Below are 217944 nucleotides of genomic sequence, written 5' to 3'. Positions count from 1 at the left end.
AAAGGACTGAACCGGTTGTTCGCGACATGTTTGGGCGTTACGCTGGGATTTGGGATACACTATTCGGCCGCTTTGACGGAGAAATACGCGATCGTGATCGGTCCCTCTGTCACCTTCATAGGTACATACATTTATTGATATACAATGGCTCTTAAATTTCTATGGCAAATGGGCGCCAAATTTAGCAACTGAGCCACGTCACCAATTTTTATTATTCCTTTTTGTCTTTTCTTATGTTTTTTCTCACTATTAACAAAAATAAAAGTTAGAAATAGATATATACAATATAGTGGGCCCACAAGTTAATAACAGGTTTCCACTAATGCTAGCTTAAATAGATTCACTAGGCAATTAGTGGTAGTTCAAATAGATTCACTAGGCACTAATAGAAAACTCTAATTAATTTGCAGTTACAATCGCTACATTTTGCCAGTTCTTTCCAAAAGTGAAGGATATGTTCGATGAGTGCTTTTCAACATTCATGGCGAGTTTCACTGTGATAGTGGTGTCATGGTATCCAGATAACATCACACTAAAAGTGGAGTGCTTGTGCCTCATCGCTATCTGGGTCGCCGGCATCGTGGCCATTTTGATCCGCATCTTCGTCTTCCCCGCTTGGGCAGGCGAAGATCTCCATGTAGCCGACAACATTGACCGACTTGCCCGTTATCTAGAAGGTAATAGATTTTTTTAAATTAGGGCTCCCGATTTTGTGTTTGTCCTTTTACCTCAATGGCATAGCTCTGCTTCTCCATTCTCTCTCCCTCTTCACTTTCCTCTTCCGTCACAACTCGGTGATCTGTTGCGATCTGCTTTTTGCGGCGAAACGAGACGAAACCATTTTCAATTCTTCACTTCATCTCTCTCTAAAACCGACGAGACGAGACAAAACCATTTGCATCGACATTGTCAATTGCAATTAGAGAACAATGGTGTTCCAATATAGCAGACAAAGGATATGCATTAAGGTCCTTACACCCCCTTAGTCTTAAACTTAACACTAATAACAACCCTTGGATTAATGATTTTGATAGTTGTGATTTAAAACATCCGTCCTACATCAATACATTTTTTTGCTACATTACATGGGTAAAAGGGGAAATTCACAAACTCAAGCATCGGTTTTAAACTACATGTCCGTGATTTCCGCCATTTAATTAAAACTGCTGATTTGTATCCCTCTCCCTTCCCATTCTCCCAAAACGCAAACCCTACCTGCCGCAGTTGGATGACGCCGCGGAGACGAAGAGAGGGACGAATTTCAGATTGTGGGCTTCCAGACTGTCTGATCGCGGGTTCAATTGAAGCGTCGAAAACGAAAACCGGATTTCAAGGACTGATTTTCGGCGCAACGGTGTAGATTTTTGAAGACGATTTCAGGTAAAATTGAGTCGGTCATGTACATTAATCAAGTGCTTTTGTTCATTTTTTGGTGTAGAAACGGTGCTATATTTCCAGGACTGATTTTTGTACACAAAAGGCAATATTGTTAATGAGTTATTGTTGTTGTTGTTGGGTATGAATTGGTTGTGATGATAGTTTTTATTTGCAGTTTTTTCACCAATTTGTCTAGATTTCTATGGTTTTTATACAAATGGGTATGAGATTCTTCTATTTGGTGCTCAAGGTTACTGAGTTCATTTTTTTACTATTGATAATAAAAAATTTATATTGGTTTCTGATTCTTTCCTGGTTTGGGTCGATTTGATGCCCCTGATTTGGTATTATGCGTACATTATTTACTACATGCTTGATGTAGATAATGTACAAATAGTGTTTAATAATGAACATTCATAAAAGTGAATAATGTACTAATTGAGGGGTATATTGTTAAAGGGAAGTTGAATCCATAGTCTGTACACTGGTTAAACAAGCATTGATACATTATTTGGTATTATGGATACATTAATTGTTTAGTTAAACAAGCCATGCAACATTATTTGGCTATTTGGTTACATTATTTGACAATATGTGAACATTAAGTGTTCTATTTTTAAGTTTCTTGTTATGTTACATTTTTTAATTTGTTGTATTGATTTTTTGGGTACTGAGCTAGTTTACATTGTTTAGTCATATTAGTACATCATTTAGTAAAATGAATACATCATTCAGTACCCGTATGATACATTGTTATGGTTTGCTTTTACATTATTTGCATCATTGTTCAGTGGTAAGCGTCTGTAGGTCATTAGTACATCATTTAGTACGATTATGCTACATTATTTGGGCATATGTTTTGTTTTTCCGTATCTTTTGTTGGTGAGTGGTTGAACATCATTTAGTCACATTGGTACATCATTTAGTACACGATTGCTACATTATTTTTAATTATTCACATATCGTTTGGTACATCATTTACTAGCGACTGGCTATATTGTTTATCCTGTCGTGGTACATTAGTTGCACATCTTCCATACATCATATGATGTTACAATCTTCTCAAGACTGTACATTAATTATTTTTGCTTTGATACATTTTCTTTTATGCAATTGTTGTTGCATAAATACTAATAATTTTACACGACTACAATTAGTTTCAAAGAGGGCAAGAAGGGCCTTTTACGAAGACGATTTTGATGATGGCATTCCAATAGGCCCTACGACCCATTATAGGCAGGAATACGAAGCTTAAATGGATGCTGGAATGGCGGCTAAGTTTGAGGCCCTTGGCGATGGTTTCGTTTGGATGTGTATACTACAACCTAGCCACATAGGTTTTTAAACCCAAAGGCTATGGATTCAGTTTCCCTTAAACAGTATACCCCTCAATTAGTACCTATTATGAATGTACATTAGAAAACACTATTCGTACATTATCTACATCAAGCATGTACATTATTTATTGAAAACACATGTTTCGTACATCATTTAGTACATGTGTGCTACATTATTTTGAATTATGTAAAAAATGTTCCGTACATTATTTACTTCGACTGTTTATATTATTTATGTAAAAATGTAAAAATTCAAAAACGCACATAAACAACAAAATTTACTACCCGTCGTAGTACTATAACCTAGTCCTATGGATTGCTAAATCCTAGGGAAATGATTCAAACTTAAGGCCGTTGGCGATGGTTTCATTTGGATGTATATACTATAACCTATCCCCATGGGTTTTTTTAAATCCAAAGGCTATGGATTCAACTTCCCTTAAACATTATGCCCCTCAATTGGTACATTATTCACGGCTATGAATGTTTATTACTAAGCACTATTCATACATTATCTACATCAAGCAAGTACATTAATTACTGCAAAACACATGTTTCGTACATTATTTAGTACATGCGTGCTACATTTTTTAGATGTAAAAAATGTTGCGTACATCATTTACTATTGGTTGTTTATATTATTTATGTATAAAATCAAAAACACACATAAACAACGAAATTTACTGCATGTGGTGGCACTATAACCTAGACTCATAGATTGTTAAACCCTAAGGAAATGATTCAAACTCAAGGCCTTTGGCGATGGTTTCGTTTAGATGTGTATACTACAACCTAGCCCCATAGATTTTTAAACCCAAATGCTATAGATTCAACTTCCCTTAAACATTACACTCCGCAATTAGTACATTATCCAGTATTATGAATATTCATTATTAAACATTATTCGTACATTATTTACCATCAAGCATGTACATTATAACATTATATTCATTATATTCGTACATTAACAATGCTACATCAATTGGTGAACACATTTTTACCTTTCGAAAACCATACACATACATTCACATGCTATTTCAATACACTATACACTCAACCTGAACATAACTTCTACAGTGAATGAAACGGAAGAGTTGAATAAATCTTGACTAATAGATCATACAAAAAGCACTAATAAATCATACAAAAACGACGAATTACCTTCTTCCATATAATTCACGATTCGGACGAATTACAAAAACAAAATATCGCAGATTTGCAAAACTCAAGCAACGCAAAAAAAAAAAACATCGCCGATGGAGAGAGATGAGAGAGACGCCGATGGAGAGAGTCTTCCATATAATTCACGATTCAGACGAATTACTAAAACTAAATATCGCCGATTTGCAGAACTCAAGTAACGCAAAAAAAAATAAGCATCGCCGATGGAGAGAGATAAGAGAGACGCCGATGGAGGGAGTTTTCCATATAATTCACGATTCGGACGAATTACAAAAAACAAAATATCACCGATTTGCAGAACTCAAGTAACGCAAAAAAAAATAAACGTCGCCGATGGAGAGAGGTAAGAGAGACGCCGATGGAGGGAGTTAAGAGAGAGAAAATGGTTTATAATTTAGGAAAATATGGGTAGATCAGATATGTGATTGAGATAATTATGGGAATGTGTATAACTAATGGTCAATAATTAACCAAAAATACGGAAGGTCATAATTAAGTAGTTTTAGGTCATATTATAAGATTTGGTTTTATGTCATGTTAAGATCATTTTAAGTCATGCTTTGTTAGCATGACCTTGAAATAAACTAACTATGACCTAAAAATGTCTTACGTATGACTCTGTTCTGCGTTTCTGTATTTAAATCCGGTCTTCATAGATCAAAACCCTATATATATATATATATATATAGATTTTGAGATATTTGCTATTTACGTCATTTTTGTCCTTAGAATGGTTAACAATATAAGGAAGATGACCGAAAACGGACTGAAAATGTCATGTGTCAGAATGACTTGAAATTCGCACGGTGCTTGAAATTTGCCATTGATTTTGAGATCTTTGCTACTTACTATTTCGTCCTTAGAATGGTTAACAGTGCATAGACGTTGACCGAAAACAGACTGAAAATGTCATGTATTTTATCGATGAAATTTAGTGTAATAGACTTTTTGATAAAATTTAATGTTTTATTGATATAATACTAGTACTAATTATTTGTTTCTCTTTGTATTAGCTTTCGGCGGTGTGTATTTCCGAGAATCACACGACGATGATATAGAGGCACTCAAAGATTACAAGAGTGCACTCAAAGATCACTCCCCTACGGTTGTATTATAGACAAATTGTGTCGTCCGTGGACGTCCTATTTGAAATAGGGATGGATTGATACGAATCGGTTCTGCACGAAACTCTGGAATAGCATAAGTGAGAGTTAACCCTTTACCTTGACTATGGTTTGGGGTTATGCTAGGACTCCATAACTTATATGCTTATCAGTAGATTTGTCTAACACTAAAAAAGCAATTTATAACAATAGTGGACCAATTAAAATCCCAAGTGAAATAGCAAACATTTCCTTAAGTCTGACTCCAACTAAGTTACCAAAATATGAGATTTTAAATAACCTCATCATACCAAACTCTTCCCAACGATTTCATTCAATTGTTAACTGGTGATATGATTAATTGTGAATTTTGCAATTCAAGCACTTAACCAATGCCTATTATGATAGCCTTAACTAATGATAAGTTGGTCATAACTCAGTAATCACTCATAGTGTTTGGTTATTCTTAGCATCACCTGAGTAGGTATAATATTGTTCCATATTCAGTCAGTAACAGAAGACATTTTACTTAGCTAATAAAGTGTATTTACTTAAACTTTGGTAACTTAATTGGGATTGATTATGATTGCGTATTTTAATTGAAAATATAGCCCAATTACTACTTGTGCCACTTATATAAGAAAATCAGATCACAACTTCATGGATGAGTGTAGGAAAATATATGTTAAATCGATTTATCAGGTTAATCAGATATGACTTCCCCCATGTAATTCAATAATATATGCATACTTGAACCAAAGCAAGAAAAAATTTAAGCTTGTAACTCAAGAGTGAGAAGAGATCCTTTAGTTAGAAAATAGATTTTGTTATGGTGGTGTTCATGAAAACTAAAGCAAAATAAAACCTACTAATTAACTTGAAAAGAACAGGTTCGGAAGTCAATATAGAGGATTTTAAATTACAAAAAGTATGAAATGCTAAAGAAGGCAATGGAAGCCTTTGGTGATCTTAGGGATGATGAAGAACTAGGACCAGCTGACTGGACTATGTTAGAAGATAGTACATAAAAAGCCTAAATGATGCGGATGGTGAACAAATACACCCTCATTCTCTATCTGAAAATAATAATATTCTACACGGTATGAATTTGAAAGATACCCGAGTCCACTTTTTAAATGGTAAGTAATTTGTGTCTTGATTTCCTTAAATCTTAAGTCTACCATGGTTTTGCTTTAATTTATTTTTCTAATAATCTAATTAAGGCTCACATGTGTTATTTTCAACTCTTGTAGCCGTGGTCAGCACATCATTTGATTCCTATAAGCTCGTTCTGATCTTTTTCTTTTGCTAAAATCTAATAGCATTTTTAAATTCTTAAACAGATTATAGTAGTTGTTTTAGACTTAAAGGTGTTGCTTTAGATTATGCCAAAGGTCTGTTCTATGCACAGAATTTATCATTGTAATTTTATGCATAAATCTATAAGATATTGTTTAATTTAGTCTTATCTTTATTATTTATGTTTAATAGAAATTAATGTGATTCAGTTTAATTTATTTATTTAGTATAAAATATTCCGTGTATTCCTATTACATAAACATATACTCCCTCCGTCCAACAATAGGAGTCCCATTTCTTATCAGTGCGGGTTTTAAGAAATGTTAAAAAAAGTGAATGGAAGAAAGTTAGTGGAATAGGGGTCCCACTTGTATATATTAGTTTTAAATGATATGTGAGTGGAATGAGTTGGTGGAATGTGGGGCCTCTTTACCATTTATGGTAATTATGAACCAGGACTCCTATTCGTGGACGGACCAAAATGGAAAAACGGAACTCCTATTCGCGGACGGAGGGAGTATTACTCATATGCAAAAAAAACTTAAAAACAAAATTTCCCTTAAAGCACTATATTTAGTATGGTACATGAATTAATTTGATTACATCAGCTAAACACAACTTCGTAGAATAAGCAAGTGTATGCACTGACTCATGTTGAATTTCATTTATCCTCTCTAAAATTGATTTTTTAAACTAAAATGTCAACTACATTGCATTACATTTTTTATTATGACAATCTTAAAAGTAGAATAATCTTGGTCCTTTGCTTAATTCCACTTATTTAACAATCCGATTTTTCATATAATTTTTTTACTTATTCTCGAAAATGTAGGATGGTAGCTGGAATTTTTTTTAAAGCCCGGATTCTTTTTACGTTTGAAGGACTCAACTTCACGACCAATGTGAAAGATGCAAATGGAATAAAAAAATGAGACCTGTAATATCGATGACGGAGAAGGAGTTTGCATATGGGCAGGAGAAATAATTCATTTTACTAGCCCAATTCTTTAACTTTATAGCCACTTTTGAGAAGGCCCAAATATCAATTCCTCATTCCAATTATGAAAAATGACAATATTGTAAGTAGGAGTAGCAGGTTATTTGATGATTCTCTTAAAGTTTTAACAGTACTTCTCACTTTTCTCATTGTTCTTCTTTCTTCGGCTTTTACATTTTTGCAAAAAGATAAAGTTCATCTTCAATTCAAAAAGGGTATTTCAAGGAGAACTCGAGGAGGGATCGGGCATTCAGGGAAAATCAAGGCAATCCTTCACACTGTATGTTTTTTTCTAAACATGAATTGCGATAAAATATTGAGGAAGAACATAAAATTTAAAAGTCTAAGTTGGGAATTAAATGATGATATTTGGAAGTATATCAATAAGTAATACTCCTAAGAGATTCAAAACTAAAATGGAAATCAGATTCATGAGATTGATAAATTTATCTTGGATGTTTTGATTTTGAATTCATGACCTAGAATAAGTATAAGTGCTATGTTATTTGTGGGAAAATTTTATATGAGAGGTTATTACTCCATCCGTCCCTGAAAATTTTGTCACGTATTTCCTTTTTCGTCCGTCCCTAAAAATTTGTCACCTTTCACTTTTACCATTTTTGATAGTGGACCTCATCTTCCACTAACTCATTCTCACTCACATTTTATTATAAAACTAATATAAAAAAATAGGACCCACATACCACTACCTTTTTCAACCCACTTTCTATTATATTTCTTAAAACCCGTGTCAGATCAAATAGTGACAAATTATGGGGGACGGATGGAGTATTTACTAAACTAACTATATAAATAATTTCTTTTATAATAGTAAGAGAATGTTTAATGATTCTTTTTGGGTGGCTTTAAATTGAAATTAAAGACTAAGGTTTGAAACACGGTAATTTCATATGAATAGTATTAACACTCATGCTACGCACGGGCATAGAAGTTTCAAAAAATAAATACAATTTTTAACGAATTTATAGAAAATAAGAACTTGAAGCAATGTGAAGATTTACAAAACAAAAAGTACTTATATTGTTCCATTCTAAATGTACTCCCTCCATCCCATAAAAGTTGAGACAAAACTTTTGAGTACGGAGATTAAGAATTTATATTAAATAAATAGGAGAGATGAAAAAAGTAAGAAAGATAAAAGAGAGTAAAGTAAATGATGAAATAAAGTAAGAGTGATTAGATGTTTTGTCTTTCGTTAAAAAAGGAAATGACTCAACTTTGTTGGGACGGACTAAAAAGGAATACGACTCAACTTTTATGGGACGAAGGGAGTATAATTTACTACTGCCTAATGAATGAAACATTTTAAACTATGCTGATAATTTATACAATTTTAATCTATGATCTAAGTGGAGTAAAAAAATGACAAAGGGAAGATGTGTGACTAATTTTTACTCTTTAATCTTTTCTCATACATATTTTCTTTATTTGTATATCTTAAAAATACATACCTCCATTTTAATTTACAACAGACAAACAAATGATACTATCATTCACAATACATGAATTAGGTTGATGAAGAACAACATCACTCGTAGATATTGAACTTTGAACGGATACATTAGCTACACAAAAAATATTTTTAGGAAGATCAAACACAACGAAATATGATTCAAGATATAATTAAATTTTACCATACAACAATTTCATTAAAATGAACATAACAATAAAATTTTTATTCTGAAGTTATTATTATCTAATATAAATACATTAAATAAAAACATGCCCAAAAAATGGTTCCATGCATCCACAAGATATTAAACTGCAGCCCAAATACAAATAAAAACAAAAGCCCAAGTATTCATTAAGTTACAAAACTTTGTCCAAATAGTTTAAAAGAATGGCCCATCTATAAATTTAAAAACAGCCCAACTAAGGAATTGCAGGCCCAAACGTTTCCCTATATTTAATCCAACATCATTAAGCTAAAAGATTATGTGAAATTAAATTAACTAATCTTAACTTAGCTTTTTAAATAATACTCATATAATTTAGGTTTGAAAAGGGGATTCCGGCGGTCGACTTTAAGCTCATAACAAAAAATGACAACAAAGGTAACACCATCATTTTTTTAAAAATTCGATTCATCATGCTTATGTCCTAGTGGTTTAGATGCTTTACAGTTATAAATTTAACTCAATTTTTTTTCAGAGTATTATCACCTTGAGAATTTGACTGTGAGTACAGATGTAGATATTATTGTTGAGTGTTGACACTTTCTCTAGGGTAAATATTATTGTTGAGTGTTGACACTTTCTCTAGGGTAAGAATTGCTACTTACTCTATAGTTGTGTACTTCTAGATATACATAGATCTTACTATGTGTGTAATATCTGCAGACTTCTAATCAAACCTATAAATATTGATCTTACAAATTTGCTTATATCTGCAGGCTTCTACCAACATCTAAAAGTAGAAGTATTGGTTATAATTGAAAACATCTAAATAAATGGAATCAAAGTCAAAAGCCAATAAGATAAGTAAACACCTTTTCAAGCGTAATCCGTAAATCACATTTGCTATCAAAATATAGCTGAACCAAGACCTTGACTGAGATAATACAAGTTGGAAGAATAAATCTTGACAACATATAGATAGGTCTGAAGCTGCTTCAGTTTCGAAAACTACACTTTTAACATCGGGAAAACACATAAACCAAGAAGACCTTGCAGGGGTCAAAATGCTATTCATACTACATGGAATTCCAAATGAGAATGTAACAATGATAAATTACTTAGTAATAATTAATGTATTATCAAGTAATTGTCACCTAAGTCTCCGTGATGATAAATGCCTTTATGATCGTTAAAATTATCTGAAAAATGCTAATAGTACTTAGTATAGCACGTGAGGAATGGCAAAATGTTACTATTTAATTGTGAAATTAATGAATTCTAATATGCATTGATAATATGATATGCAATTACACCAAACGATAAGCCAACGCCAACAATCTATAAAATTTACTTCATGCCTAATATTTGGCAGATTGTCAAACATGCAAGTGTATATAGAATATTGTTAACGGTGACAATTTAAATGTTCAATCATAAATGCCACTTAATCAAATTAATTATATTATTGGAATGCAAGAATAAGTGACGGTTACGTGATCATGAGGACGTGGGTGATAGTTACTTGCTAATACAATAATTATTACTCTTAATTTATCATCGTTATATTCTTGGAATTCCATGTATGAAAAATAGTCCATGAATGTCATTTTGACCCTGAAGCAATTTCTATGGTTAATGTTAACATTTGAATCAAATATAGAATATATAGAAATATAATACTGTAGTAATCTAACAAACTTAACATGTGGTAATAAATTATACTGAGTACGAAAATACATGAACTATTACAAAATTACTATGCTAACAATTACTAAAATACATAAATTATACGAAATACCAATTACAACAAAATATTTCAAAAATACAGAAAATTTGATGACTAAATATTTAATATTTTTTCATTTGTCTTATAAAAATTATTTAGTTCAATTCACATAATAGCTAAAGATAATGTAAACAGTGATTGAATTAAATTCAAAACAACAAACGGCCCGACATATATTCTATCTTTTAAAAAAATGCAGTTCTAAGAGTGGGTTTTGTATATTTGAAGTTTTGAACACTAAAATGACATATGTATAGAGAGAGAGGGTTCTCTCTTTATCCAACATCAAAGTACCGTTAGAGATAGGCTCCTCCATCTTCATCCTTCAGGCATCACCCGGAAGTGTCATTGATACGCTCGGATTTTGCACTATTTTAATGTAATTATTTGATCGTTTTTTATGTCAAAGTCACGTTACATGTCCGTTATTTGCATATTTTTATCTATTTTGGTATTTTAACGTGTTTTGTGAGAAATTTGCATATTTGAACCGAAAAAGGGAGTCAAAACGCGAAATCTGAAAATCTGGAGTTTCAGGCAGGTGGGGACCTGCGACCGTCGGCGCTCAGCGACCATCATTCTGCAGCGGTCCGCCTCGAAAATTCTATGCATGGAACGAAGTCACGTTCGGCGACCATCGGAGAAAGTGTGGCGACAGCCACAGACAAAGTCAGAAAGTTGGACCAACGTCTGGCGACCGCCAGCCGAAGTGCGGCAGCCCGCCACAAAAAGCGGCAAAGCAGATTTGACCTAGATTTCTCTTCAAGATTTACCATATTTTGCAGATCTTTTTCCTTCTATGATGAGGGGCAACTGCAACTGCCCTCCTCTGCAACTACCCCAACCACGGTTTCACCGTGGTAGGAATCTTGTATAATGGATTTAATGAAAACATTTGTGTTATGTTGAATTCATGGGCGAATGAAGGCTTTTTGAGGAAGACAGGACGGATGACATGGCGGTGATTGAGGAGTTCGCCACCAACAATAGGGGATGGTAGAAAGAAAGACACAACTCTATAGAAGTGGCCGAAGAGATCTCCTTAGCAAAGGAGTTGGCCGAACTCAAGGTGAGGGTGAATTAAATGGACACGTAGAGGAAAGAGGATCCGGTTCCACCAACCTCCATCATTGCAGTTGCCAAGCCCGATATTCCAACCCCCACAATGGAAGATGTCAACTACATGCAAATAGGCGGTCCCACAAATCTTATAACAATTATCGCCCTAACCAGGAGGCAGTAATTTCAATAATTATAATGGGAACCGTCTTCATCCTAACCTTTCGTATTCTAATAATAATTTCTTGCAACCCCTGCAGAATTTAATGTTAGCAAAGGAGGAGTAGTTGAGCCCCCCAGATAGGAGGAGAAGTATGACCAAGTTATTATGAAAGTATTGGAGATGATCGCACAAGATAGGAAGATCAATGACACCAAGATTGGAGTTGTTAAGGCGAGATTAAACAATCTCGAGCAAGGGATAAGTACAATTTCAACTGCCATCACAAATATCAATACTCAAATGGAGCAGGTCCAAAACAAATTTGACGAGGACAAGGCAAAGGCAGCAGCACGAGTAGATGATATCAAAAAGAAGTGGGGGGAAAAACAAAAATTTGGAGTCTGCCCAACACCTAGCGGACCGCCGTACACTCCATTTCGGAACTGCCAGTTCCGGTTTTAGGAAATGTGGAACCGGAATCGAACCTTGAGCCTTATTCACTGTTTTGGTTTCGATTTCGGATCGAAAACCGGCGGTTCCGATTCCGGTTCCGAACTGCCGATTTTCAAATGGTGTTTCACGGTTTTGAATCGCCGGTTTCCGGTGGTTTTCCGGCAGTTTTTCATCCTGTGGAACCGCCCGCCCAGAACAGACGGTTTAACATCCTTCTTGTTGAATCGTTGCAAGAAATACCTAAATATGCGAAGTTACTTAGGGAGGCAGTGATGAATAAGAAGAAACCAACATAGGCCGACCTTAAGTTACCACTTCATTGCAGCGAGATCATCCAAAGAGAGAGTGCAGTGAAGCAAAGAGACCTGGGCCAGTTCATCATTAGGTGTAGGATTGGAGAATGGGAGGTTGACAAAACCCTTTGTGATCTAGGGGATAGCATTAATCTCATGCCGCTGAAATACTACAAGAAACTCAACATTGGGCCTCTCAAAACACTGATGTAAGTTTAAGGTTGGCCGATAACTCGACCATCAAAACAGTGGGCATGATTGAGGATTTCTTGGTGAAGGTAGATGATTTCCGTTTTCACTGCCGACTTTATTGTTCTTGATATAAAGGTATATAATAATGTCCCTCTAATCTCAGGCAGTTCTAGCCACTTCCAAAACTTTGATTGACATAGGTCGGGGCGAGATCACCATCAATGACAGTGACAACTACAGTTGTTCAACCTACAACTATAAACAAAGGCGCTTGTTAGGAGGCAACCCAATTGTGTACTTTTCTTTAATTTCCTTCGGTTTCATTTTTCAGTTCTTTAAAAAAAATTAACGAGTGGCAATCGCCACAAAACAGGGCCAAGGGCGGGCCTGAGGAACCACTGCGCGGGCCGCAGCGGACCGCCAGAAGGCGTCGTTTTTTGCTTAGCGTGTGGCGGCCCACCACACGTCTCACGGCGGTCGCCACGAAGAGGGCACACACGAATACACACATATCAAAACAAACGGGCTAAATACACTATACACAAAATACACACATGGCACACCGTATAAAAATAATGCACACATACAAAAAATACACACATAGGCCACACCATAAACACATTATGCACAAAATACAAGCATTGCATCCGCATATACACACCCTACAAATACCACTCTACACACACTATACACAAAATACGCACACTATACACACATTGTAAATCAAAATACACAAAACTTAAAATACATTCACTACACACAGTACAACCCAAAATACACACTTTATACAGAACATAACCTAAATATAGATAGTACTTCAAACACATTATACCCAAAATACACACAAAATACACAATATGAGCACTACATGCACGCATATACACACAACACAAAACATACACACTTCAAATATTGTACATAATACAAAATATAAACACACACTTTACACATAGTATACACACAATACGAGACAATACTGCACATAATATACAACACATACATTACGGACTATATATACAAAATATGCACACTTTACACAAAATACGCACACTATGCCCAAAGATACCCACTATACTCACTGAATACGTACACATTGCACATACTACTATAAACAAAATATACACGTACAGAAAATACACATATAGCACACACTATGAACACAGTATGCACATAGTACAACAATTATGCATAAAATACTAACACTACACACACACTCACATCACATAACAATACACATACATTACGCACTATATATACAAAATACCGACACTATGCCCAAAATATGCAAATCATAGAAAAAATACCCAATATACTAACACAATCACACAATGCACATACTACCCTACAATCACTATAAAAAAAATATGCACGTTATACAAAGCATAACATATGAAAATGTACATAGTACTTTAAAATACACACATAGTACACATTATAAACACTTTATGCACAAAATACTCGTTGTACACAAATACAAGCATTTCACCCACATATACATACAACACAAAACAAACACACTTCAAATGGTACATAGTACAGAATATAAACACACACTTTACACATAGTATACACACGATACACCCACAATATTGCACATCATATACAACAGATACATTACGAAATATATACACTACGCACACTTTACACAAAATACCGACACTAAGCCCAAAATACAAAAAGTATACAAAATTTACCCACTATACTCACGGAATATACACATTTCACATACTACTCTACACTCACTATAAGCAAAATATACACGTACGGAAAATACATATAGCACACATTATGCACAAAATACAAGCAGTGCACATACACTCACATCACATAATACATACACAAAATATAAACACACACTGCACATACTAATCACAAAACAAACGAACTATATACATTATCCACGAAACAAACAAACAAAACACATTCACTATACAAAAAGTATACACGCAATATACACAATATGCACAAATACGCATTACACACACTATGCACAAAACACACATTGCAAATACTACTATACACCCCACTATACACAAAATATACAAGTACAAAAAATACACACAACTCACACAATAAACACATTATACGCAACACAAAATACACACTGTGCACATACTACTCTACACACACTATACAAAAAATACAAGCATTACACACACATATACAAACAACACAAAATACACACATATCAAAACAAAAGAGCTAAATACACTACACATAAAATACACACATGGCACACCGTATAAACACAATGTACACATACAAAAAATACACACATAAGCCACACCAAAAACACATTATGCACAAAATACAAGCATTGAATCCGCACATCCTAGAAAACGCACACTACACATACTACTCTACACACTATCCACGAAATTCGCACACTAAACGCAAAATATGCACACTACACACACATTGTAAATCAAAATAAACTAAACTTAAAATACATCACTACACACGTACAACCCAAAATACACACTTTATACAAAGCATAACCAAAATATACATAGTACTTTAAAATACACACATAGCATACACAATATACACAAACAATACACAAAATACGAGCACTTCATGCACACATATACACACAACTCAAAACATACACACTTCAAATATTGTACATAATACACAATATAAACACACACTTTACACATAGTATACGCACAATACACACACAATATTGCACATCATATACAACACATACATTACGAACTATATACATAAAATACGCACACTTTACACAAAATACCGACACTAGGCCCAAAATACAAAAAATATACAAAATTTACCCACTATACTCACGGAATACACACATTTCACATACTACCCTACAATCATTATAAACAAAATATACACGTACGGAAAATACGCAAATAGCACACACTATAAACACATTATGCACAAAACACAAACACTGCACATACACTCACATTACATAATACATACACAAAATATAAACACACATTGCACATACTTATCACAAAACAAACGCACTATATACACTATACACAAAAGAAACAAACTAAACACATTCACTATAAAAAATATATATACGAAATATACACAATATGCCCAACTTACGCATTACACACACTATGAAGAAAACACACATTGCACATACTACTTTACACCCCACTATACACAAAAAATACACAAGTAAAAAAAATACACACAACTCACACCATAAACACATTATACACAACACCTACTCTACACCCTCTAAACAAAAAATACAAGCATTACACCCATACATACAAACAACACAAAATACATATATCAAAACAAATGGGCTAAATACACTATACCCAAAATACACACATGGCACAGCGTATAAACACAATGTACACATACAAAAAATACACACATAGGCCACACCATAAACACATTTATGCGAAAAATACAATCATTGAATCCGCACATCTTAGAATACACACACTACATATACTAGTCTACACACTATCCACAAAATTCGCACACTAAACGCAAAATATGCACACTACACACACATTGTAAATCAAAATACACTAAACTTAAAATACATTCACTACGCAGAGTACAACCCAAAATACACACTTTATACAAAGCATAACCTAAATATACATAGTACTTTAAAATACACACATAGGTATAAACACATTATACACAAAATACGAACACTTCATGCACACATACACACACGACATAAAACATGCACACTTCAAATATTGTACATAATACACAATATAAACACAATACACCACAATATTGCACATCATATACAACACATACATTACGAACTATATACACAAAACACACACACTTTACACAAAATACCGACACTAGGCCTAAAATACAAAAAATATACAAAATTTACCCACTATACTTACGTAATACACACATTTCACAAAGCAAATGTAGGGCCATACCTTGTCAAATAGGACAGTCCTTTGAATTTGCTTATTTGCAATACTCTGAACCGTGCAAACTTCACTTCTGCTGTCATTGCAAGAAATCACCAAGGGTGTATGGAATCTAGCCTCATCATCCTCACTCAAAGACCTATCAATAAAACACAAATTACAAAAGAAACAACATTACAACTGAACTATTAATGAACTAAATTAATTTCTAACCTGCACCGCACAATGACCCGTACATTGACGCCTCTATCTTTATCGTGCTTTCCGCTGCAATTCCCTTCCCCCAATCGCGGATTTCTCACCGCCCGAGTTGTTTGTAACGGTGATATACACACCATTCCGCCGCCGCCTCTTCTCCGTGAAGCTTCGTAGTCACTGAAAATCTCTAACTCAAGTAACCTACTCTTTCTCGGCCTCTCGCTTCGTAGTCACTGAAAATCAGGGTTTTCATACAACGGAATAAGGGTTTTCATATATTTTGAATTTTGAATTTTGGTCATAGTGAAAACCCTTTAAACGGTTAATAATATACGGCCCACCTTTCATTTCTCACCGCCCGATTGAATTTTTTTTTTATTTTTCGATTATATGTTCTATAATTCTTCATATTGGAAAAAGTTTTTCATTTTGTGCAACTATTGAGTCTAAATTTGGCATAATGTAATAATGTAATACTATGATTCATTAATTATTGTTTTTTTTTCTTCTCTGGATATAGTTGTTAGACTTAGACATATTATACTCCCTTCGTCGCTTAAAATTTGGCACTGTTTGATCCAGCACGGGTTTTAAGAAATGTAATAGAAAGTCGGTTGAAAAAAGTTAGTGACATGTGGTTCCTACTTTTATATATTAGTTTTAAAATAAAATGTGAGTATGAATGAGTTAGTGGAATGTAGGGTCCACTACCAAAAATAGTAAATGTGAAAGGTGACAAATTTTCAGGGACGGAGGGAGTAATAATTTGTTCATAACAGAAATCAATCTCCCTATATGTAACAGCCCGCTCTCCTAGGGTACAATAAATGCGGCAACTGCTACCAAACGGACTCGAAGAAATGAACAAGGCTAGGGTTTCATTTAAAGAATTTTGACCAAGAGATTTAAAAGAACTATCAGAGTATTTAAAGCGACAACTTAGCCTAAAAGCTCGAATGAGAAAGAGAAAAGGGGTATCATGAATAACGATCAAATTCTCAAGAGTACGACATAATATTTAAGATAAAATCACAAGAAAAAGTCTAAGGCCTCAAATCGAAGGAAAGATGTAAATATCCAAAAACGACGAACTCTAAGGTGCATCAAAACTCAGCGGAAAACGACCAAGAGAAAGAATAGTCATGTATGAAGACACAACTATGCTTGAAGTTCATAACATCCATCTTAATTAATTATCATGCTCAACACCCGCCACCGCTCGTCGTCATTCAACCTACACATAAGGAAAACACATGCAGGGCTGAGTATTTTGAAATACTCAGTGAGCTCGTTGCCAAAACATTTTATAAGTTATGCCACCCTTACCAAGTGAACTCGAGTTTTACAATTTATCAAATAAAATATCATCGAGTATCACAAAATATTTTCATAGATTGGCCAATCAAACAACTCCCCATTTTCTCATCAAAATAACAATCATATCCATGGTGCGACGAAAGTGTGGCCACACTTTTCGCCCACGAGACCGGCCGACTAGCAAGGACGGCTCACGATCCCCTCGTGTACACAGCCTGGTAGGGTTTGCGGCCCGTACTCAGACTCGAATTCGTATAACATATCCAAAACCATGGCCCAATGGAGCGAACTCACAAACTAGGCTTCAGGCACAATATCACAATAAAACAAATATAGGCATGGCATAACAGTTAAACCACCCTTATAACACCAATCAATATTTTGCAAGAAGTAAAAGAGTTTAAGAATAAAGCCCACCTCTGACTTTGCAACCGGGGTTTCACCTTTTAAATCACATAGGTACATACAAATCAAATTCACAATTCAAAACCTAATCCATGCATGTCTCGACGTTTTTTTCCCTTTTCCCAACGACTTAACTTAATATGACCAAACATAAACATGTTCACTATATATTATTTACTCGCATATCAACTCTAGATCTAACATCAACATATATCGCACATGAGTATTTTGCCAACACACAACACACACACACACTCGACACACACGACACACACGCACATCACACACACATCATGCATACATATTTTCTATATCCCTTTTATCCCACTTTCTCTCAATTAACATGCATGAAGGTTCAAGAATACCGATTAATCGGTTAGAAAGAAAAGGATTCGAGTAGAAGAAGAAGATAATTATAAGAATACCTTTTTGTGAAAAACGATCGGTAGAAAGTAAGTAAAGACTTGGTTCTTCGAAAATTCTTGGATCAAACTTCAATTTCTTCTCAAAGGATGAAGGATTAATGGAGTAAAGTAGGAGAACATTGAGAGAGTGTGAAAGAGGGGGAGGGGCGAAAAATACATGGGGCTAGGGTTAGGTTTTGGCTCCTTATTTATAGAGTCCAATAAGATCTTTAGGTAAATAAATAGAATATTTGGTAAGATCTTATTCTTCACAATTAAATAAATAAATATTGTGAAGTAGAGAGGAAGAATTAACAAAAATAGAATAGGGTATCAAGACATGAAATTTTCGAAATATATGGCTCCCATTTAGCCAGGATTTCGTTTTGGTATATTTTACGGAGTAGAATAAAATATCACGGAGCAAAATAAATAAATATAAAAAGGAATCCTCCCACTTGGAGAATGAAACTAGGCGTGTACTATGCTTTAATTAAGGCATGTGATTTTTTTATATTAACTAGAATAGGGTAAGGCAAGATCTCTTGAGGTATGGAAAGATTTGGTAGAATATTTAAATTCTAGGTATGGAAAGAAATCAAATAAGAGGTCAAATAAAATAAAACAATTCCTTTCCTTCTACATGTGATTTTCGAAAATCACAAAGAAATAGTGCCTAGTATTTATGGAAATTTTCTCTAATATTCTCACTCACCCTTAATCAAATAATTCATCTCATAAATTAATTAATCACATATGCCCCATCATAATAGTCAACAAATTTGACTTTTTAAACTTCTCAATCAAATAAACTCATGTAAAAATTCACTTATCAAATAATTCACATCTTCCACGACATCGATAATAAATTTTAGGGCTCTAAAATTAAGGTTCTAAATTCCAGGATGTTACACTATAAGATGCTATACTACTCCTTCCGTGTCAATTAAGATGACATGTTTTTCTTTTTAATTTGTCTCAAATACAAATAAAATGTCATATTTATATTTTTAGAATCGTTCTCTCTTCAATTAATACATTTAACCATTTTTTCCTTCTCTATTAAATACTGAACTCACTGTCTCTCTTCATTTAATACTTATACCCACCATTTATCTCTCCAATTAAATATATACTCCTTCCGTCCACATAAAATAGGGTAATTGGTGTATGACACGTGTTTTAATGTAGAATTGGTAAAGTAAGAGAGATGTGAAAAAAGTAAGAGAAAAGGAGAAAAACTAAGTGAGAAGTAGTGTCAGTAGAATGATGCGTATGGTTATTATTTGTTGAAATTTTTCCATAAATAAATATGCTTTTTTTTTATGGACGGTCAAAAATGGTAAATGTGCCCTATTTTTTGTGGACCGATGGAGTAGTCCTTTTTATTATTATATTTCTCTTGAAAATAATGCTACAAACTTTTTTTCTCTTTTCTTTTGTTTCGCTTTTAAGTGCAATTAGGTGATTTCGTTCCATTTTCATTTAGTTGGTTTACGTGGCAGTCGTATATACCACTATTCCCACCGACCGTTGATTACGTGGCATTTAAATTTCTCACGACTTCCGCCAAAGCCTCATCCTCAATGCATGAGTTTTGTACGGACATATCACGTGACATTGATTTTTCTAATGAGTTATACTACATGCATAAATCACAATTAAATACACACACAAGGACAAATTTTTGGCACGTTATTTCCTATGTCGATCTATACTAAAATGAAGAAGTCGGACGCAGTAGATTTTTTTTACTACACGTGCACCAACCCTGCTGCTTTTTTAGGGTTTATTCTACTGGTCCTGCTTTATGAATTAAAATAAAAAAATATCTCAACGATCGGTGGGATTTGAATTCGTGCCACAACTCTGCGCTGTCAACTATATTGCAACATGTTGGTCATAGATTTGTAATTAACTTTGAAATGAAAGAGTAAAAGAATGGATAAAAAATTAATAATGTGAATAATAGTAATTACTCCATCCGTTCCTGAAATAATATCCCATTTAGCCATTTAAGGATGTGATTCAAAGTCTCATTTATCTTTTTCCATTCTAAGTATATGAATCCCACCATTCATCTAACTCATTACACTCATATTCCTTGCATCCCACAAGAACACGCACTATTTTTTTTTAGTCCGTCCCACAAGAAATATGCAATTTTTAAATTTGGAAACTCTTTTCTCTCTAATGAGAGGTGACTCATTTTCCACTAACAATACTTTAATTATTTTTTCTTCTACTTCTATCATACTTTACCAATTGTGTATTAAAATCTGTACCCAATCAAAATTGTATATTCTTGTGGGACGAAGGGAATATTTAAAACATCAATGTATAAAAGTGCGGTCTACATTCCACTAACTCATTTCTCCTTTCACAAAGTCAAAAAATTTGTTAAAATTCGTACCGAGATAAAATAAGACCGTTAATAACGGATGAAATGAGTATTAAAGAATAGTAAATATATAAATATAATTGAGGTGGCTTATGATTTATCAAACATTATTAAGGAATCTCAAACTCCTAGTAAAATACACCCGCATATTATTTATTACTCGTACTGCTATTTGTGAATCAATTTAATCCCCACAGTAATCAAATTTTCAAAATTGTGAGCCAAACTTTTACCTCCTAGATTATATGGATACATTTATTGAAGAGTGATGCTAAATGGTCATGGCCAGTCATACGAGGATAGTTTAGTAAATTTCGGTCTAATTTAAAAAATAAAATACTTATAGTTAGTAGTTAGTGGATGACTTGATATTACTTATATATCCTTTGCCTTATCTTTGCTTATTAATTCTCACCTCAAGTTTTCAGACGAGAGGGAATTTGCATATTTCAAAATTTGAAATAAAGTTACATTAATAACTGCTCGTATTTAATAGCCTCTAATTGGAATTTGAATCAAAGCAGACAATGATCAATTGAGTTTTTTTTGAAAGCCCAATCGAATAATGTCATTTTATTATATACTCGAAAGTGTATTATAATATTTTTAGTGAAATTTATTCCATGAAAGTAAGTTCTCGTGTACAATGATGACTAATTATAATATCATTTTAATTTTGACCGTATTTTCTCCTCTTAATAAATTTTTGTGATACTATTAATAAATAATAATGAAATTAAATTATAAAATTACAGAAATTTTTATTAATTCAAAATATATATAATTATGAAACTTAACAAATAACAATAGAAAGTAAAATTAACAATGAAAATGATAAACTAAAACAATAGAAAATAAAAATAATATTCTAAGTTTTGGATTCCTAATTGTAATTAGGAGTATTTTTTTTATAACTATAATTCACAATTTTAAATACTTAATGATTTATTACTATAAATCCACACCTACCAAAAGAAGGAACTAGTCGTAAATTCACGGGGACTAAAATCGGACGTGTAACCAACCTCATAAGATTGAATTGATGAACTTTGTCTTGAACTAAAAGTTTGATATTATAATTGATATTTGATTCAATTGAGATATTATGAATTAATTTAGAACTTTGATTGTTATGAAATAAAACTAGATATTTGGGGAATTTAAATAATTAAAATTGAACAATTTAACTGATTTTAGACTTAAATTTTGGATTTTAATCGAATGACTAACTCTAATCTTTAATTGAACAATTGAGGATAATTTGATATTTAATTCAATTTATTTATGTTATGTACTACAACTGATGCAATTAGATACCTAGTTTGATCTATGATTCAATTAAACCAAGTCAATGATTATTGAGACTAATGCAACAAAGTTTTAGACTTTAGATTATTGTGATACAATTAATGAGTTTAATTGATCTTTGATCCTAGTTTAAAAGTCAGATTTAAAATTACTCCTTCTACACAATGGCATTTTTGTAAATAATTATAAAAGTCAATGCAATAAATTAATAACAATAGTTAGTGCTAAGATAATTTTACTTAACTACCCTTTTCTCAATTTTTTACTTCAAATTTAAATTTACAATATTCTCTCTCCATAATAATTTATGCACAATTTACGTTAAATTATATATATGTTGTATTGGAAATAATTATATGTATGTTGTATTGGAAATAATCATATCATACCTATGTTGTATGTTGTATTGGAAATAATTATATGTATGTTGTATGGGAAAAAATCATATCATACCTATTAAATAATAGACATCAAAATATATCATAAATAAATTGTGGTAATAAGTAGTATGTATACTTGCATATAGTTAATATATTTTATGATCAAGTTTAATAAGATCAACTAATCTTAAACATAATGTTACTCCTAGCTATTCTAATTTGGTAACCAATTTTCATGAATTGTGCAAAGTTATATAATTGTATTGCAGAGTTTTGTTGTTCCTAGCTATTCTAATTTGGTAACCAATTTTCATGAATTGTGCAAAGTTATATAATTGTATTGCAGAGTTTTGTTGTGCTGGGCGCCCTATTTAAGCGCCTCCGTGAGCGACAATGACATGGAGCCCATGTCAGCAATTTTCTTATTGTTTCAATGTATTTGTATTTTATAATTCTAAATAACTTTGCGCTCTCTCCCAAACGAGAACATATTAATTTTACGGCCCTGAGACTCTCAAAAAGTAAAACAATAAAATTAGAATGATTATGTTGAAATTTCAAATAAATTCAGATCTGAATTTCAAGAATAAGTGAGTACTCCATTGTCGGTCTGAGAGCTCTCATTTCTTAAACCCAAAAATGAATATTTAATCATGTCATAACAAAAAGTAGAAGGGATAGTATTGATTTTAGTTGTTCTTTCAAACAATTAAGGTAGACTGATGTCAATATTTCAAAGTGATTCAGATCTGAATTTGAGGAACGACGATTAATGATAAATTACAAAAAATCCTAGCTATTCTAATTTGGTAACCAATTTTCATGAATTGTGCAAAGTTATATAATTGTATTGCAGAGTTTTGTTGTGCTGGGCGCCCTATTTAAGCGCCTCCGTGAGCGACAATGACATGGAGCCCATGTCAGCAATTTTCTTATTGTTTCAATGTATTTGTATTTTATAATTCTAAATAACTTTGCGCTCTCTCCCAAACGAGAACATATTAATTTTACGGCCCTGAGACTCTCAAAAAGTAAAACAATAAAATTAGAATGATTATGTTGAAATTTCAAATAAATTCAGATCTGAATTTCAAGAATAAGTGAGTACTCCATTGTCGGTCTGAGAGCTCTCATTTCTTAAACCCAAAAATGAATATTTAATCATGTCATAACAAAAAGTAGAAGGGATAGTATTGATTTTAGTTGTTCTTTCAAACAATTAAGGTAGACTGATGTCAATATTTCAAAGTGATTCAGATCTGAATTTGAGGAACGACGATTAATGATAAATTACAAAAAAATTTAGAAAAATAGATTTGACTCCTCTCTTCTCTGTCATCGTTACAGGCGGAGAACTGTGCGAAACAAACAGCTTATTAGAAACTGGGAAGGGATAAATAAGGAGAATCTAAAAATACTCCATAAAAAATAGGATGAGTTGCTGATTAATTATAGTCTTTAATGGGTTGAGAGAAAATGGCGTTTCCAGCTTTTCTATTCTTGCGAGAATTGAGAGAGTTTTAGTTGAGGAAGGTAGATGAGAGAAAAATAAATGGAAAGAAAATTTATAAATAAATGGGTAGAGAGAAAATAGTGACGTGGCTCAGTCGCTTAAATTAGACGCCCATATAGGATACGCAGCAGATCAGTGCCCTTAAAGTGTACTTATGTAGTGTATTAGAATTGTATCATGTCTTCTAAACTGTAAATATAAGTTACATATTAATATTATACTTATTGCGTATTTTAGATACTACTGTATTATGTAAAAATAATTCAATTAGTTACATTGCAAAAATAACTATATTATATAATTATCATATTATTGCAAAAATAACTATTATATGACATAATGCAACTTACACACCAATAACTAAACTTGCTAATAATACTAATAATAATATATAATAGTAATAATATTGACTTATATAGATAACATGGATAAATTTTTAATGCAAAATACATTTAAAGATCATTGTACTAAACTACTTATAGTAATTTGGCCGTAATGGTATATTAGTAGCTTTATATCATTATTATATAGATTATGATACCATTTAAAATTTAGTTACAAGAATATACTATAGGTTATATTGACAATACTAATAATAATATCAAATATTAAAAATTATAAATACAACTTCATATTTATATATCGTTGCTAATATATTATTACAACATGGAGCCATGTAATATTGTGAGTTATTATTGTTATTGTCGCAATTATCCGATAATTATAGGTTTTAGCTAAACTATAGTACTAGTTATGTTATGTGGTGTAGCAATTTATTATTATTATTAAATAACTAATAACTGTCTAACGTCGAAAATTCCCAATTGATTTTAAATTCAATAGATATTTGATTCACTTGAATAATTTAAAAATTTATAAAATCCAATTGGAATTCACTTCATCTTCTATCATTCTATACAATTAATAAACTGAACAAGTAAATGTTCAATCAAACTTAAATTTTATTGAAGATTTAATTGATGTTCCTTTGAAGTATACTTTTGTGACACCGGAAATTTGTGGAATCTGTCTATAACTAAAATGCAATTTGTGAAAATCCATCTACAACTTCTTCAAATGTATATTGCATGTTTTTAATTACAATATTATATATTACGTGTCACATGTCAGCACAAAGTTGAAAGTATATTGTAATTTTAAAATTAATGGTTTACATCCACGATGGAATATATACAGAGGATAGCAATTACTGCACTTTAACATATTAATAATGTTAAACAAAACATCAAATACATACATAAAATATAAATAATAATAATAAAATAATGGAGTAGATCATAAGTTTTGGAAAATCAATTAACCATCCTATTTTTCATCTTTTACGTGTACTTTTTTTTACTTTTTAGTGTCATTTATTTTTATTTTTATTTTTTTCTTTGATTTTACATTGTGGTGTTATTTAATACTTGAAAATATTTGATCCCCAATTATTAAATAAATCTAAGACCAATAAAAATTCTTCGTTAAACTGAAGATCAATTCAAATCTCCAATCTAATCTAATACTAGATGACACACAATTAAATCGAAAATCTACTCAGGATCTAAATTACTTAAATGAATGAAAATTAATTTGAATATCAAATTATACGATCCAAATAATTAATCTTTAGTTCCATTAAAGATCAATTAGAAATAAATAATTAAAGTTTATTTATAAGTAGATTAAGCATATTATTAAATTATAAAATATCATACTATAGTTATATAATATAACAAACTGTTTAACAGAATTATAATTATTGATAATACAATTATCACTGATAAGTAATCTATAGTAGTATCACAAATGTAGGATCATACTATAAATGTAAAAATTCACACTGCATATTGTGTATACATAAAAAATCTAAATGTTCAATTATAATGTTGTAATAATATATTAACTTATACACTTATCAAATTTTATATTATCATGTGATATAGTAACATGTTAAGATTAATAATGTTTTATTTTCGACCCTTGATATTATTAATTTATACACTATAAATCGTTATTAGAATTTTTAATATTAGGGATTATTATGTTTAACATATTATAATATTATTATGAGTTGTTATAAATTAATAGTCTCAATGAAATACAAATGACTGCATGTTATCACAATATTATTAATTAATGCAGTACTATTTAGTCATTTACTACTATGATATAAATTTTAAGATTATAATAGGTGCTACAACTATATGGTGTAATATATTTTTAATAAATGAACAATCTAAAAAGATAGAAAATAAAGGATAATATTAATAAGTAATGAAAAAAGAGGGAGCCGATGAGTGGGGGTGTACGATTGGTCTTAATTGTGGATTAGATAGATACTATATGTATTTTAACATAATCCGTGGTGTATATACTAATAATGGTCTTATTTAAATGTTAATGTTAAAGAATAGTATACTTTAAATATTTATAGAATTTTAATATCAAGAAGATATTTATATTCTGATTTCAAAAAGTAAATTAATATATTTAACAATTAAATAATAATATATACTAGAAAACAAATAACTGTAAAAAAAGAAAAATCGAAAAGAAAGCAAACATAAAAGAAACGTATTTATATACTGATTTGAACCGTAACTATACACACTAAGCAATTAAAATAATAAACAAAAGTATAAAAAAAATAGAAAAAGAAAGCAAACATAAAAGAAACGAAAAGGAATTACATGGAGCATTCAAGTTCAATTTATCCAAGATATTTAATGACTTAGTTTGTTATGTGTGCACAAGGGTATATTAGGCTCAGAAAAATTGATACTTTTAAGATGAACTAATTTCAAATAAATTAGCATTTAATGTACTATATTTATTACTCCCTCCGTTCCATTGAAGATGATCCACTTTCTTTTTTTGTTTGTCCCAATCAAGATGACTCATTACTTAAAATGGAAATTCATTTATCTCTATTTTATTCTCTCTCTTACTTTACTCTCTCCACTTAGCACACATAAAATCTCGTGCCGTCCAAAAAGGAGTCATCTTCCTTGAAATGAAAGGAGTAATATTTTAAATTTTATGACCAGCCACATTATGGTCATTTAGTATCGCTATGCTATCATAATCTATCAGTAGGCCTAGATTACTAGCCTATCACCAAAACTCAACATTAAGAAGGCCCAGTCTATATTTAAGCCCAAAACAATCAATGCGGCCGGTTAATTTACGGTTGCTATCTTGCAGGCTAATAATGACCATCTTTGCCTCTTAATCTCTAAAATTGGATACCATAACTTGTTAGAGAAACGAGGCTGCAAATTAAAATTTTCTGGGTTCTCAGTTTTGGAGGTTTTGGGACATAAATTCAGCTTCAGGAGAGGTAAATCTCGCCAAGACTGGATTTTTAGAGTTGGATCATATAATTTGATTCTTTCATTTCTCGACTGTATTCTGCTCAGCTAATGCTCTCTTTAGCTTATCAACTGTATAAAGTTAGTCGATATTCGAAATGGAAAGATTACATGTGTTTCTGTTAACTGCGAAGCTATCAGTTTTCTTCTTGTTTTTGTATTTTCTGTGAATTTATCTTTGATTGGAGTATGGGGTTTCAGTTTGAACTTAGATATAGCGGTTGTATTTCTATCTTACTCCTTATTGTTTATTCCTTTTCTTGTAAATCCTAGTGCAGCAATTCCGATCTAGAAAGACTCTAGTCTGTAGCTTTAGAAAAAAGTGTAGTTTTTTTAATCGGTTTTTTGAAGGATACCTGTTTATCTATACCTGTTAATTAAATTGTAACGTGTTGGATCACCATAAGATCTTAGTCAGCTATGTAATGTGCTAATCCAAGTATGATTTCCCAGTAAAAATAAGTTGTGGCGTCTTTTATTTGTTTTGAAACAGGAGAGAAAATGCCTAAACCAACAAGAATTGGCCTTGCTGGTCTGGCTGTGATGGGTCAAAATCTGGCCCTCAACATTGCAGATAAAGGATTCCCCATCTCTGTTTATAACCGCACTACTTCAAAAGTTGACGAGACCGTTGAAAGAGCTAAACAGGAAGGAAACCTCCCTGTTTATGGTTTTCATGATCCTGCCTCCTTCGTGCAGTCAATCCAAAAACCCCGTGTGATCATCATGCTTGTCAAGGCTGGTGCACCGGTTGATCAAACTATAAAAGCCCTTTCTGTCTACATGGAAAAAGGCGACTGCATCGTAGATGGTGGCAACGAGTGGTATGAGAACACTGAAAGGAGAGAGAAGCAGGTGGCTTCGATGGGTCTGTTGTATCTTGGGATGGGAGTCTCCGGTGGAGAAGAGGGTGCTCGTCGTGGACCCTCGCTCATGCCTGGTGGTTCTTTTGAAGCATACAGGTATATCGAAGATATTCTTCTCAAAGTGGCTGCTCAAGTCCCTGATAGTGGCCCGTGTGTCACATACATAGGAAAAGGAGGCTCAGGAAACTTCGTCAAGATGGTTCATAATGGGATTGAATACGGTGATATGCAGCTGATTGCAGAGGCCTACGACGTCCTGAAATCTGTTGGGAAGCTCTCGAACGATGAGCTGCACCAAGTGTTTTCAGAGTGGAATAAGGGTGAGCTTCTTAGCTTCTTGATTGAGATCACAGCTGATATCTTTGGCATAAAGGATGATAAGGGGAATGGGTATCTAGTAGACAAAGTCCTCGACAAAACAGGAATGAAGGGTACCGGAAAATGGACAGTTCAGCAAGCTGCTGAGCTCTCCATTGCAGCTCCAACCATAGCTTCATCTTTAGATTCAAGATTTCTCAGTGGACTAAAGGAAGAAAGGGTTCAAGCTGCCATTGCTTTCAAATCTATCGGGGTCAGCGACATCCTCTCTGACCAAGCAGTAGATAAGCAAAAGCTGATTGATGACGTGAGGCAAGCACTATACGCCTCAAAAATCTGCAGTTACGCCCAAGGAATGAATCTGATCCGTGCTAAGAGCATTGAAAAGGGATGGGGTTTGAAACTTGGCGAACTTGCTAGGATCTGGAAGGGCGGCTGCATCATACGCGCTGTGTTTTTAGACCGTATCAAGAAGGCTTATGCTAGAAACCCGGATCTTGCTAACCTGCTTGTGGACCCAGAGTTTGCAAAGGAGATAACTGATAGGCAATCCGCTTGGAGGAGAGTCGTCACCCTTGCTATCAACTCTGGTGTCAGCACTCCTGGTATGTCTTCGAGTCTTGCCTACTTCGACACGTATAGGAGGGAAAGGCTGCCGGCTAACTTGGTGCAAGCTCAAAGGGACTACTTTGGTGCTCACACATATGAGAGGACTGATATGCCAGGTTCTTTCCATACTGAATGGTTCAAAATTGCAAGACAGTCCAAATTGTGATTTTCTTACATTAATATATCAAATTACACTCTGCTATTATAGCTCACCCTTAATAATGTTTGCCCATGTCTGGCACTGATACAATTGTCAATTATCAAAAGAGTATAATTATCAACTCTTAGCACTGCATACCTTTCCATTCTAGTTATTTGAATTTGATGAGCTGAATCTTCGTTTTTATTGTTTTTGTTTTGTATAATTATCTAGATGTTGATTGATTATTGCTGCAAGTTGAAAAAATTTGTGTTTCACTTAACAATTGCAAGTTTGTTCACTTTGTCTTTGTTTACTTAAAATAGAAAAGTCCAGGTTTTGTTGATGTGATTAATGTTGATTGACAACTAAATAGTTGTCCTTACTACTCTATTTACGGAGTATTACTAGTTTATACCAACAAGAATGTGGATAATATGAGCTTTAATAAGATACGTAGAAAGATTTTTGGTTAATAAAAAATGTGTCCAATATTGGGTTAAGATGGTGGACTCGTGAGTCATTTTTTTTTTAAATAAAAAATATTGTAAAAAATTATAAGAGGAGATGTTCAAAGCGAGAAAATTGAACATTCTTTGTAGGCGCCTCAGACCGTTTTCAATCGTTTACATCAAATTCAAATCCATTTATGAGTATATGTCACACTAAAAAGTAATACTCCTTCCATCCTAACTGAGTTAAGTCATAATTTTTTTGCACATAGATTGAGATATTGTGTTGAAAAGAAAGAGAGAGGAATAAAGTATAAAAGATAAAGAGAGAGTAAAATAGGTAATTGAATAAAGTAAGAGTAATAGGATATTTTGTTTTTTTTAAAAAGAAAACGACTCAACTTACTTGTGACATCCCAAATAGGAATACGATTCAACTTAATTGGGACGGATAGAGTAATTTTATTCCAGTCATTTATGCTAAACTCAAATTTTACACCATTTTTTAAGTATGTCTCACAAAATTTTTGCATTAGAGCCATGAGTTGTTCCGTAGAAAAAAGCAAAACTGCAATACACTTTGATAAGTTTTCTACACCAAAAATGAAATTCAGTGTATGGTTGAAGGCAATTGCTGCATCATTGTGAGGTAAACTTTAACTTTGAAAAATAAATTAACTATTATCTAAACTTTAACTTGGAAAAATAAATTAACTATTGCCTCGACATGGATTTGTTTCGTTAATTTGTTGATTTGCTTTCATCTTTAGGTGGAAACTAGAACAAATATAAAAGAAATGTTTTAAATGAAAAGTTTCACCAACAAATATGTTCCATCAACAACAAAATGATACCCCCAACTTTAAAAGATTCCCATTGTTCTTGATCCACATCACAGAATTTATAGCCAAATGCGATTGCAGGATACACAAACTTTTTTAAAAAATGCGAATTCATTTTTTCACAGAAAGTAACTTTATAGTGATTTTTACGATAGAGTTCACTCCCTTTTTTTTAAGATTGTGATCCAACTCCTCCCACTTAAGGTAAAGTTTATCATGAAATATTGCAATGTGTCGTTTGTACGGCAAAGTACACAAACTAGATGACATGGATGTAGCCACTAGTAGCTTATAACAAAAGAATTATACCCCATTGCTCATTTTCAATTTTTTCTCAAATGGGCAAAATTATGGATGTTATCCAATTTGAAATCTAGTGCGGTTTATCATGCTGCAACGCAGCCGCTGGCAGGGGCGGACGCAGAAATAAATAATGATAATGGCTGAAATTTCTAAATTTTGTTTTAAAGTATATTTTTAGATATTTTTTTAGAATATATATCGGGGCTTTTACATAATAATTTGTGTTAAACTTAGATAAATTTAAAAAATTATAAAAGTAAAAAGGTTAGAAAATAAATTTATTAAGGGCTTTAGCCCCACCCTTATTATACATGTGTCTGCCCTTGACCGTTGGCCACACTAGACTGCCCACGCCTCTAGCACGTCAGGACCGGATGGCACTGCAAATTCTCATGGTCCGGCCCATTTTGTGATGTTGTTATAAGTATTTATTGAAAAATATTTTGTTTATCGTGTATAGTGAGAGTGGCTCCTTAACCTCGACCAATCTTAGCAAAAGAAGTTAAAATGAATTATGAAATGTCCACACTCTAGATTATATTGTGCTCCTCTATGTCGATTGACAAAGAGTTATCAATGCTACTATAATTTTTCAAATTAATGTGGCACCGCACTCCCACCTCTAGTTTGTGTGTCTCATATGTATGTATGTATATGTGATGAGTGAGTAAGAGCATTCTCAAAATGTGTAAAAAGGAATGTGCAAATATCAATCAAGATAGATTTATTGGGATATGGGACCCTTATTTTGCTTTTGATCACGATGTTAAATTCATGAATTTGAGTCTAATCAAACATATATAATGCTCATGTTTATGGGATGAGATTATTTATTATATACTTTTGCATGTTATTTCTATCAATGAGTCTAATCGAAATCATTTGGTTTGCAATTTGCATGTTTTTGAGTAATAATATAAGTTTAAATATTTTAATAGTACTATTTATGTAATATAAATAATTATGTGCTGGTGATAATATAAAATTAAATAAAGCATCCACTTACACACAGCTGATCACATGCTATAGGCGACTGCTGCTTTAGTTAAAGATCCTCTCCTGATTCTTGATAGTGCAACAATATAAATGGAGCACTCAAACAGATGTTGATTGCATTTGTGTGTGTTGTGCTAAAGTTTATATATATATATATATATACATGTACTTTTTTCATATATATTGATATGGATCAGTATTGAACAGCAGAAATAAAATGTGCAACATATTTTTTAAAAAATGTACTACTATAGTAGCCTTAAACACTAGTTTATAAATTATAAGCCAAATTGTTTCTCAAATTTAGTGTATATAGTACTACTGATTTTGGCCAATAAGTTATTAGAAGCAAGTGGGTCAGGAGATCTAAGTTACTTGGACACTAATATTTTCACCTCATGCATAAAACAGTTTTAAATTGCGAAGAACACGTGAGTCTATATCTTATTAATCGTCAACGCCGAAACACTAAGATTAGTTAATTACTTATATTGTCTGAGGAGATCGTTAAGTCGGTAATCCCTTTAGAATTAATAGTATTATTTTTTCTGTAGTTAGTGTAGTCCAGCCCAGAAAAGGATAGGATCTCATATATTACCCATGTTAATTTGTATACTACAAGATTGCTCGATTTGCAAGATCATATCTCAGGATTAAATGTGTGTTATGTTTGATTAATAAGATTGAATCCCACAACTCAATCTTAGATGGATAATTAATCATAACCAACTCCCTTTAACTAAATAATTTCACAACTTAATCCTGATTATATATTGGTGCTATTTTATCCATGAAACCGAACACCACATAGGCACATATATAATATAATTACATGCAGTGATAACAACAAATCAAGTCTTAATCTTGTCGCCTAATTAAGATATTAATCGCATATGACGTTAATATTGATGATATATATTCAACTTTCACACAGGATCGACCCATTACTTTATTTAATATTTTGCATCTATTTTATTTTCTAATACTATTCATCCACTGTGCATGGACGAATCAAGGAAGGGCATCAAGACTTTGATTATTAATACTAGTAATATTTTAGTTTTCAAGAAATTGAGTATAATTTCTCTGATTACTTATTTACATTTTGCATTAAAGCTTATTATTGTTCAGCCATTGCAATTGATTTGAGATTTAGCGTTATATTTTAAAAGTATATATTGATGAGGATGAGATGATAGAAATTAATATTTTCATTTTTTTCATTTAACTTATAAGGCGGCTGATGCAGGGAATTAAAGATAGACAGGTGAGAATCTAAGAGGATCTAAAGATTATTAGTCGACGTTTCTTTAATTACACACCACAACAATTAACAATTGTAAGCTCAACAGGGATTAATTAGGATATTGATTCGATATACTATGATTTGGGGACCATTTTTACACTTGCAAGTCTGATAAATTAATGTATAGTTGTAAAAGGGCCAATAACAGAAAGGAACTATCTGTAAACATAAAAAGCGTGATAGCAGTCATATGAATATCTACGTGGATTTGAGATTGCAAGTTGTTTCGAATTTAGTAGTATGTGATGTTTAGAGAGAGCCAACATGTACTTTAAAGTTTAGATTAGCATAATTGATAGACATCAACAATAATATAACATCTAAGTTAGTATCACAAAAGGAAATATCGCATGCCGGCTGCCGTTATTTGAGCATGTACTCTGACATCTGAATAAATAACATGTGTAAGATCAAATACTATAATGTACTTACGTAAGGGTGGGAATACGGATATCGGGTATTGGATTTACCCGTATCCGACCCGATATCCGCAGGATTTTGGATACCCAATATCTAATTTTATGGGATTGGGTATGTGATTGGGTATTGAAATTTGAGATAAATCAGGTATTGGATAACCCGAATGGGTAACGGGTATTACCCGAATATCCAATTTATATTATTTAAAAGCATTTTTTAAATTAGTTTAGTCGTTTAGCAATGTTTGCTTCTATATTTTGCTTATTTGTTTAATGACTTTTACGTATTGCACAACCAACTCATGTGGTTTTTATATTTTATTTAATTATTTTGACTTTTGAATTATATTATTGGTTGCTTCTACAGTTATATTAAATGTGTACGTCCTATTATTTTACTTACATATTGCATAACCAATCCCCAAAAATATAATCATATACTTTTAAATAAATGAAACATTAAAGATATTAGTCAATTTAAATATTTCTATATTTATATTAATATATAAAAATTTGAATTTTTAATTAGTTATTAACACATGTAAAGAGTCGGGTATTTGGGTACCCGATACGTCCGGGATAAATATCCGGGGCGGATATTGGAGTACCCGAAAATATATCGGAGCGGGTTTTGGATAGACATTTCAATGATTTTTGAGTTTGGGTACCTGATTTTTTCGGGTCGGATATCCACATATACTCGTATTCCCACCTCTATACTTACGTATAAATGTCAGTATCGTTCTATTGCCTTGACACATTATCATATGATTTATTATAGTCGGAAATAGGTGACTTACTATTTCACTTTTGGGGTTGGAAAGTAGACAATATACATTGATTCCTAAATCTCTTTTTACCTTTGGCCACTTTCGGATATTTTAATTTCAATACCTAACTACGTCCTTTTTCATTTCTTTAATTACACTTTTACTATGTAACATAGTCGTGCTTTGGTGAATGGAAACAGAGTCGATAATGTTTGTGAGATTTCCCAAATTTAAGGGGATGTTTGGTTTTAGCACTTTCCATTTAATGTACGAACTAAACACATAGGTCTTGAAGAAAGGTGATGATTCTGATATAGTGAATCATTTCAAATTCTAGAGTTATTGGTGAGGAAATTAAATTATAGTAGTATTATATTTATCTGATTAATTTTATTTCATTTCATTTATTTAGATTAATATTTGAATTTATGAAAAAGAGGCTTGTTTTCTTGAAACAAACATATCTATAGTATTTGCGATAATGGGATTGCTTTGATTATTGTTGCACTGAAGAATGAAGGCATTAATTTTGCAGCTCTACTTCATAGTGGAATCTCCAAGAGATAAGGTCGAGTTTTGTATATTAAGTTTAATATTAGGTTGACCTATGGTAAGTAATTAAAGCGGTACGAGGGAAACTTTTTTTTAAACCAAGAAAATACACTTTTTTAATACCACTTTCTATATCATAATTGATATTGTGGCCATTTTTATCAATAAACTAACACTAAATTTTGGATGTATGCGTCGGCAAATTCTAATTAATACTATTTGATTATTAAATAGTTAGAGTTTAGAATTTAATGTTTTAGCAAATTTAATTAACTCCAATTTTGATTAATTAAGCAGAAGTACCCCAGAGACGTCTGGTGCCAACATATGTGGACCCCCACCAAGAAAAATTTGCTAAGGAATGATTAGAGGGATCGAATTTAACGAGGTTAAGAGGTGACTACATTAATTAAGCCGAAGGGCATTTTCAGTGGGACGTCAGTCCCATTGGACTTCCCAAAAACACTTTCTGTCATATCATAAGGACATCCTACTGCATTGCCACGTCATAAGTACATTCCACTATACAATGGCGGACATCCTCAAGGACATACCGGCGGACATCTCCAAGGACATACCGGCGGACATCCACAATAATAAAAATTCACAAATTCACAAATATACAATTTATTACAGAATTCAAATTTTGACACGAGCCGTATATATAGAGTTTTTTTTTAAAATAAAAATAAAAATTCGAAACGTCCGTCGTGGCACCGCAATGGCGGACGTCGCCGGAAAGCCGCGGATGAGAAGTGTCTGCAGCCGACGTCCGCATCCGCCCCTCCCACGCCTAATGGTGGATGTCCCACGCAGACTTCTTACACTACGGTCCGACGTCCGCCGGATCATCCGCAATAGCGGATGCTCCAAGCCATGATCAAAGATTCAAATCCATATGTGAAAATTCGGAAGTAGTAACATTAATTGTAAGGTTAAAGATATTATTAAGCCCAAAATGCAAATTCAAAATTAAAATTTGGAGAGAGAGGCTAATCTCCACTCTGGCATTTTAAATTATAAAACTAAACTTTTTCGAAGAAAAATTAAATCTTTTCACTTTCATAAAAAATTAAATCTTTTCACTTTCATAAAAAAAAATTAAAAGCATTTCTTAGACCTTTCTTGATATACATGGACCCCACCTGATATGGTTCTTATCAAGATAATGTTTATTCCATGTGGCGACCAAAGAGTGGATCGGACCAGACTTGATTGTACAGCCCATTATAAAATATGGGTTTTTTCTTTATTTTTGCAAATAGCCCATTACAGTAATCAGTGGTCTAATTATGTTCAATAATTAGAAGAAAATTTTCGTAATTGATGGTATTTAAAGTTTCTATCAAATGATTAAAATTTAAGCATATAGATCATGAGTAATCATATTTCTATGAAAATCGTTGTATACTTTGAATTGAATTATATATTAGTATTGTATTGGGCTTACAATGGAGGAGTACAACTTAATTGGGAAATCTATCTGATATAGTATTAATGTACAGTACAAATTCAATGATCTTGGGCACATTCAATAAAAATAGGGAATAGACCATTAGCAGAAGCATTCCCTACTAATAGAAATTCTAGCACTTGTTTTGTAGTCTTGATTAGAATACATCAGTATATTAGTATTTTATACACAAAACACTTAGTTTGCGTTGGAATATAATGGAGAAAACCATGAGAAGGACAGTTGATGCAAATTATTAAATTAGAAACATTATCAAAATCCAGAAAAGTTGCATCCCACCAAGGTGAACTTTTTCCCCAGTATAAAAACATGCATCCACCTCCAAACCAAAAAAAAATCTTAAATCAAACCAAACCAAACCACACCAAAGCAAAAAATGGCTGCTGCATCAACTTCTCTCATCACACATTCAAGAAGGCTTCTCCTCAACCCTCTCTTCCTCAGTCCCCCCTCAGCCCCCCCACCCTCAACACCGACGCATCCTCTCAGAGACACCAGCAACTTCGATGCAAACGTGGTGATGGTGCTCTCCGTCCTCCTCTGCGCCTTGATCTGCTCCCTCGGCCTCAACTCCATCATCCGCTGCGCTCTAAGGTGCTCCACCCTCGTCTCAGCCGACGCAGAGGGGGCTCCAGCCCCCGCTGCCCGGCTTGCCAATACCGGGATTAAAAAGAAGGCCCTCAAGACATTTCCCATCATTAGCTATGCAGCTGAGCTGAAGCTACCTGGCTTGGACACCGAGTGCGCCATCTGCCTCTCCGAGTTTGCACCCGGGGAGCGGGTGAGGGTGCTGCCTAAGTGCAACCATGGCTTCCACGTCCGCTGCATTGACAGATGGCTTGGCTCGCACTCCTCCTGCCCCACCTGCAGGCACTGCCTCATTCAAACCTGCCAGAAGATTGTAGGCTGCAGCCAGTCTGCTTCCACACCTGTTGTGAATCAAGAAGTTGCTGTCAGGATTGAGCCTCTGAATCCAGAAGGTTTGATTAGGAATCATGGGACTTAGATAGGAATGCAATCAGTTAGTGATATGTAATTAACCTTCTATATTTTGGGGGAAATGGTGGTGGCTAGTGGTATTAGGTGGAAAGTAGCAGCATTGTGCACTAGGTTTTTGATGGGGACAAAAATCAGTGTAGTCCAAAGTGTATATATATGGTCCTTTCAACTTTGGTGCATAGTTACTGTTTTTTCTAAATTATTGCTAGTGATTGTCTTTTCTTGCTATTGGTGGCTGAATTCAAGTTGCAATGACTAGGATTTGGAATGTGTGAGATGAACAAGGCTTATTCTGTTTAGGTTCCCTTCAACAGGCCTTGACTGCCATTTGAGCTTCCCTTGAATGTGTGCATCTTAACAATAGATATTGTAAATAAGGAGAGATTCATTTGTTTATATGAGTATATATTTGAAGTGCACCCACTACCATTTCAGACCATGTAAGGACAAAAACACCCTGTCATGCATATCTGTCTTGGATTCATTAACTAAGTCAACATTCCATGAGAAGGAAAATCTCTATTTTATTTCATTTTGACACCATTTTTAATCTGGAAATGGCATGATTGACAAAACACACCAAAACACAACAACACAACATATTCTTATCGGTTATCCCTGACAGGAAAAATAAGGTTTCTGTAATGAAGGATGAAATAGGTTCAACAGAAAAGCCTCAAAATCATGACAAAGTCTTTGCATTCTCAGTAACTTTACAAGAGAGACCATATCATAAACCAAAAAAATAAATAAAAAAAAGAAAAGCTAAGTGGAAAGCTCTTCAACTTACCCATTTTTTATACATGATATTGTATCAAACATGGAATCAAGAACTACAAAACTGTATCAGTATGCATACCTTCACTTAACACAAGTGGGGCTGTTGAAAAAGCATATGGTTAAAATTTCTTCAACCTTCCTGCACTGTTACCAGATTTGTCCTTTTCTCCCTTTATCTGTTTCTTCTTCTCTTCCTGTTTCTTTGCAGCCGCCTTTCTTTGATTGTTGCTCCCTGCATGGCTCAAACCCCCATGGCTTCTGCCGAGATATCCATATTGATCACTAGGACCAGAGGAAGCATCAGAGGCCATCGAGTCATCGCTATCTGCTGCTGCTTCTTCTTGCTCCACTTTCTTGAACCCTTTTCGGGCTATTTTGACATCGCCGTCATCGTCATCGTCATCTTCATTGTTCTGGTCAGCGTACTCGTGCTCGAGAAGGTCCGGGGAGGCTATGTACGTCGTCCACCCGGACTCGCTGCTGCTGCATTCCTCGCTGCCTATTTTAGAAGGATCCATTTCAGCAGGTCCAAGAACAACAAGGCAAATATATCTATGGAGGGGATTCAGAAACTGAAGAAAACAGGCAGCAAAATCTCGAATTAGAGTGGTGAGTGATGCTATTGGGCAAACCAGAATCTTGTTGATTGGGAGGTAAATGACTATGGCCCCCTTTATCTATTGACCCTTTCATGCAACAAAACCACCTTCATCATTGGAGAGGGGAGAGGTACTGCTTAGCTGTCTCTGCACAATAAATTCTCTGGCCTTTATTACCAGGAGCAACTTTACAGGTGAACTAACCTCACTTATAAAAACATAGGTCTCCTCTCTCTCCTCTCTCCCAAAGCACACAAACAAAGACAGGGACAGAGGTTTAGACCTCTTTTAAATTGGAAGATACTTTGTTTGCACACTCATAACACCTCATGCCCGGGAAACTCCCTATTCTTTACTTACTCCCCTGTCTGCTTCATAAATATAAAGCTGCTTTTGAAATGAGGATACAGATAAGGCCCACTTGCACATATGGCAAAGAATGTATAAACCCAATGATATCATATAGCTCAATGAGCCCCTTTTTTAGTTTAGAACCATTTTTATTTATCAACAGACCTTTAATTTCTGTCTTGCCATCAAGCAAGAGCAGCCTTTCATGTGAATTACACAGTCAATCCAACTGTGTTTTTGGCTTGTTCTACGGGGTTAAATTGGATATGTGAACCGTGTACAGTATACACGGTCATTTTCTCAACACAAACTGAAACAACCCTTTTATTTTGCTGCTGTCGCTGTCCTCCAAAAACACCCAAGATTCAATTTTTATTTTGTTTTTGTTATAAAATATGCTTTCCAATATCACAATTTTATAGTAGTAGGTATAATTGGGGACACAAATATTGATCAATATTACAAGAAAAAATAGTAAAATATAGTAATAGGCATAATGTTACCTCAATTGGGCATATTGCATCCTCGCTATTCTGCCATGATTCCCTCTCCTACCAAATTGATTCTTCCCTTGGCTTATTCTCTGTTTGGATTTCAGACAAGTGAGGCCCCTTTGAATTCCTCTTGCCTGTTGAATAGGTCTGCCTCGTTTCGGCATTCTTCAACTTGGGTCTTCTGGGCTCCATGTCGCGAAACACAATATCCCCCAAAATTATGATAAAGCACAGTGCTGTCTTCACTCGAAAATTTGATCCGAGATCACACCCAATTGAGTGAGGACTTGTGTCGAACACCTCATTGGCATGCATCTGTGTATAGCTGTCGCGTAATTAGGCCGACTAGGGCTTATTTGGGGATGGTGATGTTTTGCTGCGGTATCCATCTGCGTGTTATTTCATCAACATCATCACGTGGAAACGCCATAAATCTCTGCCTTCCGCAGTCCTCAATCGATGCTTACAACAGTTTCCACACACACGTCAAACGACTCGAAATTTTTTTATTTTTTTTTTTCAATTTAAAAAAAAGTACTCTCTATCTCATTAAATATGCAACATTTCCTTTTCGGCACAGGATTTTATGTATGGTTATTTTGTAAATCAATGAAGAAAAAATAAAATAAAAGAGAACAAAAAATAAAGATAGTATTATTTTTATTTTTTAAAACGTTTCATTTTTAATGGGACATACAAAAGAAAACGTTTCATTTCTAATATGACCAATAATTATTGGCTGATTTTGTTTTCACTTAACAGTATCCAAACACACGTCAAATGAAATATCTTTATTGCATGTGTTGGTGTATTGGTCCATACGGACAATTTCGCATGTCTAATTAATGATATCTGAAATAAGTACAGTAGTTATTATAAATAAAGTGTATTTTTCTAATTTATTTTATTAATTTTTTGCTTCACTTTATGTACTATTTTAGTAAAGTATTCTTATTAAAACACATAGTAATTTAGTTAAAATCTACAATTTGGTGTGCAAAAACTGGATGAAAGATGCTAATGATTCTCCATCGATTGTGAATTTTCGACTTCAAAATTTCTCCTAAAGCTCATAGCAACTCGTTTGTTTCCATGGAATATTTTTGCTAGTCTTAATAGTAAGATTAAATATAATGTAACTCTTTAATACTCTCTTCGTTCCATAGTAGTGGAGGCATTTCTTTTCGGTACGGAGATTAAGAAAAAGTTGTCTTAGGTGAGTTAAGTAAATGAAGAATAAAGTAGGAAATGAAAAAGATAGAGAGATGTAGAGAGAATAAAGTAAGAGAGAGTAAAGTAGGTGGGAAGAAATGCGTCTGACTTTTACCAAAAAAAAAGAAATGACTCTACTACTATGTAACGTATAAAAATGGCAAAATGATTCCACTACTATGGAACGGTGGGAGTAATTTATATTTGAATCTTAATATGACATGTATCTTATACTCCAGTATCTAGAAAGTTAAATAGATTAAATATGATGTAACTTAATTGATAAAAATTTAACTCAACAAACCTCAGTTGAATTCAAACCACAAGTATTTGATTCCTGAATTATTGTCAGCTGCAAAATTAGTTATAATGGGGAAATTGTAAGAGAACATCAATTTTCCAAAATCAGCATCAAAGTTTATCTCTCAACTTAATAAAAAAAAAATTCAATAATTGCTCCCCATGTGATCCCCATGTACATTCAATGTCTCATCGGATTATTCGAATCTCCATATATACTAATAGTGTAATGATTACTGTTTATCATTGTTAATTTTCCATGGGGGTACAATTCGGCGGCCCATAAATTAGTAGGACATTAATATTGTGGGTACGATTCAGCGGCCCATAAATTACTAAGCACATTAATTTTCCTAAAATCAAATCACTCTACATAATATTTTAGTCTTATATGGATATGAAAGCCCACGATATTAATGAGTGATGTACTCAGTTGGTTGATTAATTTAGCTACTCCAAGAATAATTTGAAAGCCACTATAATTATTTTGGCGGCGTAGTCAAGTCACGGCGTTTCAGTTTTACTTTGCAAGATATTTTGGTAATTTTATACTATTATTAGTATAATTTTAAAGAGTAAGTTGTATGTAAATATTCAAATTTTTAATATTTTTTTATTTTTTAAAATTCAAACACATAATCTTTGAGTTTTTTGAATTTTTCTTCAAAAATTACTATTCAATGTTAAAATTGATGTGTTCGTCAGAAATGTCACCGTGTTAAAATGCAAAAAGTATCAAAAGATGTTGTTTGAGCAATGCATGTAATTTGTTTATTAATACACGAACTTTTAAGGTTTTCTAAAATTTCTCTGAAATTTGAGATTTTCTGGAATTTCTCCAAATTTTGAGTATTTCTTATTTTTCTCTAGCTATAGATTTTTTAAAAATCATTTAATGACAAACATCTTGTTTTTTAAAATTTGACACATCTATTAATTTATACTCCTTTCGTCCCAATTAAGTTGAATCAAAACTTTTGGACATGGAGATTAAGAAATTGTGTTAAAAGTATAAAATATAATAAAGTAGGAGAGATAAAGGGAGTAAAGTAAATAATGATAAAGTATGAATGATTGGATGCTTGTTTTTTTATCAAAAAAAGGAAATGACTCCAACTTAGTTGGGACAATACAAAAATGAATACATTCACGGTCCTTGAAAAGTTGTCCACTTTTGCCAATTTAATCTGTCCGCGAAATATTGTTCACTTTACTTTTTTTTTCATTTATGGTAAATGGAGCTCATTTTCCACTAACTTATTCCACTCACTGTCTATTAGATATATAAATGTGGAATCTGTATTCCAATAACTTTTTCCACTCAATTTTCTTCACATTTCTTAAAATTCATATCGAATCAAATGTGGATAATATTTCGCGGACGGAGGGAGTACAACTCCACTTAATGGGACGGGTGGAATAGTAAATTTATAGAGGGTGAATTTTAAAAATAATAATTTATCAAAAAAGTTAAGGTACACAATGTAACATCTTTGATCAAAATATGCATCATTTTATATTGATGTATTATATTGTTATTTGCATTATAAATATATTAATTAGATATTATAGAGATTAATAAACTGAAATTCATCCATAATTAATTATTTATGATTTATAATGTTGAATATTTTTAATAAATAGATAATTAAGGGTACATGTGAACGTGTGAGTGTGTGCATGAATTAAAGTAATTGTATGCATGTAATATTTATTTATATATATGCACGTAATTATGTACCATATAATATTTATATATATGCATGAATGAATAAGAATATTAGGATAAGGACTCACTATGAGTCACACGTGTAAATTTATAATTATAAATGGAATAGAGTTATGAGGTGGAAAGAAGATAGGAAGTACACTTCTTTATTTAATATAAATGGGAGTCGGTTTATGGAGGATAGGAAATAATAAAAATAATAATCATAGGGAGGGGTGAGTTTAGCGAGGGGGTGAGTAAAAACGAGAGGGTTGGAATTGAGAAAAATTCACATATATTTTCGGTTTTGGGATTGATGGCTATGGAAAAGGAGATGGAATCAAAACTCGGTTAGATTATATGTTTAATCAGGCGTGTATAAATCACATTTTTAATTTTACATATTTTATGTGATTGATTGCTACATGGAGTATTAAATTGGAGTGAATATTTGAATTATATGATGTGAGCCTGAAATAGTTATGTGTTATGTGTTACTTGATATTGATGGGGTAATATGATGCGGATATGTGATTAGTGCAATGTACTCTCTCCGTCCCAGATTAAGAGTCACTTTTTGCTATAAAAGTCCGTCCCAGTTTAAGAGTCACTTTTAGAATTTTCCATATTTGATCATACAATTTTACCTCATGCTTCATCAAAATTACATCAAAATGCCATTATCTACATTAAAATAAACCAAAACAAAAATCAAAAGTCAAAAGGGACTCACCTTCAACCAACTCTACCATCTCATTTCATTTATTACACATTCCACCATCTCACTTTATTACACACTTCAACTCTTTCTTAAAATCCGAGCCATAACAATAAGTGACTCCAAATATGGGACGGAGGGAGTATATGCTTATCTATAGTATTGGAGTTAATTGATGAAATATATGGATATGAAATTAGTGCAATGGATATGTTTGATGTATGGTACTGGAATCATTCGAATCATAGGATTAAAGAGGATATGTGACTGCCTTGCTCTTGATCTGATATACAATGGCAATGGACCTACGGGTCATATACAATGGCAATAGACCTACGGGTCATATACAATAATAATAGACCTACGGGTCAATACAAAGAGCAAAGAGGGACCTTCGTGGAAAGGTCAAATCAAAGAGGGGTCTTCGTGGAAATGTTAAAATGCAAAGAGGGGCCTTCGTGGAAAGGTCAAATAATTAAAAGGGACCTGCAGGTCGTATACAATGGAAATCCCGGGCAGATACCAGGCTTGATTAGTCATATAATATTAAAAAGAATCATAAAGGCATATGCATATGGATGCGAAATTGTTTATGATATTTATTGTTTCTAGTTATATGTAGTATATTATAATTAAAGAATATGCTTGATATTTCTGTGACGTGATATTAAAGGTGAAATTTATACACGTTGAGTTGTGGCTCATATAAACCACTAATATTTTTCAGGCAAAGATATTGCTGATATTTGGTTGATATGAGTTTTAGAAACTCCACGTGTTATTAGGGTTGGTGGCTGACGCGTTATAGCAACCTTCTCTTCCTCGTCATTTTGCATGTAGATCAATGTATAACATATAGAATGGTGAGAGAGTATATGTAACAGATAAATGTTGATTTCTGAGTTTATCTTATATGGGTGTTTTACGAATTTTACATGTAGGTTATTTGCAAAAATAATAATAATAAAAAAATCATATTTTACATAATTAGACTAAGGGACTAGTTGGGATATGACACACAATTTAAATAAGTGTATTGTATAATAAAAAAAAGTATGTGTAAATTCTTATTCATGTTAAATCACACAAATTTTGAGATTAGTAATTAACATATAAAAATAAAACAGTCATCCTTCTACAATTTAAAAGACAAAAATTGCAAATATGTCAATTCACAATTATCTCAAAAAAAAAATGTTATATCTTTAAGAGATTAGACATAGCCTGTTATAATTTAAGAAGATTTACCGTCTAAAAAACTAAACACAATAATTTAAAAAGGGCAAAACTATAGCAATTCAAGAATTAATTTTTATTTTGATTGAAATTGTTTACTGGAGGAAAAAATTAAATAATATCTTAGTTCATGTATTTAAATTAGATAAAAATAATTAGAGGGAACATCTTTTTTTTTCCATGAACTTTGCCAAAGTATCATTTTAGGTCCGTGAACTTTGAAAATATCATTTCAGGTCCATCAACTATAGGTTAATATCATTTCAAGTACTTTTTTACTATTTCCAAGTTTTTTTGGACAAAAATACCCTTGATACCTTAAAGGGTATATATTTTTAATAAATTTATCCTATACTCATATTTTTTATAAAAATCTTTACTATATATTTTTGATGAATTTTCTAAATATAATTTGACCTTCAATATTATCACTTAATTTTGTGACATGCAAGAATAGATCCTTATTTAATACTCCATTTTATTATTAAAGAAAAGTTCTTTATTCAATTTTAAAATTCTTTAATATAAAAAATTGAAGAAAAACAATTTTACTTGCATGTCACATAATTAAGTGATAATATTGAAGGTCAAATTATATTTAGAAAATTTGTCAAAAATATATTGTAAAGATATTTATAAAAAATATGAGTATATGATAAGTTTATTAAAAATATATACCCTTTAAGTTATCGAGGGTATTTTCGTCCTATAAAATTTGGAAGTAGTAAAAAAGTACTTCAAATGATATTAACCCATAGTTGATAGACCTGAAATGATATTTTCAAAGTTTACAGACTTAAAATGATACTTTGGCAAAGTTCGTAGACTAAAAATGATGTTCCCTCAAATAATTAAAAGGTTAGGGGGGCAATCATAAAATGTCGAAAGTTCGTATATGTAGACTAATAACATATCATATTATTTTATCACCTTCGTCACTTAGATGGTAATATATCAAGTGTACTTCACCTCAGCTTTGATTTGACAGTATTTGTTTATTGGGAGAAAATTCAAAAAAACTCAAAATTCATGCAGTTAGATTCAGAATTTAGAGTTTGGCAAAAAAAAATCAGAAAATGTTGAAAGTTCATGTATTTATAAGCAAATAGTCGTAAACTAAAATAGATTCAGAATTTAAAGTTTGGCCAGAAAAAAAAATAGAAAATGTTGAAAGTTCATGTATTTATAAGCAAATAGTCGTAAACTAAAATATATTGATAATTTTCATATTCATTTTGACGCAATTTGGGGTGTAGCTTATGTGTTAGTTACCCCGTTCCATAGTAATGAAGTCATTTACTCCCTCTGTCCCACTAGAAATGAAACGTTTTCCTTTTTGGTCTGCCCATTAAAAATGAAACGTTTCTAAAAAATGAAAACAATACCCTCTCTACTTTTTCTTCTCTCTTACTTCACTCTCTCTTCATTAACTCACAAAACAACACTACATAAAATCCCGTGCCGAAAAGCAAATGTTGCATATTTAATGGGACGGAGGGAGTACTTTTTAGTAAAAATCAACATATTTATTTTCACTTAACTTACTACTCTTATCTTTTAGTTTATTTTTTTTTCTCTCTCTACTTTTTCATTTTCTACTTTTTTTTTTATCAAATACCTTCATGTTATGTAGGACCCTCATCTCATATATATTACTCCTATTAAATGAAGATTTTACATGGAAGAAAACTCATAGAATGAAGGTCTAAACAAAAGCGCAAAAAACAACAAGGAGCTTATCTAACAGCAGATCAAATCCAAAGGCCTTAAATCTCCAGCAATCAAAACCTAAAGTTAGGGAGGCCCAACTGATCCATTCTGCATAGCGCTTTCACAAAGGGTGGCGCCGAAGTCCTCGAGAAAATCAATGTTGTCGCAGACTTGCTGCCGATATTTTCCAGATGATCCGCAACCTCGTTACCATCTCTGAAAATATGAGATATTCGCCAAGAAATGCCTTTCAGTTCACCCCTGATCCTTGCCAAACTTTGACAGATAGCCGCTGCTCCCATTTGCCCCGAGGCAATCCACCTAACCACCGTTTTCAGAATCTGATTCAACTCAGATATTATCACCAAATTGTTTGGCCAAGAGCAGACCATTAAAGCAGCCAAAATCTCACCATTATGATCCCTTATAACTCCCCCACCCCCTGGACTTCGTAAGTCTGGAAAAAAAGCTCCATCAGTGTTAACTTTGATCCAAGGAGCATCCGGTGGTTTCCAAAGGACTCTCTCTACTTTCCTTGGCCTAGCCGCAGCCGAAGGGCCTGCCATGAAGTCCACACTTGACTACTATTCCTACATTGTCCTGGCCCCAACAGCCTAGCCAGTTTCATTTTCTACTTTGTTCTCCTTTATTTAACTTACTTAACACATTTTTCTTAAATCGCGTGCAAAAAAGAAACGTCTTCACTACCACGGAATGGAGGGAATAGTAGATAAATTGTTTTGCATGAGATACATTCGATCAATTTCTCTTGTTCTTATTATGGTGTTTGGGTGAAGTCTAAATGGTAGATAGTTGCCTTGCATAACGAGAGACACTCGATCATATTAGAAAAAGATGTGACACGTATAATACAAATCCTAATAAATAATGTTGTAAGATTTACTGTCCTATTAAATTTCTCATATTTTCTTATTTGAAAGGTACTCAATATATGTCTTTCACTTTTAGCATTTTTAATAAATTAATTCTAAATTCCAGTAACTCATTCTACTCAATATAAAAAGTAAGGTCACATTCCACTAACCTTTTATATCTACCTTCATTTAAAAAGTTAAATAATTTCTTAAAACACGCCCTGGTCAAATTTCTACTTGAGACCTTTAAGAAACTAGAAGTGTTTTTGAAATTTCTCCAGTTTATTTTAGACATGTCTTTGTTGTAAGACTTTATAATGCAATTTTCGCAATGATGACTCATCTGTATGTCAAGTTTTGTATGAACTAGTGTTCACACCCATGCTATGCATGGGACAAAAGAATTTTAAAAAATAAATACATAATAAAATGAAAAAATAAAATAATATGTTTAAATAAAGACCAAAAAGTAAAATCAGATAATTTGAAAATCCTACATACAATATCTGAACGATCATCTGATTTTAGTCCCTTAAACCCAAGAAATCTACTCTCCGTATTCAAAAAATATAAACATTTAAAACGACACGGGTTTTAATGCATAATTGGTAAAGTAATTGAGAAAAATTAGTAAAGTAAGAGATAAGAAAAGAAAAATGAGAAAAGTAAGAAAGAGAAAGAGAAAAGTAATGAAAGTAGAGTTAGTAGATAGTGGGGCCCATGTCCTAAAATAGAAAGATTCTAAAGTTTCTATTTTTAAGGAACGACCCAAAATGAAAATAGTTGCTATTTTTAAAAAACGGAGGGAGTAACAATCTCTGGCCACTTCGGATTACACGTAAATGTAATAAACAAATTTGGATAACCAATCGATCTATAAATAGTCATCGCATCTTGGTAATTCTGGATCATATATCTTGCACCACCAACAGAACTGGAATACAGAATGATTTGTTTGCTATGCATCGAACCATCTGTCTCACCTCGCAATACAACCTCCGTCAAACCACTATACATTTTAGCACGTAATTTTTTCTGCTGGGTTCTAACAAACAGTAGACGACCAGTCTCATCAAAGTATAAGCATCAACAACAAATTATTAGAATAAATCAATATTTAATTTGAAAAAATAGATTAAAGTACTTTAAATCAAATAGAAAAATTCAAATATACTTTAATTATAGAAAAAGTTTTAGTAAACAACATAATAATAGAATCAAATGTAACATCAACATCATCACTATAGAATATATTCCCTCCGTTCCATAGTAAATATTATACTTTTCATTTTAGTTTGTTCCACAAAAGATGTCACATCTCCTCTTCCAGAAAAAGTTCCGTCTCACATTAATTATAAAATTATATTCTCTTTCACCACTTAACACACAAAATAACATCTTCTAAAATCTCACATCTCCCAAATGTGACATCTACTATGGGACAGATGGAGTATAATTTTGTCTCTTGAAATACAACATACATTTGCCCATGACTAAAAACATGCGTTTTAGAAATAGACCAAGAATACTAAATAACCTAAAATTTTCACAATTAATATACTTACTTTAGTATAATTTAAGGTAAATAGATAATAAATAGTACCTATGGGTATATATCTTGAATAAAATATAATAAATAATTTAATTATTATATTAATTATATCTACAAATATTCATTATAATAATTTAGTTATACCACAATAAATTTAATTTACCAATCAATAAAATACAAACTCTTAAAATTAAATTTGTTGTAAGTATTTATTATAATGACTCAACAACTTTGGCATAACCCGAAAGGAAAAAAAAAATTGTTGATTAGTTTGGTTTGGTTGGTTTATTATAATTAAAATGAAAAAGTAATAATAATAATAATATTTTATAAATTAATAAATTATATAAGTATATTAGAAAGATTGATGAAAGCATAATCAAAGATACCTTTAAAAATGTAAATCATAAGCATTTATTATAATAATTTTTTAACAAACTAATTTTTTTCAGTTAAGATTAACAGGAGTACTATAATTATTTTATAATTGGAAATTAACTACATATATGCATTGAAATAAATATTCAAAATTTACAATTTACAATAATTCAAAACATATTACTTTTAAAATTTTAGGTTTGGTATTTGTACATATTTAGAGTTGTAACTTCTCTTACAGAATATAATTAGTAATATAAAACTTACTATAATTAACTTCTAAAATTAAATGGGAACTAACTCCATGTATCACTATCACTATAATTATAAAACGATCACTTTTTAAATTTTAGGTTTGGTATTTTATTTTTGTCAATATTAATATATTATTCTTTATTTACTTATAATCGGTTAAGTTTTTTTTATACTTACAGTTTTACAAAAGCGTAGTAGTAATAAATTAGAATAAATTCTTAAATATCAACAACCTTTAAATCTTATTCTAAAAAGTTATTATTTTATAGTTATATTTAATTTTTGTTACGATTCAAAACTTTTCATAATTAATTTATGTACTTTAGTTTAATATTACATTTTATATCACAAAAATAATATTAATGTGTGATATTAATTGAGAAATTGACTAAGTTTATTACTCCCTCCGTCTCCGAATAAGAGTTACTAATTTCCATTTTGGTCCGTCCCCAATTAAGAGTAGCATTTCATTTTTACCATAAATGGTAAATAGGTCCTATATTCCATTAACTCATTTCACACACATTTTATCATAAAACCAATATAAAAAAATAGATCTCACATTCCACTAACTTTTTCAACCAACTTTTCTTTATATTTCTTAAAACCCGTACTCGGTCAAAGTGTTACTTCTAATAGAGGACGAAGGGAGTATTATTCAATACAAAACAAATTATAGTATTTTATTAACAATTATTTTTGGCCATGGAACTTGACAGATATACAATAAATTAATAGTCCCAAGTCCCAACATCCAAATTAAATCCCCTATAAGAAACTAGAAGTGTTTTTGAAATTTCTCCGGTTTATTTTAGACATGTCTTTGTTGTAAGACTTTATAATGCAATTTTCGCAACGATGACTCATTTGTATGTCAAGTTTTGTATGAATACCTTTGAGATTGTCTGACATCACACTGTTGGTAGACATCGTCTAGCACTAGCTGTCTATTGTCCAATCAAACAACTCATGCTCGCAATCATTGGAGGATTGGTGATCATAGTTGTGCTTCCTCGCTTTGGTCCAGATGATTGTCTATCGCACGTCTAGTTTCATAGTGACAAACTTTTTCCCAAGATTTTACATAGTATTTGAAATGCTTCATGTTTTTCTCGTGATAAATGGACATAACCTCTTTTAGAATATACGTTAGAGTTGCGATGCTTCTCTATTATGACTCCCAACTTGTTATAGATGCCATACAATTTTTGGATTTTTCTACATTATTAAAACAGGCTCGATTTCAAAGCATACGAGATGTTGTGGGATGACTTTAGGATATACCTCGTTGTACCCCTCAACAGCTTGTAATACCAAAAGCCTTTTGTTTTTGTTAGTTGACGACGATTGAATCTTTCATTGATATTCACGTAGACGTTAAAGATCCGCATAGTTTCCTATGCAGTGTACGAAGCTCGTACATCACATATGGGAATCAATTCATCGAAAAGTTGAATGTTTTCGAGACGACGAGCTTACAAACGAAGATGATGAGTGTGCCGGTTGAGAATGCATTATAACGAAGATTAGATTATATCGATTGAATTTTATAAAACTTTGAGTAGAGAAATTTGATTAAAATAAAAGAGATGAGATAAAAATTCGATTTTCAATTTTATGTAAAAATAAGTGACCAACCAATGTGGGACACCATATACAAGTTGGTAGTCAAAGTATCCGAAACCTAAATTATTTTTGGTTTACTCTTTGCCCTTGGATTTTTCCAAGTCAATGAAATTTGTAAATCCCTAAATCACAGAAACAGATGGCACAGCTGTAATTAAATACAAAACCGATGGTTATCTAATCTTTTCGCAACCCATTAAAAAACTACAGATCCAATCCTTTTCCAGCCTTAAAAAGAATAAAAAGGTGGAAAAGAAAAAACTTAAACAAAAAGACTGCAGGCTAATCCAATCAACAAATAAAACGAAGAAATCGGTTTTACCGATTCTCTATGATTCGAAACACGTAAATTTGATTACATTTCGTTTGAAAACCAAAATAATTTAAATTCATTCTCAAAATATCTGAGTATGTCTTTAATTCAATCGTTGAGATCCATTGATTTGGAGCAGGAATCCTACCCGCAGTATGAAGATTTCCTTGTTCTTCCATTTTTCGCTCTGCTTTTCCCTACTATCCGGTTTTTGCTTGACAGATTGGTTTTTCAGGTAAGCTTATTAGCTTGTTTCCTGTATGTTTCAAATTCGTTCGGCTCAGAAAGTGCGCGATGTGTTTTCTGGTATTTTTTAAGTGACCTGATTGGTGCTTGTGCGATGGATTTTGCTAGTTTGACCGTTTTTATCTGTTGAAGCTGGTGTGAGTTTTCAACTTTTGTAGAATGTTGGCTAGCGGCTTATGGCTTATGCTAATCGATATCTGACTGTATTTGTGCTCGAGCCGTAGGTTCGGTTACTGATTATTGAGTGCGCATCGATGTAGAGATTTTGTGATTTGTGGAGTTTCTATGAATTAAGACTGTTTTTTATTAGCGCAAAATGTTAAAACGGAATATTGGGGGAGCAAAAATGTGGTGCATTGAGATACATCAGTTTGAAGTCTTTTATTTGCTGAAATTGTTGATCGGAAGTGAAGTCTTATTTGCTACATTAGCTATTGGTGTTGGATTAGATATGCTGTTATCAAAATTTCCATGAGTAAATAAGAGTCTCCACTCTGCAGCCACCGATCTGTTTATCCAATTTGGAGCTCTTTTGGTTAGCAAGCATCCGGGATCAGCATATCCCACAATTTAGTAAAATCTGCTTTACTTTAAGTTAAATTGGTATACATGTCCGATGCTATTTGCTTTTTGATCCTTAACATTACAGATTTCTTCTGAAACACTTTTTACTATCCTGGACTGAATTTGCCTAAGTATTGAATCACTATACCATTTGAGTTTCAAAAAGACAAACATGGCATACTACCAGATGGCCAATATTTAGATGTTTGTGCACAAGGAAAACTCTGGAGTTTTGCAAACACAGTTCTATTGAGTTGTTTGGGTTGGTGTCCTCCGATTTTTTTTTTATTATTATTTTGAATATATTCCATGGATAGAGTATTCTTTGTGGCAGAATATTTTCATGTAAGTGGAAAAGGCTAAAGTTTCTTTATCTCAGTATGCACTTTCTTGTTGCCTCAAATCTTGAAATTAAGTCGTGCATGTGTCTCATTGATCTTTCACTGTTTCTCATCGAAAATAACAACATAAAAAAATTACCTAATATACATAATCCCCTTATTTGATTTACATATAATTAATTATGGCTGTGATTTCTTAGTCATTCACTGTTGAGAAAGAGGCTACCTCTCTTTTCATGAATACTGCCCATTACATTGCTTTTTCTGATCATATGATTTGAATAATTTGATCCCTGTGCACTGTATGAGTTCAGCATTGGAAGTCAATCTCAATTTTTATAGTATGTTTACTCAATTTTAGGCTGGATTTCTATCTTGCAGAAACTTGGAATGCGATTAATATATGGAAAGGGAAAGGAAATAGTGGAAAATGAGTCGAATGAGCAGAAAAAAAAGATAGCAAAGTTCAAGGAGTCAGCATGGAAATGTATTTATTATCTTTCTGCTGAGGTTTTGGCACTTGCTGTTACATACAATGAGCCTTGGTTTAAAGAGACAAGATATTTTTGGGTGGGACCTGGAGAACAAGTATGGCCTGACCAAACATATAAGTAAGGTTCCTTTCTCTTTCTCTTCTTCTTTTCTGTTCTTCGATTTTTTACTTTGCCAATTACCATGAAGTCATGACCTATAGGAGGCTGCTTTACCTGTTCAGATCTGTATTTTCTGCATAGTATCTATTAGGTGTCATGATAGTGGCTTCTTAAGTTCTGAATATATGTTTGTAAGTACCTTTGATAAAGCTGCTTGATTTTCAACTGAAAGTATTTGTGGTCATGTATGAGATCATGTGGTTGATGGAATGGTCTTCCTATCCAGGCTGAAACTGAAGGGCCTGTATATGTATGTTGGTGGATTCTATACATACTCCATATTCGCTCTGATATTTTGGGAAACGAGGCGCTCTGACTTTGGGGTCTCTATGAGCCATCATGTTGCAACTTTTATTCTGATCGTGCTGTCTTACGTATTCAGGTATGCTTCTAGAGTGTTCAGATGTTGCTATTATTTTAAATGGATAATCTAGTTTCTTCTTCTTTCGATGTGTGTGCACGTAGTTCAATGTAAAGGAAATCAGCTTTATCGGGATTTTTCCTTGTTTTAGTTCAACATGGACATGTTTAGGCAACAAATTCGACTGTCATTCTAGTTCTATACAAACTTCATTTATTCTATGGATAAATAAACAGAATTTTTTGAAGGCTGCGTCAAGGTGGACTTGAACCTGTGACCTTTGGCCTTGGGAATTAACCACTTTACCACTAGGCCAACACACACACACCACTCGCTAGTCGCTACGGACTTCATTGTTCTTATTTCTGGTTGTTGCAGATTTGCACGAGCAGGTTCAGTTATTTTAGCTCTTCATGATGCCAGTGATGTATTTCTTGAAGTAGGGAAGATGTCCAAGTATAGTGGTGCAGAAGCACTGGCTAGCTTCTCGTTTGTTCTTTTTGTGATATCCTGGGTGATACTTCGTTTGATATACTATCCATTCTGGATACTCTGGAGCACAAGGTTAGTTTTGGTGCTCTTTGTTATTCTCTCTTATTTCTAAGATTAGTTTTGGTTATTGAGCTTTCCTTGACAAATGCTGTTGCTATTTAAGTATATAAGTTTCTTCTCAGCTTAAGTGTGCCCATTCTCTTCTCATTAAGTGTGAAAAAGGGAACTTATCAATTAGCAGAGTTCTTTTAGCAATACCAAGGAATACATTGGTGATATGCCTTTCTGCAAAATGCATGTGACCACACTGTTCCTGCTACTAGACTTTTGGTGTAGAATAGCAAATTGGCAGTTTTCTTGCCTTTTCACCTTTTGTTCATCAACATCTACTGATAAGGTTTTGTTGTCACTGGCTGAGAAAAGTTTAAGAATGTGATACGCAATTTGTTACCTTTACACCTTTTTAAATTTTTATGCTTAATCTTACCGTGCAGCTATGAAGTTGTCCAGACGCTGGACAAGAATAAACACAAATTCGAGGGACCAATCTATTACTACCTTTTCAATTCCCTTCTTTTTTCTTTGCTTGTTCTTCATATCTACTGGTGGGTGTTGATGTACCGGATGCTTGTCAAGCAAATCCAAGAAAGGGGCCGTGTCAGTGAAGATGTTAGGTCTGGTGAGTGAAAATTCAAAACTGAAAAGCAACACTCAGTTTCATGCATAGAGCCTGAAAGTTGCTGCTGATAACATATTCAAGTGCCAGCATCCATGGTGGTGAAATATTTAAGAACCTAGATTGCATATTTTTTTCCTGAGATGATAACCCACATTGCATGCTGATACAACCTGTAACTTCAATTTTGCATCCTCTTTGTGCTGGGAATAAGGGCCACAAAATATGATATTATGAAAATCAATCCTAATCTGAATCTGCTATGCATATATACTAATTCAACTGCTGATTGCTCAAGTATAACTATATGTTTTGGATTTTCATCAGAATGGTTCAATGGTCCTACTGTAAATTAATCAGAAAGTCATCAATCAATCTGGGAGAAGCCCATCAGGCTCTTTGCATTCCCCCTCTGTTTTTTTTCTGGAAATGAAGCTTATGCTGTTTACCTGAGTCTGTTTCCACTCCCTTCTAAGTAACGAGACCTGTAATGATTGCAGTAGTAAGAGAGAGTGAAGAAAGTTGTAGTTTTGTCATAACCATATCTGCTGTTTCCTGTGCAGATTCTGAAGATGAAGATTCTCATGAAGATTGACGAAGTAAAATATAGTCAGTGCACATGATTGTACATGGTAAGCTGCAAGACTATTAGTGTGGCTAGAGAGCAAGATACATCTATTTCTATCCATATGATAGCATACGTATATCTATTCCCATTACGTTTTCTTGAAAATCATATGGTTGTCCTAATTCCCTAATTTGAAATTTTCATTTCTTGCAGATCCAAGAGCAGCCTACGTTCATCGAAACATTCCTTGACTTTGTAATGATCAGAAGATTTACTCTCAATAAAAAAAAAACAAAAAAAAAAAAAAAAAAAAAACTTGCATCAACTGAAGATTACTTGAAAAACAGCCCTTGTCGAAGTGGTAAGCCCGATTCTTCATTTTAAATCTAAGCGATCTGCGATATATTAGAACAGTGCCATTGCCTCTGGAAAAAAGAGGGAAAAAACGTTCTCCTATTAAATATGTGCAATGATGGATTGAATCAGGAATTGGACATTTTAGTCGGTAAATCTTGAAACTAGCACTGCAAATTTTGCAGCACACAACACTTTGTACAATCTTTTTTACCTCAGTTTTTATTGAAATTAAGTTCGGTTACATGAGTTTGCTTGATGATATTCTGATGAAGTTTGTGTGTGTGTGTGTGTTATTTTATTTCCCCATTTTCTTTTGAGATGATATTCTGACTTAAATTGAAATTTTAAAAAATGTCCTCTAATTATCTTTTATTAGTAGTGCTATTTATTTTCCCAGACTTAACTACTTAAATTGTTCACGAGATCACAAATTATTGACAAACTTCCAATCATATTACCGTTTCTGTTATTTCATCATTATAAGGTGGAAAATGATATCTTATGTATTTGTCATTCGCCACCTATATCTGACTCGTTGTTGATGAAATATTGAAATATGCACATTCAGTGTCGCAATTATGCACTAACGACTCGATCATAATTACTTTATGCAATAATCTTGAGCTTATTCATACTGAAACAAACCATAAAGATTTTTGCAATAATCTTGAGCTTATTCATACTGAAACAAACCATAAAGATTTTTTAACAATATCTACCTACCCATTAAATGCGATAAATAAAACAAGACTTCGATAGTGATGACTGATTTGTTAATAACCGATGCTGCAAGACTTATGGTAGAAGTCTTCCTCTAATAAAAATGGCAAATATCAATTTGCATCTCAACATTTGAGATTCTTATAAAAAATATCTCAACATTTAATAATTGACAAGCAACAATATAACGTTTTCACAGTTATGTTAAGAGATGCTATGGATAACAGAAATCTCATGTAGCACACAAGAGCCTAATGTGGAAATACATGCCCTCTTTTTTTGAGACAGGTGGTGATATGGTGTTTGGCACATTTAAAAATACTTTTTGGCAACCTTCGTTTCTAGAAAAACACACCGAAAACCTTTTTGTAAACAAAAGGATAATTAATACCACAATTTGTATACACATACTACTTGATTTCAAATGCATGGAACACCAAAGAGTAAGTTCATGAATCTTGTATATATCAAGCATAAACTGATAGAGGCCATATGCATGCCACACACGCAATTTCCAAAACTTAACCCAACATACTTCTATTTTTCCAATTCAAAGTTCAATTTATTCAAATATCATCACCAATTCGAATATATTCCAATGGAACATTTATTTCTTGTGTGAAAGAAACAACGTTGTCATCTAATACGTACACTTATCCTGTTACAGCCTTTTCACATTATTTGACGTGAGTTTGACCAATAATTTGTATGATATTCCACCCCTTAACGTAAGTTAGAAATGTAATAGCAATAATGACTCAATATAATGATGCAAAGAGCAAACCGAAAAAAAAACTTCCCTTAAAAATTTAACATAAGGGGAATCTTAGACGATAAAGACAGCTCCATCCTTTTTCTTTTTAAAAAGAAATTTATAAGAAATTTCTTACTAGTACTAATTAAGTTGTGTTTCATCATCGAAAATAGTGCAATTTTGATGGAGTGATAGTAACTTTTACTACTCCTATATCAAGCACATTTAAAGAGATAAAGCATATACTCCATTCATCCCAATGTAGTAACACAATTTTGTCCGGATACAAGATTTTATGGAATTGATGTTTAAAGGTTAGAGTAAAGAAAAAATAAAGTTTGGTTTGACATAATATTTTTTGAACATGTAAATTTACATACTACGATTATCACATTTTATTTTGAAAATGTCAAGGCCTTACCTACGACCCGGTTGTCATCAACTTACAACTAGTTCCCACTCTATTAAACTTTCACATTTTTCTTAGATTTTATTATGTCCCTCTCAATCATAATGATTATTAGTTGAATATGCTTTCTCATTCAAATAAATGACTAAATCACGAAAATAATTTCGCATGATTTTATTGCGTATGATTAATTCAGATGGTCCAATTCAAGTTGTAATGACATTGATTAGTTAGGATGTATCGAGCTGGGATTCGTCTCATTCTTATCTGGTAATCTACTATCGTTTTCCCAAATGATTAAGTTTTTGAGTTGCTAAATTTTGTACATTGAATTTGCAGTAGTACATGAGCTGCATCATTGTCACAGAATCAAATACTTACCATTTATATCAATAGGACAATGCCACGGTTTTGCTTTGTCATCGAATTTTACAAAATTTCCTAAACCCTGTGATTGGGCAAAATCAGAAAAGTCCACATTGAATTTTCAATTTTAATTTGGTTTGGATCGAATTTTCGGATTTCGGATATTTTACTTACTCCTAATCGTGGAAGGTTTCCACTATTTTTTAGAAATATATTTTTTATACAAACTGTTATACTCTTTTAATGCCTAAAGAGGCATTGACCTTGTGATGAAAGAAGCCCATTCCATTTTTGTCACCAATTTTCAATGATAGTAAATATAAGAGAAAGATAGATGTGGAGCCATACATAATAATGTAAGGAAAAGAGAGAGATTCTGCAATTTGTGATGCTTTTATTCGCCAATTATTCATTTGCAAGTACAAGATTTAGCTAATTATCAATTGTAGAATTTAAGACTGCAAATTGCAGAATGAGTTAAAGCCCGTAATAAATTCTTTCAACATTAATTGCTTGAGTTAACGAAGTAATTCATTTGAATTTCATAACTCATTATAAACATTTTTAATGGGGAACTCTCGTGTGATCGCCGCCTACAGGAGTTATTAAAATTTAACACCCAATGAATTAAATTAAAATGTGCTTATTAAATTAACGTATTAATATGTGCAAACGTATTAAGATTAATGTAGTCTATTTGTATGTGCGAACGCCTATTCAAGTTTTTCTCATTTTTAATCACAAGTCACGTGACACACCACGATTTATTAGCTTGAACGAAAATTTGTTATCAATTTATGATGCGTTTTATCGTCAACAATCCACGTGAAGCTCCATATAAATATATCATTATAGGTTTGTGTTAAAATGACAACACATCTTAAAGTGACACCGTGACAACACATATACAACAATATTATAAATGCTATACAGCAATTTATAAATTTTTGTATGACGTGTTGGATATTGTTGGCTAAGAAAAATTGTTGTATAGTGTACAAAATATTGCTGACCGTCTTTTCCAGAATTTTTTTGTCACGTGGCGGCTTATTATTCGTCCATGTGCACAAATGATTGGCTAGAAATGGTGGTATGGTGTTATTTTATGATGTGATGGCACTCTAACACTCCCCTATGATTGTAATTTTATTTCTATAAAATTAAATTATATTTGCATAAATATTTTATCCAATTTCCCACCCCTCAATTAAAAAAGTAAAACTGAGATCAATTTTTTAAAAAAAACAATATTTTATTAGGGATGTAAAAGATATAAATGTCGATAAGTACAGGATATGATTAATATCAATCTCAAATCTTCAATTCGAAAAAGAATCAATAACAAATCTGACTATTTTAAAGGACTAATAAGGCAATAAATATATTTGGAAATAAACGTAAAATTGAAAAGCTAAAAAGAGAAAGCACCAATTATTCAAGTATAAATATCAATCAAATTGATGCCTTGAAAGTCCATCGAGTTGTGCCCTCGATTCAATTCAGTCGTGGCGTTTTCTCAAGAATTCTCAATTCCCAAAAAAATAAGAAATCTCACCGAATTGGAGAAAGAACACACATAACAAAGTAGCAGAGATTTATTAAAATGCACACGTACTCAAAATTGCACCTTTCGATTTGAGTGGATGCCCAAAAAACCTTCTACGCTTTTCCATTCCTTTTTAATTTTGGGCCAACCCCACTTGTAACTGGAAACACAGAATCAGAACAGGAGGTCAGTCTTGTTTGAATGTTCTATATTTTCTTGATTCATGTACTCTTAATATATTCATATCTCCTCATATCTATTCCTTTTATTTTTTCTGTGTTTAAGGAAACTGGGATTTTTTTGGTGTGTGTTTTTGTTGCAGGGAGTAGGTTTGTTGGGGCACTTATATTTTGCAGATCCAAGCTGATATCAAGAGTTGGTTTATTTGGTAAGTCACCCGATTATGTGCAATCTTGTAATGCTGATCATATTTTGATGTTGTTTGATTGAATATTGGTCTAGTTAAACAGCGAGGGATTTGTAAAGATGTGATTTTTATGCTGCTCTGGTTTAGTTGGTCATGTGAACTACGCAGATTGCAACCACTTTGTTGTTTATTGGATTTGCCAGTGCATTGTTTGCCATTTGGGTTGATCTGAAATGTTTAGGGTTGCTAAGTAGTTGATTAGTTCAGTCGAATCGACACTCCCGCCATGATTATAAGTAGCATGGCATTGAGCTTGTTAGGATTCTATAGAGTTTGGTCCTGTTGTTTTGCGTATTTTGTAATGTTTCTGCTTTTTGTTACTTGTTTATAAGCTATTGATTGACTATGAAGTATAAGTCAAAGTCATGTGAAGCTTGTTGCGAGTGGCTATTGTGGTTGTTTTCGAGGTTGTAACTATCTCCAGTCCAAGTCAGAATACTCATGAAAATTTATTCATTACATATTGTGATACAAATTGTACTATCAACAGATGTAAATGGTATTTTTGCTATTGATTTCGCAGAGCTGCTGCAATGAGTTAATATTGACATAAATTGCTTGCATTTGAACTAACTTTTGATATTCTTTCCTGTATTTGATTATGCACTTTCATGCTGTAATTCCTGATCATTTCACCAATATAATAGTTTTCCTTTTGCCTTCAGAAGAAAGTACAGTATCAATGGGTAAAGATGAATTTGCTCATCGGAAACATGGGCTCTTGAAAAATCAAGTTCGGATAGTTAAGAGGAATGACTCAGACCGCTATGAGGTTGCTCCAATTCCTGATAATTTGTCTTTTGAGAAAGGGTTCTTCGCCGTAGTTCGTGCTTGCCAGTTATTGGCACAAAAAAATGAAGGACTCATATTAATAGGAGTAGCTGGTCCCTCTGGAGCTGGGAAGACTGTGTTCACAGAGAAGATACTTAACTTTATGCCAAGCATTGCTGTCATTTCAATGGACAACTACAATGATGCAAGTCGAATTATAGATGGAAACTTTGATGGTACGGAAGATCCATTTATTTTACTCATTGATAAAAAATCTCTCTACAGTGGCCTATTCTACTCACTGCTATTCAGTTGAGATTCTTCTTATGTGTTGAGTTTGCTACTGGACTTTTCTTCTTACATCATGAAACGATTTTATGAATTGCTGATACCTGACCTTTAAACTTGAGTTTGCCATCTGTGCAAAATTCACTTTATATGAATTGATGACATGTTCCGTTGTTGTATCAAACAAACAGATCCACGCTTGACAGACTATGACACTTTGCTGAAAAACATTCATGACCTCAAGGAAGGGAAGCCAGCTGATGTCCCAATATATGATTTCAAGTCCAGCTCTCGCACGGGATACAGGTACTCAGGCTCCTAGAATTTTTTCTTGCTGACTGATCTGTCACATTTTCGACGTGGTTATTGATGGTTACCTTTGCTTGTTATGATCTCTCTTATCTGGTTAATCACGGGCTTAATTGTCTTTAACTTTGACAAAGTCCAAATGTTCAGTTAATATAAGTGCTGGTATCCTTAAGCATTGTAGTACACTGCAATTAGGTTAGTAAAACTCGGCATCCTTGATTAGCTTAAACTAGCATTTCACTCCCTCTATTGAATATATGCATGGCATATATTCAATTTGTGCTATCCCGTGTAACAGTCAAGTTACACGTGTTTCCTTTTTAGGACACCTTTATACTCACCTTAAAATAATATTTATTACTCGCACACCTTTTCACCATATTTCAACTCTCCTAAATACCCGTGCCCAAGAGTTTTTAGCAATGAATACTGAGGGCAGAGAGGAGTATAGTTTATCACTGGCATAATTGCATCTATTTCTCATCCCTCACAATTACTCATTATATTATTATTCATAGTTTGTCTCATTTTCAGGTGATTGCCATTTAAATGCATGATCCATTGCCCACTATTATCTATTGCCTTCTGATTTCATGAAATGAAACTGTGATGACAGGACAGTTGAAGTTCCAAGTTCTCGCATTGTGATTATAGAGGGCATCTATGCTTTAAGTGAAAAACTTCGTCCTTTTCTGGATCTCCGGGTGTCTGTGACTGGTGGTGTTCACTTTGACCTTGTTAAAAGAGTTTTACGAGACATTCAACGTGCTGGACAGGAACCAGAAGAAATAATACACCAAATATCTGAAACAGTATGTATTCCTGATCCTTAAGCTAGATATAACATTGAGTACCTAATATCTTTTATCGAAATACTTAGTTAAGACTTATCTGCAGGTGTATCCAATGTATAAGGCATTTATTGAGCCTGACCTGCGCACTGCCCATATAAAAATTATCAACAAATTTAACCCATTTGCTGGATTCCAGTCTCCTACTTATATTCTCAAGGTAACCTTCAATGCTATAACTTTCGAGCTTAGAGGGTGATTGGTTGACTCTGTCTGAAAGAAATTTAAAGTCTATAAACTTTTAATGAAATCTTTGAGAGCTTGTAAACTCACCCAGTATTATCTACTCTAATTGATACTTTAGTCAAACAGGGTGTTACTTTGGTTACCATATTAACTGTTTGGTGCATGCTTGTATAGTCTACAAAAAATGTGACTGAGGAGGAAATCAAAGCTGTCATGTCCAAAGATCATACAGAAAGCACTGAACAGACATACGACATATATCTTTTGCCTCCTGGTGAAGATCCAGAGATCTGCCAATCTTACCTGAGGATGCGCAATAAAGATGGAATGTATAATCTCATGTTTGAGGTCTGCTTCAATGTCCACTACATATAGTATTCCTTATTTTTTTATTGCTTTTTTGTCAATATGCACACACTCTCTTCCCCTCAACAGATGACACAATATGTATATTGACTATGCTCAGAATATTGTATTAACTGCTATGATATTGCACGCATCACTACAGTAACTGATAAGGGATGTTCAAAGAATATTAGGAACAGAGTTCAAACAAAAAGAATTTGGTTTCCTTTTGTGTGCGCTGAATCAAATGTGGTAATTTGTTGTTAGGCTTTTGAAGTTAGTGCTTTGATGTAATCACTGTTGAGGTTTACTTGCCTACTCTAGGAAATCCTTCAAGAATCCAGGTAGCTAAATTTAAATTATAGAGGTTCAGATCCTTTCATTGATCTTGCCGCCGTGCTACTTATATATTGCATCCACTTAATTGCACTGTGAATATAGGTGTTTATGCTTTGCTCTCTGATATCATGACCGTCTAATAGTTACTAGGAAATGTAGCTGCTATTGGATGTTTCTTTTATTTGCTTTAACAATTGGACGCTGGAAGATCATAATTCATGATAAAATCTACAATTTTTTACTCTCTGTCTAAAATGTGAAATATGTTTTTCATTTTAGGAATGGGTCACTGACTCTCCATTTGTCATATCGCCAAGAATAACATTTGAAGTTAGTGTCCGGCTCCTCGGTGGATTAATGGCTTTGGGATACACAATAGCTGCCATTCTCAAACGAAGTAGCCATGTCTTTTGTGACGAAAGGGTCTGTATAAAGATCGATTGGTTGGAGCAGTTAAATCGTCATTATCTTCAGGTGGTGCACTTGTCTTTATATGATACTTCCCTTCCTTTTTCTCTATTATCAGTTTAGCTTTCACATGCTTATTGTTTCCTCTATTTCGATCTTGTTGCCTAACCTTTATTTTTGGTATTCAATTATTTTGGACTGTGTGTCAAACTCAAGTACAGCTGGTGCTATATGTTTGCATTGTTACCCCTGGACATTAGTTTGTCCATTCGAAGATTTGCTGGCTTGCTACTTTCTATGTTGTTGAATAAAGATATATTTGATTTTTGAAACAGGTACAAGGTAGAGACCGCCTTATAGTAAAATGTGTGGCTGATCAGCTTGGGTTGGATGGTTCATACGTTCCAAGAACATATATCGAACAAATACAGTTGGAGAAACTCGTAAACGAAGTTATGGTATGTTTGGTACAGCCCTCATTAATTTCATCTTCAGTCAGGTAATCCTAACTCCTAATCTACAAAATCTCGGCAGACAATGCCAGATGATTTGAGGACCAAGCTGAGCTTAGATGAGGACTACGCCTCGAGCCCAAAAGAAGCGTTTTCTCGAGCCTCAGCAGAAAGGGCAGCAGCAAGTACGAAACATCTTAGGAGGTACATATCTATCCTAGGTGTTGAACTGCATTACAATGCCTAGATCTTTATAGCTGAAGATCTGTATACACAATGTATACAACACTCTGTGATGCAGATGCAATAAAATTAGGTTATTTTTCTCGATTAATTAGTTTCCAGACTCTTAAATCATCAAACTGGTGGTGATTTCTTTTGGCAGTGGCTTGTCGCATTCATATTCATCAAACAGGGAGAAAAACCTAACCAAGATTGACAGAAGATTCGAGGATAGGACAGCGGACTCACAAGCGACGTTAACCAATCAGGTATCTTTGTTCCTTGCGTGCAATCATCTGCTAGCTTTGCTTAGATTATAGTATTATTAAAATAATTTTTTGGTGACACGGGACAGGGGGCTGCAGCACAGCTTTCAGAACAGATATCTACCCTTAACGACCGTATGAATGATTTCACATCTCGTGTTGAAGAGCTAAATTCCAAGTTGATTAGCAAGAAAGGTTCACCCAGTTCGCAAAACATAGCACAAGCTGAGTTCCCTAATGGTTCAGCTCCGACTTCTTACTTCATTTCCGGGCTAGAGAATGGATCCCTAACTGGATCCATGATGCCTAATTCTTTGTCCTCGTCTCATTTATCAAAAGACGTGTCGTTTCTTGACGAGGTACAATCCTAGTTTCTCGCATCAAAGTCCAACTGATGTGGACTATCAATACTAATCTACGTTTCATTCCAAATTTATTCTCAGCTAACAAGTATAGCACGAGGCCAACGCCAAGTAATCATTCAGCTAGAGAGCCTCAGCAGTCTTCTCCGTGAAAATCTGGGGGAGAGATCGGGTCGTGACAGAAGGCGCAACAGAGGTGAGATTACAGGTAACAGTTCGAGTAGGGTTATCGCGATTTTGGCTTCAGTGGCAGTTGGTGGTCTGGGAATATGTTTGTTCAAGGGCCTTTCGTCGCGGAATTGAGTAAAATTAATTCAAATTCGACATGTACATTTTAGTTTATGTCATTGATTTCCCCATGCTGATTGTTTTGCACACTGTTGCCCTTCTAATCGGGAGTATAGCCTTGAAATTGAGTTAAGTAATAACTGAAGGGTGTGGTGTGGTTGAGCAAATTTTGTACGTGTGGGATTATTATATCTTATGCATTTTTATTATAATGGTAAAAAGGTGAAATTGACACAAAATCCTGCTTCAGACCATATATAGATATTTTTCAAAATGTCTTAATCGTTGGGGAATTATAGTTTCTAGATGCTTTCCTATGACAAAGGGTAGATATCTGTTCTGAAATTGACGATGACAAAGAAGACATGTAGCAAATTTTTGTTTGAGTTTGTCAAAGTAATAGAGAAAAAAATGAAATGGAGTAGAGATTCAAATCAAAATATTTTTCTTTGAAATTTTCATAATAAAAACTACTCCGTATTTCATTTTGATTATTTAGTTCCCGCGCCATCAATTTTGAGTCTTTCCGATGATTAAATTATGATTGAATAAGAAGTAATGAATCATCCCATAATTTGTTCAAGTTTCATCTTTCCAAACCAAAAGATCAGTTTTTTATTGGTTTCTTTGTGAATATTTTAAGAGTACTCCACATCAAAAGAGAAATCGATACATCATATAGTATTTGTTATCAAAGTCATTAAATTTTGTAAGGACATACTCTTGATTTATTAAATGCGAATAATGTATCTGTGGCTAAGATGGTCTAGTTGGTGGAGTGACGATATCATAAGTAAAAATGTCATGTTCCAAGTCCATTTCCAGTCCATAGTCATGTTATGGTGATTACGGACATCCGCATATTTGAATACATTACTCAGGGCATCCCCAACGGGATGGCCTTGTGTCACACCCTCATGACATGAAAGGGACCGGCCACGTTAGAGGAGCTGGATTCAGTTTGATATGACTTGCATTCGGGTTTCTTGCGGTAAGATCCGTACGTTGTGAGATGCACATTGTTGATTATGAGCTTTTTACAAGTTGGCGAGAATGGCAAGTATATCCAACTCCAAACTCTCCATTTGTTGCCCAGCCAAATTTCTGAGAAAAATGATGTCACTCTTGACACATTTTTTAACTCAAACAGCAGCAGATTTTGTAAGCTAATTTTCTTGTCCTAACAATATGCAACGACATGGAATAACAGATGATAACTACTTCAACTAGAAGATACACTCGTTACATTCAATGAAATACATGTCAAGCACACAACAATTTTGATTGATAAGATAATCTGTTGAAAAACTTACCAGCAACAAATATCACTGCAAGTGCCTCAAGTATCTCAACTTGATTATATAAGGATTAACAATACAAGCTAAGACACCTAATTGCTGTATGTGATTAACTAACCACAAATGGATCTTCACAACATGCCTCTAATGTTGAACATTTTCAGCAACCAAGATCTTTACAACTCAAAGTGGAACCAAGCTTTCAAAATAGATGTCTGCTTCGATGAACCTCTCCACATCGGGCCACCTGAAAGAATCATCTTTTGGATTGTACACTAGAAAGCTCCCACTAAACACCAACAAGATCTCACCATTCGGCATGATCAGCAAAGGGTTCGAGTAAACATAGTTCCCCAGACCGGAAGAGTAAGGAATCGAAGCCACCCTAGTCCACGACTCCTCCTCCTCCTTGAGAACCCACAAATCCGTCCGTTTCATCTCATAAACGTAGAGAATGCTAAGACAACCTCCAAGCAACTCCAGAGAGAAATCAGAGAAACCCTCTCCATAAATCGGTTGCTCCACAATGCCATACGCCTCGCTCTCCAAATCAAGAGAAACAATGTTCCAACTAGAACCGAAATCCATCCCCTTGCTCGCAGCAAAGTGAAGCTTCCCACCCGCAAACTTCCCCGTATCATCGTAGGGAACACCAAAGCTGAAATCCCCAATTCTCTTCCAAGAATCAGCCCTCAAACTGTAAATCTTCACAACCGACTCCCGCAGACCTCCATCATCATAATCACAGAACAATCCCACAACCTTGTAATCACCCTCGGATTCGCAATAACCAAACCCCCAACTGTAGTAAAACCCAGGCTTCATCTCCACGACTGCAGAAGGGAGCTGCCTCGATTTCCTCGTAGCTGGGTTCCACAGAAAGACGTCGTCTTCATCAATGGCGAGGCAAATTATACCATTGCAAGAGCCCACGACCCAAACGGTGCTATGCGGGGTTTGGTTAGGGAAGTCAACGTTGGGTGCGACGACCAGAGGCTCGCGCATCAACGAATCCACGGAGCATTGCTTGAGGGTATAGGTAGGGTTTAAAAGAGTGAATATGATTCTGTGATTGGCGAAATTCGCGTTTTCCGCCGAGTGTTTGAGATGAGATTTGACGAATCGGGAACTGGAAATCAAGGAATTCCACGATTTGGAAACGCACCTGGATTTCAAGAGGGATTTGACGGGGAGCCTTAGGAGGATATCTTGGATGATTTCTTCAGGGAGATCCACGATTTCTCCGAGGGAGGGAGTTTGAGATTGAAGGTGGGTAGTGGCTTTGGTTTTCTTCAATTGATTGTTTGCGGATGAATCTGAACAAATTTGTTTGCCTTCCATAGTGAAGATTTCGATCGCCGGAGTCGGAGAGAAGAGTTTGGCGGCGTCTATGATAGTGGAAACCTGTCGTAGTGAGAAAATTTTTATTTTATTACTGTATTAAAATTAGAAAATCTCAAACTATGTTATTTCAATTTTCTGACTAACTATTCATAATTCATTGTTTTATTATTGATAATTGGATTTATATGTATTTTTAATCCATATTAATTTATATAAGATGAAATCATATGCCTAGTAATTCGATTTGAGTTGCATTTATTCAAAAAAAATAAATAGATATAGAGACAGATCCAAGACTATATCGGAGGGGATTGAGCTAGCCGACGCGACCTGACGATGTGCTAATATAGAAAAGAGAGGAATTGCGCAAAAAATTGAGAGAGAAGGAGTAGTTTGAGTGTTTGATTGATTGAATGAATGAATTTGGGAAAATGGGGTGATACATCGAGAAGAAGAAAAAAAGAAAGTTCTACAATGAATGTGAAAAGAAGGATTATTGGGGCTCACACTTTTATGGAGACAAATGTAAAGATTATGCATAAAAAAATGGGAACAAAGAACAAATTAGAAGATTATGCCTAAAATCAGAACAAATTAGAAAATTATGTTAATCGGTTAAAGGAGAATAGGTTATGGAGTAGTTTTTCATTGTGGGACTGGGATATGTAATTATTAGAATTTGGTTCACTTATCCCCTAAAAAAAGCCCTAATAAAAAGAAGATAATTTATATAGTACTTATATAGATTAGATGAGATCTTCGGTAGATCGACAAAAGACAGAATTAAAGATATTTTAACATGCTTCCACATGTGTCTTTTTTATCTTTTACCTCAAAAATAGAAGACTAATGTTCATTCCGACGCACATGCGTAGGGACTTGTTAAAATGTCTTGAATTTTGTCTCAGAATGACTTGGTGAAGAACCGAGATCTATATAAATGAGGACCCTCCCCTCTTATGAGGTCTTTTAAGGAGGTTAGTGACTCATTTCTAATAGTTATCGGAGATGGATCATGAAAAATCTTTTATTAAAGTTAGAACATATTATATCAGTTTGCAAATACATTTATATACATAACACATATATCAGTTTTTGATTCAATATCAATTCATTGATTCATGAATATTACTCCTAGTTTCTGACTCAATATCGGTAACTGGAATAATATTTTATGATAGTATGATTTTTAGTTCTCAAAGTTCTTATTCTAAAATATTTCTAACTAGATACAACCATAGTACTCCATCTGTCCATGAAATATTGTCCAAGTCTGCTTTGACATGGATTTTAAAAAATGTGAAGAAGAGTGAGCTGAAAAAGTTAGTAGAATGAGGATCCCACATTTATATAGTAGTTTTATAATAAAATGTGAGTGTAAAGAGTGAGTGGAAAGAGAGATTCATTTACCGAAAATTGAAAAAAGCAAAGTAGACACGGACGCACCAAAATGATAAAACTGGATAACATTCACGGACGAAGAGAGTAAGGCCATCCGCATCCTTGTCTCTTAACCGTCTCATCTCTTAACTATTCATGGGCTCCACTGTACTTTTCAGCTCATCTCTTAACTAAGAGACAACACCTGCATCCATCCATCTCTTAACCATCTCTTAACTATTCATTCAATTTCATTTTTTATTTCCAACAAATTGAATTAATAAAAACACACTTCATTAAATAAAATAAAAATTACAATTTAAAAGCCTAAAAAATAAAAAAAAAAAAAATACATAATTTAAAATCCTAAAAAATAAAAAAAATACATAATTAAAATACTCTAAATTACACTATAAAGACTACTCCGCCGGCGAATCATCATCCCCCGAAGTCGGCGGTGCACCCAAGTTAGATCGATCCCCTATACCAAGTTGAGCTTTCATATACCCAATTCCGTCCATATGGGCTGAAACTTGGGCAGGAGTCATTCTTGAAAGGTTAGCCATCGTGGCGACCAGGTATATGGACATTAGGGTGTTCGAGCCCGTGCCCGTGCCGGAGCCCGAGCCCGAGCCCGAGCCCGACTGGCTTGATTCGCCGCGGCCCCTCCCTCTTCCTCTCCCCCTCGCTCTCGCCGCCTTGGTCCCTTGCGGCCGACACCGTGAACCGGAAGAAGACCCCCCTGCATCATCGGTTGGCGTGCCCTCACGTGAGGTGTTGCCTTCCCCGCCATCACTAGACGAGTAGTGGCCACACGCCGTGTGCTTCGTGCGTTTCGAGCCCGACTCGACACCGCCAGTCCACCTTTCAAGGTGGTGGACTTGCGACCAAACATCGACAAACTTGAAATCTTTGCCGACGTCGTCTTTGAAGACCCGCAACGCCGCTCTCAAAATGTCGGCTCCACCGGCTCCGCTCTGATAATTCGCCTCTTCTGCCCTGTATATTGCGCAAATTTTTTTGACATCTTTGTCGCATCGATCCCAATGACTGTGGAGCATCTTCACGTTGCGGGCAAAGGTGTTCTTCGGCCTTCGTGCGTTGTAAACTTCGTTGATTTTTTTTCCAAAAACACTTGTTGGTTTGTTGATTCCCGACGACAGGATCGTACGAGACGCTGATCCAAGCGTCGTACAGAGCCAACGTCTCGTTTTGGGCTGTATGGATGACGGATGCCGTCTCCCCACAACCTCTTCCTCCTCGGCATTGACGCCGAGCCTGAGGCCGATCCTGCCGGAGCCGGAGCCTCCACCTATTGGCCAATCGGGCAAAGTGCGTTCAGCGCCAAAAAATTCTCCGGAATTTGGGATAATCCCGGCGATTGCCCGTACCTCTGGAGGGGAGGGACGATAGTATGCATCCACATCAAAATGTGGTGTTTGGTACGCCGGCGGAGTGGTCGAGGCTTGGGTGCCCGGCGACGAACCGGAGTACCCAAACAAGTTGGGGCCATACATGCTCGCCCAATCGTCGAACGAGTTCAAGTCGAACCCGCCGGAGCGCCGCCTGCCGGAGTTTCCATCGCCGGACATTTTTTCAACAATTTGAGAGAAAGGAATAGATGAGTGTAGTGAATGGAAGAGGAATGAGAGTAGTGTTTGTGTGTAAAATGGTGAATGGAGTATGAAGTATATTTATAGAATAATAAAAGAAAAGAAAAGAAAAATTTTAAAAATTGACCGTTTGTTCCAACGGTCATTTGACCGTTTAATTTAATTTAATTTTTTTATTAAATTCGAATTTTTCGAATTTATAAAAAAAAAATTATTACTTCATAATTCCGACGCCCACTCGCGGGCTGACGAGTGGGCGTCACGCCATCATCCAGCGCGCGTCGCGCGACGAGATGTCTCGTCTCGTCGAAACGAGACGAGCGTCGCAACGCTGTCTCGATGCTGTCTCGTCTCGTCAAGACGAGACCGAGACAGCATCGCGTCTGCGATGCGGATGCCCTAATAGTTATTCTACTTTATAAGTTAGCAAATAGAGTAGCTATTTTAAAAAGTAAAAATAGAACATGGCCATCCCTCCACAATTGTGTCCAAATCGAATGAACGTAAAAGAGATTCCTTGAACCTTACCGACATTTATAAGATACTCTCCCCTTCCGTTCCACTCAAAATATCCATATTATTGAGTGACACGAGATTTTAGAAAGAATTGTTAGGTAAATTAAGTAGAGAAAAAAAGATAGTTAAATATTTTAATAAGGAGAGAAGAGAGAGATTTATTTTTATATAAAAAATGGGCATCTTTAATGGAACAAGCTAAAAAGAAAAGGTGGACATCTTGAAACAGACGACGAAGTATTTCATGTATTTGTAAATTTGTAGTATAATTATTTTCTCGAGAAAACTTTGTACAGTAATAGTTCTAATTGACTGTTAATAATTTTGTAATTAGCTGATTCTTAATTTTTTACGATGTATTCCAGTATAGTTTTATCCTTTTTGACCTGTAATTAAGTGCATGACTAATAGTAGTTGGAAAATTGAACACATCTACATTTGCACGGCGGAATCTGCTTTATATGATTGAATTTAAGGGGGCCTGCAAATATATTTGAACTTACACAATAAAAGTGACTACTATATAATTGCAATAATTGTCAGAAAATGGATAGTTGGATAAATCATACATTTGTGATTTGTTATAGCACGAATAAGCATGTACTATCAAATTATAGATATGTAGGAAGACTATCACTCTCTAGAGTAGAGGGTGGTCGAACCTTCTTGATTGTCCTCATCTGTTGGTGTCAATCTCCGAAAGAACTTGACAAAGCCTCATCTGTATTGCCCTATTATCATTATGTGTTTGGAATAAACTATTTAATTAGACGTGTAAATCCTACTAGACATACATATATTACTTGAAGTTGAAGACGAATATTAAAAGACAAAATTGAATTATTAATACCATGGATTTTAATGAATTCCAACATCTTCATCGTCATGGAAGCCCTACTCCACTTGTTCACTTCAAATCACATTTAATGAAAATCCAATAATAATAATACTACTTCAATTCATTAAATTCATGTGGTGTGAGTAGTTATGAATGTGGCGAGCTTACACAAACCATTCAATGTGTTATTACTAACACATCAAAAAAATTAATTGCATTAAATAAGATTTTTGTTATTTATTAATATTAGTAGTAATAGACTTTTGGAAAAGGTAGAGGAAAGAAAAAAAGTGATTGATATGATGCGAGTGAGACTCGCAAACAGAAATCTGTCATCGCTTCTCACTCAATGCATTTCCCAGAATTGTCAATCACTCACTTTTGTAGCTAGTTATACCTGCATAAATATGGAACTTTTATTTTCTTACCAATAATTATTCACTGTTTTCTTTTGTCAAAGGGATAAATATAATGAAATTCACTGTCTTTTTCTTTGACAGCACGAGGAAATAAGGCGGCTATTCCCACGGGCTCGATAACCATTATTGTTCGGCCCAATAAATCCACCCTTATTTTGCGTTTCGAAATCTACATTAATTTATTTATTTCTGGTAGATGAGATCCTCCCTTGATTATTCTATTGTTTGGTGTACTATTTAAAGCGCAAGATTTGATTTCCTTTTCAATGAAATTCAAATTTATTGTATTTACCATTTATGAAATAAACTGGAATCTATTACTCCGTATAATGTAAATTAATTTGAGATACTCCCATCCCATTTACTAAATTAATTTATATTTTTAATACTACAAGACATTCACACATGCAAGTTGGATAAATCATAACAAATGTACCAACAGTTTATTGATCGAAAAGAAACGTAAAGTTAACGCCACATGCCACCCACCATCACCATGCTAGATTGCTAGTAGCCTCGCCTCGTCTCTCCACTCTTTATGATTGGAGTTTGAAAATTTCAATCCAAAATAAAAATTAAATTCCAAACCTATTTCGTGACACTATTAATTACTTACTTCTTGCAAACATATTTCTGACTTCCCATGCTTCAATTTGCATTCCCTCAAACCACCAGCCATGAAAGCGTATTCTTCGTCCTGCTACAAACACCCCTTCTCACCGTCTCCCCCCGGAATCTGCCCTCACTGCCTCAGCGACCGCTTGCTCGATTTGGTCTGCTCCGACTGCGGCCAGCGCCGCGCCTCCGCATGCTCCTGCTCGCAGACGCTATTCCACCGCAACTCCTGCAGCAACGCGGATGTGGGGAGGATGTCCTTCTTGATCGACAGCGACAAGCGCGGCGGCTCCTCCTCTCTCCGGAGAAGCACCAGCAATTCCGCGGGGCTGAAGAAGGGCGGTGGATTCTCGCGGATTAAGGGGCTGTTTGGGAAGAGGCGGAGGGGTAGTCAGAATCTTGATTTTTGTGATGGAAATATATTTAGAGATGATGAAGAAGAAGAAGATGATGAAATGGGGTTGGATAGATTGTGTGTTTATCCGATTAAGGAGAGGGATTTGGGGTTTATTGAGGTGAAGGTGGATTCGTGGTGTGAAGATAAGCGGAGGAGGAGCAGAGCTTCTGCTTCTGATCATGGGGATTTTGAGATTGTTGGGAGTTTGGGGACAAGTGGGGTTTCGGGGAGTTCTTGCAGGATTACTATGAATGAAAGGGAAAGGGAAAGGGAAAGGGGGTTGAAGCAGAGGAGCAGAAGCAGCAAGCTTTGGAAATGGATTTTTAAGAACAGAGCTGCTGCTGCTGATGATCATGGTGAAAAATAGTTTTATTTTGTTATGTTTTATTAGAGATGAAACAGTTTGTTGTTTGTTTTGGATGTAGTAGAATTATTGATGTATGTTTTTGTATGTTGGCGGTCTGTATCTTTTTCCCCGGAATCTGCAGTGGTTAATTAGGTACGTACTAAGTAAATTTTTGTTCATGCTACTGATATTATTAATTAATTAATTAATTAGTAGTAATTGATAAATGCTTCACTTTGTCAAGAATCCCATTGCTATTTGTAGATATATTAGGTTAGCCGCATATTTTATTTAGTAGTAGTATCATTTATTATGCAATGTTTTCAGTCTATTCAGAACTTCCAGGACCAAAAGAAAGTACTGATGACCCAACTCCAAATTTTCTTCCTCAACTGCATCATAGCATCCCCTGCAAATTAGATTGACGCCTTCCTCTCTTGCAAAGCCGAATTCAACGCCCTCCTCATCTCCGGACATGACCCCTTTCGCCACCTCGTCCCACAAAACTGGCCTCAATTTTCCCACACGTTTCAAATCTCACCCAAATCCAACTTTTGGTTTTTAATTTTTTAATCATTCTCATTTATACTAAAAGTTACCATTGTTATGAATTAAAGTAACATGATTTCAAATGAAGAAACGTAAGTGATTGTTGTGAATAAGTTATTATGAATAAAATTGAATATTTTAATGAATAAAAGTTACCGTATAAAATAAACTTAAATAGCACTATCGATCTAAATTGCTCGTGCATGCAAATCTGCACTATTTCAACCGAAACAACACTTCCGATTCTCTATTCCAGATTTTTTAGTGTTTCGTTTGCACGTTCTTTATGGGCACTAATGGTGCAAGTTTCTGTTTTGTTACAAAGAGGTTTAAGGTTCAATTTCACAGTTTACAAGCTTCACGTCTAAGTAAAAAAAACGTGTTTCAGTTACATTTTCTTGACAGAAAACGTAGTATAATAAATTTATAGAAGAGTTAGGTATTTCGGTGAGGCATGCTGAATTGAAGAGCACTCATATGTTTTTTTTAATATTTTTGTAATTCATGGTGATTAAAAACTTTTATCTGCACTTCTGAAAAGGAAGACCAACAAATTTACTAGCCTATTAAGAAGCTATGTATGGGCAATAAATAAAGCAGGTAACAAAACCTAACTTACATACTGCATTATATTAGACGGATTAGTTTATTACGTTTACGCATTGGAATTTTGAATTTCAAATATTACCTGTGAAATATATGCCAGCATTGCCAGTGATCCGTCGCTATGGCACATTTTTATTCTTCTAAACAAAAATTTGAATAGCAGCATGCTCGTTGACATTATATACAGCCTCCTCTTTTTTTTCTAGCAAGTTGACCGCGGTACGTTTTCAATGATGGCGAATTTAATCGATTGCTGTATACACAGTATATATGTACTGTTAATGATTTTATATAGTGAAGGCTAGATTTTTTAAGCTTTAATTTTGGTAATAACGTTCACTATGAGTAATAATTTTATTCTTATAATAACATTATTCATTGGTGAGATGAAATATTGTCGAGATAAAGAAGGTGTGAACCACCAGAATGCATGCTAAAAATGGTAGAAAGCTGATTTAGTCAAATAGTTCAATTGATCGGCTGGACTAGTGAAATAAAAAACAACAAGTGGTTGTGTAAGATTCATGAATTATGAGTATGATACTATTGATATAAAACGTAATTAAGCCAAACTAAGCACGTTATAGGTCAAGCTTCTTAGTATGCAAATCTCGTATAAAAACAGTAGGCTGGGTTGGCATTTATCATTTACAATTAGATTGAAAAGTCAAATTATTGAAATTGGAGACGTGCGTTATCTGTAATGAGGCAATTCATCCGAAATTCCCATCTATATAATATAGGGAGTAACATAAACCAAAGAAATTTCAAAGCTAGAGAGCAATATATGAGTATATTTGAGGCCAAATTCAAACCAGAAATCAAATCTCATAAGAAGAATGTATGTGACAAGGCCTCTGTCCCAGCTGCTCAAATCACCAGAAAGCGTATCAGCAGCAGTCGATGGTCCGAACAGCGGATTCCTAGTCATCCAAGACGAGGAATCTTTAAGATACTCCTTTTTCGGGCTGTTCAAAAATCACAGCCTCAAACAGCTGCCTTTCCCTCAAGACAAGGAGCTCATCGTTCAATACACCACCACCACCACCACCAACACCACAACCAGCGACCTCATCGGCCAATCCACTCAATCATCTCACGATCCAATATTCTTGATCCCTTCCCTCAACCGCCCCTTGTCGTCCAATCGCTACTACGCCATTGTTCCCCATGGAAAACGCATAGGGTATACTAATAACATCGATCATCATTTTTTTTTAATTTCACATGTACAGATTGCTTAACTAATATATACTATATGTGTTGATTCTCAGAGAAGCGTTGACCTGCTCGAGAGAAGAAGATAAGGTGAGTTGCTGCTTCTGCCGCTGGGTCACTGACGTGAAGCCGAGGCCGTTGGATCCGCGCAACGTGTATCAGCAGTTCCATATTGCTCCATACAACGCCTTTGGCAGCTCCAAGGGCGAGTTCCTGGCCAAGTCAGTTGTGTCGGATGGTTTCCCTCCTGACTTCCTGCGGAGGAAGGGCTGGACCATCGCAACCAAGACACCGAACACCTTCACACTGGGTGAAGCACGAGGCCTTGATGCCAGGCTCCGTGCTAGTCTGCTTGAGTTGGACTCATCGAGAGTGGTTGGGAAATGGTACACTCCCTTCGTGTTTGTCAAGGATGGGTCGTTGAGAGATCAAGTGAAGCAATCCATGTATTATGAGGTTATACTGCTGCAGAGATGGGAGCCGATTTTCAAGATTGGCCGCGATCCTAATAATAAGGGGATTAATTCAGTAGTGATTGATGCTACGGTTGAAAAGGAGGAGGTGTTTGTTGGTGGGATCGGCAAAGCTGTGTGGAATGGGAAAAGCGCGGTGGACGGAGTGGTTTGGTTTAGGGTTGAAGGCAGCAGAGGAGAAGGAGTGGGATTGAGAGTGGAGTTGGTGGAGAGGATGAAATGGGAGGAGGAGAGAGGAGGGTGGATGGGAGGGGAGGAGAAACAAGTGAAGATTCATAAGGTGGAGGAATTGGGAGGAGGAGTTGGTGATTGGAATGAGTTTGGATGTTATGTTTTGGTGGAGAGGTTCAATGTGAGGAGAATGGATGGGAGTGTGGTCATTTCTTGTGATTTTAAACATTCTCATAAGCTGAAGACTAAGTGGGCGTAGGCCACTGACTCCGTGGTCATGGATTTACATGTTTGATTATACTTGTATGTATATGTAATGTAAATAATGTGACGGTAAGTAATTGTGTCACGATCACACTCTCTAAAAATATAAAAATCGATTTATCGCGATTAGGGAAGAATTTTAAAAGCGGAGAAGAAAACGATAGACGGGGTTCATCACTACTTTAGCTACTTTAGCGACTTGGCCGGTTACTCGAGATTCTCGATTATTTCATTTCATGATGTTAGCAATGTACAGTGGACAAATAGGATTATTTTCTTTTCGAGATCTTTTACTTTTTTTTCTCATGTGGGAGTTAGAATTAATTCCCGTTTATCTACTTGTATCCATGTGGGGAGGAAAAAAACGTCTGTATTCGGCTACAAAATTTATTTTGTACACGGCAGGGGGTTCTATTTTTCTTTTAATGGGAGTTCTGGGCGTTGGCTTATATAATTCTACTGAACCAACATTAAATTTTGAAATATTGGCTAATCAGTCCTATCCTGTGGCCTTGGAAATATTAAATTGGCACAACTGGACATAAAATGGGAAAACTTGGATTAGAATTGAACATATATAAGATTTATGGCTTTTTCAAACATATAATAACTGAACATAAACTTGAGTTTAACTCGCAACAGAAGAATTAAAAACTACTAATAATCTAGGTATTGATACATGTAGAATTGATCCGTCGAGCGCCTTACTTCGAGCTATAACTAACAGGTCATATTTTTCTCTATTCTCACTTACTGTTTTGCTCTCTTTTCTATGTATTTCATTTTCTTCTCTTTTCCCACTACTTTATCAAATTCTCTACCCATTTCTTTTAGTTCCCAAATTTCATCATCACATAGTCACAGTAACAACGTTGTTCTTCCTTTTCACACAATTCTTAAATTTTTATTGTCAGTCACTACTCAAAAGTTATATGAAAAGGGATAATTTAGCATGAATCATCGTAATCTCAGTTCGAGATTATTCCGTTTTGGTTATGAAGAATAATTTACTTTCTTATAGATGAGAACGACTATGGATTCAATCTGCAAAGTTGGATCTAATGTTTGGAGATACGAACATGATTTATATTCTACTTGCAAATTGCAATGTGATGAAATATGAACATGTCATACATGGGTGGAAAACACATTTGACTGATAAGAAATTATGTTATTTAAATTTATAATATCTTGAAGGATGGAAGGACGAAGTCAGATAGGAAATTAGTTGTGATGGTGAATTTGGGAATTGAAAAAATGGGGATGAGAAAGGAAGTAGGATTGGAGCATTTGATAAAGAAGTGAGGAAAAGGGAAAAAATTCTCCTGATGTAATATATATATATATATATATATATATATATATATATATAGGGTCTTGTTAGGTTGAGATTATTTAGCTAAATTGAGAAATGAGATGCAATATGGGCCACTAATCCACAAGCTAAACAAAATGTCAACAAATACAACATTATGTCAACAAGGGGGTAAAATTGTAATTTCTTTAATAAAAAAAGCGTGAAACATCCAAACTGATTTCAAACCAATTTCTAAAATTTCTCTAAAATCTCTCTTCCAAAATCTTCAAATCTTCATCTGCAAAATCTCGCTGATCTTCAAAATTCAAAACGTAAACATTCAAAATATCGCTGATCTAAATGACGAATGAAGAGGAAAATCTGAAAGACGGATTGGTAGGAAGAGAGGCGGTAGACGCCGCTGGAGGCTTCTCGGAGGAGGATTGGTCGCTCGTTGATGAAGATCGGGAGGGTTTCGGTGGTGGAGGAGAGGAGGAAGGTGAGTGTGTACACGAAGAGACCTAATCGCTTCTCGATCCCCGATTTGTCTAATCCCCAAAATATCAAATGAACTAAAACAAAGTTGAGATATCACAGTTAACAGGCAAGAAAAAGCAATAAAACTGCCAGACATCCAATTCAATCATCAAATAAAAGTTCAATCATCAAATTGGTCAATCATCTGCGTCGGACTCACTACCAGAGGAACTCCCTGAATCAGAATCTGTAAAAAACAAGCTCAAACGAATGAACATCTTCTGTTTCCGTTTTCCATACTTTCACCCCCAACACAATGTAGAAACGCAAGAAGAATCAGTATCAATACCACTCGAGGATGACGAATCGCTGCTTGAGCTGCCAGAACTGCTTGAGCTACTGCTGCCATTGCCTCTACCATCATTCTCCTGTCCAACAACACCATCATTCTCCTGCCCAACAACACCTTCTTTCACAAACTCAATCTCCACAACAACAGGGAAACTCGTTGCTGGCATATCGTCATCAATATCTACATCTTCTTCATCATTTTGTTTCATCATCTTGCCACAATCATCTTACCACATCAGCATCAGTAACAGGACTGGAGGGAATAGAAACTCCAGCAGCTGGATTGTTGTTCATCATCAACGCTTGCCGCTTTGTCTTGCTCACCATCTTCTTCGAATTGGTCACAAACCGATCAAGTTCCCACAGCGTTTCCGTATCAAGAGCCTCAATATCAAGCTCAATTTCATTGACATCCTGTGCCAAATGCTCATCCCTCTTCCTGATTATCTGTACAAGTTGAGGCATCTTCTCTTGGGGTAAATTCTGCAACCCAAATCCAAGTTTTGTTGACATCCAATTCCTGATAATACTTCCAATTCTATAAACAAATCAACAATTAAGCTTGCAAAAAGTTCAAATCCTATAACAAAAGCAAATATTGGAAAATCAATCTCTCAAATGAGTTCACATCTAATACAATTGAATCATCTACTGCAAAAATATGGTAATATGGTTGCAACAGAAGCAAAAATCTCATAAAAATGTTGATAGCAAAAACACAAGTTAATAGCAACTCATCAAATCATGATCAAGGAAAAACAACTACTTAGTCTACAGTCATCACAACAAGCACTACAAGGCAAAAAAAAAAAAAAAAACAGAGACGTATCAAAATGCCTCTATTTTACAGAAATCAGTAAAACATGAAAAGAAAATAGATGAATTCGAATTAAAACATGGTACAACCACAACAAAAATGCTTGTTTCAAATAAATAAAAATGGAAAAGAGAACAAAGAAATTCACCTAAACCTGATCTACTTTCCCCAAATAACCACACAGTGTTAGCTCAAACAATCAAAACATGAAAAGAAAATAGAATTAGCCAGAAAAGTAGAAACAGAGTATGAGAGATGCGGTGAAATGAGAACAAAAATTGAAGTGCATCTCACCCTATCAAACGATTTACTCCCAAATTTAAACAGACATGCAGAGTGAGCTTTCGGGTTCCTGTTTTTGTGAAATACTCCCAAAGTTCACCATCTCCGATCAGCATTTCACCTTCTCCGATCACCTATATGTAGTTGACATTATAGGTGCGTAGTTGACATTAAAATTGAGAATCTAACTCTTAGCAACTAATTCCCAATTAGGAAATATCACCAAACACCTAGAGTGCATTATGATTAAGCTTGATTCCTCACTCCAACACAATTGATAATCTAAACCTAAAACTTTCAATTCCATAAACGAATTAATAATCAAGCTTGCAAAAAGTTCAAATTTTATAACAAAAGCAAATTTTGATGAATCAATCTTTGAAATCAGTTCATCCAATTCCATAATCTGGCGGTGGTATTGAATTTGTCTCATCTTTAATTGTTGAATCTGCAGCTGCAAAATCTTCAAATCAAATTCGTTGGATTCATTGAAAAGCAGCAGCTAATAAGATGTCATCATCACTCCTGTCAGCGAATCCAGCACTAAATTCCGGTAGATCGTCGATGAGGAGACGGAACAAGAAGAAAATCCATAGCCGCGATATAGCAGAAAATAACGATCAGCACCAAAACTCACCAATCGAATGGAAATCGGAGACGCAGCAGCAAATCTACTCGTCGAAGCTCCTCCAAGCGCTCGCCAAGTCCGGAACGGCGACGGCTCGCTCCTCAGATTCGCGCTCGTGATTCCGGCGAGCTGCCTGAACACGAAGTTGAATTCGCCGTCCGCGTTAATTGATTGATTATTAGATTTCGACTTCGTCAGCTTGTCTGCCGTCACTTTAGGCGACGGCGTCCGGCTCCCTGCTGTGGCAGCTCTTCCGGCGGAGACATGATCGAGCTGCCACCACCTCGTCGCCGTCATATCAGCGCAATCGCAGGCGCAGGCGGCGCTCAAACATGCGCTACATGATCGCTGCAAGCTCAATTCACAGCTGCCACAGCCTCTGTTGTTTCACCACTCCGTTTCACCCTACGTTTCGAGACGGAAATCGCACACCGGCGCATCCGCGCCGCGTCACCCCCACGGCGGGCATAAGCTCTTCTTCAGCACTCCCCAATTGATGCCTCGCCGCTCAATTGCAGTCGAGATTGAGAGGTTTTCTTCTCTGTTTTGGGGATTTTCAGATCGAAACCCAATTTTTCTCTCCCAACAATGCGTCCAGATGCAAGGAATCAACATTTACCATTCTACCCTTTCATATTAAATTAATCTAAAAATATTTATTGTGTGGCAAAATCTGGACCACTCATTTAATAAAAATGAGTGGCCGATATTGCATCTCATTTCTCAATTAGCATAAATAATCTCAATTGATCACAATCCTATATATATATATATTACGATGTCAACAACAAACGTTATTTATGTCAACTACGATGTCAACAATAAACTTTATTTATGTCAACTATTATGTCAACAAACATTTTACAAATAATCAATGTCAACAACAAATATTTTCATGTCAACGACATATTATTTGTGTCAACAACAACGATTTACATATAATTCATGTCAATGACCTATATAATTAAAGTCAACGAACTTGTGAAAATTGGAATTTCCCCCAATTTTCTCTCTCTCTCTCTAGACAACCTAACCATGGCTAGTTAATAAGGATATGTACATTACCTAGTGAGGTACAAGCATTGCATCATAGCGTGCAAGCTCCCCTACTCTCCAGTCCAAAACCAGAGGCAGCCATGGATACACAGCGTCGAGTCTCATAAACCACAACCTAATCTCTGGAAACTCCGATAGCTCTCGAGGATCATTCTTGTCCGCCCTAACGTAATTGATCGTAAACCCCACGCTACGTTTTAGCAGCTCCTCCGCCTTCGCATTCGCTGCATTGGCGATTATATCAATCTCGCGTTTCAATTTCACCAACACAGTCGAAGAAATAAATTTAATTACCTAAGGTTACGCCGGTGTCGGCGTGGAACGGAGACAAATCAAGGCGGGCGATGGCGTCGTTGTCGATGATGACTTCGAACCTGCCTTGCTTCGGCGGCATCGGCGGCGGGGCATTCGTCGCATCTGCGGAGCACAAAATTAACGAATGTAGGGGAAAATTGAGAAATTGAAGTAGCAGCGAGATTTGAGTACCTTCTTCTTCGAAGAGAGAGAGGGAGGTTGTATGTTTCCGGAGGGATTGAATGACACAGAAGTGGAAATGGAGATTGGGTGGTGCGATTCAGAGAGAGAAAACGGTGAGTGAGATTCGATTATGGATTGAGAAGAAGAGGAGTGTTTGAGTGGACAAGAAGGTGGATAAAGAGGTCGTATGGAAGCTGCTATTGAGACTGAGGAGGTGAAGCAGAGGGAGGATCTGCTGGACGGAATCGACGAGGATTCCGATCTCTACACTTCCATCCACGACCTCGACTTGTTCATGAAGAGTTTCGAGGAGGAAATCACTACATCTCCCGCTTCCGGTCACGAATCCAGAGCGGCTGAGGAAGGAATCGTTGAATCGGCGTCGAATTGCGGCGAATTCGTAGGTAATCTGATTTTGAACGAGGAGACGCATTCATTAACTCCGGCGCAGATTTTACTGCGCGATTCGAAGCTTTGGAACACTGAATTTGCGTACAGAGCGGTGATTTTCAGCTGCAGAGACACGAAGGCAGTGGGGAATTCCACGAGATCTCCGTCGAAGCGGAGCAGAGTGGAGAGGAAGATGGATCGCGTGATTTATCTCCTATTCGGAGTGATGGTTTTTATATCTCTGACGGCGGTCGGATCTGCGGTTTTCACGATGAAATCGGATGCAGAGAGGTGGTATCTGCGGCTTCACGGCGGGGATGATGGATTGTTTGCTCCGGATCGGGTGGTATTGAGCGGTTTTCTGCAGTTTGTGAATGCGTTGATGCTTTACCATTTTGGATAGTGATTAAAAGAGTAAAGGCTAAAATTGGTCCTGAACATATGGTCATTTTATGTTTTTGGTCCTAAACATTATCTTTTGGATTTTTTGGTCCTGCACATATGTAAATTTGATCATTTTGGTCATCCGTCAACATTTCCGTTAAAAACTAACGGTCAATGGGTTTAATCCAAATTTTGACCAAATTAAACTTTTAATTCTGATTTTTTACTCCATAATTAATTCCCTAATTATTTTTATAATCTAACCTCAAAAATTAACTGGCCAAATTGACTCTCTGTCTCGGAAAAGCCTTCGAAATCATCGACCTCTTCATCATCATCGCAGTTTTCGTCGTCTTTGCGGCCGTGAATTTGGGGAAACACGATTTTATTGGCAGTATCGTCGTGGTCAGTGACATTTTTATCGTCGTCCTCTTCCCGCTGGACCTCCTTCTGCTGCAGACGGGCTTCCTTGAGAATTTTAGCGCTGACGGCCGAGGGGACGAGCTTGTCCTCCAGCTGGTGGTGCTTCGGCGACTTGCTCCGCTTCTTGCCGGTGGAGAATGCGTCGGAGCCCAAGGGCAAGAACGGCTCCGGATTCGTGATTCGCGAGCGTTCCCGTTTCTTCGACATTGTTGCTGTTGATTCATAAAACTCCACCGCAACAATGTAGCAAGCAACTATGCAAGATACTCTCCACCTCTCCACCGCCGCCGTCAACCCCCTCCCCCTCCCCAATCCCAATTTCCCCGCCACAAACACCTCCAATTTCCCCTCCCCCTTCAACCAAAACCATCTCCCTCCCTCCCCCAATCAAGTCCCCTGCTAATCCCATTCCTCCGCCCGACGCCGCACACCTCCCAAATCCAAGAAATCATCCTCTACCTCGACTCCCTCGGCGTCGACTCCTTCCACTGCCTCCACTCCCACCCTCCCCTCCTCTCCACCCCCGTCTCCCAAATCCAATCCACCGGCCTCACCATCCCCGACCTCCGCCGCATCTTCCCCATGTGCTCCGACCTCCATATCCTCCCAATCTCCCCTTCAATTTCAAATACCCCTTCGCCGGTTTCACAAAATTGAAAAAATTGATGATGAGTTTAGAATATTTATAAAAATAATTAGGGAATTAATTAAGAAGTAAAAAATCAAAATTAAAAGTTTAATTTGGTCAAAATTTGGATTAAACTCGTTGACCGTTAGTTTTTAACGGAAATGTTGACGGAGGACCAAAATGATCAAATTTACATATGTGCAGGACCAAAAAATCCAAAAGATAATGTTTAGGACCAAAAACGTAAAATGGTCATATGTTCAGGACCAATTTTGGCCTTTACTCTTTGGGAAAAAAAGGAATTTTGAGAAGAAGAGTGATGGCGTGTGAAATGGGTGTGAATTACCATTTTGCCCTTTCATAATAAATTAATCTAAAAATATTTTTTGTGTGACAAAATCTGGACTACTCATTTAATAAAAATGAGTGGCTGATATTACATCTCATTTCTCAATTAGCATAAAAAATCTCAATTGATCACGACCCTATATATATATATATATATTTATACGTCTACGCCTATTGGCAAGTCGCTTACAATTTGATTGAAAAGTCAATTTTGTAAGTCACGCGTGGGAGACGTGTTTCTTCGAAATTCATCCGAAATTACCAACTAATACGATAAAGTAGAAGTAGTTGATAAAGCAAAAATATTTTAGAGCTAGATTACAGTATAAGAGTAAAGAGAGACGGAGAGCAGTAATCAAACCTCCTCAGAAGAAAAAAAGAAGAATAAGAATAAGAATGTACGTGACAAGGCCTCTGTCCTTGCTTCTAAAATCAGCAGAAAGTGTTTCAGCAGCACCCGATGGTCCAAACAGTGGATTCCTAGTCATCCAAGACGACGAATCTGTGACATACTGTTGTTTCGGGCTGTGCAAGAATCGCAGCCTCAATCAGCTGCCTTTCCCCCAAGACAAGGAGCTCATCGTTCAATACACCACCACCACCAACGGCCAATTCGCTCAATCATCCCACGATCCACTATTCCTCATTCCTGCTCTCAACCACCCCCTGTCTTCCAATCGCTACTACGCCATCGTTCCCCATCAAAAACGCATAGGGTATAGTTATACCGTTACCAACCATCATCAATTTTCAATTTCACATCTACACATCGCTTAATTTGTGCCTTTGATTCACAGAGAGGCGTTCACCTGCTCGAGAGAAGAAGATAAGGTGAGTTGCTGTTTCTGCCGCTGCGTCAATGACGTGAAGCCGAGGCCGTTGGATCCGCGCAACGAGTACCAGCAGTTTCAGATTGCTCCATACAACGCCTTTTGCTGCTGCAAGGGCCAGTTCGTGGCGAAGTCGGTTGCATCGGATGGTTTCCCTCCTGACTTCCTGCGGAGGAAGGGCTGGACCATCTACACCAAGACGCCGCACACCTTCATGCTTGACGAAGCACCGGGCCTTGATGCTGGCCTCCGTGCTAGTCCGCTTGAGTTGGACTCGTCGAGAGTGGTTGGGAAATGGTACACTCCCTTCGTGTTTGTCAAGGATGGGTCGCTGAGGGATCAAGTGAAGCAATCCATGTATTATGAAGTTACGTTGGAGCAGAGATGGGAGCAGATTTTTAAGATTGGTAATAAGGGGATTGATTCGGTGGTGATCGATGCTACGGTTGAGAGGGAGGAGGTGTTTGTTGGTGGGATGAGCAGAGCTGTGCGGATCAAGGGAAGCGCGGGTGATGGGGTGATCTGGTTTAGGGGTGGTGGAGGAGGAGTGGGGTTGAGAGTGGAGTTGGTGGAGAGGATGAAATGGGAGGAGGAGAGAGGAGGTTGGGTGGGAGGGGAGGAGACACAAGTGAAGATTCATAAGGTGGAGGAAATGGGAGGAGGAGGAGGTGGTGATTGGACTGAGTTTGTATGTTATGTGCTGGTAGAGAGGTTCAAAGTGAGGAGAATGGATGGGAGTGTGGTCATTTCTTGTGATTTTAAGCATTGGCATAAGTTGAAGACTAATTATTGGTGATGGATTTATATGTGTTGTGTATGCTTTGCACAATTCAGCATTCGTAGGCACTTTTCTTTTTGTATGACTTGTTTGTGTTAGATGGTAGTAGTATTTATTTTATTGCTTCATATCTATGGTTAATCATTGTGAGGAATTGATATAGCTTCTTGGTTTAGTTGATATCTTCTGTATGCAATCATTGCTATTTTGTCCAGCAATCTTCTAATGTCATGGTTTCCGAATTAATGTGGGTCATAGAGTGGGTGATTCTTTCTAATGAGGGTTTTTTTTTTTTTTTTCTTGAGTTCGCTCCAAATTGAAAGTCGATGCAACTTTGCAGGAGGCTGGTTAGTTGGGGAAAAGTCAGTGGATCATGAACACAACTTCAACTTTGATATTTTATCTATTGGTATCTGATTTATGACGTTTTGAGTGCATGATTTTGGTTTTAAAGTAAAAAGAGGCTAAGAAAAATTTAACTAGATAGTGATGAACACTTTTTAAATTTTTTTTTTTTTGATACATCCCTTTAAAGAGTTACGTGGAAATGGAAAGAGCATGTACGGAAAGAGTATACTGTAGAGGAAAGGAATATTATACTACTATGATATTTGACTTTTCGATTTGAACTTATTCACCATCATGGTTGGTTAGTTGCAAAATCAGAAAAAAAAAAAAAAAAAAAAAAAAAAAAAAAAAAAAATCATTAATTTGGTAATTTATTGACAGATTTTAAAACTATTACGTAAAACTAGAATTTGACAAAATAATAGGATGAATTTACAACCAAATAACCTATTATACTAACTATGGTTGAAGAGAAGATAAAAAACAAGACAACAAAATCGTAGTGTGATAGGATAAGTCATGCAGTTACATAAGAACTCATCCTCAAAACATAAAATACTATCCTATATCCTTACCCCTTAATGCTTTAATCTATAGCTAGATTTAAAGAAATGAACCAAGCATCCAAGTATAGGAAACAACACCTTTTATGAAATCAAGAAGAACCAATTTTCAAGGATTTCATGGAACCAACAATAGAGAGAATCAAATGCAAATAGCAAAATTATTCAATTCACATGAGTCATACAAAAGACAACAGTGGCTACAAATACTGAATTGTAAACTCACATCACATTGATTACATATATACAAGCATACACAGCACATGTAAATATCCATCACCAACACTTAGTCTTCAACTGATGGGAATGCTTAAAATCACAAGAAATGACCACACTCCCATCCATTCTCCTCACATTGAACCTCTCCACCAAAACATAACATCCAAACTCATTCCAATCACCAACTCCTCCTCCCAATTCCTCCACCTTATGAATCTTCACTTGTTTCTCCTCCCCTCCCATCCACCCTCCTCTCTCCTCCTCCCATTTCATCCTCTCCACCAACTCCACTCTCAACCCCACTCCTTCTCCTCCGCCGTCTTCAACCCTAAACCAAATCACTCCATCCACCGCGCTTTTCCCATTCCACACAGCTTTTCTGATCCCACCAACAAACACCTCCTCCTTTTCAACCGTAGCATCGATCACCACCGAATCAATCCCCTTATTACCAATCTTAAAAACCTGCTCCCATCTCTGCTCCAATACAACTTCATAATACATGGATTGCTTCACTTGATCCCTCAACGACCCATCCTTGACAAACACGAAGGGAGCGTACCATTTCCCAACTACTCTCGATGAGTCCAACTCAGGCAGACTAGCACGGAGCCCGGCATCCAGGCCCCGTGCCTCGCTCAGTGTGAAGGTGTGCGGCGTTTTGGTGTAGATGCTCCAACCTTTTCTTCGCAGGAAGTAAGGAGGGAAACCATCCGATACAACGGACTTGGCCACGAACTGGCCCTTAGAGCTGCAAGCGGCGTCGTATGGAGCAATATGGAACTGCTGGTACTCATTGCGCGGATCCAACGGTCTCGGCTTGACGTCATTGACGCAGCGGCAGAAGCAGCAAGTCACCTTATCTTCTTCTTTCGAGCAGGTCAATGCTTCTCTGAGAATCAACGCAAATTATTAAGCAATTAGTAGATGTGAAACAGAAACATGATGATGCTTGGTAATGGTATAACACTATTACTATACCCTATGCGTTTTCGATGGGGAACGATGGCGTAGTAGCGATTGGAAGACAAGGGGTGGTTGAGAGCAGGAATCAAGAATACTGGATCGTATGATGAATGAGTGGATTCGCCGTCGCTGGTGGTGTATCCAATGATGAGCTCCTTGTCTTGAGGGAAAGGCAGCTGATTGAGGCTGCGATTCTTGCACAGCTAGCCCGAAACAACAGTATGTCACAGATTCCTCATCTTGGATGACTAGGAAGCCACTGTTTGGACCATCAGCTAATGCTTGTATTGTTTCTGGGGATTTTAGCAGCTGAGAGAGAGGCCTTGTCACGTACATATTCTTCTTCTTTTTTTTCTTCAAAGATTTGATTTCTGCTCCCTCAGATATTTATATTGTTATCTAGCTTTGAAATGAAATTTCTTTGGCTTAATTTATGGACTACCATATAGTATTAGTTGGGAATTTCGGATGAATTCCGATAACGCACGTCTGCAATTTGGACTATCAATCTAATTAAATTATTAAATGTGACTTGCCAACATGGCCTACACTACTTGTATGATTTTTTTTAGATTCAATGTCGACCGTTGATTTTAATGTTTTACTATTTACCAATAGGGTCTCTGCTTATGTAGGTGGAGAGCACGAGTTTAGTTTGTCTTAATATGTCAGTAAATTATGGAGTACGATCCATTCCCACTTGCTGCTTGTTTGATTGCCATGTTCGGCATGGATAGTCCCTCTTAGGGCATAAATAACGCTGCGGGCTGGACCGCATCTGGGTCCTGTCCTAGCCCGCAGCCGAGTAAAAAACACGGATTTTGCATGTTTTTAAAAGCTAGATTTGACTCGTTTTAAATGTCAATCATGCAAATTATGTTCTTAAATTGCATATGTTATACATTTGGTATTTTTGATGTGTTTGTTGATAAGTGATAGATAAAGATAGAAAAAATGTGCAAAAAGGCCAAGGTGCAGTAGTCTCTGTTCGAGCCCATTCTGCCAGCGTGTTTGAAGTCCAATCGGTGCTTACTACATACCATTCTCTTCGTCTTCGAAAGAGCTTCGCGTGGGTATGTTGAGCGTCTCAATCGGAGTTTTGTAGAGAAAGTTATGACCATTCTATGAACATTGCGCAGTCAAAGCTGACGGAAATTAGACAGGAATTCAAGGAAGAGAAATTATTGCTCAAATCTCTCCTTTTAATTACAGAATTCGAAAATAATCTCTTATATTGCTTGGAGGATAATTTTTACCATGCCTAAACCTTTTTTTTAACTATAAATACCCAAACCTAATTCATAATCTCGATCTCAGAATCTTCAATCCTTCTCCATCTCTACAACTTCCTTCATCCCATCTCAGGCCTCCAATCCTTCCCCCTCTACAAATTCTTCCCTTCCATCTTCTATACATAATTCATCCATCTTTCACTGCAACGGAGCTCTGCAGATCCAGGCAAGAGAAGATTGAAGATTCAACCTTGGGTTATATCAATTTCTTTCATGTCTAGTACTTTTATTTTTGTTTTCACTACTTGTCTATGAGTAGTTAAACATCATTTGTAGATTTTTTGGTGAAAATTATTGTGAACATGTTTTGATTTATTGAATTGAACCTTTTCCTAGCTCTTGTGATTGTTTTGTTTGTTCTTGTGCTTTTATTGTTCTTTTGTCGGCCAACTTTAGAACTATGTCCGTCTAACTAGATTAATCGAGAGATAGCTAGTTTTTCGTGATAAAAGGAACGAGTACAACACATAAGTTTATCTGCACTCGAGAGAGGGGACCCTTTGTGAGGGCTTGAGTCTTAGGAACTTAAGGAGTTAGAATCTAATCTATTGGAAGAAGACTTTGATAGTTAGAGTCTAATCTACTGGATAGGTATACTCGAGAGAGGGCTTATCTGATAATCGCGACTTTCCTAATAATCCTGGAGACACATAAAGGTAAAGGTTTTATGAGATTAATCATCACTAGGTTGTAGTAGTTGGATCCTAAAACTCTAATTCTTTAGCCTGTTTTGTACTCCCTCCGTCCCGGCTAAGATGACACATTGCTTAGCCGGCACGGAATTTTAGGAGTTATTGGTTAAAGTGTTTAATTGGAGAGAGAAAATGTGGGTGTAAGTATTAAAGTAGAGAGATAAAGAAAGATGAATATTTTAATGAGAGTGAGAAAAAGTGGTTGAGTATATTAATTGGAGAGATAAAGTTTCCAAAAAAGGAAATGTGTCATCTTAGTTGGGACAAACTAAAAAGGAAAACGTGTCATCTTGAGCGGGACGGAGGAGTATTATTTTATTTGTTTATATTTTTGTCTAGTATATAAAACCAAAACCAAAAATACCCGTATCTCTAAATAGTATATGATGCTTAGTAGTATATGGTAGTCAGTTGCAAACTTATTCCCTGTGTTCGATATCCCGATACTGACCTTTAGCTATACTAGATCTACCCTGTAAATTTGCAGGTATTTTTAGTGCTAATAAATAGTGCAAAGTTGTGGCCTGGGCAGTGCCCAGGTGCTGTCCGGCTCAGGGTTGGAGCCTCCTGGGCAGTGCCCCAAATCCCATTCCTTTTTGTTTTTTGTTTTTTTTTTTTTCTGATTTTTTTCGCATTTGGAATTTAGTCCTTGAAGCGAATGGAAGAAGAAATGAAGAGGAGGAAGAGGAAGAGGATGGAGAGGGAGAGTGAAGAGGCATACATAGATGTTGGGAAGTGAAGCCTATTTTGATTTTCTTATTTTTATTGGGAAGTAGAGACTATTTTGATTCTTTCTTTTTCATTTTTTTCGGTTTATATAATTTATAGTTGTATGTTGAAAATTTAGAAGTGGAACTCTCATTTTGATTTTCTTATTTAGTTCAATTTTTTAATATTTTAGATTATAATTTATTATTTTTAAATTAAAAATGAATTTCCCGTATTATAATTGTTCAACGTTTTCAATTTTTACAAATAAAATAAGTCGGGGTTGTGAACAGTGCAATTTAATAGTTGTGGCATGAGATGGGGCCTACGGGCTTAGAGGAGTTGTGGCATGAGACTCAAATTTAGGAGAATGATGACGTGGAGGAGACTTGGGGGCTCCAGGCCAGAGTTATGGATGCTCTTATCCATGTTATTCTCTTATTTGGAAGAATATCAACACTAGTACAAGAAAATATCAACACATATTTATTGAGATTTTTACATGGTTTTATTGAAATTTTTTGATGTATTTGTAAATAAAAATCTGGTTATCAACATTTACGAAAATTAAAATAAAAAATACTATCAAATTTCATCATCCGAACGTCGTCGGAACATATGCAATTGAGATCTCGTTGGAATCCTTATAAAATTATCTTTAATTTGATATATTTTTTGCGAAAAAATAATTTAAACCGAGAGAGTTACGTAAATTTAAAGTTTTAAGATGATTTTAATGAGAGAGAATTAACATAAATACCCTCTAATTTTATTTATTAATTTTTTTATTTAAAATATAATTCATGTGACATTATTTCAACACTAGATCTTCTAATCTAATGGATAAGAAGTATATATATACGTGAGACTTATATTCCATCAACTTATTTAACTCATATTTCTCTACCTTTCTTAAAACTTGTGACATAACTAAATAGGACTCCTATTATGGAACGAAGGGAGTATTTGCTCGTAGGAGCAGCTCAATTGATTCCGTAGACACAGAATTGCAAGAGAATCATCATAAAATTCGTATTTCTAATTTGACCCCAAATATCTTCCAAATTAGAATGAGGACAAGATGGTGACCAGAAAGGCACAAATTAGGGAGGAAATTACTGCTGCAACAAAAATTGATTCTGTTGCATTCATAAACAAGTTTCAGTTTATTGTTTCCACCAGTTTAACGCTAGCAACAATGGCGTCAGTAGCTGCTGCTAAAGTAACCCCATATTCCATTACAACCGCGAATCCGAAAAAATATCTCTTCTCCCACAAATTCTCCATAAAAGTCTCTTTTTGCCTAGACTCGCCGAGCCCAAGACTCGTCGCAGCTAATTCCAACAACCCGAATCTCGATTCCGTCAATACTGTTCCCGGCTCTGGATCGGGGCCAGGAAGCGCGGAAAGTTCGCATGAGTCTCCGTCTCCTTGCGCTGCCATTGATTTTCTCACATTGTGTCATCGCTTGAAGGTTTGCATGTTTTCGCCATTTGCGCTAATGTGTGAATCAGTTGATAATTTGGCTGTGCTTAGATTGTTTTTTAAGGCTTCGACAATTGTGTATTCTGGACTTCTGGTGGTGTATTTATCTTTTTTCCTGCTAATTAGGAGGTTTTTACTAGGTATACGATAGAAATTAATCGGATGTAGACAATTTTACAGTGTGTTTTGATCGAGTTTCTGCTAAGAGAGAGCCCGTTGTTGGAGTTTTAGGACAATTCCTGGAAATCAGGGAAATATTTTGTGTACACTACAGCCACCTATAGATAATAGAAGCATCAATATTCATGACCATTTCGATATGGAGGTTGGGATGCCTTCTGTGCCAGTATATTTTATGTTAAGAGAAGGGTCATTGTGAATCAACCATAGATTGATCATGCATCAAATTAAGACTAGTAGACGGCTGTCTGGTTTCTATTTGAAGACCCTTAAGCTATTTTCTTAAATGCTGTCAAACTTTTCGTTTTGATGTTATCTCCCGGCTGCTATAATAAACGTTTCCTTTGATCCCTGTCTCCCTCTCACATGCACTTAGTCTACGAAACGGAAAGGATGGCTGAATCATGGCATAAAGGGTCCTGAATCAATAGCTGATCACATGTATCGAATGTCATTGATGGCTTTGATTGCTGATGATGCTCCTGGCGTCAACAGGGAACGGTTGTACTTTAATTGATTTTGCTTCTACACTCTACAGTGCCACCAATGTTACACTCACATTATTTCTTATTGACCATGAAACAGGTGTATCAAGATAGCAATCGTTCATGACATTGCAGAAGGTATATTCTTGATCCAATTGAATTTTCTTGGCCTAGTAGTGGAGCTGTAATGTTTCAAAAAAAAACACTTATTTTCCTTTTTTCCCAGAAGTAACATTTTTACATTTATCTCACCCGTCCATCCCCTTCTGTGTATAACATATAATTCTGTAGAATTAACCATGATAATTATGCTGATATAATAATTTTGTAGCTTTCTATAATCTATGTATCTTCTGTTTCCTATTCTATCAACTTCTAGGTATCCAGTTTGACTTCCATACTTCTGAGAATAATGACTGTGATTAGCTCACAATAGAGTTTGAGGCTGAAATTGAGCTATTGGAACATTGTGTATTCCCAATATAATTTTTTATTATGGAAAAATTGTCAGCAGTAAACTTTACTATGTGGAGATCAAAATTCTGCTAAAATAAGTTATATGCCTTAAGAACTGTCAAGTCACAATGTTTCTACTTGATTTACTTCTTCTGAGCTAACACAGGTGCTGATTTTAATCCGGGTTAGATTTCAGGGACTATAATATTAGCTTGTTTAAGAACATGAGGACCTATGCCTCTTGCCTTGTTATTCAGTCCTCCTTTCCTGTTATAGGGTTTTAATTCTTTTGACTTTGGAAATTACTTTTGTCATCAATTTGTCATTCTCATACTCGACATGATCACATGAATAAGTATGTGTTGTCTTGACGTTTGTAGCCATTGTTGGAGATATAACCCCATCTGATGGTGTGCCAAAGCATGAAAAGAGTAGAATGGAGCAAGAGGCGTTAGATGAAATGTGCAAGGTTCTTGGTGGCGGGATGAGGGGTTTGACTAAGCTCTAATGCTATATATATACTTATAGTCTGTGTTCTTGTATCAGATGTGATATCGTGAACCTTTTTTGGCAGCTGAAGAAATACAAGAACTATGGCAAGAGTACGAAACCAACTCATCTTTAGAGGCCAACCTTGTGAAAGATTTTGATAAAGTATGTAATGCTGCATCTCTGTTTGATTCTAATAAGATTGTGTTAATCTTTCAGTCCCATCCGGATGCTGAAATATCTCAATAGTATCTAGTGGGGTTTTTTTTTATCAACTCGCATTTTGGCCTTTTTTGTTGCTTCTGTTCTAAGCTTGTTCTGATTATTATGCTTTTCTGTCTGAGACGTGATATTTCTACCAATGTTGTGACGCATACTCTCCAGTGCTATCGGCTTCAAGAAATATATTGTATACTTTCGTTGACCAGGACGTGGAGGCTTGAATTGCTTCTAGTGCCCGCATATAAGCTATCTCCTCATCCTTGGTTATTTTAGAATTCAAAATTTGGAACATTTGTCATTTCTGCACGTCATCTAATTTATTTTGAAGCAGAAGAAGGATTATTAATGTTCACAACTTAGCATAATTCATTTCACATGTAAAAGAAAATTAAGTATTTCCTTCTTCTGTTGTCCCCTTCTTTCTTTGATGCAGCTCCTTGTATGTACTGTTATTTGTGCAGTTCATGTTTTCTTTCAACTTATTTATCTCAGTTTGTGTACCTAATCGTCTAATATTTCTTCAGGTTGAAATGATTCTACAGGCGTTAGAGTACGAAACAGGTCAAATGAGTTGTCATTTGATTCTTGGCGTATAATTTATGCACTTTATGATCTACAATTCATAAATTTTTTTTCTATTAAAAAGACTGCTAGTGGTATATTTTCAAAGTTTCAAGGATGTCTCAGAAATTTGAATTTTGAAACCGAATACTATCTGATGGTAAGTGTTTTATCTAGCAGAGCATGGGAAGATCTTGGACGAATTCTTTCTGTCAACTGCAGGTAAGTCTGATGAAAAATTATCTTCTTCACTAAGCTATACATTTTCTTATTAACAATGCATAGTTATCTTTGTTCGTTGCAGGAAAATTTCAAACTGAAATCGGGAAAAGATGGGCAGCCGAAATCATTTCCAGAAGAAATTCGAGATGAACAAATAGGCCTAACTAGGCCCTTAATCCATCTCGCTGGACTAGCTATCAATTAAGTTTAGTCATCTTATATTTCTGTCGCCATCCTCGGCTGTTCCTGACAAGGAGCAACGCCGAGGAAGACTGAGCAGAAATCGCGTATTTTAACAGAGTTCCTTCTTTCCCTGAGAGACGACCTTGTTTTAGTAGTTTTAATAATGCAGTGATACTTCTCTTGTAGGTTATTATTATAAGAAAAAGCAGTACTTTTTGTGAATTATCAATAATAAGTCGAATGATCGTTTTTATTATGAACTGTGTCGGAGACTTTAATGACTAATTTTTTTTTATTTGACTAAAGAATTATTAAACTTGGTTTTAGAAAATTTGAAGATTAAATAGAACTTGACAACCGATCTTGTGGCAAATATTGAATTGATAAGACTTAGTATATGCAGTGTGATGAAATATAGTAACACAATTTATAATAAGAGTTAGCAATCAAAGTCTTTTAATTCTGAGGAATAACTGCTAGTACAATAATTAAGGACATAAAGTGAGAAATTGTGAAAAGAGAAGGAAAAAAAAGGAGTTATGGAGAGAAAGAATTGTTGTTGACCCCAATTTTTCGTGATCAAACAATTTACAATAATCCATTTTCATGCATTCACACAGATAAATAAAAAATTAGCACTCCAGATTTGTGATGTGGAGAATCTACCATGGAAACTGAAAGCTCAGAAAAATTCTCGCATGTTAATCTTATGTCACACATCTGTCATGTCTTTTCCGATGCATGGCTGCTTTTGGCATCTCGTTGCAGTGATTCTCAAGTGTGAGATTTTTTATTTTCCTGATTTGTGTAAATAGTAAAGTTGTGATCCTGCAGCTGTATACACTGAGTTACGTGATATCTGTATCGGAATTCAGTCGGACTATGACGTTAATTGACGTTTTGCCGACTAGGTCTTGCGTAGAATTGGGGATTTGAGTACTGCTTTCCCTGCAGATCGTGGTGATCGTTGTTTCATTTGGCGATTGCCGATTTGCCATGTGTTTTTGCTTCCTAAGTTCGTGAGAATCAGTGATTCATGCATGATTATAGACTAGGTGCGTGAAAGGGAATTGTAGTTTGATCGCAATTTTTTGACGGTTTGATTGTTCGGAGAAGTGTAATTGCTTGGCTACATTGTAGTATTTGTATATGATATTCAAGTGTAAGTAAATTTGTGTATAGAAGTAGCGACAAAGTTAGTGTATCAAGGGGTTGTTGGTGGCTGGTGAGATGTCATCTGCATCTTCTACACAACCTCCTCTTCCTCCTGATGATCCTCAGGGTTCATTACTGCCACCACTGAAGAGTTCCCCTCCCCCAATCCCACCTCCTCCACCACTGCCCGAGCCACCACTCATGGCTTCTCCGTCTTTAAGTCCACCACCAGTTAGCTCAGCACCGCCTCTAGTATCACCTCCACCTCCTGTTACACCACCAGTTAGCTCTGCACCGCCTCCACCAGTAGATGTTCAATATTCGCCTCCTCCTACTACTGAATACCCTCCACCCCTGCCTCCATCATTAAACAGTCCCCCACCTCCTGCTGTGGAATCACCAACACTCATGCCCCCTAATAGTTCACCACCACCAGAGCCCCCAGCAGGTTTGTCTCCACCACCCTCACCCTCACCACCTCCACCACCACCTCCACAAAGCTCACCACCCCCACCTCCACAAACATCACCTCCACCACCACCTCCACAAAGCTCACCTCCACCACCTCCACAAAAATCACCTCCACCACCTCCACGAAAATCACCTCCACCACCTCCACTAAACTCACCTCCTCCACCTCCACAACATTCACCACCAGTGTCACCACATGCACCATCAATGCTAAAACATCCACCTCCTCCCCCCTCTCGGTCACCACCATCCCATCCGAGCACCAATAGTTCCAGTAATACACCAACATTTTCAGAGCATCTTAGTGGTGAGGGCATTAGTGTTGAGGCCAACTTGGTACTTTCTTTAGTATTTGGTTTATTAGGATTTCTTCTCGTGGTTGGATGCTGCTGTTGGAGATGGCGAAAAAGAGGACGCAATGGTGGTTACATTGTGCCGACCTCTTCCCACAAATCAGGTAAATATATTAGAACATGCAAATTAAAATATCAGCATGGTCATGTATCCTCTCTTATGAAAATAATTTAAAAAAGTTATCTGCCATGTGCCCAGATCCTGCATTTTTGAAGTTCCAAATGTCAAAACATAGAAACAGAAGTGGCTCTAGCATAGATATCATATGTTCACCCCTTCAGGATCCTGGTGGCTTCAGCAGGTCTAGGACGTGGTTCAGCTATGAAGAACTAGTCCAGGCAACAGATGGATTTTCAGCCCAAAATCTCTTGGGTGAAGGCGGATTTGGGTGTGTATATAAAGGAACCTTTGCGGATGGTAGTGATGTAGCGGTTAAGCAGTTAAAGATTGGCGGAGGGCAGGGAGAGCGGGAGTTTAGGTCGGAAGTTGAGATAATAAGTCGTATACACCACCGCCATTTGGTGACACTTGTTGGTTATTGCGTAAACGAAAACAGAAGGCTGCTTGTATATGAATATGTTCCTAATAATAATCTCTATTTCCACCTTCACGGTAAATTTTGCTTTACAATTTTGAAGGATTCCTTTCTGCATAAATTATTGTTATGTTCCAATAACTTGTTTCAGGTGAAGGTGTGCCTGTTCTGAATTGGGCTGTACGTGTAAAGATTGCTCTGGGCGCAGCTCGTGGAATAGCTTACCTTCACGAAGATTGTAAGCTATTTAACTTTTTTTTGTTTTTTATCATTTAACATCTTTAAGCTTGTTCTACTTCTTGCCAAGATATATTTCGCTGTTGAAAGAAAGTCTGTTTTATCCTCCCTTCAACTTAAAACAAGCCACATTTTTGCCATTTTTAGGCATATACTGTAAACTGGACTTAAGTAAAAATTGAATTGAAATATTATCATTTTCTCAGAAACAAAGACATAAAATAGCAGTATCATAGACATTGTGATGATGTTGATCTAAACTTGATAAGATGTTGCCTCAAATTTTTTCTCCATGTTCCTCAAAGTAGGGACAATAGAGTGAATTAACTTCTTCCAAATAGTTCTGCAAGAAGAAAGCATCTACTTGAATGGATAGGAGGATTGCGCTACTGGAAGTTAAAAGGAATATTCTTTGTGAAGTTTGTTACAACCTTTTTTTCTCAATTTCTCATCTCTCTTGCTCTAACACTTACGAACTAGGTGTTCTCTAACAATGACAACATGATAGAATAATTTATTTCATAGTGCCCATAATTAGATGTTTACATACTCTGGCCAATCAGAATATGCTTAAAGCACGACTTTGTGATTTTCATCTTAATTGGTCTATAGTTTTTCTTCTCTTTCTGTGTAAAGAAACTAGAGGCATTTTTTTAGGGATTGATAAATATTCCATCATTTAGTGACAGAGTAGTTCGATACAAATAGAATACAGAATTGGTACTTTACATTTACCTACTACTCTGGACATTTGAATAGCTCATTTGCATATATTGTACGTATATTGTAACAGAATATTAATTTAACGTATGTTGGTGGATCTTCAGGCCATCCTCGTATCATCCATAGAGATATAAAGTCATCTAACATCCTTGTAGATAGTAACTTTGAAGCTCGGGTATGTGTATTTTCTTGCAGACGATATATGTTTATATTCAAATACCTATTTAGAGTATCAAGTACTCTTCAGTTCTTGTCTTTCTACATTTCTAGGTTTCTGATTTTGGATTGGCTAGATTAGCTTTGGATACAAATTCACATGTTACCACACGTGTTATGGGAACTTTTGGGTAAGTCGTCTGCCATTGGTGGTGATGTTTTCATGGAAACTAGCTGAAGCATTTTAAGTATTGATTTTCTCTTATACCTGAATTTATTGGGGTTTCAGATACATGGCTCCTGAATATGCATCTAGTGGCAAGTTGACTGAAAGGTCCGACGTATATTCATTCGGAGTTGTGCTTTTAGAGTTAATTACTGGACGCAAGCCTGTAGATAAATCTGGACCATTAGAGGCTGAGAGCTTAGTTGAATATGTAAGTTTATCAATATGTTTTATACATAATCCACAGGGATAGACGTGTGCAACTATATGTCGTAATACCTGAGAATCCTTGCCTTAGCATGCATGAGTGTTTTTAAAATGGATTAAGTTGGTTTTGCATTCATGTCCATCTTTTTGCCACTTGGTCAACCCATATTTTTGCATCCATTTGTGCCACTTGATTGCTGTTGCAATATTTTTGAGCTGTTAGACTAGAATGCTTCTATTGAATTAATAAAAAACTGAGATTTCGGGTAGTTTCTCCTCCAAAACAACTGTTTGTTTGATTTTGTTTATGTTTCAGTTGTTTTGTGTCTAGTACTGATGGTAATAGGATCCAGGAGTGAATGTAGTAGAATTTCTGAACGCATGTTGTATGCAACATAATTACTTCAGACATTGTATCAAGTGGTAGTACATATTTTCTCTAGCAATTGCAGCATGGGCTACATGTGTATACGGAGAATCAAACAATCCATTCTATATCTATTTTATTAATGTGATTATAGCCCTGTAGGTAGTATCCTATGATGGGCTTTCGAGTAGAAAGGAGGAAATAAATCAGCCTTGAGGTGTGGTATATGTGCTGGGGTACTGTTGCTTCTTTTATGTATGTTTTGAGTGCTAAGTTACTACATTTAGCAAGCAAATAATTGTACTAGCTAAAAGGTGCATTTTTGCATGGTAATTTCTGTTAGCTAGTAATCTCTCTTTATTTTAATACAGCTGCCAAATTGGAAACATTAAACCAAATTCGTTGCAGGCTCGGCCTTTGCTATCTCAAGCAATTGTGACACAAGACTTTGAGAAGTTGGCTGATCCAAGGCTTGAAAAACAATATATCGAGAGTGAGATGTTTCGGATGATTGAAGCTGCAGCAGCATGCGTGCGCCATTCATTTATCAAAAGACCAAAGATGGGACAGGTAATAACAGTGTTACTACAGCAAATCATTAGCACATAAGAAACAAACATGGATGGAATGGCATTTGTTATTTTTATCAATCTGTATATGCTGTTCAGGTGGTGAGAGCATTGGACACAATGGCTACCACAGATCTGACAAACGGAATGAGAGTGGGGGAGAGCCAAGTATTCAGCCCCAGAACGCAGTCTGCAGAAATCCGACTGTTCCAGAGGATGGCTTTTGGCCCTCAAGATGATATTAGTAGCGAATTCTTTGAGTAGTCACAGAATGGCGCGCCAGACCTCACCCGTCCAAGCATTGGGCGTGGACGGAATGGAAATGATTGTTGGGGCTGTTCCATTGCTTCTCGCCGTGCATTTTGGTGAAATGCACGAGTTATTTGCATGCACCAATGTGTATGTGTAAATGGAATAGATGCTCGTTGCATTAAAGCATAGTGATATGGAGAAGGAAGAGTTTTGGCCTTTTTCCTTTTTTTGTGATGATGTTTATTTACTGTATAGAGAGAATTGCCTTTTGTCTTTTCTTCTTAAACCTATATTTATAAAGAGAAACTGTTTATTTCAGGCTGTCTTTGTAATTAATTACTAAGAGTACTATATGTCTATAAACCGTTGTTTAAATTGGTTTGGTGGAGCCGACAATTTTAGGTTACGTTAAAATGGTGTATAGTATAATGAAAATGAAGTACTCTCAAAAGATGGAGAAAATTGAGTGATTCGTTACTATTATAATAATAAAATTTAAAGAATGGGGACAACCAATTCCTCCTCCTAGTGCTGTGCAAGTTGACTCTCTCTCTTTCACACACACACACACACACACACACACACACAGATTTATGTTGAGGGTTGTTGGATTGAGGTGATATTGATTAATGATTAGTGAGCGAATGAAGTGGCAATCATAGAACAGTCTGTGGAGGAAGCTGCTGCATGTTCATGGCGGTGCTATAATTATTCCATAGTTATCTAAAATGTACGTATATTAAAAGGCTCTATGTCCTTAACTATTCGATTATATTAATTACTAGGAGTAATGATTAATCACATACTCCATCTTCTGTAAATCAGTTTTTTTTTCCTTAAATTTATTTGAAGAACCATTGGTTTCTGTCTAGAACAATCTTATTTACATTAAAGCTTAGGTGAGTGAAAGTGTCAAAACGTTTTCATGATAATTTATTCATATCCCACTTGGAGATATTTAAAGGGAGTGTGATAAAATTGTACTCTACTCCAATGTTTATCTAATTCATCGCATCACCATCACAAGCAATTAATATAAGACTCGCCACATGCAAGCCATTTTTCTTACCCAATAATATTGCACTCATTTAATGCTAAATTTACTTCTTACCTCCACAATAAAAAAATGTCAAAATATAAGATGTATAGATACATTCCATCTAAAGTCACAAAGAAAAGTTTGCAAGAATAGGTCAGTCACAAAAAGACTTGTAGAAGTTTCATATTGGCCAATTACAATAAGTCAATAAAATATTGTTACACTACTGGATAAATATAAATACTAGTATTTGATCATCTTCGTTGCTCTTTCATCATCACCACCCACGCGCTTTCTCACTCATCGACCATTTCAAACCGACGTTAAAATCACAGCCTCAAACACTCCCCAAAGCAAGCACAGCCACCCTCCGAAATTAGGGTTTCTTCTAATTCGATTTTGGGGAAATGGTCGCATTCCGCAGCATCAGAATGGCTAAGATGGAATCCGATCAGCTGAACCAGCTGAGGGACATCTTCGCCCGCTTCGACATGGACCACGACGGCAGCCTCACGCAGCTCGAGCTCGCCGCCCTCCTTCGCTCGATCGGCCTCAAGCCCTCCGGCGACCAGATCCACTCCCTCCTCGCCAACATGGACGCCAACGGCAACGGCTCCATCGAATTCGACGAGCTCGTCGACGCCATCCTCCCTGACATCAACGAGGAGGTGCTCCTCAACCAGGACCAGCTCATGGAGGTCTTCCGCTCCTTCGATCGCGACGGAAACGGCTACATCACCGCCGCCGAGCTCGCCGGCCAGATGGCGAAGATGGGGCACCCCCTCACCTACCGTGAGCTCAGCGATATGATGCAGGAAGCCGACTCCAACGGCGACGGCGTCATCAGCTTGAATGAATTCGCCACAATTTTGGGGAAATCGGCCGTCGAGTTCCTCGGCCTCGAGGAGCCGGTGTCGTCTTCATCCTAGGGTTTACTCATCTTAATTTCATTTGATTTGATTTTTTAATTGGGGGAAATGTATGTGGCGTTGTACGACAAAACTAATTCATCTTTTTTCTTCTCTACTTTCTTCTTTTTCATTGTTTTGATTAGTTTTTGTAGATAGTGTATTCAGATAAAAAAAAATTGGCAGAATTTCAACAGCAAATTGTTACTTATAAATGCGTTTTTTAGTTTGATCACGATATAATAAAAATTGTTAGTTCTTCAACAAAACAATCAATGTTGAAGTAATTCCCAATACCTAAAACAACAGAGCAAGTTTAAGCAAAATCTTGATATAATAGAATGATTTCCTCACATATCTACTTCAACTACATCGACTGATAAAGATTACAAAATTGGTTGAATCTGTGTTACTTACAAACTGCACAAATAAACTGTACAGACCTTGCGGTACTAAGTTCACAACGAGAAAATCGAAGCATCATTGTACAACGAGCAGGGCTCCGAACACACATAACAACCACGTGCTATCGATGATTACGGCTCCTGTCATGCAATGGATTCGTCCGTGCCAGGGAACGAGCAGTGAAGCCCACAGTCGTGTGTCTTATCGATCTCTGCCTCACCATGTCACAGAATTCCGGATCATCAGCTCGGCCCTCGTACCTAATCCACTGTATCATTCCATGGTACATTGGGAAGAACCTCATCTGAACAGCTTTGTACACAAAGTAAGGCAGGAGAGCTGAGACGATAACGTAGATCGTTACCACGTAGAACGCAGGTGTCGGGGCCAGAGACTCCACAAACACCTTATACGCGGTTGTGGAGATATTCGAGGGCATAGCTCCATACGCTAAAAGGAAAATATACCACAGAGCAATTCCACCCCAGATGAATATATGCTGGATTAAGGTGAAGTAACTAATGGCAAGAGCCATCTGACAGTTGACGACCCACACAACGCACGTATACATTACCGCTCCAAGAATCTGGTGATCGACAATCTTTCCGTTTTTGTTGAATCCCTGAGGGTTCAGTGACCTTGAGCAGAAGTAGTAGATGATAACGGCGCTGGAAACACCATTGAGCATCCAACCAATAATGCGGCGCCAGCTGAAGAGGGAGTTCTGCACACCTTCTTGGTAGAGCAAGGGAAACTGCCATGTGAAATCGAGCATGAGACTTTGATGAGATACTAGACACGCTAATATATCGTATGGAGGCGTACCTTTAGGCATAGTCTAGCAGAAACGTCCTGGTCGAAGACCCCCATTGCAATAACGGGTAATGAGGTGAAGAACACGTTGTAAAGGGACAGAAACCAATCGTTATACGCGGTTTGCCCAGAGAAAGACGAGTGAGCCTCGTATAGGAAGAGAGTGATACCAAAAGTGATATTCTTGTAGAAAAAGTAGCAAATCTGCATAAAAGGTTATATAAAATTAAGTAGTGAATGAAGACATAACTTCGAACAAAGCTCAGAAGTTTGGAAAGGTGAACATTGAAGTTACCATTGAAGAGATCCTTCTGTAACACCAATGTCCATGCACCAAAAGCAGACGTTCCAAAAATCGGAACTGAGCAATTGCAATATCACTCGACATGACTGCCTGGTATGTAAACGAAAACAAAATGTGAGGCTTTGTCAAGAACTCTTAATCCAAACAACACACAATTTAGCTTTTGCACCTGCATTCCTTCAACACCACTTATTCCGATCCCAATATCCGCTTCTTGCAGCATTCCAACGTCATTAGCTCCATCGCCAATCGCCAGAGTAGTCTTATGTATTCCATCCTTAACAAGTCTTGTTACCTGTGTGGTTAAAAAACCATTTGAATACTTGTACATGTACGATAGAAGCAGTAGACACGGCTAAAAAATCAATTTGAATACTTTTACATATATGATAGAAGCAGTAGAGGCGGCTAGATCACAGAATTAAATGAGAATGTATAGATGCAGAGAACACAAACTAACCAAAGCCTTCTGCTTAGGAGAAGAGCGGCAACATATTACAGATGCACAGCTGATTGCAAGGCCAAGAAACAAATTCTTGACACTGTCATCTAATGCATATGCAAGAGATTTCCCATCAATGATCAATGCGAAAGCCTCCGATCCCGAGTTAGCCACCTGACTCTTCCCCACAGTGATCTGCTGGAGAACACTTTGCTTCGAAGCCTAATAAAAAATTGAAACCTAATCAATACCCCGATTACACATACCACTTAAGAAGACTTACACTATTACAGTAACATCTAACAAATACGAAGAGGAAACATTTTGTACCCACCCCTAAACCAGAAAATGTAATCTAGTAATTCTAAGGCAATGTAAATGTCAATCCAAACAGAAATTGCTCACAAATAACTATAAATTGCTTTACCTTGGCAATCACATTCTTATCTCCTGTTTTCTCCAACGTTGTGATCTCTTCTGTATCCAAGCTAACAAGAATATGCTTCATTCCTTCTCTGAGCAAGCTACAAGCATACCTGCAAAGTCGACCCGTTCAATCAGAAATACATGGATAGTCGGCTTTGATTGCATTTATGAGAAATCATGCTGGAACATACCCAATGTTGATAGCAGTTTCCATCTTATCCCCAGTCAAAACCCATATTTTGATCCCGGCCTGCGCGAGTTTGTCGATACACTCAGGTACCTGCCACGAACAACACCAGAAAAGAAAATTCAGCACTGGCCAAATCTAGAGAACCATGCATGACTGCACTGCGTGATACTGTAAAATGACGCACCCCTTGTTGAAGCTTGTCCTCTACGGCTGTTGCACCAAGAAGAATCATATCTTTCTCGATTTCTTCAGTCACTTGATCAATCAGTTCCTGACGATTGGCGCTGACTGCATTCTTGGCTTCGGTGAATTTTTCATTGAACAGTGTGTATTCTTCTTCGCTGAGTTCCCGATAAGCAAGTATTAGGGTCCTCAAGCCTGTATCAGCATACTCATTCACGTGTTCCCTGGTTTCCTTTTCATATTCTCTTCCATTTTCAGCAAGCCTCTCAAACATGACACTGCGGTGAAATAGTAATTATGCAGCTGATATTAGGAAGGTTTATGACAAACAAATATATTTTGCAAAAAGTTTAGGAATGAAAATATTTCTACTGGTAATGCTTAGCATGCCGGGAACATTGTCATCAACGTGTGTTTCAGTCAACAAAACATATGGACATGAAATGCACGGTAGCAGTTTCAGTACATTACGAAAGAAACCAACCTATCAGCACCTTTGCAAAACAATAGTAGCTTTCCCTCCTCATTCCTTACTATCACAGACATTCGCTTTCTTGAACTGTCAAATTCTAGAACATTTAACAACTTGTATGACCTGCATGCATCAGCTAAAATTGTTTTAGGATATGCATCGCATAAATGACTGTCTAGATGTCAAAGGGAGGATAAAAATATGGTGGAGAAATCAAAGATACTGACCATTCAACTCTTTCTCCAGAGACGGGGTCCCACTCCTTCACATGAACGCTTGTTTGTGTTCTTTTGAAGAATTCAAAGCCGATTTTCCTAGCTGCAATGACAAAGGCAGCCTCATCTGGTGACTCAGCTTCATATGTGACTTTCCCTGTGTTTTCATCAACGTCGGGTAGAGCTGTATGGCAGACTGCCAGCAAGCGGAAGAATTTAAGGATGACATCCGAATGGGGCTCGTTCAACCAATTCCCGTTCATGATTCTATCATCGTCAAAATTGAATCCCTTAACCGAAGATCTTCTTGGGCTGCCAACATCCTTTCCTTTCACCATAAATGGAGACCCTGTTCGTTTGGCCATATCCCTTTCCACTTCTGTTATACCATGTCCATATGCAGTACCAGCAATTGAGCACTTGATAAACTCCATCGAATTACAAGTTAGCGTCCCTGTCTTGTCTGAAAGTATAGTATCAACTTGCCCTAGCTCCTCATTCAGATTTGAGGTACGGGCATAGGCTGGTTTGTCAGTTTCTTCATAGTACATACTAACATCTTGATTTATAAATATGCTCTGAAGCACCTTAACTACTTCTATTGACACATACAAAGAAATCGGAATCAAGTAGCTGTACAGTAACAAGGCTGTCAAAAAGTGATATATGGCAGCGGCTGGTGCCCTATCTGGATCAAAAAATATGTCAGCATTATCTGGTCTGAGATACCACCTTTTGACTCCGCCATCCAAGTCGTCTTTAGTCTTAATCCCGAAGTAGATTGATCCAATTGCGGAGATGGTGAACAAAACACCAAACAAAAGGTAAACAATCTTATCCATCTTCTTCTCTATATTGCTTCTCTTGGAAGGAGGAGGTGTTGAATTCTGGATAACCTTCGTGTCGTGGCCTGTGAAGATAACAGCTCCGTATATGTATTCTGTGTTACGGAGTTTTGAGTCTCTAAGTAGCAACTGTTGAGGCGAAAGAGGGAGTTGAGCTCCTTCTAACTCCATACTTCCAACAAAACTGTACAAATTAGCATTAGGATCCTCACATTTGATAACAGCCTTGAAATCTTTGAACTCCTCGTCATTTAGTGATGAAGTTGCTTCCAATGCTTGTTTGATCTTCAAATTTGTCTCCCCGTCAAGGTTCATGGTCTCAACGTAGCAGATAGCATCTTCATAACTTGATGAAAGCAAAACTAAGTCTGCAGGAAAGAATTCATCCTTCTCCACCTTAACTATATGCCCGACTTTCAGATCTTTCCATGGCGTTGACTTAAACTTCCCATCACCTTCATGTACCTTCACCTTTCTGTTGTTCACCTCAACATCCTAATATTTGCAGATTCTCGTCATCATCATCATCAACAAGAACCAGAGTATACAAATTGACAGGTAAGAAAGGAAACAAATAACTACGTCGAATATTATAAATTTCCCAAATGGGCAAAAGCCAGTGGTAACATATCTAGTCCAACGACATACAGTGGCCTCATAATCAGAGCCTTGATCGAGGCAATCTTAACTAAATCAAAGATTATCTGAATCCAGAACCAATAACATACTTTTTGTTTGGATAATTTTAAGACAAAGAAATAAAGCAGCTGTCAACAATAAATTTATTGGTTCTGTCTACTCAAAACAAAAAATATTCACACTGCACATAAACAAAACAGGTAGTTTCCACAAAAATCTGAACATCCCAAATCCAGCAGAAAGTCTTCCAATCTGAACACATACAAAACTAAGTAGAATTCCTCCAAAAACGTAGTAAGCAACCCAAGCCAAGAACAAAATAAAGCAGCAGCATAGTACACTCCATACACCTCAATAATTAAAAAAGACAAACACACACAACCGCAACATCAGCAGCAACAGAAACATCAACAACAATACCAATAGAAAAAACAACAACAAGGTTAACATCAGACAAAACGTATATCATACTACCACATAACCAAAAATCAAGAATACCTGTTGATTCCGCCGCCAATCCTCAATACCTTCCTTAACCATGGTTGCTCCAATAACTATAATCAAGGGAACTATAGCACTGACCGCGGTATAGGGCGCAAGAGGGGTAAAACTCAAGATACCAGTGACAAGAAAATAGAAGTTAGCCACTCTCCTAAACTGCTCAAACAAAGCCTTGGGCAAGAAAGTTGCAGGAGTGTACTTAGTTGTCCTAACATAATTAGTGGCATATGTCCTAAGGCCGGCGTCCAAACCATCCGGCTCGTTGCAGTAAACCACCCTTGAGAAGCCAGGCCTCCCAATCTGTGACTGTGAGAGATCTTCTTCTGCTGATGGTCTTTTTGCACATTTGAATGTGTAGATCCTGCTGAAATTTATTCTCCGTTTTCTGCCGTTTCTCATTCTGTTACAACAACCTTAATCTCGTGAGATCCAAGAAGAGAACTGAACCAGGCCTGCTGTCTGAAATAGCAGCAACTGCCCTCTGATAATGCAGGCGTTCAGGGGCAGCTACTTTTGTCAAGCACCTAGCATACAAATGACTTCATAATCAGAGATTTTTTTCTAACTACCATACATAAACAATTATTTTCAGAGGAAAAAAATAACTCCAACAAATGGTCCTAATCTCCAACTACTCCAAAACAGTTGTCAGAAATGAATTATTGTGAATATTTGGGGGTTTCAGAGGACTGATTGAGGAAGAAGAAGACAAGAGATTCCATCTTCAAAAAGGCTCAATCTTTGTAATGAGTGATTGGATTAAGCAAGATTAAGGCTGCTAAATCAGCTGGAGCAGCTCAAAAGTGGTGTATAAAAACAAGAAAACGACAGTGCCTTGGCAAACACCTAGCATTAGACGAAAGACGAAAATGAAATATACGTGTAGGAATTATCCAGTCATTTGATTTTTCCCTCATGACATACACCTTTGATCATTGACTTGGATTTCTCTCTCTCTCTTTCTCTCTCTTTGTTTGACTTTGATGGCAGTTGGGTTTGGGTTTTTTGGACAAGCCTAATGTTCAAAATCAAAACTTGACCACTATTCCTTAAAGAAAAAGGAATTACAGATCACAAATGATTGCAGAAACTCTTAATGGATGCCACATTAGCTATTGCAAGAGAAGCAGAGGTTGAAAATTTCAGAGAGAGGGAGAGGGAGAAAGGGTCAAGGAGACAATGGGCGATATAAAATGAATTGGGGTTTTGCTCCGAATTTTCACATCGTAAAGCTGGAGGTTTCGCGGGAAAACATTCTTTTTTCAAGAAAATGTTTGTTGTGATTCTCGCAATTCGCATATTTTTGTTTGTTTTTGCCGGAGATCTGAGGGGAAATGTAAAACCAGTTGCACATGCAGGAAAAAAAATATTTGTGGGGGAATTTGAGTGAAAAAAATAGAATCTTTACGGTAACAATTTGTTTGTGTGTGTTGGCAATCATTAAACTATTATTGATCATATTATGATTAATTAAATTAAGAGTGTTTTAGCGATGTGTTAAAATCGGACAAATAATTAGTTGAATATCTTTATCTTTTCTAGATTTGAGATAGTGACACAGACAAAAAAGTGAAATTGCATTCGGCAAAGCTGGCAAAGGACCGCAACTCAGGAGATGCGACTACTCCAATAAATTAATTTAGTAGTACTAATATATTTTGTTTAAAAATTAGTTAATGGAGTAGTGGTACTATAATTTTTCATACTTTATAATTCAGTTAACTGAAATTATAGAATATCTAATACTTGCATCATGTTACTCCCTATAAATTGAGTCTATATAAAACTGCCACTACATCTAATTATGAAGCTGAAACTAAAGTATTTTTCCAATACTCGTAATTCAATGTATGCGTTCTTAATCGCATAGATGTGAAAATGTATATGTGAATTATTCGGTGGAAGTGTTTCTTTTTCCCTTGTTTAGGGGATTTAATTATAGGCTTGTTATTCTAAATAATATTGTTGTATGCAAGTATGAATTTTCTTAATTAATTGCTTTTATAAATGGTTATTTACTTGACCACTATTGAATGCAACAATAGAGTAATGTCATCTACGATTTGAATTACTTTTAAATTGCATACGTCGTGTCGAAATTTATAAACTACTTAATAAAAAAAGATTAAAATCAAGATGTATTTACAACTTATTAATAAAGTAGGCTTGCAACGTATGAGATGACGTTAATTTAGTCAAAACATTTTTGTAGCCCCCAACTGCATGATTAAATAAATATAAGTACCCTAGTCCCCTACCACCTCCATGCACTTCATTAATATACTAGTAGGAATACTACTCTTTTCTTTAATTAGCAAAAATATGGAGTATTACTATTATTCCTTTTATAAGAAAAAAAAATGGTATATGTATTTTGTTTTTGCTATATGAGCTCATTTCATTTTCCAACATTTATCATCTACCACAGAAACACTTCTCTCTTTGGTACATTACTTGTAATTATACGGCAACGTTTTTGACTGCTAATTCTATAATCCCTCCGTCCGCGATTAGGAGTCCCGGTCACTTTTACACATCCGTTTTATAAAAATCATAAAATATAGTTAACGTCAAAAATGATAAAGTAAGAGAGACAATAATGTTGAAGAGTCTTTTCAACATTATTCTCTCTTTTACTTTATCACTTCTCCGCTTAAACTATTTTTTATCATTTTTATAAAATGGGTGCGCAAAAATGACCGGGACTCCTAATCACGGACGGAGTGAATATTAATTTAACATCGATTATATTTATAGCAATTGTACTTATCGTCATGAATTATTAGAATTGTACATATCGAAAATTTATATCGAGTGGAATTTGGATGAGATTTACAAGCCCATTGGCATCATTTGCTAGTAGTATTTCTCATCTGTGACAAACAGATTCTTTAATTTGTTGAAAAATAAACGTAGATAATCATAAATATAAAAGAGATGAATACAAAAAATTATTTATCTAATTCAATACTATATGTATCTATATTTAAGAGTGATGTCAAGCCAATGATTTCAGTATGTAATTTTAATGAGCGTGAAGTTTTCCACTTTTACCTTACCCTTTATATGACATGACAGAGATCAAATGGACTATTATATCGTTAGTTTTACTCATTTAATTTATGTCAAATTTGATACAATGTACACATAATGAAACATTAACTCAAAAAAATTGACTTGAAGAGTACATATATTGGGAAAATCCCAAATTATACATTCATTTATTTAGGCACAATAATTTTTGCATGTGTTGGCGAAAACATTAATTGAATGCTTTAGGTGTGGGCACATGTATGTAATGGCTAATTTTCGAAAATTTGGGATGAAATTAAGTCAGTCGTCAATAAATAGTAGGCATACTACTAAAATGAACAGTTTGATATCATAAGATGATAAGAAGTTTCCGAATCTCTGTGATCACTTCATAGGTTTCGGAAAATGGATACATGCATACATATACATACACAAAAATGCAAAAATGCATTTATTTTGTATTACGAGTAATAAGGAGTAGAATGATATATCCTTGGGTACTGGATATGTGAATTATTTGGAATATGCAAATGTACAAAAATACCCTTAGTTGATTGTTGGCATTTTAGTTTTAAAAAGTTGAGACAAATAAAAGCACCTCGAACTTTTTTATTTGAAAAAACACCTCAAATATTAACTATATATATGTGAGGCATGCGAATTGAACAATTTGCAAAATATGCAAAAATACCTTAAATTGTAGCTAGTCTAATTTTTTTTTGTGTGTTTTTCCCTAAAATCGGTAGCACTATCCATAATAAATGAACTTTAATGTATAGAAACCAATATTTAAACCATAGAGTATAGACATGGTTGCTGCACCTATTTAGTAAATGCAACAAAGCGATAGATAACATATAGATGTAATTAATGAATGACGAAGGATTTGCGTTCTCCAAAGTTTAATGCTATATATTGTCATCCGAATTGATTTAATGAAGTTATTTGCGTTCACTGAATATTTGTTGTGTTATTAGGTTGGGACCAAAAAATATTGAAATTGTATTTGTTTGAGAGCATTAACAATACCACAAGTTTTAGATTTCATCTTGGAGATTCGCTATTACTATATTTTAGATTCACACGTGTGCTCAAAATGACTCGAATTCTCAATCTACTAAAAAAAAATGAAGTGTCTTACCAATTGAATCGTATTTTATTGTCGATGATTGTTTTTTTTTTTTATTGGATGCTCTTTAACATTGCCCGATTTGTTATAAGGAGTAAAAAAGTTTTGCAAAAAAAATGTTAAAGAATGTGTCAGTGAACTCAAATTTGAGAGCTTTTAATTATAATAATTATAATTAGTTAAAAGGAAAAGGGATGTTCTCCGATTCCATGCAAATTGAAATGCCAAATATGAAAATTAATAAAAGAAATAAAACCAACGGTCGCGTAAGTGGACCTACACGTTATTCTTTTTCTTGTTCTCATTGTAGTCTGCATAAAGCAAAAAAGAATTTAAACTTGTGCATTTTACTTTTTGTACTTTACGGGATTTTATACAATTATGTGAATTCTAATGATATACAATTTTTATTAATTAGGGGAATGTGCATAAAGGATTAGGAACAATTATAAAACATAAATTAAATTGTTAGTAGCCAATATAAAACGCAATTCGTTAAATCATTTTCGAGGAATTAGATTATTTTGTTATCAAACTTGAACGGTTTTAATTCATCAATTGCACTTTTGTCATAATTCGAATTTTACAATTATCATTAGCGTTCGAAGTTCACTATGAATCAAAATTGTTTCAATTTCGATTTCTTTGAAAATTTGATGAATTTCTGTTTCATATAAAACCATTCTCAAATTTTTTTGTTTTATTTTTTTGTCTTTAACACATGAGTAAATTGATTTATTTATTTTTTTTAATCCTCAACATATGAGTAAATTGGTCTTATTTGACTTGATCAACATTTATTAAAAAAAAATTACCAAACTGCTGGCCGACATGCATGACACTGTGTATTTTTATAAGTGTAACCACAATAATGAAAAAGTCTACGAGTCCATGTGCACAAAATGGTCTTTTTAGGGTGAGCAATCTGTGGCCAAATGTCTCTGTTTTGCTAATTCAATTATATAGTGACATTTATCTGTACATATGGCTACTACGTAATTACTTGCAAAAAGCAAATGCACCTCTATTTTCATTTCGCCAAAGAAAGAAGCTTTCTTGATTTGTTAGTGCTTCAACAAATATTCCGACAGTTTAGATAGTGACCCTCTACCCTATATTTTGGTAATCTTGAAATTTTGTTTCATGTGACTCTAAAATAAAATAATCACAACTACCACTAATTTAATAGGATGGGTATTTAAATGCAAGAAGAAGCGGATTATTTTCTTTCGATTAAATTAATTAATTTCATTAAATAATTCCAAGCTATAAATTGCCTAATAAGAAATTTACTCAATGAAAATTGATTACGGCGAAGCTATAAACCACTGCACATTAAAACCTACTCGAAACCCACATTTAGACTGTATATTTGTCAATGATATTTAATACTCCTACAAAGTTCACAAATCTAATAGGTGGATGTGTAGAATTATGTAACATGTTCTATGATGAGCTGTTTAGAGACGATCGATTTTGTTTGTGACATTTGTTTAATTTAAATTATGCGTTAAAGAAACAGTTTTTGTTGGCTGTCCATTTCTAGGTGTTTCTTTGACTAACAGCACCTACCAAGAAGAAAATAAAGTGTGTATTCTATTTTTCAGACATATAGAAAGGAACTGCATAAGGTTCTTATAACATGGAATTTTCCTTTTTAATTTTTTTTTCTTCTGAACCTGGGAAAATTTCCTTTTTCTAAATAGTCCACTGCCTCAATTTATGTCTCAAGTAAATTCAATCTCCTAATATCTTATATTTTACATAGGTTAGGTGGTGTTGTTTAATCGCACATTAATTTGATTGTGCAGTGAATCAAGTCTTCCACAGATTGGTAGTGTAGGGCGTTTGATTTTTGGGCCAATTCTTGACTTTATATTTGATTATAGTGATTGATTTAGTTGGTAAGTATTGGACTACCTATTCATTCATTTATTATTTCAAGTTAAATAATTTAATGTAAGTACAAATTACTCTGAAGTGATAAGTTTGTACAATTTTGTTTTCTTTCTGCAATTGATATCAGACTTTATATCAATAAGTTTTCTTCTATATGTGCCCATCAATCAAAGAATTCTACATATAATAATGGATACCAATTAGTCAAGCAAATTTGATAATCATCCAAATAAAGATCTCTCTCACCCTCAAATAAAACTATGTCCAAGAAGAAAGTGCCAAATCTATTGATTAAAAATGAAAAGACAGCCTCCTAATTGGCAGAGTATTTTCCGATCTCAAATGTTACATGTTACACTTTCATTAGTGCCCTCACAAGTCTAACTTTGATTTAGAGCATTGTGCCCCATCTCACGCCCGATCGGTCGAGATCGGGCTCGGGCATGATCGGGCATCCATCGCAAGTCTCGGGCATGCCCGAGGACTACCGAGAGTTCGGTCGCGCCCTATCTCTCGCCCGATCCATTGGGCGTGAGATCGGGCGCCCATTGCAGGCCGATGCCCGAACCCGATCATTTTCTGGGTTTTTCTTAAAATTATATAAACCCTAATTAAAACCACTATAAATACTTCATTTTTCTTCACTTTTCACACACCAAATTTAGATGACTAGTTTGGTTTTTTTTAATTTGGTATTTTAGTTTTAATGTAGTTTTTTTAGCTAAGTATATGATGTAGTTTCACTTTTAAATTAAGTAATGTAGTTTTTTATTTTTTGCATTTGTGGTGATTAATATAATATATTTTGGTATTTTAATTTAATTAAAAACAAAATTAAAAAATAATAATTTAAAATTAAAATGAAAAGTGGATAAGAGATATGGCATCCACTAGGACTCTATTATTACAAAAAGATAGGACATGCTGATGTGGTAATCATTAGGGCTCTGACTAGGGCTTTCACTAGGGCATCCATTATGGATACTTATTTTTATGTATGATTTACCCATCCTATCTAAATTTGTTGTCCCAATGAACAAACGAAAAATAATCAAAATATTCATATTTTACAACGCAAAATGAATACCGACAAAGTTGGTTCCCAAAAAATTCAGGTTAACCAAAGAGAACAATTATTGGAAGTGGGAGATAGAGAATCTTGAGCATATTCATGTAGCACAATAGAATAAACGATTTTGGAATTATACGTGACTCAACCAATCACACAGTGGTTTTCCCCAATCAATAAAAGTCAGTAAATAAATTACACAAAGATGTTTCATATAGACTTGTTTTTATTGTTGCCCAAATATATAAGTTTAATTTTTGATCAACTATTTAACATTCTCATCACTAATATATTGACATAGTAGAAATTTATAATTTTCTTTTTCAAATGATTTTAATCCTGGTGAAAACTCCATTCAATCTATATAATTAGAATGGAGTGAGTACATATATTGTTTATCAATAGAGAACACCAAACACGAAATCTATCAATTTATTGCTGGATTGAATAAAAAAGAATACTTGTATTAAAAAAAAATTTAATTACTACGTGCAAGATCTACCACGATTTAACAAATACTCCTAACTTAAGAGAACTTATCAATAGTATAAAAAGAAGTATAAAAGCCAATAAAAGGTTCGTTATATTGCAGTGGGCTCATTTTCCATAGCACAATAAAAATTTCATTCTTGTTTTATTTTAATACTACATTTTCATTATGTGTTTAGACAATGTCGTCTTTGCATCTTTTTGCATAAACATGAAACAATAACAAAACATTTTGCATAAATATGAAATAATTATAAAACTTTGTACACTACTCATCATAAAAACAAAGATGAAATTGTTGTATCGCACTTAGACAGAGGGTTGGATGACTAAACATACATATGTTCGTGATGGAATGTAATAAAACAGACTTTCTACAAAAGTCAAACCTTTACATTAACATGAAATAACTGCAAAGCATATTGTATGAATATATAATTACAACTTATCATTTGATTAATATTTTCACTTTAAGTAATTTATCAATTTCGTATTTGGGATATCGATATATTCATGCTATCACTGTATACATATGGTTTATTTTATTTGAATAGAACTACAGAAACAGCAGAAAAGTAAAAGAAAAGAGGATGCAGAACACTAGTACTAGGAACAAAAAGGTAGCAGAAAATAAGTATTGCATTTGAAATTTGAATTATGGGCGGTGTTGAGTTATGACATTAGCACCTATTTGAAGAACACAATTATCAGGAAAATGCTAAACCAAATTATCATCTCACAAACAAACTGAATGCGTCATTTAAGGAATAGCAATTGCTAAATGATGATGTGCAATATCAGTCAACCATAGACCTCCGGTTACTGGATCTAATCCTCCACGAAAAGTAAGAAATTCCGCATATTTTGACCAATTCAAGGTGAAAAATGGGGTTGCTCCCTCGGCAAAACTTGGATAAAGTTGAGCCAAAAGATCGCGATTCAAGATAAATTCATGAGGGAGCGGTATCTCTTTAGGATCTACTCCAGCGTTTAGAAATTCAAGTTGGTGAAGGGTATTCAAATTTCTGCTTGGTTTATTTTACTTACGCGATAATGGGGAATTAAGGAATCACAGTGAGTGCTAATTCAAGTAATTCTGCGCTACGTAGGTATAGGTCAGTCTCTCACCAATTATTGATAACATTCTTATTCGAATTTTTCTTTTGCGTTTCTGCTAGGCATGCAAGAGGAAATAAATTCAAAATATGCCGAGGATTACTATTGATTGCTATATACATATTACAAAAATTGAAACTTGCAATCAGCATAGAAATTGAAGTGAGGCATTACCCTGTTTTTTTAACCTTAGCAAGATGAAAATTCTACAGAAGCGATCCCGTCCTTCCACGGCGGCGGAATACGAAGAAGATGGAAAGGCGCGGCGGTGTTGGCAATAGGGAATATGCAGTTCGAGGTTTTATTCTTCCAAAATCCAGGGTTTAGAGAGAAGCAATATAGAGCTGTAATATTCGAATTATTTTATCTATCATATTCTGAATATTACCATACTATTCTTGAATAAATAAATTTTACTCCTTGTATCTGCGTTTACGAAAATAGTAATAGTACTATATTTCTATTAAAATTAACGTTTGCTATTCAAATTTCAAATTATAGAATCGATGGATATAATAGTATTACATGTAATGATTTTCTTTATTAGAAAGGTCAAAGGAGAGATCATAAAAACAGTTCCTTACACGGTAAATAAGAACTAATCTAAAACATCCTTCTTTTTAAGACCTATTATGAGCAAAATTAACTTATAATACTTCAATTTTTATGGTTTTAGTCTTTAATGTTTCGGAGATGAGATTGTAAATGTAATTAATCTATGAAGTAGGTTTTTGATTGCTCAATATTAATACTTCATCAGTAAAATAATCTTATTTTGCTATTTTGGAATGATCACAAAAAATAATCTCATTTTTAAAATGAAAACTTTATCTCATTCTGTGTTCACCTTTTCCATTGTTTTTTATACTCTATTCAGTTTTTTTTATTAGTTCTCTTACTTTATCAATTTCTCATCAAACTTATGTTGGCCAACAACGAGTTCATTTTTTGCGATCAGGAGAGTAGTCAGTGGATTATAGATTGTCTTAGACTAAATTGTTTCTACATTGTCTTAGTCATTTCTCATCAAACTCATTTTGGCCAACAACGTGTCTATTTTTTCCGATCAAGAAAGTAGTTAGTGGATTATAAGATTGTCTTAGACTAAATTGTTTCTACATTAATCGAAATTAATTATATCAACAACACTAAAGTGTGGGTATTACTATTATCCCAAAATCAAGTAATGAGATTATGCATTAGTAAGATGATAGAATTATCTATGAAATTCAATAACATTGATAAAACTCAATATTATCTGCTTCTTTCATCCCAGATAATTCGTCTCACTTTGACTGTACACGGATTTTAAGAAATGTAATGAAAAATGAGTTTGGAAAAGTTAATGGAATGTGAGTCATACTTTTATATATTAGTTTTATAATATGATCGGACACGAATTTTAAGAAATGTAATTAAAGGTGAGTTGAAAAAGTTAATGGAATGTAGATCTTACATTTATATATTAGTTTTATAATAAAATGTAAGTAGGAATGAGTTAGTGGAATATGAGGTTCACCAAAAATGTAAAAAGTGAAATGAGACAAATTATATAGGACGGACCGAAATGAAAAAATGAGATAAATTATCTGGGATGGAAGGAGTAATTATTTGAAGAAAATTAAAGAATCAGATTCATTCAACAATAAAAAACTACTCGTCTGTTCATGTGTTTTATTTTAGCTCTATCACAAATTTTTAGAAATATAAAAAATATATATATATATATAAAAAGTAAGTAAAATTTATCTGCCTAAAACAATAATGTAAAAATGAAATACGGAGTAGTATAATCTTTAATTTAGATTTGAAAAAATGGGGCATATATCTATTATTCCATGTGTCGTGTAAAAATGGCGAAAAGATGACAAAAAGGGAAATCGAAGGAGCTCATCCATCCTAAATTCCTGTCATTCGTTGCTAACAGATCAGCTGTGGATCTTCGCATCTCCTCACTCCTCTCTTCTTCAAGGTACTTCTATCTCTCGCTTAGTCTCTTTTGAGCAATGCTCAACACTGGCATGACTTCAGCAATCTCACTAAGAGCCAGAGGATCCCTTTCATTCACCACCACTGACCACTCACACTGCTCAAATGGACGAATCCCTTCTGCCTATTCATCCTCCACGCCTTGTTGCTCTTGCTGCTGTACTTCATCATATACAGTCCCAATTTGCCCCAATTATGGCTATAACTTATACGGACTGAAGCAATCCTCTTTAATCCAATGGTCTCGTTACAGGCGACCCATTTCGAATGGATTTGATTATTTTGCTAGGTTGCCAGTTTGTGATATTGATAGAATAGGTTATCGTGATAAAGTTTGCAGCTTTACGGAGAGAAGAAATGTAGGTAGGAAAAGAGGGGGATTAAGAAAATGTTTCGTGTTTGAGGAGAGGAGTGAGGGGTATGATCTTGGGGGTGTCGACAAGGCCGAGGCTATACTTAGCCTGTTGTCTGAGGATTTTGGGGAGGAGTGTTTTCTTGAGACGAAGGAGACTCGGAGATTGGTGAGGAAACCAGTGGTGGAGAAAAGAGAGAATGCTAGCGTGTGCAGGGAGTGTGGGAGTAAGAAGGATAGAGTCGAGCAGGGTGTTTCTGGGAGTGGGAGTGGGGCAATGGTTAGTTCGAGGAAGGATGATAGTAGGAGGAGGAAGGAAAGGTTTCAATGTGAAGAAAATGAAGAAGAATTGTTTAGGGAAGAACATGAGGGCTCTTTGTTGAAGAATCGAAGGGAAGAAAGAGAGAAAGCAGAGAGAGAGACCTTGTTGAGAAAAGCGAACCAAAAATCTGTAGATAAACAAGATAGGGAATCGATGAGAAGGAAGAATTTGAAACTTAGGTCAAGGACAGAAGAGAAGGAAGAGTTCTTGAGGAGAGAGAATAGGCAGGTGGTGGCAAAAGATAGTTCAAGGAGAGACGATAAAGAAGAGTTATTGAGGAGAGAGAAGCATATGCAGGAGGTGAGGAAAGGTATTTCAAGGAGAGACGAGAAGGAAGAGTTATTGAGGAGGGAGGAGCATATGCAGATGGTGAGGAAAGGTAGTTCAAGGAGAGATGAGAAGGAAGAGTTGTTGAGGAGAGAGGAACATAGGCAGAAGTTGAGGAAAGAGGGATCGAGTTGTTCCTCATATTATTCGCTCTCTTCAAATGGTGAATATGACAGCAGTGATGAAGTTGAGCTTAACTCGTCAACTGGTCATAAGAGTTATGCAAGGAATAATGAACTAGTTACCCAGGAAACCAGGGAAGAGGATCAGTGGCGTGAGGGTTACAGGGAAGACCGCAGGTCTAGTTTGGAAAATAAGAGCTCGTCACAGGAATTCAATACTGGATCAGGTGTTGTTGAGTGCGACTTCAGAAAGAAATCAGAGAAAAGACTTGCGGATATATCTGTGGAAGAGATTGAGTCAAGGACAGAAACCTCAATTAAGGAATCAAAATCTACCATTTCTCATGAACATACCCATGAAAAATTTTCCAACTATGTCAGCCGTGATGATAGGAAGGAAAAATCAACTGAAAGCATGGAATTTGATGAAGAGAGGAAACAAAAGCTTAGGCAAAGAGGTGGTGAAGTTTTGAGGCAATCTGAAAACATGCTGAAGTATAAGCAATTTGTTGGAAGTCAGGATATCCGCAGTGGAAATGTTGTAGACAGTACTAGCTCTCAAAAAGTATACACTAGAAAGGGTGAGATCTCTGCTAAAGTTGCTGCTTCAAATCAGGGGCGTAGTTCCAGGGAGGATGAGCATGGTAGGAATTCTAGTAAGATTTCTGAAGCATCAGAAGTCCAAGAGATTGACATTAGAAAAACCTCCATTTCTCAGCAAAATTTTGAAACTAATGTCAGGAGGGAAGACATATCTACCACTAGTGTTGATAGTACAGAGCATCAGCAACAATATGGTCGAGTAAGTGGGCAAGTGGAGTTAAGGGGAAAGTTCCAACAGTTAATCAAAAATGATGGTGAGTCGATGTCAAGAAGGGAAACAAATAAATTTGAGAAGATAGAAGAGAATGTGGGCAGTTCTAGAAATGATTTCGATGAATCGAACAAAGTAAGAGTCACTAGCTCGGCAAATACTGGTGCCATTTCGGTGGAGCGTAGAAATAAGAATAAATCAGAGACACCGGTAAGACCTGCACAATATTCATCAGAGGTAGGTATATTATCTCTGGGATCAACGGCTGGGATTGCTACTGATGATACTAATAGTGGAAGTTTACAACTTGAATCAACTACTTTACATGGAACTAACATACATGGTTCTGTAGTGGTTCATCCTGAAGCATATGGCAGAGACAAAACCAACAGTTCTCATGGCCAGGCTTCAAAATTAATCTCCGATGAAGGTGCAATTGCATCTGCTGCCCGATTAGAGAAATCCTCAACACACTACGTTGGAGAGTTTGTTGAACAGGTAAGGAGCGAAATTTTGAGTTCTGAAATTCAAAGGGGGAAGGAAACATATATAACTGAATTTTTGCATGGAGAAAGTTCTGGAGATCCTCAGTTAGTTGAGCAAGGCTTAGTGCTTGATAATCAGCCATCTGGAACAAAGGGGCCTTCGGATGAAATGTGGAATGTTGATGAACAATCAAATCCGAGGCCCTCAAAGGCAGAAGTTCCAGATAATGCAATCAAAGAGAGTGGTGTTATAGTCAAGAGAACTGGGAGGTCCTTATGGAATAGCATTGGAGATATTGTTCGATTTCGGTGGTTGGCACATTCTGAAAGTCATGACTCAGGCAGGAAAACTAGTGGAAGAATTTCACCAAATCAGTCTATGAGCAGCGAGAGGTGGTTTTCTGGACATGATGCTGAGGAAAATGAAGAGGCGGTTGAAGAAAAGGAGGGTGGAAGTTCCACACCTGGTTTATCTGGTAGGCATCAACATGAAAAAACAGGCTCTCAAATTGACTCATCTGGCTTGCATCAGCAAGGAAAACTGGGCTCCCAAACTGAGAAAAGTTTCAGCTCATCAACTTTAGAGGGCTATCTTGGGAAAGCAGGAACGAAGGACACATCTTCCTCAGTTACTCAACAAATGAGTACACTACAAGCCAGCATTTCTTTGCCTACTGGTGGGGAAATTTCTGGAGAAACATCCTCTGCTGCTATAATTGATCCCTCAATTCCTTTGCCTGCACTAAGGCTGCGGAGATCTCCTGTGGTGCGAGGGGTTCCAGATGGAGGAGAAGCACATGCATCTGGTAGTGGCACCAGTGAGCAAATAGATACCGGGCTAGTGGAGCAAACAGAGGCAGTAGTTGATAAGAGTGAGGTGAAACAAAAGAAACTTCAGAGGAAAGACCAAGTTGTTAGGGATAGATTTGATGACTGGGAAGAAGCATATAGGCTTGAAGCAGAACAGCGGAAAATGGATGAAGTGTTTATGAGGGAAGCATTGTTGGAAGCAGAAAAGGCTGCTGACAACTGGGAGGTGCCCGTAGGAGCTGTTCTAGTGCATAGTGGAAAGATAATCGCTCGTGGCTGCAATCTGTAAGTTGTTGACATTTTTTACGTTTCTTTGTTTTTATACAGATAAATTTTATTTTTTATTGTGCATATTTCAGGGTGGAACAGTTGCGTGACTCTACAGCCCATGCAGAGATTATATGCATTAGGGAGGCTTCCAACACTCTCCGGACCTGGAGGCTTTCTGTAATATATCTGTCTCTTTCGATTTACATAATTTATCTGCTTGGCTATGGATTCAAATATGGTGACTGGGAAATTTACCACCAAGCTATGTATGACTTGCTGCTTCTGCATAGAGCATAACATCCTAATTTGGACACCATCCGCAGGAAACTACACTGTATGTAACACTTGAACCATGTCCCATGTGTGCTGGAGCTATACTTCAAGCTAGAATAGACACTCTTGTTTGGGGAGCTCCTAACAAGCTTCTTGGAGCTGATGGCAGCTGGATTAGGTAACACTGAAGTTGATTATAATTTTATTATACCTGGAGAAGCCTTGAATCTCATTTACAACAACATTTTGTGCTTTTGCTTTGTTTTACTTAAATACTACTAATTATTTAAAGTAGTTGATGCTAATAAACGAAAATTCTATGGTGTCCCTGTGTGCCTGTTACTCATGGAAACCTGACGCTCCACAAGAACCACTCTTCAGCCATGAGATAAAGATTGACTACTATCCCCTCAACACATAACCAGCAAAAACTTTTGACACTTCTACTGCTATGCTGGCAGTTTCTGCTTTTTAATCCCCTACCCACTAAACAGTCATTTAGCCTAAAGCTTCACTTTATTCTTATATTCCCTTTGAGGGTTACAAAAGGAGCTCTATCATTCTCGGACTCTCATAACAAATATTGTTAATGCATTTCATGATATATTTCATTGCTTTAGCAATCCATCCAACAGCCCTTGTTTCGTTGCTTTCTAGTTCATATCTCTCAAGCATGTGAAATTTAATCATCAAACTGTGGTATTACTGAAAGATGGAAGTGCACACAACTACCAAGAAATGGTTTTAGGATTCTGCTGACTTTGTCAAACGTACCATTTCCCTGTGATCACCCAACCGTAGAGGCTACTGTATAGCTTGATGAAAGATATTTTACATGAAAAAACATTTGTTTCTTTTCTATGTATGTGGGAAGCTAACTTCCCATGACTTGTCGGTTCCCCTACTTGATGTGTTTAGACCTACTGCATATGGCTAACTCTTCATACTTCTTGTCCAACCCTCTTGTTCCTGGTCTGTTATCTTTTGCAACTTAATGTTAATGGAGAGATGGTTTCTACTAATTCATTATATGGAATGTTCGTATCTGCGTGAGTGGTTCATGAAAGCCAAATAATTGTGCACCTTGATCTGATACATGATTATGAACTAAAATTCAGAGAGTAAGTCAGAAGCAATATAAGTTATGCTGTTTATATCAGTTAATAAGTTCAGTTATATTAGATGTTCTTTTCAAGTTGAAAGCATAAAATCTTCATCTCATGAAATTTTTATCATTATTTTGACTCTGTTTTCATTGGTAACTATGATCCACATTCATAGGCTCTTCCCGGGTGATGGAGGAAACAGCTCGGAATCAAGTGAAAAACCACCAGCTCCAGCTCACCCGTTCCACCCTAAGATGAGCATTAGGAGGGGAGTGCTGGCATCAGAATGCGCAGACGCCATGCAGCAGTTCTTCAAGCGAAGGAGAAAGCAGGAGAAAAAAGCCGATGCTCCAAAACCACCATCACGTCTTCCCATTTTGAGCCGTCACTCGAATTTCATGGCCAAGATGCACGACACCTTCAGCTTAATGTTTTGTCTCTAAAAGAAACAGAAGCCCTTCTCCCCTTCTCCAAAATGGCGCTCACAATCGAAAAGCTCAATATTCAGAGATGTGTGGATTTCTCCTTCACAAGCTTCTGCATATGTTGCAATTTAGCTGTAGTTTGGTAGCTACTGGTACTTGTTATTGTTCTTGAAAATAGTAAGTATATCATCATATCCTCTCTCTCATATCCAACATAATGAGTTTGAGTTGTGATATCATTTTCTTGTCAACTCCAACTCCAGCCATGTAGCTCATTAAGATTCATGTTTTATCCATGGGAAAACATGCAAATTATGGATGGTTGTTCTGTCATCATTATTACATCCAACTCATATAATCTCACAGATTGAGACTTAATACCGAAATCTGGTGATTTGCCATTTTATAATTATATTTTGTGGGGATGACTTTCTCAACTTACTCTCTGTAATACCGTTAGGAGTTTTGATTTTCGTTAGCCCTTGTGAAAAATCAAACCTTTCCTTTGTTCCATTATATGGGTTATATTCAATCTTGCTTTTCATTATTTTGCACACTTACTGTTTTCTCTCTTCTTCCATCAACATTTTTTAGGAAGAATAATAGCGTGACAAATATGACACAAAAATGTCGAAACAGATGACAAATTTAAATACATCCTTTTTCTGTGTCTACACGGCTTGCCCTAATTTATCTTGCCTGTATTGAAATCATAAATGCATTTGCCTTCACTCCAAAGCAATTTCCAAAGTTGCTTTAATTTCTGAATGATTAAAAAATATTGTAAAATAATCGAAAGCATGATCAATGTGTAATACTATAATACGATCAGTGGCCGTAGGGGAATGATATTGAATTCTGATACACAAATTAGATGATTGTTGAAAGCAACATATGACCAATAGCACAATGTGCTGAAGAAACATATCAATAATTTCAATCACGACGCATAATTTTTGAAGCCAATTAGGTGTAACCTTCTCATGACAGCAGATGGCAATGTAATTAATCAAAATCCTAATTTCTTTTTTATTTTATTTTTCATCAAAATGACGTATCACCAAATTCTTCCTACTTCCAAAACGTGAGATATAAATGTATGTGCAACTGCAACTATCTCTCAGTCCACACACACAATTCCTCTCCAAAATGGCAACATTTCTTTGGGCTTGGGTTTCTACCTTCTGCATTTTATTGGTCATTGCAAATGCGCAAGCACCCGCAGCTTCACCTTCTAATACCCCATCAGCGACGCCTACACCAGCCGCTGCAGCATCACCACCAACTGTAGCCACGCCATCAGTCGCCCCAACCACTCCACCGCCACCACAACCTCCAATAAGCCCACCCGTTGCAAGTCCAACCCTCCCACCGGCATTACCACCAGCTGTACCTCCACCACAAGCATCCCCCACACCAACGCAGCAGCCAGCACCGGCTCCTGCTGTAAAAGCACCTGCACCAGCACCAGTAGTACAGGCACCGGTGTCCCCACCTGTGGCATCACCAGCACCAGCACCGGCTTTACAACCACCGGTCCCTGCACCAGTGGAGGTCCCCTCACCTGCACCAGCACCCGCCAAGCACAAGAAACAAAAGCACAAACACAGGCATCACCATGCACCAGCACCGGCACCGATTGTTGTTAAAAGCCCTCCGGCACCACCAACCTCCCAAGACACAGAAGACACAGCACCGGCACCCTCACCAACCTTAAATTTGGTAATTAAACTGAATTCATACCAATTCTGCCTGATAAAATGTCTTATCACTATATAGTTTCTGACTGTTCATTGTTCAATTACAGAATGGCGCCATCACACTTGATCAGCATGGAAGAACAAGAATGCAGGTGACCGTCGGATTGGCCCTGACTACCTTGTTGGCTGTCAGCGGTTTCTTCTTCTAATTTATACTGTGGGACCATTTTGGCATTGGAGAAAGGTGTATTGGCATACAGAAGAGGATCAGAGCAGTTTTATCTATATGATATTCATTCATTATCTCCAAAATGTTTTACTATCATTTATAAATTTAAAATTTGACATATTTTTCAAGATATCACAGCAGATTCATTTCCCACAAAAATTGAAATGCTGACAAATTAAAAGCTCTGTCTAGACCTGATCCGTCTTTGCATCTAAATCAATTTCCTCCTCCAAGTTATACTCGATCACAAGCCCAAGATTGTCGACCAGCTTGTGGTACTGAGAACATCCTGAACACTGTAATAAAATAGTCAATCTACACATGGCCAGAAAAAATTACAGCAATAATAATAATATATAAAAGAAAAAGGTAACAAAACCTTTTTTGGATTTAGAATGTTCTAAGCATCTGGTAGAAACAGAATAACCTAAGACTTGGAGGAATATCTTGACTCAGTCAGAGAGCATTCTGGAGTACACAGTCTGCTGGCTTGAACTTATAGAATATCTTCTTTTCAGTTCATTGGTTTATTAGTATATGGTTGAATAAGACGAGCATCCCCTCTTTTCACTTTTCATTCTCATTTACCTAATTGTTTCTGTGAGCAGAGAAGCCCTTAGCCAACAAAAGCTGTTTCTATTAACTGTGGAGCATTATATGTTTTTGAAAGTACTACTATAATTAAAATATCTCTAGATTCTTATTTTGCTAGACCGAAAAGGTACGGTTTTCTGCTCTGTAGGGGGAACTAATTGTCGATACAGGCATTAGCCGAAATGACAGTGGGGGAGACCAGTTCCTAACTATCATATGTACAAGTAGTGAGGATACTCTTTACAAAGAAAAAATATACTGACATAACTAATTACTAAATACCTGCACATAAACAAGCCCACGTTCATAAGCTAGTCTATTGATTAACCTCTGTGACCGCACACCACAGGCATCACATGTAAAAGTTACCAACAGACGTCTTCTAGGGAGCTTCAAGTCGATAACACCCTCCTGTGAGCAAGACCAAAAGGAGCTCGGCTTAATCCAGACACTTCATCAAGACAGTTTTCAAAAATAATAGACTGGGGGGGGGGGGATTACTTTGGTATGTAAAACTACTATAGGCTAACTAACCAAGTATATCGACTGAATTAAGCAATCTTTGAGCTTATTACATATGTAATCATTCAAATACTCAATCATATATGCTTTACCACCCACAATAAGTGCCCCATATTTGTATAAGAAAGTTACATGTGCTAATCATGAGAGATGCCTCAAATAAGTGTTAATGTACGTAATGACAGTCCGACTCCTAATTAAGTAGCCAGGAAGAATACAGAAGTTATAATTATTCATAGCATGATTTTTTTTTTCATTTTTCCTAGAGACAAGCAAAAACCCAACATAAAATGGAAACAATACCTGTTGGCATTCCATTGAAGAGGACTGCTCCAATTCATTGTATTCTCCATTTCCATCTACCATCGAACATGATATGAATGGCACTCTAAAACATTGCTCCGTCTTATTTCCTCGGTAAGAAATCATCGACCTCCTTAAATTAATCGTTAAATCAAGACAGCTGCCAGATCAAAACCGAAGCATTTCAATGGCACTACTAATAAGAAGCTACTGTTTAACAAAAAGCTCAACCATTTTGGATTGAACAAAAAGAAAGTGAAAGTAGAAGCCTGATGAGAAAGTAAAAACAGATTAGTGTAGAGCAATTCTGCATACCTCCTGCCGTGAACGGCGACAGAAGATGATCTTGGAAATGTAAAATCTCCATATTTGGCACCAAAATTAGGTCTGAATAATTGGGAACAGGGGAGAGAAAATTTAGGGGCTTTAGCCACCAAGGGCAAAGAGCAAACGGCGTCCATTTTCAAAAGAAGAAGATGATGAACACAACCTTGTTCTTATTTTCACTGAATTTTGATTTTATTGTTCCATTCAAAACAATATGTTGAATTGTTGATTTCATATCGCAAGATTAATATTGAGCATAAATATTTGCTAATAAAAATGTATTTATTTCAACATATTCAGGTAAGAATATAAACATTTTTATTCAAAGTGTAAAATTCTAGTACTAGTAATTAGTTTGCTTATTGTTTTGTACTACATGGAGTAGTTTTTAAAAGGCTAATTAACCTCTAAATATTTGGAACATAGTCAAATTTTAGTTTAACACTCTCTCCATTCACTCCTCTATTACGTGTCCACTTTCTTTTTAACTTTTTGTTATTGGTTTTAAAAAATGTAAACAAGAACATTGAAAAAATTAATGATATATAAATCCCATTTTTATAATATAATAAAATGTGAATGCAAATGAATTAGTGTAAATTGAAAACTGACATTATTTTATGAGAGCAAACGAGGTGCAGGGAGTATACAATATGGTTTACATTAAGAAAGAAATGGAATGAAGATAACATAAAATGAGAAACAAGATAGAAATGGTTTATAGTATAAGAAACGATGAGATGGAATGGTTTATAGTACTATATAAGATATGATGAGATGGAAGGGAGTACATAAATTGATGTATATACAAAACAAACTTCATTTTGAAGAAATGATTTGATCCAACAATAAATATAAAATTACATTCTAAAAGAAAGAGGATAGGAGAACCAACAATACTGCTTTCTATCGTACTTATTTGTAAATAATAATTAAACAAGGCACAGTTTAAATGAGTGTTTTTCTTCCCACAGCAATGGGGCAACAGATGGTTCCGAAATGGAACAAGTAGAGACAAAGATTTAATATCGCTGGATATGTATATATATGCTACAATGAGTAAACTCTGAACCTAAGAGCACAGCAACATCACACCTACAACTCAAAGTAACACAACTCCAATCTGTACATCTCTACACCATTGCTTGCACTTCTCTATCCTCTCACTCACATCATGACATTTCTCGAAAACGAGCAATCGCCTTCTTCTGAATAACAGCTTTGTAGCTATCTCCTGCCTGAACTTCCAGGCTCGGATCCACTTTCTTTGGTTGATGGATCCCTAGTCCCGCTCTCGTTTCTGTGGCCTGAGCCTGTACGGGTTCTACCATGCCACTCCCATCTCTCCCCAGCCCCTGGACGAGAAACCAACACAAACACCAACCAAAAGCATAGCCAAACAAGTCAGATCTAAGATACAGATAGATATTGTTGCTGGCCACTATGCACCCGCGCCTATACACTGGTTGAAGCTCCAAACTAGAAATAAGGTTATGGTCAAGCGGGACATCGAGTGTTAGCAGATTAAGGAGGTGAAATCTATTGAGGGAAGCGAGGTACGGGTATCATTACTAATTCAATTTACAGAACAAAATTAGTTTTAAGGGTTTAGAGATGATACCGAGCCTTCATGCCAGCCCATGTTGCGGAGCATCCGGTTGCCCACATTGCTCTCATCAATGGCCTTGTCAGCTGTAATCACCTCATAACTCTGGATATTCGCATCTCCACTACTTCGTCCACCACCAACACCAGGAGGGAAAGGCATAGAGTCCAAACCACCTCGTCTATATGCTGGATCTCGGTCTTGATGTCCACGATAACAAGAACATAAATTTTCTCACAAGTCAATACAGGGTCCGTGGAGGAAAAAACTAGCAATTTGGCCATTGGAATTATTCTTCTCAATATTATTAGCATAGACACAATTGCAGTATAGTCAAAGCTCGAGACTAAGGCCAAGCTTAATGCAACTATTGCATACCATACACCTTAATTCTGTCAAATCCCAGAATCATACAAACCACAAGACAATGCATATAAAATTTGTTGCATCTTTAAAAGATTGAGATAAAAATAATGTATAACTCAATAAAGCTTACTTGAGTCTACAATTCCAGCATTTATGTCATCGTCCCCAAAAGCCGATGATGAACCGTACAAGCTTCTCCTTTCAGCTGCACGATCTCGATAAGTTGATTGAGACTGTTCTTTGTTTGTAACTGAAGTGGTGGGCATCTCAGAAAACCTTCTTTTACCACTTCCTGTAGCAGAAGATGGTGCATATCTGCCTAATGCAGACGCGCCGGTTCTAAATGGTGTAACCGGTGTGGAATGTTCTGAATGTGTCAATGAAGAAGATCCTGCAGAAGATGCACCAAATGATGAAGCCGGTGTACCTTCTGGTCCCATATAAACAGAATCATATTTCACCACACCCAATCCAGAACTCCTAATCACTCCTTTTAAGGTTCCACTAGAACTGGCGCTGATGGGCTTTGTCCTGTTCTGGGATTCAATGCCAGCAGATTGAGTTGAGGCACTCATCATTCCTGCAGAAGCTATAACATTCTCTTTTGCTACCAGTCCTTCATTTATTAATTTGCTCTTCATAGATGATGCTGGGTTAGATCTCTCTTCAACTGATGCGGACGGCTGATTGTCCTCGAGAGCCACTCGTGGTGCTTGTCCTTCATTACTTCTTTGCTTCCACATGGTTAAGACATTATTCATCTTCTTCTTGTTAGCCATTATGCTACTTTTGGAAGCAAGTTTGATCTCTTTAAGTTTCTCCTTTTCTTTCTTCTCAGCTGCTAGCGCAGCAGCAGCTGCAGCCTGGACAGCATCTGGTAATGAAGCAGCTTTCTCATTTGATGTTATGGTAGCAGCTGGTGCAGAAATGATGACTTTTCGATTATTAGAAGCATCTGATGTCTTAGAAGCATCAATTTGTTTTTCAGATGTCTTGCCATTCTGATCATTACAAGGAATATACTGCTGAGTTTGTTGATCATAAGAATACCAAAGACCATTATTCCCATCATAATATAGACCTGCAGAGCAAATTATATTAGCCATCTTCTTCAGCCTTTTCAAGAGAAAGGACCTAAGAGGTCCCACACTTTTCGAACATCCCTGACTTCAACACTATGATTGACCTATATACTAAGCATTTTCATATAGAAAATTAGACGCACTGATTGGGAAGGACTGGTGACCATACATGTCTAAGAAAACATATACAACAAAAGACAAGTATATAACAGACAAGAAAGGACATGTTTCCACAGGAAGAACAAATAACTATAATGACCTCTATATCTGGCACAGCACAAATGTGGGCCATTACGATCACATAATGGCAGATGTTAACAAACATGAAGGTAGGGTATGAGTACTGCCAATAGCATAAACTGACAACCACATCACAGTCCATGCCCATGCAAAGTAGTTGAACAATGTTAATGTCACAAGAAAATAATGAATTGAAACCTACTCGACTGTACTTAGTGAAGATAATGGACAGATTATCTGTTAGCATGTTTTCCAAGTAGGAACTTGATAATCTTCCACTATTTCAATCATGATAACCAGTACAGAACAGAAAACTATATTCAGAGCCAGGAATGTATGGAAACAACAGGACCATTTCCCAATACAGGAAGGTGTAGATTAGATGCAACTTGTGAGTGTATGCAGAGGGTTACCGAAAGAGTACAAGCTGTATCACGGAATGCCCAAAATACAAGTAAATGAATAACAGACACACCTTGGCCCAAAAATACAGACATTATCAGGTTACAATAAACTCAGCAAATAAGGAGTTTCAAGAGGAAAGCAAGGAAAAAGTTGGAAAACCTGTAGTTCCATCGTAGTAGAAACCAGAAGTAGCATCGTAGTAATAACCAGAGGCTTCGTCCCACACAAAACCAGATTGTGGAGCTGAAGAATCTGTTTCTCCTGCAACATGTCCACTCTGCCCATGACCTCCACCAGATTGGTTGTCCTCCGGATTGTATTCTTTAGGTGCCCAGCCAACAGCATCATACTAAAATATACAAAGAGATACATGAACCATCTCCTTGTATTAATCCAATAAGTGTAACCAAACACAAGTACTAAGGAGGTATAGATAAGTTAGAACTTCCATACCCAAATGATTAAGAAAGGCTGAGGGGAGATAATGAACCATGGAAGACGACTAACATCATGCACGCAAAACCTATTTATTCTCTTTAGGATGCCTCGCTAATAATTTTCTTTGTCAGATATGACAGCCTAAAAACTTGACTGTTACATCAACTAAGGACTTAATAAAAAGATAAATCTAATAAATAAAGGAAAACGAATACTCCCTCCGTCGCAACTAAGTTGAGTCGTATCGTATTCCTCTTTTAGATGTCCCAACTAAGTTGAGTCATTTCCTTTTTTAACAAAAAAGGAAACATCCAATCACTCTTACTTTATTCCACCATCTACTCAACTCTCTCTTTATCTTTCCTACTTTATTCTTCTCTCCTACTTTTTAACAAAATTTCTTAATCTCCGTGCCCAACAGTTATGTCTCAACTTAGTTGAGACAGAGGGAGTACTTCAAAATCTGCTTTAATTAGCAATACAGTTTTCAAGATCTGCCCAGCAGCAACCAAGCTTGTATACAACAACATGGTTTCCTCATGTATATTAAATGGTTGGATGGTTAATTATATAGACCTATAGCATGAAGGAACCGAGTGTCTCTTAACTAACCTAGGAACTGGAAACATATACAAGGAACAGGAAAATATTGAGAACTTAGGTTAAGAGATAATCATTAACTGCTAAGCAAGAGCAAACTTGTATTATCAAAGGAAGCATGAGACATAACTTCCACTATTAGACCATCTCCAACCATTTACACCAAACTCAAACTCATTTTTGAGTATACGTCACACCAAAAAGTAGTTTTACTCCAACCATTTACACCAAATTCAAAATTTACATCATTTTTGGGTTTTTGTCTCTCAAATTTTTTGCAGGAACACCATATTTGGTGTTGTTTCACAAAAAACACCAAAAATGGGTTTGAGTTTGGTGTATGGTTGGAGAAGATTTCTACACCAAAACTCATTTATAGAGTACGGTTGGAGATGGTCTTATATATATGCTGAATGCAACATATGACCAGTATTCATAGTTTATGGAGAAAATGCTAGTCATCAAACCTGCTGAGCAAATGTAGCTGCTTCAATTGCAGCTGCAGCAAGACTGCTCGACTGAGAAGCTCCTGAAACAGCTGATCCAGGCCCAACAATACTTTTGGCATAGGCAACTCTAAGAATCTGACCGTTCTTCTCCAAAGTAGTACCATTTGTTGCTTCAAGAGCTTTAGTGGCATCCTCAACCTGGTATCAGTTTTCACATGACCAATAAAACTCAATGAAAATAAACATGCAAGCAGTAGATGAAAACCCACAATAAAGCTACATACTAACAATGTGCACGCCACGGTAACACAAAAGTGAAACTTACAGAATAGAAATGGATAAATGCAAATCCTCTTGAAACATGCGTGAATTTGTCTCTAACTAACCGCAAATCCTGAAAGTATAAAGTGTTTATTGTCAATACAAAGTAGCAGACTAGTAACCAAACACCGCACAAGAAAGCAAGAGAATTTATTTCAAACCTTAATAGGGGCATGTTTAGAAAATTCATAGCGTAGCATTTCCTCATCAGCATTTTCATCCAATCCACGGACAACAAGAACATGTGTTGGGCCTGAAGCATATTCAGGTAATGTTCACCAAAATAGAGAGAAATGCCACCAGAAGGACTTTTGTAAGAATAACAAACCTGATTCCCCTCTCTTGCCAGCCGGATTAAAATTTGATGATGCCATATCAGCAGGGGGAGCATCTTCTGTTCTTGGTTCATTACACTGATTGAAAAGTATAAAGATGGTTAATTCAATAAATGAGGCTGGTGTCTATATACTGAGAAACAAACTTCTGTAGTTTTACAAGTTAGTACTCCCTCCGTTCCACAGTAGTAGAGTCATTTCATTTTCTGCACTCATTTTGAAAAAATGATAATAAATAGTTAAAGTGGAGAGAGTAAAATAAGAGATAGAATAATGTAGACAAGAGTCTTATCTACAATATTCTCTCTCTTACTTTACGTATTCTCCACTCTAACTATTTATAATTATTTTTTCAAAACGAGTGCGCAAAATGAAATGACTCTACTACTGTGGAACGGAGGGAGTAGAAAAAATCCTTCCAGTACTACACATTGACAAGATAAAGATGCAACTTGAAGTGAGAAATTTGGGCTTATGAGCACCAGTACGAGATATAGCACCTACTACCTAGCTATTCTTTATCCCCACCCCCAGAAGATAGTTATTAACATGCAAGGAAGTGGAAAAAATGTTCAACCAGATAGAGTAAAGCATCTAGACCAGTTGCACTTGCTCATGGAAAATTTGCAGAAAAGCATAAATGAGAAAATAAATAAACCTGAAAACAAGATGTCCTTCGGGCAAAATTGACACAGCCACATATTGTGCACATCCAATCAGATGGCACCATCATACTTCTATAGGTACCATGGCCTGATCTTGATCCACTGTCCATCCCAAGAGATCCGTTAGAACCAGTTGGCTTACTACTGCAACAAAGGCCAAGATTCAGAAAAAGCTCCCAAAATCCACCCATATAAAGGTTGAAAACCATGTTATGCTATCCTAGTATATCAATTCCTTCAGGTTCTTAATGGTGTTTATAGAAGGAATGCAAATTGACAAATGGCAAGTGTAATGTTCATCATTCCAAAGGTCGTGAAAATGTGATAGTGATACCACTTCTGCAATAAAATTCAGTTTAATGCGTTATAAGTATATCATGGAAACAAAATTATCCCAATGTGGGCAATCATCAGAAATATGCAATTAATTTTCTTACACTATACGAACAAGGTCTAAATGTGCCATAAAACATTCAACGCCAATGCCTATTAATGGGAAATTTGAAAATGGTGCTATTACACTGAGTTTAGGCAGGTTGCCTAGTCAGGGGGGAGGAATAAACATTAAGTGTGTCTACCTGTACTCAAAGAAGAGCTTCCTTCCATCAACAAGAAGACCTTCATGCCCAAGCTTATCCATCATTGCTTGTGCTGAATCCTATTTACAAGATTAAACTTCATTTTTATATGCAACATATTGATAGATACAGAGTACAATAATTGAACATCTACTTCATACCACAGAAGGGAAATCAATAAAAGCAAATCCACGAGAGACGCCAGAGTTTCGCTCTTTAATAACTCTAACATGACGAAGGGGTCCCCACTCCGCCTGATACAGATAAATGAGTCATATATCAAAATGAAGTTCACTGCAAAAAATGTAGCAATAATAGCATCTTGGCAAACTTCAAAGGAGTGGTAGATAAAGGAATTACAAGAATCTGATACAAATCTTCTTCGGTTGTCTTTTGAGAAAGACCCTTCACCACAACAGTGGCAGAAGGCGCCTAAAAAAAGAAAATGAAGCTGCTTAGTCAATCCACCTAAAAGAATAGTAGATCAAGAAACTATTAAAAGCTGGAAAGAGTAAATGGAGCATACAACAGAATGGTTAATCTGACGCCTATCTTCACGATCCCTTCTCCTGTCACCTCTTTCATAACGACTGTCCTCATAGCTGTCTTCCCTGTAACTTCGACCATGACTGCGGCCTCGAGGGGACTTTGACCTAGCCCGATCATCACGACCACGAGAACGAGATCGAGAACGAGAAGGGGAATGCTCATGCCTTCTATAAGGGCTTTCATCCCTTTCACGACTGACACCTCTCTTGTCCCATTCGCGATCCCGAGATTCACGTCTTCTCCAGTTACCATCTCTTCTACCACTCCTCTCATAGTCTGAATCATAACTGTGTCTTCCGTGATCATAATCCCTGTCACGGCTGTCCTCCTTGCTTTGATGGGAAACACGAGATCTGTAGTCATAATCATCATAGGCATAATCCTCCCGATCACGGCCGCCATATCTAGAAGGCCTATCAAATTACAATCATGAACATCAGAATAACCGTCAGTATGGTCATAGTCATCACATGATTCTATTAATATTTCAATCTCATTATACTTATCAGCTACCAAAAAGGGATCATAATATAAACAAACATACGGCTTTTCATGCCTTCTAATATCCCTATCCAAAGAATACTCTTCTTCATAGCTTCTCCTCCTCGTTTGAGGCCACATCCCAACTGATGATGGCGGTGGAGGATAATTATCCCTCTCCAGTACATCTCGATGAAAGGCACCCCTTGGGTAGATATTATCCCTAGAGAACCTTTCATCTATAAACCTCCTATCATCATAAGATCCATCATCCCTGCCAAAACAATATGAGGCAAGGGCCCATAGGAAGAAGAGGAAAGAACTAAAAGCAACATCCATATGTAATTGCAAAAATGTACCAAGAAAATAGGATCTTTTCAGAAATAGAAACCAAACAAATAAAGAACAGGCAGGGGGAAGGGGGGGGGGGGACAGTCAACTGCCTGTTATGCACTTTTGCTAAAAAAAATACATCTGAAAGCTATTTAAGAGAATTGACATCTTAGAATCTTCAGTTTAACCACATGAAATCAACACTCTTGGGTTGAGAAAAAGCATCACAGTGGACTCACCGAAAATTTGTATCATGAGCTGCACCATACCCCTCCAAAGCCTGTGGATTCAAGAGAATAAGTTGTGTCAGCAAGTAATAATCATGGTAAACGTAGGCAAACGATTCCACATCCTCACTGTCCCATGGCTTCTCTCATGCTCTTTAAGGAAGAGATACTGGAAAAATGGACAATCACATGATCCTAATTTCTTGTATATCATCCCATATATGTGACGAAAAGGAAACCACAATTACGCTGTTATTTTCCCATCCTTGATGAAGACCATAGCGTCCAGGGTCCATTGCTCTGACGAATCACCGTTTTCCTGCAAATGCCTATCTAATTGTCGGAAAGTTGTAGATGCAAGATGAATGGGACCTTTCCTGTAAACATTGGAAAAACATGAGCTATGCCACGACGGAAAAACAATTTTCATCCTTTGGCTTTCCCCCCTAAAGAGCATCCCTAAAATACACTCTTTCAGATAAATCCCCATTTAAATACTTCCAAATACATCTCTTTTAGCCTCGGTTACAAATAGGTCAAGGTGAGTGAGCAGGCATATATCATATCACAACAAAGTATAGCTAGAAGCTAGGGATTAAATAGCCAATGTAGTTATTAGGATCTTTGGGAGATTGTATACATGTAATAGCAATTCATCTGAATTTCCACTGTGGGTGGCTATTGCACATACCGACCAAATTCAAGTCGATTCCGATGAGACAAAGCCGTGAGCAATCAAGATTAGGGTTGCGGTTTGCTTCGGAGCCGACGATTAGAGAAGGTGAAATCGCGGAAGAAGAAATCGTTCAAAACCGAACCGAGATGGCGTGTATGATGATGTAAGTAAGAGAAGTCTATGACAGAAACGGAGAAGAGTCACACAAACGTAGCGATTGTTTGAGAGTTAGGCTTGGGCGGAGGCGGAAGGGGCGGAGTGTGGGTTTGGGTTTCAATGTTTAGAATTGGGGATCTGCTGTTGCGGATTAATCTTAATAAACCGAACCCAGATTAAGTTTAAACCTTATATTTTCTTTTCTAAATCTAATCATTATTAATAGTATAATAAAGAAATAAAGATACAGTATCTTAGAAATAATTTTATATTTTCAAGTTAAATCATCATAATCTTGACCCGAATATTTTAGAATTACCATGTCCTAGTCTACAAACATTATTGAAACTGACCTGACAAAATGGTAAAGCTATGTAAAGATCAATGTGGAAGACCATTGTTGTAAAGTAGAGTATGTACATTTATCTGTGTACTGGACCAAAAAATGTAGACAACATTATCTACTTGCAAACAAGTGCACATATAGTAGCATAATTCTTCTACCAAATTGCTCTGGTTTTCAATCTTGATCATCCACCTCATGAAAAGGCAGTGGCACTGTCTTCACAGCTCTAAAATGGCCTGCATTATTCAGATGCTCATTCTCCAACCTAATCAATCAACCAAAGAAAAAAAATTAGGATCTTTAACATGAATCACCATCAGAATCTTGCATGAAGAAAAAAATCACCTGTAAAAATTCCACTGCCCTCTTCTTACAACCTCAAGTGCTGCTAAAAACAGCATGGTAACTCTATAGTCGACCTTTTCAAAGTTGTAGTGAAAAACTGTCTGCAACCAAGCTAGCCTGAGCACTAGGTTCAACCCCTGCACCATCAACAAAATATTCTCAATCATGGCCATTTATCAAGAATCTTTTTTTTCATTTGGAGGAATAGATTCCATGTATGATTTGTGTACTGACCAAAGAGAAATAGTAGATGAACTTGTGGCGAAGCACGAGCTCATCTCTCAGCCATGGATTCTTGGAGTTGAACTGGAGTAGGCCCCAGTCCTTGACAAAGTCCCAGTAGAGCTGATACACGGTTGCAGCGCTGGACATGATCACGACGAGGCAGAGCCATCCGGCTGTCTTTTCCTTCTCGTACGCCATTTTGGCTCCTGCGGCTAGCATTGCAGACACATACTTCCCTAGGTTGAGGAGATGGCTCTTGTGCCCCTCATCAAACCAACGCCGGGCACACTGAGAATGATAACATGTCGTTTAGGCGCTAATAACAACCTTAAAAAAGATCGAATTTATGCGATGTACTATACCTGCAGGGCTCTCCAGTAATAAGGCAGAAATGAAACTGCATAAGCCAAGTCTTTGTAGTATGTTGTGCTAGTGCAGTAGTTGTAGTCCTGAGTTTTGTAGCTCCCAGTTATGTAGTAGCATGCTATGTACTCGATGTTTCTGAGTGTCGGGACCTGATCAACAACAAAGAAACAGACCAATCAGCTGTCAAGAATAATTCATCTGCATTAGCTTAATTGATTGATCAGTGAGCTTGATTAATTACCTGGCTACATAGTTGATCAGCCATGAAGAAGTCTAGCATCAAGACCTTATACAGAGGCGATAACACGATGTTTCTTATCACAGATAGCAACCGGTAGCGACTTGACTTGTAGATCACGTTGAAGGGACAGATCAGGACTACAATGAAAGCCTGCAAGAGATATGATGATTGAAGTACTTGTTCAAGAAAAGTGGTTCCAGTATTGGTTTTGGGACATTGTTATGTAGTCGAAAGCTACCAGAAAAAGAAGGCCGGGGATGGCTTGGACTTGAGTGTAGGAGTAGCCCTTTTCGACAAGCAATAAATGGACAAACAAGACTCCGACTACAGCAGCCATTGATGAGGTGCAAATCAAGAACACATCTCTGTACTTGAGCTCCTTTGTGGGGCAAAGTTCGAAGATGAAGCTGTAGTTTATACGCGTCTTTCTCCACGCGAAGATGTTGCACCCAAACAGAAAGAGATGCAGAAAAAATAAGCTGAATATGCTGCACAATGTTGGAACAAATAATGCCTCTCAGACATAATGGTCTCAAACATGCATGACATGAATCTACATAACGAGGCGTGCACTTGCCTGAGCACAGGATAGACTGTTTCCATGTACACCGTGTCTGATTTAGATCGATACATTCCTGTAATATGAGCCATGATAACATATCCTATGAAGAGTGCTACGAAGCCCCCAGCGAATAATCCTGGTCGTTGAAAAGACAAAACAATGGATCAGATCTGTCTTCTATACAGTGTTTTGACAGTTTCACATTCTAAAGAAAATCTTAATCTTGGATTCATTATCATTTAGGAATAACACATGATCAAAGATGCAACATTTTTAACATTATCTTGGAAACTGTTTTTATGTGATACCAATTTTTTCAGCTTGGATTTGTAGCAGTAAACTCACCAATAAAAAAGGTGACAGCATGTGACTCTGTACGCTGAGTCGGCCTAAGGTACTTCATGGCCTTTCTTTTATCCTCTTCAGCAAAATGCTTGACAAAAATCTCCTCAACCTCATCTGCTAATTTCAGTGCCTGTCACAGTAAATAAATTTTCACTAGTGTGAGACAAGAAAATCTAGGATTCATGATTAGAAATCTAGGCAATTGCAAACTAGAGAAGAAAAGCCACAGACCCCACATCTAATCATCTTCCAATCGCAATGCTTATGATTACAAGACTGTTGCTTTTCTTCACCATTTCACACACACACACAAATGCTAGTTTTTAGATATGTTTATCACCTTGTCTGAACTGTTGAAGAAGGAGCTCTCCACCACTTTTAAGTAAATGGGAAGAACTTGTTTGTTTGTCACCTGAGAAAGCAACGTGGAAGTTTCGTCAGTCAAAATGAGCAGCATGAGAAATTGTGAAAAAAAGGATGAAGATTGGCTGCGTATATATGCTTACTTTGTCAACTTTCTTCAAAATCTTCACAAAAGCAAGCATGTTCAAGTTCCTGAAAGAATTAAAAGGACAAATCTCAATTTCTAAGAGCATAAGAAGCTATCACTTATCGAAAGGCAGAAATGTATAGAGAATTGAGATCACACCTATAAGTTTTGAGGTAGCCTAATCCTTTGTAGAGATCAACGAAGGCACCCCTAATCATCTTTTCTGCATGATGAAGCTTTTTCTTGTTAATATGCAGCCTGTTTCTCCCTGGACTACCTTTCTTCGACGACTGGTTCACCAAATCATCCCACAACAAGTAACTGATAGCTGAAAATGTGCGGGCTGGATTCGTGACAGGAATGTTGATTCTCAAGTTCTTCCCTTGGCAGTTGATTACGCAGTTGGAGATGGACTTAAGCTTCCCATCCCCTTGCTTCATTCTCATTGATCTTCCAAGTTCACCTGACTTGGGTGATTCAGACGATTTCATATCATCTCTGTCAAACTCTCCGGTTACATTCTCCAACCCTGGCTCCGTAGCTGCTGCATATTTGATGGACTCCTCATCTATTAGCAAACAGAATGAATTTGATAAATAAGGAGCTGCAGTGATCAAAATCATCGCGACTAATTCATTAGTACTAATAAGTGACAAAATGCATTTATAGATTATGCCAAATACAGAGAAAAATCTGCTTCATACCACATGAAATAGTGCCAGAAATCGACTCCTCCTCCTTCAAGTCCTGAGACGAAGGCCCTTTAGCCCGTTGATGCTGCTTCACAGCGGCCTTGAGCTCAATGAGAATCTCCATTTGCTTCAACAACGACTCTCCCCTCTCAAGAAACTCCTTCTCCTTTGTTCTGTAAAACTGGTTCACTTTGTTGAGTTGGAGATCCAAACAAGCAAAGAACTCGCCTGCTGCATCCGTGTCAGCCACCTGCTCCAGCAGCTCAGTCTCGTACATGTCTGTCTTGCTAGCCGAGCGGTGAACCTAAAACATGGTGCAGAATCAGAGAAAAGGCTTCGAAAAATGAGTCAGACTATCATCTCTGAGATGAAGAAGGCACAGAAAAAGTACTTGAATGACCCTTGGCTGTCTCTTCTTGTTTCTGAAAGAAGACATGATGCGTTTGGAAAAGGAAGTGTCGTGTTTGTTGGTGTTGTTAGCGTTTTGGTCATCGAGTAGTTGTATTTTCTTGACGGCCTTTTTTAGATGGCAGTAATCCACAAAGGCTTCTTTCCATTCAGGAACCAACTGCCCCTCAAACTGCTTTGAGAACTTGACCATTTTGGGACAATGCAGATAGGTAGTGAGTGAAGGAGTGGAGAGGGGTGAGATCCCATTATATACGGAGAAGAAAAAAAGGAATCTTGATTGATGGCCATGGAGACAGCACATTCTGTTTATATTATATCCTATGCTCTTCTTCCCACTTGGAAGGTATAAGGAAAGTGTGATCTCCCCGGAGAATCGCCTTGTTCGGACAAGCAGCCTGCATTGAAAAGGTTGTTGCAAAGATTGCGAGGTCCATTTTTGCATAGGAGTAGTTTGTTTTGCTCTGTAAGTAGAGCAGCCAGATCATAAGGCGTGTGTTAATTCGAATTGTCGCACTTTGAAAAGGTGTGAACTTTATTAATTTACCTAGGGAAAACAAGAATAGGTGGTCGTTGTAATAATAATTTTGGTTTGTAACTAACATATATTCACGTTGGGAAGATAGCTAAGTGGCTCGGGGCTCGTTTTTTCGCACGTGGTGAAATTTCATTAGGCTGTTGTAATAATAAAATTAGTATTAGTATATGTTTATTTTTAATTGAGAATTAGGAATTAGTAATATATGGCTTTTACTTTTTTAATTGAGGAAGTTTCCGATATGGTCGAAACACGGTTTTTTGGGGAACTATCATATTTTAGTGACTGCGTGTTTTCAAAGGGAACACAAGCTATAACATTATATATCATAGAATTTTTGCTTCTTTCTTCAATTGTTCTGTTCAAATTTTGCCAAGTTCTACTTTAGCAGATTGGATTATAATTTATTAATACACGTGTGATGCCATTCATTTCATACATGCGATTCGAATCAGTTTTGTTGGACTTCTATAATCTTAACTAGAACACTTTTTCCTTTTAACTTTTGTTGTAAATTCCTAGTTCTTGATTTTGCCAATATATTTTTGGGCGGTTTGGCAATTTTTCATGGCCTGACGCAATGTGATTCCAACTAAAAGGTTCTTCAAAATTACAAATTGCATGAAAATCAAAACCCTGCTTAGTAGTAGTATAATTTTATTACACTGTTCAAAGTCAGTGTAACCTGTAATTAACAATTACGTATTTATCATTATATATTTTCCCACATCTCATAAAACAATTTCCAATAATTCTTAAAATCCACCAATATATTCAGTCCAACTTTGGTTATCAATTATTTATTCGAATTTGTTATCCCACGATGCCAATTGCCGAGTAATATACCCTTGTGAAATGATTATAATTGCTATAATTCTGATCTGAAAAAGAGCATATGATTCTAGATTGAGGTTCCATAAATGCAAGTATTATGCCCTTTGTATTTATTAATCGCAAATGTTAATCTCAACTGAGAATATCCTACTTCAATACCAGAAGCAACTCATCCTAAAAGGGGTTAAACGTTAAAGGCATCTTTAATCTTTTACCAGTCTTAATACCTCATGTTTTGGATCCAATCAAAGCATATACTTGCTCAACTATACTATTTAGATTCTGGCAACCTATGTATTACTATAACCTTTTAAATTATTCTTCTAAGTTAAGCATATGTGTAACTCAAATTGCGATAAGAGTGTGCTAGATATATATGATGGATTAATACTTTATTTCATAAGCATTTAACAAAGAATTTATGTACAAAGAGTAGTGATATAGGACAACCATCCCTTAAATATATAACTAGAGAATAAATCTCAGCCACACGATCAAGAAAATTAAGGGTTGATATTTAACATATGCTTTTGAAATTGTCCCAGATTTTACTTCATTATAAGAATGAACTAGTTCATTATAATAAGGCGGGGGCAAAATAGTCATTTACAAAAATTAGGGTTAAAATCAATTACACTCATTTTGAAAAATGCATCGTTTCGCCATAACCCACTGCGCTTCTTCTTTTCCACTCTCTTCTCTCAATGGAAACCTAGGGTTCCTCCGTTTCCTCTATCTCTGTTTCTCATTTCAGCTGCTTCTCTTACTTCCCGCTAATTTTCAACATCTAGTCATCATTTACGCCAACGTTGGGGTAGGGCTGGGCCATGGAATGTTTGCGGCGAAGGGTCTCGCTGGAGTGGCGTTAGGAGAGAGATCGGTGGTGGTATAGCCATTGTTGTTTTCGGTTGGGATCATATAACCATTAGCGGTGACTGTTAGCTCTCTCTCTCTATATATATGTATATACTTACTACACTGATTGGATAAAAGTATATATGTTTATGTCTCTATTGCAACTGTGCTTCAAACTATAATTGTGAATTACGGGAATGAAAAAAAATACACATTTACACACACTAATCTTATTCTTATGCATAGTCTTTCTAGAGAGAGAGAGATCTGCAGGGATGAAAAGAATCACGATTGGAACTTGATGAAGTATATTATGCTTACGGTGAAGTATACTATGTTTATAGTGAATTAGTATTGTGTTTATAATGAACTAGTATATTAACATGTGAGTTGACATATGAGTTATGTATATTGTGTTTATAGTGAAATATATTGACATGTGAGTATACTATTTTGACATTTGAGTGATGTAAATTGTGCTTGTATTAAAGTATGTTGTTTTTATAGTGAACTATATTGGCACATGAGTGTACTATTTTGCATTTAAGTGATGTATATTATGCTTATAGTGCAGTATATTTTGTTTACAGTGAACTAGTATAATAACATGTGAATGTACTGTTTTTCCATTTGAGTGAAGTATATTATGATCACAGTGAAGTATATTATGATCACAGTGAAGTATATACTTATTACAGTGAATTATTTTGGCTTTATGTTGAATGTTGATATTAATCTTTTTTTACTTTCTTTAAATGATAGGACTTTGTGTTAATCTTTCGAAAGCTACATATATACATAAAGAAAGACGAAGAGAAGGGTATAGAGCAACTGAATCAGAGGTTAAGATCAAAGTATTGCAGCGCATTAATGTTGTTGAAGATGAACCATGAGTCATTGACTAACTCCATGGCAACATCAAGGCATTATGAAGATTGTAGCAAAAACATGGACATAAATGTGAAAAAATGATTGCAAACTTTATAGAATGTGATATAGTTAATAACATGTGTCATTTCGTTCACCGTAAACATATTCGATTCATTCAAATTCAATAGTCAGTTCATAACTTACATTAATATTCTTATGTTAAATTCTTTTTTTATTTATTTAGTTCATAGCTATGTAGTTTCAGATGATTTTTACAAGCTATTTTTTTTAATAATTGAATACTTGTACTGTGAATATGCTTTATAGTGATGTTTCAATACCTTATAGTGATGTTTGAATGCCTTATAGCGTACATATATGTTGATCACAAACACTTCACTCTAATCATGGAATACTACACTCTAAGAACGTCTTATTTCATTGAAATGAAAAATAGTGCACTATAAGCATGATCACAAACACTTCACTCTAAACATGAATTACTTCACTTTAAGCACGTTTTACTTCACTGAACTGAAAAAACAGTGCACTATAAGCAAGGATCACAAAGACTTCACTCTAAGCATGAAATACTTCACTCTAATCACTATATGCACAATTTACTTCACTGAGATGAAAAAATAGTGCACCATAAGCACAAATCACAAACACTCACTCTAAACATGAAATACTTCACTTTAAGCACGTTTTACTTCACTGAACTGAAAAAACAGTGCACTATAAGCAAGGATCACAAAGACTTCATTCTAAGCATGGAATACTTCACTCTAACCATAGAATACTTCACTCTATGCACAATTTACTTCACTAAGATGAAAAAATAGTGCACCATAAGCACAAATCACAAACACTTCACTCTAAACATGGAATACTTCACTTTAAGTACGTTTTACTTCACTGAACTGAAAAAACAATGCACAATAAGCATGGACCACAAACACTTCACTTCGCTCTAAGCATGAAATACTTCACTTTAAGCACGTTTTATTTGGAAGCCTATTACGTCACTCCGGAGATGAAGACGAAGCGGTAGGAGGTTGAAGGGGAGCAGGAAGTGACGATGACGCAGCCGGTGGGCCACATAGATGAGATGACAGGGGGAGGCAGCTGCAAGAGGAAGCCGGTGGAGGAGGGCGTCGCCGGAGAGGAGGTTGATTCGTGTTCCTCCACCTCCTTCATGGAGAGAGAGAGAGAGAGAGAAAGAGAGAGAGTATGCATGAATGTGATGTGTATGTGAGAATATGGAACAAAGTTGATTTCTCAAATTATCCCCTGCAATTTTTATTAATAGAAAATGAATGCTTAATTTAGTCATTAGATTAAGATAATGAGTAACTGAAATTTATTCTCTAGTTATACACTTAAAATTAGTTAGACCTTGATCACTCCTCTATACACACCTCTATACACACGTATTTATTGAAATATACTACTAGTATATAATTATTTACCAATACCCACGATACAAAAGGATAAGTATTTTAGAGATTGCAGTTTAGTAGACATTTTAGTCACATATATAATGTCTTATTGGGCACTGTGGAGCGAGAGATATTAATATATTAATTCAAAAACACGATGATACAACTCTCCATCTTGAATTGATGCTTCATGGAGTACATTAAACCACTGAATCAGTTTGTCGTTTAACTACATTTACCAATCAATAAGCAAATAAAATAATAGCTATGCCTTGAAATTTATGCAAAATTAAAGCATATACCCTTTTCCTTTGCATATGTTATTATGCTCTAATTATGTGGCATGCTGCAGGTATCGATTTTGATTTGATTCTTTTGAAAGTGGGAAAAACCACATAGATAAAGTATAGTAGACTATACTTTATGTCTATGTTTATGTCTGCTAGAGTATAGATTTTGGGATAAATTATTTTTTTAAATTGTACTAGTATAAATTTATGTCTATGTTTCCAATTTTAAAAAAAATTACCAATCTGGAGTCTAGGGTACACATCCATTTGTCATCCTTGAAGGTTATCGACGTCCTAAACCAATCACATATATATATTGTCAACAAAATATGTGTTGGCAAGGCATCAACTATCGAATACACGACCAATAGTAATAAAATATATATATATATATATATATATAGAGAGGGATGTATTCATATACTTTTTCTATCTTTTGTTCTATTTCCTTCTCAATCTCGACCATCCATTTTCAAGATCTAATGGCTGAAAATAGTGCCACATGTATTTAATTATATTATTTAAAAAAATCGAAAAGGTAAAATTGAGTATACACTAATTAGTTTGTTATGGTAATTCCCTTAATTATCTCTATTAAAGATTACAGCAATTATTTTTCACGATTACACACTGAAATCATTCTTCTCTCCCTAAACTTTCAGCGTGAGTTCTCCATTGATGACATTCTCATTCCTAATCTTTTCTCTCTTTTCTAAATCGAAGAATTCTGGGTTTATATTTCTTCTCGAAATATACCGATCAGTGAGAGAAGTCGTTCATTTCCCTTTCTTCTTTTCCAAAATTTGGTGGTGTCCCTCGATTCCTTTCGGTTTTTTCAACAATGGAAGAAAGTCATTTAATTAATTCTTTCATCGATTTCGAGAATTATTGATAAATTTTGGTAGAAAGTTATTGTATTAGTCGTGTAATTGACATCAATGGTTTTCTGTATTTGTTTATGATTAGTTCGTTCTTGTATTTACTATTATTTTGCATCAATTATCGTTTTATTTTCATGAAATCCATCTGACATTTACAGATTTTCGTGTTTTTTTCGTAAGTTATAGCTTGTAAATTTTCGACAAATAATGTACAATGTTAAGCGTATAATGCAGATTGTATTAATGTACGATTATAGTTGTATAATGTATATGTCGTCTTTGAATAATGTAGATTACAATGAGTTTAATGTGTGACAGAAGTTAAATCCATTCTCAAAAGGGTTTAGCAATCTATGGGGCTAGGGTATAGTACTAACTCACTAACAAAACCTTGACTACTAAAAGGGAGTTAGAGCCATTACCATAGGATTTAACAATCCATAGGGCTAGGGCATATTACTAACTCATACATCAAAATTCATTGTTGAATTAAGTACATGATTCAGGGAATAATGTTTAGGCTAAGTAGAACTAAATAATGTACGTCAAGTGGCGTATAATGTACGTGTGTAATACTAAATGATGTACTTGTGTAAGTATTTAATGATTGGTGAGAGTTGAATCCATACCCTTTGGGTCAGCAATCAATGGGGTTTTAGTACCCACTCACAAACCAAACCATCACCAAGCACAAAGAGTTTGAATCATTCCCCTTGGGTTTAACAACCCATGGGGCTAGGTTATAGCAACATAAACATGAATTAAATTTTATTTTTTAATGCATTTAAGATTTGGTACAGTATATAATGTACCAATAGTATTTAATAATGTGCACGGATCATTGAATAATGTACAGACTGAAGAGAATAATGTTGAAAGGAAATTGAATTCATGCCCTTTGGGTTTAGCAATCCATGGGGCTAGGTTGTAGTACCCACTCATAAACGGAACCATCACAAAAGGGCAGAGAGTTTGAATCATTCCCAATGGGTTGCTAGCTAGGCTATAACACCACCACATGAATTAAATTTCAATTTTTAATGCGTTTAAGATTTGGTACAGTAAATAATGTACCAATATTATCTAATAATGTGCATGGATCAGTGAATAATGTACAAATTGAACAGAATAATGTTGATAGGAAATTGAATTCATGCCCTTTGAGTTTAGCAATCCATGGGACTAAGTTGTAGTACCCACTCACAAACGGAACCATCACAAAGGGCAGAGAGTTTGAATCACTCCCCTTGAGTTTAGCAACCCATGGGACTAGGGTATAGTACCACCATATGAATTAAATTTTATTTTTTAATATTTGATTTAGATTTGGTACAGTAAATAATGTACCAATAGTATCTAATAATGTACATTCGTAACAGTGAATAATGTACTGATTACAGAGAATAATGTTACAAAGAACTTGAATTTATGCCCTTTGGATTTACCAATCCATGGGTCAAACGTATATAGTAAACTTATAATATAATAATAGTAGAGATAAAATTATAAAGTAGATCAACTCCAAAACAATGTAATACTTAACTACTAAATAACGTACGACTTAAAGCAAGTATAAAAAACAATATATCTTGAAAACAAACTAAAAAATGTCAATATTTTCTCTTCCACGTATGCTTCTCCTTGTCATTCTCTATATCTTTCAGTGTTGTAGAGTTTCTCGAATCATGGTGGCCCATCTGATCACAAACGGAATCAGAAAAACATATATTAAAATACTATATTCGTACATTACTCAGTAAGAAATATACATTAAATAAATATAGTCGTACATCACAACTATAATAAATAGGATTATTAGACACGACATTAACAATAATGTACAAAAGCAAGCAAATAATGTACGAAAGCAATCAAATAATGCACAAACGAACTAAAACATCCACTCCAACGCAACAACACAACTTGGGGGCACAGAAAATTCAATAGAATTAATTGCATACTATGCAACCAATAGTTTCACCATATAAAAATAACATAATGTACACAACCGCCTACCACAATGTACAACTACTCCATTACATTGCTCACCTGCATTCTGGGTTGGTTGGCTTTTGAACAGTCTTCCTCTCTTAGACATTGTTTGTTCTGTGATACAGACCAGGAACTACAACACAATAAGACTTCCTCAAAAATCGAGCAATACCCAATTGTAAAGCAGTAATTAACTATTAACTTCAATATAGTCAAGTTAAAGTAGATGATTCAAGGAAAAAAATAAAAAAAATTACCAAATGCTATTTCATTTTTCATGCAAATCAGTTATGTACCAACAAGTCCATATAATGTAGCATAAATTAAATCTACCACAATGGCAGATCTAAATGATGCAGCAGATAGAGTTCAATAATGTAACAAACGGTATATATAATGAATTTGTTACAACAGAGAATAAAACCCCAATTGAAAAACCAAAAATCAGGAACCCTACCTTGTTATTGATTGCAAGTCTTCCACCGATTAAAACGTTGCTGCGTCGAGCGAGTGAGCAAAATCCGGCAGAATTCGTCTTCTCCGTGTAGTTGCTCCGATTTAGCAAACTAATCAATCAATACTGAAGAAAAACCCAATTGAAAAACCCAAAATCAGGAACCCTACCTTGTTGTTGATTGCAAGTCTTCCACCGATTAAAACGTTGTTGCGTCGAGCGAGTGAGAAAAATCTGACAGAATTCTCTTCTCCGTGTAATTGTTGATTTCCGGTGGCTTGGAGTGGCGGCTAGGGTTTGGAAATTGGGGAGGGGGGAATTAGGGGAGACGATGTTGAATCGTGGGTTTGAGGAGTGAGAGAGAGAGTGGGTAGATGGAAGGTCTATGAAAATCTCGCTGAAATCTCGCTCCTGCCGTTTTAATTCATGGCTGTTTTACAATTTTACCCATATAATGCACAGAATGAACCTAATAATGCAACACAGGATGATTTTGTGAGGCTTCATCTAGTCCATCCATTATACTAATCTAATGGATGTGATTAAGAAGGAAATAGTATCTAAAGGGGTAAAAGGAATTTAATGCTACCCTATATATATATATATTAAATCAGCGAATGGCCAGCTTGTCCTCCGCGGCAAATCAGGGAATTTATTTAACTTTCATTTTTGTAATCTAACTATCAAAATTTGAATTTATATTGCATGGATACATTGTTAATTCAGAGTCTTTGGACTTTTTATTAATATATTCTTCCCTTGTTTATTTTTGCATATTGAAAATTGAAGATGGTGTGGGAGTGCTGGAATCATATATATCCCACTCCCAGACTTAAATCTCATATATGGCCAGTCGAAGCAGGTAATGTTGCACATAATAAAATTTTGTATAAGCACATGCATCAACATGGTTAAATTAGCCACATCACAGATATTTGTAACAAGAATGACACATTTATCAGCTACTGAAGGCTTATGAAACCTCGGACAGTTTGTCAGCGATGGAACTCTAAGAGGTGTCAGATCCATCTGGTGAGTCAACTTCCATCGGCTGTGGATTCTTATAGCCACTGATCTCATCACCGTAGCGTTTCTTGTCAGCTCGGGCTTTTGCTTCATATGGAGCCTTCTCCTCCGCTGCAGACACAATAGCGTCAGCCTTGGGCTCGTAAAAAGAAATGCTATGTAGAAAGTGGAATATGGTAAATACCAGTCATCTTATTCCATCTTTCTCCTAGTACTTTTCCTACTTCTGTAAACGCAATTCCTGGATTAGTCTTCTTCACATCCTGCATCAAATTGCACACAAATTGAGTTAAGGGCACAATTACAGACACATATTCAAACAAACTTGTGTATATTTAGGCTGTACAAACCTCTCTTTCGGCTTGAGAAAAGAACATGAAGGAACTCATTGCTTTCTTGGGGGCATTTGGATCCTTTTTCTTCTTTTGTTTCTTCTTCTTTCCATCATCATCATCATCTTTAGTCTTTTTCCTACTAGATGACGCCTTCACAGCAGAAGGTTCCTTCTTGGGCTTCTTTTTCGGTGTTGCCTGGACCACACCATATATTCATGCCGGGCTCCATATTCAATATTCAAATCTAAATAAAAAATGTACTCATAAGACTGAGAGAGATGTCACCTCTTTCTCCCCTCCGCTATCACTAGCATCAGAGTCATCTCCCCCGGAGTCATCAGTGGGGGAGCCACCATCGTCTTTATCAATAACAAAATCTTCATCCTGTGGTTAAGTTTGTACATTAAGTGATGAATGATTCAATCAGAATATAATTGTAGTTTGTAGTTGCATTTTGCAAATATCTGCACGTGATGTACTTCAGAGACAGGAAAAAGGAAATAGACACTGCACCTCCTCATCACTCTCATCTCCAATTGCTTGGTTCCTGATTCTCTCGAGATGTGGATCAACAGCATCATCAATATCACTCTGCAAAACAGCTGCAACTCCTTCGGCATTTGGGACACTTCCCGCATTGAAATTCATAATCTTCAAACCTTTCTCTCTGAAAAATCATAATATCAGACACCAAGTTATGACCAACTTCACTAATGAACTTCAATCAGATAATAAGAAGGTAACAAGCAAGAGGCACTCACTGGACAAATTGAAAGAGATTGTGATACTCATTTCTTTGAATATTTCTGAAAAGATGCTCCTGCTCAGTCTTAAGTCTGATGAGAAAATCAAAATAATGCATGTTTGAACCTCCAGCAGTATGCCTCTCAAACTCCACATAGTCAATCTAAGTATATTGGACAGAAGAGTTTTCAGGTGCCATTTTATCCAAACATGGTAAAGAAGCCCAAAAGATATCTACATACAGTACCTCCTCATGAAGAATTAGAGTGGGTGGCTTAGGTAAAAAGAAAAAGCTCTTTTCAAGAGGATAGAGAACCCCATCTTCAGCTTTGAGTGATGACTTGACAGCATAACCATCCTGACTACTGCGGAATTTTCCTGGTTTGGTGACTTTGGCACCAGACAATCCACGCAGTATAGTAATGAAGACCTCATGGATGAGTCCCTGAAATTTGAACAAAAATATGATGTCATGGCATATTTTCTCTGAGCTTCCCAAGCAGACAAAATGGAAGGCCTCCATGGCGACAGAGGATCCAGTAAAGATGAAATAAAGTTATTGAGAGGAATATAAGGCAAATGTGGTATGGACAACCTACTTTATAATACAATTGTGAAGAAAGCAGTTTGAGATCCAGTGAATCATCTTCAAGGATCAACTGGTGAATCAGCATTCTATAATATAATAGTAGGTCATTACCTTGTGATCAGGGTCAAGCTTTTCTTTGTACTTGGAATTGTAAAGGTCTTCACTCATTGATAAAGTGGTGTCCATAATAGCATCAGTCTCAAACTGTAGATGAGATTAAAAAAGGAGAATCTCATAAAAACTTCAAATTAATACTCAAATTTCATGTTGAAGTAAAATAATTAAGCTATCAAATACTAACCTGCATCACAATATGTGGATACAAGGTTTGGCCCTTCCTAATTGGTGGATCAAGTGTCACGACAACAAAGGTGTGTGGTTGGTTGAACTGCAAGAAAAAAAATGTTAAATCAACCATTAGAGATGATTTGTGAAATAGGCACTCTCCCGTTATTCGAGGAAACAATTTTGCAATAAATACAGTAGATTTCCCAAAAGTGATATGTGCAAATACCATTCAAATACAGGATTTTCAAGAAGGGCAAGAAGAGTACCTTAGGTAACCAAAAAACACGAACTACGCTGCTGTACTGAATTTTAAAGTCATTAGCCTGTCCTTGGAGACGTAAAAAGGAAAGATGAAGTTCGACACTGTATCGTCCCCTGAACAAAAATTAATGTCAGAAAATCTGCAGCAGAGATAAGTTACTGATGTCGGGTCTGCAACTTCTTCTAAATTATTCTAGAAACTAAGGTAACCCACCTAGGAGTAAGTATGGCAATCCCGTCAAATGTAACAACAGCTTCTTCCCCTCCTGCTCCAACATCTGCCATTGAGACAATCTTGTCTCTGAATACCTGCGAAAAGGGTATATTACTAATACTGAAATGACTGAAAGACAACCAACATATGGGACTCATGTAAATGAAATACCTGAGCAGAAGGTCGATTTTCATCACCAACAAATTGAGTGTTTGAATTAGGGATGTGGAAACTTATTTCCATTAATGAGTCTTTCTGCAAGAAATAATAGATTTATCAAATTTGCAAATTACTACTACCAAATAACAAGAAATCAATCTATATTGATGATAAATCTTATACACTAATTTTCTAGGTATCACTATAGATGCAATAACACCAAACAACCATGAATACCGAATTACATGGAATTATAAGTACCTCATTGGCACCAGTTGTATCATCAACATGGAATTCCAGCATGACATCATTTTTCCCTTGAAGTTGGGTTTGTGCTACATCGGCTAGAGATATCTCGAATGCTTGCTTATTACCCACAAGAAAAGTAAGTGTATTCCCTGGGAATCGAAGGGGTGTAACAGTCATCTATAAATCAAAAAAGCATATTCACTTGATTCCAAAGATTTGATAACAATAGGATATCATACTAGCAAAAAAATGACAAAATGTTGACATTGTTTCAAATGAAACAACTGAGCATCGGCAGATATATCTATACGATGACAAACAACGTAATGGAAACGGAAGGAATATATCAAACGTAAGGTGACCAATACAGATACCATTTAAATCAACTTCTCCCCAATTTTTTCCACTGACAGAGAGCTGCTTCTCCTCTGGAGTTACTGAAAAGTTGGTCTGGAAGAATGTATTCAGGCTCGCAACATCCTGCACAAAAAGCATCCACAAGCACAAGTAATCATACCAAGTGATTCTTAGAGTATGTAACTCCTCCCATTGGAGGCATGACAAAGTGGTGATGAGAATGCATTCAGAGTAAAAACAGATCACTTTTAAGTTTTAACTGCATCGCAAATCGATAAACCAAAAAGTTTTTCCATATACTCCATCTTTTTAACTTACAGCAAGTTTGATCCAGTTATGACGCAAGTTAAGAATGTCTTGAATTACATGTTCTTGTGAGCTCCAGTTATGAAATAAACATGAAAAGAGATAACATATCCACCTGATCCCGGAAACCGGTGAACTTGTAGTTGAGGCCATCTTTGGTTTGAACTCCAAGTTGGTTAGATCGAGGTACCTTCATCCATGTAAGGCCCAGCAAATCTGATTTATCAACATCCACAGCCTTGCCACCTCCTTGTTTCTTCCATATTATCCCACCTGAGTGGACTTTAAGTTGTCCAGGATTCTGCAAAGGAGGGTAGGTCTCAATATCCTTTCTTCAATGAAAAAAAGAACTACTACAAGACTAACAACACAAGATTCTCACAAACTAATATTCACATTACAAAACTAGCAAAGCAAGGGCTAATTTCAACTTTTCATCTTCTTTGTTTCGATTTTTGCATCTTTTCCTTAGAGAGTTCAAGTAACTCTACAGGAAAATCTCGTTCATTCACCTTGAAATTCCCAATTCAACTTCTTCATATCAACCCAGAAAGTTTTGACACAAAAAGTATCACATTTCGACAGGCTATCCAAAGAAGGCAACTCAGAGAACAAATTACTCCTAGTACTTATGTAAGTGACACTAAAACAACCAACAGATTCTGATCACTCGTACGAAAAGAACGAACATAAATACCTCTAATTTTGGCACGACAATATGGATTAACACAGAACAAACTGGACGTACAGCTTTTTCGACGAAAATAACACACACACAAACGCAAATCTAGGGTTAGGGTATATAACCACCAAAATTAGGACAGGAAACAATAAGTCAGTAACCAAGGATGAATTAATTTGACAATGAACAAAATGGAGCAAAAATAAACACTCACAGTTCCTCCTCGACCACCGAGAGAGATATTGTTGAACGAATGACCGTCCGCCATGATTGGGAGTCGAGAGTAGGCAGAGGCACGGGTGAGGGTATATGGGAGGAGATCCCCTACTGTGTTGAAAATCACAGCAATTGCTGCTGTTCAAACGCACCAAGTAAAGAATGAAACGCAGATGTCTTTTTTTTAAATTTTGTTCAGTAATTTTATTTTTATTATGGGATTTATTTTTATTATGGAACTTTTATCATTAAAAAATCCATAATCCTGTCAAGAATTAGTTAGATTCATAAATTAAAATACTTTAATATGAACTGATTCTAATTATCATAATGTTTATGTTTTTGTTTAATATTTTTTTTATTGACAAAAACATAAGACTTGATTTGATAAAATATTAAAATAAAAATCTTGAACAAAAATATAAAACATATGTATAATAGTATTTTATACTATGAGCAGAGTTGCAGCATTCATTTGCATTCCTTAGGTATTTTAGTTATGAATCCAACAAGTTTGATGGTATTTTAATTTTTAAATGAATAATATCCCATAATAAAAATAAATCTACTAAACAAAACAAAAAGAACAAGAAAACTTGCATAACCAATTAAAACACAACAATTTATATGTAACAACATAAACTTAATTCAAGAATTACGAACTAATGTAGAATAATACACTACCTCAAAATCCAGAGCGCCTTGACGATGGAATCACTTTACTCTTTCGCTATCTCCTTGCTCGCGTGATCTCACAAGGTAGGATTACCTTCAATATGCATTTCTTATATAAAACCAACACAAAACAATTTAAAGCATAGATCAAGTTCTCTTTTAGTTTTTGTTAGTACTAAATTTATGTGTAACTTGCTAAAAATTCTATCCATGCTCCAAATTCCCAACCAACGTCTTGTAATCAAATTATAGCTTGAGTTCCAAACTAACCAAAATAATCTAGCATCAATACTCAAAATTCATCCCCAACTTTAGTTTAAACATGGAGTAGTGTATATTCCCAAATATGCATATGTGTAATTTATTGTGATTTGTGAACATCAATCATCAAATTCAACTCTAACTATAGGGTGTCTCAAAACACCTCATAATAAAAATACGTAATTCCTAGTAATTTGTTAAGATTTATCTTATGCTAGCATGACAATTCCTCAAGCTAAATCCAAGTAGCAACACAAATTCCCCAAACTAAGCTAAAACATATTCACATAATAATATTATATTTTTCTCCAAATTCAGCTCCCCAGTTATGCTTAGGAAACTAATTAGTCATTAAACAAATTAGATTTGCAACTAATTTGCTGAAATTCAAATTTGGAGAAAAAATTGTACATAAACCCTAACTTTCAATTGAAGATAAAATTAAATGAATAAAAGATGTAGGGAGACTCCTTACACAAATGTGAGGTAGACTAGCCTATGGAGTCGTTGGAATCCGGTGATGAGGCGGCGAACGCAGACAGAGAGAGGGGCTAGCCTATGTGTGCTCGTGCTGGGGTTAGGGGTTGAGACAGAGAGAAAGAGACGAGAGGTGTTTTCCCACGGTCGCCGGAGGCGCGGCGATCGCCGGAAGGAGGTGCTGCTTGTTTGTGTATCGGAGAGTGAGTGTGTGTGTATGTGTGGCAGAGTGTTTGTCTATGGCGTAAAGTGTGTGTGTGTGATGGAGAGTTCCCAAAAGAGTTCAGGGAGAGAGATTAAAATCTCTCATCTCTTTTTTCTTTTCTTTTTCTTATTCTCTATTTCATTACTCCACGACCACCGAGAGAGATATTGTTGAAGGAATGGCCGTCCGCCATGGTTGGGAAACGAGAGTGCAGAGTAGCAGAAATGAGGAAGGTCACGGGGCAGGCACGTGGGATTCCGTTTGGGCCCAACTGACGATGGCCCATGTAATTCAACAAAATGGGCTTCATCAATAGCCCAATGAGTTTATAATGTCTTAATATAATGTTCAGAATGTGGCTGCTTTTTTTACTAGATCCATACACGTAAAATCTATGAAGTTTTGCGCCAATAAACCTTCAAATTGTTTTGTATTGATATAGAAATAGTAAAGATTTAGTACAATGGTTATGTAGCTATTGAAAGAGCAGATGGTTCGATCATCATTTTATTATACCAAGCCCAAGTTATAGGGCACAAGCCTAGACAGCAACATTCATTACATTGGGCTGCTTAGTAAAGTTGAAAACATTAACTTCAATAACTCTTCTCATTTCTTCCCTTTGGACTTGCCCCCTGATCCCTGTATACACAAACAAGACAATAAACCATGATATCAGAAATGGTAGTAGTACTTCTTTTCCTTGCCGTTCTTTAAAAATTGAAAGAGGTTTACATGAGCCCCTTCATTCCTAACATTCCTTCTATTTGTATAGTTTCACATTCACTTAAAAAACAGGAGGTAAGGAAAGAAGGAAAGAAAGAAAGAAAGAAACAAGAAGTAAAACTTTGCCTTCTTCTTTGGCTCCCGGGGCTTCAGTTCTCCCTTGGCAGGGCCCGGTTTGGTGGCCGGAGCTTTGGCGTTGGCGGGCGCTTTCTTGGGTGCAGCACCTGATTGGGAACCAACAGGCTTCTCCAGTTTAAGTGATGCCATTTCTTGGATGAATGTTGATGTCTTACACCCCTCATTGTTTATGTATTTATAAGCCAAGTTCACAAGTGTCTGGAAAGAATATCATTTTTAAGAACCATCCTAGGAATCGGAATAAATAATTCAAATAAAGAGAGGCTTCTTTCATCTCATGCCGCATCAGATGCTGAGCATAATCTTTACTCCAGAGAAAGAGGTTTCACTAGGAACAGACAGGAATAGATGGGGAGATATTTGAGCATCAGATTTTGTCACTAACTGCACAAAATCATAATGCTCTAGTAGGTAATAACGTTGCATCAAAAGACATCACACTTCTGATCTCAGATTTTCTTCTGAGACAATATTTACATACTTATGTCACGAAGAAATGGTTTCTGCATATGCAAATAACAAGAAACTATTTTTCATCAGATATTGCCTAAATTGTTTAGATAGATGATGAGTTTTACTAGTACGTCGCTCAGCCCGTGTTCCTCATGCCAGCAGCAATGCCATTAATGGTGATAAGCAAGGCATCTCGCAGTTTGTTGTTGTCGTCGTCTCGCCTCAGCCTTTTCAGTATCTCCACCTGCAGCATGTTTATTGGATTCAGATAGGGAAGCCTGCTCTCGATCAGCTTCCGAAGGCTACGGTTGTTTTCGGACAGTTTTTCGTGTCCGGTTATCAACAGTACAAACTTCTCTGCTGTCAAAAGTTCCCTCCTAAGCTCAGCCCCCAGCTCTTGCCTGCTCTCAGACACCAAAACTTCATCGTAATGCTTGGCTATTGGTATGTCTGCTTTTCCCAGAACCATCTCTATCAAGTCGATAGTTGATTGGAAGAAAGGCCACTCTTTGTACATTGCTCGTAAATCTTCGGTGTGCCCTTTCTCACAGATGCCCTTCAAGCCTGCACCAACTCCAAGCCAAGCAGGGAGAATTAGCCGTGTCTGAGTCCAGGCGAATATCCACGGAATGGCCCTCAGGTGTCCGATTCCAGTTGAAACCTTTCTGCGTGTTGGACGGCTTCCAATGTTAAGACAGCCGAGCTCAGCCTGAGGTGTCGCCTCATGGAAGTAGGCAAGAAATTCAGGGTTCTCATAGACAGTGGTCCTGTAAGTAGTTGAACTGATTTGTGAAATTTCATCCATCAGTTTGCGCCATTTTTCTTCCTTGGGTGATTGGGGTGGTCTTATGGTAGCAAGAAGCACAGCTGTGGTGTAGATCTCTAACTGTCGTACAGCCATTTGTGGTAGCCCAAACTTGGCCTGCACCATTTCACCTTGCTCGGTAGATCTTAGAGTACCCTGCCAATTCATGGAAGAAGATATGTTTGCCATTATTGAAACTTGAGTAAAAATAAGAGCTAATAAAGGTATAGAGAATAACAAGACATTCCATGCTTCTAGAGAAATTTTACATCATTGTAGTCCTCAACTGCATTGCTTCATATCACTCTCCATATAGTTATTCTTCTTTCAATCAAGGAGAAAAATTTCTAACTTGATTTCCTCTTTCACGTTTGCTTATTATATACTCCCTTTAAGGAGAACTATTTTTCAATCAATTTTGTGACCTCCCTTTAATGTACATTAAATTCTTGCCATAACATGTGAAACTTTTGTAGCACCACTATTGCACATAATTCGGGATGTTCATTTTGCTTCTTAGTTGGATAAAATACAAATGCGCCAAAATTCTAAAGAAAAGGAAACAAGAGGTGAACAAAAAAGTGTATCTCACCATAACTGAACCAGGCGGTTGGGACTGAATAGCAAGATGCGTAGGACCACCACCACGTCCAATGCTGCCTCCACGGCCATGGAATAGAGTAATCTTTATGCCAAATTCATTACATGCTGTGGTAACATCTTGTTGAGCTTTGTAAAGTTCCCAAGCAGCAGTAAAGCGTCCTGCATCTTTACCCGAGTCAGAATATCCAACCATCACCTGTACCATCAATAAGCTAAAAGTTAGATTTTTCATAAGCAACTATTGTGAGAGAAACAACAATTGTTACTGTACCTCCTGGTGTCCATTATGGTTCTTAACAATATGATCGTGATACCAATCAATTGATAGTAGCTTTCTGATGACTGAACCAGCTTGTCTCAAGTCCTTCACAGTTTCAAATAGAGGAACAACTCGAAGCCTATTACAAGATTCAGATACTATTCTGTCAGTTTTTAAATGTATAGAAATGCGGAAAGGGTATATAAATATCATATTTCCAACACGCTTTTCCTGATGGGTGTAATTTTTGCTTCTAGTCAATCTTAATAAATGCTCCAGAGTCCTCCAAAAGATGTAAACCAGGCACAAATATGCCCAGTTCATAAGAATTAGTATAGCGTAATCTTTCGAAGGTGTGATTCCATAAATTTTACATTCCAGCAGCAAAATAACAAATCATCTTTTGCCAAAAATAACTAAAGTTAAAGCCACATTCTCATCTAGCATGACGATCATTTGTGTCAATTGTGAAGCTGATTATCCTTGGTAAGTCACTGTGATCTTAGAGAAATAAATGTAATGGCACCAAATGAGAATAAGACCAGCTATATTGCACCATAGATCATTCTCGTGTTTGGGGTAACATCACCTCCTATAAAAATCACCAGTTCTTCTTGGTAAAAAGTGTGATAAGAAAACTTAGAAGGCAGACAAAAACACCCATATCTCCAATGCATTGTATAAATTATACTACGAGAATTGATCTCCTGGGCGACACTACGTGAGCGCCTGGTGAGCGATTAATGACCTGGCAATTATATTCATTAATTTTCTCTCCTCTCTCCTCTCATCGTCACTAATTCTGGAATCTGGATCCCTCTTCCTCGCTTCCCTTTTCTTCTCCTATGGCCGTATAATATTATTGGATTTGCATCAACTCTCTCTTTCACAATCTCTCCTCTCTCACGTCATTCTCTCTCTTTTCAGTCTCAATTCTTTCTTCCCCAAATCACCTCACTTCTCGTTTTCAGTTCGTCACCCCCAAACTGGAACAGCCATAGCCGATTTCTTCCCTAGTCGCCGCCTGTTCATCGCCGGCGCGAGATAGCCTCCGTCCTCTACCTCTTTATCTATCTATCTCTTTCGTTCAACACAAAATCTCTAAATCGAGGCATCGACCATCCTCCAGCACCACCGCGCCGGTGAGCGGCGTCCAACGCCATTCGCCTGCCGAGATGGGACCACCGGTGCCGCCGGGTTCGAGCCGTAACAGCCGCCTTGTCACCAGACACCAGTTGTTTCTTCGTTGGCTGTCAAAGCTCTGGTTAGTGACTGGTTGCAGTCCGCCGCCGTCTAAAGGCGTGCATTCGTCGATGCCTTGGCGGCAATTATCCAGTTTTACATTCGAAGTTCGAAATTGTTCCTTGACGGTGTTCGAAATTCGAAATTCGAAAAAATTGTTCCGTCGATGCATCTGTAATGCCTTGGCGGCATTTCTCTAATTCTGAGAAAATTGTATAACAAAATTGATGCAGATTAGAAAATAAATCTCCACCGGGAGAGAGAAGGGGAGTGGAAGTGTTACTGGGATGAGAGAGAAGGGGAGATGGAATTACAGAGGAGGAAGAGGGAGAGAGAATTAGTGGGTAAATGAGAGGGGAGAAAGGAGAGAGGAGAGAGGAAAGGAAGACAGAAATTGACGGTGATGTTGCCACGTCTTATCTTGCTCACCGGGCGCTCACCTAGTGTCGCCCAGCAGAACAATTCTCATTATACTACAGTATACTGGTTAAATATATGGTAAAATTTTACAGTAGCATTTTAGGTGAAGACATCTTACGTTCCACCAGGACATGGTCTGCCTAGCTCTCCAGCAACAGCTAGGCGAGCGTCCTTCTGCAAAAGCTCAACTGCCAGAACATCACTAGCCTGCCAATTCATATGGACAACACACCAGTTATATACTGAATCAAGGGAAGAGTAGCTTTTGGCAAATGACTGTAGCAACAACGTCATATAAAGTTGCTACATACTAAATGTCATACATTGGAGGCCATAGAAATCACATATGCTCCAAGTGAATCACTTCCCAGTTCAGCAGCCACTCTGAAGGTATCTAATACTTCTTTAATATCAAGGGTGACCTACAAAGAAAAATCAAGTACGGAAACATATAATAACCATTTACATTAAGAAAAATTTTAGAATAGTGTAATAAAATTTGGAATTATGATCAATGCAAGCAACAATAATATCCCCACAAGATTTCAAAGAACATAGGTATAATACCTCAAAAGAATCAGAATCAATTATTTCTTCATATTTCAGCATAAATAAAATTACTTGTTTTCAAATAGCCAACAATTGTTCACCAATAAACGAACAGATAAATATCTTTATGATTAATACCATTAAATCACTTATTGGAAATAAATTTAATTCAATTTACATTATTTTCATTTCCTCCATTGATACTACTCATATGCTATTTTTTCTCCATCTGAATATTGAAATTTGAAAACTCTTGATTAGGACCTTCAATCCATTATACCTTGCTGAATATTGTATCTTTATTTGATATCAACAGTGAAAATTTCAATGCATGACCTTCAGTTTAGTATCTTGTCAAGCATGAAACTGGCATATATCCTCCATAGTACGTACAAAAAAGAAAAATGCATTGAAATTCGCACAGAATTTGACAAATGGAACTAAGACACAGTAAAACCACTATCAGATTCATATTAGTTTGATAGTTTGAGTGAAATTGAGGTAGACTTAGAGATTTAGAGCAGACAACCAAACCTTATATTATACAGACAAGGGTAAACATGAATGTCTTAATAGAGACATCTCAACCGCCTAACTGTTCATGTTGTCAACATCCAGTGTCATCATATCTCTCATATTAACAGCACCCGCATCTTTATTTATTTTAACTGTCTGTTTTCTACTACAATTTCAAAGCTAATAAATAAGTTATTCTACAGCACATAAAGAGATTCTTATGGACATAATTCTTGAAAAAAAGACCTGTAAAGCCCAGAGAGAGCTTGGGTTTTAAAGGGTAAGGGAACATTATGATAGTAGTGGTGAATGGTTATATACTAACTTCCATTGCACGTAAATCCACAGAGGACACAAAGTACTTAAGGCAATCAGTTGAAAATCAAGCAACTAAAGTCACACAAATTTACTATGAAGTAGCTACCTCTATAGTTGGAGGAACTAGAGGCCTCTTCCCCTTCAACTCTCTTGTCAGGAATTCCAGTTTCTTATCTTCATCCCACTCACTATAGGCACCCATATCCAGATATTTGGTTATTGCATCCAGTGTTTCTGAATGTCTACCAGATTCCTGGCACATGAGGCATGACAGTTAGCACAAGTAGCATGAGAAATACATAATTGTTTCTTGGAACATAAACAGGGAATTTACCTGGCGAAGGTCGAGCTTCATTAGCACCATCCCAAAAGTAGCAACACGCCTAATTAGGTCAGCAAGTCGGCCATCACCTAAGATCCCAGACCCGGAACATTGCTGCAATGTCACAATCAGTTACTACATTAAGATCTGCAAATGTTAAAACACGTGAGATATCTGAATCATATATTTGTGGGGTGTTTTTTTTTGGTGGGTGGGGGGGGGGGGGTTTACAACACAAAGATACCAGTGAGTCATAGCACAGTAAGAGAGGTTCAAGAAGTTGCTCTGAAGTCTCATAATAATCCCAAGAGTCATATTCACAAGGAAGGTCCTCAAGAAGAAGTTCTAGCCGTCTTCGACTCTTGGAAAGCTGAATTGTAGGCAAAGAAGAGAACAGAAAAGAGCTTATATCAAGATAACATAAAGAAAAATGGAAGTATCAAAAAGGGGAAAACAAACAATTGAACGAGACTCTAAGCAGCTAAGAGGTCATATCTACCCCTTTAGCATCAAGTCATTGTTTTTATGGGATAATTGGTTTAGAGAACTATCCCAGCGATCAGTTAAGTTTTCCTGAATTTATGAAGTGGGAATGAGGAAAGATAGCTGAGAGGAGTTTTAATTCAGTTTGAAAATATGTGGATGGAAATAGGCAAGCTCAGCACCTTTTCTTTCACATCCCCAAGAACAACTCTGTAGGGAGCTATTCCAGGTATCTGGGAAGAGCTTGGTTCTAGGAGCTTCTGGAAACTAGTCCTTCCTATCTGAGATTCAGCAAATTGTCTCCTCTGAAGTAGAAGCTGACTCGAACTAGAAGCTGTTCCTCGTGGTGTCACAACTGACTGACCATTTCCAGAATTATTAGCATTGTCATTTCCATGTGTTTTGATGGAAAGTTTACTTGTATCAAGTGAAAATTCTCTCAGGGAATCCTGTCTACCCTGTTTGCAAAAGTGCAAGAAATGTATTAGCATCACCCATAAAAATGAAGAACATATATAAATATGTTGAGATGACCAAGCCAAATAAGTTACAAGAGTTTGATTTACCTGACGATTCATTGGCTTAAACTCTGTTCCAGGGACATCTAGTCTAGGATAGTGAGTCTTCATGTCATTGTGTTCTACAAGAAAAGTAAAAAGTACAAATAAAATTTTATCAAGTTCATATCTCATATTCCAAGCATAGAAGATGCCATTAGTAATAGTGAGATAAAATGGAAGGACCTAAGAAGTAACAATGTGTATGATCTCATGAAACATGGAAACCGAAATCAGAACATACTAGAGGGAGGTGGAAAAGGCAAATCAGGACATATGTAATGTGGGAAAATATATGTAGAACATACAAAAGCCCAAGCACACGTAGGAGGAGAAAATCAGAATCTCGTAAAGCATAAAATAAAGGACAAAGAGGAAGAAAGATTCCAGGGAACCATTTACTACACAATAATTTCTCTAGACCCGGAGACAATAATCTCCTTCCCCAGTAATATCAATCTTAACTCGAGGAAGAGATCTGTTCATGTCCACAGAATGGTAAAACTGAGCAGTAAATTGCACGAGAACATATCATTCCGATGAGCTTAAAACTCAGGCAGTAACATATCGACAGTTAATTAACTCCTCAAAGTAAAGCAGAGGGCTTGGGAATTGTATTCTTGAGCATAATAATGTTCAAGAGCAATCAAGTGTGCATGCCAAAAGCATAAAAAATTGGAGGGTGTGCACACAATACAAATTATTGAGGTTGAGACATTAACCTGCACAAGAGGGCAGGTCTGCACCAGCTGGAAGCTGTGTTGGAAGAGGTGGAGCATGATTGCTGTAGTTTTTGAATTGGCCCAAACTTGATTGTTGACTCCGAGTTTCATGCCAGTCATCTAGTGTTTTCTCTGAAGGAATGCAGGTAAAAAAGGTCAGCAATTACCAGCCAGTGCTTCAGCTAACTGGCCAATTTATTTGCAGAAGAACTCCCTCAATGCATCACACTAATCATCACAACGTGTAGAACCATGGAATGAATGTGCGACTTCTTGCCTTGCAATCTACTAGTTTTTTATCAGCCAGTTCCTCAATAGGTGTGATGCACAATGCAATAAGCATTAGCAAAAAAATTCTGGAAAAATGTTAAATCTAAAAGGAAGACCTATTTTACTGGACTTAAAGCTCACTGTAATGCAGCAGGATTAAAAATCTACAACATATAGCACAACCTGGCACTGGATCCGTAAGCGGACGAAGAACCTTATATGATAAGTTCAAATACGGGAAGATGCAAAAGCATGCTACACTAGCTGAGACAGTTCATAAGCTTCCAAACATAGATCTCAATGATATCAACTCTATAGACCGCCTCTCTAATACGGGTTCAGAAAGTCACTCAACCAACTCGCAGAAATTTCTAGTAGCTTGTATACCCATCAGACGATGATGATCAAGACGAAATGCATAAGCAAAGGGTGCAACTTTCTCATATGTGTAGCATGAGCCTAGTACACAACACCTTTTTCTAAAATTTCACGTGCTAATCCTGATAACTTTGCACTGCATTGGTTCATGGAGAGTTCAAATCTGAGGTTATCAACTTCACGCAAGTAGAGATCAACAGCCATCCACCTGGATAAAAGAGACACGTCTCTTGTGACCTGACACCATTGGTAAAAAGCCCATCATACACATGAGAAGAATAAAGGAGTGATCTTCTCGGATATCCAGAAACCAATTCACAAAATTACCAAGGCACTGGAAATGCATGCTTAGAAAGATGTTACACAGAGAAAATACAGAAATTACCTTTGCGGTCACATTAGGATTTCCATCTCGATCACCCCCCATCCAGGATCCAAATTTTATTGGAGTGCATGTCAAGGGTAGGGGCTTTCCAGTATGCTGCGGATGATGAATGAATATGATAAAAACCAACAGACCAAATGGAGATTTGAAGAAGAAATGAGATCAACCTTCTTTAGTGCATTACTGAGACGACGTAAATAATGAGGTACGGCTCTCCAAAGTGATTGCTCCACAATATTGAGGCCTAAAAAGGATAGCAGCATCATGTAAAACTCAATGTATAGTATCTCGACATGTCCAAACCAAATAAACTTACCAGCTCTAGCTTCATCAACTGGTGTAGGTTTGTGTCGCCTAAGCTCATCCGTTTGCCATATTGAAGCAAGCTCTCTCACCTAAAATATTAGAAAGACTCGTGTTGCTAGGAAATGTAAAATTGGTTTTGCTTTTTTCACACTATTTACACTAAAGAAAAGCAGGTACCAGATCTTCAATTAACATCTCTCGATCTTCATGCCCTAGGTCAGGCCGATCATTATATTCTAAAAGATGCTGCAAAGAACAATACACTAAATGCAAATCTTCAACAAGACAAAATGGTAAATTTGGTTAAGCAGCATACTGCAATCTTGATATGTTTATATTGCAGAGTTCTACGATTTATTTGAGTCGGGTGTGCTGTCAGGACAATTTCAACCTCCTGTGGTAAGAGACAGTCAATATACTTCAAAAAAATTATTGGTAGTGAATATCTTGTAAAACTAAACACAGAAAGACAACACTCGGAGACCTGCTTGCAAACAGTATCATATAGGTCTGCTGGAGAAATACCACCTTGCACAAGCTGATTCAAAACATCATCACACGATTTTGATAAATTTGCGGACCCTCGAGCTTTAGTTACTCTGCGGAGTAGGATGTTGCACAATCAGTATTCAGAGGACAAATATCTCAAGAATCCAGTAGAAAGGAATTGGACCAAGCCAATGTACAATTATTTCAGTGTCACATTATCAGAATATAGAGGTCCACATCAAATAAATACCGCGCTTAATTTATAACAACAGGATTGAAGCTAAAATGTGTGAATATGAATTCTAAGACTGCCATCAACCACAAATAAGCAAAGACGTTGCATACATATTGTTGATGGGCCTTGAAGCTTGATTATAACATATCTCTTAAATTATGCACCTCAAATATGTGCTCAAGAACTACAAGCTAAACAACTAAATATGAATGATTAACATGTTAAGTCATTTGTGTAATAAACAATAACTACAGTAAGGACATTATTCTTCAATTTTACAAAATTAAAACTTATTTGCAAGATTTTTATTTGCCATTAACTTTATTTTTTATGGTGAACTTAACTGTGGTAAGCAATAAGCATGACTTCATACATCTGAATTGTGTGAAAAAAGACAGCAAGCAGCCGGCAGATAATGCTGAAAATGAATATTACCAGCATTACCTGTGATGTGTTTCGGCAATCCCTGTCAGGTTTAGATAATGACTGAATGCGCGAGCAAGTGACAGGGCTTCCTCAAGGGTCATCTTAGACAGCTCTGCAGACAATTGCTTCTCAAGAAGCTCCGCTGTGTCCTCAATTCCTGCCATCCTCATGTTGCATGCACTCTACCATACATGCTTCAGCATAAGTAAATATACCCGTGCTTGCATGTGAATGTATACACGCATACTTGAAACAAAACACTTCCCACCCTAAAATTGCTCTAGTACTCTGGATTAAGAAATTAGTTCACAGGATCATTTGAGAGTGAGTGAGTACTTGACACCAAATACCTCACTCCACATATTTTTGTACATAAAAAAATGAAGTAGGAGTAGTAGATATAACCTCCTTGTTTGTATTAGATACAACTTGGAAGAGGAAAAATGGTAACGTGCATGTTAAACTAAACAAATCTAACAAAGTATCCATTAAATTCTGCAATTGATGCCCGATCGCGCAGTGATTAAAATTTTGAAACACAAACGACTCATCGCAAGGCAACATTACAAAAATCTAACTGAAAATACATCATCCACGCTGTCGACACCATACGCATGCAGCATAATAACAAAATAAATGCGCAATGAACACTCTATAGTCCGCTGTGAACATATCAAACAGAAGAATAATAATACACCAGATTCCAGTGTTACAAACTTACAGAGATATAGTTATATAGATGAAGGGGGAAATCCTATACTGAAAACGCACACTACACGCTCACACACTATGAACTAACACAAACTTTCAGCAAGCACAAACCGAAGTATGAGTAACTAAGCATCAGAAGAAACAACAGCAAAACAAGGCAAAAAAAAAAAAACGGTTGAAACGCATAAATGCGTAAAACAGAGCACGATCTACGAATAGAAGGTGAGAAGAGAGGTAAGTAGCGGAAACCTGTGCGAGAACTCTGGTCCTTTCGAGTTTGTCCATGAAGTCAGGCCCTAATTCGCGTTGGAGAACATCATTGAGCAGGTTTCCGAGTAATCTGCAGTCATCTTCAAACCCCTGGAACGATATCTCCTCTGCTATATCATCCGTAATGTCCGTCATGCTTTCTCCTCCGGGAAAAAAGATCAGAAGCTGAAGAGTGAGAGTAGTGTGTGTTGTGAGTTGTGAGTGTGGTGTTGGCGGGGAGGAGAGAAATAGAATTGGTGCACAAAGGGTGGGGCTGCGATGATTTTAGTGTGAGGAGTTAGATGATGACACGTGGAAATAAGTAGCGCGGATTATGGTGATGCTTTTGTCGTCTTGTGTATGGTGGCATTTCGTAACATGATATCTGTCGCTGGCGTTGCAGGACCCACACCATACAAATTTCCCCAGATTTTTTTTATAGGAGTTATTCCAAACATCAGCATAAAATTTCAATTTTATTAAGATCACCCCATGTTTAGTATAGTAGGAGTACTAATTATGTCTGTTAAATTTTCAATAATTGCAAGTTTTTTTTCGAAAGATTAAAAACACTAATATGCATAATCATAATAAAACTATAATTTCTCTGCATCATAATTAGTACTCCGAACATAACGGTTGCATTTCATTTGCTACAAATTTGGGGGGAGAGATTTAAGGCGCAATTTACTATTTAAAAAGCTTCTTTTGGAGATTGGTTGTAAATGCAACCATTGTCTTTCTGGAAATAGGATGATATTTGTGGACATGTAACGACTAATGATGATTTGTTTAACTGATGTCTATACTGGAATTGTGATGCTATAATGATTTGTTAACTGATGCTATCAGCCGATCACATATGTATATGTACATATATGTGACATGATTAGTTTGTGATTATCGTGTTGTTACATGAGATATTGGTACACGATATACCCCCTCATAGAGATAGAGTGGTGTAGTGTGAAATTGTTCCAACATTTACAAATCTTAATTCACTATTTCAAAATCAATCAATCTTTCAAAATACAAATGTTCCATACACATAATAACGGTCCCTCATATTTATAAGGAAGAAAAGACACTAATATATTTATCTGAAGTCCAGAAATAAATGCATTTGTACCTTTATTTCTCATGGGCGCTTTTGATAAAAATTAAAAAGCATGTCCTTATCCGAATTCCATCAGTTAAATACCCACAAATAAAGTGGGCCAAAAAGATTAACATTTTTTAACATAGACCGAATGAATTAAGTTAACTGAATTGAAAACTACTTAATTAAATGCAAAAGTCAAGGGGGTCAGAACTCCACTTAGATAACATATTGATATCTTCCAAATTTCATGATAACAAATGATGTTTGATAGAGATATCTAAATGGTGTTATACTATAGTACTAATAAATTAAAAAATACAGAGAAAACTGAAAAAGGTAAGGGAATATCCAACGAGGATAAAGAATCCTAGTAGAGATTCTATTGGAGATACTGGTCTTTCACTATGCTCATGCTGCCTATTGAAATTATGGAAGACCATATTCTTCTAACCAAAAAATACTAAAATTGATAATTGGATATAAATATTGAACTAGATAAGTTGTTGAGAATAAGTGGACCACAGCGGATTCATGTGATGAAGATGGTAACAAATGGGGCCATTTTCACATGTGCCCTTATTGTGGACATGGATATGGACTATCTATGGAGTATATAAAATGAAAGTATTCAATGTTAAAAAATGGCAGAAACTATATGACAACTTGTGCTTATATCAAATTATACTCCATATATATAGGTTTGATTAGAATCACGACGACTTTTTAGATTATAAATAAGACCTATTATGATTCATTGAATCGTAAATAAATGGTAGAGATAAACAATAAGCTAAATCATTAAATCATTTATGTAATAGTGGTATCATCTAGAGGTAATTACGTCAAAAAATCAATAATCACCGTGCTAATAATTGGCAGTGGGCAAATTATGCAATAAGATCACTATTTGTGCAGTTATTAGTATCATATCAACTACTATGATTAGATCATTGTCATCACAAATGAACAAGAGCCTGTTTTTTTAGAGTGGAAATAGTGGGATATGATTTATGAGGTTGTAGCCTGAGCCTCAGCTCTCTTGTTTTGTGATTTGGAGTATGCTTCCTCATCTTTTGCTTTCTACTACTTCGGATCATCCACCCTTGAAACCTCGACAAGCTCTTGTTGAATCAATATAGCCCTCCTCATCTTCATCCTCCAGAGATTGGAATCGTTTTTCCTTATGAACTTTTCTGCCTCAAATCTTGAGGGAATTGTCCATCGTGAGATCGATACTCTAATCCATAGACGGCGTCAATTTGTTGTGAAATGGATGAGAACAACAACAGCAACACATGATCTTGAAATTAGAGATATGCCGCAGAATTGAATTAACTCACTCCTAGGAATAAATATAGGTGATCTATTTATACACAAAAAAAGTGTATATAACCGCCTTCAACGGTCTATGTGCTTGCTTGATCTGTATATGTTCCTGATTCACAGTAACAATATAGAAAGTGGTTTTTTTTCAAAGAAAATGTAACTGTCACTAACAATGCCACTTTAATTAAAATAGTAGATATAGATTTCTTCTGTTACTCATCTTCCACATTTTAAAAGGAGTAAATAGATTTACAATTTGTCTCGACAAATAAATGTCAATTGTACATTTCTAAATTCTACCTACCTCATTATATATTAATTACATAATGGTTCAATAACCCATAATTCCAATTTTCAGGCAAATCATATTCATATTAACACAAGTTACTACCAATACTGAATTAGAATACATCTGAATATTGATGCAGCAGCAGTAGTAGCACTATGGCATTTATGATTAGCACCAGAGCTCTCTCAATCGCCAAACCTATTTCCTCATTTGACAACCATGGCGCGCCGAATAAGCGCGGGCGCTTTGGGCGCCTACATATGTCGGCGCAACCTACGCTAGAAGTTGGGGTGCAGGTGATTCTGTTGAAGGGAAATAAAGTGCTGATGGGCCGCCGCCACACCGTTGTAGGCGACGCTCACTTCGCCCTTCCCGGCGGCCACCTCGAGTTCGGTCAGAAATTCTTTTTCTCCCTTTTTATTATTATGTGATGATTCAATGATTAAGACACTTTTTTTTTTTTTTAATATTAATGCGACATACGATCTGGAGGTTTTGATATTTGCTCTTGTTTCTGGGAAACATATTTGCGTCCAGTGATCACAATTCACAAATACTCCTACTTTGTTTACCAATACTAACAATGATTGAATTCAAATCCATTTATCCAATAAACTGATCATCCAAATAATGATTATAATTTGACGAATTATGTGTTTGATAACAAGTGGGAGGGAGTTTAATTAGATTATCGTTGAAAATATGAAATATACCTATGTAGGGGTACTAATTTATTTTGAACACAAATAATTCCAAATCACTTCTTCAACCGTCCTTAATTATTTTATTAAAGAAATTTCAACAGCCTGTGTCTTGCTATGGACCACCAATATATGTTTTTTTAATCTATGATAGGATCACTCAAATTAGATTATTAGAGTAGATAATTACTTCAGTAGCCCACAATATAGATTTTTATTACCAGCATTAGCACAACCTAACATGGACTAATTGAATGCATTATTTTCACACCAACACCAAACCACCAACAGTAGTATAGTATTTTAGAAAATATTCTAAATTTGTATATTGACAATCAATATTATATGCAACATTTTGGAAGATGGAGTATTATTTTTGGTGAGGTACTTGGTTTGAAACTTTTTTGTGCTAGAGCTGGTGCAATTGCAGATCCACACTAAGACTCTGCTATGCTAAGAGTTGCTGTCATCTTTACCAATTCACTTCTAATTACTAATCTAGATTTTTTTAATAACTTATCTCAATATGTTTTCTTTTACACACACTCACACACACACACAATGACTCAGAACCCTCGGACTTATTACAGTTGGAGGGGTAGTTTCTTAACAACTGAACTGCGCAGCTTGATTGTGTTCCAACAAACAGGGGAGAGCTTTGAGGAATGTGCATACAGGGAAGTGAAAGAGGAGACAGGGCTAGAGATTAAGGGAGCTGAGAAATTGACAATCGTTAGCAATGCGATTTTGGAACCGAAACCTATGCAGCTTGTAGCAGTTATAATGAGGGCGGCGCTTGCTGATCCGAACCAGGAGGCTATCAATATGGAGCCTGAAAAATGTGATGGGTGGAATTGGTACCATTGGGACCATCTTCCTTCTCCATTATTACCCACACTACAAACAGCTATTGTAGAAGGTCTAAATCCTTTCCCACCTACTACTCATTAGTACAGCATCATCTTTTCAAGATAATACATTTCTCGCAAAAACTCATCATATATATTGGTTAATGAAAATGTAGTGTTTATGTGGAAATTTGCCAATAAGACAGAAAATAAGGGCATTTATAAGCGTGCGAATCTCTCTTTAGCCTTTTACATATGGTGATATGGATATACAATCTTCGTTCTCGATTTGTGATTAATAAGAATACTCAATTTCATCTAGTTATATAGGTCATGAAACTCTTGGAATGAACATAATCAAATTAGTCAGAGCAAACAATTTAAACAGCTCGAATAAGGGTTTTTAGTTTAACACTGTATGCCCATTCATAGAAACCGCGAAATTACGAAATCCAAATTCCTCCCTAATTAAGTACTAGTATTATTGAGAATTTGAGAGAATTCTAAAGAAACGAGCTCTAGTTACAATATATTATGAATATTGCTACGTTGAACCTACTTTGCACGGATGTGATTTTGCACTTTTTTTCAACAAATTTTCAGACTAAATGGTATGAAGAAACATCGGTCAATCCATTTATTGAAAAATTACAAAAGCATCTCAAACGTGCAAAGTGCAAAGTGCAAAGTGCAAAGTTAAAGATATCTACTACCTCCGTTCCATAGTAATGGAGACGTTTCTTTTTAGCACGGAAATTGAGAAAAATTGTGTTAGGTGAGTTAAGTAAATGGGAGAGAGAGTAAAGTAGAAAATGAAAAAGGTAGATAAATGAAGAAAGCGGTTCAGCCTTATGATCAAGATTAAAGAAGAAAAAAAAAAGAAAAGAAAACTATTTTCACAAGATTCAACCTCAATTATTGATAATCACATTAGTTGGAAACTTGGAATGGTCAGCATATATTGGGATACTATATACTTTTAACCGCGGTATAAGTTTTTTCGGCAGTTAGGTCCCGACCTAGATTTTGTTTAAATCAGTCGCCTTAACTGTAGAAAAAAAAAATAATTATCATTACTAGTATTCACATTACATGTACTTATTTTAGATCTGACCTGGCAAAAACACAATTTACATTCACCTAATTGGCATTTTCTGCAGTTGCTGAGCAATGTCGTCGCCGCCACCGAAGCCAGTAGTTGGGGTGGGAGTTTTTCTGCTCAAAGAAAATAAGGTGTTGCTCGGCCGCCGCCGCACCGCCGTCGGCTACGGTACTTTCGCCCTTCCCGGCGGCCACCTCGAATTCGGTTAGTATCCGCTTTTCCCCTTTTAATACTAGTTTCTGATATTCAGTTCGGGTGACTTTTGCTGTTAGTTTGCCCTGATTGAAATTCCATTTTTTGGGCAAATTTTGAAATAAGCATGAAAATTTGGTAAATTGTGGTACGAGGCCTGATTTTGGGAAAGTAAAAAATGTCACTGCTTACAATTTTAACGACGTCGTTTGTTGAGATACATAAAAATAAACGTCTGTTGCATTTTATTAGGAGAGACATTTAGGGAGTGCGCAGCGAGGGAAGTGAGGGAGGAAACGGGGCTAGAGATCAATGGGGCAGAGTTTTTGAGCGTGACCAACACCGTGCTTTCGCAGCCCAAACCAACGCAGCTGATTGCAATTCTGATGCGCGCATCCCTTGCGGATGCCGATCAGACGGCTATCAACGCCGAACCCGATAAATGCGATGGCTGGGATTGGTACGATTGGGACCATCTTCCCACACCTTTGTTCCCCGTACTAGAAACTGCCGTTCTACAAGGCCTCAATCCCTTCCCCCCCAAATAACAACACACGGCATCTACTTCCAAAACATGGACAAACTCATATTATGATTATTTAAATAATTTGCTGAACTAAGTTGGATTTTAATTCGATTGCTCTTTATTTATATGTCTTTGGGTTTTTATTCGTGGGTTTGTGACCCATGATTCGGTTTTTCATATGATTGAAGAACTAGTGTAATCTTAAAACACAAAGTTTTGTCAATTATTGTCAATCGTTTAACTTTTGAAATTGGCTTATTATATTATCATAATATTTTGACATTTTTACAATTGTTCTATAATTTCTGATTCGGCTAAAATTATACACTGCTCCCTACGTCACCAAAAATTATGCACTTTGAGTTTGACACGAGTTTTAATGCAAAACTGGTAAAATAGGAGGAGAGGTAGAGAGAAAAAGTAAATAAAGTATTGTTAGTGGAGAATGGGTCCACCTCATTAGAGAAAAAAGAATTCCAAAATTAGAAAGTGCATATTCTTGTGGGACGGACTAAAAAGGAAATTGAGAGTATATTCTTGTGGGATGAAAGAGTATATGATATAAGAGGTAGAACGTACTATGTGGACAAAATGTTGAACTACCTCAACAGTGTCGTTTAAGATATCTGGTCAATCACAAGTTTTAATTTTTTTACACTTGTGTGTGACATATCAATAAATTCAGACATATACCACACGACTGGAAATTTTCATCATAAAAAAATTGAGAAAAATGTCAAAATTACGTTATAATCAGTTATTTTTAGAAGTTGCATATTAAAATGCGACTAAACTCAGTTGTTTTTTCGACAATTTGCTTTTTTATTATTGGATGACAAAATAAAATAGGAGTACTACATAAAATTTATTATACTATATGTGATGACTCTTCCCAAATTCTTTTTGCTGTGTTAGTCTCTAGCGGCCTACTAGTATATGAAAGTAATGTAGCCCATTTAGTTATATTTAAGCCTTTTGGGTAGGCCCAATGTCACCGCAGGGTCGTAAAAATACATATCATTATCAATGAGATATGAAAAGAACCCAGTCACAAAATAATACTGATATCATCCCAAAGTGGTTTTAATATGTGTGATGATAAATTACTCAATAACATATTGCGATGATAAAATATTTTAAGAAAATTCAGATAAGGGATAATATTTTCAAATCAGACACACTAAGCAAAATTACTTTATTTTATATTTCAAATATATCACTGGGTCTCATAACAAATAAAGAAACGATAAGTATGAATTAATATTCCCCTCATACTGTATCTCCCACTAGGCACTAACGAAAGATCTCATATCCAATTTTAACACCAGTTTATATATGAAGCATGATTAAAGCCGAACTTTAATGATTGATTTAGATCTTGATTCCAAAAATCATGCCCCAATAATTCTTCAGAAAAATACAAAAGATTAATTAATTAAAAGCTACCTATATTTAGGTTGGTAGCTGGGTGCAGATCATGATTAGTTGATCCATAGAATTCTGAACCTATGACAAAACTTTGTATTTACTATTTTAAAACAGTCAAATGACTTAGGTGCTATGCACTTATATTCAATGAGTTTTGACATATATGCACTACACTTTTATGGTGCATGTGGAGGGGCCGGCTGCATATGATATCGCCTCTTTTAGTACTCCGCTACTTTAATTTATTTTAGAAATAATAATAATAACAATCATATGTGCAGTACTAATTTAGTCAAAATTCAATGTATTTTAAAATCATGTAATGATTGTAAGCGCAGCACTTTACAGCGAATTCATTTGAGGATTAAGGTTTTATTGGCTCGATGTAATTTTTCATCATTGCATCACACTGGCCACTAAGTTTATGACATTTTTTTGCGTTTTTAGACAAACATTCTCGGCTCGTGTAAACTGCAACGTGTGTGCAGATTGAGTGAATTGATCGGCAGATCTATCAATCATTCAATTGTAGCTAGGTTGAGCACATAAAAAATGAAAAGAACAATTGAAAGGTACTATGTCTATGTATACGTGCTAATAGATTTCATTTTGGAGTTGTTAGTTTCATTTTGCTTGATAAGAAAACAAGGTTTTACACATTTTGGATGGTGATTTTGATATTCATGTAAAAATTTAAACTATGATCACAGTATTATTTATGAATGACAAAATAAAGGAAATTAAATGTGAGTTTTTGGTATATAAAATTTAATCTGAATTTAAATCATTAGGACTTATGTGGTTGTCCACTCCAACTAGCTAATATTGAATTCATTTCACAAATGTAAAAGAGTAATTATAAACAACCAAATTTTGTACAACCAAAATAAGGTTATATTAATAATTTGATTATTAATTATATATTAAAATTATAAATATAGTAAGTGGATAAGTTAAAAAGACTTATTAGCCTTTAAACACATTTTTTATATTTATATTTGAATTTTTTTTTTATTGTTTTTAAAATTTGAATTAAAGTATGCACTAATTACATTTATAGTTCTAAAAAAATAAAAAAATTATACAAAAATCATAAATATATGACCACAATATTATACACTTTCCATGTACTATATATATATCTAAATATTTTAATTAAATGCATAAATAAATCTATTTGTTTTTTAAATAAACTAGATTTTGGTCGTACAAAATTTGGTCACGTGGATTTATTGAATGCAAAATTAGATAGTAATCTTAGTGCCCAAAACAAGTATTACATACGTCATTATATATAGATGCCAACAGACAAACTTTAAACTTTTTTTAAATTAGTCAAACTTTGACACGAATGAAACTCAGACAAGTTAAACATGCAAACTGATGGACGTTCACATCATGGTGTATACCAATTATAGAATTCTTTAAATATAAATTTATTCACACTACGATTATTTTTTTTGTTTCCTTTTAAAAAAAACTTTCATTCTCCACTTCTTTGGTGATGATTTGAAATCAAGACCAGTTGCAATATTAGTGCAAGGTTTATGGCATACAACTCATTTGAGGTGGTCACATATTTACTAATGGTGTCGCCTCGCCTCACTACACCCTATCCCACAAAACACTTCAATTTTAATTTGCATAATTACTCTGTCTCCACTGACACTGTATAGCACACCACCAAGAAATTGGCTAGGTCCATTTTTTTATAAAAAATATATTTTGACTATTATTTTTCCGTCCCATAAAAACAAAAACGTAAACTTTAGAAATATGAATTTTAAAGTAACATTAATAAAGTGTGAGAAAAATAGAAAGAAAAAGTGATTGATATATTGCTAAGAGAAAATAAGTCACCCTTAGAAAAAATTGTTAAAATAAGAGACAAATTTAAAGGACCCAAAATAGGGAAAAAAATAGACTATTTTTATGTGAAGGAGGGAGGGAGGGAGGGAGTACATTTTTATTGACAATGCTCATATTACTTGGAATTTAGTATTCCCTTTGTCTCATCATAAGCGAGTCACTTTTCCTTTTGAGATGTCATACTATAAGTAAGTCGTTTCTTTCGTACGGAGTACTTTTTTTCTCAGCTTACTCTATTTTCTCTATCCACTAAATTCATTAAATATCAACTTTTTAGATCTTGTGCATGTAGTGTCTCAATTACTCCATAACGGAGAGATTACAAATTTTTAGACTACATATCCACATATTTTACTTATTTAGGCTTCTCAATAAAATATTGAAGGACTAAGTTTGAAGAGTGGTTACAGTTTGGTGTGTCTCTACCTATCCCTTATCAATTTCCCAAGGCAAATTCTTCTTAAATCAGTCAATAATAATAAAAAAAATACTCCAATTAATAAAAAATAAAATTTCCCAATTCGCATTTCTTCGAGTGCCCCACTATTCCGAAAACGATTATAGATAAATCCATGTCCCCTCTGTCTCTGAAACCACAATCCCTCATTCCATTTCTCTCTCTCTGCCAAGTCTATGTTCTCTCATTGTCTCATTTGTCATACATATTTTCCTGAATCAGTTTGGTGGGGCTGTTCACCTTCTTTTCCCACAACAAAAACTAACAATAAAAACTCCCTCAACTCTAACAAACACAATCACTCTTGAACTGAGATGAAGACGATCACGGCCCGAAGCCCGCACGACTCCTCCTTCTCCTTCTCCCGCAGATACTTCAACTGGAAGAAGAAGAGCCCCGACGACGAAGAAGACGACGACATGGCCGAAATCCTCAACCTCCCCCACGAGGAACAAGAAGACGACCTCAGCTTCCACCTCCGCCGCTCCCGCTCCGCCGGCGCCGCCGCCAAGAAAACGCCGCGCAAAAAGCTCTCCGTGATGGCGGTGGCGAAGCTGCGGTGGGCGCGGGCCTTGGGGCGGGGCGGGCCTAATCTGTCGTCGGGCCTGGGGACGAGGGTGGTGGGGACGCTGTTCGGGCACCGGCGCGGGCACGTGTGCTTCGCGTTCCAGGAGGACTTCAAGCTGGGGCCGGGGTTTCTGGTGGAGCTGGCGACGCCGACGAGCGTGCTGGTGAAGGAGATGGCGTCCGGGCTGGTGAGGATCGCGCTGGAGTGCGAGAAGCGGGCCGAGAAGAAGGGGGCGAAGCTTCTGGAAGAGCCCGTCTGGAGGACTTACTGCAACGGGAAGAGGTGCGGCTACGCGATGAGGAGGGACTGCGGGCCCGACGAGTGGAAGGTGCTCAACGCCATCGGGCCGATCTCGATGGGGGCAGGGGTGCTGCCCGGGCCGGCCTGCGAGGATGGAGAGATGATGTATATGCGGGCCAAGTTTGAGAGAGTTGTGGGCAGCAAAGATTCTGAGGCTTTCTACATGATGAATCCCGATGGGAATGGAGGCCCCGAACTCAGCATCTATTTGCTTAGAGTTTGAATCTTTTTCTTTTAATTAATTTAAGTTTATGTTTGAATTTACTTCGGTTTTTACTTACTAATGTTTTTAGGCTTTTTTTTTTAAAAAAAATGGGGAAAGTTTTAGTGGGATAGGAGAGATGGTTGGTTGGATATATGATGATGGTACATTGTGTATAGGTGAGGGTAATTACTCTGTTTTTTCCCTTTCCCTAATGAATGAAAGCTGGAGAAATGCACTTATTGTGTTGTCTGCTAATTTTTGGTTGATTTTGCTATTTTATTATCTTTGTCTAAACACATCAATGATTCATAGTTAATGATCTACGCCCCTTCTTATTGAGTGTGAATGGCTAGGAATGGATTACACTTATGTACAAACATAATTAGGAATTTAGTATTGTCTTATCTGGTTTTGCTCACCATTTATATCTTGTGCCAAGATTTTGGGTGGAATTCACACGACCAAATGTTAATATTTTATCAAAAATACATTAGACATGCAGATAGATGTAATATTTTTATCAGAGAAAACACATGGAATTATTGAGTGAAACTACAAAGTGCATTTTGTTATTTGGATGGAGTGTTCGTGAGTTTGAATTCTTTTTTCCTCCACTTGATATAAAATGAAATGAAAAACCTATCTATTAATATAGTGTTCGATTTCCTAGATAAAATAGTCCAAGATATAATTAAGGATTAAGTTACGATATTATTTTAGTTGAGAGGTTAGCTATGACTAAATATCTCATAATTATATTGAGATGTGAGATTGAATCTCGAAAACTAAATTCATTATATGTTTAATCTCGAGATAAAAAACCAATTACCCCTAACTAAATTAAAAACAATTGTAATGATTGGGCATGATTCGGCCACGGACACACCAAAATCGAAGACGGCCCAACACATGGGAGACTTCAATAATGTGTTCCTAACACGTGCTGATGATTACTCTAAGTCCAACTTACAATTTTATAAAACAAATTGTTTCCATTTCTCTTTATTATGAAAATTGACAACCACCACACTTCCATAAATTGACACAAATAAAACAAAACACCAATTCGGCGACAGGTAAGGTAGTTTACTTTTACCATCCTTTCATCGAAATCTAGAAAAAATAATTTTTAGGAACTTTTATTTTTAAGTTATTTATTACTGGGACTTACCCTATATTTTTAGGGGTAACTGCTTTTAGAGTCACCAACTTTCCATAAATTCCGGTTTTTTCCACGAACTTTAAAAAATTCGTGTAATGTCATGAACTTTATTGTCAGTTGCTATTTTCCCATGTCAGGTTTTCCGGTCTGATTCATACTGTTCGTTTCCTATTAAGACAATGTCCAAATTCTTGTATCTTACTATCATTATTTTCGTCTTTGAAATAGCTTCGCGTGGGTACTTTGTACGCCTCAATCGGAACTCGGATGAAGAAGTTATGGCCATTTGATGAAGGCTGCGACCTTCGTGCGACCTTGTACTATCATAATGGCCATAACTTCTTGATCCGAGTTCCGATTGAGGCGTACAAGGTACCGACACGAAGCTATTTCAAAGACAAAGATAACGATAGTAAGATAAAAGAATTTGGACATTGTCTTAATAGGAAACGAACAGTTTGAATCAGACCGGAAAACCTGACATGGGAAAATAGCAACCGACAATAAAGTTCGTGGCATTACACGAACTTTTTAAAGTTCGTGGGAAAAACCGAAATTCATGAAAAATTGGTGATTTTAAAAGCAATTAGCCCATATTTTTATGTTATTTATCAGGAAATAGATTTTGCTAGGTGAATCTGAAAATTAATGAATGAGTAGATCACGGTCTGTTGAGAATGGGACAATACCACTTGAAATTGTCTTCCAACTTCATCATAAACATAAATGGATTTATGACAATTAGATATCAACGCACGATGGGGAAACACTTAATATAAATGATGTCACATGTCGACTCGAAATAATTATAACTTTAGTTTATAAGTGGCTTCACTAGTATGTGTAATTTGAGTTATTTTGAAATGAATGTTAGATAACTATTGTGCACATGCACCATTTTTTTTGCATAGATAAAATCGCAAAAAAATGTATGTTCGTTGAAAATTAAGAAGAGTGATAGCAAAATCTTATTCATGTGACACATTTCAACTTAGATCGATATATATGAATTTTGATTTAATTAGGACTGGTAGCACTACTACTGTAATGTCACTATTCACTGGAACTTGAAACATGCAGCAAATAAGCAGATAAAAGCATGAGGATTTGTCGGGTGCAGTTGGGGCAATTATGTCCATTCAATCTCATTCAAGTCTTTGTCTTATTAATATTTACCTCAATTTGATGGCCACATTATTATTTTTCCCAAACCTCTTTTCAATTTTTGGCCCAAAAATCTTTCTCTTTTCTTGCTTTACAGTTTACACTGAGATCGCCGCTTCACAGAATATCTGCTTTCTCCATTTTTCCAGATTTGCTCAGCTACAACAGGAAAAATAAAGCATGCGATTTTCACCTTCACCTATATTTATGTGCTATTTTTTTACCTAGTTTTGGCAAGAGACTTGGCTTGGGGAATCTATGTATTACATACGCTATTTCGGTCGTATTAGATTCCTAGTAGTCGGACTATTGATAGTGTAAATTATATATCTCAAATTATATGCAGTCATAATTTAATAACTGAATGATAACAAATAATCTCAAAATTGCAAACGCGAATTTCAGTGCTTTTAAAACAGAATTAGGTTGCAATATTCTACATAAATAGAATTGAAGTATCTAAACAACTTGTATATATGTAGGACTTTTCACAATATAATGGGAAAATTAGAGGCTCCAAATAAAAACGGCTATTGTATAGTAATTTAACTTCTGCCGATTTAGAAGAACTTGTTGATGGGCCTACAATCCACATCGTTATAGCCCATGTTTCGACTTAAGTTAAGCCCAGATAATTTTATTTGTTTAAAATAAGAATAGGGTAGGTTTCTTGGGCTTTTTGAGTAAATGTTTGCATCCGGGGCCGAATTTGCGATGCTAGACATTTCTTTGATCCTTCTCTTCTATTCTCTAAATAAAGCCCACAAGAAGATTAGAAAAGATAAAAGAGTAAGAAGAGAAACACTTTGAAAGATAGTTCATACATGTCCATTTTCACTATTGTAGTGAAGTATGAATCTATTATGTATCAGAATCATTCAAAAGTTAGCTTAAAACATGCAAGTATTATTCATAGGTAAGCGTTAAAACAAAACCACATCTTAATGTATAACCAAATAATTAAACACGAAGGTCATTTTCAGATTATTTTAGTTCATACGAATTCACACCCCTCGTATGAACTAAAGCGATTTTAATGCATTTAAAAATAAGCTTCGTGTTCTTAATGATCTTTAGTTTTATTTATATTTTGTAATAGGCAGAGAGCCATATTGTTCAAGTCGTCGGTTGTCCTATTTGCATAATTGTAGAAGTTTTCTCAATTTGACTGACTAACCTTAAAAACAGGGAACAATGATAGCTAGTTGCATACAAGGTCCCATTCTGGTCAATGTCTTCAATGGAATACAATGGTTGGAATATGTCAATTTCTTCAGTTAGGCTTGGCCTCCAATTTATTGGTTTTCAGTCAGGAGACAAGTTTTTTTGTTATTTATTTCTATTATAAAGAAAGTGGAGTTTCTTGACTCATAAAAAATATAAACCGATTGAAAAACTTTAATTTATTCGTAAGGAAAAGTTAATTTTAAAAGTCAAGACTCGTAGGATACATTGGATTTTCTACCACCTCGATAAGAAAGGATTTTTGTAAACCACTTTAATTTGATGGATAGAAAACTTTAGCCCAACACACAAATCTTGAGTATAACATAGTCAAAAATAAAGCACAAGATGTAAAAAAAAAAAGAGAATAAAAGAAAACACAGTACTTTATCATTTTGAGATTCGGGCGATTTATTTACAAAGCCTATAGGCCCTACTTGGTATGATGAAATGAAATGAATATGATGGAATGAAATAAAGATGAGAATGGAATGAACGTAGCCGGTAGGAATGGAATGATAATTCCATTCCATTCTTGTGCTTGATAAGCACAATGAATGCAAAAGGAATGGAATTATTCCTTGATTGATTTCATTCTTATGTTTGATAACTACAAATTAATATAGAAATGGAATGTAATGAAATATAAATAATTAATGTTGATTCAACCATAAAAAGCACTACACACAATACACGCACTACACACATTTCACACACCACACATATTTCACACACAATATGAAATGTGTGTGTAGTATGTGAAGTGTGTGTAGTGCGTGAAGTGTGTGAAATGTGTGTAGTGCGTGAAACGTGTGAAATGTGTCTAGTGTGTGTGTGGATTTTTCAATTATTAAAAAAATTTAATTTTAATTTTATTATAAAATTATGATGATATTAAATTTAAATATAATATAAAATAATATTTATATAATTTTGTTAAAATTTAAAATAAGAAGAAAGAAAAATGGAATGGAATGACCATTTCTTAGCTAAATGGATGGAATGGGTAGGTGTGGGAATATGGATATCGGGTATTGGGTTTACCCGTACCCGATCCGATATCCGCCGGATATTAGATACTCAATATCCAATTTTATGGGATTGAGTATGGGATTGGATATTGAAATTTAAGATAAATCGGGTATTGGGTAACCCGAATGGGTATCGGATATTACCCGAATATCCAATTTATTATTTAAAGCATTTTTTAGCCATTTTGGGCTTCAAGAGCTGGGCTAATTTATTTACTAATTACAACTTACTAGGTTATTAACACTTTCTCAAAACTTATAAAAATAATTTAATCTTCTTACTCTAGGTCACAGCGTCTCCAAACTCTCAAATTTTACGTATTGCATAACCAACTCATGTGGTTTTTATATCTAGTCAATGAGTATTTTGACTTTTGAATTATATTATTGGTTGTTTCTACAGTTTAATTAAAGCGTAACTTTTATTATTTTACTTACATATTGCATAACCAATCTCCATAAATATAATCATATACTACACTTTAAAATAAAAGTGACCCACTTTTTTGTAGTTTCATACTAAAAAATAAATGCAACATTAAAAATTTAAGTCAATTTAAATATTTCTATATGAGTAAAGGTCAATTTTAGTTCTAAACATATAGCCAAAATACCAATTTGGTCCAAAACATTCACTTTTTGAAAAACAGGTCCATAACAAATGAAATTCTTGTCGATTCAGTCCTTTTTTTTACGATTCCGTCAATTTCTGACGGTCAACGTCAATTAATGAATTTTTGACCATATTAGACTTAATTTGAGATTATTACCCACTTAATTATTTTCTAAATATTTAGCTAATTAAATTTTTATCTATTTCTTTTGTAATTCTTTTTCCATCTCGCTTTCATTTGAAAACACGATGCCTGCATCTCTCTATCTCCAATTTCTATCCTCGCCAATGCCACCTGTTTCCAGCCCGTCGAATTTGCAACGATGAGCTCACCGCTTCGCCCTATCAAGCCCTCGGTCCTCTCTGCTCTCTGCCTTCGCAGCTCAGCGTCGAGTGCCCCCCCAGACGGAGCTGCTTCCACCATCGTTTGCCCCTGATGTTCGGTGTTCGCTATCGAGAGCGAACAACGCCGTTGAAAATTTCTGTCCCCAAATATCTGTCGAAATAAAATTAAATAAAATTCGCTATCACACATCTGCGATGAAACCATCTCTGTCCCCAAATTTTTGGTGGCTCGTCACGGCGCCAACGCCTCCTTCCTTTGCTCTCTTCGTTCAATTTCAGACGTTGGGACAACATTGGACACCCCGTCGCGTCACCTACTGCTCTCGAAGCTCCGTCCACATATTCTGACCGCTATCACACATCACATACCTACAAATCTCTCCAAAACTCTCACACACCAACAACTTCCCGCTACCCCCCGTGCAGTTCACGTCCGCCTGCTTCCAGCACCGCCCCGCTTCATCCCACCCCCAGGCGTCACCCTCACAGGCTCGCCGTCTCTAGAAATTCCGACATCTTAACCACCCACATCTTCCCCCGCACTCCACCAGATCGATTGAGTACTCCAAGAACGCCGGCAGCAGCCACGGGTACTCCGAGAAGGAACCGCCGCCCAAATCGCACTCCACCACCGTGCCGCCGGAGCTCGGGAAAATAGAGTACCGATTTGGAGAAATGAGGGAGAGGAGAGAGAGATACGAGAAAAGAATAGAAAACGAGATCTATTTTGCAATTCTTTTTTTTTTTAATTAATCATGTATTATTATACTAATTAGGTCAAAATATCATTAATCAGGTGTTGACTGTTAATTTTTAACGGAATCATAAAAAAAGGACCGAATCGATGACGGTTTCATTTGTTATGGACCCGTTTTTCAAAAAGTGAATATTTTGGACCAAATTGGTATTTTGGCCATATGTTTAGGACCTCTTTTGACCTTTACTCTTTCTATATTTATATCAATATACAAAATTTGAATTTTTTTTATTAGTTATTAACACATGTAAGAGCATCCACAATAGCGGCTAGCCGATTCGCATCGCTAGCCGGTCGGCTAGCCGAGCCATTGCAACCGGCCAGCCGAGAATCGGCGTGGGCTAGCCAATTCGTGTGCGCTGGCCGCCACTGTAGCGTGCCGATCGGCCAGCGTCAATTTTTGCTTTATTTTTTTAAATTTTTTTTGAAAACCTATATATACGCGATTTTAGTTTCTGTACAAGAGCAACATCGACCGATGGGGATGATGGCTGGAGCGCCGGGGGGGATGCCTTGGGGGATGCCGGGCGGGGTGCAGGAGAGCGGTGGGCAGTCAGCGCTGGGGCGAGGAGGTATGCCCCAGATGCAACAGCAGATGATGTAGCAGATGATGGGGATGATGTGGCAGGGAGAGATGCAGCCCGGTAGGCAATCCGGGATGCCGGGGCCACCGGGGGGGCAACGTCTATCATCCCTCTCTTAATTTTTTGACGGCTTCGTCTCACACGTCGACCCCAGTGGAGACGCAGTTCACTGGCGATAACCTTTTGGCATTGCATGAGATGGGGATCGATCTCAGGGAGCCGGACACTCCCGTTCCAGCGGGTCGGGCTGCGCCGAAGAAGAAGAAAGCCAAGGGGAAGGGCAAGGTGGTTGGCGAGTCGTCGCAGCCCGCTGTTGAGGACACCCCCACGCGGAGGAAGTGGACGGAGGATGAGTACGCCGGCGTGGCCAAAGGGTGGCTGTCGGTTTGCGACGATCCGCTGGTTGAGAACAATCAGCGGGTCGTCAACATGTGGGCGAAGATTAGAGCAGCCTACAGGGAGGAACTGCCCGCACGGGAAGGACTACGCGGGGAGGAGTGCCGGAAGGGGTGGGAACGGATCGGGGCCGCGGTCGGCCGATTTTCGGGGTTGTACGCCAACGCCCTCTGCCAGCTGACTAGTGGGCGAATGAGGAGGACGCCAGGAGGATAGCGGAGAGTCAGTTCCCCTTGCCGGGGAAGTATAAGGAGTTCACCTTCTGGGAATGCTATGTGTTGCTGATGGACTCCGAGAAGTTCCGGGCGGGGTGCGACGCTGGGTGGCCGAAGAAGCAGAGGCTGAAGTATTCCGGCGACTATAGCGGCAGCAGCGGCGGATCCCACGACCTCCCCTCGGATGCTGAGTTTCCGTCCCCTTCATCCTCTACTCGTCGCCCTCGCCCGATTGGCCAAAGGCGGGCGCAACGGGCAGCGAGGGGAGGATCCCCCCTATCGCCCCAGGAGGTCATCTCGGCACCCCCCCACGCGCGTACACCTTATTCTCGCGTGCAAAAACGGAGGAACGGATGTTCGCGGTCTTCCAAGAGTGGAAGGCCGCAACGGACCCCACGGAGAAGAGGTTTCTCTACTCGATGCTCGAGAACATGCGGGTGGATTTGGATACATCGAGGGCACTGGTGGGTGGTTCAGACGCGGGCTCAGATACCCCGGGTGGCGGCGGCGGCGACGACGGGGAGTAGAGAGTGGCGGGGCTCGTATGTGGAAGCCCTTTTTTTTAAAAAAAAATCATGTATTTTTTTTATCTATGTAACTTTTTTTTAATGAAATGAATGAATTTTTCCGTATATGTCTAGTAAATTTAATTCCGTAATTTAATCATAAATTTAATTCCGTAAATGTAGTTATTTTTGAGTTATTTTTATTGCGGCTGGCCTATGGCTAACCTATTTGAGTAAATGCTGACTTGGCAGGTGGATTTTTAGTGCTGCTGACGTGGCAGGGAGAGAGAGTGGCTAACCTATGGCTGGCCTATGGTTTACCTATTCTTATTGTGGATGCTCCAATGAGTCGGGTATTTGGGTACCCGATACGTTGGATATGGATACCCGGGGTGGGTATTGGAGTAGTCAAAAATATATCGGGTCGGGTTTTAGATAGACATTTAGATGATTTTCGGGTTTAGGTACCCGGTTTTTTCGGGCCAGGTATCCACGGATACCCGTATTCCCATCCCTAGGAATGGGTATTCCCATGTGGAATGGTTGGTCATTCCAAAAGTAATGGTGATTCCTAAGAGCGTCCGACGTCCGACCGGACGTCCGCCGTAGTGAGCGGGACGTCCGCCCACGCCCGTCCCGAGTGCCCCTCCCATGGGCTCGCCCCTCGCGCGCATGTCCGACCGGACGTCCGCCACAGTGGCGAAGGTCGGACGTCCGAGATTTTTAATTTTTTTTTTTTAAAATAAACTCTATAAATAGGGCTCCCCCAACTTCATTTCATTCACACCACTTGTGTTGACAAGTTTCTCTCTCTAAATCTGCAAATTTCATTTCTACTACAATGGAGTACAATAGGAATTCTCCCACCACGAGCGGCGAAAACACACCCCCAATTCCCACCGGAACAGAGGGAAACTTTGCGGGGATGTATCCCCAAATGGCGGGGATGGGGTGGATGAATCCCCATATGTTCTACAATATGTTCCAGTTGATGAGTCAGATGGGTGGGATGACGACCGGGGCAGCGTGGATGGGCGGTACGCCGTCAAATATGGCGGGGGTGGGTGGGATGATGCCAGGGGCAGCGGGGTTTGGCGGTATGCCGTCAAATATGGCGGGGGTGGGTGGGATGATGCCCGGGGCAGTGGGGATGGGCGGTACGCCGCCAAATATGGCGGTGGGTGGGTCGATGCAGCACAGGAGCCCGGGGACGCCTAGGGAATCTGTCTACCGCTCATATATAGATTTGTTGGCCGACGATTCCCCTAGTACTGTTCCGGAGACTCAGTACGCCGGCATCGAGACTTTCTCTTTTGAGGAGTTGGGAGCGGAGTTGGGGCTATCGCCGATCCGTGAGACTCCCGATGAGGCGGAGCCTGCTGCAAGGAGCAGGAGCAAAGGCAAGGGCAAGACCAGGGGCGGGGGTAGGGGCAAGGGCAAAGTCCCTAGCTCTTCCTCAAACACGGGGGCAGAGGCAGAGGAGGAGGGTGAGGATGAGGCTGAGGAGAGGAGGACGATCTGGACCGTGTGGGAAAATGCCGCGCTTGCGAAGGCCTGGGTCGGTGTAGTAGAGGATCCCTATGTCGGGCCGAACCAGTATGTTGACCGATTGTGGCTTCGCATTAGTGAGGCCTACTGCGGCTGCAAACCGTCTGGGGCGAAGCCTAGCACTTCCGAGCAATGCCGGAAACAGTGGCTTCGGTTGAGGCCTAAGCTCAGTCATTTTGCCGCCCTCTACCACAACAACATGCACATGGAAACCAACGGCATGTCTGAGGATGATGTCCGGAGACGAGCCTTGGCCCAGTACCCCGACAAAGAATTGAAGTTCAAAGAGTTTGACCAATGAGAGGCCTGCCTTTCTCGTGGTCAAGGACTCGCAAAAGTTTGTTGTGGGTGTCGACTCGGGCTGGAAGCGGACGAAGATCAACTCTTCCGGTGAGTACAGCAGCAGTGTTGGTTCGCACGAGCTCCCCGAAGCCGAGGAAGTGGCCCCGCTACCACGAACAGACTCTCGCCGTCGTCGTCTTCCGATGGGGCAAAAGGCTGCACAGCGGATGGTGAGGGGAAGCGGCAGCGGCAGCGGGTCCTACGAGGTCGAATCGGAGGCCCCAGAAGACCCAAGTAACGACCGTCTCGCCCGCGCGCAGCTAACGAAGACCCTGATGCATAGCACGAGTAAGTGGTTTAACACCCACGATCCTGTGTTCAAAAGGTTGTGCAAGGATGTGGTCGATCAATGTCGGCGCGATTTAGGAATGCCACTCATAGATGATTATGGCGTCGAGATTGGGGGCGGGCACGTCGGAGGCGGCTGCGGCACGGGCGACAGGGACGAGGATGGGGACGAGGACGAGGACGAGGAGGAGTGAGAGCCGAGGGTATTATGTAATTTTTTTTTAAATTATGTAATTTTTTTTTAAAATTATGTAATTGTCTTTAAATTATGTAATTTTTTTTTAATTATGTAATTTTTTTAATGAAGTTTTTGAATTTTCCCGTATTCTGTGTCGACTGTCGACATTTTAATTCCGTAAATTATAAGTCCGTAAATTGAATAATTGCGGGAAGTCCTAGTGCAGTGGGAAGGACTAGTGATGTGGCAGTGGAATGGGAGGGGCTAGTGATGACATGACGGGTAGTTTTGTGGAAAGTCCTAGTGGAAGGGGCGCCACCGGAGACGCTTTAATAAAAATATTTACCAAGTAAAGGAATGGAATAAAGATAGGAATGTCATTCCATTTCCCAATTCCATTCCACCGTACCAGAAGGGCTGTAGGGTGACATATTTTCTTTCCTCTTTATTAATACTATATACACTATTTAGTGAGTTTTTTTCCCTCAAATTTGCGATGAATCGCTATTGTAGTATTTCTTTTAAAAATAGTTAAAACAAAGTCGAGATATACATGTGACTTCGTTCGTTTATATCTCATAAATGACGTATACATATATACCTTATATACTTTACATAATTTTTCATTAATTATGGGATTACATATTTATCTTTCCGCTTGCTTTGAAAACATAAATTATCAAGTTAATTACCTTTTCTTAATAAAAGTAAAACTCTCTTCTCTATCATTATTTTCTACTACTATATAGCAGAAAAATTGAATGACTCACACACAGCTCACAACCAGCATCTCCAACATGTACTTTAATCTATAGATCGAGAGTTCAAGCGATCTAATATGCATGTGTAAAGTAAATTATGACTATAAAAGTCATAAGTTCTCATTTCTTGATTGTTAAATTTATAAATAAAATTCGATTACAAAAGCACATTAATTTGTTAACTCACTACTAACTCATCGGTTAAAATACTCTACCTTGTGTTCTCATAATTCTTATATAGTGCATATATGATTCATTTCATTCGTTAACTGCAAGCTAAAATCGATGATAACACTATATAAGAACGTGACGGACTTATGGTTTATAATTGACCATACTCATTTCATGTGCCAATTTAAAGTATTTTATATTAATGGGAAACAAAAACAAAAAAAAAAGTGGTTACTTACATTAATTATCATATTTTATTTTCTACATAGACTTTGCGAGTAGAGCCGTGTGGACTATGGATCTTACAAGCCATGCCAACTGTTACCTCGCCAAAGTTGACCTCAATTATAATTAAATTGTTTAATTTTCCAATTCGACACAATCATGGTCAAAATATACCAATCTAAGTAACGATCCAAACAACCGTAATTACGCAAAGGTTTCGATTAGATTCTCATCTAATTTTATTTAATTTCCTAACACGTCAAAATTAATCGAGTATAATGTAATTTTATTTCTTCACAATTTTTTTATGATGACTTAATTCTGATTTTCTGATCACGAAGACTAAAATGAGAAAAAAATCAACTAAAAAATAATTAAATGAGTTGAGATCACGACCTTTGAATAATGTAGCTAGGCACGTCGAATTTCATAACGGGGTGATAACTGTTAAATCAGTCACCTAATCCTTATATTTATTTCTCCTTTTTGGCAAATAAATACAAGGAGCAATATCTATAATCTATGTACAGTGTTTCGAGAAAATAATAAAAAAACATAATTATCAAAACCTCACCATTTAACACAAAATCGAAACCAAAAAAAAGGAAAGAATATATGATAGTCTAAAAAGTCAGGCATGATTGATTGTTGCAGAATTGATTCATCGGTTTGAAGGAGCAGAGTTGTGCCTATGGGAAGGCCCAGATGGAGGAATGGGCACTCCTTTTGGAAGTCTTGCAAAGAACAGCTTCTCCTCATTTTCTCTCAAATACTTCAACGCCATCGCCGACACATCGTCTTCCTTCATCACCGTCATCGTCGTTGTCGCCGCCATCATTCTCCCCGGCCTACCGGCGCCCACGCCGGAACTCAACAGCACAAGCGCTATAACAAAAAGAATTGTGAAGATCGAGGTTTTTGAGCAAGAAGGAGCCATAGTTGAATGAATTTTTTGAATATAATGAAAACTTTTTTGGTTTTGGTATTTGATTTATGAATGAATGTGTTTGTGTTTGGTGAGGAGCGTATATATAGAGAGATTGGTGGATGCATGAATTGTAAGGAAAATGCTGAGAGTAGAAATTGATGGGCCTGGCAAGTATTTTACACGGTTTCAATGTCAACGGTTTACCAAATTAAATTGGATTTTCTTACTTTTCCTAATTAATTCGAGACTTGACATTTATTTCCTCTGCGTGCGGTGCAAGAATACTTGGGTCTCTTTGTGTACTACTTTTTCTTAATTTTATACTTTGAGCTACATATCGAAATATAAATTTTATAATCCAGTTCTGTGTATTGTATGCAGAGAATATACGTGATTAAAGATAATCAAATATATATAATTGAGTCTATTCAAACAAAGAAGAAGTCAAACTTGATAATCAAGTAGTAGTAGATTCCTACTTTGCTTTCCTTATTAATATAGAATTAAAGTTTAGAGAAATAGTTAGATGTAATAGAGTTGATTATCTGAGCATAATACAATATAATCTTTATAATATAATTTTTTATTTTTTGCACTAGTCTTTTATTTTTCGTATTCTATTTTCTATCAATATATAGATTGCAGACATTCACATTTTGCGTGTGGGGATGAAGGGGGTTGACCTTTTCATATGCAAATCCTTAGGGTTGAAATTTGTAGTAATCTATATATTTGGTGGTGATGATGAAATTGATGTTTATGAATGTGCCACGTGGCGAGCTTAAGAATTAGTACTATAATATAGCCAGCACAAATCTACGTTTATCCGTGGAGACAGCAAATGACGATTAATTTTGATTAGTTATAAATTAATTTTGATTTTTTTCATAATTGTCACCCCTTGATACATCCTAACACCAACTTAACATACCCTTATTTATCTGAAAAATATAATCTAGCTAGAATGTACACTGTTCAATTCCCTTCCCCCACCAAAAAAAAAGATGTTGAGAGTAATAATAAAATAAATAAATAAAAACAGTGGTTTATTTCCAGTTATGAAAGAGTGTAAATTTAATAGCTTTGTCTGTAATAAATATATAGATTTTCCGTGAAATTCGGGCCATGTTTAATGCACCGCCATGAAAATATTGCTTCTTCGGGTTTGTTTGAGGATAAACAAAACGAGTTAATTACCGAAATTAAAATAATAAATCTCTTACTTTTATCTTTTTTATATTAAATCTTTTGCTTGCGATGCGACCATAAGAAAGCAAATTAAGGGTCCACCTATTAATTCTTGAATTATTTTAAGTACGATCGTGAACGCCATCTGGAATTAATTAATATGGTACACAATCTCAGTAGCTATCACTTTAGATTGATGTTCAATATTTAAAAACTTATAGTATCCCATTGTTCTACTTTATTTCAGTTTTTTAGATATGGTTCACTATTTATTACTAATGTTATAATGTAGATGCAAATTAACTCATAGCACATCATCAGATAACAAAAGTAAATGAAAATAGGGTATATAAATATTTTTCTATTCCAATTAATTTGAGGATTTTTAAAAATATTTAGAAACAAATTAAATGTATGCAGATTAGGTCCAAAATGAAAAACATCAAACTAATTTGAAGTTTTAATGTGCAGACTTTTGGCATCCGGCTCACTTGAAGTTTTGGATTGATTTATGCGATTTATATGGTAATACGGTAAATTATAAAGTTTATCATATTATATTTGAAATTTACCTTGCTATGCAATTTATCTAAGTATTACATTCTTATGATTATATTGTTTGACTTTTGAAATAATTTATTGGTAACTTTAGTTGTGGTTTGAAAAAACTAATTTATTGTAAAGATAAAGAAAAAACTAAAAAGATTGGTAACAATTAAAGACGTGACATATAATGCATAGAATGATTTTATATATTATAGATGATTTTCAACAATACTGTTGAATTGGAGACGGTCTCTCAACTTTACTTAATTGAGTAAGTAACTATTCTAAATTGAAAGTCAGCCATTAACAGGAAATATTGACAATTATTCTAACATGTTAGTAAATTATTTCAACGTGACGTGTGAGTAAAATAGTAGGAAAATAATAGAGAGATTAAGTGGTGCGTACAAGGAAGACCGACATTGATTAAAAAGTCAGATGTGGAAAAGCAGACACCGGTGACTCATGTTATTGCTAAGTAAATTGGTTATATCAGAATTATGACTTCCAAATTAGTTGTATTAAATATTTGAAGAAGTTGGCAAATTGCTGAGGCGTCATGAGACGTATCAAATAAGGATTTGCATAACAAATTTCTTCATATCGAATTCGTAATATAATATCCTCGTCCTCGATGGGGAGGAGATATATGCAGTGGACCATATATATTCAGTCAAGTTTACATATTTTCTTGGTTGGAAAAAATTAAAATCATGCATATAAATACATATGACTTTAATTGTTGACTGTAAACATCATAAGACCGAGGTCATACGCTCGATAATTATGGCGGGGAAATGTTTCAACTATATGCAATCTAAGCATGACCAAATTAAACTACCTACACTTTAGAATTCTAAACATGACCAAATTACCAACTCCTTAGAATTTTAGCAATTCTACACAATTTTTTAGTGAATATGGAGTGTCTTTTATGTGTGATAAAACACTGGACCAAAATTTACCTAAAGCGCCAACTTCAAGTGGATTAATAATACTATTAATAAAATTGGTTGTATGACTTATGAGCATAGACACGAAAGTAGGGACCTGGGCCCATAAACCCCAACAATCTTGAAAAATTACAAGAATTTTTTAGTAATTTTCACATTATTTATAATTACTTAATATAGTACAAACTTAACTAATGTCTTGTGAATTGATGATTCATTAAGTTTTAAATTAAATGGTATATCAAATATCAGTAAGGACATGCATGTCAATTTAGATGCATATGGGTGGAACCGTGGAAGCACTACCCGACCCGCCTCGTTGCCATCCCTTGACCCTATCCATCTCCTTAATTGAAGCAAATGAACATAAAAATCTTAGGTGATGACTTTTGACTGGTATGCAAGACTGAAAATGAAATGGACTTAGTAAATGGAATTATTATTAATTATTATTATTTTATTACTTCATTTTATGAAATGTTTAGAGATACAGAATGAATGAATCAATAAATAGTTACTGCATCTAAGCATGAGATAAAGAGTTGACATTAAGCCATGGCCCATGGAGTGAGTTCCAGATGGAGAGATTTAAAAATGCGAGTAATATAGGAGTATATCTTAATTAATCTGTTGCTACACATCAGCAGCCGGTTTCTATTTTTCTCTACATTCGAATCAATATTTGTAATTTATTTAGAAGAAATCAAGAGGCCGCACAGCCTACGTAAGTAGGCATTATAGCCGGCAATTCCGATCCATTGACAGCCGCATAGTAAATCATTCTATAATTCAAAAATTTAATACTCCTTCCTTTCACCGTAGTTCGGTCATTTTTTCATTTTAGAAATTTCTCTTCTAGTTAATCATTTCTATATATAATACTCACTCTGTCCCCGATTAAGAGTTACACTTTTTCATTTCAGTCCGTCCCCAAATTAAGAGTCACACTTCATTTTTACCATAAATAGTAAATAGGCCACACATTCCACTAGCTCAATCCACTCACATTTTATTATAAAACCAATATAAAAAAATGGGTCCCACATTCCACTAATTTTTCAACCAACTTTTTTTTACATTTCTTAAAACCCGTGCCCGGTCAAAGTATGACTCCTAATCAGGGACAGAGGGAGTAATAATTTTTTTCTTTTTCTGACTTTACTCTCTATTACATTATTCTCTCTACTTTATTTTGATACCTTTCTCCCTTACTTTTTTTTTATCTATTTAAATAACATATTCAGCGTCTCTTTCTTAAACTCAATGCCGAAAAATTTCGCCTCAACTACGAGGGAACGGAGTAGTATGAAATATTCTAATTTTTAAAACGGCTAAAAATTAACTAATCTTTGTTTAAGATGCAATGTGAGGTTAAATTTAAGAGAAAAGAAGAAAACGAAAATTGATGGAGTATATTAGATCAACAAAAAATATATCGTTCTTTTAAAATTCAAAAATTGGTTGATCGGGTCGCAAATAAATAAGTTTCTTAGGGCATCAGAAACCGAATACCCAAAAAACACTTATGCATTTACACATTTCTCTAGTACTCACAGAGTCACAGTTACGTGCATGTACAAACTTAGAGAGAACAACAATCAATTTTGAAAAAGAAATAAAAGCAATTAAAATTAATAAACCAGATTTGAATCTAAAGCAAAATAAAAAATGTCATAAAATGCCGCCATTGGCCACATGAAAAGCATGCTTAGGCACACATTCTGGTGTGATTCGGTGAAGCCGCCTGAGTAATATTCTTCACTTATCCCCACCCTTACATAAAAAATTACTACCGACAAAACAAGATAAGCCCGACTCAATGTTGGGCCCAGTGACTTTAGACCCAATGACATTCCAGGCTGGGCCTCTATAGTGGTTAATTTTGAGAGCATGAATCTCTAATCTACCAAATTCTAGGGAAAATATATTGAATATTAAGGCCCAGTTGGTAGCCTCTCTCACAAACACACATCTTTATCATCATTACCTTTTCTTTAATATATGCATGGACCACTTGAATTGTATTCTGTGAGTCTGTGCAAACTGCAAAGTGCTATTTCTGAGATACAAATATCGACAGAGCAAAACTACAGGGTGTTGGCCCTATTACCATTGCTCTTTCCCTTTCAATGCATTTAAACCCAACCATAAACATTTCTTTAGTGCACATCACTTCCTTGGCTGCTTCTCTCTTATACCACAATATAACTAACTTGTTTTGTGCCTATTAAAAGCCATTTTGCCAATCATCTCTTCATTCCATCATAATATATGACCTCAACCTTAAAATAGGACATAACTCAAATCCTACCATATTACTACTAAGTCTATCATGATCATCCCCTCAATAACTATATCTACAGATTACATGAAATTGAAAACTATAAACATAACAAAAACCAAGTTCCTAACACAAGATGATACTAATAGTGGTGATCCTAATGAAACAAGAGGTTTGGAATCACCAAACTTGAGAAATCTCATCACATCCTTTTGGCATTGTTTCACCCCTTTAGGCACATAATTTGCCTGCACACGGTAGCAAAGATTTGGATTATCCCATGCACCAAATCTTCTCCCCATTTTGCCGTAAAACAAAGCAGAGAATTCAAGCTCCCCTGTCAAATTATTACCATGAAGATACATTGCACCAACATTAGGCAAACTTGCAAGACTTGAAGGGATCTCCCCTGTCAGCATGTTATTGTTGAGCCCCAGAAACCTCAGCCCCCGGAGACGGGCCATCGACTCTGGAATGCCACCTGTCAGGCTTGCGTTCGAAAGCTCAAGCGCAGCTAGGCTCGTCATTCTCTCCCACTGGAGCTCCATTAGCCCACCTCCAATGGGGTTGTTTGAGAGGACTAGTTCTTGCAAGAACTCCAAATTCTCTAGTGATTTAGTGATCCCACCTCTCAATCTGTTGTTGCTGAGATCTAAAAGTGTCAAATTCTTCAAGTTCCCAAGACTTTCTGGGATATTCCCCTGCAGTTTGTTGTAGCTCAAATCAAGCTTCAAGAGTGGGACCATCCCTCCAAAACTCAATGTCAAAGGGCCAGATAGTAAATTCCTGCTCAAATCAAGAATCAACAATTGCTTTAGCCCTACCAAGCTATGGGGTATTTGGCCTACAAATGAATTCCCAGCAAGATTCAAACGCTCCAATTCCTTCAAATTGCCTATGAATGGATGCAATTCACCACTCAGTCCATTCTCCACCATCACCATTGATTTGAGACTCTTGAGCTCCCCGAGAGAAGGCGGGATTCGCCCCGTTAGCCCGGGGTTTGACCGGAACTCCAGCGACTCCAAGCTTGGGCCGAGAGCTCCCCAACTCCGAGCAGGGATTGAGATAGGGCGGCGGCGCAACGCCGTGAAGCAGTTGAAGAATAAGAGAGATTTCAGGTGGCTTAGTGCAAAGAGATGAGGGCTGAAATCAGCGCATTGAGCGCAATTTAGGGAGTTTTCATGAAGAGATCCTATGCTTAACTCTGTCACATACCAAAATCCATCAAACAGATCGCATGAAACACCCTGTCATAAAAAAAAAATCCTTTTTCACTTCACATAATCAAAAACCACAAAAAAAGAAGATAATAATGGGGCTAGAAATATGCTAAAAGCTGCATTTCCCTTTTCATTTCAAGAATCTTGAAATATTGGAAGAAATAGAAAGCGCACACAATCAGTGAGTCACCTCAATGGGAGTCCAACCACAAGGATCCGGATAAAGATCCGAACCATTCCACCATTTGCCCACGAAAGTTTGAATAGTAGAATACAGAGCTGCTTTCTCCCCGCTCTTCATTGGAGCTGCCTCGCTCTCAGCCTCTCCATTGCACCACAAATTTAAGCTAAATATGCAGAGGATGACGATCCAACACATCAAAGATTTGATCTTTTTCATAATCCCAAAAAAGGGTTTTATTTCTAGCAGGTAAAACTTTGCAATCAGATTTGTAGTCTTTGACAGTCGCCTGCACAAAAAACAGAGCAGTCTACACCTCTGTTGACTATTTATATACCTTCACACAGAAAACCTCTCTGTCCAAGTACAAAATAACACCAAGAATTATGAGACGTTTGAGAAATATTTTGCACCAACTCTGATTTATTGCAAATAGGAGGCATAATGCAAAATAAAGTCTACTCTATTTTTGCAGAAATATAAAATACTAGAAGGTTAATTTTATCTATTTTTTTGCATCAAAAGTGATAAGCTCCTAAACATAAACTGCTGAAGAAATGAACAAAGAAAGGGATCTATTTTTAAAAAGGGAAAATCTATGGGTTTTATATAGGTGGAATTAAAAAGTTGGTTGAGTTAATGCCTGGCCCTTTTTATCAATTTCATTTTTGTTTTTTGTTTTTTGTTTTTTGTTCGGGGGTGGGGGGATTTGAGAATAGTATTTAATTTGTTTTCATATACGGAAAAAACTGTAATGGAGTTATTAAATTTTGATAATGAACAAGAGTTTGATTTGAGGGACCATTTTGCATGGCAAAGGGGCATGTCAATGCATGCAAACAAAGGCAGTTTTTGTCCGTTAGCGGCGTGTCTGAATTTCTTACAATCTGGGCAACCTCCTTCCTACATGGAATAGGGATATCATGTATACTGGGAACTTTGTAAGAAGATCTCCAAGGAGAGAAGAGAAGGTATATAGAAAATGACATATTATGTATTTACTTTTTTTAAAAGTAATATACTCTTTTAAAAAGTAGCACATTTTAAGGGGAAAAGGTATATAAAAAGGTAAATTAGTTTTTAAAAATAAAAAAATAGTATAAAATGCATTAAATATTATAAAGTGTAATACCTTATCAAATATCTTTCCCCTTGAAGAAGGGTTTTCATGAAAAGACGGCAAATATGACAGTTATAATATTTTACCTCTCCATTGGTGGAGGGGTAAAGATACATCTTCAAAATAGAAAAAGGTACAATACCTCTCCAATTGGAGAATGATTTTTATGAAAAAAAGGTAAATATGATAGTTATAAGGACATGTTTTATAGTACTCAAATTTATGTTTTTCAATTAGTTCTCCTAATAATGATAGTACGTGGGAAATACGTGATTTATGATTGATTTGACACACCAAATGACAATATATTTGAACCACTGAATTTTTGTTCCAATATACATTCATTTGAAAGACTATAGATTGGTGGTGGATCAATACATTTGATTTTTGCTCAACCTACCAAATCCACCATTGTTCATTTTCTGTGTCTTTGCGAACTCTTCATAGTTCATCCCCGCTATAATAATCAGGGGTAAATAGTAGATTTGCTCATTTTCTTGGTACAAATTTTTTTCAGTGATTAAGATAGGGTTTAGGCCCATGCTAGACATAATATTACCCTATTTTCATATTCATGCCTGCATAAAGTCTTGATGAATAAAGTGAAATAAAAGGAAAATTACAAAAACTAGAAACATGAAAAAGCACACAGCTGCACAGTGCACACAATGTGTGAGCATATGAATAACATGAAATAAAAGGAAAATTACAAAAACTAGAAACATTAAAAGTTCACACAGATATACACACAGTAAGTGTGCATACAGCTATATACTTACTTATAAGAGGGACTAGCTCAATTTTTGCTCCAAATTAGTATATCATCCTATTGGGCTGGTAAATGGGCTTTGTGTGTCTATAGTGCATATAGACTACATATTAAATTGGTGGTTTTTGATAACATAAAAACCAAACTATGTAATAGAATTGTTTTGATAACACGAACAATATTACTGCAGTATTTGAATACACTATTTGAACCAATTATATATTGTTTAAAGATTTATTTGCATGTAGCAACCAACACTTTTCTTGGTGGGAGAGAAGGCCTTCTACCATGAAGTAAAGCCAAGTTATCAAGGAACAAAACATCTCCCATTTCCCACTTGAATTGGATGCTCTCTTCTTCGATGATCTCTTGGCATCTCCTCACCACCTCATCCGGTATTTCACTTGCATCAGCCATGGTGGCAGAGCTGAGCTCGTTGCCGTGCATCCCGACAACGGTGTTGAACCACATCCTCCTCCCTTTTCTTCCCTCGAACACCCTTGTCAAAGGCCTCGGGCCTAGTATCGTCTTCACCCCACCGTCCGCCAGCCATTCCATCTCCATCCCTAATGCCTTGCCCCTCTTCTCTGCTTCTACGCGGTCTGAAGTCCCGAATGCATCTTCCCAGCCCCGGCCTCTCATGGACGATGTGTTGTCTTTGCTGAGGGCCGTGAACGTGTATCTCAGTCCTTTCGTCTCCATCTCCTCCACCATCTCCGGGTACTCCTCCAGCATCCTCTCTGTCACACGGAAGCTAGGCACGATCGGAGTCTCTCCCCCTCCCGGTGGAGGTACCTCACAGAAAAGAATCACCTTCTCTGGGAATTCTTTGATCTAGTTGATGTTGGCAAATCAAAAGAAAATAAATTTAACAATATCTCACGTTAGCGTAAAGAGAAAACTAAAACCACTATAACTATAAGTAAGTATGTTACTCCTCCTATAACTAATTGTTTTTAGGATAAAACCATTTATATGGATTTCTATATGTTGAAAACCACACAAAACCTTTTAACAAAAGTATTCAAACATCTAATTTCATAACTCATCTAAAAAAATTAGTCTGTTAGGAGAGAGAGTCTATTTAGTTTATAAATCCCACATCAGTTGTTCTTGACGACTGATATGGGACATTGTGTCCGTAGCACAAACTCACCAGGACCATCTCATGGTGGTAGTAGATGAACTCAGACAGGGGACCTTCGTTGGCTGTCCAGACCCTCTTGTACACATGTGTCCTAGGGGCGGGCCCCACGTACCGTATGTCCTCCCATCCGAAGGCCGCGACTATGTCGTTGAATTCGTGGGCATTCTTGACATGGAAGCCTCTGAGGAGGACAGCACTGTTTTTTACTATCAACTTCTCGAACCACTCTTTGTTTTCCTTCAGGGCAGCCAGCAGCCCCTCCGTGTTGCCAGAGCCGCCCTCGGGGGGCTGCAGGACGAGTGGCATAGCTTCGCCTTCGACCACCTTCTGCCCTTCGCAACTTCCAACCTTGAAGTATTTGCAGCTCGACTCCATCAGTGTGTAATATCGCTAGTGACCTTGTTTACAATATGCTAAAAATGGATATGGAGCATTCTGATTTAGTTGCACCAGTATTTATACTAGTTTGGGATGATAGAATCAGTTGATGATTGGCATCAACTGGATATTTGGATCCCCTCTTTGTCGATTGCTACAAATCTATGTTGACATTTGCTAGTTCTTGGCTTTGTTTGCTTACTCTTGTCCAAGTGTAATACATGGTTTAAATCTTTGACTGTGGCAATTTTATTATAAATTTCTAACCACTTTCAACGAAAAGATTTTGAATAAATGTATGAGTCGGCCATTGTAAAATTAAAATATACATGTCGTAACAATTAAAAAATGTACAAATCTTTAATTGTGAAGTAAATCGCCCAAAAATGGTTGTATGCGCATATAAAAAATTTGTTCCATTTTAATCGGGTGAGAAGAAATTTTTAGCTGGAGGTGCGGTTATGGACTTATGGTAAATGTCATTATATGATAGCATTTTTAATTAAGTAGTGTGATAGAAAAAAATATATTTTTAATGGTTATAGGCTTGTATTTGAGTTTGTGCTCATTAGAAATCAGACCAATTTTTTATACCCTTATACATGGTAATCAGAATTATCTAATCAATAAGTTGGTAGACAAATCTCCTAAGTCCTATCAAATAAATCGTGTTTAAATTTACCATCCAAAAAATTACTCTAACATCTCTCCTAATGTGTCCAACATCGATCAGATCAGTAAAACAGTGAATTAAAAGTTTCGTCGGTTCATCGGTCAATTTTTTTAAAACATTCGATAATCATAAAGAGTAATGATAAACAACCAAATTTTGTACAACCAAAATAAAATTATATTAGTAATTTTAATGTGTTAATTAAATATTAAAATAATAAATATAGTTAGTTAACAAATTAAAAACACTTTATTAATTTTTGGTCTCATTTTCAATTTTTTATTTTATATTTGAATTATTTCTCTATTAGCTTTTAAATTTGAATTAAAGTATGCATTAATTATATTTTATGATTTAAAAAAATTTAAAAAATTATACACAAATACCATAATATTATGCATATTCTCTATATTATATATATGTCTATACTTTTAAATTAAATGCATAAATAAATTACATTTTTTCTCAAATAAACTAATTTTTGGTTGTACAAAATTTGATTGTATAACTTTATTGAATCATAAAATAGACATCTCTTGAATCTTGATATGGGTCCAAATTGAAAATAATTAATGCATTTCAATTCTAGTTTGATCGGGCTAGCCCCGAGGCCGACTTTGGTCATAAAATTTTTTGGACAGTCCATTAAACTTGGGCCTGATCTGATCAATATTACTCCCTCCGTCTCCTATTAGGAGTCACTTTTTGATCGGACACAGATTTTAAGAAATGTAAAGAAAAGTTGGTTGAAAAAGTTAGTGGAATGTGGGACCCATTTTTTATATTGGTTTTATAATAAAATATGAGTGAATTGAGTTAATGGAATGTGGGACCTACTTACTATTTATGGTAAAAATGAAGTGTGACTCTTAATTGGGGACGGACCGAAATGGAAAAGTGTGACTCTTAATGGGGGAAGGAGGGAGTAAAAGATACTATCTCCAAAAGTTTGTCAATTTTTTCACTTCCGTCTGTCCCCAAAATTTGTCTCATTTCACTTTTTACTCATTTTGACAGTGGATCTCATATTACATTAACTCATTCATATTCACATTTTATTATAAAACCAATATATAAAAGTGGATCCGCAATCCACTAATATTAACCTTTTCAACTCACTTTTCATTACTCCATCCATCCCTGAAAATTTGTCACCTACTCCCTCCGTCCCACGTTACTTGAGTCACTTCTTTTTCGCAGTTTTGTTTGAAAAAATAATAATAAATAGTTAAAGTGGAGATAAAGTAGTAGGACTCACATGCCACTAACTTGTTCAACTCACTTTCTATTACATTTCTTAAAACCCGTGTCGGGTCAAATGGTGACAAATTATGAAGGACGGAGGGAGAGTACATTTTTTAAAACCAGTGCCGGAGAGTGAGACAATATTGAGTCAAAGTGGGACAATATTGGGGGAACGTAGGTAGTAGTAAATAATTTTTCTCTTAAAAATGATTTTGAATTATAAGTCGAGAGATTTAGAATTAAAAAAGAGTAAAGGCCAAAATTGGTCCTGAACATATATGATCGTCCTAAACATTATCTTTTGACTTTTTTGGTCCTGCACATATGGAAATTTGATCATTTTGATCCTCTGTCAACGTTTCCGTTAGAAACTAACGGTCAACGGGTTTAATCCTGATTTTGACCAAAATTAACATTTTAATTCTGCTTTTTTACTCCTTATTTCACTAACTATTATTATAAATATTGTTTTAAATTAGAAAATTAGAATTAAAATACTCTTTTAATCAAACAGCCCTTGATCTCCGCCACTCCCCCAATCCAGCGCCTCATTGCCAATATCCTCCATCTTCAACCCCTCCGCCTTTTCCGCCGTCGCGATGTCGAGCCCCATCATCAATTCATCCGGTGACGTCATCATCCCCGTGAAGCTCTCCATCTCCGCCGCGAAGATCTATGCCGCCGACGACGGCTGCTGATCGAGGCTAGGGTTTGCGATTGGATTCACGTTGGAGAAGCTCGTGTCGGCGAAATTGTACATCACGGCGGAATCCGACGTGGTGTGGATCGGTTCCCGCGGCGGAGGATGTAGGAGGAGCGGTTGCGGTTGCGACTGCGGCGGCGGAGGTGGTGAGGCTGGAGCTCTGCGCGGTGAATTTTTCCTCTGCATCTTCGTCGGCGGTGGCGGCGGAGAAGGAGGCATTGGTTTTAGGCTTGAAGCGCTTGGTTTTGCGGGAGCCGCCGCCGACGCGAACAATGCGGAGGACGCCGCCTTTGGTCCAGTAGCGGCGGCATCTCTTGCAGAAGTGGCGCGACTGCGAGAGGTTGTAATTGTTGTAGTAGCAGAATTTGGTGTTGAGCGAGTCGCAGCGAGGGCACTTGACTACCTGGTGATTGTGCGGCCGCATCCGCCTATCTCCGGCGCCGATAAACCTCCCTTCGGGGCCAATTTCTTCTCCGATGCAATGCATATTTATAATAATAGTTAATAAATTAATTAAAAGAGTATTTTAATTCTAAGTTTCTAATTTTAAAAGAATATTTATAATAATAGTTAGTGAATTAATTATGGAGTAAAAAATTAAAATTAAAATATTAATTTTGGTTAAAACGGGGATTAAACTTATTGACTGTTAATTTTTAACGAAAATATTGACGGAGAACCAAAATAAATTTCCATGTGTGCAAGACTAAAAAATTCAAAAAATAATATTTATAATCAAAAATGGTAATATGTTAAGGATCACTTTTAGCCTTTACTCATTAAAAAAAAAAAAAGAAAAAAAAGAGCGAGTCGAACCTAGTTGAGCAAATAGGCGTACGTTGTCATCAATGGACGCTCGGTTATTCTACCAAAAATGCCTAAACCCTCAACTCCATGATTCGCATTTTCTTCTGCTGCCCCCCTCAAGCATCAATTCCATCTAATTATCCCCCTCCTCTGCTCACACAAATGAATTAACAAGCAAGTTGAGAGAAACGTATAAACCCCCAAAGTTGTGTTCCTCAATGTCATCAATTTCGCTCTCTTTGCCCTCCAAAACCACCTTCTTATCACACAATCGCTTCAATTTCGTCTTTCACGGCAGCCCACTGCTAATCACGCGCAGAAACCCTAGGCACATTTCGCTGTCAGCTTCTGTGGCTGAGAAAAACTCGAGTCTTGAATTTTCTTGGGTTTCTTGGGACAAAGTTAGTCCTGATGACTACAATGGCTGGGACGTTTTGGAACCTGCTCCGAAAATAGCTGAAAAGAGAGGTGATAATTTGATCTTGTTGGTTTTAATTTATCTAGAATTTGTGGGTTAGTTATGAAATGTGTTTTTATCTTATAGGTTGGCGGACATTTGCTGTAGTTGGTTTTGGAGCTTCAGTTGTTGCATCTCTTGGTTTCTTTGCCTATTTTTGGTTCTATAGTAAAGGTTGGGTTTGTTAATGTTTGAGTAATGTTTCTAGATTTCGGTTGACTTTGGTTAGTATGTAGTAATTGAGTTGTGAGTATTTGTCTCGGTTTTAACCCTCAATTTGTCAAATCAGGTTTTGGTGTTCGATTCAGAAGTCCGCTTAGTGCTCTACAAGGCTTTTCGGTGCCTTCTTTAACCATCAAGGATGAACAAGGAATTGGAGAAGTTCGTGAAGATGACGTGCCATCGGCAGAATCTGAGATGCCTGAGGAAACACTTGCTGATCCTTTTGTGGCGACAGGTGATTTTGTGACTTTTTGGTGTTGATTCTCTGTATTACTTTTGTAGTGCAATTCAAAAAAGTTGTCATGAGCATTTGGAGGATCGAGTGTTTTACATTACGATTACATACTTAAATTGAGAAATACGTGATACTTATCTTCATCTGGTGGTGATTCTTCATCCTACTATTTTTCCATAGCATTTATAGCTACCACTCAGCATTTACTACTTCAAGAAATAAGCTTGAATACTGTGCAGAGCACAAGCTTGAGCGAGTCATAGTTCCATGTTCTGTGGATGTTGCTCAGCAAGAAGCTGTTTCAGCACTTAAGAAACTCAAGGTGACTTTTCAGTTGATCTCTCATGATGATAAAACTTTGGTTTGCAGCATCTATTTAAGGCTTCTCTTCTCTTCTATTCTTTCTTTTTCCATATAGAATTGCTGGTATACAATTCTCTAGGCAGTCTAATATGTTAGCTGTCAAGTTAGTGGATAATGTCACCCCATAATAAAATGGGTATAGAGACATTGGATATTGGATGCACACAGTGTAAATCTTATGATTCCTAACCTATCTAGTACATGTAAATAGGTAAATGGAATTTTTGTATTTATTATATATGTAATACCTAGTCAAATTATGATGTGAGCAGATTTATACGTATGTGAGTAATTTTATAAGAGAATGATATGTTGTGGACACCCTTTATTGCCTCTTCAAGGCCTTAGGACAATAAAACATGGTGTACATGTCTCTGAAGGGTGGACTCAGACATTTCTACTGACTAAGTACGGGAAGTCGATAATTCTCATGCATGTGAAAAAATGAGCTCGATCCTGACAGTTACTCTACTGAATGTTTCTCTATAGTTAAGTATGTTTTGTACAGTTCTTTCTTTGTGCAATGTGATTGGACTATTGATCATCTGATAATTTCTAGTGCTAGCAATGAAGAATGTTAGTCTATAGTAATTCCCATTTCCAATGCCATCCATATAAATTCCAAAGCCTTCTCCTTTTCTTCTTAAGGTTTATCATCATGGCGTTGGATACTTCAACTTCATATTTGTTTTGAGGATTCGTTTTCCTGGGGATTATCTTTGTTTTGTGTGAAGTCATTCTTACCTTTTCAGATTACACAGCAGATTTCATGAAGATAAAGCTTTAGAATATAACTTCTGTTTTTACCTTTGCTTCCTGTTGAGTTTCTTGATTCACTGTTGAACACTTTCCATGGGAATAAGATGCTAGTACAGTTTATCTTTTCCATTTGGTTTTAAAGTAAGACTTTTGAATTCATTTGGATAATCAACACAAACACATGTTTCGCACAAGTTTTGCCAGAATATTGCTAGTAATACTTGTTCCCTTAATATATCTTTCACATGCCTTGTAAAGCTTCTCAGTTCTCTGTTTGCTTCTTGCTCTTTCGATCAAGGTGTACAGATTATCGAAGATTCTGTTAGTGCAGATGAATTATGTACTAGACGAGAATATGCACGGTGGTTAGTGCGTGCAAATTCACAGCTGGAGAGGTGTAAACTCATCCTTTAAACACAATTTGAATACTATCAAATAACTCTAGTACTTGTGTTTTCTTTATCTTATTCAGTTATTCTTTTGGTTTTGGTTTCAGGAGTCGGAGACATCGATTGAATCCATTTGCTGCACTTTGTGGATCTAGAATTACCGCCTTTGATGACGTGGGAGTTGAGGACCCTGATTTTGAACATATTCAAAGTAAGGTTTAGTTGAGTCTATAAATTGATTGTTTTAGTGAATTCTTTTGTAAGAAACATTGTTTGAATTGTATGTCAAACCTGCATGTAGCTCTAGCTGAGGCCGGTATTATTAGAAGCAAACTATCAGATGGAAACCATGGCTCAAATCTTAATGGAGACAAAGAACTTTCCTATTTTTCTCCGGAAAGGTACCTCATCACTCTCCAAACTTCCTGGCCGGCTTGCCCCCTCTGCTCAAGCATAGTTCTTATTGTAACCAACACTTTATCATTTGCTGTGATAGGCTCATATCTCGCCAGGATCTGGTTACTTGGATAGCAAAAATAGAGTATGATGTTGTGGCTGGGATCGATAAAGAGGTGAGAAGACTTCTTCCTAGTTACTTTATCCTTCTCTGTTTTCTCACATAAAATTGTATGCTGATATCAAATTGCTATTTTGATTCTCTAAAAATCTGATTTTTTTTGCAGTTCAGATGGCAAGGAGGAGCATTGGTTTTCTAGATGTTAAGGAGATATCTTCTGATGCGTTGTTAGAACTTTTTGCGGACTATCAAGCTGATAGAAAGAGCATAACAAGAGGAGTTTTTGGTAATTTCTCTTCTCCATTTCGTCGTTCTTGGTTCCCCCTTCATCTTCTTACGCATGTAAACTGACATCCTTGAGAAAATAAATTAAATGACTATGCCTGTATACACATATTGGCTTAGGGGTTAGTATGAGAATGAATCTCGTCGCCTAAATATAGGTCGTTTTAGCATATGTAATCTCTCTCATCTGCTGTGTGTAATTGCAGCTAGATTGATATGACTAAATTATGTTCTTCACAGGGCAGAGCAGGCGATTCCAACCAAGCAAACCATGCACAAAGGCTCAGGCCGCAGTTGCACTGACATGCGGAAGAGTGACAGAATTCATACAAGCAGAAATATCTAGACTTGAAGCTGAAAAACTTGCAAAGGAAATCGAATTAAAAGAATTGATGACTGAAATTCTAGAGAGAGGCGACATAAAGGAGTATTGGGAGCAAAAGATGGAGAAAGAAAGAAAACGTGGCTTGGAAGTGGAAGTTGAGTATCGATCAGCCATTATGGCTTTGGAAGAGGAGAGGATTGCTCAGGAGAGTGGTTCAGCTGAATTGGTTAAGCAGAAGGCAGCTTTGGAATGCCAGGAACAGTTGCTTTCTAGCATAAAAGCAGAAGTAACAGAAATGTCTGAAATACTTTCTGTAGAGAAGGCCAAGTACGATGATGAGCTGCATGGCATACAGGAAACACGGCATGATCTGCAGGCAAAGTATGAAGAACTGATCGATGCAAAGTCGATATTGGAAGCTGAAATAGAAGCCCTGCGTATATTGAGGTAATAATTTGTGCACATGGCTCAACCAGTTAGTTTTTTTTTCTGTCCCTAGTGGTGCATTATTGGAGCTCTTTGTGCAGATCGTGGGTTGAGGACGAGGCGAAAAAAAGCCAAGCTCGTGCAAAGGTCCTCGAGGAAGCTGGGCGGAGATGGAAATGGGACGGTTAACCAGACGGCCGAACTGCCAGAGAGCCTTTCCTTATCAAATAGTCAAATAGAGATCCATCTGAAGGTGGGTAAAATCCCTCAAATGTGTCAAGAAATGGCAGTTTCTTGTACATGATCAAGATTTCGAACGTATTTGTACCCCAAACTTTGTATTCTCCTTTTTGGGACTTCATGATATATGTCTTCAAAAATCAAAATGTCTCCGGAATTTCCTTGTAACTTTATTTTATGTTTCCCCTTATTTTTCGGATGAATTGCATTGACGTTTTTCAAACTAGATGTCTAGATTAAGTTTCTTTTTGCGTAATTAATTAAATTAATTAATGTCAGTAAAATAACGTGGATGAATATATGTAGATGGAATCATGGAATAACTATCTCCAATTCTCCATCAAAATCTCGAATTTGTTTTCAACATGCTGGCAGTGGCACTTACCGATAAATTTCATGCCACGTTCTTTGATATATCAAGTGATAAATTGACTATTAAGTAAAAGTGTGTATATTTAATCACCTATTGATGGTAAAATGAGAAATTTATCAATGGTGTATAAATATATAGAGTGTAGGGGACACAATATCGAAATCAAAGAAAAGTTTGAGTATATTTGCAACTTATGTTGTTTGTTTAAACGCATGCCCCCTCGGTCATACTAATATGCATTTGTGCTTCCTTTTTTCTCCCACAAAAGTAATATCCTTTTGACTTAAAAATACTCCATTTATTAATGTATACGAAGTTAATTTCAATTTTACGTATTTTTGTACGCAACAGATTTGTGTCTTGATTCTTCTTCGCATACATTTCTACCATTCCTATAATATCACATTTTGGAAATTCATCTTTGGTATAATACTATTTTAATCTAATTTCTAATCATAATATTATTGCCACTATACTACTTAATTTTTATTTGCATTGACAATGGAATCCCGAGTGTGAATGAGCGTTATAATGCATATTTCCGTGAAAAACAAGGGAAAAAAAATAAAAGCGCTAAATCATGGTCAATACAGAGCTGATAAAGTATATAAAAACATATAAAAACACGCCCACCATTACTTAATCAAGAAAGTTAGAAAACTATATTACATCTCCTTAACTAATCAGGAAATTAGGATTAGATTGTATCAAGAATTAAGTGCAGGAAACATGCATTAGGGTAATAGGACATACACCACAGCTCACCACATGTAATTTCTTTTCTAAGTAATCAGAAGCTCCTAATTCTGACCAACCGCTTTAATTAATATCTTATTATGTTGTTAGCAAAAAGTCCAATTTATCATTCATGCCGTGCCGTCACAGCTACTCATATGTTTCATCATTTCTCATTCATTACAAGGTAGAAATTAATTAAAATCAAGAGTACGCCCCAAAAAAAGAAGAAATAAAGAATCAGTTCATATCTATTACAAATTCTATCATCAAAATTTACATCAAACTCAACCAGATCACTATTCTCATGATCTCAAAAAGAGAAGACAAAATTTAAAAATAAAAGAAAAAAATAAAAAACATGTGACTAACCATTTTGTTGCATGATCAATAAGACCACTTGGTCATGCATAGGACTAATTAATGGTGCAGAGGATTTGGGCCGGTAGGTACAAGGCGCTTCTCCACGCCATAACGAGGATCAATCTCGCCATCACCGGGTGGTGGAGGCGTGTGGTGGTCCGGTGGAAGTTTCCGGTGGTGGTGGAGGAACGGCGTGAAGTTGAACTTGCTGGCCAATGCTTTTCTATGAGTGTTGAACGGTTGATGACTTAATATTAAGGATGATGAGGTGCTGATTCTTGGTGGTTTTGGGAGGATTTGGAAGTTGTAGAATTCATGAAATAGTAGTAAGAGGAGAACAAGCCAAAGCAATGAATGGAATAAAGGAGGGACTTTCATGATCATGAAATGTAGAAAAGTGGGATGGAGAAGGATTTTAAGGGGAAGCATGGAGCAGTGATATAAGGAGAAATTTATGCAAGATTTTTGTTTAGTAAATTGACAAATATAGGGTTGATCAGCCTAACTAATTTTATATACTTAAGTACACACACACACACATGTGTGTGTGTGAAGGGTTAAATTGGGTGACTTGGGAGCTGTAGTTTATGTTCCAATTAATTATTAAAGTAAGGTTGAGATGAGCAGAAGAAAAGGGGAGGGAGAGGGTTTCAATTTCCAATAAATGTTCCTTTAAATTCAAGTATTGAAAATGGGTCATTATGTGGATTGTCAAACCAAGATTCATACTCGCAACCTTTGATTTTATTTTACTATTAGGCTTAACAATTGGCAATTTAATCAAACTAGCTAAGCACTCGAAATTGGTAATGGACATAAATAGTCAAACTGAAAAGGACTCATAATCACAATAAACCACTTGATTTCATAGCCTGGTAGTACAATATTATCAGCTCTAGATCCATTCAATATTTATTGCAATTTATGTGTCATCAATGTTTCTTTTCCTTTCTAATTATGTATATATAAATGAATAAACTCACTCAGTGAATAATCAATTGTCATATTATTTCATTTGGTCCATCTATAAAAAAACAGGCTTCAAAGTAATATCTGGTATGTTTTTTCTTTTTCTTCTATTTTTTCATTAATAATACTTCCACATATCATTTTATTTTTCTAGATATTAATATCATATCTTATCAATTTTGCATTTAAATTTGTGCCGTACATAACTAAGACTATCAGCAGTGGATGGATGAAATATATAATGAGTGCATACTTTATTATTTTGTGTATAAGAAAAAAAAACGTGCTTCTTAATTTGTACATCCAATTATATTTTATGTTTATGACAATCATATACTGTTAATAATCCAAATTTGATTCATTATTACAATTTACAATGTATAGGAAAATTTTATAGTACTACTTCATACCTCTATATATTGACTGGTCCACACACCATACAGATAATAAAGTTCATAATAAATGCAGAAAATTAATGGCATTTATTAACTTTTTGGTGCCACATAAGATAAAGAGATCCCAATTTAAGTTTTATGAGGTTACGACTTAAATGTTAATTGACCATTGAATAGTGTGTTGGTAACATACATTATACATACAACTCTTATATAGTGTTTTGTTCAAATAAAAATCATTTTAACCTCCAAAGGAATCCAACCAGCAGTTACAGGAATTTCATATGATGAGAGAATTGAATGAATGTCCAGATATTTAACAAAATATATACTGTACTTTGGTAACTAAGAGCAATACTATTTCATTTCATATTTTTTCAGTATGTATACATATACATTTATGAATGCTCATGAAATATCATGGAAATTAAATAGAGAATCCATCCTCACAGCAAACACGAGTTATAACGATAGAATCCGTGGTTGAATCAAACTATTCCGTTATGTGATAGAAAAAATACACACTCATTTATGTATACAGGAAAATACATACTACTATTCATTTTCCGTGGTTAAATCGAACTATTCCGATCTGCAACTGATTTTGGCATGTGTTCAAGTAACCCATTTATTTAACACATATAGTTGTTGGACCATTTTGACTATTTTATTAAGGACATATTAATCAAAGATTAGGCAAACAGAAGGTTAATTAATAGAGAAACCAATTATTGATGAAGAGTTTCTACAAGAGGCCCGAGATATATATGACTTTAATTTGATGATTTATAGCACTAGCTACTACATTTTGTCATATTTAATTAATATCCCTGATAAGTGATAATGCTTCCTCCATGGCAAGGCTTCTTTAATTTATAGTATTACATATGATAATGCTTTTTATATTATTACATTTATGAATACTTAATTTTTAATCACTGTAGAGCTCAATAGCCAGCTAGAAATTTTTTTTTGTTAACGGAGGCAAAAGAATTAATTTGTCCACCTCGTTGGATATCTTGAATTTAATGGGGTTCTATCGTAGTTAAGAGACTGAACGATCTCCAGTTACCCAATATATTTCCCACCATGCACGGTAGATTGCCATTTAAGTTAGAAATTAAGTACTATTATACCAATTCTCTGAGGTTCCCATTTCATTCATTATTTTTGAAGTGTACCATCAATAACCTTACAGTTTTCTGGGTTAAATTCTAAAAATGTAAACAATAAACATCATGCACCTGTCACATCATTTGAAACATATTATAATTCAAAGATATATATAATTGCCTGCATTTATGTGAAAATCTACTAATTAATATAGTAAAAACTAATGTAATGCCTCACTTCAGCTCCAATGTTTTGTTTGGTGAATGAAAATTACCTATAGTAGTTCGACATCGACTTATATATAACAGCTAATTAAGTCCTTACTCCGTAGTACATTGCATACTCGATTGTATTGGAATATTTGACTATTTATCAGGAATTTGAGTCAAACTGTTTTCAGCATTTTATTTTATCAGTTGCAGCAAGCATTGTACAGGAAAATGATCTAAAACACAGAATCCAAATTAAATGTATACATTCAATACCAATTGCAAATCAACATTTAGTTATATACATCTAAATCTTCCACAATAAATCAGTACCATATGAGTTCCTATATTTAAACAATTACTTATATAGCGTGTAGTTTATTCGCACACAGACAATATGAGGTATGGTGGTTGAGTAGTACATAGATTCCAAGTAATTTTTTTTCTCACATTTGAGCAAAAGAGAGTCGTTTCAGGAAATAAAAGTAATAAACCTATCAAAGCTGCATCATGCATAATTATCGATTTGACACATTTAATAAACTTCTCCTGCTATACAATGCAGCAGCAGTTGTGTGGCCTTGATAAAATCGAGCTTTGATTTTCATTTTATAAAATTAATGAGATTAATAATAAGAGGTAGAATGAATGATCATACTAAAGATAATTCGGAAAAAAAGACTAATCGATAATGATAAGATACCTAGCGGAGTATATATATACGTATATGTCTTGAATTCCTCATTAATTAGAGGTTACCTAAATTATGAGTACTGATCATAATTCCTGCAAAACTCAGCAAGCAAAGATTTCCAACATTCCAAAAAATCCATCTCATGTAATGATTAGGAAACCCCAAAAACACTATAGCGTACTAAATTACTCCTTAAGTAATGCTCCATTGATACAACATTAAAGCACTGTATAGATAGATATAAACTCCTCAGAAATCCATACTTGAATAATATACAAATGGTGAGCAAAGCAAGATTAAACAAACAAAAAAAAAAAGATGCTAAATTATCATGGAAATTCTGGCGTGGGCGAGGAGAAAAGTGAGTTAAGATTACCTGCAGCAGTAGAAACATGATTCCCAACCGAATAGTGAAAGCAATTCGATAACACATCCCAATTCCCAATAAATCCAACCAAACTCGGATCCGACACTGCGCACTGATACTCACAATTCCCCAAATACTTGTCATCAATCATTCCCACGTCCGACTGAGAAACCCTAATTTCCGAATTGACTCCTCCTTCAAATGGATTAGGGTTTCCACACATACGGAGGCGTTTCACCATCATCTTCTCTCGCGTCCGACACCTTGCCCTCGCCCTCGCCTTCTCCCTCGATGCCTTGGCCCGATCCGCAGTGATGGGAGCGATGATCTCCTCGATTCCGGATTGATCTTCGCACTCGGACTCGCTCTTCACGTCGCTGTTGTTTGGCAGCAGCGGAGCAGGAGGAGGCGGAGGCGAGTGGAGCTCCTTAATCGCCTTGTTTGACTGCGTGAAGAGCCACTCTATGGTCTTGCTGGCTTTGTCGTAGCCGAGCATATCTTGAAGATCGAAGAATTTCCGAGCAACTTGCAGAGAGAGGCGCATTCTCCTATCCCTGATCCCCTGCGCCGTGCATATCTTGCTGTGCCGGTCCTTCTTCCCGGCCTTCCTCCGCCTCGGAGGAGGAGTGGGGATCTGATCATGATCGGTTTTCAACTTCTCGGGGTTGGCTACCTTGTGATGATCGGCGAGGTGGCTTTGGTAAAAGATTTGATCCAAGGGCGATTCGTGCTCGTCGAGGAAGGGAGAGGGGAAGTTGAAGAGGATGTTGTCGTGTTTAAGGTAAGGATTTTGATCGGATGGTGATGGTGAGGATAATGATGGGCTTGTTTTGAGCAAGGAGTTGTTGCAGTTGGGTGAGGGGAACATTTTGTAAATGCAACAATTATTGTCTTTTTCGTATTTGGTGGCGGGGTTTTAAAGGAGAGATCTAACTCGGAACAACTGAGGAGAGATGGTGATGATGAAGAAGGTAGCTAAATGGGAGAGAAATGGAAGTTGGGGCATTTAACGTGGCCTTTACTATTGAAAAATACATATGTATTTCAATGCTGTGGTGCTACTATAAGCTATTGATGGAGAAGGGTGCTATTGGTGGGGTTGCACTATATATACAAACAAATCGGAAAAACACAATAATTTGCGAAATTAACGGGAGTAACCAATTTGATACAAATATCATAATTTAATTAGTAATCATATGGAGTAGTACTTATTAAACTAACCCTATGCATGGAACCATGTCATAATCAATCTCACGCTGTTGAATATAGTTATGGTGTCAATGGATTTCAGTTAATTATATGTAAAAAGTTTTGGTAACAAAAAATTAAATTATTTCGTGAAATATGTTAATAAAATCCGTTTTGGAACTAGTGGAATGAAACTTGTAGCTAGGCCATGGCATTTTATACTTATATCGAAGAAGACAACGAAATTGATCATCTGTTTTTTGTCAATTTGATTTTTCTTCCCATATAGAATGCGAACATTAGTGATAGTACTTGGTAAATTTCAAACTTTTAAAAAAATCAGACAAACAGTACTGATGTGAATTGTGATCATCTTTTCAAAATATATATTAGGGTCCATATACATTAATGTTTCTACGGAAATGTTTCGGGTTAAATTTGAGTGTCCCTACTCCCTAATAAACCCTTAGAGCGTTTAAACAATGTTTTATTTTTAAGATTATACAAGTAATAATCTATAATTATTTTAGAGAATAAAGAAACTAAGTACAGTATATTATTTGAAACAGTTAATAATACTGCCATAAATGGGTCAACAAGTTTGACTCGTCACTTTAACCGGTCTTCGTATATTGAAAACAATCAGCAGCTAGCCCATGCATGTTAATAGTGCAAGGTTCGATACTATTTATTTCTATTAAAGTTTGATGATCATTTTAGACATGTTACAAATAATGCACAGTGGAGCATTTAGTTGCAGAGATAGACGGTCAGGATTTGACGGTAAGAGCTGCTAATAAAAAATGAAGTTGATAGCTAACCTCTAATTAAAACCCTATATGCTAGGTCGACAATTATTTGAATCTTGAATCATTGCGTTACTACCATTTAAGCCCATAGCTTTCTTTGACCATCACTCTTTTCTCTCTCTCTAATTAGGGTTAATTTAAACTTCAAACTAGCTACTTGATTCACAACTAATTTTTCTAGCTTGCGCCTTGATTAAAAAATATCTAGCTACGCACTAATGATGCATTACTTAACTTGAATTATGGCCTAATCTCATATTTTAGATAGATCTCATTAATATTAATACATCACGCTTTCCAACTTATTCAAATTAGACTAAATTTTTTAACATTGTAATAATATCTCAATCATTTGGTACGTGTAGCATTAATCTGTCTCTCCTAATCTTTACACAAGTTTGGAGCTAAGATTCACACTTAATCCGACATCAAAAGTCAAAATTAATTAATACGGAGTACGTAGTTTTGAAGTTCGATACCTCTAATTGTCCTTGTCCTTACGTGCTAACTGCAACTCAAAATCTATAACCCCAAATTTTGCTTCATTTATGTATTAGTAAAATCTAATTGACGTATTTCACCGTGCATTTCGATGGACCGTAGTGCTCCTCAAGCTTCAATTAGCATTAATTAACTCGACAGTCGACATTATATATTAAATGGAGTAGTAGACTATCTAAAGAAAATTTTAATTAATGGGCATGGGACTGGTCCCATTGATGGACTTTATAATGAGAAATCAAATTAATTAGCCCATGAGCCCAAATAAATAAACCATTCGCAATGTGCTAAACACGTAGTTGTTAAAATGTGGAGTAATATGTGTTAGAATTAATGTGGCCTATTATTCTTTGGGCTTGTTTTATTTGTGTCTGGGCTGTTATCCTTATTGGACTTAGCCCAGAAGCCCAATCACTTAATAAGGGCCGCTGGATTTCTGCCACGTGTCTCCTTCACCCGGATTTAGTCTGCTGGCCGTTGGATTAAGGGTTTGTTGTGTGTGTTTGTTATGTGAGGAGTGAGCCGTGCGAGTTCTCATCATTCTCATTCTCTACACTCTCTCTCTACACTCTGAAACTCTCTGACTTCTCTCTTCAATCTCCGATTGCTTCTCCGGTTGATTCCTTGAGGATCTTCACCATTCTTGTGTGAATATTCAAGTGTTGTGTTGTGGGAAAGCAACTGCTTCGGTTGCTTGATGTGTGAGAACTAGGGTTTCTGTTCTGAGGC

At 36.2% G+C, this 217944-nt stretch overlaps 28 protein-coding genes, 2 long non-coding RNA genes and 2 pseudogenes across 51 annotated transcripts; 16 read left to right on the top strand and 16 right to left on the bottom strand.

The window, feature by feature from the left end:
• Positions 1-1171: 1171 nt before the first annotated feature.
• Positions 1172-2900, top strand: LOC125216956. Its single transcript, XR_007175524.1, has 2 exons — positions 1172-1380; positions 2535-2900. It is a non-coding gene; the product is annotated as an uncharacterized LOC125216956 (long non-coding RNA).
• Positions 2901-27953: 25053 nt separating this feature from the next.
• LOC125209024 (6-phosphogluconate dehydrogenase, decarboxylating 2) lies at positions 27954-30171 on the top strand. The gene is made up of 2 exons (XM_048108604.1): positions 27954-28052; positions 28577-30171. The coding sequence occupies exon 2, from the start codon at positions 28585-28587 to the stop codon at positions 30040-30042; it is 1458 nt and encodes a 485-aa protein (XP_047964561.1). The 5' UTR covers positions 27954-28052; positions 28577-28584; the 3' UTR covers positions 30043-30171.
• A 7175-nt stretch (positions 30172-37346) lies between these two features.
• Positions 37347-40861, bottom strand: LOC125210017 (protein SOB FIVE-LIKE 1-like). Of its 2 annotated transcripts, none has more exons than XM_048109592.1 (4): positions 40362-40861; positions 39541-39654; positions 38988-39407; positions 37347-38058 (listed from the first exon to the last, which is right to left on the bottom strand). In XM_048109592.1, the coding sequence occupies exons 2-3, from the start codon at positions 39599-39601 to the stop codon at positions 39028-39030; spliced, it is 441 nt and encodes a 146-aa protein (XP_047965549.1). In that variant the 5' UTR covers positions 39602-39654; positions 40362-40861; the 3' UTR covers positions 37347-38058; positions 38988-39027. The 2 variants fall into 2 exon arrangements, with proteins under 2 accessions (XP_047965549.1, XP_047965550.1); XM_048109593.1 differs by having other exon boundaries at positions 39541-39648.
• Positions 37506-38466, top strand: LOC125210016 (RING-H2 finger protein ATL78-like). The gene has a single exon (XM_048109591.1). It carries the CDS (start codon positions 37506-37508, stop codon positions 38133-38135), a length of 630 nt encoding a protein of 209 aa, XP_047965548.1. The 3' UTR covers positions 38136-38466.
• Positions 40862-52174: 11313 nt separating the features above from the next.
• On the top strand, positions 52175-56734 carry LOC125215495 (ceramide synthase 1 LOH3-like). The gene is made up of 7 exons (XM_048116924.1): positions 52175-52470; positions 53768-53997; positions 54266-54421; positions 54779-54964; positions 55387-55571; positions 56132-56200; positions 56350-56734. The coding sequence occupies exons 1-6, from the start codon at positions 52333-52335 to the stop codon at positions 56161-56163; spliced, it is 927 nt and encodes a 308-aa protein (XP_047972881.1). The 5' UTR covers positions 52175-52332; the 3' UTR covers positions 56164-56200; positions 56350-56734.
• Positions 56735-60228: 3494 nt separating this feature from the next.
• Positions 60229-66041, top strand: LOC125208922 (inorganic pyrophosphatase TTM2-like). Of its 3 annotated transcripts, none has more exons than XM_048108450.1 (13): positions 60229-60474; positions 60611-60676; positions 61384-61722; positions 61966-62080; positions 62700-62895; positions 62981-63094; positions 63295-63468; positions 64084-64278; positions 64548-64670; positions 64747-64868; positions 65050-65155; positions 65242-65511; positions 65596-66041. In XM_048108450.1, exons 3-13 carry the CDS (start codon positions 61398-61400, stop codon positions 65815-65817), a joined length of 1962 nt encoding a protein of 653 aa, XP_047964407.1. In that variant the 5' UTR covers positions 60229-60474; positions 60611-60676; positions 61384-61397; the 3' UTR covers positions 65818-66041. The 3 variants fall into 3 exon arrangements, with proteins under 3 accessions (XP_047964407.1, XP_047964406.1, XP_047964408.1); XM_048108449.1 differs by having other exon boundaries at positions 61381-61722; XM_048108451.1 differs by lacking the exons at positions 60229-60474; positions 60611-60676 and having other exon boundaries at positions 61403-61487; positions 61591-61722.
• Positions 66042-67006: 965 nt separating this feature from the next.
• On the bottom strand, positions 67007-68791 carry LOC125210869 (F-box/kelch-repeat protein At3g23880-like). 2 transcript variants are annotated; one of them, XM_048110480.1, is made up of 2 exons: positions 68775-68791; positions 67007-68504 (listed from the first exon to the last, which is right to left on the bottom strand). In XM_048110480.1, exon 2 carries the CDS (start codon positions 68439-68441, stop codon positions 67284-67286), a length of 1158 nt encoding a protein of 385 aa, XP_047966437.1. In that variant the 5' UTR covers positions 68442-68504; positions 68775-68791; the 3' UTR covers positions 67007-67283. The 2 variants fall into 2 exon arrangements, with proteins under 2 accessions (XP_047966437.1, XP_047966438.1); XM_048110481.1 differs by lacking the exon at positions 68775-68791 and having other exon boundaries at positions 67007-68166; positions 68266-68570.
• A 7713-nt stretch (positions 68792-76504) lies between these two features.
• Positions 76505-78297, top strand: LOC125212765. The gene is made up of 2 exons (XM_048113013.1): positions 76505-76909; positions 76998-78297. Exons 1-2 carry the CDS (start codon positions 76563-76565, stop codon positions 77842-77844), a joined length of 1194 nt encoding a protein of 397 aa, XP_047968970.1. The 5' UTR covers positions 76505-76562; the 3' UTR covers positions 77845-78297.
• A 1474-nt stretch (positions 78298-79771) lies between these two features.
• Positions 79772-81998, bottom strand: LOC125210324 (annotated as a pseudogene).
• Positions 81999-82576: 578 nt separating this feature from the next.
• LOC125210323 lies at positions 82577-85031 on the bottom strand (annotated as a pseudogene).
• Positions 85032-85722: 691 nt separating this feature from the next.
• On the top strand, positions 85723-87229 carry LOC125210803. Its single transcript, XM_048110396.1, has 2 exons — positions 85723-86123; positions 86205-87229. Exons 1-2 carry the CDS (start codon positions 85804-85806, stop codon positions 87031-87033), a joined length of 1149 nt encoding a protein of 382 aa, XP_047966353.1. The 5' UTR covers positions 85723-85803; the 3' UTR covers positions 87034-87229.
• An 830-nt stretch (positions 87230-88059) lies between these two features.
• Positions 88060-90232, bottom strand: LOC125210322. The gene is made up of 3 exons (XM_048109882.1): positions 90152-90232; positions 89127-89314; positions 88060-89037 (listed from the first exon to the last, which is right to left on the bottom strand). The coding sequence occupies exons 1-3, from the start codon at positions 90230-90232 to the stop codon at positions 88203-88205; spliced, it is 1104 nt and encodes a 367-aa protein (XP_047965839.1). The 3' UTR covers positions 88060-88202.
• A 2639-nt stretch (positions 90233-92871) lies between these two features.
• Positions 92872-96342, top strand: LOC125215458 (5'-deoxynucleotidase HDDC2-like). Of its 2 annotated transcripts, XM_048116880.1 has the most exons (8): positions 92872-93277; positions 93845-93969; positions 94054-94091; positions 94790-94900; positions 94984-95063; positions 95645-95681; positions 95862-95903; positions 95986-96342. In XM_048116880.1, the coding sequence occupies exons 1-8, from the start codon at positions 92885-92887 to the stop codon at positions 96051-96053; spliced, it is 894 nt and encodes a 297-aa protein (XP_047972837.1). In that variant the 5' UTR covers positions 92872-92884; the 3' UTR covers positions 96054-96342. The 2 variants fall into 2 exon arrangements, with proteins under 2 accessions (XP_047972837.1, XP_047972836.1); XM_048116879.1 differs by lacking the exon at positions 95645-95681.
• Positions 96343-96581: 239 nt separating this feature from the next.
• On the top strand, positions 96582-101656 carry LOC125215457 (proline-rich receptor-like protein kinase PERK9). 2 transcript variants are annotated; one of them, XM_048116877.1, is made up of 8 exons: positions 96582-98169; positions 98265-98678; positions 98753-98839; positions 99666-99736; positions 99832-99908; positions 100007-100154; positions 100926-101087; positions 101186-101656. In XM_048116877.1, the coding sequence occupies exons 1-8, from the start codon at positions 97317-97319 to the stop codon at positions 101348-101350; spliced, it is 1977 nt and encodes a 658-aa protein (XP_047972834.1). In that variant the 5' UTR covers positions 96582-97316; the 3' UTR covers positions 101351-101656. The 2 variants fall into 2 exon arrangements, with proteins under 2 accessions (XP_047972834.1, XP_047972835.1); XM_048116878.1 differs by lacking the exon at positions 101186-101656 and having other exon boundaries at positions 100889-101024.
• Positions 101657-102634: 978 nt separating this feature from the next.
• Positions 102635-103403, top strand: LOC125212574 (probable calcium-binding protein CML16). The gene has a single exon (XM_048112779.1). It carries the CDS (start codon positions 102785-102787, stop codon positions 103304-103306), a length of 522 nt encoding a protein of 173 aa, XP_047968736.1. The 5' UTR covers positions 102635-102784; the 3' UTR covers positions 103307-103403.
• A 197-nt stretch (positions 103404-103600) lies between these two features.
• On the bottom strand, positions 103601-110001 carry LOC125212572 (putative phospholipid-transporting ATPase 9). 2 transcript variants are annotated; one of them, XM_048112777.1, is made up of 12 exons: positions 109601-110001; positions 108718-109244; positions 106748-108075; positions 106533-106643; positions 106050-106326; positions 105867-105955; positions 105677-105785; positions 105268-105471; positions 104977-105102; positions 104799-104897; positions 104516-104707; positions 103601-104444 (listed from the first exon to the last, which is right to left on the bottom strand). In XM_048112777.1, exons 2-12 carry the CDS (start codon positions 109117-109119, stop codon positions 103812-103814), a joined length of 3570 nt encoding a protein of 1189 aa, XP_047968734.1. In that variant the 5' UTR covers positions 109120-109244; positions 109601-110001; the 3' UTR covers positions 103601-103811. The 2 variants fall into 2 exon arrangements, with proteins under 2 accessions (XP_047968734.1, XP_047968735.1); XM_048112778.1 differs by having other exon boundaries at positions 109647-110001.
• Positions 110002-119329: 9328 nt separating this feature from the next.
• LOC125213165 (tRNA(adenine(34)) deaminase, chloroplastic) lies at positions 119330-125136 on the top strand. Its single transcript, XM_048113545.1, has 4 exons — positions 119330-122961; positions 123036-123123; positions 123270-123397; positions 124501-125136. The coding sequence occupies exons 1-4, from the start codon at positions 119462-119464 to the stop codon at positions 124766-124768; spliced, it is 3984 nt and encodes a 1327-aa protein (XP_047969502.1). The 5' UTR covers positions 119330-119461; the 3' UTR covers positions 124769-125136.
• A 712-nt stretch (positions 125137-125848) lies between these two features.
• LOC125210908 (lysine-rich arabinogalactan protein 19-like) lies at positions 125849-126807 on the top strand. Its single transcript, XM_048110540.1, has 2 exons — positions 125849-126472; positions 126558-126807. The coding sequence occupies exons 1-2, from the start codon at positions 125900-125902 to the stop codon at positions 126657-126659; spliced, it is 675 nt and encodes a 224-aa protein (XP_047966497.1). The 5' UTR covers positions 125849-125899; the 3' UTR covers positions 126660-126807.
• LOC125210909 lies at positions 126751-128647 on the bottom strand. 2 transcript variants are annotated; one of them, XM_048110542.1, is made up of 4 exons: positions 128414-128647; positions 128099-128231; positions 127556-127684; positions 126751-126975 (listed from the first exon to the last, which is right to left on the bottom strand). In XM_048110542.1, the coding sequence occupies exons 1-4, from the start codon at positions 128557-128559 to the stop codon at positions 126868-126870; spliced, it is 516 nt and encodes a 171-aa protein (XP_047966499.1). In that variant the 5' UTR covers positions 128560-128647; the 3' UTR covers positions 126751-126867. The 2 variants fall into 2 exon arrangements, with proteins under 2 accessions (XP_047966499.1, XP_047966498.1); XM_048110541.1 differs by having other exon boundaries at positions 128099-128258; positions 128414-128644.
• Positions 128648-129312: 665 nt separating this feature from the next.
• On the bottom strand, positions 129313-138079 carry LOC125212039 (SUPPRESSOR OF ABI3-5). Of its 10 annotated transcripts, none has more exons than XM_048112054.1 (18): positions 137740-138079; positions 137348-137476; positions 137230-137268; positions 137112-137152; positions 136604-136813; positions 136037-136472; positions 135871-135942; positions 135672-135764; positions 135511-135590; positions 134926-135076; positions 134261-134345; positions 134094-134185; positions 133937-134005; positions 133630-133809; positions 132284-132473; positions 130528-131478; positions 130047-130264; positions 129313-129780 (listed from the first exon to the last, which is right to left on the bottom strand). In XM_048112054.1, exons 2-18 carry the CDS (start codon positions 137393-137395, stop codon positions 129598-129600), a joined length of 3138 nt encoding a protein of 1045 aa, XP_047968011.1. In that variant the 5' UTR covers positions 137396-137476; positions 137740-138079; the 3' UTR covers positions 129313-129597. The 10 variants fall into 10 exon arrangements, with proteins under 10 accessions (XP_047968011.1, XP_047968010.1, XP_047968014.1 ...); XM_048112053.1 differs by having other exon boundaries at positions 137791-138079; XM_048112057.1 differs by having other exon boundaries at positions 130047-130231; positions 137791-138079.
• A 252-nt stretch (positions 138080-138331) lies between these two features.
• Positions 138332-142144, bottom strand: LOC125210321 (phosphate transporter PHO1 homolog 1-like). The gene is made up of 13 exons (XM_048109881.1): positions 141935-142144; positions 141556-141847; positions 141011-141419; positions 140868-140916; positions 140702-140773; positions 140362-140491; positions 140032-140152; positions 139693-139942; positions 139455-139604; positions 139210-139362; positions 138857-139135; positions 138623-138759; positions 138332-138542 (listed from the first exon to the last, which is right to left on the bottom strand). Exons 1-13 carry the CDS (start codon positions 142142-142144, stop codon positions 138452-138454), a joined length of 2343 nt encoding a protein of 780 aa, XP_047965838.1. The 3' UTR covers positions 138332-138451.
• Positions 142145-149178: 7034 nt separating this feature from the next.
• LOC125211204 lies at positions 149179-150487 on the bottom strand. Of its 2 annotated transcripts, XR_007174478.1 has the most exons (4): positions 150278-150487; positions 150111-150204; positions 149711-149786; positions 149179-149358 (listed from the first exon to the last, which is right to left on the bottom strand). It is a non-coding gene; the product is annotated as an uncharacterized LOC125211204 (long non-coding RNA). The 2 variants fall into 2 exon arrangements; XR_007174477.1 differs by having other exon boundaries at positions 150111-150487.
• A 486-nt stretch (positions 150488-150973) lies between these two features.
• LOC125215188 (FACT complex subunit SSRP1-like) lies at positions 150974-157424 on the bottom strand. Of its 3 annotated transcripts, none has more exons than XM_048116532.1 (18): positions 156945-157424; positions 156218-156302; positions 155532-155644; positions 154751-154936; positions 154347-154452; positions 153985-154121; positions 153736-153819; positions 153565-153659; positions 153356-153464; positions 153103-153189; positions 152913-153005; positions 152460-152657; positions 152230-152375; positions 151982-152135; positions 151754-151852; positions 151484-151663; positions 151318-151396; positions 150974-151244 (listed from the first exon to the last, which is right to left on the bottom strand). In XM_048116532.1, the coding sequence occupies exons 3-18, from the start codon at positions 155583-155585 to the stop codon at positions 151117-151119; spliced, it is 1935 nt and encodes a 644-aa protein (XP_047972489.1). In that variant the 5' UTR covers positions 155586-155644; positions 156218-156302; positions 156945-157424; the 3' UTR covers positions 150974-151116. The 3 variants fall into 3 exon arrangements, with proteins under 3 accessions (XP_047972489.1, XP_047972486.1, XP_047972487.1); XM_048116529.1 differs by having other exon boundaries at positions 155532-155671; positions 156945-157423; XM_048116530.1 differs by having other exon boundaries at positions 155532-155668; positions 156945-157423.
• An 839-nt stretch (positions 157425-158263) lies between these two features.
• Positions 158264-168950, bottom strand: LOC125215187 (phosphoenolpyruvate carboxylase 4). Of its 2 annotated transcripts, XM_048116527.1 has the most exons (20): positions 168714-168949; positions 167772-167935; positions 167088-167202; positions 166920-166997; positions 166781-166849; positions 166614-166692; positions 166465-166541; positions 166298-166393; positions 166008-166149; positions 165265-165396; positions 164552-164625; positions 164168-164443; positions 163747-163872; positions 163515-163616; positions 163287-163433; positions 162121-162219; positions 161916-162004; positions 160148-160274; positions 159866-160072; positions 158264-159429 (listed from the first exon to the last, which is right to left on the bottom strand). In XM_048116527.1, exons 1-20 carry the CDS (start codon positions 168867-168869, stop codon positions 158605-158607), a joined length of 3180 nt encoding a protein of 1059 aa, XP_047972484.1. In that variant the 5' UTR covers positions 168870-168949; the 3' UTR covers positions 158264-158604. The 2 variants fall into 2 exon arrangements, with proteins under 2 accessions (XP_047972484.1, XP_047972485.1); XM_048116528.1 differs by lacking the exon at positions 163747-163872 and having other exon boundaries at positions 168714-168950.
• A 2514-nt stretch (positions 168951-171464) lies between these two features.
• On the top strand, positions 171465-173265 carry LOC125216272 (geranyl diphosphate phosphohydrolase-like). The gene is made up of 2 exons (XM_048117945.1): positions 171465-171823; positions 172781-173265. The coding sequence occupies exons 1-2, from the start codon at positions 171586-171588 to the stop codon at positions 173080-173082; spliced, it is 540 nt and encodes a 179-aa protein (XP_047973902.1). The 5' UTR covers positions 171465-171585; the 3' UTR covers positions 173083-173265.
• A 799-nt stretch (positions 173266-174064) lies between these two features.
• LOC125216020 (nudix hydrolase 1-like) lies at positions 174065-174926 on the top strand. The gene is made up of 2 exons (XM_048117622.1): positions 174065-174285; positions 174526-174926. The coding sequence occupies exons 1-2, from the start codon at positions 174150-174152 to the stop codon at positions 174819-174821; spliced, it is 432 nt and encodes a 143-aa protein (XP_047973579.1). The 5' UTR covers positions 174065-174149; the 3' UTR covers positions 174822-174926.
• A 3753-nt stretch (positions 174927-178679) lies between these two features.
• Positions 178680-179881, top strand: LOC125212053 (protein MIZU-KUSSEI 1-like). The gene has a single exon (XM_048112085.1). The coding sequence runs from the start codon at positions 178868-178870 to the stop codon at positions 179642-179644; it is 777 nt and encodes a 258-aa protein (XP_047968042.1). The 5' UTR covers positions 178680-178867; the 3' UTR covers positions 179645-179881.
• A 17107-nt stretch (positions 179882-196988) lies between these two features.
• LOC125216218 (piriformospora indica-insensitive protein 2-like) lies at positions 196989-198970 on the bottom strand. The gene is made up of 2 exons (XM_048117876.1): positions 198446-198970; positions 196989-198282 (listed from the first exon to the last, which is right to left on the bottom strand). The coding sequence occupies exons 1-2, from the start codon at positions 198653-198655 to the stop codon at positions 197116-197118; spliced, it is 1377 nt and encodes a 458-aa protein (XP_047973833.1). The 5' UTR covers positions 198656-198970; the 3' UTR covers positions 196989-197115.
• A 1589-nt stretch (positions 198971-200559) lies between these two features.
• LOC125212416 (clavaminate synthase-like protein At3g21360) lies at positions 200560-201847 on the bottom strand. Its single transcript, XM_048112585.1, has 2 exons — positions 201482-201847; positions 200560-201159 (listed from the first exon to the last, which is right to left on the bottom strand). Exons 1-2 carry the CDS (start codon positions 201845-201847, stop codon positions 200560-200562), a joined length of 966 nt encoding a protein of 321 aa, XP_047968542.1.
• A 2423-nt stretch (positions 201848-204270) lies between these two features.
• LOC125210320 (dof zinc finger protein DOF5.4-like) lies at positions 204271-204958 on the bottom strand. Its single transcript, XM_048109880.1, has 2 exons — positions 204527-204958; positions 204271-204441 (listed from the first exon to the last, which is right to left on the bottom strand). The coding sequence occupies exons 1-2, from the start codon at positions 204956-204958 to the stop codon at positions 204271-204273; spliced, it is 603 nt and encodes a 200-aa protein (XP_047965837.1).
• Positions 204959-205307: 349 nt separating this feature from the next.
• On the top strand, positions 205308-209664 carry LOC125216802. Its single transcript, XM_048118574.1, has 11 exons — positions 205308-205746; positions 205823-205909; positions 206025-206192; positions 206432-206514; positions 207621-207709; positions 207811-207914; positions 208005-208104; positions 208200-208275; positions 208392-208506; positions 208746-209277; positions 209358-209664. Exons 1-11 carry the CDS (start codon positions 205497-205499, stop codon positions 209443-209445), a joined length of 1692 nt encoding a protein of 563 aa, XP_047974531.1. The 5' UTR covers positions 205308-205496; the 3' UTR covers positions 209446-209664.
• A 4875-nt stretch (positions 209665-214539) lies between these two features.
• LOC125209083 (transcription factor DICHOTOMA-like) lies at positions 214540-215676 on the bottom strand. The gene has a single exon (XM_048108683.1). The coding sequence runs from the start codon at positions 215580-215582 to the stop codon at positions 214677-214679; it is 906 nt and encodes a 301-aa protein (XP_047964640.1). The 5' UTR covers positions 215583-215676; the 3' UTR covers positions 214540-214676.
• Between the last annotated feature and the right edge of the window lie 2268 nt (positions 215677-217944).

The sequence above is a fragment of the Salvia hispanica genome, chromosome 3 (assembly GCF_023119035.1).
Source record: "Salvia hispanica cultivar TCC Black 2014 chromosome 3, UniMelb_Shisp_WGS_1.0, whole genome shotgun sequence".
Taxonomy (NCBI): Eukaryota; Viridiplantae; Streptophyta; class Magnoliopsida; order Lamiales; family Lamiaceae; genus Salvia; species Salvia hispanica.
This window is presented reverse-complemented; position numbering and strand designations above follow the sequence as displayed.

Excerpts from the sequence above, each read along its gene's own strand:
- LOC125210320 (XM_048109880.1), bottom strand. The coding sequence starts at position 204,958 with ATGCATTGCATCGGAGAAGAAATTGGCCCCGAAGGGAGGTTTATCGGC. Across the intron at positions 204,442-204,526 it reads ACGTCGGATTCCGCCGTGAT|ATCTTCGCGGCGGAGATGGA; the intron begins GTACAATTTCGC and ends TCGGCGGCATAG.
- LOC125212572 (XM_048112777.1), bottom strand. The coding sequence starts at position 109,119 with ATGAGAAACGGCAGAAAACGGAGAATAAATTTCAGCAGGATCTACACA. Across the intron at positions 105,472-105,676 it reads ATAAGAATGTGATTGCCAAG|GCTTCGAAGCAAAGTGTTCT; the intron begins GTAAAGCAATTT and ends ATTTTTTATTAG. Across the intron at positions 105,103-105,267 it reads CTCCTAAGCAGAAGGCTTTG|GTAACAAGACTTGTTAAGGA; the intron begins GTTAGTTTGTGT and ends TTAACCACACAG.
- LOC125215458 (XM_048116879.1), top strand. The coding sequence starts at position 92,885 with ATGGTGACCAGAAAGGCACAAATTAGGGAGGAAATTACTGCTGCAACA. Across the intron at positions 93,278-93,844 it reads CATTGTGTCATCGCTTGAAG|TCTACGAAACGGAAAGGATG; the intron begins GTTTGCATGTTT and ends ACATGCACTTAG. Across the intron at positions 95,064-95,861 it reads TTGTGAAAGATTTTGATAAA|AGCATGGGAAGATCTTGGAC; the intron begins GTATGTAATGCT and ends TTTATCTAGCAG.
- LOC125210803 (XM_048110396.1), top strand. The coding sequence starts at position 85,804 with ATGTACGTGACAAGGCCTCTGTCCTTGCTTCTAAAATCAGCAGAAAGT. Across the intron at positions 86,124-86,204 it reads CCCCATCAAAAACGCATAGG|AGAGGCGTTCACCTGCTCGA; the intron begins GTATAGTTATAC and ends TTTGATTCACAG.
- LOC125212053 (XM_048112085.1), top strand. The coding sequence starts at position 178,868 with ATGAAGACGATCACGGCCCGAAGCCCGCACGACTCCTCCTTCTCCTTC.
- LOC125216272 (XM_048117945.1), top strand. The coding sequence starts at position 171,586 with ATGGCATTTATGATTAGCACCAGAGCTCTCTCAATCGCCAAACCTATT. Across the intron at positions 171,824-172,780 it reads CGGCGGCCACCTCGAGTTCG|GGGAGAGCTTTGAGGAATGT; the intron begins GTCAGAAATTCT and ends TCCAACAAACAG.
- LOC125210322 (XM_048109882.1), bottom strand. The coding sequence starts at position 90,232 with ATGGTCATAACTTTCTCTACAAAACTCCGATTGAGACGCTCAACATAC. Across the intron at positions 89,315-90,151 it reads TTTCGAAGACGAAGAGAATG|CTGTGCAAGAATCGCAGCCT; the intron begins GTATGTAGTAAG and ends GTTTCGGGCTAG. Across the intron at positions 89,038-89,126 it reads CCCCATCGAAAACGCATAGG|AGAAGCATTGACCTGCTCGA; the intron begins GTATAGTAATAG and ends GTTGATTCTCAG.
- LOC125212574 (XM_048112779.1), top strand. The coding sequence starts at position 102,785 with ATGGTCGCATTCCGCAGCATCAGAATGGCTAAGATGGAATCCGATCAG.
- LOC125212765 (XM_048113013.1), top strand. The coding sequence starts at position 76,563 with ATGTATGTGACAAGGCCTCTGTCCCAGCTGCTCAAATCACCAGAAAGC. Across the intron at positions 76,910-76,997 it reads CCCCATGGAAAACGCATAGG|AGAAGCGTTGACCTGCTCGA; the intron begins GTATACTAATAA and ends GTTGATTCTCAG.
- LOC125215457 (XM_048116877.1), top strand. The coding sequence starts at position 97,317 with ATGTCATCTGCATCTTCTACACAACCTCCTCTTCCTCCTGATGATCCT. Across the intron at positions 99,737-99,831 it reads ATAGTAACTTTGAAGCTCGG|GTTTCTGATTTTGGATTGGC; the intron begins GTATGTGTATTT and ends CTACATTTCTAG. Across the intron at positions 100,155-100,925 it reads CTGAGAGCTTAGTTGAATAT|GCTCGGCCTTTGCTATCTCA; the intron begins GTAAGTTTATCA and ends AATTCGTTGCAG.
- LOC125209024 (XM_048108604.1), top strand. The coding sequence starts at position 28,585 with ATGCCTAAACCAACAAGAATTGGCCTTGCTGGTCTGGCTGTGATGGGT.
- LOC125210017 (XM_048109592.1), bottom strand. The coding sequence starts at position 39,601 with ATGAAAGGGTCAATAGATAAAGGGGGCCATAGTCATTTACCTCCCAAT. Across the intron at positions 39,408-39,540 it reads TCCCAATCAACAAGATTCTG|GCAGCGAGGAATGCAGCAGC; the intron begins GTTTGCCCAATA and ends CTTCTAAAATAG.
- LOC125210909 (XM_048110541.1), bottom strand. The coding sequence starts at position 128,559 with ATGGACGCCGTTTGCTCTTTGCCCTTGGTGGCTAAAGCCCCTAAATTT. Across the intron at positions 128,259-128,413 it reads GTCGCCGTTCACGGCAGGAG|CTGTCTTGATTTAACGATTA; the intron begins GTATGCAGAATT and ends TTGATCTGGCAG. Across the intron at positions 126,976-127,555 it reads GTGGGCTTGTTTATGTGCAG|TGTTCAGGATGTTCTCAGTA; the intron begins GTATTTAGTAAT and ends ATTTTATTACAG.
- LOC125215495 (XM_048116924.1), top strand. The coding sequence starts at position 52,333 with ATGTCTTTAATTCAATCGTTGAGATCCATTGATTTGGAGCAGGAATCC. Across the intron at positions 53,998-54,265 it reads TGGCCTGACCAAACATATAA|GCTGAAACTGAAGGGCCTGT; the intron begins GTAAGGTTCCTT and ends CTTCCTATCCAG. Across the intron at positions 54,965-55,386 it reads TGGATACTCTGGAGCACAAG|CTATGAAGTTGTCCAGACGC; the intron begins GTTAGTTTTGGT and ends CTTACCGTGCAG.
- LOC125213165 (XM_048113545.1), top strand. The coding sequence starts at position 119,462 with ATGCTCAACACTGGCATGACTTCAGCAATCTCACTAAGAGCCAGAGGA. Across the intron at positions 123,124-123,269 it reads TCCGGACCTGGAGGCTTTCT|GAAACTACACTGTATGTAAC; the intron begins GTAATATATCTG and ends CACCATCCGCAG. Across the intron at positions 123,398-124,500 it reads GCTGATGGCAGCTGGATTAG|GCTCTTCCCGGGTGATGGAG; the intron begins GTAACACTGAAG and ends CCACATTCATAG.
- LOC125215187 (XM_048116527.1), bottom strand. The coding sequence starts at position 168,869 with ATGACGGACATTACGGATGATATAGCAGAGGAGATATCGTTCCAGGGG. Across the intron at positions 166,998-167,087 it reads ATGATACTGTTTGCAAGCAG|GAGGTTGAAATTGTCCTGAC; the intron begins GTCTCCGAGTGT and ends CTCTTACCACAG. Across the intron at positions 166,394-166,464 it reads TCAGTAATGCACTAAAGAAG|CATACTGGAAAGCCCCTACC; the intron begins GTTGATCTCATT and ends CATCATCCGCAG.
- LOC125215188 (XM_048116532.1), bottom strand. The coding sequence starts at position 155,585 with ATGGCGGACGGTCATTCGTTCAACAATATCTCTCTCGGTGGTCGAGGA. Across the intron at positions 154,122-154,346 it reads GGGAGAAGTTGATTTAAATG|GGAATACACTTACTTTTCTT; the intron begins GTATCTGTATTG and ends TTCGATTCCCAG. Across the intron at positions 152,658-152,912 it reads AGCTTGACCCTGATCACAAG|GGACTCATCCATGAGGTCTT; the intron begins GTAATGACCTAC and ends TTCAAATTTCAG.
- LOC125210321 (XM_048109881.1), bottom strand. The coding sequence starts at position 142,144 with ATGGTCAAGTTCTCAAAGCAGTTTGAGGGGCAGTTGGTTCCTGAATGG. Across the intron at positions 140,492-140,701 it reads TCTTCAACAGTTCAGACAAG|GCACTGAAATTAGCAGATGA; the intron begins GTGATAAACATA and ends TTACTGTGACAG. Across the intron at positions 138,543-138,622 it reads GGGCAGTGGAATTTTTACAG|GTTGGAGAATGAGCATCTGA; the intron begins GTGATTTTTTTC and ends TTGATTGATTAG.
- LOC125212039 (XM_048112054.1), bottom strand. The coding sequence starts at position 137,395 with ATGGACCCTGGACGCTATGGTCTTCATCAAGGATGGGAAAATAACAGC. Across the intron at positions 133,810-133,936 it reads CATTTATCCATTTCTATTCT|GTTGAGGATGCCACTAAAGC; the intron begins GTAAGTTTCACT and ends AACTGATACCAG. Across the intron at positions 129,781-130,046 it reads TGGGCTGGCATGAAGGCTCG|GGGCTGGGGAGAGATGGGAG; the intron begins GTATCATCTCTA and ends TTTCTCGTCCAG.
- LOC125216802 (XM_048118574.1), top strand. The coding sequence starts at position 205,497 with ATGTCATCAATTTCGCTCTCTTTGCCCTCCAAAACCACCTTCTTATCA. Across the intron at positions 205,910-206,024 it reads TTTTTGGTTCTATAGTAAAG|GTTTTGGTGTTCGATTCAGA; the intron begins GTTGGGTTTGTT and ends TTGTCAAATCAG. Across the intron at positions 208,105-208,199 it reads TCCTATTTTTCTCCGGAAAG|GCTCATATCTCGCCAGGATC; the intron begins GTACCTCATCAC and ends TTGCTGTGATAG.
- LOC125210869 (XM_048110480.1), bottom strand. The coding sequence starts at position 68,441 with ATGGAAGGCAAACAAATTTGTTCAGATTCATCCGCAAACAATCAATTG.
- LOC125210908 (XM_048110540.1), top strand. The coding sequence starts at position 125,900 with ATGGCAACATTTCTTTGGGCTTGGGTTTCTACCTTCTGCATTTTATTG. Across the intron at positions 126,473-126,557 it reads CCTCACCAACCTTAAATTTG|AATGGCGCCATCACACTTGA; the intron begins GTAATTAAACTG and ends GTTCAATTACAG.
- LOC125210016 (XM_048109591.1), top strand. The coding sequence starts at position 37,506 with ATGGCTGCTGCATCAACTTCTCTCATCACACATTCAAGAAGGCTTCTC.
- LOC125216020 (XM_048117622.1), top strand. The coding sequence starts at position 174,150 with ATGTCGTCGCCGCCACCGAAGCCAGTAGTTGGGGTGGGAGTTTTTCTG. Across the intron at positions 174,286-174,525 it reads CGGCGGCCACCTCGAATTCG|GAGAGACATTTAGGGAGTGC; the intron begins GTTAGTATCCGC and ends GCATTTTATTAG.
- LOC125216218 (XM_048117876.1), bottom strand. The coding sequence starts at position 198,655 with ATGAAAAAGATCAAATCTTTGATGTGTTGGATCGTCATCCTCTGCATA. Across the intron at positions 198,283-198,445 it reads GTGGTTGGACTCCCATTGAG|GGTGTTTCATGCGATCTGTT; the intron begins GTGACTCACTGA and ends TTTTTATGACAG.
- LOC125212416 (XM_048112585.1), bottom strand. The coding sequence starts at position 201,847 with ATGGAGTCGAGCTGCAAATACTTCAAGGTTGGAAGTTGCGAAGGGCAG. Across the intron at positions 201,160-201,481 it reads ACCACCATGAGATGGTCCTG|ATCAAAGAATTCCCAGAGAA; the intron begins GTGAGTTTGTGC and ends AACATCAACTAG.
- LOC125208922 (XM_048108450.1), top strand. The coding sequence starts at position 61,398 with ATGGGTAAAGATGAATTTGCTCATCGGAAACATGGGCTCTTGAAAAAT. Across the intron at positions 62,081-62,699 it reads AGCTCTCGCACGGGATACAG|GACAGTTGAAGTTCCAAGTT; the intron begins GTACTCAGGCTC and ends CTGTGATGACAG. Across the intron at positions 65,156-65,241 it reads AAGCGACGTTAACCAATCAG|GGGGCTGCAGCACAGCTTTC; the intron begins GTATCTTTGTTC and ends GACACGGGACAG.
- LOC125209083 (XM_048108683.1), bottom strand. The coding sequence starts at position 215,582 with ATGTTCCCCTCACCCAACTGCAACAACTCCTTGCTCAAAACAAGCCCA.